Source organism: Dendrobates tinctorius, unplaced genomic scaffold, assembly GCF_039654945.1.
Source record: "Dendrobates tinctorius isolate UK_male_01 unplaced genomic scaffold, ASM3965494v1 ptg000049l, whole genome shotgun sequence".
Classification (NCBI taxonomy): domain Eukaryota; kingdom Metazoa; phylum Chordata; class Amphibia; order Anura; family Dendrobatidae; genus Dendrobates; species Dendrobates tinctorius.
Window position 1 is genome coordinate 10,477,438 of NW_027361717.1, and position 288,358 is coordinate 10,765,795.

The 288,358-nt window shown below is 45.3% G+C and overlaps 2 protein-coding genes across 5 annotated transcripts in view; both read left to right on the forward strand.

Annotated features, from left to right (window-relative positions):
• Positions 1-28,522: 28,522 nt before the first annotated feature.
• Positions 28,523-126,053, forward strand: SLC35G2 (solute carrier family 35 member G2). Of its 3 annotated transcripts, XM_073576503.1 has the most exons (3): positions 28,523-28,883; positions 85,564-86,422; positions 123,680-126,053. In XM_073576503.1, exons 2-3 carry the CDS (start codon positions 85,580-85,582, stop codon positions 123,764-123,766), a joined length of 930 nt encoding a protein of 309 aa, XP_073432604.1. In that variant the 5' UTR covers positions 28,523-28,883; positions 85,564-85,579; the 3' UTR covers positions 123,767-126,053. The 3 variants fall into 3 exon arrangements, 2 of the variants coding, with proteins under 2 accessions (XP_073432604.1, XP_073432603.1); XR_012232422.1 differs by lacking the exon at positions 85,564-86,422; XM_073576502.1 differs by lacking the exon at positions 123,680-126,053 and having other exon boundaries at positions 85,564-89,525.
• A 33,703-nt stretch (positions 126,054-159,756) lies between these two features.
• The window catches only part of NCK1 (NCK adaptor protein 1), a 139,796-nt gene continuing 11,194 nt past the window's right edge, over positions 159,757-288,358 (forward strand). The window contains exons 1-3 of one of the 2 annotated variants that reach the window (XM_073576504.1): positions 159,757-159,996; positions 220,383-220,427; positions 238,241-238,487. In XM_073576504.1, coding sequence (XP_073432605.1) covers positions 238,259-238,487 — 229 coding nt within the window. In that variant the 5' untranslated portion in view covers positions 159,757-159,996; positions 220,383-220,427; positions 238,241-238,258. Of the gene's footprint in view, positions 159,997-220,382; positions 220,428-238,240; positions 238,488-250,146; positions 250,227-288,358 lie in introns of those variants that run through there. The other variant, XM_073576505.1, reaches the window with a different exon arrangement.

Here is a 288,358-nt window from a genome sequence, read left to right on the forward strand (position 1 = left end):
GTCTGGAAGACCAAGCAAAATTTCAGTGAGAGTTGCTTGTAGGATTGCTACAGAGGCAAATCATTATCCAGACGAGATGAAATCAAACGAAAGTGAGAAGAAATCTGATGAAATCAAAACCTGGATTAGAATGAAGTGATTAACCAGAGCCAGCATGGGTTAGTAACTAATATGTCATGTCAGACTAACTTAATTATCTTCTATGGCAGAATCACTGACTGGATGGATCAGGGAAATGCAGCAGATATACAGTGTGTCTGTAAAGTCATGGTGCACTTTTGACCAGTCACTGGAAAGCAACAAAAAACGATAGAAATGTGAAATCTCCAAATAAAAGAAAAATGCTCCATTTGTTGCCCTACACACATCCAAACGATAGTGAAGTTCTTGCCGCACACGGGTAAGGTCGTCTGGTGTAACAGAGTGAATAATGTCTGTGATTCTCTGTTTTAAGTGATTAATGTTGTTGATATGCTCAATGTACACATGTTGCTTCACATAACCCCAAAAGTAAAAGTCTAATGGCGTCAGATCCAGGGATCATGTTGGCCATGGCTTGACAGGACCTCTGCCTATCCACCACCAGGGGAATGTTCTATCCAGAAACTCACAAACAATGGTGGCATAGTGGGGAGGAGCACCGTCCTGTTGAAAGATGACACCTTCTGGAAATTGTGGCACTGCATACAATTCCAACATGTCAAGATACGTGTTTGACATCACAGACCGCTCTGCGAAAAAAAATGGGCTTATCATGCATCAGGCCACACCACACGTTCACTTTAGGGGTGTTACGTTTGCACTCAACATAGGCATGAGGATGTTCTGCAGCCCATATTCAGACGTTATGGCGATGAACATGTCCACAGTTATGGAAGGTCGCCTCATCGCTAAACACAATCTTCTGCATAAATTTTGCATCATTGTCTATTTCATGAAGCATATCTGTAGCAAACGCTCATCGTTTGGGTTTATCCGCCGGTTTGATAGCGTGCAACAGCCACAATTTGTACCCCGTAAAACAGACGTTTCTTTAACTCCTTATGAACTGTAGTCTTGCTTAGGTGTAATTGTCGAGCACACTGCTGAGCAGCTGAAGAATTCTTTAAGTTCCTGCCCGCCCTCCCTGACTTTTATGGACTTTGTTATTATATACTGTATACTTTCCTGTGACTGGTCAAAAGTGCACCATGACTTTACAGACACACTGTAGTATATCTTGACTTCAGAAAAACATTTGACAAAGTATCTCATACCATCCTTATTGAGAAAATGACCAGGTATGGAATGGACAAGGCAACTGTTAGGTGGATTCATAACTGGCTTAGTGATCGGACCCAAAGAGTGGTCATATATGGCTGCACATCCAGTTGGAAGAATGTCTCGAGTGGAGTACCACAGGGCTGTGTCCTGGATCCTGTGTTGTTCAACATCTTTATCAATGACTAGCTGAAGAGCCCGGCGCTGCCCGGGCATAGTAACTAACTACGGTTAGTTATAACAAATTATAATGATTATATCTATATATATAAAGCTGAGTGTAGAGCCCCGCCCATTCCACATAGCCACATTCACTATAATATCCCACATCATCCCGTCAGCCAGAGCTACCAGACTACTACCCATAATATCCCACATCATCCCGTCAGCCAGAGCCACTGGACTACTACCCCATATATCCCACATCATCCTGTCAGCCAGAGCTACCGGACTACTACCCATAGTATCCCACATCGTCCCATCAGCCACAGCCACCGGACTACTACCACTAATATCCCACATCATCCCGTCAGCCAGAGCTACCGGACTACTACCCATAATATCCCACATCATCCCATCAGCCAGAGCCACTGGACTACTACTCCTAATATCCCACATCATCCCATCAGCCAGAGCCACCGGACAACTACCACTAATATCCCAGATCATCCTGTCAGCCTGGAGTCAGAACCAGAGTGCTGAGTGGAACAGTCCTAACTTTCATACTGGGGATCCCTTTAAGAGAGGCCTGGCGTCAGAGCCAGAGCGTTGAGTGGATTTGCCCTGACTTCCATAACAATGATCCCTTTAATAGAAGCCTGGGGTGAGAATCAGAGCACTGAGGGATTTACCCTAACTTCCATACCGGAGATCCCTTTAAGAGAGGCCTGGGGTCAGTACCAAAGCACAGAGTGGATTTTCCCTCACTTCCATACCGAGGATCCCTTTAAGAGGGGACTTGGGTCAGAACCAGATCGCTGAGTGGATCTGCCCTAACTTCCATACCAGGGATCCCTTTAAGAGAGCCTGAGATCAGAACCAGAGCGCTGAGTGGATTTGCCCTGACTTGCATACCAATGATCCCTTTAATAGAACCCTGGGGTCAGAATCAGAGCGCCGAGGGACTTACCCAAGCTTCCATACAGGAGATCCCTTTAAGGGAGTCTGGGGTCAGTACCAGAGCATTTGAAGGCAATTGCCCTGACTTCCATACCGGGGAACCCTTTAAGAGAGGCTTGGGGTCAGAATTAAAGCACTGGATGGATTTGCCCTGACTTCCATACCAGAGATCCCTTTAAGAAGGCCTGGGGTCAGTACCAAAGCGCAGAGTGGATTTGCCTTAAATTCCATACCAATGATCCCTTTAAGAGACGTTGGGGTCAGAACCACAGAGTTGAGTGGAACTGTCCTAACTGCAATACCGGGGATCCCTTTAAGAGAGGCCTGGGGTCAAAACCAAAGCGCTGGATGGATTTGCTCTGACTTCCATACCAATGACCCTTTAAGAGGGAAGATGTGCCTACAGGATGGAGGATGTGTGATGGGTATATGGGCACGGGAGGGGGGATTCATTTCTGTCATGTGCTCTCTGCTCCTTTCAGGGGGATCTTATGTTCCCAGGGATGCTATATTTCTCCCACTATGTCAGTGTTTGCTGAGGTGTTGTCAAGTGGGAAAACTGTTGGTCATAGCAACCAATCACAGCTCAGCTTCTTTTAACCAGCTCTGGTGAAATGAGAGATGCTTAGTGATTGGTTGGTGATACACACACACACACACACACACACATTCATTTTTATATATAGGGATTTAGATGAAGGAATTGAAGGTAAACTGATTAAATTTGCTGATGACACAATGCTAAGAGGGATACCTAATATTAGAGGAGAGAGAGGATTCAAAAAGATATAAATAAAGGGCAGAAACTAACAAAATGGCTTTTAACAAGGAGAAATCAAAAGTCCTACATCTGGGCAAGAAAAATGAAAAAAGCATATTCAGAATAGGATAAGTAGTGCTAAGCAGCACATGTGAAAAAGACATGGGTAGAATAATAGATCACAGACTGAACATGAGGCAACAGTGTGATGCAGCAAAAAAGCAAACACCATTCCGGGTTGTATTAACAGAAGCATATAGTCTAGATCACGTGAAGAAATTTTCCTCCTCCAGGGCCGCCATCAGGGCATTACTGCCATTGCAGGTGTATTGGGCCCGATGAGCAGAGGGGAGCCCCAGGGATGCATGTTCGGTTAAAATCTATTGATCATGGGACACATGGGGCAGGATGGAGACAGATGGGGCAGGATGGAGACATGGAGACAGATGGAGTAAAATGTAGACAGATGGGGCAGGATAGAGACAGATGGGACACATGGGGCAGGATGATGGGACACCTGGGACAGGATGGAGACATGAGGCATGATCATGGGACACATGGGGCAGGATACAGAATGATGTGGCAGGATCATGGGACACATGAGGCAAGGTGAAGACAGATGGGGTAGGATCATGGTACACATAGGGCAGAATCATGGGACAAATGGAGCAGAATCATGGGACACATGTGGCAGGATGGAGACAGATGAGGCAGGATCATGGGACATATGGGGCAGGATGGAGACAGATGGGACAGGGTTATGGGACACATGGGTCAGGAAGTGAGAGGTGGTGAGTTTTCCTTCAAAGAAAGTCTTCAGAGGCTGGACAGACATCTGTCTGGGATGATTTAGTGAGCCCTACATTGAGCAGGGGGTTGGACCAGATGACCCAGGAGGTCCCTTCCAACTATACCATTCTATGATTTTATGAAAACCCCCGCTTGACTGCAAAAGACCTTCAGAAAGATCTAGCAGACTCTGGAGTTGTGGTGCATTTTTCTACTGTACAGAGACACCTGCACAAATATGGGCATCATTGAAGAGTCATCAGAAGAAAACCTTTCCTGCAACCTTACCATAAAATTCAGCATCAGAGGTATGCAAAAGAACATCTAAACAAGCCTGATGCATTTTGGAAACAAGTCCTGTGGAAGGATGAGGTTAAAATAGAACTCTTTGGCCATAATGATCAAAGGTGTGTATAGAGAAAAAAGGGCACAGAATTTCAGGAAAGGAACATCTCCCCAACCATTCAGCATGGGGTGGATCAATCATGCTTTGGGGTTGTGTTGCAGCCAATGGCAAGGGGAATATTTCACGGGTAGAGGGAGGAATGGATCCAATAAAATTTCAGCAAGTTCTTGATACAAACATCACACCATCTGTAAAAAGGCTGATGGATAATGATCCTAAACACACGTCAAAATTCACAATAGACTACCTCAAAAGGTGCAAGCTGAAGGTTTTATAATATTATCTTTCACAGGCCCCTGATGTGAACATGATTGAAAATTTGTGGCTAGACCTCAAAATAGCAGTGCATGCAAGATGGCCCAGGTATCTCACAGAACTGGATGAATTTTCCAAGGAAGAATGGGCGAAAATCCATCAAACAAGAATTGAAAGACTCTCTCTGGCTACAAAAAGTGTTTACAAGCTGTGATACTTGCAAAAGGAGGTGCTACTAGATACTCACCATGCAGGATGCGCAAACTTTTGCATAGGCCCATTTTCCTTTTTTGTAATTAATAAAATGAAAAAGATGTGTGTTAATAGTAGTTGTAGTTTAATTAGATGTGTAGTTTGATTTTGAGATATATATCGTCAAATGGTTATAGAGAAAAAATGTTCTGCTCACTTGTCGATTTGGCTTATTATCCCTACAGCATTACATGGACTTATGAATCCAAAAGTTGTATTAAAGATCTACTATACAAGGTTGCTGTTCCTTTATAGTTGTTTGGACTAGTATATGTGTATTACTTTGGCTATATCCATATGTGTATATGTTGTGTTACAGTTAATAAACAAATTTAGGCATTATCAATGCTGAGCAGCGAATAGAGATTTTAGAACAATATTTTCGCCATCCAGACAATGTCTGTTTCAGGGAAGTCCTTGCATATTTCAGCAAGACAGCGCTAAACCACATACTGCATCCATCACAGCAGCAAGCGTTGTAGAATCATAGACTCATAGAATGTTAGACTTGGAAGGGACCCCCAGGGTCATGATGACCGGTAACCCCCTGCTCGACACAGGATTCACTAAACCATCTCAGAAGAAAACATTGTTTAGTGGAGTAGAAGAAGAGTTCAGGTGTTGAAATGACCTGCAGTCCAACACATAAATCTAAAGAGCCATACTCCATTTTACTTTTGTTCATACATTAAATTAATAGTTATTCTGGCACCAATAGAACTTCAATTACAGCATCTCAGAAAAGGTCACTGTTATTTTAGTGACACAGGTACATAGGAATAAAATGTTTACTTTACAGTAATTTAGTATAGAAAAATGGTTCTAGTGTCATCAGGGTTTTTTCCAGAGTTTTATCAGATTCTCATTATAGGGAAATTCAAGTTTCACCTAAGTTTTAACAGTTTTTCTTTGATGAGGAAAAATAAAACAGTTTCTCTACCATTTCCCATCTAGCAGTCCATAAGCCAATCACGGACCTGTAGACTTGCATTGCCAAATTTGATCCGACACTCCGCAATTATGTTAGGAATAGAGTTGAGCGACTTTGGTCGGATCGGGTTTCATGAAACAAAATTTGTTTCAGATGAAACTGGTCCGACTAGGGTAAAAAAAGTCGGCGCTTTGTCCGAAACCCGACCCCAATGCAATTCAATGGTGAAAAAAAGTCGGCATTGAGTGGATGAATGTTTGCCCTAGTCGGACCAGTTTCATCTGAAACAAATTTTGTTTCATGAAACCCGATCCGACCAAAGTCGCTCAACTCTAGTGAGGACCTCTCAATCAGGAAAAAAAAAAATGTGAAATGTAAACTGTCCCATAGAACTTGTACCTCATAGGCGAAAAGCGGATGTCTGTATGAGTCCTTACATAGAGTCTCAAAAGTTCAGCCTCGTTCAGCACTTTTAGAATGGGTCGATATGTATCGCATACTACCATCCTACTCATGGCAAGTGGTCAAAGATATACTGTCTGCATGGTAGAGAATCACTGGTGCATATGGGTCGCCCTCCCAGGGCTGTGGGGTACTCGGTACCGGGCCGGTCTCTCAGAGGGAAGTGTCACAGCAGCGGTGACCCGGTCCGTGGCCCTGGGCGCCCATGTAAAAGGGGTTTAAGTGGTGAAATAAAGTTTATGAGTGATTCGTGACGCCACCTGTGGTGTTCGGCAATGAATGTGTTAAGCCGATGCTGCAGACAGATCCTCTGGGACAGATGGTGTAATGCAGCAATGATGGTGTAGCCCTCCACAGGCAGGGCTCTTGGTCCCAGGGCAGTGTAGATAGGTGTTGGGGAAGAGGGTGCAGTGTTTGGACTGAGATGTAGCAGTGCTGAGGATGTTGCAGGAAGGAGGCAAGGACATAACAGAGTGCAGTTTCTTTACCTTTACTTGGCAAATGCAGTCCAGGGTCCTGATTACAGATGGCACAGGAGCAGGCTAGCCTGGAAGCAACTCAGGGGTCTCTCTATCAGATGGACTGTGTAGTCTCCTTCCTAGCGCTGGCTTGAGGTACATGCAGTGCAGGGTTACACTGAAGTTCCTCCTTCTTATCTTCTCTTAGAACTACCTCGTATGGCAGACAGCTGTAGCCCTCTATCTCTCTTGGCTCACCCGTCACTGTTGTGCCTCTGAGTCTTAGTTGGGAATAGAGCATTTACAGCTTCCTATTCCTCTGGTTTCTGCTGCAGGACCTTCAGTATCCATACAACCGTGGAGACCAGGCTCCAGATCATGCGCTATCACTGGGAGGGAGCTCTCTAGCTCCAGCTCAACCTCCAGCTTCTCTCCACACGTCTATACTCTTTGCCCTCCTCACACTAACTAACTCATTTCCCTTCCCGGCCCTCAGAGAGCACTCCTCCCCCAATCCTGGTTCAGAGCTCCCTCTGCTGGCCTGGAGTGGGAACTCTGTTGCATGACATGGTTAGCTCTTAGAGAGACCCTTCATTGCCTCCAAGCCTGACATCACCCTCCCTGGAGAAAGGCCATGCCACTGGGGCAACCATACCCCTGGGGACGCCACACATAGTGTATATTACAAGAATGAATGGAAATGACTTAGAGACAAATAACATCTTTGCATCTCAGTAAATACACAATTTTCCTTCATGTTCCCATTAGATGAAAGTAGATGTGACCTTCTGCTGCTTTGAAAATATCAAATGATGAAAGCTTAACCCAGTGTCCTCAGCTGGAATCCACTCTGGGATTCAGTTAATGAGCTTGTAAAGTATTTTTCTTTGTCTACGCAATTATTGTGAATGACAGTGTAGTGTATACGATGAACTATAAGGGATATGAATGATGTATGTTATAACAATGTCGGAGAGCATTTGGAGATGTCCTTAAATGTCATGATATTGTCTGCAATATCGATCGGTGTATACATCTAAATTCATTCCTTCTAGGAGGCTTTATTATATCAATTACCCTAATTATTGTGCCCAACACGTTAGATAAAAGCAGACCCAAACGTTCTGATGGTTGTGTAATTCTGGTATGGCACCTGTATTCTATTTCCAGCTAGGTTTGTCAGAACAAGTATTAACCTGATGTCAATATCAGGAGGATATTAACACACGGAGTGTTTTAAGAATTCTTTTGAAGCTGGCCTATTCCCAAAAATACCTGGAAAAATCACTCAAAAAACTCATGAAAGGCTCATGCTATTCATTTGTAATGAAAAACGATGATCTGTCACAGGTGTGTCAGAGGCTGCAGACAGTCGCACTGCTTCTAGCTGCAGAAGGTCTCAGCGGTTTGCTTTGCAGACTCCTTCTGTAAGGGTTCTAGGAAGGAATCCAAAAGTGGACCCTCTGGGTCGTGGCTCCAGAGCCCCCGAGGGCGAGTGGACCAGGTTATGATCACCCCCTATACAGGGAGTGTTAAGGGCAGGCCCAAGAGAGATGGACCCACAACAGCTGGAACCAAAGGGGCGACTTAGAGCAAACACTGGAGAGATAAGGGAGAAGAGCCCAGGCCCGCATGGCAATAGCGGCCGCCATGCTTCCATGTTGTGCGGTGGAGGGGGGTCGAGGGGAGAGGTCACAGCGTGGGCACTCTGTGGCTTCCCATCAGTCAGCACGAAGGCCGTTACTAAGCAAATGCAGAACGCCACAGTGTTCAGCGCTCACAGGTCCTCTCTTCTGGAGTCACCTGCCAAGGAAGAGGGCGGGGCGGATCGTCACATGGGACCCATGCAGCAGCAAGAAGACTGAGGTGGGTAGGTTAATGTCAGTTTTCCTTGCTGCAACTGCAGAGTTGCCAGGTCATCTGATGTTGGTGGTGACCACTCCCACCATCCTTTAAATAGTCACCTGACTGTTTGTGATAGAGCAATCTACAGTGGCCAAGCCTGGAGTAAGGAGCTCGCTGGCTGCTGTGGTGTATCAGCTGGTTTTGTGAGTTTGTGATCCTGGTGCCTTTGTTCTGCTGTGTGGTGCTTTGCAGCAAAGGAAGTTGTAAAGCTAAATTGTATTTTTACCCCATCATTCTCGTGTTTGTCACTGTCCACTGTGTTGTACTATCTTCAGAGTTGATGTTAGCGCCCTTGCCGACCAGTGCACTAGCCAGGTCAATATGAGGTGACAGGGAGGAACGAGGATCCTGATAGTGGTGGGGGAAAGGACCCACTTAGACCATTAGGGGAGTGCAGGGTCAGGCTCAGGTTTGAGCAGGAGGTGACGTTTCCTCATTTCCCTATCGGTAGGACCTTCCTCACCCCTTTACCATCCCATAGTGTGTTGTGACAAAATCTTTATTCATTGCATATTGGAATGCGCTGAAAACAATAAAACATAAAAATGTAAATCAAAATTAATATCCCATGGAGGTCTGGATTTTGAATGATACTCAAAATCAAAGTGGTTTATCAAATGTAGGCTGATCCAACTTCAGTGGAAATTCCTCAAGACAAGGAAATGATGCTCAGTAGTGTGCATGGCCTCCACGTGCCTGTATGAACTCACTACAATGCTCGGGCATGCTCTTGATGAGGCGGCGGATGTTCTCCTCACGTATCTCCTTCCAGACCAGAATTAAAGCATCAGTCAACTCCTGGACAGTCTTTAGTGCAATGTGGCGTTGGTGGATGGAACGAGACATGATCTCCCAGATGTGCTCGATTGGATTCAAGTCTGGGGAACGGGCAGGCCAGTCAATAGCTTCAATGCCTTCTTCATGCAAGAACTGCTGACATGAGGCCTAGCATTGTTTTGCATCAGAAGTAACCCATGGCCCACTGCACCTGCATATGGTATCACAATGGGTCTGAGGACCTCATCCCGGGACCTAATGGCAGTCAGGGTACCTCTGACTAGCATATAGAGGGCTGTGTGGCCCTCCAAAGAAATGCCTCCCCACACCTTTACTTACCCATTGCCAAATCAGTCTGAAGGATGTTGCAGGCAGCAGCATATTCTCCATGGTGCCTCTAGACTCTGTCATGTTTCTCACTTGCGTTCAGTGTGAACCTGCTCTTATCTGTAAAGAGCACAGGTGACAATTTTGAATCTGCCTATCTTAGTGTTCTCTTGTTCTGTAGCAAATGCAAATCGCCCTGCATAGTGTTAGGCTGTAAGCTCAACACCCATTTTTGGTCATCGGGCCCTCATACCACCCTCATGGAGTCTGTTTCTGACAGTTTGAGCAGACACATAGACATTACTGGCGTGCTGGAGGTCATTTTGAAGGGCTCAAGCACTGCTCCTCCTGTTAATCCTTGCAAAAAGTAGGAGGTAGCGGTCCTGCTGATGGGTTGTTGCCCTCCTACGGCCCCCTGCACATCTTCTGGTGTAATGGCCTGTCTCATGGAATCTGCTCCATGCTCTGGACACTGCTGGCAGACACAGCTACCCTTATTGTCACAGCTCACATTGATGTGCCATCCTAGATGAGCTAAACTACCTGAGCAACTTATGTGGGTTGTAGTCACTGCCTCATGCTACCTCTAGGGGTGAGAGCAATGACAAAATGCAAAAGTGACCAAATCAACAGCCGAAAAGGATGAGAACAGAGAAATGGTCTGCAGAACCACTCTTTTATAGGGGTTGTCTTGCTAATTGAATATCATTTCTACATGTTGCCTGTCCCATTCCTATTTGCACAACAGCAGGAGAAATTGATTCACAATCGGTGTTGCTTCATAACTGGACAGGTTGATTTCACAGAAGTGTGATTGACTTGGAATTACATTTGTTGTTTAAGTGTTCCCTTTATTTTTTTGAGCAGTGTATTTACAACTCAATGGGAAGACTACAGAAACACCATAAAAACTACAGGTTGATTTTTTTTTTAAACATTTTGAAATCGTTTTTTTATGTTTTACACTACTATCAAGTGCTTAGCAGACTTAGTGTGAGAAAAATGTTCCTTAAAAAATGAAAAAAAAAATCACAAGTAAAAACATCGACAAAAATATTGTTGACGAAAAGATTCAGGAAACATCAGCACAATGTTAATATCAACGCTTCAGGATAATAAAAAAACGCCAAGAAAAAGTCATATAGAAGTAGAGTTTCTTAAAGTCGTTTACATTTGAAAAATTCATCATTTTTCACCACCTGAAAACTCAGTCTTCACACAGCCTAAAATGAGCGCTGACCTTGAAGTCTCCCTGTGGTACCAGTGAAAATGCTTGCTGCACAGAATTTCTAAATATATGTTATTATTATTATTTATTTATAAAGCACCATTGGTTCCATAGCAGCAAAAGTATTCTGTCCCACTGAATGGGATTCTGCGCAGCACATCCATGTGTTTTTATAACCTACACTGAGGTGCATGCAGAACTGCTACAACAAGTTTGCTGAGTGTGCACATAGCCCAATGGGTACAGTAGAGGATGACACTATCTTGGAGATTATTATTATTATTATTAATTTGAAGATTATCACTTACATGAAGCCCATTAAATCAGCACCCCGATTATAAACGGCAGCTGAATATTTAGTTTTCTGGCGGCGAAGGTTAACGCCATGAGTAGACTTGAGCGAAACAGGTGGGTCAGATTCAAAAGTCGCCGATTTTTGCCAAAGTCGGGTTTCATGAAACGAAACCCGACCACAGTGTGAAGTTGGCCATGCAGTCGGCGACCCAAGCGTCAAAGTCGGGTTTCGCCGAATGCTTGCACGTGACTTTTTTCAGCCAATGAGAGAAGCGTAGCTGGAGTGGGAGTGAGAGAGAGAGAGAGGGAGAGGGAGAAGGGAGAGAGAAGAGAGAGAGAGATTTCGCCGCCTCTGGGGTTAAAATTCATGCCAGGTGTGTTCACAGTCCTCCACTCACTGACGACTTTTCTCCCCGTTGACTTGCATTGGGTTTCGTGTTTCATGACTTTTCCCTATAGTCGGCCGATTTCGTTCGACTCAACTTTTGAGAAAGTCGGGTTTCATGAAACCTGACTCGACCGTAAAAAAGGCAAAGTAGCTCATCTCTAGCCACGAGTGCTGTTATTCTACACATTAACCCTTAAGATCAGGGATCCTCAAACTACGGCCCGCGGGCCACATGCGGCCCGCGAAGGACTTTTATCCGGCCCCTGGCCAGGCTGACATTAACCGCACTGATTGCACCGCCCTCACTGCCGTGGTGAACCAATCAGCGCTGCAGCCGTGATGAACCAATCAGCGCTGCAGCTCACAAACACTGCCACCCCCCTGACACGCCCACTAAAGAACTAGACTGCAGAGTGAAAACTCGCGGGCGGGACGAGGCGCCGAGGAAAGGCGTTGTGAAGCCCTCAGTATGCAGCAGAGACCACACAGACGACGTGTTTGTCATCACGCCGCCTGCTCGGCCTAATGACGTCATGCCGCCTGTGCCGGAAGAAGACTGAGACGAGCGGGCGCCTCTTCAGAACAGCAGGGGACATAGGTGAGTACTGTTTTTTTTTTTTTCTTTTTAACTCTGGGTCCTATTGGGGACCTGTGCTGCAAAATGGGGACGTTTACATGCCTAGTAGGGACCTGTGCTGCGTATTGGGGACCTGTGCTACCTATTGGGGACCTGTATCTGCCTATTGGGGACCTGTATCTGCCTATTGGGGACCTGTATCTGCCTATTGGGGACCTGTATCTGCCTATTGGGGACCTGTGCTACCTATTGGGGACCTGTGCTACCTATTGGGGACCTGTATCTGACTATTGGGGACCTGTACCTGCCTATTGGGGACCTGTGCTGCCTATTGGGGACCTGTACCTGACTATTGGGGACCTGTATCTGACTATTGGGGACCTGTATCTGACTATTGGGGACCTGTATCTGACTATTGGGGACCTGTATCTGACTATTGGGGACCTGTACCTGCCTATTGGGGACCTGTGCTACCTATTGGGGACCTGTATCTGCCTATTGGGGACCTGTATCTGCCTATTGGGGACCTGTACCTGCCTATTGGGGACCTGTACCTGCCTATTGGGGACCTGTGCTACCTATTGGGGACCTGTATCTGCCTATTGGGGACCTGTACCTGCCTATTGGGGACCTGTACCTGCCTATTGGGGACCTGTACCTGCCTATTGGGGACCTGTGCTGCCTATTGGGGACCAGTGCTGCCTATTGGGGACCAGTGCTGCCTATTGGGGACCTGTGCTGCCTATTGGGGACATTTACCTGCCTATTGGGGACATTTACCTGCCTATTGGGGACATTTACCTGCCTATTGGGGACATTTACCTGCCTATTGGGGACCTGTGCTGCCTATTGGGGACCTGTTCCTGCCTATTGGGGACCTGTGCTGCCTATTGGGGACCTGTGCTGCCTATTGGGGACATTTACCTGCCTATTGGGGACCTGTGCTACCTATTGGGGACCTGTGCTGCCTATTGGGGACCTGTGCTGCCTATTGGGGACATTTACCTGCTTATTGGGGACATTTACCTGCCTGTTGGGGACCTGTTCCTGCCTATTGGGGACCTGGTGCTGCCTATTGGGGACCTGTTCCTGCCTATTGGGGACCTGTGCTGCCTATTGGGGACATTTACCTGCCTATTGGGGACATTTACCTGCCTATTGGGGACCTGTGCTGCCTATTGGGGACCTGTGCTACCTATTTGGGACCTGTGCTGCTTACTGGGGACATTTACCTGCCTTTTAGGGACCAATGCTGCCTCTTGGGGATTCTTGCACCACACTAGTCTGAGCCTGAGGTAAAAGTGGAGTTCCACCAATATGGGCACTGGTGAGGCTGCATTGATGGGCACTGATCAGGCTGCTTTGATGGGCACTGATCAGGCTGCATTGATGGGCAGTGCAGTCTGTATGTCTCTGTATGGGCAATTTTATTGCTGGTATATTGTTTTTGTAGTGCTGTATATATGTTGGTATTTTACTAATAGCAATTTTGAATCCCTAGGAAACAATGATATCAAGAAAGAGAAAAAATTGACTCGAAGTGTAGGATATTCGAAGAACCCAAAAGAATCGGTAAGTTTGATGATTTAACTTTACTTCTTCATTTTTAATATTGTATTTGTTCCTATTTTGTTTTATGATTTCTAAATAAGATATGTGCAGAGTGCCTACGAATTTGGTGCTAATTTTTTTTAAACTATATTCCGGCCCACCAATGGTCCGAGAGACCGTGATCTGGCCCCCTGTTTAAAAAGTTTGAGGACCCCTGCTTAAGATGCTGTGGTCAATAGTGGCTGCAGCATCCAAGGAGTATGCCAAAGGAAGAGGCTCCCTCAGTAAAAACATTAGCTTAGCAACTTGAGTACAGGTGGTGATAGTTAACATGGCACCCAGGGGCTCTAAGGGAGTCTTTTTGCAGAGTTTTCGGAGCAGAACTTCCAGGTTTATGAAGAGTTTTGAGATCTTCAGGAGGATTTAGAGAGTTTCCGCTCAGTTTAAATCGGAGTTTCCACTCCAAAACCCCCTAAACTAAGTGCACACAGCTTTTTTTTTAACAATGGCGCCTCACTTGCACTGATCTACAGAAAAAAATAAGGGTCCATTAACAAAGAGCGACTGGCAACACTACCGACCGGCAAACATTTACCAATGCACCCCTGATAAAGACGATCCTTTCCACTGCATAAAGTATAATTTCTATCAACCAAGGAGTGTTTCGCTTGTTCGTCAGGTGATCACCATCCTTTCTAGAGTTAAAAATTACCATGAAAGCTTGCATTATAAATGCAGCTTAAACATTATTCATACTGCGCTGTAAAGTACCTAAATTACAAATGCAAAATACAATGACGAATATTCCTCTTTTTTTATTCTCCTGTAAAAAGTGAATTAAAGTTAATCAACAAGTTGAATCTACCCCAAAATGGTGCCAGAACTATTACACCTACAACTTGCAAAAATAAACCCTGATAGTTTGATGAAAAAAAAAGGTAAAAAAAATTATTGCTGCCTCAATGTGGTGATACAAAATGAAAAAAGTAATAAAGGAGGTGCATCCGCTGATGCTGACATGGTTTACAGTCATATGAGGCCGGTTTCACATTTGCACTTCAGGGCGCAGCGACGGCCTGCGCACGGCCACCGCTAAGCTCTGCCCCCTACCGCGCCTCCACCGGTAGCTCCGCCTCCCGGCGCATGACGCTGCATGCGTCCCCTATCTTTATCACTGAGGACGCAGGCCGTGCGCAGTATGCGTTTGGCGGCGCCTGCGTCCTTTTGACGGTGCGCCGAGCGCAACCAAATTACAACAGGTTGCGTTTGGCGCTGGTTGGCGCACCGTCAAAAGGACGCAGGCGCCGCCAAACGCATACTGCGCACGGCCTGCGTCCTTAGTGATAAAGATAGGGGACGCATGATGCATGCAGCGTCATGCGCCGGGAGGCGGAGCTACCGGCGGAGGCGCGGTAGGGGGCGGGGCTTAGCGGCGGCTGTGCACAGGCCGTCGCTGCGCCCTGAAGCGCAAATGTGAAACCGGCCTTATATTGACCCTGAGGGCAATGGTATCATGGCATAGTTTGGGATGCAGGTTCCATCACAGTAGGATGGCGGTGGTCACTCAAGTGGAAGGAATCCCACTCCCGACTCTCTGCCATATGTCACTTTCCCCAGTGGAGAGAACACTCTAATTTCCTGAAAAACATACAAGCCAGACACCATAAGAAGACGGTTCACCTCATTCTGTTTTTGGTGCGTGGCGGCTAAACGTAGAATATCGTAATAATATATATCATTTTATGATTACTGCCTTCAACAGAAAGAAATGTGGATATGGCTTCTCTATAAAGTGAGACGATTACCATTCAGTCGTGAATCAGGAAAGTAGAAAATGTGTCAAAATCTGTTTTCTGGTTAAAAGAAACATCTGCTGAGAGATGAAAATGTGGCAGTATTCCCAGGAGATGCGAGAAACAGCTGTTATTGTGTAAGACGACTCTCAAATCATGGAGACGGTAATGTATGCTATTAATATCTATAATTTACTAGTCGTCAACCAGAGGTGAATAACTCGTGAGAACGCTGCAATCCCCCAGTAACCATTTCCCAAAATAAACCTGAATAATGTAAACGGAATAGAAAACAATGACAGCAAGTCTTTAGGGAAGAGCCTTTAGTGAAAGCCGGATAGAGTTGTCATTTCGTATGTGGCCAAGAGAATGGAGTGAAGAATTAAAGGGAATCTGTCAACAGAATTTTGCTGTTTTATGTAGGGGCAGATACCATGATTCCAGTGATGTGTCAATTAGGCCTCTTTCACACTTCCGTTAATTTGGTCAGTTGCAATCCGTGAAAAAAATGCAAAAGACGGATCCGTTTCCGTTGTGACACCAACGTATGCCACCGGAATGCTGAAGTCGGAAATTTAAAAGAACTGCAGCCTGGAAAAGGAGAGAGAGAGAGAAAAATGTGTAAAAATGCGGATCCGTGCAGACAAAAAAAAACATTTCATTTTCCATCCACTCAAGTCAGCGGACGCCAAAATTTTAGCGGATCCGTCAAAAAACGGATCCAACGGATGACCATCCGTCAAAATCTGCCGCTAATGCAAGTCAATGGGAAAAAAAACGGATCCACCAAAAAAAAGGCGGATCCTTTTTTTGCAAAACGGCTGATTTTAACTGATGGAAACAAACGGAAATGTGAAACAGGCCTTACTGGGCTGCTTGTTGCAGCTTTAATAAAATCAATGTTTTATCAACTCAGGAAATTATAAAGGACTAGTTGTCTGGTGCCATGTAGTCCTCCTGCTGTGTATAAACCCGCCCTCACCACTGATTAGCAGCTTTCTGCCAATGTACAGGCTACACATCAGTAGTGTGAGCGGGATTATACAGGGCTCATCATTCAGAAAACTGGAAGATCTGTGATAAAGAAAACGGGGATTTTATCAATATTGCAGCAAGTAGCCCAGTAAGTGACACATTGCTGGAATCAGGGTCTCAACCCATATATTATGCTGTTCTCAGGTTACTTAGCAAATACCTGGTTACAGATTTCCATTAAATATTGGGAATGTGAGTAGGAAGTAGAAGCTTTAAAAATAAAAGATTAGGGACTAGGAAAAATAATAAAATCTTTGTTGAGATCCTGTGACTTCATTGTTTTTAGAAAATCAAAGCTATAAAAATTTTCCAATTTTTAACATGGGCCTGTATGTCAACAGGGTTGGCATAACTCATTAGTACAGACAAAGAAAAGAAACTTTGTAATATAGCTTATCAAACAATTTAGCTTCTTTCTCTACTTATGAATAGTGATGAGCGAGTGTGCTCGTTACTCGAGTTATCCAAGCATGCTTGAGTCTCAACCAAGTATTGCCTGTGCTCGGATGTGATGCTAGGATCCCTGCCCCGCATGTTGCGTGGCTTAAAGAAAGATGCAGGGATTACCTGCCTTACACGGTAAGCTGTAGCCATGTTTATTGGATGTTATTACAACCATGAAACATGCGGGGCAGAGATCTGAGCACCGATGCTCGGTTGAGACTCGAGCATGCTCAGATAGCTCGAGTAACGAGCACACTCGCTCATCACTATTTATGAATCATTTCTCCCCCTCTCTCTTTTTCCTGGACTCACCATTCACTTTGAAAAAAAAACAGCTCGAATCATTCTTGTTCAAAACTGGATGCACAGTGAGGTGTCAGGTATTTTTCTCCATGGACAGAAGAAGGGGTGAGGAAGTATGGATCAGAGTGAGATAACAAGCAGAAGGACAGACAGAGAGATTGTGTTATGCTTTTTGACAAGTGTTTTACCTCACCACAGTGCTGGATTCACATGCACACTGCTCAGTACTGCTGTATACTTTCCTCCAAGTTGTTGCTGCTTCTGTCTATGTGCTGACTTAATAATGAGTGCCAAGTATTTTTTACATGTTTACGGGTTGGATACATAACTTGAGCACCGATCCACCTCCCTTTTTTCTCTTGAGTGCCATGTTTTTTTGCCTACTTAATAATGAAGAGCAGGAATCTTTTTGAGTGTGCTGTGACTGTAGTGTCTATGGGAGCCATCATACAAGCTAGTCTCCACCTACCAGCTGTCACGCACAGTGTAGGAAAGACTAAGTGCAACACAAAAGGTTGAAGGGTAGGGCACACAACACTAGGAAAGGGGGGAGTGGAGATCTCTAGGCAGATCTAATTCACCCAGTTTGCCCTAAATGTATATATATGTTCTGCACCTGACTCTGAGCAAGATCCTAATCCCTGCCTGATGAAGACGATAAGCCCTGCACAAGTCGATCCCCACTAACACTAAAGACAGCTGGGATAGACAAACAAGGGGAACACTTATCTTGAGCAGACTCAGAGATGTAACACAAATGTCCTTCAGCAACACCAAAGAGGAAGATAGCAGACTGCTAAAGCTCCAAGCCTCAACAGGCGAAAATGGAAATATCACCGGCAACTCCCAGCAGCAGGCTGGGAAACTATAAACACCAAGGTCCAGGTGTGTCAAATAGAGCTGGAGAAAGGTTGCTACTGGGTCAAAAAGTCAGAAGGGTTAGGAAGGTGTCTGCAACGCCAAACACAGAAACCTTCTGCAGCTAAATGCAGTGTGACTGTGGAGCTTCTTACAAACCCGTGACACCAGCTGACAGTCAATTGCAAATTACAGATAGATCCGGCACAGGAAAAAAACTGGTAAAAATGCAGGATACATGTCATATAATTGCTAGACATAGTGTTATTCCTCATGTAGACATTTGACAGCTTATTCTGAAAAGGTACTTGAAAGTATAGCTACCTTTTAAACGGAATCTGTCACCTCATTTTTGGAATATGAGATGCAGCCACCGCCATCATGGGCTTATCTACAGCATTCTGTAATGCTCCAGATAAGCCCCCGATGTAACCTGAAAGAGAAGAAAAACAAGATAGATTATACTTACCCTGGGGTCCAGTCCGATGGGTGTCGCGGTCCGGTCCAGCGCCTCCCATATTCTAGCAATGACGTCCTCCTCCTTACTTCTCCCTCAGCTTCTGCGCAGGCGTACTTACTCTGCCCTGTTAAGGGCAGAGTAAAGTGCTGCAGCGCGCATGTGCTGGACCTCTCTGACCTTTCCTGGCGCCTGCGCACTGCAGTACTCTGCTCTGCCCTCAACAGTTGAACAGATAGTGGTAAACATAACACATGTGGATAGGAGAAGATCACAAAAATACCAAGGCCAATTGCCACCTACCACTCAATCATGTGTATCTAAACGGACAGATATAGGGAAAACTGCAGAAAGCATGCTTAAGAAAACTGAAAGCAGTCATAGAATCCCATTAAGAATAATTACTTTATTAGGTACAAATGGTTAAAATAGATCCATTATAATGATGGGGGCAGAGAAAATTGAACACAACAGGTGGTCACACAGTATATTAAGGGCATACAGGCCATACCCTCTGCAATTCCATATATTACAAATAGCCACGAAAATTGGTGTAGGTGAATACAACATTTACAGATGAAATCTGTCGCTAGAAGATGGGAGGCGCCGGACCGGACCACGACACCCAACTCGTTTTTCTTATCTTTCAGGTTACATCGGGGGGTTTATCTACAGCATTACAGAATGCTGTAGATAAGCCCCTGATGGCGGTGGCCACATCTCATATGCCAAAAATAGGGTGACAGATTCCCTTTAAATAATTTCGATCACCACCACTTTCCTGTCGTATTACTTTTTTAAGAGATTATTTAAAGATCTGATAACATCTTTAATGGCCTGCTTCATCACAGGGCCACTTTTTCCATTGACTTTTTGTGATGTTGCATCTCATCCCTATTCAACTCAATGGCACTGATCTGCAATACCAAATACAAACTATAAACACAAGTGGCGCTGTTTCCAGGAAGCAGCAGACCCTCTACAGGAAGCAGCAGACCCTCTCCTCATCATGCCCAACACCTTTTAAAATATTATATTACTGAAAGTACTGCTTAGTGACTATCGTGGATTTATGCTATGTGATAAAACACTCCGGGATCGCCTTTGCTGGGGTCAAAGGTCACGTGTGTTCAGCATTAAACTCAGGCGCAGAGCTGGGATTCGTGTATAACTGACCCTGGGTCAGGTTTATTAACGGTGAAAGCAATGCAAAAGGAAATAAAACATAAAACAAATCCTTGCCTGTCCGGCACTAACTAAACAATGGACAACCTAACTACCAACTGGCGGGCTTCTCCCGTCCAGCCAAACCACAGTTGCAGTGGGCACTGCTTCCACTCACGTGTGTCTCTCACACAGACAGGCTCTCTGTGTTCCCAGGCTGAGACACACACACAACCACCTTGCATCCTTTTATATCCACCTCCCATTATCCATTAGTAAGCAGGTGCGATACTGACCAGACTAGGCCACGTAGGAAAGGAATCTGGGCGAGATATACCTGCCCTCATCCACTATTCCCACATGATTCTCACATATCCCCCCCTTCTGCTCAGACCACTCCGGTCGAGCAATGACACCCGCCAAACAGTGCACTCGGGACAGGGCATCTGCATTTCCCATCTGTACCCCTGGGCGGTGCTCCACCGTAAAAGTGTAGGCCTGCAGGGCAAGGAACCACCGGGTCACCCAGCTATTCCGTTGCTTGTTCAAGTGCATCCACTTGAGAGGGGCATGGTCAGTGATCAGCCTGAACTTTCGGCCCACCAGGTAATATTTGAGGGCCTCTAGAGCCCACTTAATGGCGAGGAACTCTTTTTCTACGACTGCATACCTTTGCTCGTGTTTATTCAGCTTCCTGCTGAGATAGAGGACTGGGTGTTCCACTCCGTCCCTCACTTGTGAGAGTACGGCCCCGATACCGGTATCAGAGGCATCCGTTTGTACCACAAACTCACTGCGGAAGTCCGGAGTCACCAGTACGGGCTGAGAGCAAAGTGCCCGTTTTAGGCTATGGAAGGCTTCTTCAGCCGCTAAACTCCATTTAATCATGACGGAGTCTTTCCCTTTTGTAAGATCCGTCAGGGGGGGTAGCGATGGCTGCAAAATTGGGTATGAACCGGCGATAATAACTGGCGATCCCCAGGAAGGCTTGCACCTGCTTCTTGTTGACAGGTTGTGGCCAGTCCTGAACCGCCTGAATCTTATCAACCTGGGGTTTAACAACACCCCTCCCAATTACATAACCCAAATACCGGGCTTCTTCTAGCCCGATGTGACATTTCTTGGGGTTCGCGGTTAGACCTGCCTCCCCCAGGTCGTCAATCACAACTTGTACTTTCTGGAGATGAGTCTCCCAGTCCAAGCTGTAAATGACAATGTCATCCAAATAGGCCAAAGCGTACCGCCTATGTGGCCTCAAGACTCGATCCATCAGTCTCTGGAAGGTCGCCGGTGCCCCGTGCAGTCCAAACGGCATATACACATACTGAAATAAACCTTCCGGCGTAGCAAATGCCGTCTTTTCTCTGGCAGCCTCAGCCAGAGGGATCTGCCAATACCCCTTTGTTAGATCTAGGGTCGTAATATACCGGGATTTTCCTAACCGATCTATTAACTCGTCGACCCGGGGCATAGGATAGGCATCAAATTTTGAGACCGCATTCAGTTTCCTGAAGTCATTGCAGAACCGGATGGTGCCGTCCGGTTTAGGAATTAGCACAATCGGGCTGGACCACGCACTGTGCGATTCCTCAATGACTCCTAACTCTAACATTGCCTTCACTTCTCGGGAAACGGCTTCACGGCGCGCTTCCGGGATTCGGTAGGGCTTTACGTGAACTGTGACACCAGGTTCCGTTACAATGTCATGTTTCATTAGCATAGTCTGCCCGGGTTTTTCTGAGAAAAACTTTTGGTTGTGAAGTAGAAACTGCCTGACCTCAGTCTTTTGCTGCTCCGAGAGAGTCTCTGCAACCCGTACCTCCGGTATGGTATGCGAGCAGACGGGACGGGCCAGCTCCGCTGACAAGGCAGACCGATCTTTCCAGGGTTTTATCAGATTTACATGATAAATCTGTTCAGGTTTCCGTTTACCTGCCTGGTATACTTTGTAGTTTACTTCACCAACTCTTTCCTTAATCTCAAAGGGACTTTGCCAGTAACTTACTGTCCACCGTGGGGACCAGGATCAACACCCTATCTCCGGGTGCAAACGTACGGATCTTGGCGCCCCTATCATAGATTCTTTTTTGGGCTCCTTGAGCCTGTATCATGTGTTCTTTGACGATAGGCATAACAGCTGCAATACGGTCCTGCATTTGTGTGAAGTGATCTATCACTGTTTTAAACGGAGTGACCTGACCCTCCCAGGTTTCTTTTGCAACGTCTAACAGTCCGCGAGGACGTCGGGCGTACAATAACTCGAAAGGCGAGAACCCCGTGGAAGACTGGGGTACTTCCCTGATGGCAAAAAGCAAATACGGAAGTAAATAGTCCCAGTTCTTCCCATCCTTGTCTATCACCTTTCTCAGCATCTGCTTCAGAGTTTTATTGAACCGTTCAACCAACCCGTCTGTTTGAGGGTGATACACGGATGTGCGTAACGGTTCGATTTGTAACAATCGGCAGAGCTCCTTCATTACCCTGGACATAAAGGGGGTCCCCTGGTCGGTGAGTATCTGTTTTGGTATACCGACCCGACTAAACACATGCACCAGTTCCTTGGCAATCGTCTTGGTGGCCGTGTTACGCAAAGGGATGGCCTCCGGGTAACAAGTGGCATAATCCAAGATGACCAGGATATGTTGGTGTCCACGTGCAGACCGTGGAAGGGGCCCAACTAAATCCATCCCAATCCTCTCAAACGGGACTTCAATAATAGGTAGGGGTACCAAAGGGCTACAGAACCGGGGCTTAGGTGCAGAGGCTTGGCAGTCAGGACAAGACTCACAATATACACGGATATCGTGATGCATGCCTGGCCAAACAAAACAGTGTAATATCCTTTCGGTGGTTTTCTGGACTCCCAGGTGACCTCCCATCACATGTCCGTGGGCCAGGTCCAGCACCTGCCGCCGGTAGGGTTTTGGCACGACTAATAGTTGCACCGTGTCTTCCCCCTTTTTCTCTATCTGATAGAGTAAATCATTGTCCAGAACCATGTAAGGATATGCCAGCCTAGAGCCAGGTTCTACGGGTACCCCATTTATCACTTTTACATTTGTCCTAGCCTGAGAAAGGGTAGGATCCTTTATTTGCTCGCTTTGGAAGTCATCTTTCTGAACTTCTAAATCCGGCAAACGGGAAGGTGGACGGCTGTCGGCCTCCTCCTCTTCCCCGGTCTCCTCCGTATCCCCCGCCATAACTGAAAACGGGAACTGCAGGTCATTTCCCACAGACTCTTCCGGGGAGACCTCTTCCCGGGGTTCGGGACCCACACGCGCCCTGGGAGAAGAATCATGTACACTACTACCCGAAGGCATCAACTGATTCTCCCACAATTGCCAGAAGTGGGGAAAATCCCGGCCCAGGATAACATCATGCAATAACGCCGGGACGAGTCCCACTTTATGTTGTACAGACCCATAGGAAGTAGTAATGCATATGACCGTGGTGAGGTACGAACAGGTGTCTCCATGCACACACGTTACAGAGAATTTGTCTGATGGTCCAGTCGGGGCTGGCACCAGACTGGCCTTCACCAGAGTCACCACACTTCCCGAGTCTAACAATGCCACCACATTTTTGCCATCAACAGTTAAATCACACAAGTGTTTTTCCACATCCTTTTGACCGGCATTCACACTCACTACCCGTGCAACCATAGACATGCGGTTTTTAGAGTCTGTGACGTCGCACTGCATGGGTTCAGTAGTGACCGGACAGTTCACAGCAATATGTCCCATCTCTTGGCAGCGGAAACACCTAACGGGCCCCTTGCTTAGACCATAGTTCGTTACTCTTGGCCTCGCAGTGCGGGCAGTCCCGTTTTCCTCCCGGTTCCACGTGGAGATGATGAAGAACGAGGTGGGGTAGCGTCGTCTCGGAGTCCTTCCGCCATGGAGTAACATTCCACCAAATCCACCAGTTGATCTGCCGTCGTAGGATTTCCATGGCTTACCCACTTCCTCAGGGCTGGCGGTAGAGCTCTCAGGTACTTGTCCATGACGACTCTCTGGATTATCTCTGGCGCTGTCAGCACCTCGGGTTGTAGCCACTTCTTCGTCACGTGGATCAGGTCGAACATCTGTGACCGCGGTGGTTTATCCGGCTGATAAGTCCATTGATGCACTCTCTGTGCACGGACAGCGGTCATCACTCCCAGCCGGGCCAAGATCTCGGCTTTCAATTTGTCAAAGTCCTGCGCGGCTTCAGGCTCTAAGTCATAATAAGCCTTTTGGGCCTCACCGGAAAGAAACGGGGCAATCAGGCCGGCCCATCGTGCCTTCGGCCATTTTTCTCGCACCGCCGTCCGTTCAAACGTGGTCAGGTATGCCTCGACGTCATCTTCGGTCGTCATCTTCTGCCAGTACCGACTCACGTGAATCACTCTCGACTCTGCTTCCCGGTTAACCTCAGGTAAGCTTGCCAGGCGCTGCGCCACCTGCTGGAGAAGCGATCGATCGGTAGTTGTCATGTCCACCAACTCCTTCAGCTGGGCCATCATCACCCGATTAGCTTCTTGCTGGACGGCGGTGGACTGTACCAGCGCTTTCACCACGTCCTCCATGCTCATGCTTGCCACGTGATGCCCGCATTCTCCACCACAATGTGATAAAACACTCTGGGATCGCCTTTGCTGGGGTCAAAGGTCACGTGCGTTCAGCATTAAACTCAGGCGCAGAGCTGGGATTCGCGTACAACTGACCCTGGGTCAGGTTTATTAACGGTGAAAGCAATGCAAAAGGAAATAAAACATAAAACAAATCCTTGCCTGTCCGGCACTAACTAAACAATGGACAACCTAACTACCAACTGGCGGGCTTCTCCCGTCCAGCCAAACCACAGTTGCAGTGGGCACTGCTTCCACTTACGTGTGTCTCTCACAGGCTGAGACACTCACACAACTACCTTGCATCCTTTTATATCCACCTCCTATTATCCATTAGTAAGCAGGTGCGATACTGACCAGACTAGGCCACATAGGAAAGGAATCTGGGCGAGATATACCTGCCCTCATCCACTATTCCCACATGATTCTCACAGCTAGAATACATTCTTTATCTTTTTGCACAATTTCCCCAATTTAGGATATACAGTTGGGCTCAAAAGTTTACATACCCCGGTAGAATTTTTGCTTTCTTGGCCTTTTTTCAGAGAATATGAATGATAACACCAAAACGTTTTCTCCACTCATTGTTAGTGGCTGGATGAAGTCATTTATTGTCAAACTACTGTGTTTTCTCTTTTAAATAATAATAACAACCCAAAACATCCAAATGACCCTGATCAAAAGTTCACATACCCTGGTGATTTTGGCCTGATAACATGCACAGAAGTTGACACAAATGGGTTTGAATGGCTACTAAAGGTAACATCCTCACCTGTGACCTGTTTGCTTGTAATCAGTGTGTGTGCATAAAACCTGAGTGAGTTTCTGGGATCCAGACAGGCTCTTGCATCTTTCATCCAGCCACTGACGTTTCTAGATTGTGAGTCATTGGGAAAGCAGACTGTACTCACACAAACAACAGAGGTATGCCCCGGGGAATGGTGGCTGGTTGTCAAACACAGTCCATCTTCCCATAGAGAAGGCAGGGATGGTTTATTGCTGTGTAACAAGGTTGCACGGGTAGTAGTTGCGGGCGAGTCCACTTAAAGCAACAGTCTACAAGCACCCGAGCCCCTTGCACATAAAATAGACAGGACAGATGCAACTCCAGGCAATTTACCTTTTCTCCAAAGTCACTGCAGCGCAGGCAATCAGGATCCAGGAACACAGTTGTAATCCAACAGGGAAACAGTTTATTGTAGAACAAAAGAAGTAGAGAAAGTGGATACAATAAATCGGGTGTAACTTTCTGCTCTTTCCCTAGTACCCCTCACTGCCATATCAGTGGCAGCAACAGTGACAGTGGTACTCCATAAGCCGATGTCTGGACGCTTATAGTCCTCAGTGGGGCACTTACGTAGTCCAGGTGCCCACTTCACTGCCCATGGGTGCGGGACAGCAATCCCTGTCCCCTCTGGGGGGTCTGAAAAGCTCCCAGCTGCTGCTGAGGCCCAGGGCTCTGACTGGAAGCCAGAGCTTCCTGCTGCCTTGAGGCTGCTGGTCCAACCCACAAACTTAACCCTTTACTGTCCCTGAACTACATACAGACTGCAGTTAACATATGACAGTACATAGTGAACACATAAACAATTAAAGGGAACACCATACAGTAAAACAATGCAAACACAGTACAACAATAATACATGTAGACACTTCACAATAAGGCATTAATACACAGGTACACCCTCCAGATACCACATAAAGTGCACGAGACCAGCACATAGGAGAGAGAGGAGACAATGAGGTTCTCTGCCACCTCCTTACAACTGTCTCCTCCTTCCTGATGACTGTCCACATAGAACTGAACAAGCATTGTGCATAGAAAGCTCTAAAGGCGTTTCCTCCTCCTGATCCAGTGGTCATATGATTACAAGACCAACTAGGGAAGAAGTGGGTGCTGCTGGGTCCTTGTAGAAGCCATCAGCTCAGCTATGCAGACAGGAGGTTGCATTTCCATTGTAACTGATAGTGTAATGGGCTGGATGGTGGAACCACTGGAGCAAAGCCCAAGGAAGACCTGGAGGGTCGTGACTAGGAGCCTCACCCAATCAGACCACAGACATGCAGCAGCTAATGACACCGCAGTCCGTGGAGAGACAGGTGAGGTGATCCAGGTGCTACTCTAGGACTGACCCTGGGTAGATGGCGGCTGACCCCTAGAAACGGGTAGCTGGGATGATCTGGGGAAATGTCCAACAGATGCAGGCAGGCAGAGAGGATGACAGGAACTGCAGGTGTGATGGAGAGAAAAGTACTGGCAGGTGCAGCAGGCTCGGCTGCCGTTGAGGTGAGCACTGGCGGGTGCAGCTGGCTCGGCTGCCGTTGAAGGAAGCACATGTTGGAGGAGGCGGTTTAAATAGAAAGTGACCTTCATCCATTGGCTGGGGACACTTTAGAGAATCACGTACAACTAGGGATGGGCGAATCTACTCGTTAGGACTCGTTACTCTGCGAGTAGTAGGGGACTCGCAGGAGTCGGTACTCTGCGAGTTTCCAAGTGATTACTCGCACAGTAACGAGTCCAATGCAAATGCTAGCGTTTTCCAAGCGATCTGTAGCATCGCTTGGAGAACTGATTGACAGGTTGGTCACACTCGTCAAACATAGTGTTTGACAAGAGTGACCAACTTTTTACTACTGAGGCTGCCTATGCAGCATCAGTAGTAAAAGATAAAATGTAAAAAAAATAAAAAATATTGTTATTCTTACCCTCCGACGTCCCGCGCAGCCTTCCCGCCTCTCCACGCATCCGTTCCCAGTAGTCCTTTGCGAAAATGCCCGCGATGGCGTCCGTTCTCGTGGGATCGCGATGTCTCGCGGTTATTCGCGATGACGTCGCGCGAATGACCGCGAGACTTCGCGATCCCGCGAGAACGGACTCCATCGCGGGCATTTTCGCAAAAGACTACTTTGAACGGATGCGTGGAGAGGCGGGAAGGCTGTGCGGGACGTCGGAGGGTAAGAATAACAATATTTTTTATTTTTAAATTCTATTTTTTACAGGGATATGGTGCCCAAAGCCCGGAGGACAGTCTCCTCTCCTCCGGACCGTGGGTACCATCCGCAATTGTTCTGCTTACTTTCCGCATGGTGTGCACAGCCACATGCGGGAAGTAAGCGGAACAAAAAAAATGGCAGCACAGGAATCGCTGCAATACTCGCATCCCCATTCATTAACATTGAACTCGCTAGACTCGCAACGAGTAGCGAGTTTCCGAGTCGGACTCGTTAGAGTCTAGCGATTCCGAGTATTTCAGGATTCGCCCATCCCTACGTGCAACCCCTTTAAGAATGAGGAAGTGTGTGCGCGTGTGACCTAACCACAGTGCCTGGAGACTTGCTAGGAGTGCATGCACCCTGGGTAGCAGCAGACCCGGAAGGGGCAGGACGGGAGCCTCGGCGGTGAGTACGCTGATGTCTCTGCAGGGGGAGAGGGACTGCAGGCAGAGATGGGGCGCTACAGTTGGTAAAATACATCTTTTATGAGCTTACGGAGGGGGGGGAGGGGATAACTATATGCCAAAAAAATTAAAACAACTCATTTAAAAAAGCTGGTAAGTAAAAAAAAAATAAAAAAGAGACGCTGCCAATCCAAACTCTTACTACGAGCCTCATCCATGTTGAAAAAAAAGTGTCCGGTATACAGAAAGTGGAGCAAATTTTATAATCAATTTTAGTGGTTATAAAGGAAATCTGTTTCTTGCGTTTTTTATTTTCCCGACGATATTGCCTTATATCTGCAAAAAAAAGTCTATGAAAATATCAAAATTAAGCCCTGCGTATCACAAAAAAGATGCAAAAAATTATTTGAATATCCTAACGAGAACATTTTTTTTACGGTGCTCTGAACAACATGTGCTAAATAAAAACAGGATTGGGGGTAAATGGCCTGGTTGTGAACTGGTTAAATACACAGCTCATTGGCAATAATCAGGAAGGTCATCAATAAAGGCACAAATTTTGAGCAATGAGAAAATAATCCGGGTTAGGAAAATCAGGGTTAAGATAAAAATGCCCAAACCAGCAAGAAACATAACATTTCCCAGCACAATCAGACAATACGAGAGCAAACAGCTTATGACAGGCGTGCCCCATGCCCCCCAGCTCTGCCGCCCATGCGCACTGTGTCCTGCTCCTACTCATGCAGCTCTATGGCTGATCACAGTCCCCCCTCCAGCTGCAACCTCCGTCCCTATTTCCTCTCTTGCATGTTTGACAAATGCAAACTGAGCGAAGAGCAAGAGAGGCAGGCTAAGGAGGGGGAGCTGGAGGTGGGGAGAGCTCGCTGCCATCCTACAATCATTATTTCCCTGCAGATCCCAGTGGACATATAGGGAGAACAGTCCTGGCTTTTCGTTCCACAGTGCTGAACCATACAAAATACCAAGAAAAGATAAGAAAGTCAACTGAAGATGTGTTCATCCCAGGGCAAGAGCATGATTTGCCTGTGAGGCTGTGCACTCCACTTGCTACTACAAGAGGTAATGGCTCCTTAGTGTATGTCTGCAGATGAATGGGATTTCCATTGAGGATTGCAAAGAGGGAGGCGATGGGCACCGTGCCTTCATGGTGATATAGTGCAGATGATGAGTGGTGCCTTGGCTCCTCGTCAAGGATTTTCTTCTTGGCAAGAATTGCCACCAAACATGCAATGTGTTGTGGGACTTGAGCAATGTCCTTGGGATTTTAGCTCTCTGCTGTCCATGGTGCTGAACCTCTCCTCACCACTCATTTCGATGAACTGCTAGTCTTGATCCTACGCCCTACTTCATCCCAGATGTGTCTATAGGTTTTCTTATCTGGTCTACATGGCTGTAGGTCTTGGAACCATTGGCAGAGATGTGACTTGAGCTGTGCCCTTGGTGCTTTTATGTCATTGCTGACCATGGTGCTGAAATGCCTCTCAATTAGGACCTGTGATGCGCAGCTTCCACCTCACTTCATTGCGATGGGGTGGCTTGGTCTACTCAGTCTTTCGGGCTGCTAAAAATGCGGATCTGAAAGTCACTTAAAGTGTATTTTGGACCCTTGCTGCATTCTTATTAGATTTTGCTAAAGTCAATGGATCCTTTTTTTTAGCAATATTATGCTCTTTCCAGCACATTAACTTTATAGCTGACATATGTAAATATTCTTAGAATTTTTCACAGCTATTGTGCATTTATTTATTCTTTGTTGGATTGAAAGTAAATATATGGACACAATGTATTTGTCGTAGGAAATCATCTTTCTAATCTCTCTTAGCGGCTTCTGCGTCTCTGTTAGTTTTTAATGTATTACTGTTTATTTTTTTTTCCCAGTCTCTAAAATATGGATGAAGACATGATTGCAATGTTATCTCCATGCGGTTTTGCTGTCATCTCAAATGCCCCGAGTATAGCAAATGAGGCAATAAACGAAGGTTGGCGTTCGTAGATTCAGTTAGAAATAACCCATGGGAAGCGGAGATACAATCAGAGCAATAACCGCACATCCTTAAGAATGTGGATCGAGGGTGATCCTACAAAGAGGCAATTTAGCATATTTCTAAAGGAAAAAAAACAAATGATGTAAACAGAACGTCAGGGCCAGGAACTAGAAGGATTGCGTACGTCACGGAAGATTAATCTAAGGACTGCAGAGTTGTATATTTTTGATTGTACCAGATTATAGGGGAATAAGTCCAATAGAATGGTGGTATGTTGGTGCTCGAAAATTTCAGGGGAAAAATTGTTATTGAAAAATTTGAAAAAAAAAAAGAGTCAAAGATACAAAAGAAGCAAATTGTATCTGAGCTATTAAAGCTGTTTGCAGAGAGACGCCGGATGTCATCTGCTTCCTTACTATTCTCATGGTTATTTGTCTCTGCTCATCTGCAGATATGACAACAAGGAACAGTCGCGGTAATGGAAAAAGACTGTTTGCTTTCGGGGTCCAGTAAATTAGAAGGTGCAGGACCTACGCTGACCGTTCATCACTTTGGCTATCTTGTAGTTGTAAAAGGATTGTTGATAAAGTCGAATCAAATATGGAAAATGAGTAAAAAATGGAAATTCAGTTATGTAGGTAATTTTCACTGTTTTTTTTATTACGTCCTAAAAACATTTCATTGCACCGAGATTGTAGAAATCTGCTATAAGTTCCACTTACAGAATCTCGATGTGTATTATTATTATTTATTCCATGGCATGTTACATGTCTCCAGACCATATTTCAAGTATGAGCGCTTCCTTTCCTCCACTCTAAATAATTTGCCATAATAATAAAATTTAAATATACAGTAACCTGCCATATCATAAAAATCGCTGACAGGTGGAGCAGCAATAAAATTGCTGTTAATGATTACTGCTGTCTGTGATGTCAGAACACACAGTATCTTGTAGTTTGCGGTGCAGCCCCAGACTGGTGCAAGGGTCCATACTGACAACTGTCCACTACAAAGCACCTTCAATGGTCACATAAGCCTCAGAAACGGACTGTGGAGCATTGGTAGAAGTGGCCTGGTCTGATGCATCATGTCCACATCTACATTGACCGCTACCCGACAATCACTGCTTAATCACTACAGTCCCCCATACTAAATAAAAACAATCCATTCTCACATCCACTCTGAGGAAATACTGAAAGGCTGCAGCCGATCAGCTGCCAATGATTGGCTGCAGTGGTCAAGTAAAACAACAAAGTCCATTTGACCCGCTCGAGAATTGCAGGACTGACATAGCAAGAATGGCCCCGCTATGGGAGATGTGTGTGGACTGCTTTATCTTATATGGGGCACTGAAGTGATTAAGCAGGGGCACGCTAGCAGTGGATGACCCCTTTGTTGGCTAGGTCCTTGTTGGCTGCTTACCCAGGAAGGAGATGGCACCATGATGCACTATGGAAAGAAGGCAAGTCAGTCAAGCAAGTGTGATGAAGTAGGCAACATTCTGCTGGCCGACTAATTACACCATTTGATTGCAATGGTATTCCCTACACAGTGACCTCTTTAGTGGGATAATCTCCCCTGCCGCACTACCAACATTGTTGTTTTAAGGTACATGAGAAAAAATTCTGGGTCTCAATAAAATTGAGCAATTGTGGGATGTGCTGGAAAAAAATAAGTCTGATCCATGGACGCCTTATTTTACAATTTACTTAAAAGGGAATCTGGTTCCAGATTTTTGGTACCCCATCTGAGAGCAGCGTGATGTAGGGGCAGACACTGATTCCAGCGATGTGTCACTTAGTGGGCTGCTTACTGCAAATTTGATAAAAACACACTTTTATCTCTGGCAGATCCACCATTTGTCTGAATGCTGAGCTCTGTGTAACACCACCCACAACTCTGATTGGAAGCTTTCTATGTGCACTGTGCATAGGCAGAAAACTGCCAATCATTAGTGGGAGAGGGGCTACACAGAGCTCATGAATATTGAAAATTACCTGGCAGCAGGATTACTAGTTCTCTAGTGATAATCAAGTGCTGATAAACAGCAATTTCACCAAGACTATAACAAGCAGACCAGTAAGCAGCACATCGCTGGAATCAGGGTCTCTATCTTTACATTACTTTGCACTTAGATTAGGTGGCAAAAAACCTGTTGCCATATTCCTTTTAATAATCTGTAGTCGCTATGATAGTACCAGATACCAATAGTTTTTAGGTAGCACAAGGAGGAGTAATACAATATTAGGGAGGTGGCTTGAAAGGAAGTCTGTCACCTACAAAATGCCTTTTAGATTAACTATACTAATATAGTGTTACACACTGTGCCACAGGGTCGGACTTACAGTAAATGAATAACTAATACTTCCAGATGTTAAGTAACGTACCATATAGTAACTGGTACAGAGCGAAAAAATAATACCACAGAGAGTAAATAATAGCACCAAAAAGCAATGACACACAACGATATTCAGGACATCGCCATGCCGGAGACTAGACAAAGGTTACAACGCTCACCAGACCCAGCCAAAACCCAATAATCAACAGTTGTATGTGATGACTCACGGTCCGTCTCCTATGATTGCAGATTCACATTCTTGTTCTCCTCTACAGACTGTTATAAGGGCCTCTAGTCAGCCTGTCTTGACAAAGCATAGATGTCACTGTTGCTTGTAGGACACGTGAACCATAGCAAATGTACACTGGCATTTTCTACGCCATAGTTATTTCTCAAAATGTCTTCAGCAATGCCTTATAAAAGAACAGGACTGATATCCCTATAATCAATGCCGAGTATGTGCCCCCTGTGATAAAACACTCCGGGATCGGCTTTGCTGGGGTCAAAGGTCACGTGCGTTCAGCATGAAAATCAGGCGCAGAGCTGGGATTCGGGTGTAACTGACCCTGGGTCAGGTTTATTAACGGTGAAAGCAATGCAAAAGGAAATAAAACATAAAACAAATCCTTGCCTGTCCGGCACTAACTAAACAATGGACAACCTAACTACCAACTGGCGGGCTTCTCCCGTCCAGCCAAACCACAGTTGCAGTGGGCACTGCTTTCACTCACGTGTGTCTCTCACACAGACAGGCTCTCTGTGTTCCCAGGCTGAGACACTCACACAACCACCTGGCATCCTTTTATATCCACCTCCCATTATTCATTAGCAAGCAGGTGTGATACTGACCAGACTAGGCCACATAGGAAAGGAATCTGGGCGAGATATACCTGCCCTCATCCACTATTCCCACATGATTCTCACATATCCCCCCCCTCTGCTCAGACCACTCCGGTCGAGCAATGACACCCACCAAACAGTGCACTCGGGACAGGGCATCTGCATTTCCCATCTGTACCCCTGGGCGGTGCTCCACCGTAAAAGTGTAGGCCTGCAGGGCAAGGAACCACCGGGTCACCCGGCTATTCCGTTCCTTGTTCAAGTGCATCCACTTGAGAGGGGCATGGTCAGTGATCAGCCTGAACTTTCGGCCCACCAGGTAATATTTGAGGGCCTCTAGAGCCCACTTAATGGCGAGGCACTCTTTTTCTACGACTGCATACTTTTGCTCGTGTTTATTCAGCTTCCTGCTGAGATAGAGGACTGGGTGTTCCACTCCGTCCCTCACTTGTGAGAGTACGGCCCCGATACCGGTATCAGAGGCATCCGTTTGTACCACAAACTCGCTGCGGAAGTCCGGAGTCACCAGTACGGGCTGAGAGCAAAGTGCCCGTTTTAGGCTATGGAAGGCTTCTTCAGCCGCTAAACTCCATTTAATCATGACGGAGTCTTTCCCTTTTGTAAGATCCGTCAGGGGGGTAGCGATGGCTGCAAAATTGGGTATAAACCGGCGATAATAGCCGGCGATCCCCAGGAAGGCTTGCATCTGCTTCTTGTTGACAGGTTGTGGCCAGTCCTGAACCGCCTGAATCTTATCAACCTGGGGTTTAACAACACCCCTCCCAATTACATAACCCAAATACCGGGCTTCTTCTAGCCCGATGTGACATTTCTTGGGGTTCGCGGTTAGACCTGCCTCCCACAGGTCGTCAATCACAGCTTGTACTTTCTGGAGATGAGTCTCCCAGTCCAAGCTGTAAATGACAATGTCGTCCAAATAGGCCGAAGCGTACTGCCTATGTGGCCTCAGGACTCGATCCATCAGTCTCTGGAAGGTCGCCGGTGCCCCGTGCAGTCCAAACGGCATATACACATACTGAAATAAACCTTCTGGCGTAGCAAATGCCGTCTTTTCTCTGGCAGCCTCCGCCAGAGGGATCTGCCAATACCCCTTTGTTAGGTCTAGGGTCGTAATATACCGGGCTTTTCCTAACCGATCTATTAACTCTTCGACCCGGGGCATAGGGTAGGCATCAAATTTTGAGACCGCATTTAGTTTCCTGAAGTCATTGCAGAACCGGATGGTGCCGTCCGGTTTAGGAATTAGCACAATCGGGCTGGACCAAGCACTGTGCGATTCCTCAATGACACTTAACTCTAACATTGCCTTCACTTCTCGGGAAACGGCTTCACGGCGCGCTTCCGGGATTCGGTAGGGCTTTACGTGAACTGTGACACCAGGTTCCGTTACGATGTCATGTTTCATTAGCGTAGTCTGCCCGGGTTTTTCTGAGAAAAACTTTTGGTTGTGAAGTAGAAACTGCCTGACCTCAGTCTTTTGCCGCTCCGAGAGAGTCTCTGCAACCCATACCTCCGGTACGGTATGCGAGCAGACAGGACGGGCCAGCTCCACTGACAAGGCAGACCGATCTTTCCAGGGTTTTATGGTTTTATCAGATTTACATGATAAATCTGTTCAGGTTTCCGTTTACCTGCCTGGTATACTTTGTAGTTTACTTCACCAACTCTTTCCTTAATCTCAAAGGGGCCCTGCCACTTTGCCAGGAACTTACTGTCCACCGTGGGGACCAGGATCAACACCCTATCTCCGGGTGCAAACGTACGGATCTTGGCGCCCCTATCATAGATTCTTTTTTGGGCTCCTTGTGCCTGTATCATGTGTTCTTTGACGATAGGCATAACAGCCACAATACGGTCCTGCATTTGTGTGACGTGATCTATCACTGTTTTAAACGGAGTGACCTGACCCTCCCAGGTTTCTTTTGCAGCGTCTAACAGTCCGCAAGGACGTCGGGCGTACAATAACTCGAAAGGCGAGAATCCCGTGGAAGACTGGGGTACTTCCCTGATGGCAAAAAGCAAATACGGAAGTAAATAGTCCCAGTTCTTCCCATCCTTGTCTATCACCTTTCTCAGCATCTGCTTCAGAGTTTTATTGAACCGTTCGACCAACCCGTCTGTTTGAGGGTGATACACGGATGTGCGTAACGGTTCGATTTGTAACAATCGGCAGAGCTCCTTCATTACCTTGGACATAAAGGGGGTCCCCTGGTCGGTGAGTATCTGTTTTGGTATTCCGACCCGACTAAACACATGCACCAGTTCCTTGGCAATCGTCTTGGTGGCCGTGTTACGCAAAGGGATGGCCTCCGGGTAACGAGTGGCATAATCCAAGATGACCAGGATATGTTGGTGTCCACGTGCAGACCGTGGAAGGGGCCCAACTAAATCCATCCCAATCCTCTCAAACGGGACTTCAATAATAGGTAGGGGTACCAAAGGGCTACAGAACCGGGGCTTAGGTGCAGAGGCTTGGCAGTCAGGACAAGACTCACAATATACACGAATATCGTGATGCATGCCTGGCCAAACAAAACAGTGTAATATCCTTTCGGTGGTTTTCTGGACTCCCAGGTGACCTCCCATCATATGTCCGTGGGCCAGGTTCAGCACCTGCCGCCGGTAGGGTTTTGGCACGACTAATAGTTGCACCGTATCTTCCCCCTTTTTCTCTATCTGATAGAGTAAATCATTCTCCAGAACCATGTAAGGATATGCCAGCCTAGAGCCAGGTTCTACGGGTACCCCATTTATCACTTTTACATTTGTCCTAGCCTGAGAAAGGGTAGGATCCTTTTATTTGCTCGCTTTGGAAGTCACCTTTCTGAACCTCTAAATCCGGCAAACGGGGAGGTGGACGGCTGTCGGCCTCCTCCTCTTCCCCGGTCTCCTCCGTATCACCCGCCATGACTGAAAACGGGAACTGCAGGTCATTTCCCGCAGACTTTTCCCCCGAGTCTTCCGGGGAGACCTCTTCCAGGGGTTCGGGACACATACGAGCCCTGGGAGAAGAATCATGTACACTATTACCCGAGGGCATCAACTGATTCTCCCACAATTGCCGGAAGTGGGGAAAATCCCGGCCCAGGATAACATCATGCAATAACGCCGGGACGAGTCCCACTTTATGTTGCACAGACCCATAGGAAGTAGTAATGCATATGACCGTGGTGAGGTACGAACAGGTGTCTCCATGCACACACGTTACAGAAAATTTGTCTGATGGTCCAGTCGGGGCTGACACCAGACTGGCTTTCACCAGAGTCACCACACTTCCCGAGTCTAACAATGCCACCACATTTTTGCCATCAACAGTTAAATCACACAAGTGTTTTTCCACATCCTTTTGACCAGCATTCACACTCACTACCCGTGCAACCATAGACATGCGGTTTTTAGAGTCTGTGACGTCGCACTGCATGGGTTCAGTAGTGACCGGACAGTTCGCAGCAATATGTCCCATCTCTTGGCAGCGGAAACACCTAACGGGCCCCTTGCTTAGACCATAGTTCGTTACTCTTGGCCTCACAGTGCGGGCAGTCCCGTTTTCCTCCCCCACTGTCTTAGGGATTTTTCCATCTCCCCTACTCCCTGGAACAGTCTTACCGGTTCCACGTGGAGATGATGAAGAACGAGGTGGGGTAGCGTCGTCTCGGAGTCCTTCCGCCACGGAGTAACATTCCACCAAATCCACCAGTTGATCTGCCGTCGTAGGATTTCCATGGCTTACCCACTTCCTCAGGGCTGGTGGTACAGCTCTCAGGTACCTGTCCATGACGACTCTCTGGATTATCTCTGGCGCTGTCAGCACCTCGGGTTGTAGCCACTTCTTCGTCACGTGGATCAGGTCGAACATCTGTGACCGCGGTGGTTTATCCGGCTGATAAGTCCATTGATGCACTCTCTGTGCACGGACAGCGGTCGTCACTCCCAGCCAGGCCAAGATCTCGGCTTTCAATTTGTCAAAGTCCTGCGCGGCTTCAGGCTCTAAGTCATAATAAGCCTTTTGGGCCTCACCGGAAAGAAACGGGGCAATCAGGCCGGCCCATCGTGCCTTCGGCCATTTTTCTCGCACCGCCGTCCGTTCAAACGTGGTCAGGTATGCCTCGACGTCATCTTCGGTCGTCATCTTCTGCCAGTACCGACTCACGTGAATCACTCTCGACTCGGCTTCCAGGTTAAGCTCAGGTAAGCTTGCCAAGCGCTGCGTCACCTGCTGGAGAAGCGAACGATCGGTAACTGTCATGTCCACCAACTCCTTCAGCTGGGCCATCATCACCCGATTAGCTTCTTGCTGGACGGCGGTGGACTGTACCAGCGCTTTCACCACGTCCTCCATGCTCATGCTTGCAACGTGTTGCCCGCATTCTCCTCCACAATGTGATAAAACACTCCGGGATCGGCTTTGCTGGGGTCAAAGGTCACGTGCGTTCAGCATGAAACTCAGGCGCAGAGCTGGGATTCGAGTGTAACTGACCCTGGGTCAGGTTTATTAACGGTGAAAGCAATGCAAAAGGAAATAAAACATAAAACAAATCCTTGCCTGTCCGGCACTAACTAAACAATGGACAACCTAACTACCAACTGGCGGGCTTCTCCCGTCCAGCCAAACCACAGTTGCAGTGGGCACTGCTTTCACTCACGTGTGTCTCTCACACAGACAGGCTCTCTGTGTTCCCAGGCTGAGACACTCACACAACCACCTGGCATCCTTTTATATCCACCTCCCATTATTCATTAGCAAGCAGGTGTGATACTGACCAGACTAGGCCACATAGGAAAGGAATCTGGGCGAGATATACCTGCCCTCATCCACTATTCCCACATGATTCTCACACCCCATAAAGATCTCCAGCAATGTCGTCTCTATAAACAGTACACAAGACCAAAAATACAGTCATATGTAAAAGTTTGGGCACCCCTATTAATGTTAACCTTTTTTCTTTATAACAATTTTGGTTTTTGCAACAGGTATTTCAATTTCATATATCTAATAACTGATGGACTCAGTTATATTTCTGGATTCAAATGAGGTTTATTGTGCTAACAGAAAATGTGCAATCTGCATTTAAACAAAATTTGACCGGTGCAAAAGTATGGGCACCCTTATCATTTTCTTGATTTGAACACTCCTAACTACTTTTTACTGACTTCCTGAAGAACTAAATTGGTTTTGTAACCTCATTGAGCTTTGAACTTCATAGCCAGGTGTATCAAATCATGAGAAAAGGTTTTTAAAGTGGCCACTTGCAAGTAGTTCTCCTATTTGATTCTCCTATGAAGAGTGGCATCATGGGCTCCTCAAAACAACTCTCAAATGATCTGAAAACAAAGATTATTCAACATAGCTTTTCAGGGGAAGGATACAAAAAGTTGTCTCAGAGATTTAACCTGTCAGTTTCCACTGTGAGGAACATAGTAAGGAAATGGAAGAACACAGGTACAGTTCTTGTTAAGCCCAGAAGTGGCAGGCCAAGAAAAATATCAGAAAGGCAGAGAAGAAGAATGGTGAGAACAGTCAAGGACAATCCACAGACCACCTCCAAAGACCTGCAGCATCATCTTGCTGCAGATGGTGTCACTGTGCATCGGTCAACAATACAGCGCATGCATAACGCCTTTTTGTATGACCAAACAACTCAATCTTTGTTTCATCAGTCCACAGGACCTTCTTCCAAAATGCTACTGGCTTGTCCAAATGTGCTTTTGCATACCTCAGGCGACTCTGTTTGTGGCGTGCTTGCAGAAACGGCTTCTTTTGCATCACTCTCCCATACAGCTTCTCCTTGTGCAAAGTGCGCTGTATTGTTGACCGATGCACAGTGACACCATCTGCAGCAAGATGATGCTGCAGGTCTTTGGAGGTGGTCTGTGGATTGTCCTTGACTGTTCTCACCATTCTTCTTCTCTGCCTTTCTGATATTTTTCTTGGCCTGCCACTTCTGGGCTTAACAAGAACTGTACCTGTGTTCTTCCATTTCCTTACTATGTTCCTCACAGTGGAAACTGACAGGTTAAATCTCTGAGACAACTTTTTGTATCCTTCCCCTGAAAAGCTATGTTGAATAATCTTTGTTTTCAGATCATTTGAGAGTTGTTTTGAGGAGCCCATGATGCCACTCTTCATAGGAGAATCAAATAGGAGAACTACTTGCAAGTGGCCACCTTAAATACCTTTTCTCATGATTTGATACACCTGGCTATGAAGTTCAAAGCTCAATGAGGTTACAAAACCAATTTAGTGCTTCAGGAAGTCAGTAAAAAGTAGTTAGGAGTGTTCAAATCAAGAAAATGATAAGGGTGCCCATACTTTTGCACCGGTCAAATTTTGTTTAAATGCAGATTGCACATTTTCTGTTAGTACAATAAACCTCATTTGAATCCAGAAATATAACTGAGTCCATCAGTTATTAGATATATGAAACTGAAATAGCTGTTGCAAAAACCAAAATTGTTATAAAGAAAAAAGGTTAACATTAATAGGGGTGCCCAAACTTTTACATATGACTGTATATTTCCAAATCTCTATATATAAATCTGAATGTGTGTGTGTGTGTATCACCACCCAATCACGAAGCAGCAGAGTGGGACACCAACCAATCACGAAGCAGCAGAGTGGGACGCGGTTGGGGAGCAGGGCTGAGGACGGATACAGCAGGACAGTGCATGGTGAGCGGGGCTGTGAGGAAGACAGTCTTCAGGACTGGGGCCGAATAGTGCCGGCACTCTCCCAGCCCTGTCCCGGCTCAGTCGGCGCTCCCCGTCGCCAACTGCGCTCTCCCCCCACTCCCCTGCAGCTTCCCAGCCTAAATTTAGTCCCCTACTTCTACTGCGGCCTACTACAGCGCTAGGCCATGCCCCCGTAGGCCGCTCAATCACACGCGCTGCAGCTCAGCTCTAGCTCCGCCCACTCTGGACACCGTACTAGGCCACGCCCCCGCAGGCCGCCCAATCACATGCGCTGCAGCTCTGCTCTGCTCTAGCTCCGCCCACTCCACACAGCTCCGCCCACTCCGACCGAACGAACAATCTGCGCCCCTCTCTCTCCTGGTCCCAGCGTCACCGCGTGTGGTGCATGGAGAGCAGGGCTGTGGAGAAAGGAAGACAGCGGGGCTGTAGAGGGAGAAAGCGGGAGAGCAGGGCTGTGAAGGAAGAGAACGAGGCTGTGGACGGAGAGAGCGGGAGAGCAGGGCTGTGAAGGAAGAGAACGGGGCTGTGGACGGAGAGAGCGGGAGAGCAGGGCTGTGAAGGAAGAGAACATGGCTGTGGAGGGAGAGAGCGGGAAAGCAGGGCTGTGAAGGAAGAGAATGGGGCTGTGGACGGGGAGAGCAGGGCTGTGAAGGAAGAGAGCGAGAGAGCAGGGCTGTAAAGGAAGAGAACAGGGCTGTGGAGGGAGAGAGCGGGAAAGCAGGGCTGTGAAGGAAGAGAACGGGGCTGTGGACGGGGAGAGCAGGGCTGTGAAGGAAGAGAACGGGGCTGTAGACGGGGAGAGCAGGGCTGTGGACAAAGAGACCGGGGCTGTGGAAGAAGAGAGCGGGGCTGTGAAGGGACACCAGGACATGGATGTAGAGCGCGGCTGCGGAGGGAGAGAACGGGATGGCGGGTGGAGAGCGGGGATGTTAAGGAAGACAGCGGGACCCACAGTTAGGTACTATGCCCGGGCAACACCGGGCTCTTCAGCTAGTAACATAGTAACACAGTTACTCAGGTTGAAGGGAGACTTTAAGTCCATCTAGTTCAACCCATATCCTATCCTAACCTGCCCTAACATGTTGATTCAGAGGAAGGCAAAAATAAACCCTTGTGGCAAACAGTAAGCTTCACATTGGGGAAAAAAATTCCTTCCCGACTCCACATATGGCAATCAGACTAGCTCCCTGGATCAACGCAATATTAAGGAAACTAGTGTGTATATACCCTGTAATATTATACTTTTCAAGAAAGGCATCCAGTCCCCTCTTAAATTTTAGTAGGGAATCACTCATTACAACATCATATGGCAGAGAGTTCCATAGTCTCACTGCTCTTACAGTAAAGAATTCGCGTCTGTGGGTATGCTTAAACCTTCTTTCCCCCAGACGTAGAGGATGCCCCCTTGTCCCCGTCACAGGTCTAAGAGTAAAAAGATCATTAGAAAGGTCTTTGTACTGTCCCCGCATATATTTATACATTGTAATAAGATCACCCCTAAGCCTTCGATTCTCCAAACTAAATAACCCCAAGTGTAATAACCTGTCTTGGTATTGCAGACCCCATAGTTCCCTAATAACCTTGGTAGCTCTTCTCTGCACCCGCTCCAGTTCAGCTATGTCTTTCTTATACACCGGAGACCAGAACTGTACACTGTATTCTAAGTGTGGTCGCACTAGTGACTTATATAGAGGTAAAATTATGTTCTCCTCATGAGCATCTATGCCTCTTTTAATGCATCCCATTATTTTATTTACCTTTGCAGCAGCTGCCTGACACTGGCCACTAAATGTGAGTTTGTCGTCCACCCATACACCCAGGTCTTTTTCAGTGACAGTTTTGCCCAGTGTTTTACAATTAAGCACATATTTATACATCTTGTTTGTTCTACCCAAGTGCATGACCTTAAATTTATCCCCATTAAAGCTCATTTGCCATTTATGAGCCCAAGCTTCTAGTTTACATAAATCCTCCTGTAATATAAAATTGTCCTCCTCTGTATTGATTACCCTGCAGAGTTTCGTGTCATCTGCAGATATTGAAATTCTACTCTCTATGCCCCCTACAAGGTCATTAATAAATATGTTAAAAAGAAGCGGGCCCAAAACTGACCCCTGTGGTACCCCACTGCTAACCGTGACCCAGTCCGAGTGTGCTCCATTAATAACCACCCTTTGTTTCTTATCCCTGAACCAGCTTTTAACCCACCTACACATATTTTCCCCTATCCCCATTGTTCTCATTTTATGTATCAACCTTTTGTGTGGCACCGTATCAAAAGCTTTTGAAAAGTCCATGTACACCACGTCCACTGCATTCCCTTGGTCCAGTCCAGAACTTACCTCTTCATAAAAGCTTATCAGATTAGTCTGACAGGAACGGTCCCTCGTAAACCCATGTTGATATTGGGTCATGAGGTTATTCTTCTCCAGATACTCCAGTATAGTATATCTTAGGAAACTCTCCAGGATTTTACCCACAGTTGAGGTTAAACTCACTGGCCTATAATTTCCAAGTTCAGTTTTTGTCCCCTTTTTGAATATTGGCACCACATTTGCTATATGCCAGTCCTGTATTACAGACCCTGTTATTATGGAATCTTTAAAGATTAAAAATAATGGTCTATCTATGACTGTGCTTAATTCCTGCAGTACTCGGGGGTGTATCCCATCCGGGCCCGGGGATTTGTCAATTTTAGGGATTTTTAGACGCCGCCGTAATTCCTGCTGGGTTAAGAAGGTGACATTTAATGGAGAATTTTTATCCCTGATCATGTTGTCCGTCATGGGATTTTCTTGTGTAAATACTGTTGAAAAAAAGTCTTCTGTATTTAGCTAATGCCTCATCACTACCTACTTGCTTTATTTCTCTAAATGCTTTATTTTTGTCCCTTATTGCTCCCCTTACAGCTCTATTTAGCCATAGTGGTTTCCTCCTATTTCTAGCATGTTTATTCCCATACGGTATATATTGTGCACAGGTCCTATTCAGGATGCTAATTAACGTCTCCCATTTTCTTTGTGTATTTTTATGTCTAAGGATATCGTCCCAGTTAATTGCACCAAGATCACTTCTCATCCGTTGGAAATTTGCTTTCCTGAAGTTTAGTGTCCTTGTAACCCCTCTACTACACATCTTATTAAAGGATACATGAAAACTTATTAATTTGTGATCACTATTACCCAAGTGACCCCCAACCCTTACATTTGATATGTGGTCTGGCCTGTTGGTTAATATTAGGTCTAGCAGTGCCCCCCCTCTTGTTGGGTCCTGACTGAACCAGTTGTGAAAGGTAATTGTCTCTCATAGTTGTCAAAAACCCATTACCTTTGCTGGAACTGCAGGTTTCGGTTCCCCAATGTATTTCAGAGTAGTTGAAGTCCCCCATAATAATGACTTCTCCTTGAGTCGCTGCTTCATCTATTTGCTTTATGAGGATATTCACTGTTGCTTCCATTATTTTTGGAGACTTATAACAAACCCCTATCAGTAATTTATTATTCCCCCCCTCCCCTTATCTCTACCCACAGGGACTCTACATTTTCATTAGATTCATATATATTATTACGCGGGATGGGTTTTAAGGATGATTTTACATATAAACACACGCCTCCCCCTGGCTTATTTGTTCGGTCATTTCTGAACAGACTATAGCCCTGTAAATTAACTGCTCAGTCGTGGCTCTCGTCCAGCCATGTCTCAGATATCCCCACCATGTCATAATTATGTTCCAACAACATTAACTCCAATTCCTCCATCTTGTTGGCGAGGCTTCTGGCATTAGTATACATGCACTTTATGTATCTCTCTGTACCTCTATTCTTTCTTAAATTATTAACTGTTCTAACACCACCCCCCATGCCACCCCCACCCCCAATTTCATTATTTGTGTCCAGGTCTCTATCTGCACTGTCTTCCCCTCCTATAAAAGGAACACCCTCCCCCCCGTCCCTAGTTTAAACACTCCTCCAACCTTCTAGCCATTTTCTCCCCCAGCACAGCTGCACCCTCCGCATTGAGGTGCAGCCCGTCCCTAGCACAGAACCTGTAGCCAACTGAGAAGTCGGCCCAGTTCTGCAGGAACCCAAACCCCTCCTTCCTACACCAATTTCTGAGCCACTTATTTACCTCCCTAATCTCCCGTTGCCTCTCTGGCGTGGTACGTGGTACAGGAAGTATTTCCGAAAATACCACCTTGGAGGTCCTTGCTTTAAGCTTGCAGCCTAATTCTCTGAAATCATCTTTAAGGACCTTCCATCTACCTCTAACTTTGTCATTTGTGCCAATGTGCACCATGACCCCTGGATCCTCACCAGCCCCTCCCAGTAATCTGTCAACCCGATCAGCGATGTGTCGGACTCGAGCACCAGGTAGGCAGCACACCGTTCGACGATCCCGGTCTTTGTGACAGATTGCCCTATCTGTTCCCCTAATAATTGAGTCTCCCACTATCAGAACCTGTCTGGCCTGCCCTGCTCTCCTATTTCCCCCCTTACTGGAGCAGACACTCCTCTGGCTTTCAGAGGACATGCCTTGCTGCAGCAGTGCTACTCCTGCACTAACACTCCCCTCATCTGCCAACTTAGCTAACTTATTGTATTTTGTAAATACATTTACAAAAATTTCCATTTCTCCTTTAAAAAGGATAAATAAGAATAATGTCATCATCAATAAATACCTCAATACCCTAATTAGAACAATTACACTTATTTCATCTAGGGAGGTCATTATTATAGTGAAAAAAAATGACTCCTGTCTTGTCACGTCGAAATAAAACCGTCCTAGAGTGATAATTACTTGTGAGCATGTGCAGCGGGAAGCTCGGCTGCTGTGACCTGGACGTAGTATGTGTTATAGGCGATCTCCAGGAGCACATGCTCACAGGTAATCATTATTCTAGGACGGGTGTATGTCGGTGTAACAAGATGGCACTCATTTTAATGTAGTAATGTTATAACCTGCCTAAACAAAATGAGTGTGATTGGCTAATTAAAGCCATTTATTCATTGACAATGACATTATCTTTATTATTTTCTATTCCCAGAGACCCCATTTAAAAGGCGTAAAAGAGCCTATGTGAAGTGAAGATGATGGATTAAAATGTTATGTGATCTATAAAAGTACATGTAGGAAAAGTATATCTAAGAAATCCACTAGGTTAGGGATGGGCAATTAATTTTTCCGAAGGGCCACATGGCAGACCATGAGAGTTGCAGAGGGGCGACAAAATAGGCTGAAATTAATTCTGCTCAATATTGATATTAACATAACAATTAATTTATATCAATATTGATTGTATCACTTAATATTAAGCAGAATTTAGTATGCTTACACCCTACATATATTGTATGAGCCAACGCACAACCCACTATATACCGTATGAGCCCCCACACAGTTACCGTATGTAGAGTATGAGCTCCCACATAACCCTCTATATACAGTAAGAGCCCCCTACAAACAGGCACACATCCTATGCACATATGGAAACCAACCACACATACTCACCTCGTTCCTGATCCCCTGACACTCGTCCGCTCCGGTCTCCAGTGTACTGACTCGCCACATGGCAGGCACAATGTAGTGACATCATTGGCTCACTTGCACATGCTGATAGGTGGAAGAAGGAGCCAGCGTATTCACTGTTATCTGCATCCTGAGGATAGCTGAGATATTGGCACTTGGGCGGCTGGCATGGTGTGGCCTGTGGGCCACGGTTTCAGTCCTCCTGTTGTCTTAGTACACAGGCAGGACTGGAAGACCCAGAGGGCTGGATATGGCCCCCAAGCTACCCTTTGCCCATATTTACACTAGATAATCCAACCAAAAAAATAAGAAATCTAATATCCTATGCAGTTTACCACAGCTCAACCAAAAAGAGGACCAGCTCTCGTTTCACCAGTAGTTTCACCCCAACATAGCTATTAGTGAAGCATGAATCAGGAGTCTCGGTGAGAGAGCTCTGCTTTTCAGTTCACACAGTTGCAGATTTCAGCATTCAGCAGAACCATCCGTATACATTGTGGAAGAATACTTGGGACATACAGCATCATCACAACATGGAGGATTACAGGAGCAAACAGACACAAACCAAAGAGGTTACACAGAACAGTATTAACTAACTCAATCAATGAACACAGTGCCATGTGTCTTCTCAACACAACCCCGGCATAAGCCTGCAGCTGTTGTACATTACAACATATCCACCTCATTAGTTTTGCATAGTGCGCTTTAAAAAGTGACAGATACCCACTTGAACGGGATGCACCAACTATACCCCCATGTACAGTGCCTGTCAGATGTGCCCCTATACAAAATACTGCATGGCCATGCTTTCCTTTTATAATGATCCGTTCCTTGGTGGAGGGAGTTACTTGTGGCTCAATACAAGGCACTGAAATAATCTGCATTCATTTCCGCACACCCTGCGAGGTCATAGACTCAAAGTGGTGTTGTAATCGTGGCGCTAGCACCACGGGCATGAGGTAGTTTATCTTACTACTCACATAGAAGCAGCGGATAAGTCGGACATGGAGCGTGATGTCTTCATGCTGTGTTTCGAGGATGTGTTTACCATAGAGATCAATTCTCTGTGTGAAAGCAGCCATTCAAGTAGATAACACCATGTGGTAAATGCACATAGCCGGTATGATAGCATACCATGGATTATATCTAGTTGCCATGACAACACTACTATATTTTCCTGTTGTATAATTAAAGAGTAACATTCACAATTTTATTTCATAAATCAACAGAACACAGGAAAATAAGCAACTGTGTGATGTATGTTATCAGAGAAGACAGAGTCCCTATTACTGAGACAGGCGATGGCAGTTGGTGCTTGTAATATTCTATGGAGGGGCTAGAGGCCGACACTGACCTTTTGTTGCAAATTCTTCTGAAACAAAAGTTACAGCTCTCCATAGAATGTTGTAAGCACCAACTGTCATCTCCCATCTCAGTACTGGGAGAATCTGTATTCACTTAAGAAATATTTTATCCATGATCTAATAATTTTGAGAATGAAAGATCAGTCCAGCAGGAGAAAGAAGTGGATTTCTCTAATAAGATAAACTGCAAAGTTTCCTATCTTCACACATATTCTTTAACTCTGTTGGATTAGTAAAGAATGGTCACCCAATTTCACATTAAATGCAGCATACATTATTAAATAGATCACTTTATGATGATGAGGCTGATCCAAGTCAGAATGACTGTATAGCCTGGCTGACAACTACAGCTTGTACACAGCAGTGTGAGACCTCACCAGTAATGAGGATATTTCAATTTAGTAAGGTGGGTGGAGTTTCAACAACATGGGTGGGGGGGAAACTAAGGATCTGTCAGTTTGGCTAAGTGGGTGGAGATTCATCAGCAGTGGGAAGGGACACTGAGGGTCTGTCATTTTTGCTAGGTGGGTTGCAATTTAACAGCTTGGGGAGGACACTGAGGAGCTTGTAAGTTTGGCTAGGTGGGTGGCAATTTAACAGCAGGGGGGGATATTGATGAGCTATCAATTGGCTAGGTGGATGTAGAGCATAGGCAGTGAGGAGGGACAGTGAAGATCTGTAACTTGGCTAGGTGGGTAGAGATCATCAGCAGAGAGGAGGGACACTGAGGATCTGTCAGTCTTGCTAGTTGGGTGGCAATTTATCAGCAGGGGAGGACACTGAGGAGCTTGTAAGTTTTGCTAGGTGGGTGGATATTGAACAACAGGGGGAGAACACTGAGAAGCTGTAAGTCTGGCTAAGTAAGTGGCGATTCATCACCAGTGGGGAGGGACACTGAGCATCTATCAGTTTGGCTAGGTGGGTGGCAATTTAATAGCAGAGGGACACTGAGGAGCTTGTAAATTTGGCTAGGTGGGTGGATATTGAACACCAGTGGGGGGGGGGACACTGATGATCTGTCAGCTTGGCTCAGAGGGTGGCAATTTAACAACAGGGGGAGGGACACTGATGAGCTATCAAATGGCTAGGTGGGTGTAGATTCATCAGCAGTGGGGAGGGACAATGAATATCTGCTACTTTAACTTGGTAGGTGGAGATCATCAGCAGGGGGAGGTACACTGAGGAGCTGTCAGTTTGGATAGGTGGACCGAGATTCAACTGTAGAGAAGAGGGACAGTGATGAGCTGTTAGACAGGAAGGATGGAGGTTAAGTTTACACTTACAAAAAGGATTATACAGCCATTCTGACATGGATTTGAAAATAAACCCACCAGTTTCATCAGGTCTAAGATAACTATTAAATACTGTATGCAGTTTGTAACGTGAAAGCCAGTGACATATCCATTTTAAAGTGTTTTTTATCAATACCCAGTTATGGACATCAGACCAATCCTCATTGTAGTAGTTTTTACATGCACTGTGGAGTTGTGTAGGAAATTGCAGCACAGACCTGTTACCTTGAATGGAGCTGTGGTGCAGACAGTTCCCCGCACAGAGACTGTGTCTCAGACTACTCCTTTGAAGGTAAAATGCCCAATTGACTAATGCCTTTGATCCCAGATGTTTGACACCCACTATCAATAAGTTTAGGACATAACCTAGACCTAGAGGAATACCTCTTTACCTATACGTGACTATTGGATGTACTGTAAGTACAAGCTAAAGGATAAAAAAATAATGTATTTGGAAGCTGTAATGTTACCAAAAATCACTGCGGATCAAAGCCAAGCCGATGGGAAGCGCTTTAGTGGAGATAATTGATAATGGTGGTGCTGCAGCTAGAGGCTCATTTGTACACGGACGCTAAGTGCTACTTCTTTATTCTAATGCTATAATGAATGAGGCTATTTTCTGATTTACTATACTACTTATCACCTCATTCATTTGGTCCCTAGATGTTCGCACCACTGGCTGGTAATTACTTCAAGTCTGGAAACAAATAGTGACTAAACCTTCTCCCTGACATAGTTAATTATATTAAAGGGGTTCTCCAGGGATAGCAAAAATAAATATCAAGTGACAGAACACAAAACATACTGTAATTTACTTATTTAAAGGGAATTTGTCATCATGTTTTTCTCCCCCATATGAGAGCAGTATGATATAGGGACAGAGATCCTGGTTACAGCATTGTGTCACTTACTAAGATGCTTGCTATGATTTTGATAAAATCACTGTTTTCTCTGCTGTAGATCTTGCAGTTCTCTGAATGCTGAGCTCTGTATAACCCTGCCCACACCACTGATTGGCAGCTTTTTATGTACACTGGGCATAGGCAGAAAGCTGCCTATCAGTGGTGGGGCGAGGTTATACAGAGCTCATAGAGGACTAAATAGCATCAGGTTTACTAATCCTCTAGTGATAATCTCAGCAGCAGTAAGGCCTCTTTCACACATCAGGTTTTCCCCGTCAGGCGCGATCCGGCTCTTTTGACAAAAACCGGATCCGGCTAAATGCAATGCCGGATCCGGTTCCCCCCCATTGACTTGCATTTGCGCCGGATCGTGCCGGATTGCCATGCGTTTCGTCCGGTTTTCGCCGGATCCGGCAATGTGTCGCAATCCGGCGTCTGGAAAAAACGGCAACTGTAACGTTTTTTGTCTCCGGCGAAAAAGCCGGATCCGGCGCTTCCGGCTTTTTCACACAATGAAAGTCTATGAGCGCCGCAATGCGCCGGATCCGGTTTTTTGGGTCTGAGCATGCTCAGTAGCTCTGCCCACAGCACACATATATAAAAGCATGACAGTGGGACCCTCAGCCACACCCAACATGCCACCCAAGACAGGAACCAGGCGCAGGAGAAGGCAGGAGACCACTGCAGCACCATCAGCACCACCACCACCCCAAATGGAGCAGCAAAGGGAACATGCTGAACAACGGGAGGGGAGTCCAGCAGCAGATGAGAGACGGTAATTATCAAATCCCGCATTCCTCAAAACTAGGGCCATGGAATATCAAGATATTCATTGGCCCTTTGTTTCTCTTTATTCAACAGCCACCCAAGAGATGCAGCAGCAGCACTGGCAGCACTGGCAGCACTGGCAGCAGCAGGAACACCACCCACAGCCATGGAGTCTGACCAGCAACAGGACACCACATCTTCTTCTGGGAGCCCTCCCTCGCATCGTCAGCGTTTGATGGTAAGTTTTTATTTCCAAAATCCATCATCTCTGTAATATATGTCTATTCATTGCCTTTTATTTCAAAACAGGAATCACAAGCTGAAGATGAGCTCCCAGAAGAAGAAGGAAGGGGTGGACAGACACCTGGAGTGGGCTCACAATTGGTAAGATTTTTTCATCAAACGCAGAAACACAACATCACACTACACACAACACATAGAAAACAATGTACCGCAGACATCACACAGCAAACAAATATGCCAACATCCAAACACATACATTTTTTTCTTTTCTTCTCTAGTCTTCCCAATCTGGTGCTCGGCCAAGAGGTCCTCGCAGTGCCTCCCAGGGTCGTCGGCGACAGCAACGTGGCGGTCACCAGCGTGTAAGTATAATATTTAAGTGAAATTTTGGTACACTTTTTATTTCATGTCTTAAAGTGTGGTGACTAATTTTGCTATTTTTCTATTTTACTTTAACAGCCTTCACAGCGTGCTCCCGACTCTGACGGTGAGGATGGAGGAATAGATGTGGACCACCTCATCGATCTTGTCAGAGAAAGGGAGCCGCTATGGAATATGGCTGACCGCCGCCATGCTGACCTGATTGTTACCCGACGGCTCTGGGAGGAAATCTGTTCGCTCCTTGTGGACCGCTGGGAGGACCTCAATGCTCGGGCCCAGATTAAAGAGCGTAAGTATATACAGTACCGGTTGCTTGATGTAAACCAGTGTTTCCCGAACTCCAGTCCTCGTGGTCCCCACGGATCATGTGTTCAGGATTTCTATTTACTATGGAAATCCTGAAAACATGACCCCTGGGGACCATGAGGACTGGAGTTTGGGAAACACTGATGTTGTATACTAACCACTTTGTCCTTTCTCGTTTCAGGGGAGAGAATTGTGAAGCGGTGGCGGTCTGTGAGGGATCGTTTCAAGAAGGAGTTCAATGAAGAGATGCGGGCCCCGAGTGGATCTGGAGGACGCAGGAGCAAGTACAAGTACGCACGAGCCCTGCCGTTCCTCCGGGATACAATGGTCACCAGAAGGTAAATATTACACACCACATGTAAAAAAAAATGTTTAGATGTAAAAAAAATTTTTCAGCCAGGGCCATACCATGTCACTATTTTAATTGTTTTTTTTTCTCTTTATTCCACAGCACGGTGAGCAGCACTCGGGAGCCTGCACGATTGGACCCTTCTGAGGCGATCCCTGAGGAGACCGGCACCGAGTGACACTTCGACCGTCCCGGTACATCTGCACCTTCCCACACATTACAGCCATCTGTCCCATCCACCAGCGCAGGAGCATCGTGGCCGACAACATTACATGAAGCTGCTGGTGAGGCGATCGCTTTCCCTTTACCCCACCCTTCTGCCCCTGCCACCTCTAGTATACCTGCGGGTACTGGGCGGCAGCTGCAGAGGGGTCAGGAAAAGACTTATGCGCCAGAGTTCTTGCATCTGAATGCATCTTTCCAGAACTGTCTAAAAGTCTTGTCAGAGCAAATCTCCGCAGGCTTTCAGCAGATCAACTCCAGCATTCTGGAGGTGAAGACACTTCTGCAAACCATGCATTCAGAAGCAAGATCTTCGCCAAACCACACCTTTTTCAGGTCTGTTGTGGAGCGCATGGAAACGCTCTCTCCTAGCCAGCAGATGCATGTAATGCATTCGTGCCACGTGCTCTCCAGCACGTTACCTCCCAACCTCCCACCCCAGTAGTTCCTCCACCTGCACCCCCTCCAGCCACTTTCCATCCTCCCCCTCCTATTTCATACTAGCCACCTCCCCAGTACCAGCAACCTCCCAAGTACCAGCAACCTCCCCAGTACCAGCAACCTCCCCAGTACCAGACATCTCCCCAGTACCAGACATCTCCCCACTTCCAGCAACCTGCCCCATACCAAACTCCTTCCCCGTACCAAACTCCTTCCCCATACAACTTTCCATCAACATCATCTGCTCCTACAGTCCCTGCCCAACCCCCCAATCCACCACCCACCACCTCTTCTGCCTCCCACATGTCCACCCATTCTCTAGCTTTTTCCACACCTTCACCTCTAACTGTTCCTTCCCCACCACGATCCCAGTCCTCTCTCCACCCTCCCAGTGTCGAAGTGTCCCGCAGCCCCTCCAGCAGTATTTCCACCCCACACTACACCAATTTATAATGTGTGTATTTTAATAAAAATGACCAGTTGGTTTCAAACCTTTATTAAAAAAGTTTTTTTAACTTTAAAAACAGTTTACAAAAAAAAAAAAAGTTAAATAAAAGTTAAATTATCGTTTACACTGGTTGTCTGTCATTTCTTTCTGCGGCGAAATATGTTAAAAAAAAAAGTTAAATACAGGGTATTTAAAAGGTAAAAAGGTATTCAAAACCAGGTATATAACTGTGGGTAAATTTTAGCTTTTTGCCACAGTTGTGTTCCTGGTTGTGTTTGAAGCAAAGTATTTCACCTAAAAAGTTGTGTTTATTGTTGGTGATTTCCTAACAATGTACACAACTTTTGTTAAAAGGTGAAATACTTTGCATAAAACACAACCAGGTACACACCTGTGGCCTAAAGGTAAAAATAGTAAGACCATGACAAGATAGATAACTTTGGTTGGCAAAGGTATATACTGTTGGTACAGAAGGTACACAAGTTTGGTTAAGGGCACAAATCTTTCACACTCTGTCATCCTGCCAGTGTACTCTGCCTTGAGGTGACATAAAGTATAGTGCAAAATTGTCCCTCATTACTGAAACCGTCACAGAACTTCTAGTGGTAATGTCATGGTAATCTTGCAAGGTGGTTTCTTCAGAGGTGTCCTCAATGGAAATGGGTTCCTTGCAGATAACAAAATTGTGGAGTACCACGCAAGCTTTGATCACATCGTCCACAGTTTCTGTCTTGAGGTTGATCGCAGTCAATAGGACCCGCCATTTGGCTGTCAGAATACCAAAGGTACATTCAACCATTCTTCTTGCTCTTGTGAGGCGGTAATTAAAAATGCGTTTTGTTCTTGACAATCCTCTGCTACCGTACGGTTTCAAAAGGTGTTCTGACAGCTGGAAGGCTTCATCCCCTACACAGACAAATGGCATAGGTGCACCAGATGTTTGCGGCAGCGGTCTAGGGGATGGGAACTGGAAGGTGTTTCGATACAGTTTACGCCCCATGGCAGACAGTTTGAAAACTTGAGAGTCATTGGAGCGGCCATAGGCCCCAATATCAACCGCAATAAATTTGTATTCCGTGTCAGCGATGGCCATGAGGACAATTGAAAAATATTTCTTGTAATTGAAATATTCCGATCCGGATCCGGCTGGCTTTACAATGCGGATATGTTTCCCGTCCACAGCGCCCAAGCAGTTGGGAAACTGACATATCTGTAGAAACTTTTCAGAAATTTCAATCCACCTCTCTGTTGTGGGCTCTGGTAAAAACTCTTCAGCTAAGGAGTCCCACAGTGCACGGCATGTGTACTTCACTATTCCAGATATGGTGGAAATCCCGAGTCTGTACTGGAAATGCAGTGACGAAAGGGATTCTCCAGTTGCAAGAAATCTGTGGGGAATTAAAAAACAATCAATTAGTTTAAAATAACAGCATTACATACCAAAACTCAGCTATAACACTTGGAGATACAAACTACCACCAACAAGATTGCAGTGAAAGTGTGCTCTGATGCGAGCATATCCAATAAATGTGGCTTACCTTAAAGTCACCATCAGACGCTCTGCGGGTGAAACAGAGAAGCGGCAATAGGTGTCTGCTTTTCTTATGAGGTGTGCAATGCGCTCCACCAAGTAATCAAAATTCTCCATTTTCATCCGTACATATCCAAAAAATTTCTCCGGGTTTCGTCTAAGGTCCATGCAGAGTGTAGAATAGACCCCACGCGTCATTCTCTTGGCTGTGATGGGGTGGATCCACAAACGTCGTCTACGATGCCTGATGCGCTGCTGTCTCGCTCTCTCCTTCTCCGGAACAATCACCCTCAAACGATTCGCCTCCGCTGTAAAATCCGCCAAATTATTCAAAATATTTCCAATCACAACATCCATCTTCGCCAGTCACTTCCTCTTCTCTCCAACCTGCACTTTCTCCTCTACAACCTGTCAAAGAAGGGCTGTAGGAACACGGTGTATATAGTTTTTCAGTAGCCAATCCCGTTCGGAATGCCACAAGGGGCGTTTTTAAAAACCGGATCCGGCGTAATCCGTCAAAAAACGGATCGAAAACCGGATGAACCGGATGAGACGGATCCAGTTTTGGCTGCCATGCGCAAGACGGATCTGGCAGAAAACCGGATCCGTCACATCCGGTTTTACAAAACATTTGCCGGATCCGGCGCTCCGGCACGACGCCGGAATGCGCCTGATGGCGAAAACCTGATGTGTGAAAGTAGCCTAAGTGACACATCGCTAAAATCAGGTTGGATTAGGTGGCAAACAACTGGTGACAGATTCTCCTCCCTGTCTCCTGTCTTTTTACGTTGTTCACTACAATAATTAACCCCAGGGCCACTGTCAGGGCATTACTGTCCTTACTGCTACATGGGACCCGATGAGCAGAAGGGGGCCCACATCGGGCCCCTCTCTCCTCTGCTCAGCGGGCCCCAGCGGCTGGCTTCTTCCGGTTCAGTAACTGAACGCTCAGACGCACGGGCAGTTAAAATTTGTTGTTGTGCGGGAGGAGATTCTTCCTGCATGGCAACAGTTAAAGCCACCGGCCAGTCACAGGCCGGCAGCTGACGTTAGCGGTTACATCGCCGGCGTATAACGTCACTGTCATATGCTGGAATGACGATGCGTGCCTCAGATGTATCTAGCCGAAGACATCGCTGGATCTCGGACAGGTAAGGAGAACATTTTTTATTTTTTTTGTAAAACCGTGGAGTGGGGGTGCATTATACCCCAATGGGGGAGCATTATATTATGGGGTGCTATATACTATGGGGGTGCATTATACCCCAATAGGGGAGCATTATATTATGGGGTGCAATATACTATGTGGTTGAATTATACCCCTATGGGGGAGCAATATATTATGGGGTGCATTATATCCCTATGGGGTAGCATTATACCCCTATGGGGGAGCATTACATTATGGGGGTGCATTATACCCCTATAGGGCTGCATTATACTCCTATGGGGGAGCATTATATTATGGGGTGCATTATTCTCCTATGGAGCTGAATTATATTATGAGGCTCCATTATAACCCTATTTGGGTGCATTATACCCCTATGGGGGAGCATTATACCCCTATGGGGGTGCACTATACCCCTATGGGGGGCTCTATACTATGGGGGGAATTATAACCCTATGGGGGAGCAATATATTATGGGGGTGCATTACATCCCTATGGGGCTGCATTATACCCCTATGGGGCAACATTATTTTATTGGGGGGCATTATTCCTCTATGTGGCTACATTATATTATGGGGGTGCATTATGCCCCTATGGGGCTGCATTATATAATGGGGATGCATTATACCCCTATTTGGGTGCATTGTACTCCTATGGGGGAGCATTATATTATGGGGGTGTATTATTCCCCTAGGGGGGAGTATTTTACACCTGTGGGGGAGCATTATATTATGGTGGTAGTTTATACTATGGGGGTGCATTATACCACTATGGAGGTGCATTACACCCCTATGGGGGTTCATTATACTATGGGGAGCATTATACCCCTATGGGGTGAGCGTTATATTTTATGGGGGGGAATTTTACTCCAATGGAGGAGCATTATATTGTGGGGTGCATTATTCCCCTATGGGGTTGCATTATACCCCTATGGGGGAGCATTAAATTATGGGGGTGCATTATTCCCCTTTAGGGCTGCATTATACCCCTATGGGGGAGCATTATATTATGGGGTGAATTATACCCCTATGGGGCTGCATTATACCCTTATTGGGCTGCATTATACTGCTATACTGTATATGACTATTTGGGTGCATTATACTTCTATGGGGCTGCATTATATTGCTATGGGACTGCATAGTACTGCTATATATGACTATGGGATGCATTATACTATTATGGATGACTATGGGGACAATATGGAGAGACATGAGGCAGAATGGGAGGACACATGGGGTTCAGAATGTGGGATATTATTACTTTATGGGCTAATTAAAGGCATATTATTTTTGAGGATACTGTTTTCAGTGTGGGGGAGGAGAGGTCCTGTTATTGTGCTGGGCAACATGGTTTTTTTTCAGCTAGCATAGTATAGAGGTTGGGGAATGTGCTCTAAATAACTGTTATTTTCTGCAGATACCAGACTTGGCTGGAAGAAGTGATGGCAGTCTGAACTGGATGAAGAAGAAAAGTGAAGATGAAGGAAAAGAGAGAGAAAGAAATAACAGAGAGAAAGAAAGAACAGAGAGAGAGAAAGATTAGAGAGAGAAAGAAAGATTAGAGAGAGAAAGAAAGAAAGATTAGAGAGAGAAAGAAAGAAAGATTAGAGAGAAAGAAAGAGGGGAAAGAAAAAGTCCTGTGTCTATACATCAGTGCTCACATTGCCGAGCTCTGTGAGCATAAACAAACTGTGGCATTTGTGTTTGGCGGTTGGGCGGCTCTGTGAGGTAACAGAGTCCGCCTCTGTACACACTAAGTGGAGTTAACCCTTGTGTTCCTCTATTGTACCACCATATAACGTCCGCCATTACCGAGCAGCAATTACCATCTCTGCACGGTGGACCCCGGGCTGCGAACGCACCTAAATACCTTCCTTATTATTTGGTACATTCCGCTAGCCCGTAACACCATGTGGTGGTAATATGTTGTCTGGACATGATGTGGCGGTATTTATTCCCGAATCCCTGTACCATCCTGTACCAGTCGTGACTTGTATTGTTTAAGATTACTGTACTTGTATTTATTATGTATACCCCTCCTCACATGTAAAGCGCCATGGAATTAATGGTGCTATAATAATAAATAATAATAATTATCTGGTCACTGTGGTGGTAATATGTAATCTGATCATTGTTTGTCGGTATTTGTTCCTTGTATATGGTAGTATAGGTCACTATGTGGTGGTAATATGTGATCTGGTCGTAGTGTAGTGGTATTTGTCCCTTGTATGTGATACGTATTATTGGTTATTTTAAGAATTGAAAAATAAATAAAAATATACCTAAAATTGTATTGTACATTTTAACAAATGTTTAATAAGTTACAGTAGAGTAGAGCTCAGAAAGAAGAGTCTACCTTGTCAATGTGGCAGATTAAAAAATCTTTTGGCCAAAACAAAAGCTCCTGTCTATGTATGTGATCTGGTGATAGGAACTGTTAATGTGTGATGGGGAGGACATGGTGTAGAAGTGGAGTTTTTACAAGAGAGGGTGAAGGGACTGTGGGAAGTTCAAGGGGTGGAGACGGGGCTAGGGTGGAGCTTGGGTGGAGTTTCAAAGGAGCCTCGAAAATTTTGCCAGTATGGGGCCCCGAAATTCCTAGTGGCAGCCCTGACTCACCTGTAAGTGCAGCGAGCAGTGTCAGAAGAAAGGGGACAGGGAGGAGAATGCATGCAGCCATTGCTTGCATCACTGGCCGCACACATGCTGGCAGCATTCAGACAGTGCTCATTCTGGGAAGCTGGCAGCTAGCACTGCTAAGCAGAAGGGGAAAGGGCCACAATAGGCAAATGAGGGCACATAATGGTGCAGTTAGCTTTTGACCACACCGAGGTGCACCGAAGCCTCATCATTTGCATGTGAATTAAAAGTTATTGTCTCGGGCACACTACCAGTAACAGGTACAGTGCTACTATGATTGTCATATAGGCTATGTCCCATACAACAATGTTTAGCCAATTTAAAATGCATTATGGGCGGTGACAGACTCCCTTTAACCGTTTAACCCCCGGGCCATTTTCTGTTTTTGTTTTTTTCTTCCCAGAGCCATAACTTTATTTTTTCTGTCAATATGGCCATGTGAGGGCTTGTTTTTTACGGGACAAGTTGTACTTTTGAACGACTCCATTGGTTTTAACATATCATGTACTGGAAAATGGGAAAAAATTCCAAGTGCAGTAAAATTGCAAAAACAGTGCAATTCCACCGGTTTTTTTGCTTTGTTTTTCAGTGTTCACTAAATGCTAAAACTGACCTGCCATTATGATTCTCCAAGTCATTATGAGTTCATAGACACCAAGCATTTCTAGGTTCTTTTTTATATAGGTGGTTAAAAAAAATCTAATGAGGCACCCCTCAGGGTTCAGTCGCCACAGAGGTACTGCACCTCCTCCTGAGGTTTAGTATCCTACTCCTCAGGTAAGATGGTAACACCTGACCAGACTCCAGCACCTACATCCAGCACAGACACCTTAGAACAGCAGAGCACCATTTATGGCAGCTGCTTTGGTTCATGAAGGGTGGTGGGTGGAGCTTAGATTGCACTAAGAGGGGAAAGCTAACAGGAAGTTAGGTCAGAATCCTCAGAGAGGGGGAGAAAGACAGGAGATCCCCGAAGGGGGATGGAGAGAGGACGTGTTTGCAGCAGCCTCCTGTGAACTGGAGCTGTTGGCAAGGAAAGAGAGAAAAGGAAAGATCAGTTGTTCAGAAGAAAGATAGATAAGAACGGAACGTGAGGAGAGAGACTGGGGACTAGGGATAGAGCAGAGCCCTTCTCTAAGTTTAAGCACCAAAGACTGGGCTTCAGTATCCGAGGCTGTGTGTGATACTAATGATCCTATAGCAGAAACCGGAGGAATAGAAGTTGGGATCACTTTATTCCCACCTGAGACTCGATGACACAGCAGCAATGTGTGTGTGCCGGGACATGATTGTAAGGAGTCCCCAAAGTAGGCTACAGCTGCCTGTCATGCGAGTGGAGTTCTAAGTAACAGCAAGAAAGAGGAACATGAGTGTAATTCATCACTACAAGTACTTCAGATTAGCGCTAGTAAGGAGACGTTCAGAAAAGGCACATTTGGGAGGGAGTGCTGGAAGGGTGTATTCCATCTGCCTGGGAGTTGGCTGAGCCCCTCTCCTGAAGACCACGGCACTGAAGCGGGCACCTGTCTGTGCCAAAAACGTGAGTAAAGCATTGGAACTGCATTCAGCTGTGTCATTGCCTTCTTCCTGCACCAATATGCTCATTTGTGGGATTGACTATATCTATACTATTATTGTGAACCTTTTTATAGCGGTCTTTATTATTATATATATGACTTGCAATCTTCTGGTTCCTACTCCTGAAGCAGCCTGGCAGTTCAGTAGCTAGTACCATTATATATTATGTTACTCTGATGGATTTTTCGCATTAGCCATAGCCTAAGCAAGTATTGTTCTTTGCATTGCATATTTGCTCATTGGGTCTCCAGCATGATTTTTTGTATTGCAGTTATTATGCGACATGTCTGCACCTTGGCAGGTACCCGGATCTGGGTCCTTGTTTTTAATTGTGTTTTATCATGCACTTTTCTATTGTGTGTACCAATAAAGCCTTGTTTTCACTACTTTGTTTATTAATTGGTGTAGTGTGCATGACATTGAGTGACTGTGGATCCAGGAATAAATAGCGCACTAGCGACTCAGACAGGGATGCTGAAGCAAACCGCGTAGTGATAGCGCAGTAGTGGCCACGAATCAGAGCAGAGGGGCGAGGAAAAGGCAACGCTGAAGCACGCCTATCGAGGTCTGAGTCATCAGAATAGCTGCTTTGTGACAAGGTCCCAACGACCGCCGAGGTCGTTATACGGATCGCCGTATTGTTGATGCGTCGTTGAGTAGATCTGCCTGTTTGACAGCTTACTAGCGACGTACCAGCGATCCTTACCAGGTTGTATCGTTGTCGGGATCGCTGGAGCGTTGCTATGTGTAACGGGACCCTAAGTGCAGGAACCGTACATGGTTTCAAAAAGGATGTAGGTGCTAAAGAAGAAAAAGATAAGATAAATTTGTTTGTTTCTTCTGGCTTACTGTACAGTTTGGGGGCAATTCACCAAGGTGTTTATTAAAAAATTCTTGCATAAAACACCTTAATAAAATGCTAAATTTTATGCGCAACTCAGAAGTTGATGAATGTGTTGCAAATGAAAAAGTCATAAATTGAAAATTATTCATACAAAAAAATTGTGAAAATACAATGAAGGCTTGGGTCTACTTTACTTCCACTGTAGCCTACTCAATCCTGAGAATGGAAACACCTATAGGCCATAAAAGGGAGGAATACTGCATTGCATGGAAAGCAATATGGTCATGTGCATAAGGCCAAATGCTAATCCATCTCCATGAGCTGGGATTGCCAGTAGTCGGACAACTTTTACCTGGCTTTTTTACATAGCAAACAATTGCTGATAGCTGCTGCTATGGGAGATAGCTCTTACCTAAGTAGTTTTAACCCTTTAAATGCAGTAGTAAATATGAGCAGCACGCTGTCACCCCCATTGGGTCCCTGCAGTGAAAATGTTGGAAAGCCAATGGGTTGATTAATGAATGGCAAATGGACACCATGGAGTACCCAATTTGTTCCTTCCCTAGGCAGGTTTCTATGTTTATAGTATGTCCCCTATAGCTGAGACAATGGGTGCAGACAGGCAGCAAGAATTAGGGATTTGGAGTCAAATGTGATGGAAGTCTATTGAATCGTTTACAATTTTGCATCTTTCTGGTATGAGATGAGTAATTTTTACAAATGATTTCAGAAATATTTTACTCCAGCCATCAGTTGAGTCTTCGGGTTAAAATAAATGAGGTGAATATGACGATACAAAATTATGAGATGTATCTTGCGTTATATGAAATGTGATTCAAGACAAATAACCTAATTTTGGGGTCTGTGCTGACTCAATGTGTCCATCAGAAATACCAAACCTGTTATTGGGTAACTATGGAAAGTACTGTCTGATGCCACTAATTTTTATGGTTGCAACTTTTGCATAGGAAAGTTAGAAAATCACAGGGAAGTTCAGATAAGATTGTATTTCCAATATTTTAAACAGCAATTTCAGGTCATAGTCAAATGCTAGAAGTGTTTTCCATGCATTGTGCTACGTGCAGTGTGTGAGAGAGTGCCCCCACCAGGTGAAGTGAAGTATTGGAGTATGTTCACACTAAGTATTTTTCATGAGTTGAAAAACCAAGAGATTTCCAAGAAGTCTGAACACGTGCCCAGATGTGTCATTTTTACATTGCTGGGCACCACGTTCACTACGTGCACGTTTTCTGGCTGGTTCCAGATGGAATCCTCCTGAAAAAGACTTCATGTACTTGGAGCACATACCCTTGGAACACATACTCTTGGAGGGCTTCCGCTTAGCTTCTGCTCCAAATTCTAGATTTACATGGAGTTTAATGAAATCTGTGACCTTCGGAGATATAAAGAGATGCTCTTTGTAGAAGCTCTCTATGCTATAGCGAAATAAGTGGCCTAAAATGGAAGAACCCCTTCTCTTAACCCTTCCTGCCGAAGAGAGTTTTCATCTTTGCATTTTCATTTTTTTCTTCCCCTTCTTCCAAGAGTCATAACTGGTTTTTCGCAAAGTGAGTTTTAGTTTTGAATGACACCATTCATTTTACGCGCGGTGCGCTGGAAAACAGGAAATTCCTCCACTCATTTTTCAGGTCAGTACAATTACCAAAAATATTTTTTTAATTGAAGTGGTAAAAAAATGGAATTTGTAAAAAAAATTGATTTGTGTTGCCCTTTTTTTGCAATCCCGTAAGTTTTATTTTTCTAACAATGAAACTATTAGAGGTTTTTTTTATTACTTTGATTTTTTTAGGACAGTTCTGCAACAAAAAAGGTAAATCTTGATTTTTTTTCCCTTATGACATTTATTATATGGATTAGTTAATTTTATATATATTGATAAAAAAAAATGTAAAAACTCGGTAATACCAAATTTGTTTGTTTTCATTTTCTATTTTTAAACTAGGAAAATGGGTATTGAATGTGAATCAAATTTATATATATTTGTAATATTTCAATTTTTTAAAAATATTTGTTTTTCAATTACCGTACCTTAGTTTATATGAACCTGCAATCGTTTGATCACTAGGTCGATATACTGCACGGAGATGAGAGTTTTTAGTAGGCCACTGATAATTCATCGGCAATTGAAATGCTTAAAGGGGTTTTCCAACAAACAAAGTTCACTTTAATAAATAGATCTTGGAATAATTATAATTTCCACAATTGGACGCGTTAAAAAAAAATGTTCCTGTGCTGAGATAATCTTATAAATGTGCTCCTGCTGTGTACTGTGTAATGGCTGTGTCTGATCGTACAGGAAGATGGTCTGATCATACCACAGCTCCTGGGCAGGCGAGGAAGCAAAAGAGTATACAGACATCACAGCACTGGATCACAGCTGATTCTTTCTCTAAGAAAAAAACATTTGCCTGACAGTTTAAAAACTTGTTTCACCTCACAGAAATAATCAATTGTGAGCCTGTGTTGTCCTGTTTGTAAACTCACTTGTGCCTCCTCCCCTGCCCAGGTGATGTGGTGTGTGCAGACCATACTCCTACATGGTCGTACACAACCATTAAACAGGGGCACATTTATAAGAGTGTCTCAGGACAGGAACATTTTTTTTTTACGTATCCAATTGTGGAAATTATTTTTATTTTACGATACAATACACTTTATTGATTCAGAGGGAAATTGTAGTATCACAGCAGCACAACATAAACAAGAACATGAAATTACTTAATAAAAACAAAACAATAGAATTAACAGAAGAATGTCATAAATTACTACTATCCCTGACAGGTTATTCAGAGGTCATACACAATTATCCACAGGTTATACACACTTAGTACTCAATAACACAAGAATTCACTTTGAGGATTTTCTACTTTGGTAGTTGTTATACGGTCCCATAGCAGTCGGCACAAAAAATTTTCTGTATCCTTCCTTCTTACACCTTAGTAGGATTAGACGGTTACTGAAGGGCCTCCTCTGTCTCATGAACAGCTCATATAATGGGTGTGCATTATTGTTCATTATCGCCAACCATTCTTTGGCGATCTTTTTTCCACTGCCTCCTCAAAAGTGTCAAGATGATGACCGACAGCCAAGCTTGCCTTCTTGATAAGCTTATGTAGCTTATTAGCACCAGACACTCGCACACTACATCCCCAGCATATGATTGCGAAAAAGATGGCACTTGGCATTGCGAACTGGTAGAACATTTCTATCATTTTGCTGCACACATTAAACAAACATTTGGCATCTACAAATGGATAATGATCCTAAACACACTGTCATGCACGGTGTGGGAAAGACTAAGTGCAACACGAAGGGATGAGGGGAAGTGAGCCCAAAACTAGGGAAGAGGGGAGTGTGGACCGCTAGGCAGATCTAAAGACACCCTGTCTGCCCTAAATATCCCTGCACCTATCGCTGATCAGGAACTTAATCCTTGCCTGACCCTGGCAATAAGCCCTGCTTAGGGAAGGATGGGGTAAGCACTTGTCAATCCCTGATACAACTAAAGACAGATGGGATAGACAAACAAGGGGGAACACTTATCTTGAGTAGACTCGGAGAGATACCACAAAAGTCCTCAAACAGCACCAAAGAGGAAGATAGCCAACTGGTATAGCTCCAAGCCTCAACAGGGGGAAATGGAAATATCACTGGCGATTCCCAGCAGCAGGCTGGGAGCCTATAAACACCCAGGTCCAAGTGTGTCAGTTGCAGCTGGAAAAAGGTTGCCACTGGGTCAAAGAGTCAAAAGGGTTAAGAAGGTGTCTGCAAAGCCAAGTGAAGAGACCTTCTGCATCTAGATGCAGTGTGACTGTATGCAGCTTCTGACATACCCGTGACACACAAGTCAAAATCCACAATAGACTACCACAAAAGGCGCAAGCTGAAGGTTCTACAATGGCCCTCACAGTCCCCTGATCTGAGCATTGTTGAAAATCTGTTGCTAGACTTCACAATAGCGGCTCTGAGCAGCGAAATATTATACACCATTTTTACTGCAGCAGTTGTGCGTCAAAAGCATAAAGCCAGACTTGGTTAGATCTCAATAGCATTGCTATATTGCTATTACAGTGTAAGCAGTGCATCTGAGATGCGCAAATTTTCTTACAAAAGTAATACTGCAATTATTTTTCAGCAGTAAAATTATATATGGCATTTATCATGCTCCAGATGTGCCTCAAAACAAAAATTGCTTGGTTATAAATACCATCGCTATATTGATCCTGCAGTGTAAGAAGTCTATCTGAGGTGGGCCAATTTTCCTGCAATAGTAATACTGCAATTATTTTTCAGCAGACATATTTTGTACAGCATTTATTGTGCTCCAGTTGCACCTCAAAACCCCCCCCAAAATTTGTTTGGTTTGAAATAGCATCCCTAAATTGATATTGATACTGCAGTCTAAGAAGTCCATGTGAAGTAGGCAAATTTTCCTGCGATTGTCATGATGCAATTTTATTCAGCATTGAAATTTTATCTAGCATTTATCATGCTCCAGTTGTGCCTAAAAAAACTTGTTTGGTTACAAATAGCATCACTCTCTTAATACTTCGGTCTAAGAAGTGGGCAAATTTTCCTGCTATTGTAATACTTCACCGTTTTATCAACAGGGATATATCATACATAATATATAATGGGCAAGATACAGGACAGGGAAATGGACATGATGCTGATGGTGAGTGCAGAGACAGAGGCCGTGGGCAAGTTGAAACTATGTCTGCCATGGGAGCACAACAAACACACATCATGTCAATCTAGCTTCCTGTCTGACTTTGTAGGGGGGGCGTGACCAGTGTTAAAAGGTTGTTGGATGGATGGCAGATAATGCTTCCAGTCACTTTGCCAGCCCAACCCTGTCTTCCATATGGTCCAGTTTCAGTAGCCGTGCTTCTGGACCACATAATCCCCACCCTGATCCTCCTTCCTCCCACCATGCCGAGTGCACGGAGACAAGTGATCCCACACTTAGGCTGGTTTCACATTTGCGTCTGTGTGTTCAGCGTTTCATCCGCATTGATCTGCATGCGACATGTGTACCTATCTTTAACATGGTGTACGCAGGGACATGCGTTTGCATCAGTTCGCATGTGTCTGCGTACGCATGCGTCATTTTTCGGTGTGCGGCGGGGTCTGGTGAACGCAACCTGTTGCATTTTTGGAAGCGGCAAAAATCTGTCAAATATGCGCAGTCATGTACATACAGATGAGTGCATAAAAAAAATGCATTACTGTCTATGGGAACGCATGCGTACACAAGGATATGTGTACGCATGTATTTAATACATATGCTTTCTTCAAAATGTAGATAGAAATCCCATGAGACACGCCCATTTTTGTCTGATGTCATATTGAACGCATGCGCATAAACAACGCAAACAAATACAAAAATGCATACAAATGCATGCAAACGCAGCATTTTTTGCGTCATGCGTAAGATGATGAGGGTAAAAAACGCTATGTAAACAAGCGTTTGCATGCGTTTTTGCATGCGTATGTGGATGATACGCTGAGGACTCAAACGCTAATGTGAACCTAGCCTTAGACACTGTTCACATTTCCATTTATAGATTCTAGCCTCTCTCCCAACCCATTTCAATTGAGACATGAGGAGATTGCATGTAGTGATGCCCAAATATTGTCACGCTGGGTGACGGATAAGAAAGTACACAAAAAGGAGAAGGGGGGATCCCAAACTAGGGAAATGGGGGAGTGGAGACCCCTAGACAGATCTAAAACCATGACTGCCCTATCCATCCCTATATATATATATATATATATATATTCTGCACCTATCGCCGAGCAGGAACCTAATCTATGCCTGATCCTAGTGATAGGTCCTGGTTACGGCTGTGATGGGGTGAGCACCAGTCAGGGTAGACAAACAAGGGAACACTTAGCTTGAGAAGACAACCGAGTTGTCACGCCAGTAATCCTCCAAGAGTCCTCTGAAAGGGAACTAACCGACTGTTAGTACATCCAACTAGACAGAAACATGTAAGATCTAAAACCAGCAGCATGGGGCAGACATGGAATGAATATAAACCTTCAGCATGAGGTGTCTAATTAGCAGCAGAAGGTGGACTTAACCATTGGGTCCTAAAGGGAGAGGGCTATTGCTCCACAACAGAGATACAAAAATCAAGAAGGTGCTTGAGCTAATCGAAAATACCTTCTACAGCTGGATCCAGGATAACTGTCTGTCACACCTGACACACCCGTGACAAATATTTGAGCAACCACGCTCACAAGAAGGCAATGGGGGGAAAATGCAATTACTGTCACAAGAGGTGGATGATGATGAGACACAATTGCAAACAACTGGTGTTGTTACGTCAGCAAGTCAGGAGGAGGACCAGGGTGCTGAAGTGGAAGGCGAGGTGGTAGATGATGAAGTCACTGAGCCAACCTGAGAAGGTGACATGCAGAGCGAGGACAGCAGCGCACATGGGAAGGGATCTATAGCACCACAACAGGCAGGAAGAGAAAGTGGGATGGCCAGAAACACAAGGTTCCCCAGAGCACGAACACAGGTGACGTTGCCAAGCCAAGGGTTAGGTCTTCCCGAGTCTGGCACTTTTTTAAAGACAGTACAGTTAACCCAAAAAAGACTATTTGCAACATCTGCCATGGCAGCATCAGCAGTGGTAAAACAACTACCAGTCTGACCACCACCAGCATGCTCAGGCACAGGCAACTGTTCCCCAGAGCACCAACACAGGTGACGTTGCCAAGCCAAGGGTTAGGTCTTCCCGAGTCTGGCGCTTTTTAAAGACAGTACAATTAACCTAAAAAAGATCATTTGCAACATCTGCCATGACAGCATCAGCAGTGGTAAAACAACTACCAGTCTGACCACCACCAGCATGCTCAGGCACACACAAGCAAAGCACCGGACTTGTGCAACTGTTCCCCAGAGCACCAACACAGGTGACGTTGCCAAGCCAAGGGTTAGGTCTTCCCGAGTCTGGCGCTTTTTTAAAGACAGTACAGTTAACCCAAAAAAGACCATTTGCAACATCTGCCATGGCAGCATCAGCAGTGGTAAAACAACTACCAGTCTGACCACCACCAGCATGCTCAGGCACACACAAGCAAAGCACCGGACTACTTGGGCAGAACACCAGGTTCCATAAACAGTCTCTGCGGGTTACACCACTGCCTCTTCCCCTGTTCTACATGCACGCCAATCCCCTGTCCACACTTGCAACCACCGTCAGCAACCACATCAACGTATTTGCCCAGCGGCCACATTTCCAGTCTGCTTGCTCTGGAATGTGGCCATTTACGCTTCTGGAGACGGAAGTTTTGCGCAACATCATAGCAGTGGCCGTCCCTCGATACTCTGTACCCGGCCACAACTATTTCTCCCGGTGTGTCATCCCCACCTTACACAAACCCGTGTCCCTTAACATCAGCTGTGCCATGACCAATACTGTTACTGGGAAGGTCCACTTGATCATGGAGACTTGGACAAGTGCTTGTGGCCAGGGACGCTACATTTCTGGCACACTGGGTAAACATTGTGGAAGCCGGGACCCAGTCAGACCCTGGGAAGGAACACGTCCTACCAACACCGATGATTATGGGCACTGGTTCAATAAGGGTTGCCCCCACCTTCCACAAAAGTTCCTGCACCTCCTCCTCATCCTCAGTCTCAGAAACGTCAACATCAGTCACAACCTAGAAACACTACAGCACTGCCTCAGCCAAGCATCAACAAGCTCTGCTGAAGCTAATCTGCTTAGGTGACAAACCGCACACTGCTATGGAGTTATTGAAAGGTCTGACGGACCAGACTGATCTGTGGCTATCGCCCTTGAACCTACAACCAGGCATGGTCGTGTATGACAATGGTCGTAACCTAGTGGCAGCTGTCAAGCTTGGAAACCTCGCACACATACATGCCTGGCCCACTTTGTGTGGGCATGAATGTCTGATATACAGTATGTGCTGTTCTTCAAAACTTTGAGGACTCGACCAAGATGGTGAGCAGCCATGATGCCATATAAAGTGTCACCGTCCTGCTTATCTGTCTACTGAAATGCTTGCTGCGCACAATTAAAGAGGAGACTTTGCAGGCGGAGCAAGTTGAGATGGAGCAAGAAACTATACTGGGAGATACGACAAAGGTCAGCTCCTCATCTTCTCAATGCAGATTGGGTGATAATGAGGAGGAGGAGGAGGAGGAACAGGACTGTGCTACAGATGGTAGTACCCACACCAACTTCATCCCATCTGTTGAGTGTGGATGGCCTGATGATGAGGAAAGGGAGTATGAGGATGAGGAGGACAACATGGACAATTGTCCTCTTGGTGGGGACAGGGAAGTCTTGGCTGTTGGAAGTCTTGCACACATGACTGTGTTTAATGTTCCGCTGCCATTCACATGACCCTTGCGGTGTTCGCATTTTTACCAACACTAATTACTGGCTGGTCACCCTTCTAGACTCATGCTGCAAGGAGAACTTTACATTTTTCCTTCCTATGGTGGAGAGGTCTAATAAAATGTTGCAGCACCAGAAGGTCCTAGTTGAAGAATTATTAGAAAAATTCCCATCCGACAATGCTGACGGCAGAGGTCACAGTTTCTTGGACAACCAAAGAGTGAAGATGAGGGAGACACACACCGGATGCATCAGAGGCAGATGAACACTCTCAAAGGTCTGGAACAGTTTTTTTAGACGTCCCATTGCCCAGGCCCTGATGAGCGGGGTAAAATCATACAAGGAAGGAAAAGTTTTAGAAGATGCTGAAGGAGTACCTTGCCCACTGTACCAGTTTCCTCCGTGATTCCTCTGTGCCTTACAACTATTGGGTATCCAAGCTTGACACGTGCCATGAACTGCCTCTTTACACCTTGGAGGTCCTGACTAGAGGAGCGAATTTGTTCGAATTCGGTTCTGAATACATTCGGAAGCGAATATTGTTTTTGCAATATTTGTCGAACACAGCCGAACATCATTAGAATCAATGGGAGCAGAAATTACCGAATATGTTCAGAACCAATCATCAGACATACATTCGGCACGAATAGGGTTTCAGTATGGCACAATTATGGCAAATTCAAATTCGGTGATCAAATCCGAACAAATTCGCTCAACTCTACTCCTGACCTGCCTTGCCGCTAGCGTTTTGTCACAGTGGGTTATTAGTGCTAATGGGGGTATTATAACCGATAGGCACATCCGCCTGCCAACTGAAAATGCTGACAGGCTGACTCATATCATAATGAACAAGGGCTTGATTGAGCCAGAATTCTCTACATCATCCGATGACAGCAGCAGAACAAACTCGAATCCAGTGTTTGTTTTTTCTCTGTTCTATCCCCCTTCTCACACAAACATGGGTATACGCTTCAGGATTTTGTCTTTTTTGGGTCATCCTCCTCCTCCTTCACCACCATGCTACTCTTGCTATAAATTTTTTAAGGCTACTTTCACACATCAGTTTTTTGCCATCAGGCAGGATCCGGCTATTTTTAGAAAAAACGGATCCGGCATAAATTTTGGAGAACTGTAGAAACAGATCCGTTTTTATGCCGGATCCGTCTAGCAGGTTATATCTGTTTCCTGGGGGCTGGCCAATTGGATCTGAGCATGCGCAGACTTAAAAAAACGGATCCGGTGGCTGGATCCGTCTTTTTCTGGATCCGGCGCATTCCGGCGCCCAAAGACTTTCATTGTGGCAAAAAGCCGGAAGCGTCGGATCCGGCGCTTCCGGCTTTTTCGCCGGATACAAAAAACGTTACAGTAGCCGTTTTTTCCAGAAGCCGGAATGAGACAAGTAGCCAGATCCGACAAAAAACGGATGAAACGCAATGCCATCCGGCGCGATCCGGCGCTAATGCAAGTCAATGGGGAAAAACTGGATCCGGCATTGCATTTTGCCGGATCCGGTTTTACAAAAAAAAGCCGGATCGCACCTGACGGCGAAAAACTGATGTGTGAAAGAGGCCTAAGGGTTTTTATGATGCCCTCATGAACTATTTTTGGAGGCCTATCTCGAACATTCTTTGATATATATGTATACTCCACATGGGTAAATGTCTTTCAACCCATGCACTTAGTGCATGGGCATTATCAGTCTAGGATACCAACTCCAAAATAATGGGAAAAAAATGCTTTCTTAGGCCCTCCACTACGTCTCTTCAAAAGGGTCTAATTTTTGGCATTCTTTGCACTTAGTGCACACGCTTTACCAGTGTAGGAGACCCACTCCTTAGTAATGTGAAAATACTTTTCTGAGGCTCCATCTTCTAGTTGAGGGAACATTTTTGGAAAGCAAAGGAGCCCGTGGGTTCTATTAGCATATGATTCAGTGCCTTGTTGTGGGCTGTGAGGTGGTCATCATAAAGGGAGTTCTCACATTGCATACATGATTTCACAGCCAGGACATGAAACTTTGTACAGTAAGTACAAAAGTTGCTGGTCTCCTCCATATCAGGCGGAGTACATGCGAAATGCTCCACTATAATCCCCAGCAGGGTTGATGAAATAACAGTCCTTGATGCTGCTACATTAAACAAATCACTTTTTTCAGGGCTAAAGCCCCCGTTACACACTGCGATATCGCTAGCAATATCGCTGTAAAGTCACCGATTTTGTGACGTTGCAGCGATATTGCTAGCGATATTGCTGCATGTGATACCTCCGACCGGCTCCCCCGCTGGTTATCGCTGATCGCGCGAGAAGCTCCTGGACCATTCCTCGTCGGTCACTTCCTGCGGAGCTTCCTGTGGCGCCGACGAGTGACGCTTGGAGCCGGGCGGGAGGACGCAGGATCGCCGCGTCTGACAGGTAAGTAGCGATCCCCGTCCCCAGCGATGTCGCTGGTGAGATCTGCCTGAGTGGCAGCTCACTAGTTACCACCTAGCAATGCACCAGCGATCCTGACCGCGTCATATCGCTAGTCGGGATCGCTGGTGCATCGCTAGGTGTAACGGTACCCTAATTCTAATAGATTCTGTTCTGTTATAATAATACCTCTCTTATCTGCACTTTGTCTATGGTGAGGTGTAGCAGTAGGGTTAGCATATGACAGGCATCTAGTCAGGGATTATTGCCTTAGAAATTCTAAGCCTTGCTTCTGCATTTTTGCATGGACTCATTGACTGAATCATGCTTTTTATGGTGATCTGTACTCAGAAATTTATCAAAGAAATTTATCAAAGCTGGCGGTGGTAGGCTAATATCAGACTTGCGCTCGGAGGCACAGCACAGGGCCGCCGCTAAGCTCCGCCCCTCCTCTGGTCAGCTCCTCCTCTGATTGCATGCATTTTTGTGCGCTTGGCGCAGAGTCAAAAGGGCACAAGCGCCGGCAAAAGTGTACCAGCGCACGACCAGGGTACCCAACGCTAACTATAGGGTATGCTGATCGCATGCAGTGTCATACGATCAGAGAAAGAGCTGACCAGAGGAGGCGCGGACGGGGTCGGAGCTTAGTGGCGGCCCTGCGCTGCGCCTCCGGACGCAAATCTGAAAGTAGCCTTCTTGCGTTTCTCCAGAGTTTGTGGCTGTCACATATGACAAAAAATATTTTCAGGGACGGCTCAATTCCCTTCTATATTCTACAATAATACCTCTCTTATCTGCAAATTTCTTATCAGAAATTCACCAAAGCAGGCAATCTTATTTAATATGTCCATTCACAGTTTCTCTGTAGCATCTGTATGTAAGAGGTAGTGGTGGGAAACTTTACGCTTCTGTAGCTGGAATTACCACTTCTGAACTCTCCATTGCTTTTTCCCATGTACAGTTGTGGCCAAAAGTATTGACATCCCTGCGATTCTGTCAGATAATACTCAGTTTCTTCTAATCCATGTCAACTGGCTGCAAGTGTGATGTAGTTATTGCCAACACCTGTTAGGTGCCACAGGTAAGTTACAGGTGCTGTTAATTACACAAATTAGAGAAGCATCACATGATTTTTCGAACAGTGCCAATACTTTTGTCCATCCTCTTTTTTATGTTTGGTGTGGAATTATATCCAATTTGGCTTTAGGACAATTCTTTTTGTGTTTTTTCATTTAAGACAAATTAAATGAAGATAACAAAGAATTTGTGTTTGCAATCATTTTCAGGAAGAAACTGAGTACTATCTGACAGAATTGCAGGGGTGTCAATACTTTTGGCCACAACTGTATCTCTGGGTGGTTAATTGAAGTATGTTTGGGGTCATTGTTCTGCTGGAAGACCCATGATCTAGGACGCAAACCCAGCTTTCAGACCCATAGCACTATATTGCAACCCAAAATCCTTTGGGAATCTTCACATTTTATGATGCCTTGCACACAGTTAAGGCACCCAGGGCCAGAGGCAGTAAAAGAAACCCAAAATATCTTTTAAACTCCACCATGTTTTACTGTAACTACTTTGTTCTTTTATTTGTAGGTCTCATTCCATTTACAGTAAGGGCCCCGTCACACATAGCGACTCACCAGCGATCCCGACAACGATATGAACTTGTCAGGATCGCTGGTGTGTCACTACATGATCGCTGGTGAGCTGACAAACAGGCAGCTTCACCAGCGATCAGCACCAGCGACGACGAGCGCACGTGTCGCAGTGTACCTTAGATACCAGCGCGCTGGTGCAGGGAGCTGGTAACCAAGGTAAACATCGGGTTTCTAAGCGCCGCGCGGCACTTAGACACCCGCTGTTTACCTTGGTTACCAGCTCCCTGCACCAGTGCGCTGGAATCTAAGGCCTCTTTCACACTTCAGTTTTTGGCATCAGTCAAAATCCGCCAAAAGGACGGATGGCGGATCCGTTTTAGTACTGATGACAACGGATGCCACCCGTCCGTTTTTTTTGACGGATCCGACAAATGAACAGGAGAGAGAGAGAGAGAGATTGATTGATTTTTTTGTCCGGCACCCAGAAAGAATTTCGGGTTAAATAAGTGTCTGGAGGATCCGCCAGAGAAAAAAACGTTGCAAGCTCCGTTTTGAAATCTTTGAGGATGTGACGGACAGCAACTTTTGGCGGATCCGCAAAAAAAACGGATGCAACGGACGGCAATCCGTCACAATCCGCCAATAATGGAAGTCAATGGGGAAAAAAACGGATCCTCAAAAGAAAATTGCGGATCCGTTTTTTTTAAAACCTGGCGGATTGTGACTGATTGTAAAAAACTGAAGTGTGAAAGAGGCTCGCTGATCGTGGCTCTCCCGCCTGCCACACACAGCGATGCGTGCTGGCCAGCGGGAGACCAACGATCAAAAAAGTCCAGGGCATTCGAGCACGATCAGCGATACCGGCAGGGGGGCCGGTCGCTGATAGGTGTCACACACAGCGATCTCGCTGGTGAGATCGCTGTTGCGTCACAAAACTTGTGACTCAGCGGCGATCTCGCTAACGAGATCGCTGTGTGTGACGGGGGCTTAAACAGTAGAATAATGTGCTTTACCAAAAAACTCTATCTTGGTCTCATCTGTCCACAAGACGCCAGCTATTCCTCTAAAAATAGTGGGGGCTACCTTCTGGCCCACTATATATTGTGAGGGCCGGCTCTAGCCCTCCAATTTTCAAACTTTACATATTAATACAAAAAATAAAATTTGCGCATCTCAGATGGATAAATTATGTTGCAGTAGCAATATACTGTATATCATATGGCTATGCAAACATAGCTGTCTGTTGGCCCTCCAAAAATGCTTAGTGAGGGCTGACTGTTGGCCCTCTAAAATTAGAGTGAAGGCCCCCGATGGCTCTCTGACAATAGCGAGGGCCACCTGCTAGCCCCCTAACAATAGAAAGGGCAACCTGATGGCCCTGAACAAACAGTGAAGGCTGCTTAATGGCCCTGAAAAAAAAATAGTGACTTTATAAATTAAACAGGATGTGTCTGATATTGTGTTACACATCACATGGCCAGATAAGGTATTAGAATGATAAAATTACATTTCCTTTTGAATGTTTTTTTCACCATTGAAAGCAATGCAAACGTGCAAAAACGCAGCAAAAACACTGTGTGCTTTAGTTTTAGCCCAAGCTGTGGAGGAGCATTTTTTTTCTCTTCTTTATCTTGCCTTATATACAAGTCATTATCCTGGAAAGAAAGTTTCTTAACATTTTTTCCATTCAAATCCATTTTAACTGTGGTTTTATATGTTTTATTGTCAGTCCATAAAAGTGGTTTAATACTCTAAAACCCCTGTCTCACATAGTGAGATCGCTAGCGAGATCTCTGTTGCGACACCGATTGTGACGCAACTGCGATCTCGCCTGCGATCTCGCTACGTGTGACATATAGCAGCGATTGGGCCCCTGCTGCGATGTCGCTGATCGTGCTCGAATGTCCCGGGCCATTTTTTGATCGCTGGTGTCCCGCTGGCCAGCATGCATGGCTGTGTTTGACAAGGACAACGACAAGCGACCTCAATACTACATGTCTGAGAGACAGGGTCCCAACAACCGTCGTATCGTTTTGAATCGTTGCTGCGTCACTGGTGGGATCTGACTGTTTGACATCTCACCAGCGACCATGTAGCGACGCACCAGCGATCCCTACTAGGTCATATCGTCGGGATCGCTGGTGCGTCGCCAAGTGTGACGGTACCCTAAGGCCATGTGCACACGTTGTGGATTTTGCTGCAGATCCACAGCGTTTTTGGCCCTGCAGATCCGTAGCAGATTTTGCTGCATTGTACAGTACCATTGTTTTAAATGGAAATTAAAAAACGCAGTGCACATGCTGCTGATTTTTCCGTGCGGATTTGCTGCGGTTTCAAATCCGCAGCATGTCAATTCTTTGTGCGGAATCCGCAGCGGTTTTACACCTGCTCCATTGTCCAGGTGTCAAACCGCAGGGCTAAAAAATGCTCTAGTTTCCAATTCACATCAATTATACTCGTTCCTCGGGTCAAGCACCCGAGCATTACGATTTGGTTGACTCGAGTAACGAGAACCTGAGCATTTTAGTGCTCGCTGATCACTAGTTGGTACTGTTACATCCTATGTTGGGAAGAGGTTAATGAGTTGTCCAAGATTCACAAAATGAGTAGTTTGGGCTTAAAATAGGCCATCAGTATCAGTGGGGTGCCAAGAGTCACTGGTCAGCTTCTCAAATGAGCCCTGGTGTCTGTGACTGCGCTGCTTTATGTACCTGCACACCTTTTACTATGTAGAAAGTATGTACTGGGCATTGCAGAGCTTTCTTATTGAAATGAATGAGATAGCACTGCCACAAATCTCTATAGACCCCTGCTGATTACTATTGTCCCAATGTAATAAAATGCATGTCAACTCTTTATTAAGCTAAAAGGAAGTGGAAGTTGTTCAAGGGTAATATTGAATGGAGTGGTGCATAATTTTTTTCCTATAAATATGGAGCTTAAAGGATGTTCATAGAAACGACGGTGACAATGGTCTGTCGAGAGTGACACTACTATTTGATTCATGAATCATTGGAGGTATAGCTACTAAGAATGAATAAATACCCCTTTAAGTGACTACACATCGAAAATGTGTTCCAAAGACCCTTTTATGACAGTTCTGATTGATCTCTGGTATTTATTTGGTGCCAGAGATAGATGTTAAATTAGTTTAAATGACCACTTTATCCGTCATTTTCCACCATTAATATCGATAGCATAAATCTTGGCATACGTGAAGCAATATTTCAGCTTTAAGGCTATGGCCACACTATCAGTATTTCTTCTCAGCATTTGTAAGCCAAAACCAGGTGAGGAACAATCAGAGGACAAGGTGTAATAGAAACAAGCGCAACAATTCTGCATGTTTGATCCACTCCGGGTTTTGGCTTACAAATACTGATGTGAAATACTGACTAAATACTGACAGTGTGGCTCTAGTCTAAGGGCTTATACTCACTTGCGAGAGACTGCATTGAAATACAGGTAGCCGCACGCTCCGGTCTGAGAGCCGGCGGCAGTGCCTGGTTTTCACACGATAGACTCACACAAGAATCGTGCGAGTCTCTCGCAAGAGAGTATGATCCCTAATAGTCGGTATCAGCATGAATGGGCACATAATAAGTTACAGGATTACAAGAGGTGTTAATTATCTTTTTTTACTGCTGATATATTTAGGATTTCAGTTTTATAGAAGAAATTAAAATTCATCTTTTTCAGTTTTAGTGCAAGCATTGCCATACAATCAGAGCTTTTATGTAATATTAATATTAGCTAAGTTATGTGGATGTGGCTCATGCATATTGTTTCCATGCAGGAATTGTCATTCATGGAGATAAGGCTCAGGCTTTTTTCACAAAGGTTTTTAGAGGTGTTCAAAAACAGAAAAACACAAATTTTTCAAATTTAAACCAGTTCAGGAAAAGGCTCCATTTTTAAAGCGTTCTTGGGGAATTTTTTTGTTTCCTGAATCGGTTTTGGATAAGTTTTTTTTGTTGATTTTTCAAAGGCTCTGTGCACATGGAGTTTTTCAAGACGTTTTTGGAGCAGAAACTGCCTATGTGCATGTGACGTGTTTTAAACTCAGTCAAACTGGACAAATTGAAAATACTCCAGCAATCGCTGTAGTTTCTTTCCCGAAGCCTTTTTTTGTGTTGTTTCTTGAGTGTTTTCCCTATAGTTTTGGCAACGGGCGGGTATTTGAAGTGTTTTCACATGGTTTTTGGGAGGTCTTTTTACTTTCGTTTTTTGGTAGCTTTTTCTTTCTTTTTTTTAAGCAAAAAGTATAGCAAAATACTCCAAAAAGGTGCGATCAACTTCTGTGTGTCTTTTGCGTTTTCTCTTTGATTTGTATTTTACGACGCAGAGCATCTTCTGACCCCAGAATGGTCAGGTCTCTAACTGTAACCTCTTGGCGTTTTTAGAAACCTGAAGTGGTTAAAAGGTGTATAAAAGCCTGAATATATTCACAGCAAGTCATTTTTACGTGGATATGAATATTTAGTTCTTTTGAACCGTTTTCTCACATATTTTGCAGGCGGTTTCTGCATCGGAATCTGACTGAAAATGACCTTGTGAGAAGATAGCAAGTCTCTGCTCGGAAAACTCTGCAAAAATACTTTGTGCACAAAGAGTTTTTCTGGAAATGTTCTTTGCAACCTTTCGATTTGACAGACAGTGCTTACTTTGGAAAGGTTTACTTTACGATCTGCACACAGAATTTTTCGAGGCAGTTTTGGAGTAGAAACTGAGCAGAAAGTCTCCAAATCAAAATTCCTCAAAAATGTAGAGTTCCTCAAAGTAGAGCAGTGTGCACGGCGCCTGTATGGCAGGCAGCACATAGAGCTTCTGTACAATGCTGGAACCACCGGCGTTCCTTGTGCGGCTGTATGTATCTGTATGACATCATATTACAGAGGTTCTCCTACAAGCAATGAGGACACCTTGGTAGGACAGCATCTTATAGAACATGAAATTGGAAGTAGAGGTTCGGCATTGGCTCACATAGTGCTAAAGGCGCTATATTAAATCTCTGTAAATTGGGAAATCAGCATGGCGCGGTCATTTCTCTGTATTCAGGAGACATAGAGGATGTAAAATTCAACAAATAATTTCATTCACATTAAAAAATACTTTAGGCTAGGTTCGCGCTGAGTTTTTTGGAGGCAAAAGTTTCAATATGCTTTTCAAGAGTAATGTATTTCAGGAAAATGCTTCTGCGTTTGTTTTAGATTTTTGGAAGCGTTTTTTTATTTTTGAAGTGTTTCATCACTTTGCATGAATGATTTTGTTCATTTGGATCAAATTCGGACATGTCTCTGATTTTTCTACGGACCGTGTCATGGACATTTGAACAGCCCCAGAGATTATTAGGGTATGTGCAGACGATCAGTCCCGATGTTACAGCATAGAGGATGGGATTTCTAAAAATGCTATGTCCACTATATGATCGCAAACGCCCGTGGCTCACCTGCGGAGGCGGACATGCAGCACGTCTCTCCAGACCACAGCTTGTCAAAAATCTCACCCGTACAATGTATTGGACGCAGTGAATCCGCACGGTTCAATGAACACATGCGGATTCACCTGCGTTCAATAGACTGCAGCGCTTTGGACACAGCGGACATGTGCTGCCACTTCTGGATCGTCTGCACATACCCTAATGGGTACGTGTTCTATCCATCAAAAACAGACGTCTGAATGAGGTTTTAAAGAAGGTGTTATCTGATATAATTGGGGTTTGGGAAAAGAATGCCCTTGTACTGATTTGTAAAGGACCTGTCACCACTCCTGGCATTTCTGTTTCGATCAATTGTTAATTGTGTCCCCCATGAAATAATAATTTGGCTGCATCTTTTCATAAAACCCCATATTTATTTTTTTTACTCACTTATAAAGCGCCTATTATTCTGCAGCGCTTTACAGGCATTATCATCTCTGTCCCCATTGGGGCTCACAATCTAGATTCCCTATCAGTATGTCTTTGGAGTATGGGAGGAAAATGGAGAAACCCGGAGGAGACCCACACAAACACAGGAAGAACATACAAAGTGTTCGCAGATGTTGTCCTTGGTGGGATTTGAACCCAGAACCCCAGCATTGCAAGGACTCAGTGCTAACCAATGAGCCACCATGTTGCACTAATTGAGCCATCTCTCTGTTATCCCACTATTGGGGTTGTGTCTATACACCTGATCAGCGCCGAGACCCCAATTCAGCCAGTTGTATATATTTGAAAGTATACAGGAGGCGTAGCAGTAGAACACGGAGCGTTGGGAAAACATCCCGCAGAGTCGATACAGTGGGGAAAAAAAGTATTTAGTCAGTCAGCAATAGTGCAAGTTCCACCACTTAAAAAGATGAGAGGCGTCTGTAATTTACATCATAGGTAGACCTCAACTATGGGAGACAAACTGAGAAAAAAAAATCCAGAAAATCACATTGTCTGTTTTTTTTTCATTTTATTTGCATATTATGGTGGAAAATAAGTATTTGGTCAGAAACAAAATTTCATCTCAATACTTTGTGATATATCCTTTGTTGGCAATGACAGAGATCAAACGTTTTCTGTAAGTCTTCACAAGGTTGCCACACACTGTTGTTGGTATGTCGGCACATTCCTCCATGCAGATCTCCTCTAGAGCAGTGATGTTTTTGGCTTTTCGCTTGGCAACACGGACTTTCAACTTCCTCCAAAGGTTTTCTATAGGGTTGAGATCTGGAGACTGGCTAGGCCACTCCAGGACCTTGAAATGCTTCTTACGAAGCCACTCCTTCGTTGCCCTGGCGGTGTGCTTTGGATCATTGTCATGTTGAAAGACCCAGCCACGTTTCATCTTCAATGCCCTTGCTGATGGAAGGAGGTTTGCACTCAAAATCTCACGATACATGGCCCCATTCATTCTTTCATGTACCCGGATCAGTCGTCCTGGCCCCTTTGCAGAGAAACAGCCCCAAAGCATGATGTTTCCACCACCATGCTTTACAGTAGGTATGATGTTTGATGGATGCAACTCAGTATTCTTTTTCCTCCAAACACGACAAGTTGTGTTTCTACCAAACAGTTCCAGTTTGGTTTCATCAGACCATAGGACATTCTCCCAAAACTCCTCTGGATCATCCAAATGCTCTTTAGCAAACTTCAGACGGGCCCGGACATGTACAGGCTTAAGCAGTGGGACACGTCTGGCACTGCAGGATCTGAGTCCATGGTGGTGTAGTGTGTTACTTATGGTAGGCCTTGTTACATTGGTCCCAGCTCTCTGCAGTTCATTCACTAGGTCCCCCCGCGTGGTTCTGGGATTTTTGCTCACCGTTCTTGTGATCATTCTGACCCCACGGGGTGGGATTTTGCGTGGAGCACCAGATTGAGGGAGATTATCAGTGGTCTTGTATGTCTTCCATTTTCTAATTATTGCTCCCACAGTTGATTTCTTCACTCCAAGCTGGTTGGCTATTGCAGATTCAGTCTTCCCAGCCTGGTGCAGGGCTACAATTTTGTTTCTGGTGTCCTTTGACAGCTCTTTGGTCTTCACCATAGTGGATTTCGGAGTCAGACTGTTTGAGGGTGTGCACAGGTGTCTTTTTATACTGATAACAAGTTTAAACAGGTGCCACTACTACAGGTAATGAGTGGAGGAAAGAGGAGACTCTTAAAGAAGAAGTTACAGGTCTGTGAGAGCCAGAAATCTTGATTGCTTGTTTCTGACCAAATACTTATTTTCCACCATAATATGCAAATAAAATGAAAAAAAAAACAGACAATGTGATTTTCTGGATTTTTTTTTCTCAGTTTGTCTCCCATAGTTGAGGTCTACCTATGATGTAAATTACAGACGCCTCTCATCTTTTTAAGTGGTGGAACTTGCACTATTGCTGACTGACTAAATACTTTTTTTCCCCACTGTATTTCCTCGTGTGTGCAAGTATTTGTTAAAACATACAGGTTTCGGGTGTTGACAGTCCGGTTTATCATTGTCATGAATGCTTGTAGAATGTTGTTGCAGATCTTTCTGTTTGCCGCTTACAGTTGTGGCCAAAAGTATTGACACCCCTGCAATTTTGTCAGATAATACTCAGCTTCTTCCTGAAAATGATTGCAATCACAAATTCTTTGGTATTATCTTCATTTAATTTGTCTTAACCCCTTAAGCCCCAAGGGTGGTTTGCACGTTAATGACCAGGCCAATTTTTACAATTCTGACCACTGTCCCTTTATGAGGTCATAACTCTGAAACGCTTCCATGGATCCCGGTGATTCTGACATTGCTTTCTCGTGACATATTGTACTTCATGTTAGTGGTAAAATTTCATTCAAATAACTTGCGTTTATTTGTGAAAAAAACGGAAATTTGGCGAAAATTTTGAAAATTTTGCAATTTTCCAACTTTGAATTTTTATGCCCTCAAATCACAGAGATATAGCACACAAAAAAACTGAATAAGTAACATTTCCCACATGTTTACTTTACATCAGCACAATTTTGAAACAAAAATTTTTTTTTGTTAGGAAGTTATAAGGGTTAAAAGTTGACCAGCGATTTCTCATTTTTGCAACACCATTTTATTTTTACGGACCACATCACATTTGAAGCCACTTTGAGGGGTCTATATGATAGAAAATACCCAAAAGTGACACCATTCTAAAAACTGCACCCCTTAAGGTGCTCAAAACCACATTCAAGAAGTTTATTAACCCTTTAGGTGCGTCACAGGAATTTTTTGAATATTTAAAAAAAAAATGAACATTTAACTTTTTTTCACTAAAAAAATACTTCAGGTTCAATTTTTTTTAATTTACCAAGGGTAACAGGAGAAATTGGACTGCAAAAGTTATTGTACAATTTGTCCTGAGTACGATAATACCTGATATGTGGGGGGGAACCACTGTTTCGGCGCATGGCAGAGCTCAGCAGAGAAAGAGCGCCATTTGACTTTTTCAATGCAAAATTGGCTGGAATTCAGATCGGACGCCATGTCGTGTTTGGAACGCCCCTGATGTACCTAAACAGTGGAAACCCCCACAAATGACACCATTTTGGAAACTAGACCCCCCAAGGAACTTATCTAGATGTGTGGTGAGAACTTTGAACCCACAAGGGCTTCACAGAAGTTTATAACATACAGCCGTACAATTAAAAAATCATATTTTTTCCACAAAAATGATCTTTTCACCCTCAATTCTTATTTTTCCAAGGGTAACAGGACCCTAAAAGATATTGTGCAATTTGTCCTGAGTGCGCTGATACCCCACATGTGGGGGTAAACCACTATTTGGGCGCATGGCAGAGCTCAGAAGGGAAGCAGCGCCATTTGACGTTTTTGGCTGGAATTGAGATCGGACACCATGTCGCGATTGGAAAGCCCCTGATGTACCAAAACAGTAGAAACCCCCCCATAAATCACACCATTTTGGAAACTAGACCCCCCAAGGAACTTATCTAGATGTGTGGTGAGCACTTTGAACCCCCCAGTGCTTCACAGAAGTTTATAACGCCCGTGCGTGAAAATACAAAAATCGTATTTTTTCCACAAACATGATCTTTTAGTCACCAATTTTTTCATTTTCCCAAGGGTACAAGGAGAAATTGGACCCCAAAAGTTGTTGTCCAATTTGTCCTGAGTACGCTGATACCCCATATGTGGGAGAAAACTACTGTATGGGCACACGTCGGGGCTTGGAAGGGAAGTATTGACGTTTTGGAATGCAGACTTTGATTGAATGGTCTGCGGGTGTCATGTTGCCTTTGGAGAGCCCCTAATGTACCTAAACTATTGAAACTCCCCACAAGTGACCCCATTTTGGAAACTAGACCCCCCACGGAACTTATCTAGATGTGTGGTGAGCACTTTGAACCCCCAAGTGCGTCACAGAAGTTTATAACGCCTGGGCGTGAAAATAAAAAAATCATTTTTTTCCACAAAAATGATATTTTTGCCCCCAATTTTTTCTTTTCCTAAGGGTAACAGGAGAAATTGGACCCCAAAAGTTGTTTTGCAATTTGTCCTGAGTATGCTGATACCCTACATGTGGGGGTAAAACACTGTTTGGGCGCATGGCAGAGCTTGGAAGGGAAGGCGCACCATTTGACTTTTTCCATGCAGAATTGGCTGGAATTGAGATCAGACACCATGTTGCATTTGGAGAGCACCTGATGTGCCCAAACAGTGGAAACCCCCCAATTGTAACTCCAACCCTAACCCCACACACCCCTAACCCTATTCTGAGCCCTAACCCTAGCCCTAACCCTAGCCCTAACCCTAACCCTAGCCCTAACCCTAATTGGAAAATGGAAATAAATACTTTTTTTTAATTTTATTATTTTTCCCTAACTAAGGGGGTGATAACGGGGGGTTTGATTTACTATTTATGGCGGTTTTTATGTTTGGCGGCTGTTGCACGCTAAAAGACGCTTTTTATTGTAAAAATAGTTTTTGCATCACCACATATTGAGAGCTATAATTTTTCCGTATTTTGACCCACCGAGTCATGTGAGGTCTTATTCTTTGCGGGACGAGTTGACATTTTTATCGGTACCATTTTTAGGCACGTGACATTTTTTGATCGCTTTTTATTCCGATTTTTGGGACGCAGAATGAACAAAAACCAGCGTTTCATGAATTTCTTTTGGGGGGGTGCGTTTACACCGTTCCGCGTGCGGGAAAATTGATGAAGCGGTTTTATTTTTCGCGTCGGTACGGTTACAGCGACACCTCATTTAGGTCGTTTTTTTATGTTTTGTCAGTTTTTTGCAATGAAAACAATTTTATATAAAAAATAATTATTTTTGCATCGCTTTATTCTGCGAGCTATAACTTTTTTATTTTTTTGCGGATGATGCTGTATGGCAGCTCGTTTTTTGCGGGACAAGATGACGTTTTCAGCGGTACCATGGATATTTATATGCGTCTTTTTGATCGCGTGTTATTGCACTTTTTGTTCGGTGGTATGATAATAAATCATTATTTTTTGCTTCATTTTTTATTTTTATTTTTTAAGGGGTTTGCTAAAGGGGTTAACTAATGGGACAGTTTTATAGGGCGGGTCGCTACGGGCGCGGAGATACCAAATATGTGTACTTTTATTGTTTTGGTTTTTTTTATTTTCAAAAAATGAATTTATTGTGGAATATTTTTTTTTTTTTACTAATTTATTTAGCGATTTTTTTAAAATTATTTTTACACTTTTTTTTTTTTTTTTTTACTTTATTACATAGTCCCAGGTAGGACATCACTGTCCTGTGACAGATCGCTGATCTGTCACATCACAGATCACTGTGACAGATCAGCGATCTGTCACAGGCACTGCTGCAGACTTCCTCATGCCTGCGCTTTGCAGGCAGCGAGGAAGTCAGCTCCCTACAGGCCCCCGAAGGCCCCTGTCGCCATCTTGGATCCGGGGGCCTGTAGGGAAAGAGACCCCCGCATCAGCGCTGCACATTGCGCTGCCGTGGGGGGCTCAGGGAAGCACGGAGGGAGCCCCCTCCCTACCGATGCTTCCCTTTAACTCCCGGTACACCGCGATCGTGTTTGATCGCAGTGTACAAGGGGTTAACGTGTCGGGGGTGGTCCGTGACCGCCCCTGACACATTGTGCCGGGTGTCAGCTGTGATAATCAGCTGACACCCGGCCGCGATCATCGGCGCTCACCACGTGGGCGCCGCTGATCGCATTAGACGTACTATCCCGTCCTTGGTAATTAAGTCCCAGGGCACATGGACGGGATAGTACGTCTAATGGCAGAAAGGGGTTAAATGTAAAAACACAAAAGAGAATGAAGCAAAAAGCAAAACATTGATCATTTCACACAAAACTCCAAAAATGGGCCAGACAAAAGTATTGGCACCCTCAGCCTATTACTTGGTTGCACAACCTTTAGCCAAAATAGCTGCGACCAACCGCTTCCGGTAACCATCAATGAGTTTCTTACAATGCTCTGCTGGAATTTTAGACCATTCTTTTTTGGCAAACTGCTCCAGGTCCCTGATATTAGAAGGGTGTCTTCTCCAAACAGGCCATTTTTAGATCTCTCCACAGGTTTTCTATGGGATTCAGGTCTGGACTCATTGCTGGCCACCTTAAAAGTCTCCAGTGCTTTCTCTCAAACCATTTTCTAGTGCTTTTTGAAGTGTGTTTTGGGTCATTGTCCTGCTGGAAGACCCATGACCTCTGAGGGAGACCCAGCTGTCTCACACTGGGCCCTACATTATGCTGCAAAATTTGTTGGTAGTCTTCAGACTTCATAATGCCATGCACACGGTCAAGCAGTCCAGTGCCAGAGGCAACAAAGCAACCCCAAAACATCAGGGAACCTCCGCCATGTTTGACTGTAAGGACTGTGTTTTTTTCTTTGAATGCCTCTTTTTTTCTCCTGTAAACTCTATGTTGATGCCTTTGCCCAATAAGCTCTACTTTTGTCTCATCTGACCAGAGAACATTCTTCCAAAACGTTTTAGGCTTTTTCAGGTAAGTTTTGGCAAACTCCAGCCTGGCTTTTTTATGTCTCGGGGTAAGAATTGGGGTCTTCCTGGGTCTCCTAACATACAGTCCCTTTTCATTCAGACGCCGACAGATAGTACGGGTTGACACTGTTGTACCCTCGGACTGCAGGGCAGCTTGAACTTGTTTGGATGTTAGTCGAGGTTCTTTATCTAACATCCGCACAATCTTGCGTTGAAATCTCTTGTCAATTTTTCTTTTCCGTCCACATCTAGGGAGGTTAGCCACAGTGCTATGGGCTTTAAACTTCTTGATGACTCTGTGCACGATAGACACAGGAGCATTCAGGTCTTTGGAGATGGACTTGTAGCCTTGAGATTGCTCATGCTTCCTCACAATTTGGTTTTTCAAGTCCTCAGACAGTTCTTTTGTCTTCTTTCTTTTCTCCATGCTCAATGTGGTACACACAAGGACACAGGACAGAGGTTGAGTCAACTTTAATCCATGTCAACTGGCTGCAAGTGTGATTTAGTTATTGCCAACACCTGTTAGGTGCCACAGGTAAGTTACAGGTGCTGTTAATTACACAAATTAGAGAAGCATCACATGATTTTTCGAACAGTGTCAATACTTTTGTCCACCCTCTTTTTTTATGTTTGGTGTGGAATTATATCCAATTTGGCTTTAGGAAAATTCTTTTTGTGTTTTTTCATTTAAGACAAATTAAATGAAGATAATAATACCAAAGAATTTGTGTTTGCAATCATTTTCAGGAAGAAACTGAGTATTATCTGACAGAATTGCAGGTGTGTCAATACTTTTGGCCACAACTGTACATTGAGCCCGCATGTTGAATTTCTCTATTACGTTGATTATGCGCCTTTAGACTGACTTTACCAATATTTTTTTTTAGTTTTTTATATACACTGTGACATTTTGATCTACTATACAACCTTTGAAGTTTATATGCCCCTATAAATTCTCTTACCGTATTGTTTACATTAAGTTTTAATCAATTATTATTTATATTCTTTACAGAATATTATTCAAGGACATGGATAAATCACCATCCAAACCTTACTCCACCAAGAAGAGAGTAAAAATACATCCCAACACTGTGACAGTGAAGTACACATCCCATTATCCACAACCCGGAGATGAGGGATATGAAGAAACCAGTGAAGACAATGGAGGCTTTGTAGAGGAGAACCCCAAAAAAAGATTGCTGGAGAATGCCAAAAATAAAGGGAGAACCTTTTTTGGGACAATGGATGCCCGACCAAAGCAGTCAGAAGATCCCGACAATGACCTGGCTCAGCAGTTACAAAGTTTTGCGGACAGCTCTATATTTCAGAGCAGGAAAATGTGGGCTGTACTTTTCGGGTCAGCGATGGCCCATGGGTGTGTGGCACTCATCACAAGATTGGTTTCTGACCGCTCCAAAGTGCCCTCTCTGGAGTTAATATTCATCCGTTCCGTTATGCAAGTTTTATCCGTCATCATGGTTTGTTATTATAAGGAGGCTCCGTTTGGCCCCCCAGGGTATAGACTACGACTATTTTTCTATGGAGTGTGCAATGTTATTTCCATTACTTGTGCCTACACTTCTTTCTCTATTGTGCCACCAAGCAATGGAACCATTATGTGGAGGGCGACCACCACAGTCTTCAGTGCCATCCTGGCCTTCCTCCTCTTGGATGAACACATGCCAAATGTGGACTTGATCACTGTTGTTAGCAGCGTATTTGGCGCATGTTTGGTTATGATTCCAAATATAGTTAATGAAGAAAACTCCTTTTTGGGTGTCTGGAAGGAAGCCTTTGGTTACACCATGACAGTCATGGCTGGCCTTACCACAGCACTGTCAATGATAGTCTACAGATCTATCAAAGAGAAGGTCAGCATGTGGACAGCTCTTTTTACCTTTGGGTGGACTGGAAGTGTTTGGGGAGCCTGCACAATGTTTATTCTTCAAGAACCAATCATACCCCTGGATGGAGAAACATGGGGTTACCTTCTGGCGATTTGCTTGTGTTCTACCGTCGCCTTCCTTGGTGTCTATTATGCATTGTATAAGTTCCATCCAGCTTTGGTTAGCACAGTGCAACACTTAGAAATCGTGGTGGCCATGATCCTGCAACTTCTTGTGTTGCATATGTTCCCCAGTGTCTATGATGTCATAGGTGGAGCAGTCATCATGGTCAGCGTCTTTGCCCTGGCTGGCTACAAACTCTATCTAGGAAGATTGGGGCGTCAAGATTATCATGAAATTTTAGACTCGCCCATTAAATGAGGCCTGATGTCTCGTTGTTATTGACTGTAATGTGTCTGTAACAGTGTTGCATACTATACATTCCACTGTTGGGGCTGACCAAACCTGAGATTTACTCCAAAGCTCGGAGGAAAACAATAGATAAACATAGTTAAAGAACATATTTTAATATAATATATCATTATTTTATTTTAGTTGTGTTATAGTATTATGACTTTGTTATAACTACTTGAATCTTGTTCAGATTGGTTACGTAGAGGCTAGAAAGATTGACAGACCAGGTTACTAATTGATCAGATTAATGCCACGTTCACACGTTCAGTATTTGTAAGCCAAAACCAGGAGTGGGTGATAAATACAGAAGTGGTGACAGGTTTCTATTATACATTTCCTCTGATTGTTCCACTCCTGATTATGGCTTACAAATACTGATGTCAAATACTGACCAAATACTGAAGGTGTCAACGTGGCCTAATTCGTTTAGTCAGATCAGACCTCTTGCTTTGTACTGAGGAGCAGCGAACACCTAGAAACACGTTTCTGCAAATGGAGTGTCTTGTTTGGCTTTCATCCTAAGTCATGTGACAAGGCGCGTTAAGGAGTCGATATTGACTTTTAGGACTGCTTCTTCTACTTGGTGGCACCAGAGTTCCTACCCCTTTCCTCTCCGAATAGATAAATTGCATATTTAATTTCCCAGAGGAGCATTGCAAGACCTATAAGTCTCCTTACGCCGACATGGCCCTCTCCAAAAGAGAGATGTTACCCCTTAAATCCTCTTGACTTCTGATGTGTAAGGTTACAGAATGTGTCTGCTAAAAGGTCAGCACAACCACTGTCACTGGATCACCTTTACCTCCAGGGTCTAGAGATATGAGTACTATTTTATTCTTGTTTTTTAAAACTGTTGTGTTATATCTCGCCTATTAGGGCATGTGAACATCATAGAGGAAGGAGATTTAGCCGTTCTGGACTCCCCTCTGTGAGGCAAAGATGAAAGCCACTAATGAGCAGAAACTATGGCTCTAGAGCAGATGAGGACTGATCTGAATGGCTGCCATGTAATTAGCAGCCAATACAAGCTGATTGTCTGGCTGGAGAGTTCCTTGTCAAAAGCGGTTGATTGTGGGGGGTACCGGGAGCTGTACAAGCCTATAGCGACTGCTGCTCCCATATTAGATGTTCATGATATATAGTAGGTTTGTTTGTGCCAAATGTACATGTCTCTACAAAGTTTCAGCATTTGCTCCGTTTAGATGGTATAATGCATTCATCTAAACCGCAGCATGCTGTGCCACGTGCAACCAGCAAAAAAATGATGTGCCATCCGATGTAACTTGGCATAAAAAACGATGTTTGTGACAGGTGACATGTTCTGCTTTGAATTTGGTCCAAACTTTCTTGGAGCCACAGTATGGCCACAGACTCAGAGGGTTTTTGCTATGTAATTTGAGGACATGAAAACACAGAATTCAACGATGTGTCACTTACCAAGCTGTGTGCTCTTGGCTGCTTACAGTGAAAGTTTTATCACTAGGACATTATCATTGCTGTGACTAGCTGCCCCTTGAACAAAGTCATCCAACTCCGCCCCCTCCTGTGATAAGCAGCTCACTGCAATAGAGTATGTATACAGAGAGCCTGGTGTGGATGAAGTTAGCTTTTCAGCTCTGCTGCATGCTGCATCTAAAAACTCTGATTGTGTCTGAACGGCTTCACCCAGTAAACTAAGTGATACATCATTGGAATTAGGGGCTCTTTCTCTACATCATGCTGCTACCAGATGATGTAGCAAAACCGCTGACAGATTCTCTTTAAGAACTCATTAAAGGGGTTGTCTGGGGTGTGTTACCTTCTGGAAATGAGTTAGATGTGTTTCCACTTCAAAATATACATCAAAGAGTATTTGAAGCGGCTGTTGTGGATTATGAATTGAATCTGTTTCACAATAAAGCATCATGTGAACATACACTTAAGAAACAAAAAAAAGTTCTTACCTCACTGATCTCCTTGTCGCTCGCGTTCCATGATGTCCTTTCCCCCGCTGGGCTCTGATCTTTGCAGTCAATAACTGGTCACAGTCAGTAACTGCTGCAACTACTGATTGGCTGCAGTGGTCACATGCCTCTGTTACAGCATATCACTGCTGCAAGCAGAAGAGCGCAGAGGAGGACCAGATAGCGTCAGGACAGGAGAGGCGAGGGATCAGTGGAATCATTTCCAGCCTTTGAGAAACAAATAGCTCACCCTAGACAAGACCTTTAAAGGGTTATTCCTATCTTGGATAATTTAGGTTCTATGGACAAGATATGCCACAAATGTCTGACAGATGCGTGTCTGTGAATGAACAGGTGGCTTCCTCCATACACTTCAATGGGCATTCCAAAAATTGAAGAGAAAATCTGCTTGGAAACGTTCAGAACTCGAAAAGAATTGAATGGAGAACGCCCGCATGTGTGCTCACCTCTCCACTGCCAGCGTCTCAAAATGTGCACTGATTCTCGAGGGGGGCAGGTAACGGAGGTGGCACCTGTGTCTATCCAACATCTGTGGAATATTCTGTGACCGTTCTTAACACAAAGAGGTTAAAACTAGAGATGAGCGAATATCTTCGGTTCCCAGCTTATTCGGCAAGGTATAGCGCTTGCCGAATAAGCGGGGAAGCGAAGATATTCTCTCAACTCTAGTTAAAACCCTCTGACAATTCTTTTCTATTTATGTAAGACTATAGGCCTATAGTGTAGCTACAACTTAACAAGAGATTCCTCACCAGTAAAAAGTAAATGGCCAAAGGTAACAGGCTAGCAAAACATATTAGATATGAGAAATTACATCTTTTGAGGCTTTCAAGCATTTGTTTTTCACCAAATTTCCAATAATTTTGGCTAATGCATCTTTGCAATAGGGTTTCAGTCAAAGTATTGGAGCGTGTAACTTCTGCAGCCTCTATGTATAGTAGTGCATAGCAAACTGCAGAATGAGTTACCAGTGAAGCTTTGATCAAGCTTATCTGATGGCAAGGTTTGTAACTCTCATCCTTAGGGCTCATTCAGACGTCCTTTTTTTCATGTGCAAGAAAAACTGACGGAGTTTCATCAGTGATTTTTGGTCAGAGTTTGGTTCCGAAAGTCCTCAGTTTTTCTTGTACGTGAAAAAACTCTATTTCGTTCACATGCAACAGTCTGGGAATATTAGCCTGCACTTGGATGCCATCTGAGTGCTGTCCAATTTTTTTCACGTACCCATATACTTGTATTGTTGATTCTGATGCAACACTCAGATCAAAATCAGATATTTCCCTGTGATTTTGCACGGACTACTCAGTCCACAGAAAATAACAGATTGAATGACCTCGTTCACTATTATAGGTAAGAGTGCTATTCATGAAAAAAATCTATGAAAAACACGGATAGCGAGTCATCAATATCATATCAGTCAGGTCCTGATCCCACTATGATTAGGCGCTAGCAGCTTCAGACCGGAACACCACAGCGCCGCACAAAGATTAGTGGCTGCTGCCAGTACTGCAGATCAGCTCCGTGTCATAAGAATAGTGGCTGCAGTATTGGGAATGGCCATTAATTAACACAATATTATGAATGGCCTGTTGATAGGCAGCGGCAGAGTTTGGGTGCTCTCTAGGCCTCCACGGCCGCCAGGTTGGTGGACACTGCTTGATTGTCTGATCATTATTAATAGGGCCCTATTCATACTGATGTTATGGTGACTAATTATAACAGAGTCATGGCAGCTTCAACAGATCAGCCTCAAGGATCCCAATAGTCCTAGGGTGTCTGTCATGTTTCTATGGGGATTCCAAAATTTTTCACAGTCTATCCAATTTTTTGTTATGGGAGAATGAAAATGTGAATAAAACATAAAGAATAGATAAAGATATGACAAATTGAAATAAGGAAGAGCCAAAGTGTGGACTATCTGTCCATTAACCACTTTCATACACAACAGTCAAAAATCTCACATGATATGGGAGATATGACAACAGTGGGCACAGAATAGACTTGGGTAGCCATGTCTGTGCTTAAAGGGGTTGTTTGAGACTTAATAATTAAAGATAAGTCATAAGTATGGGATTGGTAGAGGTCTGACACTCACTGATCGGGTAACCTCTGCTCCAGCAGTGGATATAAGGCCTCTTTCACACTTCCGTTTTTTACAATCAGTCACAATCCGCCAGGTTTTGAAAAAAACGGATCCTCAAATTTTTTTTGAGGATCCGTTTTTTTCCCCATTGACTTGCATTAATGGCGGATTGTGACGGATTGCTGTCCGTTGCATCCGTTTTTTTTGAGGATCCGCCAAAAGTTGCTGTCCGTCACCATCCTCAAAGATTTCAAAACGGAGCTTGTAACGTTTTTTTCTCTGGCGGATCCTCCACACACTCATTTAACCCGAAATTCTTTCTGGGTGCCGGACAAAAAAAAATTCTTTCTCTCTCTCTCTCTCTCTCTCTCTCTCTCTCTCTCCTCTTCCCGGCCAGCGTTATACCTTTAAAATTTCTCATTTTCAGGATCCGTCTGAAAACGGATCCTGTGCCATCAGTTGACAACGGATCCGCTTGTCTGACTTTTTGGCGGATTTGAACTGATGCAAAAAACTGAAGTGTGAAAGAGGCCTAAGCGACGTAGAGGGTGGAGCACAGCAGTCCCATACATCACATAGTGGCTGCTGCATAGTACTGCACCTTATCTCTGCTAGGTTACGCCTTGTACATGGCTTTTATCCCTCAACTGTGAGAGTAGATTTCCACTGATTGGTGGGAATTACCCTCACTGATCTTGTAATGATTACTAATATCCTAGCTTATTCCGGACAACCCCTTTAAGCAGGGGTGACTATTGGTAATATCGTGGCTGGCGGGATGTAATTTGAATAATTTATCCTTGTTTCAAGCTTTTCCCAATGGAGAATAATTAGAATGACATGCTATCTGTGATTATACCTCATCTTTAGACCGAGCGACACCTCAACGTGACGTCACCATAACCACGTTGTGTGCATCGAGCTTAGAGTCACTTAGTAAGGAATTTTTAGGACATCCTTTACGAGCAATGCTGTAATGATACTTTCCCCGGTTATACCACATCTCCTTTTAATGAGGATGAATAACGTTGTAAGATAAAAAAATGAGGAAGGGATGAGCCAAACGCCGGGGACCACCCAGATACCTGTGGACTGATCTCATTACTACCATTACATGTACATATTACCAATATGCTGTCCAGTTCCCCTCAAAAGGATGACTTTGCTGTCCATGTTAAGATTATATAATAAGACATTCCCAGAGTCAGCCGTTAGGTCTCCTGACATGTCTGTTTTAGTAAGTACGTGTATTCCCCATAAAAGAACAGTGCTGGAGAATCTTTTCTCAGAACTTTGTGTTGTGCGATCCCTATTAGGCAGGGTTCTCATTGTGTTTGACCCTATGTTCAGTGGCTCTGTCCGATCTTTATCCAAGCACCAGGAAAATAGGATTTGGGTGTATACACTGATAGGGCCTTGACCATAATGATGCAGACGGAGTCATAGTGTGTTTTGTCGTGCATCATTTTCAGCCGTATCCACCTAGTTGACCTGGGCAGCAAGACGTTGTTGACTATATCTTGGTGCCCGCCACCAGTAAGCGTTTATGGCCGAAAATTATGAATGACAGAGCACACTGTGGCTACAACTGCATCAACGGTGAGTGAACCAGCGCCGTCTCCGTGACTGAAACCAAATTCTAGCGAGGAGAATAAAGTTCATTTTGGTGACTCAGTCAGAGCATACCGCGAAAATGCCCGCCGCAAACGCACTGTTGATGGGCCAGTGCAATTTATTTCACAGTTGAATAAAATGGCACCTTTGCACACGCCGCGACTATGCCCTTCACGAAAATAGTCTCTCTCGTGCGCTCTCTCATGCTCTCTATATCTCACGCTTTCTCGCTCTCTTTCTCGCGCTGTCTCTCTCATGTGCTCTCACACTCTTATCACCGCCAGTGAAGAAGCTGCTACAGTCAACGTTCTGGAGTTAATGGCGCCGTAGCGCAAAATGCTCTGTCTACTGCTCAGGCGCCGGAGGCTTTGGACAGAAGGACATCTCCACTAGTTATATTATAGATGGCCCCGTCAGCGCATGTGCTAAAATCCCGTTTTGCTGGGGTTCAGACATAAGACCCGACGGAGACACTAAATGACTAAATGTAGACTGAAACAAAATGTGAACACGGACTTACAGATGCAACCAAAATTTTATTAGCAAAATTTCCAAATTTTGTGCTGTTTGCAAAAAACAAATAAAAAAAAAATAAGGAGAAATTGTGATGAGATTCATGCTGCTCGAACCACACGCCTCATGAATCAGACACCGGCTTTATTATTGCAGCTGTGTATGTTTTACACTGAAAGGCGGCAGCTTTTTAGAAAAAAGTTACTTTGAAAGTCAGCCGGTGACTATGCGTCACTGCATCGTTTCAGAGTAAATTGTACACAGCTGCAATCCGGTAACCTGGGTCTGATTTGTAATGCCAGTGATTTGGACAGCATGAGTCTCATGGAAGTTCCCTATAAATAGCTCATCACAACTCATATATCAATTGGTTTCTTCAAATCCAACACAAAATGCCCCTTTTTACTGACTACTGTAGTCTCAAATTCAACCCAAGACAAGTTTCTTTTGTATTTAGTAGAGTTCCTCTGGCTTACACGACCTGCTGCAAACGTGATGCTTTGCCAGACACCAGTTGGTGGTAGGTTCCTGAGGAGTCTTAGCCAATTCCTTATGGACAATGGTCTCCAAGTCAGTAAAGTTCTTGGGTCTGCATGCTTGGGTTCAGAAGAAGTCTTGGAAGATTCGGAGGTCGCAGTCACTGTCATACTGACTTGAACTCAACAGAAAATCTTTGGTTGGATTTAAAGAAGGAGGATAAAGCATGCAAACCCAAGAATATGAGTGAACTGGAGGGGATTGTCCATGAGGAAAGAGCTTAAATTCCCGAGGAAACCTGTCAGAAACTGGTGTCTGGCTATGCATCACATTTATAGCTGGTCATAACAGCCAGACGGGCTATGATTTTTGTCATGAAGAAGTTTAATACTATTCAGACGGCAGTAGTCACTAAAAGTGGCATTTTACAGTGCTGTGCAAATTAATTGGGACAAAGCATTTTTTTAAGTAAAATCGTAATTTGCATTCACACCTGTTCAAAGCAGTTAAAACTGGTTTGAATCACTGACTGGTAACCAACTTACGATTTTACTTAAAAAAATGCTTTGTCCCAATTAATTTGCACAGCACTGTATGTTGAATTTGGCGCAACCACTTGTTATATTAATTGTGTCTAGCCATTTAAACTGTTGTTGTTTGCTAACAAACCTAATTTACACTATGGGAAGTAGAGGTGAAGCATTTTGATCTTACAAAACTAGACACGTTTAAGCCCAACCAAAGCTTTGATGAGCAGACTGCTGATGAAAGCTTTGGATGGGATGAAACTCGTCCAGTGATTCCCGGGACCTTCTTGATTTTGTATGATCTATTTTCCACAAGTCGATTTTCAAGAAAAGTGCTGATCAATTTTGGTTTTCTACAGTAATTTTGATTGCAACTGTTATTATCCTACAAAATTATGGTTAGATTTACAGCTGGTTGTCACTATTTGGGAGTGTCCTATATAGTAACATAGTAACATAGTTTTGAAGGCTGAAGGAAGACCTTATGTCCATCTAGTTCAGCCTATTTTTAGTGTAGCTGTTCTGCATTGTTGATCCTGGGGAAGGCAAAAAACCCACAGAGTAGAAGCCAATTTTCTCCATAGGGAAAAAAATTCCTTCCCCTAAGCTTGGTCAACCATCTACCTATAATATTATGTTATTCGTAACCTTCTATACTGTTACTCACAAGAAAAGCATCCATTCCTTTCTTAAATTCATTCAGTGAGTTGGCCATCACCACTTCCTGAGGAAGAGCATTCCAGAGCCTCACTGCTCTTACCGTGAAGAGCCCTCTTCTATGCTGGTGCAGAAATTGTCTTTCCTCCAAACGAAGAGAATGCCCCCTTGTTCTTGTCACAGTCCTTGGTACAAACAGTTCATTGGAGAGATCTCTGTATTGCCCTCTGATATACTTGTACATATATATTAGGTCTCCCCTAAGTCTTCTCTTTTCTAGAGTAAATAGACCTAATTTTGATAACCTTTCTGGGTATTGTAGTGAACCAACTCCATTTTTCATTTTAGTAGCCCGCCGTTGAACCCTTTCAAGTTCAGTAATGTTTTTCTTGAGCACCGACGTTCAAAATTGCACACAATACTCCAAGTGTGGTCTGACGAGTGATTTGTACAGAGGGAGAATTATGTTTTCATCTCATGTCCCGAGACCTCTTCTAATGCATTCCATGACCCTATTTGCTTTGGTGGCAGCTGCCTGACACTGGGCACTCCAATTTAGCTTCTTATTGACTAAGATGCCTAAGTCTTTTTCCATGGCTGATTTCTCCAGCAGTTTCCCATTTAGTAAGTAATTGTAGCATCTGTTTCTCCTTCCCATGTGCATAACCTTACACTTATCTGTGTTAAGCCTCATTTACCATTTTTCAGCCCAATTCTCCAATTTACTCAAATCTGTCTGTAGTTGCAAACTGTCCTCCTTTGTGTTAACTACCTTACATAGTTTTGTATCATCTGCAAATACTGATATTTTACTGTGTAAGCCATCCACTAGATCATTAATAAATATATTAAATAGTAGGGGGCCCCATACAGAACCCTGTGGTACCCCACTAGTAACCCTGGCCCAATCTGAGTATGCACCATTAATAACCCCTCTTTGTTTTCTATCACTAAGCCAGCTACCTACCCATCTACACACATTTTCCCCTAGCCCAAGCTTTCTCATCTTACTTACCAATCTTTTATGTGGGACAGTGTCAAATGCTTTAGAGAAGTCGAGATAAATGACATCCAATGATTCTCCTTGGTCCATTTGAGAGCTTACATCCTCATAGAAGCTGATCAGGTTAGTTTGACAGGAGCGATCCTTCATAAATCCATGTTGATGTGGAGTTAAACATTTATTAACATTGAGATATTCCATATTGGTATCCCTTAGAAACCTTTCAAAAATTTTACCCACAACAGATGTTAAGCTTACCGGCCTATAGTTTCCAGGTTCCCTTTTACACCCCTTTTTGAATATTGGTACCACATTTGCTTGCCGCCAATCAAAAGGAACAGACCCTGTTTCTATAGAGTCTTTAAATATAAGAAATAGAGGCCTGTCTATCACATTACTTAACTCCCTTAATAACCGAGGGTGAATGCCATCAGGGCCTGGTGATTTGTTAATTTTAATCTTACTAAGGTGGTTCTGCACTTCTTCCTGGGTTAGGCAGGTAATACTTAATGGGGAGTTTACATTATCACTCTGCATTTCCCCTGGCAAATCCTTTTCCTGTGTGAACACTGTTGAGAAAAAAGTATTTAAAACATTTGCGTTTCCCACATCGCTCTCTAAGATTTCACCCTCATTGTTCTTTAAAGGGCCGACACCATCAATTTTAATAATTTTACTGTTTATATAATTAAAGAATAGTTTGTTGTTTGTTTTACTTTCCTTAGCAATGAGTCTCTCAGTTTCCACTTTTGCTAAATGTATTTGTTTTTTACACATTTTATTTTTTTCTCTATAACTTTTTAATACTTCTTCATTGCCTTCTTGTTCTTCTTAAATGCCTTGTTCTTGTTATTCATTGCCCTTTTTACATCCTTATTTAGCCACATTGGTGTTCTCCTGTTCCTAGCCCTTTTATTTCTGTACGGTATGGCTAGCTCGCAGTGGTTGTGTAAAACTGATTTAAATATTTCCCATTTATTTTCTGTGCTCCTATTTTTGAGGACATTGTCCCAATCAACTCGGCAAAGGTCCTCTCTAAGCTGATCAAACTTTGCTTTCCTGAAATTCAGCGTTTTTGTAACCCCCTTCCAGGGCACCTTACTGAAGGACAAGTGGAATTGTATTATATTGTGGTCACTGTTCCCTAGGTGCCCATCGACTCGTACTTCTGCTATTCTATCTGGCCTGTTGCTTAAAATTAAGTCCAGAAGGGCTGTCCCTCTAGTTGGGCCCTGCACAAGTTGTGACAGATAATTATCCTTGGTCACTGACAGAAATTGGTTTCCTATCTGAGATACGCAGGTTTCAGTTTCCCAGTCTATGTCGGGGTAGTTGAAGTCCCCCATAATAATCACCTCATTGTGATTTGCTGCTTTGTCTATTTGTTTCAATAATACATTTTCAGTGGTTTCTGTTATATTTGGTGGCTTATAACAAACCCCTATGAGGATTTTATTACTTTTCCCTCCTTGTATCTCCACCCATAGAGAATCCACCTCTTCATTTCCCTCTTGAATATCTTCTCTTAGTGTGGGCTTTAAAGTGGACTTTATATATAGACAGACTCCACCTCCTTTCCTTTTTTTACAATCCCTCCTAAACAAATCATATCCTTGCAAGTTAGCCGCCCAGTCATAGCTGTCGTCTAACCATGTCTCAGTTATTCCTACTATTTCGTATTTTTCCTCATACATTACCAACTCCAGATCTTCAATCTTATTGGTCAGGCTTCTTGCGTTGGTCAGCATGCAGGAAAGAAGTTTTGCTTCCTTTTTCTTAGCTTCCTTCTGAGTACCCTGTCTTGGGTCCTCTTTACCACATCTAGTATCCTTGATTAGTTTGTCCTTCTGCTGCATGTTCTTGTCTGCTGTTTTTCCTCCCATCCCCTCTTCTTCTAGTTTAAAGCCCTCCTGATGAGTGTGGCAAGTCTTCTTGTGAATGTGTGTTTCCCAGGTTTTGTGAGGTGTATCCCATCTCTGGCGAGAAGTCAATCGTAGAGGTAATTCACGCCATGGTCCAAGAATCCAAATCCTTGCTGCCTGCACCACCGTTGCAGCCAGTTGTTCACCTCTAGTATCCTATTCCATCTTCTGATGCCATGACCATCGACTGGGAGGATTGATGAGAAAACAACCTGTACGTTCCGTTCCTTTATTTTCTTCCCCAGAATTTCAAAGTCTTCGCAGATAGTTGGTAGGTCATTTCTTGCCGTGTCGTTTGTGCCTGCATGTATCAGTAGGAAAGCGTAGCCGTCCTTGAATTTGAGGATAGTTGGTATCCTGTTGGCCACATCCTTGATTTTTGCTCCTGGGAGGCAGCTTACTTCTCGTGCGGTTATGTCTGGCCTGCAGATAGTTGCCTCCGTGCCTCTTAGTAGTGAGTCGCCCATAACTACCACTCTTCTTTTCTTTCCGGACGCACTGCTTGTTGCTTGTGAGTGTTTTTGAGTGTCATTTGTTTCCGCTTTTGTTGACAGAGTAACTTCTTTTGTTGATAGTGTGTCTTCTCTTGTAGATACGGTATCACCCTGAGCTGTGCCATTTTCTTTCTCCAGCATTAGGGCTTCATATTGGTTGCTAAGCTGTGTGGGTGGTGATGACCACTTGATCCGTTTACTTCTTTTCATCACATGGCTCCACTTTTCAGCCTCTGTATGTGCTCTGAAGTTTTTTCACTTTCCGTATCCTGAATGGTTGCTTCTGCTTCTTCCAAGAAGTCCTCATGTTCTTTAATTACCTTCAATGTTGCTATTCTTTCTTCCAGTCCCTGCACCTTTTCCTCTAAGAGGGCAACAAGTTTGCACTTCTGACAGGTAAAGTTGAGTTTTTGGGCCAGAAGATCCATAAACATGTAGCATGTGTTGCTGGTGACCATGTGGATTTTCTTCTCTTCCATATTGCTATTGCTGATGCAGTCTATGATGGGTGGAAACTTGCACGCTGTCAGGCACGTGGTTTTGCGATGTCCTCAAACAGCGAGACCTGGCAAGTCCCAGTGATCGATCAGCTTAATGTGACTCTTCTCCTCTTCCCAGAATGCACCAGAAATATGCAGATGATCTTCCTGCTTCTCCAATCCCTGGTTTATATAGTTTGACTTAATCCACTCCAAGCTGACAGTGTCATCAGGTTTCATGGGGGAACATCCCTTTGATACAGGGAAAAATAATACCCAGTTCTCCTTTTTATTCTCATATTCTAGGAGAAGTAGCAGTGAAAAACGCAGTGTAAAAATCCAAAATGCATACTTTATGGGGTATCCAAGTATTTCCGGAAGCAGACACTTAAGCCGACCCGCCAAGTTTACTTTATGAGTAATCAGAAGAACTATAATCCAGTAATGTTTTATGAGAATGTGGGGAAACACAATGTGAGCTCATTACCACTGAATCATGTCCTAAGTTTAGGAACAATAAATTGAAGTAACTATAATAAAAATATCAGATTAGTTTTTATTACAGACTTTGGGATCTCTAGGTTAACTCCCCGAGCCTCCTCCAAGCAATGTATTCTTGAAATGGATTAACGCGCATGGAAATTCTGTAGTCTGTCCCTGGGACTGGGACCAGTGCAAAGAACTGTGCTGCAATTTTAATGGATGGTCTTGCTTTGAACTTTTTCATTTGTGAGTGCACAACTGTGAGGAAGAGTTCTCATGTCCTCGTGCCATGTAGTCTTGGGAATGGGATCACAAAACCCTAGCTCTGTGACGATGCCCGGCTCACTGCCATGTTAGAGAAGACACATTCTGCCAACGTATTTTTGTATTGTGCTGGTGGATGAGTGCCAATGTTTTTGTCAATGAGTGTCAACTGCACAATAAAAAGTCAATGACATTTTGTGAACTGATGGCGTCGTGTGCTTGTGTCTGTTTCTGATCTCGATATGATTGCGTCTACAGTAGAATTTTATGCAGAAACCAAAGACTTAAAAGGTTTGTCTGGTGGTGGGTAATAACCTCTTGGTCCTGGGGGTCCGAGCACTGGGATTCACACAGATCGTCAGAATGGAGCACTATTATTCTAGTTAGAATGATGGGGCAGTGCACATGTTCAATCACCGCACTATACGTACCCTGGGCTGCTTACGGCAGCCCCATAGAGAATCAATGGAGTTATGTTAGGGCAAGAGCATTGCAGTTTTATTCTAATGAGGATAAAGGTGCCCCATCAGGGTTAACAATTACCCATTCTGTCGATCGGTGCAGGCCCCAGTGGTCAGACCCCCCGCTGATTAATAGGTTATCACTTATCGTATCTTGTGGATAAGTAATAGCTTTTCCCTGGAGAACAAGTCGACCCACACACATTTATCGTCTATTGACAGGATACATGATCGTTGGTGACCGCAGGGATAAGCACTGATCACGAGACGTCCCCTGTGTGAATTGGAAATTTTTGTTGGTCTACCTGACCATGGTTTTGTTTTTACAGAGCCCCTGATTTTCCATTTGTTAATCACAGTTTGAACGCTGCTGACTGGCATTATCAATTTCTTGGATATCTTTTTGTATCTCTTTCCTATTTTATACAGTTCAGCTACCTTTTCCCACAGATCCGTTGACAATTCTTTTGCTTTCTCCATGACTCACAATCCAGAAACATCAGTGGCTGAATGAAAGATGCAAGAGTCTGTCTGGATCCCAGAAACTCACTCAGCTTTTAAGCACACACACTGACTACAAGCAAAAAGGTTACAGGTGAAGATGTTACCTTTAGTAGCCATTGAAACCCATTTGTGTCAACTTCTGTGCATGTTATCCGGCCAAAATCACCAGTGTATGTGAACATTTGACCAGGGTCATTTGGATGTTTTGGGCTGTCATTATGATTTAAAAAGAGAAAACACAGTATTTTGACAATAAATGGCTTCACCCTTCACTAACCATGAATGGAGAAAAGGTTTTGGTGTTATCATTCATATTCTCTGAAAAAAAGGCAAAGAAAGCAAAACTTCTGCCGGGGTATGTAAACTTTGTACCAGTAAGTCCTTAACAATGATAAAGGAGATACTGGAAGTTGTTATTAACAGCCATCATCATAGTGCGGACCATACAGGAACCACAGTACTGATGAGAGGGGCGGATTAAGAGAAGCCAGGGCCCCGTGCAGTTTTATAGGTGTGGGCCTACCTCTGGTACCCAATGTAGCACATGACATGTCACATGATCCCATTTGGTAAATCATGTGATTAGTCATGTGAGTAACACAAAGGTGCTCTAGTGCACATCTGTAGATGGAAAAACACAGATAGCGGCGTGCCACGCAGATTTTCCCTTATGTACAGCACTATAATAGCACAGCACTATACTAAATAGAGCAGGGGTAGGAGATTCATTTTCCCAAGGGACCACGAGAGACCGGGACTGTTGTGAAGGCCGAACCAATAGGCTGAAATGAATTTTGCTCAATATTAATAATATTTTATTTTTTACATTAATTGAATGACTTAATATTGAGCAGAATTAAGCATGCTGACATTTCCCTGTATAAAGTATGAGTCCCACATAGCCCCCTTCATACAATATGAGCCCCCACATAGCTCCCTCAATCAAGAATCAAAGGGACCATGGGCCCCTTGCACATGTAAAAAATAACAAAAAAAACTTTAAAAATTCTCTATTTAATTTTAAAACTCAATACATAAGGACATAAATGCACACATTTCCACAGAAAAACTGATTTAAAAAAAAAAAAAAAAGCAGAAAAGAGGGGAGATAGGGACTAGTTTTGCCCTTCACAATTCCCTTCTTGACACTGGAGGTTGGCATCCCTAAGTTGAAATGGTATGGTGCCTCTGCTCGTCCACTGCCTCTATGTAACTACCACTATAACACACCAGGCATCCTCAGTAGGTGATCAGATATAAATTCACACAATATAGATACTAGTGGGCAGATGGGTATATCATCAATATTTTTTAACAATCTGACCAGAAAAAAACCCTAACAAAGTCCAAGAAGAAACTTACATGATGTTCTTATCAAACAAAGAATAACTCTTCAGATCATAAATAGTCAGTCAAGTGGCAGTGCAATTAACACTATGAAACATCCACATACCTCATAGTCACATTTTTATGGACAGTTGTGTACTTAGCTTAATGGCATCTTCTTCCGATGCGTTTCCCCCCTCTTTTGGTCAATTAGGGGTTCATCAGGAAATTTCTACAATCAGGACAAGAATAGTAGACCATAAGCTGTTCTTCAATGAGGATAACAGCTCACAGGCCCAGGCAATATGCTTCCATATAGCCCCCTACATACAATATGAGCCAACACACAGTCCCCTACATACATTATGAGCCCACACACAGTCCCATACATTGTGAGCCCCCTTATAGCCTCCTATATGCAATATGAGCCTGCACCTAGCTCCTTAGATACAGTTGAGCATCCATATAGCATCCTATATACAGCATGAACTGCCACATAGCCCCCTATATAAAGTATGATCCCACACATAGCTCCCGATATTCAGTATGAGCACGTGCATAGCTTTCTAGATATAGTATGAGCCCGCACAAAGCTCCCTATATACAGTACTAGCTGAAGAGCCTGGCGTTGCCCGGGCATAGTAACTAACTGTGGTTAGTTATAGCAAATTATAATTATCCTCCATCCCATAGTCCCGTGCCCATATACCCATCATACATATCCACGATCCCATAGTCCCGTGCCCATATACCCATCATACATATCCTCCATCCCATAGTCGAGTGCCCATATACCCATCACACATCCTCCATCCCATAGTCCCTTGCCCATATACCCATCACACATGCTCCATCCCATAGTCCAGTGCCCATATACCCATCACACATCCTCCATCCCATAGTCCCGTGCCCATATACCCGTCATACATATCCTCCATCCCATAGTCCAGTGCCCATATACCCATCACACATCCTCCATCCCATAGTCCCGTGCCCATATACCCGTCATACATATCCTCCATCCCATAGTCCAGTGCCCATATACCCATCACACATCCTCCATCCCATAGTCAACCATTATGACATCACAATGAGCGGCGGGGCTTGCAACCTATGATGACATCAGCGTCGCCATGGCAACCATTATGACATCATAATGAGGGGCGGGGCTTGATACATACACACTTTTTCCCCATTATGTAGATAGGGGCAAAATTGTTTGGTGAATTGGAACGCGCGGGGTTAAAATTTCGCCTCACAACATAGCCTAGGACGCTCTCGGGGTCCAGACGTGTGACTCTGCCAAATTTTGTGGCTGTAGCTGCGACAGTGCGGATGCCAATCCCGGACATACACACACATACAGTACATACATACATACATACACACACTTGAGCTTTATATATTAGATGAGCCCACACATAGCCTTCTAGATACAGTATGAGCCCACATAGCTCCCTAAATACTGTATCTAGGGAGCTATGTGCCGGCTCATTCTGAATATAGGAGGCTACATGTGGGCTTCTATGGTATATAGGGAGCTATGTGGGGCTCATACTGTATATAGGGAGCTATGTGTTGGCTCATACTGTATATAGGGAGTTATGTGCAGGCTCATACTGTATGAACCCACTCATAGCTCCCTATATACAGTACGAGCCCCACATAGGCCCTAAGATAAAGTATGAGCATCTACATAACTAACCATTTAATAAACAGGTAAAAGACATAATATATGTGGGGGCAAGAAGTAACTAGCCTAAATAAGTACAAAAAATCATATTCCCACATACATATAAATATATTTATATATTAGGACTAAACAGGAAAACTGCACAATTTTGAAATAGCACCAATGAGAAAAAGCAGTCAAAAATCCATAAAATAAACCATTTTATTGAAATCACATATATAAAAAAGGACACTACAGTACATGGAATGGGGAGGGGAAATATCTAAACGTGCACAGTGGTGCAAAGGATCAAACACACCGTATCCACAATCCCAGGATTAACCTAGAGTATACTAATGGTCAATATATGTCCCTGATAAGGGGTTAAAGGCAGCTTATCATGGGCACACCAGTGTATAGAATGTACAAATGATCAATATCTATCCCTAGTAAGTGGTTAAAGCGGCTCATCATAGACACACCAGTATGTAGGCTAAAAGCTCAACCATCGCTGTTGCCCATAAATCCCTAGCAAGGCATAATGAAGAAAATTACAGAGCAAATGCTCAAAACAAGTGCCCTGTCAGCATCATCAATATTAAGGCAGCGTCAGTTGCCCAAGTCCATAAAGAAAGGACTCCTATAAAGCAGGTGCTAGAAATAAGCATCACAGTAACACCTCAGATGCTGCATTGGCGTCATTACCTTGGTGCAGTGAAGGCGGGGAGGTAGATCCAGTCCCCAACGCCCGTTTCGGAGCCGCAGCTCCTTCCTCAGGGGAAGTGGTAAGTGGGCGCAACCACCCAGTTTAAGTAGCGCGCCCACCGGAAGTCCCACCAGCGTGTACGCTGCCCGCCAATCAGAGGTCGAATCGTCACCACGGTGACCCTGAATACACGCGGGCCCACGTGATCAGACGCCGCCGGGTGGGAGGAGTCAACCAGCCGATCAACAGACAGCGCACACGCGCAATGGATGTGACTATAAAACCACCATTTTGATTGAGGGCAAATTGAAGGGCAGGAATCGACAAATATAATACAACAAGATAAAAGCCATGTGAAATATTCAAATAAAGCCGCATAGTGCCTAAGAGAGGAAACACAATATAGCCACTATGCAGAGCAAAGATTAAGATAGAAAAAAAAAAAAAAAAGGCGCATACACAGTTGGGTATAAACAATATTAAATCTACACTAAAAAGACATGTAGGAATTTGAAAATACTAAAGCCTATACCCGCAATTAATACTGGTACATGTAATCATATAATGCATACAAAATTGTATTAGCAGCAAAGTTGTAAAAAGGTGCAACGTACATATGCCAGATATAGACACCTATATACATGTTAGTAAACTAGAATAGTCTAGCATACAAAATATGCACTAGCTATTACAGTAGCATATTAAAGCAGAATATATGTATATGTGTAGCTCCTCTTATCCACACAGCAAGAGATATATAACACAAACAATAATGATGTGAAATAAACATATATTGACGCATCATACTACATCAACAAAATAAGTGGGTCAATTCAGGCCGATTGTCTTCAATATCTTCGAACAAACTCCGGACTTCATCCACAATCTCCAAGAAGATAGATGATGTATATAGATTACTACAAAAATAAAAAGATAAAATGAATAAAACAGCAAAAACCACAGTGATCACGTGGACGCTCAACAGGACATGACTACAGGAATGGGACATATGAAATATTTTCGTTCAATCCATATGGTTGGATGGTAGCTAATGTCCAGATCCACCTAGTTTCGGACCTGGCTAAGCGATTGAACAATTTACCTCCCATTATATTAATGTTAAGGGCATCAATGCCCCGAACACTAAGTAACGTGGCATTACACCCATGATATTCCTTAAAATGTCTAGGCAGAGTTTTCAAACTCGAGTTGTCAGTGCAGGCAGAGGCGACCTGTATACCCAAGACATGTTCTCTTGTACAGACCTTCAATTGCCGTGTAGTCATACCCACATAGATTAAACCGCAGGGACACGTAGCATCACGTATTGAGTGGTACATGATATACGATGCTTAACAGTAAATGTCTTAGTACCATCATAGTTAGTAAATGAGGTACTCCGTACAATATTGGGGCAGGCCACACATCTGCCGCATGGAGCACATCCCTGCCTAGCCGGAATATCATCCAGAAAGGTGTGTGCTCGATGGTCAACATAGTGACTGGCTACCAATTGATCCCTCAAGTTTCTAGCCCTCCTAAAGGTGATGGATGGATATTCCAGGAGAAATTTACTTAGAACTGGATCAACCTTAAGGATGGGCCAAGCTCTTGCCATAGCATCACACATCAACCCATGTTGCGAGTGAAAGGAAGTGACAAAGCGAACCGTGTCATTCCCTACAGATCTATTACGATTCCTGTAGAGCAGGTCATTGCGAAATGCATGCTTCGCACGTAGATAGGCCCTTTTGACACTCCGTCTACTATAGCCGCGTGTCAAAAAACGTGTTTTCAATTCATTAGCTCTAAATTCGAAATCCGCATCGGTGGAACAAATGCGGCGGAGTCGCAAGAACTGCCCCACCGGAATGGCCTTAATGAGATGATGGGGATGGCAAGAGGAGCCATGGAGTAGGGTATTAGTAGATGTTTCCTTACGGTAAATATCCGTTTGGATTATACCTCCCACATCCTTTCGAATAGACACATCCAAAAAGTTGATTTCAGTCGGATCCCATACCAACGTAAGTTTGATATTAAGATCATTACTGTTCAAAGTGGACACAAATTGCTGAAGGTCGATGGAGCTGCCCTGAAAGATAAAGAAGATATCGTCAATGTAGCGTGCCCATAACTGGACACGCTCAATCAACCCCTCTCCATCAGACAGGAAGAGGTCCCTTTCCCACAGCCCCAGGAAGAGGTTGGCATAGGACGGCGCAAAGGCCGCACCCATGGCAGTCCCCTGGAGCTGTAGGTAGAATGACCCCTTAAACACAAAAAAATTGTTGTGTGTGAGAGTGAACTCCAAGAGCTCCAGGATGAGGTCTCTAAGTCCTGTTGAAAGGGTATATGTTGTAAGAAAAAAACGGACGGCACGCAATCCATCCACGTGCTTAATGCTGGTATATAGAGACTCAACATCAACTGAAGCAAAAAGAGAATCACTCTCCATACAGAGTCCATCGACCTTCCTCAATAGATCTCCTGTGTCCTTAAGGAAAGAGGGGAGACTGGATACTAGTGGCTGAAGATGATGATCTATCCATTTATTGATATTTTCAAGAAAATTCCCTCGTCCAGATATAATAGGTCTACCTGGTGGTGACTTGATGTCCTTATGGACTTTAGGCAAAAGATACAATGTTGCTATAGTGGGCTCTTTAACGATAAGTGCCAAAGCCAGCTGTCTGGTGACAATGCCATTGATCACGGCCTTATTTACAATCCGGTCTAACTTATCAGCAAATGCAGAGAGGGGGTTATATGTCAATTTTTTGTAACATTCCAAAGTGTCTATATCTGGCATATGTACGTTGCACCTTTTTACAACTTTGCTGCTAATAGAATTTTGTATGCATTATATGAATACATGTACCATTATTAATTGCGGGTATAGGCTTTAGTATTTTCAAATTCCTACATGTCTTTTTAGTGTAGATTTAATATTGTTTATACACATCTGTGTATGCGCCTTTTTTTTTTTCTATCTTAATCTTTGCTCTGCATAGTGGCTATATTGTGTTTCCTCTCTTAGGCACTATGCGGCTTTATTTGAATATTTCACATGGCTTTTATCTTGTTGTATTACATTTGTAGATTCCTGCCCTTCAATTTGCCCTCAATCAAAATGGTGGTTTTATAGTCACATCCATTGCGCGTGTGCGCTGTCTGTTGATCGGCTGGTTGACTCCTCCCACCCGGCGGCGTCTGATCACGTGGGCCCGCGTGTATTCAGCATCGCCGTCGTGACGATTCGACCTCTGATTGGCGGGCAGTGTACACGCTGGTGGGACTTCCGGTGGGCGCGCTACTTAAACTGGGTGGTTGCGCCTACTTACCACGCCCCCTGAGGAAGGAGCTGCGGCTCCGAAACGCGTGTTGGGGACTGGATCTACCACACCGCCTTCACTGAACCCAGTTAATGACGCCAATGCAGCATCTGAGGTGTTACTGTGATGCTTATTTCTAGCACCTGCTTTATAGGAGTCCTTTCTTTATGGACTTGGGCAACTGACGCTGCCTTAATATTGATGATGCTGACAGGGCGCTTGTTTTGAGCATTTGCTCTGTAATTTTCTTCATTATGCCGTGCTAGGGATTTATGGGCAACAGCGATGGTTGAGCTTTTAGCCTACATACTGGTGTGTCTATGATGAGCCGCTTTAATCCCTTACTAGGGATAGATATTGATCATTTGTACATTCTATACACTGGTGTGCCCATGATAAGCTGCCTTTAACCCCTTATCAGGGACATATATTGACCATTTGTATACTCTAGGTTAATCCTGGGATTGTGGATACGGTGTGTTTGATCCTTTGCACCACTGTGCACGTTTAGATATTTCCCCTCCCCATTCCATGCACTGTAGTGTCCTTTTTTATATATGTGATTTCAATAAAATGGTTTATTTTATGGATTTTTGACTGCTTTTTCTCATTGGTGCTATAACTAACCATTTACAGTATAAGCCCCACATAGCTCCTTATATACCATAGAAGCCCCCATATAGCCTCCTATATTCAGTATGAGCCTGCACATAGCTCCCTAGATGCAGTATGAGCCCTTACATTCTCCCAATATACAATATGATCCTGCACATAGCTTCCTATACACAGTATGAGTCCTCACATAGCTCCCTATATACAGTATGAGCCACACATAGCCTCCTATATACAGTTTGAACCCGCACATAGCTCCATATATAATACAATGAGTACACAAAAATGCCCAAACCTCAAAAAGACTCTTTTCATATATCACACAAAAACAGTTTTTTGTGCAAAAAAATATAATTTTTATTGATCTATAAAAGCACATGTAAATTCAAAACCGGTGAGTATATATAAGGTGAAAAACTGAGTAGCACATCCACTCGACACATATTGCCACAAAACATCACCCAAGCAAGATGATCAAAAAAGCAGGGTCTAGCACAGGAAAAAATTATTACAGGGCTATAAGCAAATGCTTAGTAGTAAAACGCCTGTTCGTAATCAAAGTGCCAAAGTCATGCAGGACTAGTGTGCAAATATCATGTTATATCAAACCGGCAGAAAAACTCCCCACACACACTAATACATCCTCCCAAATGCAAGAGGGTAACCACCCTGTCCGTCCTATATATTGCAGCTATGCCAGATGATCATACTGGTGGTGTAAGTATGCAATTTTTTTTGCACAAAAAACTGTTTTTGTGTGATATATAAAAAGAGTCTTTTTGAGGTTTGGGCATTTTTGTGTACTCATTGTATTTTGTAGGTTTGGTATATTAAAGAGTTGCCCGGTTACGGATTTTTTATAAGATGTGATGATCAATAATAGGTATGAAACTCGGTGTTGAAATAGCTCCATATATACAGTATGATCCTGCACATACCTCCCTATATGAGGTATGAACACACACATAGCTCCATATATACAATATGATCCTGCACATAGCTCCCTATATACAGTATGAGCCCTCACATAGCTTCCTATATACAGTTTGAACCCGCATATAGCTCCCTATATACAGTATGAGCCCTCACATAGCTTCCTATATACAATTGTAAAGAGAAAATTCCAGCTCACCTATGTTCAATTCAGCATGTGGAATTAATCTTGGGCAGTGCACTGAGTGCTGTGTTGGCAGCAAGCAGGAGAAACAAAGTGAAAATCCCAGCATCATGTCCACTGATAAAAAAAATGTGCTTTCTTTATTAAATCATAGTGACTAATCATATGATTAAGAACCATTTGATTTGAAACTTGTAAGGTCACCCCTCTGTTCATACCTTACCTGAATTTCAATGTGATAAAAAATGCAGTATGAGCCCCAACATAGCTCCCTATATACAATATTGTGAGCAGGTTGCTGGATGCAGTAACGGACAGGAGGCAGAGCAAGGGTTAACGATAATTTTACTTGAACAGGGGGATAATCCACGCAGGGAGGATAAGGGAGAGACAGGGGTATGGCAGATGATATGAGCACAATAGATGTGCAGAGTGAGGTAATAATGGTAATAAGTATAGCAACTGTTCATTAAAGGTTAACTTATCAGTCTGACGGCTTCCTGCCTACAGAATCCTAAGTTCCAACGATGGCGCCAATGCTGTCAGATGAGTCCAGTGTCATCTTGCAGGCATTGATGATCTGGTTCCTGGCGGTGTTGGTGAGTCCTTGAGGTCTTGTGCGGGGTCCTGTGTCCAGGATTCGTGATGCAAAGTGAAGTGCAGTCTTTAACACTGCCGGGGCTTGACAAAGCTCGGCAGAAGTATGTGGGTGAAAGCAGATACAGTTCTCAATGAGTCGCCCGGTCTTTCTTAGGCGGCATGCGCGCGGTATCTACTGACCTGGAGCGTTGAGAACCTTCTGCTGCGGGAGCCAATGGACATACGGCAGTTCTCTGGTCACAGTCACTGTACCTGGCAGCAAGGATTCTATAGCACGGGCCTGCGCTATCACGGTGCTCAGAGGACGGAGCACTAAACTTTCCCTGCTGCGCGCTGTGTGTTCCCACCAAGTCTCCCTGCTTTTTTGCGTGCTCTCCCCTTTTTAGCTTAGCTACGCCCCCTGCTGTCGAGTGCAAAGGTCGGTCCGGGTTTCTAAGCTTTCCCACGGACAACAAAGGTGACAGCCCTGACAGTTCCGGACTTGGCGCAAGAGAGGTACCCCTGGTCTGGTCCTTCTTCTTACAATATGACCCTTCACACATCTCCCTTTATACAGAGTGAGCTCCCACATAACCCGCTCTATACAGTATGAGCCCGCATATAGCGCCCTAGATAAAAACGCTATTAACCTGCAGATGTGGGATCAATCTGCAGGTTGATAGCGTTAGTAATGTGTCTGGCAGCTGCATTTAGCCACAGGGAGAAAATCAGCATTTAGCTTGAGGGAGAAAATTAACTTTATTCCCCCCCTCAGCTTTCCGGATTCAGTCACGGGGGGGAAGTGCCTGATGGTGTCAGTCACTGCTTTGAGAATACAACTGTGCATAACCGCACACCTAGCCCTGACTAACAGGCAGCCCCAATGCAAAGCAAGTGTCAGTCAGTGTCAGGGGAGCGATTACAGCAACTGCTCTGTATGCTCAAGAGTCAAGAGCGGTGACTGAACCAGGACCGGCACCACCCCGTTACTGAAACTGGAATGCTGCAGAGGGAATAAAGCTCATTTTCTCCCAGCAGCATTTGGCTATGTGCGGTTGCCGGGCAGGTTATTAATGAAATTAACCTTCAGATTAACCCCATATCTGCAGGTTAATACCATTTTTTTATGGGACAGGATCTCTTTAATATGGGAATGCTGTAAACTCCGTAGCAAAGCAGAGGAAAAGCTCCTCTTCGGTCGCAAGTAGTAGGGCAGGACGCACTGCATGACGTCACTTTAGGAGACATTGCTGGGCACAGCATTGTCTAAAACCCACAGAAATTTCTCAGGTAGTGCAGGTCATCCAGGATGGCACATCAATGCGAGCTGTGGCAAGAAGGGTAGCTGTGTCTGTCAGTAGTATCGAAAGCATGGAGCAGATATCAGGAGGCAGACCAGTACACCAGGAGACATGGAGGGGGCCTTAGGAAGGCAACAACCCAGCAGCAGGAACACTACATCCTCCTCTGTGCAAGGAGGAACAGGAGGAGCAGTGCCACTGCCCTGCAAAATGACCTCCAGCAGGCCACTAACATCTATGTATCTGCTCAAACTGTCAAATACAGACTCCATGAAGGTGATATGAGGACCAGACATCCACAAGTGGGTGTTGTGCCTACAGCCCATCACCATGCTGGGTGATTTGCATTTGCCAGAGAACACTAAGGCTATGTGCCCATGTTGCAGAAATGCTGCGGAATTTTCTGCAGCATTTCCGGAACTCCCAATTGCGGGTAAAATGCATGTGGAATTCACATGCGTTTTCCCGCAAAACACAAGTGTTTTGCAAACGTTTTTAGCTTGCAGAATGCTAGCGCATTTCCAAGTGATTTGAAGCATTGCTTGGAAAAGTGATTGACAGGTTGGTCACACATGTTAAAAATAATTTAAAAAAAAAAAAATTATGGATATACTCACCTCCTGGCGGCCCCCGATCTCCTCAGCGGCGATCCCGGTCCTCATCGGCGCTGGCGGCAACTTCCGTTCCCAGGGATGCATTGAGCGAATGACCTCTGATGACATAGCGTCGCGAGACCGCTACGTCATCAGAGGTCATTCGCGCCATGCATCCCTGGGAACGGAAGTTGCATTCAGCGTCGCTGAGGGCGGGGAGGACTCCGGGGGCCGACAGAGGGTGAGTATATCCATATTTTTTATTTTAATTCTATTTTTTACAGGAATATGGTACCCAGGGCATGGAGGAGAGTCTTCTCTCCTCCAGACCCTGGGTACCATCCGGACATGAAGCGCTCACTTTACGCATGGTGTGCATAGCCACATGTGTAAAGTGAGTGTTTCAATGCAATCCTATGGCGGCGGAATCGCCAGGATTCCACAGAATTAATGGACATGCTGCGGATTTTACCGCTATGCTATTCCGCAGCGGAAAAATCGGCAGCATGAGCACAGCAACTGCAGAATCCCATAGGATTGCATGGCAATGTGTTTTTAAGCGCTTTTTAAGTGTTTCCTCGGCGGCAAAAACGGGGTGGAAACTCTTAAAAAATGCAACGTGGGCACACAGCCTAAGACTTACAGATTCAACATTGGCGCCCTGTGCTTTTCACTGATGAGAGCAGGCTCACACTGGGCACATATGACAGACGTGACAGAGTCTTGAGACGCCGCAGAGAGCATTCTGCTGACTGCAACATCCTCCAGCATGACCAGTTTGGCACTGGGTCAGTAAAGGTGTAGGAAGGCATTTATTTGGAAGGCCGCACAACCCTTCATGTGCTACCCAGAGTTACCCTGACTGCCAGTAGGTACCGGGATGAGATCCACCGACCCATTGGGAAACCATATGCAGGTGCACTGTGCCCTGGATGACATCTGATTCAAAACAATGCTAGACCTCATGTGGCTGGAGTGTGTCAGCAGTTTCTGCATGATGAAGGCTTTGATAAAATGGACTGGCCTGCCCATTCCCCAGACCTGAATCCACTCTGGAACATCAAGTCTTGATCCATCTAACAATGCCACATTGCACCACAGACTGTCCAGGGGTTGACTGATGCTTTAATCCAGGCCTGGGAAGAAATCCTTTAGGAGAACATCAACTTCCTCATCAGGAGCATGCCCAGGTGTTGTAGGGAGGTCATACAGGCACATGGAGGCCACACACACTACTGAGCATCATTTCCTTGTGCATTTCCAGTGAAGTTGGAACAGCCTGTAATTTGATTTTCCACTTTGATTTTGAGTATCATTCCAAATCCAGACTTCCATGGGACATTAATTTTGATTTAAATCGATCATTTTTATGTTTTATTGTTATAAACGCATTCCACTATGTAATGAATAAAGATTTGCAAATTGAATATTTCATTCAGTGATATCTAGGATGTGGCATTTTAATTTTCAATATTCTTTTTGATCAGTATATATACAGTGGGGCAAAAAAATATTTAGTCAGTCAGCAATAGTGCAAGTTCCACCACTTAAAAAGATGAGAGGCGTCTGTAATTTACATCATAGGTAGACCTCAACTATGGGAGACAAACTGAGAAAAAAAAATCCGGAAAATCACATTGTCTGTTTTTTTTTCATTTTATTTGCATATTATGGTGGAAAATAAGTATTTGGTCAGAAACAAGCAATCAAGATTTCTGGCTCTCACAGACCTGTAACTTCTTCTTTAAGAGTCTCCTCTTTCCTCCACTCATTACCTGTAGTAATGGCACCTGTTTAAACTTGTTATCAGTATAAAAAGACACCTGTGCACACCCTCAAACAGTCTGACTCCAAACTCCACTATGGTGAAGACCAAAGAGCTGTCAAAGGACACCAGAAACAAAATTGTAGCCCTGCACCAGGCTGGGAAGACTGAATCTGCAATAGCCAACCAGCTTGGAGTGAAGAAATCAACTGTGAGAGCAATAATTAGAAAATGGAAGACATTCAAGACACTGATAATCTCCCTCGATCTGGTGCTCCACGCAAAATCCCACCCCGTGGGGTCAGAATGATCACAAGAACGGTGAGCAAAAATCCCAGAACCACGCGGGGGGACCTAGTGAATGAACTGCAGAGAGCTGGGACCAATGTAACAAGGCCTACCATAAGTAACACACTACGCCACCATGGACTCAGATCCTGCAGTGCCAGACGTGTCCCACTGCTTAAGCCTGTACATGTCCGGGCCCGTCTGAAGTTTGCTAGAGAGCATTTGGATGATCCAGAGGAGTTTTGGGAGAATGTCCTATGGTCTGATGAAACCAAACTGGAACTGTTTGGTAGAAACACAACTTGCCGTGTTTGGAGGAAAAAGAGTACCGAGTTGCATCCATCAAACACCATACCTACTGTAAAGCATGGTGGTGGAAACATTATGCTTTGGGGCTGTTTCTCTGCAAAGGGGCCAGGACGACTGATCCGGGTACATGAAAGAATGAATGGGGCCATGTATCGTGAGATTTTGAGTGCAAACCTCCTTCCATCAGCAAGGGCATTGAAGATGAAACGTGGCTGGGTCTTTCAACATGACAATGATCCAAAGCACACCGCCAGGGCAACGAAGGAGTGGCTTCGTAAGAAGCATTTCAAGGTCCTGGAGTGGCCTAGCCAGTCTCCAGATCTCAACCCTATAGAAAACCTTTGGAGGGAGTTGAAAGTCCGTGTTGCCAAGCGAAAAGCCAAAAACATCACTGCTCTAGAGGAGATCTGCATGGAGGAATGGGCCAACATACCAACAACAGTGTGTGGCAACCTTGTGAAGACTTACAGAAAACGTTTGACCTCTGTCATTGCCAACAAAGGATATATCACAAAGTATTGAGATGAAATTTTGTTTCTGACCAAATACTTATTTTCCACCATAATATGCAAATAAAATGAAAAAAAACCAGACAATGTGATTTTCTGGATTTTTTTTTCTCAGTTTGTCTCCCATAGTTGAGGTCTACCTATGATGTAAATTACAGACGCCTCTCATCTTTTTAAGTGGTGGAACTTGCACTATTGCTGACTGACTAAATACTTTTTTGCCCCACTGTATATATATATATATATATATATATATATATATATATATATATATATACTAACTTGGCCCATGCAAAATTTTCGCACATTGGTCGTCGGGGGCGCAGGCAATTTCAGAAAAAGCAAGCTGGTCAGATGTAAATGTATTTCATGAGCTGATGAACACAGACGGTTATTTATGTATTTATATCTGTAGACTGGTAATACAATACATTTTTTTGATAAGTAGAGGCCAAAAAATGTTTTCCGGTTGAGGTGCCACCTGCAGGTCATTGTGTCTTTCTGCAGGTTTATGAAAATGAATGTTTAAACTGTATTTAGTGATAAAATCATGAATGTGTGGTTTGTTTGGCTGTTTTCTTGCTAAAGGGAGCAAGTTTACCTTTCAAATGGTGTATCATGTGTGTGGGGGGCGAAGTAATGAGCGAAAAAGCAGTGCATGTTTGCAGATGTGTTGGTAATGTGCTTTGCGGTACTGTGGTGCCACCTGCAGGTCATTTTTCCTTACTGCATGTTTATCAAAATTAATGTTTAAACTGTATTTTGTGATCAAATCGTGAATGTGTGGTTTGTTTGGCTATTTTCTTGCTGAAGGGGGAAAGTTTACCTGTCAAATGGTGTGTGTGGGTGCAGTATGAACGGGGATACAAAGAAATCACCGAAAAACAGTGTTTAGAAATAATAGAATAGATTATGTAAGACAGCGCTTACTGTATGTGTTGGGGGACACTCGCTTGGCAACGGGATCTAAGCTCACAGGGCAGGTTTTCTCCCACAGTCTATCCGGCTTATTCAGATATCATAAATTGCAACCGTAGGCCATGTTGCACATCACAGACCAAATATAGTCCATAGCACTTCATAATGTATGGATTTACCTCGCAGTCACTAAAAACACGGTGGACTTCTCACTTCGTCCCGTTATCGTGGGTGACCGCACACTGAACAGTTCATTACATATTTCAAAGGAACATAATTAACACCGACAGTCTTTTCCAATGACAGATACTTCTCTGCCATTATTATAACCCCCTTTCTGGAGTTACCTTCAGTGGCGGATTATAATGAGGTCAATCTGGGCGGCAGCCCAGGACCCAGTGGTTAAGGGGGGCCCACCAGCCCAGGGAAAATTGGCCCATTATAATCCGCCACCATAGCGCCACGTCCCCCCATGTACCGACCCATTTTTCGTCCTCCCAGACCCACCGGCCACCGCAGCGCCAGCCCCTCACTGATAGATCCGTGCTCTGTGCGCACAGGACCTGTGATGAGGTCACAGGAGGGGAGGAGTCAGGGGTCACATGATCAGGGGCTTCAGTCGGAGCCGTGTGTGTGGGCGAGGTGTGCAGAGTAGAGCCGCGCGTGTGTGCGAGGTGTACAGAGCGGTGCGTGTGCGAGGTGTACGGAGCAGAGCCGCAAATGTGCGAGGTGTGCGAGGTGTATGGAGCAGAGCTGCACATGTGCGAGGTGTACAGAGCGGAGCCGCATGCGTGTGAGGTGTATGGAGAGGAGCCACGCGTGTACGAGGTGTACGGAGCGGAGCCGCGTGTGTGTACGAGGTGTACGGAGCGAAGCCGCGTGTGTGGATGGAGCGAAGCCGCGTATGTGTACGATGTGTACGGAGCGGAGCCGCGTGTGTACGAGGTGTACGGAAAGGGGCCCTGTGTGTACAAAGTGTACAGAGCTGAGCCATGTGTTTACGGAGCGGAGCCCGGTGTATACGAGGTGTATGGAGCAAAGCCGCATGTGTACAAGGTTTACAGAGCAGAGCTGTGTGTGTACAAGGTGTACAGAGCGTGGCCGCGTGTGTATAAGGTGTACAGACCAGAGCCACATGTGTGCAAGGTTTACGGAGTGGAGCCATGTGTGTGCGAGGTGTACGGAGCGGAGCCGTGTGTGTACGAGGCATACAAAGCGGAACCATGTGTGTATGAGGTGAGCGCAGACATGCGTGTACAAGGTGTATGATGGGGAGCATTCATACCTCCCAACAGTCCCAGATTTTGAGAGTCTGCCCCACTGCCCCGATCGGGAGCTTACTTTTTCCGCGGAGACAGGAGTATACGGCGGAGCCCCGAGGAGCACTTGAAAACTTGCATGTGACGTTCCATCGGAAGTGACGTGCTGGAAGCTGACCGGACGAGATTGTGACAGAACCATGGAGGTAATTCATGGAATGCTTCAGATCATCACCATGTCCTCCTCTGACAGCGTGGACAGCGGGATTGCCTTGGACTCGGGGATGTCGGCCATGTGAGTGGATCATGATATGTCCTGCACCAGGAGGCTCAGGTGGGCACTACAATGTGAGCTGGGCTGCTATAGTATCCTTATAGAATCTTTCTTTCTTTCCCCTCTTTCCTTGTCTTTCTTTCTCTGTTCTTTCTTTCTTTCATTCACTTTCTGTTATTTCCCCTCTTTCTTTCTCTCTCCTTCTCTGTTCTTTCTTTCTTTCTTTCCTCTTTCTTTTTTCTCTCTTTGTTCTTTCTTTCACCTCTTTCTTTCTCTTTCTTTTTCTTTCTTTCTTTCTCTTTGTTCCCTCTTTCCCCTCTTTCTCTCTCCCTCTCTGTTCTTTCTTTCCCCTTTCTTTCTTTCTTTTTTTCTCTCTGTTCTTTCTTTCCCCTCTTTCTTTCTCTTTCTTTCTTTCTTTCTTTCTTTCCTTCTTTCTCTCTGTCCTTTCATTCCCCTCTTTCTTTCTCTCTCCCTCTCAGTTCTTTCTTTCTTTCCCCTGTTTCTTTTTTCTCTGTTCTTTTTTCTGTCCCCTCTTTCTTTCTCTCTGTTCTTTCTTCCTTTCTCTCTGTTTCTGTTTTTTTTTCTCTCTCTCTGTTCTTTCTTTTCCTCAGTACCAGTCAGTGTGCCCACAGTACCAGTCACTGTGCCCATAATGCCAGCCACTATGCCCTCAGTACCAGTAAGTGCTAAATGGGCGTGGTTTGGGCGTGGGCATGGGTGTGATTAGTTGTGAAATAGGTGTAGTCGGGCAGAAGGTAACCAATCATCATAGTGGAAGTCGTCTGTTTCCATCAACTTTGTTATATGTGGGCAGTGGGCACCTCTAGTAAGGTGGGCATGAGATGGCGGGTCTTGTCATCTCTGCCTCACACATAAGTTACTATGAGGTGTACTTTATTCCTGCCACATTTCTTTCTTGGCCTACTGAGAGAAATGTTTTGACCAGCTGAAAGTTATACAACCTGAGGATTGTGCATGTGTGCGCTGCCTGCATGTAGTAATATGTGTGTGTATATATATATATATATATATTTACTTACTCCGACCCCTATATAAACCCTGCCCCTCCGACCGCCGTCCACTTTGCCATGCTCCAGTTCCTATCCTGGGGTCTTTTTTGTCCCCCCCTTGGTCCTCCACATGCTGAACATCTAGGACATGACTAACATTGCGCAATGTGCGCTTGTTCGTCACCAGCTGCAGCGTCGTGTTCAGTGTGTGAGAAAACAGCAACTTGTCTGTGACGTTAACCCCTCTGCTGCCATGTTGGGCACAGCCTGTATTGAGGAGCGTCTCTTCCTGTGTATCTGGCCACAGGCTGCACATCAGAGGCTGCTTCTTCTATCTGGGGAAGTTCATGAAGCAGAAGCCTCTGTGTGACTGTGAAGTAACTTGTCTGACAGGTCATGGGTCCAGGTCAGCAGGTGATTGCAGACTATTAGGTCATTTCGATGTTAGGTAAAGGTGAGTCAGGACTAGATGTTGGGTGGAAGCCTTCCAGTATTTGTAAGGCCTCTTGCACACGCTGAGTATTTGGTGAGTTTTTACCTCAGTATTTATAAGGCTTTGTGCACACGCTGAGTATTTGGTGCGTTTTTTGCTCAGTATTTGTAAGGCCTCATGGACATGCTGAGTATTTGGTGTTTTTTACCTCAGTATTTGTGAGGCTTCGTGCACACGTTGCCTATTTGCTGAGTTTTTTACCTCAGTATTTAACCCCTTCCCGTCTCTTGACGCACCGTATGCGGCATGAAAACTAGTGACTTCCCGACCCCGTCACATGACCGGGGGGCCCACAGAGTCTAAACAGCCCGGGGCCCTGACTACCCTTAATCCACCCCTGGTTACATTCCTGGAGCTCCTGCTCCACATGCTGACTCCTGTCAGTCCTCTCTCCTGGGGAAGCTGTCTTACTGGGATCACCATCCTTGTAACAAGGGCACTCCTGACAATCCAGACCTTTAGAAGAACGGTAGCTTTCCGATGCATTGCCATCACATACAGCCTCTCCATGTGCTCTTCAGAAAGTCCACTACTTGGACCTTCCAACACACAGGCCTTCAGGTCCATGGCCTCACCATGTGCTTTTCAGGAATTTAATCCTACTCCCAGGATCTTCCAACACAGGTCATCCAGGACTTTCCACTCTGACCATTCAGGTCCATACACTCTCCACGTGTGACCCAAACCCTGGTCACATTATGTAGCTGTAATCACCCCCATAGGTGAGTGGTGTGTGTGGTTAGTCAGTCCCTCCCAGCTCTCCGATTATCTGACTAATCCTGTAAGCCCCCCTTATAAACTACACAAACACTTGTGGAACTACAAGTCCCAGAGCAACAACATTCAAGGCTTACAGCGCAGAATTCCTCTGTGACACATACTGGCCATTTACAATAAAGCGGTCACTGTCTCACCATCAGAGTTACACCTCCATGCGTATCTTGAGGAGCACACACAGCCGCTGGTTCTGAAATGTGCCAAAGCAACTCCACAAAATTTAAGATAAATAGAGAACACAAAAAGTTAAGGTTAGTTTCACATTAGCGCTTGGAGGCGCAGCGGACGCTCACCGTGAAGCTCCGCCCCCTGCCGTGCCTCATCCGGTCAGCTCCGCCTATGGGCGCAAGCCGCTGCATGGGGCCTGTGTACCCTATCTTTAGCACTGGGTACACAGGCTGTGTGCAGGGACAGTTTTGCCGGCGCATTCGCCCTTTTGACGGTGTGACAGCCGCACCAAAATGCAACACGTTGCGTTTGGCGCAGGTTAGCGCATCATCAAAAGGACGCATGTGCCGGCAAAAGCAAACCTGTGCATGGCCTGCGTACACAATGCTAAAGATAGGGTACACAGGCCGCTTGCAGCGGCCTGCGCCCATAGGCGGAGATGACCGGAGGAGGCGCGGCAGGGGGCGGAGCTTCACGGCGAGCGTCTGCTGCGCCTCCAAACGCTAATGTGAAACCAGCCTAATGCTCACATTAGATTGTATTACATACAGTATATTATAATTTGACAAGAGATTTCTAAAAACTTATTAGAAAAGGAGAGAATGCAGTACAAAGAATGGACCACCCAAGCTGACATAGCATATAAGATGAAGCATTAGTGCAAATGCGCATGGCCTTAAACTAGTATAGACACAATGGTCAAATTTATATATAGTATAAGCTGTACCTAATGATATGAGTGCACTAAACCAGAACTAGCAAGCAAGCATGTTAATATACAGGGTGGGTCATTTATATGGACACACCTAAATAAAATGGGAATGGTTGGTGATATCAACTTCCTGTTTGTGGCACATTAGGATATGGGAGGGGGAAAACTTTTCAAGATGGGTGGTGACCATGGCGGCCATTTTGAAGTCGGACATTTTGGATTCAACTTTATCTTCTTCAATGGGAAGAGGGTCATGTGACACATCAAACTTATTGAGAATTTCACAATAAAAACAATGGTGTGCTTGGTTTTAACATAAATTTATTCTTTCATGAGTTATTTATAAGTTTGTCTTGTTTACAGCCATTGACATGTCACAGAGGTTAATACGTTAGGAGCGGATAGAAATTTTTTTGATGTCTGGTGAACGTAGTACCCGGGTCATTGCAGCACCCGGGTCATTGCAGCAGATTTCAGTGCAAGACACCCTACGCAAGAAAACTGTCACAATTCCCATTTTATTTAGGTGTATCCATATAAGTGGTCCACCCTGTACATTGGAGTTCCAGATCTCTTCCCTCCCCCTGATGAAGCAAGACACATAATATTGCAAAACGCATGTTGGGGACTTTTCTCTGGGAGGTCCTAATTACTGGCACAGATTTCTACCATACTCATGGGTATGACCTCATTGAATGCATGCTAATAATCCTATTTGCATAATTAAGACACTATGATGTCTACTATATGTAACATATGGGTCTGCTGTTGTGGATGTTTCTCCAATGTATATTAACATGCTATAATAGTGTCATTTTCTGATCGCACATCCATGAAGGAGTTATCAGCAGCTGACTTCCTGTGTCAGCACATTCAAAGAGAAATGCATTGCAAATTATGAAATCTGATTAACCTGAAGCATAAAGTGCTTTCAAATCCAAAGAATGGGTAAATTTCCAGTGCGGATTTTATCTGCAGTGTGGGTGAGTTTTGCTAAAATCTTACCCACTTTTCTGATGCTGGAACACAGCAGATTTCCGCACATCCACCCAGATGTAGCCGTAATGAACATGTAAGAGTGTTTACAGAACACACACAGATTTGTTTTATGATAATTATTGGGTCATTATTAAATGATGCTCTAGGCACCATTTTTTTATAGCAGTATTCTCTTAGGCCTGTTTCACACTTACGTTGTTGTCTGTCAGTTTCTATCCGCAAAAATGGCGGAAAACGGATCCGTGATCGTTGTGAGAACAATGGATGTCACCGGACCGTTGTTTTGACGGATCCGGTGAAAGTGAAATTTTAAAGGAACCGCAGCCTGGACAGAGAGAAAGAGAGAGAGAGAGAGATAGAGAAAAAAAAAATTGGCGGATTGTGACTGATGTGAAAAAACTGAAGTGTGAAAGAGGCCTTATGAACTTGAAAAAATACCTTGAGACACGCTAATACCATGAAAACACTGCAAATGCAAGCAATAAAGGTCATCAACATATTATTTTTCATATTAGAAATAATTTAATTCTTAGTCCATGTGTGTCAAATAACACCAATATCCATCATCTCTCCGTCGTTCTGTCCCACGCCGTAATCCATGTCTGGGGTATAAATAATTTTCAACCTGGATGCCAAGATGCGACCATCCAGGCTGAGAACCATTGGTGAGTGAGCTGCTGCGCGCGCAGAGTCAGTGACTGGCGGTGACATCATCTAGGTTACCGCCGGTCAGTGAGGCTGCATTCTCAGCAGGGCAGAAGTGTGGTGACCTCAACACCATGGGAAAAAGCCAATGATGAGGTCACCGCAGTTCAAGCTCAGTGTCTTCACAGCAGATCGATCATGATGAGAATTTTTCATGGTGTCAGCCCCCAGCTGTCAGCTTTTGCAAGGCTAGTTGTCAAAAATGGGGGGTCTCCACGCCGTTTGTTTAAATTGTTTATTTAAATAACTAAAAAAACAGCATGGGGATCCCTCTATTGTTGATAAGCAGCATTGCTCAAGCTGACAGCTGAGGGTTGCGGCAGCCAGCTGTGAGTTTTGCCTGGAAAATAGCCAGATTTATTTTTAATTACCGTATTTATCTACAGCGCAGGAGCTGGCTGATGAATACTCCCAGGTCTAGGCTGATAGGAGTAATAGTCCCATTAGCCGCCACCTGCTTTCATTGTTCTCACTTGAATACAACTCTCATCATTCTCCCCTGCTCGTGCTGACCGCCGGCAGAGCAGGGGAGAATGATGAGAGCGTACTTCAGCACCTGGTGCCAGGGAACAATGCTTACTGTACCGCTGCTTCCCAGGTGCCGGGACATGTCACATGGATGATATCTCAGTGTGTCATTCGCGTGCACTTGCGTGGGACGTTTTGCAGTCTGTGCTGACGGTAAAAAACGGACACGTCTACGTGTGGGTCACATGGGCACACGGTCCGTGGAAACACACTGGCATGTGCACAGATCCATTCACTTGAATGGGTGTATGTGTGTAAGTGCCTCCAGTATGTGTGAAAACTGTCACCACACATACCGGAGACACTGACGTGTTTAAGAGCCCTTAAAGTGTTTTTTCTTTTTCAAAATGGCAGCATTGATTCTTTCAGCGTTGCTTCATGGTTTTTATCCATTTGAATGAGTTGGGCCACGTTCACACGTTCAGTATTTGGAGAGTTTTTAACATCAGTATTTGTAAGCCAAAACCAGGAGTGGGTGATAAATCCAGAAGTGGTGATGTGTTTCTATTTATTATACTTTTCCTCTGATTGTTCCATTCCTGGTTTTGGCTTACAGACACTGAGGTAAAAAACTCACCAAATACTGAACATGTGAATGTGGCCTAAGAAAAAAATGCATAAAAACATGCTTATTTTATACAGCATTTTTCTTACCAACACTATGGTTTTTGGTGCAGAAAAATCTACTGCATATACTCAACATGTGCACATACTTTTAGGCCACGTTCACATGAGTATTTGGTGAGTTTTTTACCTCAGTATTTGTAATTCAAAACCAGGAGTGAAACAGTCAGAGGAAAAATATAAATATAACAGAAACACGTCACCACTTCTGTATTTTTGACCCATTCCTTGTTTTGGCTTACAAATACTGAGGTAAAAAAACTCACCAAATGGGATTTATAGAAATCTCCTGCCCTCTGTGCTTTTTTATGTTGCATAAGCTGACCTGCAGGGTGTTCTCGAAATGGACATCATGTCAATTTCTCTTGCGGTACGCTGAGTTTTATGCGTAGATTTTCCCATAGACTTGCATTACATGTGGAAAATACGCAGGTAAAAAACGCACATATGCGTTTTTAGTGCCCTTTCGATTTTGATACGCACAGAAAATGCATAAAATCCACACATGACTGCATCAATAAAGTTTTGTCAAAGCCAAATACCATAAAGTATTAAAAAGCAGCTATAAAATATGACACACCAAAAATACAAATGAAAAAAAAACGCAAGCAACAAAACGCATTTAAAACTGCAAGGAACCTAATTTACATAATAAGTGCAGAAATGCAGAACAAAATCTGCAACATCAAACACTCATTGTGGGAACATAGCCTAAGAATTACTGACTTGTAACATTTAAAGTGCAAAAAAGGGAAATAAAAACCAAAAGACATAGTAACCCATGCGTATTTTTTTTACCCACAGATATCCATGCAGAGAAAATGCCACAAACTGCATCCTGCGCCTGTACAAAAAAAGAAGTCTTACCAAAAGAAAGAAAAGAAGACATGAAAAGACAAGAAAAGACATGAAAAAAGAACCCTCAACCCCCAATTTTTTGTTGTATTTTAGAAAAAAAATTCTGCACGTGAAGGCACCTGTCGCAACTCTGTTGCCAGAATACCAGGGGCTCCTTTCCTGTTCCTAACGCTACACAGGTTACTTCTGATGGTGAAGATGCTGGTGCCACGTACCTTGCTGACCACCTGAATCAGCCCTATATCTGTCCCCCTCCCCCACTAACAAGGAGGGACATACAGGCAGGGCCGGTTTTAGGCAAAGTGGGGCCCTAGGCAAAGTTTAAAATGGGCCCCCAAATGCTAACATATTGAACATCACACAGAAGCATTTCGGTTGTAATTACATGTGCTGAATTCAGGACGCTAAATGAGTGTGATCGACCAATATTGAAATCGTTCAACGCTTGTTTCCAGGCCTCTTTCCAACATCTGAGAAAGAATGATGGGGACAGAACAATCACTAATAGATCAATCACCCCTCATACAATATATATAATACAGCCCCCCATAGAATATAATGTAGCCCCGAATAGAATATAATACAGCCCACCTCCCCATAGAATATAACGTAGCCCCATCAAAGAGTATGATGCAATCCTCCCTCATAAAATATAATACAGCCCCCCATAGAATATAATGCAGCCCACCTCCACATAGTATATAATGCAGCAGCCCGCATAGTATATAGCACAGCCCGCATAGTATATAGCATAGCTCTCATAGTATATAGCACAGCCCGCATAGTATATAGCACTGCCCGTATAGTATATAGCACAGCCTTCATAGTATATAGCACAGCCCGCATACTATATAGCACAGCCCACATAGTATATAGCACAGCCCACATAGTATATAGCACAACCCTCATAGTATATAGCACAGCCCTTATAGTATATAACACAGCCCGCATAGTATATAGCACAGCCTGCATAGTATATAGCACAGCCCGCATAGTAAATAGCACAGCCTGCATAGTAAATAGCACAGCCTGCATAGTAAATAGCACAGCCTGCATAGTAAAGAGCACAGCTCGCATAGTATATAGCACAGCCCACATCCCCCTGCGAGAATGGCCCCACAATCCAGTTGTCACTGTTATAGTAAAAAGACAACACTATCCTCACCTCTACTTGTGCCCATGCTGCTCCCGATTCCTGTCTCAGCGGCTGCACTACTGACACACAGTGAGTGCGCGATGACGTCATCGCGCACCCACAGTGTCAGAGGCAGGGCGGGGAATGATGGGAGAGGGAGCAGATGCCGGTATTGTTCAATGTGGCTGCGGCTCACAGACCCAATAGCGGCTGCGTGATATGCCATTAGCTGGGGGCCCCTGGGGGAGCAGGGGCCCTAGGCAGCTGCCTGGTCTGCCTGCCCCTAACGCCAGCCCTGCATACAGGGATAAATGAAATTACCAAACATACATTCACAATGAACAGAAAGAAACACCGGAGAGAAAAGGAACCAAAACCAAATTGGAGAGGATGAGGATTTTGGGGGTCTAAAAACAGGGTGGCACATGTTAAGGAGCTGAAACTCCTAAACCCTTCATCCAGTTTTAATGTGGATACCCTCAAATGAAAGCTGAAAGTCTGAACTTCAACTGCATCTGAATTGTTTTGTTTAAAATTCATTGTGGTAATGTTTAGAACCAAAAGTAGAAAAATGTTGTCTCTGTCCAAATATATATGGACCTAACTGTACATACACACATACATACACAGACACACACACATACATACACACATACAGACATACACACATACATACACACACAGACATACACACAGACATACACACAGACATACACACACAGACATACACACAGACATACACACAGACACACATACATACATACATACAGACACACATACATACATACACACATACATACACACAGACATACTGTGAGAATCATGTGGGAATAGTGGATGAGGGCAGGTATATCTCACCCAGATACCTTTCCTATGTGGCCTAGTCTGGTCAGTATCTCACCTGGTGACTAATGAATAATGGGAGGCGGATATAAAAGGATGCCAGGTGGTTGTGTGAGTGTCTCAGCCTGGGAACACAGAGAGCCTGTCTGTGTGAGAGACACACGTGAGTGAAAGCAGTGCCCACTGCAACTGTGGTTTGGCTGGATGGGAGAAGCCCGCCAGTTGGTAGTTACTGTAGGTTGTACCTTGTTTAGTTAGTGCCTTACAGGCAAGGATTTGTTTTATGCTTTTTCCTTTATGCATTGCTTTCACCTTTAATAAACCTGACCCAGTGTCAGTTATACCTGGACCCCGGCTGTGTGCCTGAGTTTCATGCTGAATGCACGTGACCTTTGATCCCAGCAAAGGCGATCCCGGAGTGTTTTATCACATTGTGGTGGAGAACGCGGGCATCACGTTGGAAGCATGAGCCTGGAGGACGTGGTGAAAGCGCTGGTACAGTCCACCGCCGTCCAGCAAGAAGCTAATCGGGTGATGATGGCCCAGCTGAAGGAGTTGGTGGACATGACAGCTACCGATCGTTCGCTTCTCCAGCAGGTGGCGCAGCACTTGGCAAGCTTACCTGAAGTTAATCTGGAAGCCGAGTCGAGAGTGATTCACGTGAGTCGGTACTGGCAGAAGATGACGGCCGAAGATGACGTCGAGGCATACCTGACCACGTTTGAACGGACGGCGGTGCGAGAAAAATGGCCGAAGGCACGATGGGCCGGCCTGATTGCCCCATTTCTTTCCGGTGAAGCCCAAAAGGCTTATTATGACTTAGACCCTGAAGCCGCGCAGGACTTTGACAAACTGAAAGCCGAGATCTTGGCCCGGCTAGGAGTGACGACCGCTGTCCGTGCACAGAGAGTGCATCAATGGACTTATCAGCCGGATAAACCACCGCGGTCACAGATGTTCGACCTGATCCACGTGACGAAGAAGTGGCTACAACCTGAGGTGTTGACAGCGCCAGAGATAATACAGAGAGTCGTCATGGACAAATACCTGAGAGCTCTACCGCCAGCCTTGAGGAAGTGGGTAAGCCATGGAAATCCTACGACGGCAGATCAACTGGTGGATCTGGTTGAACGTTACTCCGTGGCGGAAGGACTCCGAGACGACGCTACCCCACCTCGTTCTTCATCATCTCCACGTGGAACCGGTATGACTGTTCCAGGGAGTAGGGGAGAAGGAAAAATCCCTAAGACAGTGGGGGAGGAAAACGGGACTACCCACACTATGAGGCGGAGAGTAACGAACTATGGTCTAAGCAAGGGGCCCGTTAGGTGTTTCCGCTGCCAAGAGATGGGACACATTGCTGCGAACTGTCCGGTCACTACTGAACCCATGCAGTGCGACGTCACAGACTCTAAAAACCGCATGTCTATGGTTGTACGGGTAGTGAGTGTGAATGCCGGTCAAAAGGATGTGGAAAAACACTTGTATGATTTAACTGTTGATGGCAAAAATGTGGTGGCATTGTTAGACTCGGGAAGTGTGGTGACTCTGGTGAAGGCCAGTCTGGTGTCAGCCCCGACTGGACCATCAGACAAATTTTCTGTAACGTGTGTGCATGGAGACACCTGTTTGTACCTCACCACGGTCATATGCATTACTACTTCCTATGGGTCTGTGCAACATAAAGTGGGACTCGTCCCTGCGTTATTGCATGATGTTATCTTGGGCCGGGATTTTCCCCACTTCTGACAATTGTGGGAGAATCAGTTGATGCCCTCGTGTAATAGTGTACATGAATCTTCTCCCAGGGCGCGTGTGGGTCCCAAACCCCTGGAAGAGGTCTCCCCGGAAGACTCGGGGGAAGAGTCTGCTGGAAATGACCTGCAGTTCCCGTTTTCAGTCATGGCGGGTGATACGGAGGAGACCAGGGAAGAGGAGGAGGCCGACAGCCGTCCACCTCCCCGTTTGCCGGATTTGGAAGTTCAGAAAGATGACTTCCAAAGCGAGCAAATAAAGGATCTGTCATGGTTAGGACATGGTTAATGTCCTGTTCTGACAGGGTTAACATTGCCGGCCTCTCTTTGGATCTGGGAGGGGTATTTATGCTCACTCCATACTGGCATTCTCTGTCAGTTATACTGCTATTCTGGTGTGTCTGACCCCTGGTGTGCGTGTACTCTGCATTGTTTGTTTGCTTCCCGTGTATGACCCGGCTTGTTCCTTAACTCTGTACCCCGTCTCTCGTTTTTGGTACCATTGTCTTTTCTGGTTCTGACCTCCTGGCTTGGCTATCATTACTCCGTTACAGTTTACCCCTATTGTACCGTCTAATACCCGTTCTGGTTTTCTGATCTATTGCTACGTCCTGACTATTCTTTCTGTCTAAGCCCTTTGGTACTGTCCTGCTATCTCGTGCTTTGACCCGGCTTGATCTGGTGTCTGTCTCTGTCTATGCTCCTTGGTAACATTGTCCTGTAGTTACCCTTCTAGGAGTTTCCCTGCAGCTCCTAGCTCTGTGGAGCTTAGGCCACGCCCCCAGCAGTCACGTGATTCAGGTCCTGGAGCATGCATTGTCACCACTGCTGCTCGCTCCGCAGGTATCTTTGTGCACAGTCTTTGTATTCAGGACACGCACCCTGGCTCAGTGAGCAAGTGCAGTGCGGTGTTCCTGACAGGATCCTACCCTTTCTCAGGCTAGAACAAATGTAAAAGTGATAAATGGGGTACCCGTAGAACCTGGCTCTAGGCTGGCATATCCTTACATGGTCCTGGAGAATGATTTACTATATCAGATAGAGAAAAAGGGGGAAGACACGGTGCAACTATTAGTCGTGCCAAAACCCTACCGGCAGCAGGTGCTGGACCTGGCCCACGGACATGTGATGGGAGGTCACCTGGGTGTCCAGAAAACCACCAAAAGGATATTACACTGTTTTGATTGGCCAGGCATGCATCACGATATTCGTGTATATTGTGAGTCTTTTCCTGACTGCCAAGCCTCTGCGCCTAAGCCCCGGTTCGGTAGCCCTTTGGTACCTCTACCTATTATTGAGGTCCCGTTTGAAAGGATTGGGATGGATTTAGTTGGGCCCCTTCCGCGGTCTGCACGGGGACACCAACATATCCTGGTCATCTTGGATTATGCCACTCGTTACCCGGAGGCCATCCCTTTTGCGTAACATGGCCACCAAGACAATTGCCAAGGAACTGGTGCATGTGTTTAGTCGGGTCGGTATACCAAAACAGATACTCACCGACCAGGGGACTCCCTTTATGTCCAGGGTAATGAAGGAGCTCTGCCGGTTGTTACAAATCGAACCGTTACGCACATCCGTGTATCACCCTCAAACAGACGGGTTGGTCGAACGGTTCAATAAAACTCTGAAGCAGATGCTGAGAAAGGCGATAGACAAGGATGGGAAGAACTGGGACTATTTACTTCCGTATTTGCTTTTTGCCATCAGGGAAGTGCCCCAGTCTTCCACGGGGTTCTCTCCTTTCGAGTTATTGTACGCCCGATGTCCTCGCGGACTGTTAGACGTCGCCAAAGAATCCTGGGAGGGTCAGGTCACTCCGTTTAAAACGGTGATAGATCACGTATCCCAAATGCAGGACCGTATTGCGGCTGTTATGCATATCGTCAAAGAACACATGATGCAGGCTCAGGGAGCCCAAAAAAAAATCTATGATAGGGGCGCCAAGATCCGTACGTTTGCACCCGGAGATAGGGTGTTGATCCTGGTCCCCACGGTGGACAGTAAGTTCCTAGCAAAGTGGCAGTGCCCCTTTGAGATTAAGGAAAGAGATGGTGAAGTAAACTACAAAGTATACCAGGCAGGTAAACGGAAACCTGAACAGGTTCATCATGTAAATCTGATAAAACCCTGGAAAGATCGGTCTGCCTTGTCAGCGGAGCTGGCCCGTCCCGTCTGCTCGCATACCGTACCGGAGGTACGGGTTGCAGAGACTCTCTCGGTGCGGCAAAAGACTGAGGTCAGGCAGTTTCTACTTCACAACCAAAAGTTTTTCTCAGAAAAACCCGGGCAGACTACGCTAATGAAACATGACATCGTAACGGAACCTGGTGTCACAGTTCAAGTGAAACCCTACAGAATTCCGGAAGCGCGCCGTGAAGCTGTTTCCCGAGAAGTGAAGGCAATGTTAGAGTTAGGTGTCATTGAGGAATCGCACAGTGCTTGGTCCAGCCCGATTGTGTTAATTCCTAAACCGGACGGCACAATCCGGTTCTGCAATGACTTCAGGAAACTGAATGCGGTCTCAAAATTTGATGCCTACCCTATGCCCCGGATCGACGAGTTAATAGATCGGTTAGGAAAAGCCCGGTATATTACGACCCTAGACCTAACAATGGGGTATTGGCAGATCCCTCTGGCGGAGGCTGCCAGAGAAAAGACGGCATTTGCTACGCCGGAAGGTCTATTTCAGTATGTGTATATGCCGTTTGGACTGCACGGAGCACCGGCGACCTTCCAGAGATTAATGGATCGAGTCCTGAGGCCACATAGGCAGTATGCTTCAGCCAATTTGGATGACATTGTCATTTACAGCTTGGACTGGGAGACTCATCTCCAGAAAGTACAAGCTGTGATTGACGACCTGTGGGAGGCAGGTCTAACTGCGAACCCCAAGAAATGTCACATCGGGCTAGAAGAAGCCCGGTATTTGGGGTATGTAATTGGGAGGGGTGTTGTTAAACCCCAGGTTGATAAGATTCAAGCTGTTCAGGACTGGCCGCAACCTGTCAACAAGAGGCAGGTGCAAGCCTTTCTGGGGATCGCCGGCTATTATCGCCGGTTCATACCCAATTTTGCAGCCATCGCTACCCCCCTGACAGATCTTACCAAAGGGAAAGACTCCGTCATGATTAAATGGAATTTAGCGGCTGAAGAAGCCTTCCATAGCCTAAAACGGGCACTTTACTCTCAACCCGTACTGGTGACTCCGGACTTCCGCAGCGAGTTTGTGGTACAAACGGATGCCTCTGATACCGGTATCGGGGCCGTACTGTCACAAGTGAGGGACGGAGTGGAACACCCAGTCCTCTATCTCAGCAGGAAGCTGAATGAACATGAGCAAAAGTATGCGGTAGTAGAAAAAGAGTGCCTAGTCATTAAGTGGGCTCTAGAGGCCCTCAAATATTACCTGGTGGGCAGAAAGTTCAGGCTGATCACTGACCATACCCCTCTTAAGTGGATGCACTTGCACAAGGAACGGAATAGCCGGGTGACCCGGTGGTTCCTTGCCCTGCAGGCCTACACTTTTACGTGGAGCACCCCCCAGGGGTACAGATGGGGAATGCAGATGCCCTGTCCCGAGTGCACTGTTTGGCGGGTGTCATTGCTCGACCAGAGTGGTCTGAGCAGAGGGGGGGATATGTGAGAATCATGTGGGAATAGTGGATGAGGGCAGGTATATCTCGCCCAGATACCTTTCCTATGTGGCCTAGTCTGGTCAGTATCTCACCTGGTGACTAATGAATAATGGGAGGCGGATATAAAAGGATGCCAGGTGGTTGTGTGAGTGTCTCAGCCTGGGAACACAGAGAGCCTGTCTGTGTGAGAGACACACGTGAGTGAAAGCAGTGCCCACTGCAACTGTGGTTTGGCTGGACGGGAGAAACCCGCCAGTTGGTAGTTAGGTTGTACCTTGTTTAGTTAGTGCCGGACAGGCAAGGATTTGTTTTATGTTTTTTCCTTTATGCATTGCTTTCACCTTTAATAAACCTGACTCAGTGTCAGTTATACCTGGACCCCGGCTGTGTGCCTGAGTTTCATGCTGAACACACGTGACCTTTGATCCCAGCATAGGCGATCCCGGAGTGTTTTATCACAATACACATACACACACATACAAACATACACAAAGACATACACACATACACAAACATACACACAGACATACACACATACACACATACATACACACAGACACACATACAGACATACACACATACACACACAGACATACAGACATACACACACAAACACACATACACACAGACACACACACAGACATACACACATACACACACACACAAGTGACTGACTGAACTGCGGCTGCAGCCACCGTCCAGCTGGCGCCAAAGGCACAGTGAGTGAGACAGTCTGTCTCCTCCTCTCCTCCCCCACAGCAGCAGCGCAGCACAGCGTGACTGACGCTGATATTGTCTCACCTCAGGGTTGGCTCCTCTCCTCCTTGCGCCTGGCGCTCCACATGGCTAATTTGAATAATTAGCCATGCTGTGCTGGAGGCTGGAGGGACCCCCTCTCCCCCGGGGCCCCCGTGCAATGCACGGGCTGCACGGGCGGTAGGTCCGCCCCTGCCGCTGTGTATCCGGGCCGGAACCAAGGGGGCCATCACCAAGGTTCCTAGGGAGACTGTTCCCGGGGGGCACAATTGGGGGACGGACTGCAGAGACTTCTAGAAAGGTTGGGGGTGGAGCCACTATAAAAGGGGCTGAGGACGCCAGCAGGAGTCAGGCGACGCAGCAGGAGAGGAGAAGCAAGGAAGTTAGAGGGCGCCAGAGAGCCAGAGTGAGAACCAGAACCAGAGCAAGGAGAGCAGAGCAGTGACGGGAGAGAGTGAAGGGAGACTCACCACTAACAGAAGGGAGACGGCACCGAGCCGTCCAACGGAGAGACACCGCCCGACTCCACCCCACGGGTGCTGCCTGTTTGCTCCCGCCGACGCCTGACTCCACCCCACGGGTGCGGCACGTTCACTCTGCCCGCAGCAGCTGATGCCCGACTCCACCCCGCGGGTGCGGCCCGTCCGCTCCCGCCCGCGGCAGCCGCCGCCCAACTCCATCCCGCAGTTGCGGCCTGTCTGCTGCCACCCGCGGCTGCGGCCTACACCGTCCTAACCCCGGGCAACGCCGTCCCACCTCCCCCGGGAGGTGCGACGTAGTGGAACTCTTCAGGGGCCTGCTGTGCCCCCAGTTCGCCGTGGCATAGAAACGCCCGAAGTCTCCGCCAAATCCTCGTCGACTGGGCCCAGCGGCTGATATGCCGAAGCATCGTCGACCACAATGTCAGAAGAAGACCGTGCCAAGACTGCGTTTATTCTCCCCATGGCACTGTTAGAATTTAATCGTATGCCGTTCGGGCTGGCCTATACCCCTGGACCTTCCAACGGCTGATGGAGCGGTATCTGGGAGATCTCAACTTCGAGGCCACGTTGATATACCTGGACGACATCATCTATGCCGCCATATTTGAGGACCACCTGTTGTAGTTGGGGCAGGTGCTCGGGCGGCTGCAGAAGTACGGGTTGAAGGTAAAGCCCCAGAAATGCCACTTGTTTCGTACACAGATCGAATACCTGGGGCATACTGTCTCCGCCGAAGGCGTTAGACCGTCCATGGAAAAGGTCGCTGTGATCCAAGGGTGGCCTACTCCCGAGACGGTAAAAGATGTACGAGCCTTCCTGGGTTTGGCGGGATATTACCGTCACTTCGTAAAGAACTTTGCACGTCGAGCCCGAGCCCTGCAGGATCTGCTGCTGAAGGGGGCCCCTGACGGAATGAATGGATGGAAGATTCAGTGGCGAGAACCGCAGGAAGATGCCTTCCGAGATCTCAAAGCCGAACTCTCGGAAGCCCCGGTGTTAGCTTATGCGGATTTCTCGCAGCCGTTTATTCTGCACACTGGCGGGAGCCTACACGGGCTAGAAGCTGTATTGTCGCAAGTCCAAGATGGCCAGGAAAGAGTGATCGCTTACGGCAGTCGATCACTCCACGACTCCAAACGTAATCCCGACAATTACAGCTCCTTTAAGCTCGAGCTCCTCGCAGTAGTGTGGGCCTTGACGGAGCGGTTCGCAGAGTACCTGGCGGGCTCCGAGGTGGTGGTACGAACCGACAACAATCCGCTGGCCCACCTCGAAAATGCCAAATTAGGGGCCCTGGAGCAATGATGGGTGGCCAAGTTCAAGTACAAGATCATCCATAAAAGGGGAGCGGAGAATGTACATGCTGACGCCCTCTCCAGGATTCGACGTACAACCCCAGGGCAGAGTCGAGACAACGAACTTGGAGGAGAAGAGACTCCGTTCGCTCTGACCCCCTCCGGACTCACTGCCACGACCCGAGAACAATCCCACACAGGACTCACTAGAGGTATGCTAGAACAATCCCGGAACAAGTGGATCCAGCAGCAACGAGAAAATGGAGAGATTGGGGCCCTGCGCCAATGGGTGACCACCGGCAAAATACCTAATGACACTCAGAGACAAACTTTGACTCAGGACACTTTGTTAATGCTAATGGGAGAAATTGGTAATCAAAGGAGGACTATTGTACCGCAAGGTGGAATCGTGGACAACATCAGCAATAGTCGTACCAGGAGCCCAACTTAATGAACTAGCTCGAGAGGCCCATGAAAAAGGGGATCATTTTGGGGCTCAAAAGACTTTTCAGTGGTTACAACAAATAGCTTACCATCCTCGCTTGCAGACCGTAGTGGAAGAAGCTTGCCCTGTGTGCTGCCTATGCGAGCTAACTAAACCACCCGCACAACGGGCCCCAGTACAGACCATAGTAACATCAGCACCCCTCGAACTCTTGATGATTGACTATTTGACCATTAGCCCCGCACACCAGGGGTATGAACATTGTCTCGACATGGTGAACCATTTCACCAAATTCGCCATGGTAACCCCTACTTGAGGTCAAACTGCGGAGTTGGCCGCCTATGCTGGCCTGAGTACATCCCTGAACTGGTGTGGGTTTATAACAACCAGGTACACCGAGTCACCGGTTACACCTAGAGATGAGCGACTTTGCCTTTTTTAGGGTCGAGTCGGGTTTCATGAAACCCGACTTTCGCAAAAGTCGGGCCGAACGAAATCGGCCGACTATAGGGGAAAAGTCGGAGACCGACTGAAACACGAAACCCAATGCAAGTCAATGGGGAAGCAAAGTCGGCAGGGAGTGGAGGACAGTAAACACACCTACAGTGCCCATTTCAATGCCAAAAACATCAATTCTTGTTACTGAATCTTGTCAACCTTAATTTACGTCATAATAATAGTTACGCATTGAAAACTGGGGGTTATTTGGCTAAAGTTATGGGGGGGTAAGGCTGGCTCCAGGTTTTCGTGTGCCCTGGGCCAAAGAGTGTCAGTGCGCCCCTTTAACACATACCACAAATCATGATGCTCCGATACGGCACAGGTATATATAGGTATAGTACAATGACAAATACTTCACTGCTTACATGACATGACTAATCTATTGTAAATACAGTATTATGGCCACCACATTGTGTGCTATACAGAATAATGAGCCCCATATATTTATCCATACAGTCCCTGAGATACCCTGCCCGGAGCTACCAGTGCGGCGCACAGCCGAAGACGCTGCTGCGCTCCCCTTGTCAAGAGCTGCCTTGCTAGAACCGGCCGTTACTTCGGCTCCGTTAGAAGTTTTGGATGCGGCCTATCCTGCGGCCGCGGTATTGCCAGCATTAGAATCGGCTGCGGTCTGTTTGACAGACCCTGTTACTCCAGCCCTCAAGGACCCGGCTGTCCTCACCCGCCACCTGGCCCCAGCGGCTGCTGGGCCGCAGATTTCATCAGCCGCCTCTGCCCCACGCGCTTTTACAGCGAAGTCCCGCCCACCGGACTCTGGGACTGGCTCGGCACCCTCCGTTTGGGTCGCGGAGGTGATCAAGCAAAGGAAAGTTTGGGAGCAGGAGGTATGGAGCCTGCTCCACTCAAAGGGGGAGACTGGCATGGCGGTGGAAAGATCCCGGGGACGGCTGGTATACACCAACATTGCTAGAGGATATGGTTTTATCCGGGATGAGACTGGACAAAAGGTCTATATTAATGTTGCATCTATTCGTCACGGCCGGGCTCTACATGAAGGGGACTGGGTGTCGTACTACAAGGAGTACTGCCCCCGTGGCTACTACGCGGTAGCTGTGGTTGCTGAGCCAGAGGACCGTGAACCCCCGTAGTAAGAACTCCTAGGACACTCTCTATACCCCGGGCACTCCACGGCTGTGGGGCCCCTCGCTGCCAGCCGTCTGGGAGTGGTTTGAACTCTCGAAATGTCGTTGCACCGTTGTGACAGTTGTATAAGAAGTTAAAAGTTGTTGGTTGCATAAAATCTGACAGAGTGGGGTGTCAAGAAGCGAGGGAGTGCATATGTCCAAGGAAGGGGGAGGAGAAAGAGGACTTGTAATGTTTTTTTTTTTTCTGTTATATGTTGGTTTTAAAAGCAAGAGAAAATGAAAAAAAAAATTATAAAAATGGGTACTTGTGCTATTATAAAGTTGTTTGATGTATAAAATGCCAAGGTAATATGCAACAGGTCCGGGTAAGGGAAGGTCTGCGGGACCAAAGGAAAGTGTGAGATCCGGTAGGGATCTAAGAGTTGAGGAGGTCTGGGAGACCGGGATGCCGACCATGACATGTTATTGAAAGAAAGGAAAATGAGTTGGAAGACGTGAGAAAGACAGCCGTCCTAGGTCAGGTCCCCAACACCACGGACACCCCTGAAGGAGGAAGGCGGGCGCTGGTAATGATCTGGAAGGTAAGAGACCTCGATCATGGCATACCAAATAGTGGAAGGTGACAGTAGGGGAGAGTAGGGGAAGGTACACGCCATAGAGAGAGTATGGGTGTACCTAGCCCAATTTGAAAGACGTTGTCATGTGGCGTGCGCGCTGGTGAGTAGCAGTAGGCTGCTCAGAGCATAGTGCTCCCAGTATGGTTCGGCCCCCGGCAGATAGTGGGCTTGGCTCAACAGCTGGTCCGACAACAGAATGTAGGTGTAGCTTCAGAACGACAAAGGCAGGGATGACGATTGTCGAGGACGACCATGGACAAAGGAAGGGGGAGTGTAGGGAAGGTGACCTGACGGACGGACTAGTCAGAGAGAAGAAGGAAAGGTTTGCACAGTGTAGGTAGGTGTCAGTTATTACAGTGGGGAAACAGCTAGGAAAGTGTAGTGGATGTGCAGTACCTTGGGTTGACCATTAGATGGCAGAGAGGAGTGTGAGCAAAGGACTTGACGTCAGCTTAGGGCTTTAGAAACCGTTGGTCATGGGGGCGTGGTGACAGTGACAGTGACAGTTTCAAGGAACCGGGTTAGCTATAAATACTGAGGGAGGGTTCCAGAAAGTTCCAGTCCCCAGGGGGAGCTCCAGTGACAGGAGGACTGCTACAGTCTGTGCGTTGTGAGGTGAATCCAGACCAGGGGGACTGAGGAGAGAGAACAACAGGGGGGTGGTCCTGACAGATACACCGCAACAGAGACGAGTTAAAAGGGAATAGGCACACCGTGTAGAGTACGACGTCTGACCAGTGAACGGACTGTTGGTGATTTGGCTTAGGGCAGCCACAGTGTCGGAAGCTGTAACTACGTCAGGAAAGGAGAAAGGACAGGACATATATATACGTCCCCGGCGAGAAACACGGTGTGTGAAGCGGCTCTGGATATAGAGGGCCATGAGTGAGGTACTGTGCTGTGTCGTGAAGCGGCTCTGGATGCGGAGGGCCGAGAGAGAGCGATATGGCGATGTGTTGCGAGGGCCGTCAGACGGACGGCGCGCAGAAATAAACTTGGACCTGTTGTACCCAGCACCTGCCTCCATCTTGTCTCTGTTTCGTCTCTGCGCGGTAAGAAGAGGGACCACCCCCCAGCTCGTCCCACCAACCCTACACGTACAACAGTATACAGTGTTGTGGTACTTTTAAATCTTTGTATATATTTCAATCTCAGTAAGCCAGTCCAGACTCTCCGGTACTGGAAACTACATGCATACAAGTACAGACGGAAAGTCGAGTGTCAGCCGAAATTTGAGAATTACTTATCGCGGGAAAACCTCCCGGTAGGTGTCGCAGAGGCGATGCAGACCCTCAATTACTGTGTCTGTGCTACCTGAGGTTTTGCAGTCCATCCACGCTTGCAAGTGCATATTGATTAAATGTCTAAGCATGCAACTGGTATTCAAATTTCTGAGTTGTTTAACTAGCTGCAGCTACATTTCTATTATGTTTCTTTTCTATTATATTAGTCCTCCAAACAATTTTGACAAGTTATGTTTTCTGAAGAATGTTCTTTGCAGACATTTTCCTTACAAATTGAACAAAATCTCTCAGTTTTCCTAAGTTTCTTGGACACATGAAACAGCGCTTTCTTTTTCTTTCTCCTGGCCCTGGAATCATCTGAAACTGTTCACCACACTGTTTCATTGTTTCTTTAGTTTGCTTTAGCAAGCCTTTAACGTCTCTTCGCTGTATCATGCGAGGCATTACAAGTTCAAGACAAGGGTCCTTCAGAAATAGGCGTCTCCTGTCCTTCCTCCGTGCATGGAATTCTGGATGAGTTTCTGTATAAATTATGAATGAATTTAGGGCTGCTACATCAAGCATATTTGAAAAAAGTACTACAGGCCATCGTTTTGTTTGCCTCTTGCATGAATATTCTCCCACCATCTCATCCATTTTGTCTACACCTCCTTTTGTTTTATTGTAATGCAGGATGATTTCTGGTTTTAGTTTTCTGTCATTGCTGCCAATACTGCAATTGTGATGCATGGTACTGAGTAAAATCACTGATTTCTCTTTCTTCGCTTTGTATGATACCAAAGTCGCTTTGTTATTGAATCCAAAGACACTCTCATAAAGTGCTCGCTGACAATTGTGTTTCAGTGCTTCTGGAATTTCTCGTCGGTTTGGCTTGATAGTACCAACAAGTGTAATAGCTTTTTGAAGCAGAAAATTGCCTAGTTCAACATTGGTTAAATAATTGTCCATGGTAATGTTTCTGTCATGATCCAGGTTGGATTATGACAGATTTTGCACAAGTAACCTTTTTTTTTCTTTAAGCTGTTTGCTTATAGTTAGTTTTGCCCCCAGTGGCCATTAGGGTCATTGCACTCTGGTTACTTTAGTTTAGATGCCCCCGGTGGCCGCTAGTGTTATTGTACGTGATAATGAAGCAGGTGTGATTCCCTGGCTGCTACCTATAAAGGAGTAGCAGGTGGTCTCACTCACTGGTGGTGATATTGCTCATTTACAACCAAGTCTGGTGAAGGAAGGAACTTCAGAGAGGAGTTCCTTGCAGCTCAGGGGAGCTCTGGTGTAATAGCTTCAGGTGGAAGCTGAATTCAGGTGTCGAGCTTCAGGGGTGAAGCTGAACTTTGGTGTTGTACTCTGTTGCTGGGAGCAATAGTAACAGAGCTAAGCTAAGTGGTGTTTTTCCCTGTTTGTTACTTTCCTTGTGTGTGTATTAGTGCAGTGGTGGGATTAGTTTCTGCACCGTCCAATTCACTAGAAAGGGATAGGTGCAGGGTGAGCTAGGGATTTGAGGTATCCAGCTCGTCGTCAGGTGCGGAACCTGCCTAGGGATGGTCAGGAGTGTAGGGACACTGACTCAGGGGAGTGCAGGAGGTCTCCATGTCTCCGTTCCCTATTGCAGGGCCCTCCATTGTATCGGTTTCCCCGGTGTTTCCCTTAACTCTGGTTAAATTCGCCCTGCTGGAGGCGGTGTATCCAGTCACACGTGACATTACATTTTCTTCCTGAATTGAATATTGGAACAGCAAGAGTTTTGACAATTTCAGACCCCAGATCCTTCTGTACTGGTGCACCAGCCTCTTTGCCACAGTAGATTACGCCATTTATGCCATAATAATTTGCAGAATCACACATCCAGAAGATTTTGATTCCATATTTGGCTGGCTTGCTGGGCATGTATTGTATGAACTTACAGCGTCCTCTGAACGGTACAAGTTGCTCATCTACTGTAACATTAGTACTAGGATTGTAAAGTTTGGTGCAATTTTTGATAAATATGTTCCAGATATAACTGATAGGGGCTAGTTTGTCTGTTTCAAACCTCAATGCACGTGTTTGCTTATCATCAAATCGAATGTGTCTTCTAATTTCCTCATATCTCTCCACTGACATTGTCGCCTTATAGTGTGGATCAGAAAGTGGGTCCAGAAATAATTCTTGTATTGGAACATCATACGATTTTTGACTCCCTGCCAGCAGTAAAAGTCCAATGTATGCATAAAGTTCCTCTTTTGAGATATTTTTCCAGGAGTTATTTTTTGCAGAAGTGATACGTCTTCCTTCTAGGTTTGAACATAAAAGGACCTCTTCTGCAATATTGTCAGAAAAAAAAGTACAGAATACGTCTTTAGGGGAAAAAGTAACTGGGACTTTGCAGAGCTCCTTGAGCCTGTCTCACAATATTATGGATGGCAGTACGTCCGACTAATGTAGGATTACTGTCCCAAAAAACATTCGTTTTGGATGTTCTACTTATCACTTCTTGAGGATCCACTGTATTCACTTCTTCATCATCAGAAGAAAAATCACTTGAGGATTCTCTGGTGGCAGGTACTCCTTCATCGGACAAAGATAGTTCACTTTCATCATCACTTTGAAACACAATTGCTTCAATCTCTTGGTCACTCAGACGCTTGATGTTAGCAAACTAAAAGAAAAAACAATAAACACAATCAGGGTTGTCCACTCTTTGCTTGTGTGTGACACACTGTAAGTGTAAAGTGCCCCCTCCCTCCTCTCACCCTCTCTTACCTTTTATACTTTCTTTTAGGTGTCGTACAATTCTCTAGATGTCTGTAGCTCAATAGCTTTACCCTTTGCAGGCTTCTTAGAATCAGAGAAACTGAAACTGAATCAGACTTCCTCTCAACATCTTATCTTATCTCAGGTCGTTCAAAATTAGCTCACAGTGTATACTGTCCTCATTACTCTCTACACAGCTCATTACTGTGTTCAGAAGGACCTGAGATGATGTCATGGCCTTTTCTCTCCCTCCAAAAATCACATGACATCCTCATATGACATTATCCACACCCTGGCCCCTCCACCAGCATTACTGAGTACAAATAAAGTAACTTGAGACACAAACACTACTGAGAACATGATAAAAAATACATGGGAGCCTAAAAGGCTCCCAATCCATACAGATGTGGTTTTTACCTAAAAAGCATTGTTACACCGAAATGCCTATGAAAAAAATTATATGAACAACTGGATATTACCAGCAATGACATACTTGAGGATTACCTGGAGTTTCAAAATTCTAACTTAAGTAATTTTGCAGATAATAGCAAAAAAGTAAGCATGGGGGCCTAAAAGGCCCCCAATGCGCAAGCTAGGGTTAACTTTTGGTGGGGGTGAAGGACATAAGGAAAGGTGTTTTTCCTGACCAAAACCCTGCACTGACGACTCCGTGCTTGCAGCTTTTGAACGCTCAGAAGAGGAGGCAATAGAGCTGGTGGCTGTTTCGGCAATGTACGCCAAAACCTGTTACTGATGCTCCGGCTTTAAAAGCGGTTTTCCTACTCCAAGAAAAGGGAACCTTACTGGCCTTCTTGGGTCAGATGATGACGCAGGCTCCACACCTCCTGCCTTAGCTGCTATTGTGCTTTTGCCAGAACCAGTCGAAGCACCACCAACATCAGTACCAGCTGCGCCCCCCTGCCCATGTCCGCAGCCTCTTCCCCCATACTTCCTCATGTTTGGGAAAATGTACCAAAAATACCAGCAGAGAGATGGTACTGTATGAGGAGCTTCCAGCTGTGTAAGGTGTATTAAAAAAATTAAATCTACGTATATAATTTGTTAGTCACTGACGCTCTCCCAGTATGTATTTGACCGTAATCCAACAAGCAGATATACGGAACTGTATCAGAAGTGTACAGCTGTATGCGTTTTTTGTGTAACTAACAATCTCCATATATTTACGGAGTGTCACACACAGACGCTGACTCTGTATAGATGTGAAACAGGCCCTCCAAGAGGTTTTATACTTTAAAAATAGATTTTTATTGAACAATGTCATTACACAAGTTAAAAAATGGATGATGACATACAGAGAAAAAAATAAATGCAAAACTTTGTGCGGAGAGGAAAAGATTTTTTTGCCCTATATGTGCTGATAGATATCAAAATCCAAAAGAATTTTTTGCCAATAAGTATATAAAAATGCAAATACAGACATTAAAAGTCTAAAAATTACAAAACATAGCTAAGGGCACAAAACCAATCCAAGAGGACACCTGGCCAAGGTTCAATATCTATGCAGATTTGCAAAATAAAGATTGCACCAATCGTTATTCATAAATATAGTACACAGCCTATAAGTCCCTTTTTTTTTTCTTTTTTTTGCATACCATGGTCTAACATGCTTGGAAAATCCATGCAAATGGAACAAATAAATAATGCTAAGTGCTATACAAAAAGCAAAGTAGAGGTGCAAATATTTACCAGATGTCCAGAGACCGCCACAAAGTACTCCCTGACGCGCGTTTCGAATTTCTTCCTCAGAAGGGGTGCACTTACAATACTGTTTGAGAATCGGACAGCTCTATACGGTGTCTGTATGGAAAATTGTCAGTCTCCATCTATTTTTATATGGAGTGGACACACGCTGTCTCTGTATAGTTTTTAGCATTATCAAACAGCAGATATACGAAACTGTTTGAAAAGCGGACAGCTCTAAAAGGTGTAGGTCTGGAAAAATGGAAAATCTCCTTGGCTTGTTTTTCCAGAGTCACACACAGATAGCTTGTATTTGTCCGTGATACCAGTCGGTACACGGTAGTGTGTGAGGAGCGTACACCGCTATACGGTGTCTGTATGGAAAATTGTCAGTCTCCGTCTAATTTTATACAGAGTGACACACGCTGTCTCTGTATAGTTTTGAGCGTAATCAAACAGCAGATATATGAAACTGTTTGAGAAGCGGACAGCTCGAGAAGGTGTAGGTCTGGTAAAATGGAAAATTTCCTTGGCTTGCTTTTCCAGAGTCACACACAGCTTCTATTTGTCCATGATACCAGTCAGTACACGGTAGTGTGTGAGGAGCGTACACCGCTATACGGTGTCTGTATGGAAAATTGTCAGTCTCCATCTATTTTTATACAGAGTGACACACGCTGTCTCTGTATAGTTTTGAGCGTAATCAAACAGCAGATATATGAAACTGTTTGAGAAGCGGACAGCTCGAGAAGGTGTAGGTCTGGAAAAATGGAAAATCTCCTTGGCTTGTTTTTCCAGTCACACACAGATAGCTTGTATTTGTCCGTAATACCAGCCAGTACACGGTAGTGTGTTAGGAACGTACACCGCTATACGGTGTGTGACAAAATGAATGCTCGGTAACTCACCAGAACAATATAATAAAAGTATAATAAAAGTTGCTGTGCTTTGAAAAAAGCAGTTTGAACAGCAGTGTGCACACAGCAATGCAGCTATCAGGTAGCCTTAAAAGGCAGCCTAATCAACACCAGCGCTGCTGCACAGAACAAAGATCCTCCCCTTTCACTGCACACTAACTGTACAATGAAAAGCGCTATCAGCAGAAGCAATTTTTTATCTTCTTCCCTGCCTAACGCTCTCCCTGTTCAGAATCAGCAGCAGCACCTCTCCCTATTCTAAGATCGGCAGAAGTAAGATGGCGGTCAGTGGTCACGGCCTTTTATAGCCACTGTGACGCCACACAAAGCCAGCCAATCACTTCAATGCCCTTCTCTAAGATGGTGGTAGCCACTGCCCATGTCATTGCGTTGCTCACAGTGTGTGTCCTCCATCATTGGCTGAGAAAAGCGTCTTTGAAATTTCTTGGAGAACAGGAGAAGTGCCAAAAGACTGGAGAAGAGCAAATGTTGTTCCTATCTTCAAAAAGGGGAAGACGGTGGACCCAGGCAACTATAGGCCGGTGAGTCTGACTTCTATACCAGGAAAGATCTTTGAACAAATTATTAAACAACATGTATGTCAGTACCTGGATAAGAATGAAGTGACTATACAGAGTCAGCATGGGTTTGTAACTAATAAGTCATGTCAGACTAACTTAATTTCCTTCTCTGACGGAATCACTGATTGGGTGGATCAAGGAAATGCTGTAGATATAGTATATCTTGACTTCAGCAAAGCATTTGAAAAAGTCTCTCATACAATCCTTATTGAAAAAATGACTAAGTATGGAATGGACAAGGCAACTGTTAGGTGGATTCATAACTGGCTTATTGATCGGACCCAAAGAGTGGTCATAAATGGCTGCACATCCAGTTGGAAGAATGTCTCAAGTGGGGTACCACAGGGCTCTGTCCTGGGCCCTGTATTGTTCAACATCTTTATCAACGATTTAGATGAAGGAATTGAGGGTAAACTGATTAAATTTGCTGATGACACAAAGCTAGAAGGGATAGCTAATACTAGAGAAGAGAGAGAGAGGATTCAAAAAGATATAAATAAACTGGAGAAGTGGGCAGCAACTAACAGAATGGTTTTTAACAGGGAGAAATGCAAAGTACTACATCTGGGCAATAAAAATGAAAAAAGCATATACAGAATGGGAGGAATAGGGCTAAGTGACAGCACATGTGAAAAAGACTTGGGTATACTAATAGATCACAGACTGAATATGAGTCAACAGTGTGATGCAGCAGCAAAAAAGGCAAATGCAATTCTAGGATGTATTAACAGAAGCATACAGTCTAGATCACGTGAAGTCATTATTTCTCTCTATTCCTCTTTGGTCAGACCTCATCTGGAATATTGTGTCCAGTTTTGGGCACCACATTTTAAAAAGACATCAATAAACTGGAGCAAGTTCAGAAAAGAGCGACCAGAATGGTGACCGGTCTGCAAACCCTGTCTTATGAGGAAAGGTTGCAGGATTTGGGAATGTTTAGTTTGCAAAAGAGAAGACTGAGAGGAGACTTAATAGCTGTCTACAAATATCTAAAGGGCTGTCACATTGTAGACGGATCAACTTTATTCTCATTTGCACAAGGAAAGACTAGAAGCAATGGGATGAAACTGAATGGGAGGAGACACAGATTAGAAAAAACTTTTTGACAGTTAGAGTGATCAATGAGTGGAACAGGCTGCCACGAGAAGTGGTAAGTTCTCCTTCAATGGAAGTCTTCAAATAGAGGCTGGACAGACATCTGACTGGGATGATTTAGCGAATCCTGCTTTGAGCAGGGGGTTGGACCAGATGGCCCAGGAGGTCCCTTCCAACTCTACGATTCTATGATTCTATGAAAAGGCGCTGGAAGCATTATTTGAAACGCGACTTTGGCGCTCGGCGACCTCATGGCCGACATCACGTTATGGTCGGGTTTCGAACGGCGAAACCCGACTTTAGCTAAAGTCAGCGATTTTTGAATTTGACCGACCCGTTTCGCTCAACTCTAGTTACACCCCTTACTCGCTGCTATTTGGCCGGGAAGGCAAGGGGATCACGGAGGTGGAATTAAATCCGGAAGAGCAACAACCGTGGACAAAGGTATCGACGTGGGTCCGGAACCACCGGCATCGGCTACAAGCCCTGCACCGAATCGTCCACACAAAACTCCAGGACCTGGAACATCCAGGGGGGACTCTGCCTCAACCCATCGACCTCCGGGCTGGGGATCGGGTACTCGTACGAGATCAGCACCCTCAGAACAAGCTGGAACCCCGCTGGGAAGAGAGTCCATATCGAGTGTTGCGCCGAGTAAGCCCCGACGGGCCAGTGTACGAAATAGAATCTGAGAAAGACGGGGACCTCCCTACCCATACCGTGCACCATAATATGTTACGGCCCTGTACTTCCACTGACCCCACAGGACCCGAGCCCATGCCTCAGGTCTCAGAACCTCTGCAAGTAGTATGGGATGAGGATGAAGACCTCCCAGCAGTACAAACGGACACTTCAAGGAATACTATCCCAGCGGACCGAGTAGACCCACCAGGCCCAACCGACCCGCCACCTTCCACCACCCCAGAAGACTCCACCAAAGTCGAACCAAGATGCTCCGAGCGGTCAACAGCTGGCAAACCCCCCCCGAACACTGCAAACAGGATCAGTTCATATGGCAAAGGAAACTTTCATCTCAAGACACTGACCCAGGCCTCCCCAAGCCCTCGCCGAGGACTGGTGAGCATACAGGATGGGAGAGTGTAGGAGGAGTCCCCTGTTGTGAGTTCATTTTTCCCTTCACCAGAGAGGTCTGATGAACTCCCTCTTCTGGCGAAGGAAGGTAGTGAGGCTGATTACCAAACAGTTGAGCAGGTAGATGATGACTGGGTCACAGGAACTGATGACTGGATATAAGGCAGCCGACGCCCTGCTGCCTTGCTGGTGATTTTCCTGCTGGATTCTTGGAGACCAGTCTGATTTCTGCTTCTCAAACCTAAGTTTTGCTCTGCCTTTTGTACACTTTAGTTCTGGTTTTGTTTGCCTTGTTTTTTGGAGTTCAGCCATCCCCGGCCGGGGGTGAGCTGAATTCCATTTTTGTCTCCGATCTGCTGATCTCTGGCTCTGTCTTCAGAATATACCTGAGTGTTGATATAGTCTTTTTGAAGCCTAGCGACTTCAGGGCCTGTTTTTCCTATCTGTCTGTTGGTACATTTTTGGATAGGGTTTTTTGCGGATTGCAGACAGCAGGTTTTCTATCCTGTCCTATTTAGTTAGCTTGGGCCCCATCATTTGCTCAACCTATCTTTCTATCTGTGTTAGTGTTTTTCATCTTGCTTCACAGTCATTATATGTTGGGGGCTGCCTTTTGCTTTGGGGTCTGCTCTGGGGCAGTTTAGATTTCCCCTTTCTGTCTTTAGGCTAATTTAGTTCTCTGGCTGTGATCGTGGGGTCTAGGGCACCGTAGGAACCCCCCATGGCTACTGCTAGTTGTTGTGGATAGGTTCAGGGGTCTGCAATCCGATAGCTGCCAACTTCTCTGGTTTTCTGGACTTAGCTATTATTTTTGTTTTTTCCTCCTTCGGTGACTCATCCATAACAGAATCACCAGCCATACCGCAGATCCTAGGGTACTCAATAGCAGGAAAGAATTGTAAGAAAAAAAAAAAAAGGTGTCAGAATTTCTTTGTGTATATTTTTTCCTCTATATCTCTGAGGCCGTAGGGAGAATTTTTTTTTTCTCTCAATGGAGATGAAGCAATTGTCTGATCGTGTGGAGCAGCTCGCTGCGGAAGTGCGGGGAATTTCCGCCTATCTTACTCATTCACATGCTGCTGAACCAAAGATCCCTACTCCTGATATGTTTTTTGGGGATCGGTCTAAATTTTTGAATTTCAAGAATAATTGTAAATTATTTTTTGCCTTGAAGCCTAACTCGCCGGGGAGCTCCACACAGCGGGTTAAAATTGTCATCTCTTTGCTGCGCGGCGATCCCAAGGATTGGGAGTTTTCTTTGAAACCTGATGATCCTATTATAAATAATGTGGATGCATTTTTTCAAGCCTTGGGGTTGTTGTATGATGAACCTAATGCTATTGATCAGGCTGAAAAGGCCCTGTTGGCATTGAGCCAAGGTCGAGATTCTGCAGAGTTGTACTGTCAAAAATTCCAAAAGTGGGCGGTCCTTACTACCTGGAATGATGATGCCTTGGCAGCTCTCTTTCGGAAAGGTTTGTCAGAAACCGTAAAAGATACTATGGTGGGATTTCCTGTTCCCTCTGGTCTTGACGATTCTATGTCATTAGCCATTCAGGTTGATCGGCGTTTGCGTGAACGCAAGACCGCACGAGAGGTGTTGCCACCTGTTGAACAAATGTCTGAACCTATGCAATGTGATAAAGTTTAGTCCAGGGAGCAACGTCAGGAGTTCAGAAGGCATAATAAGCCGTGTTTTTTTTGTGGAGATGCCTCGCATATTATTTCTGTCTGCCCTAAAAGAGAGAAACGTTGTGCTCACACGTTTTCTGTGGGTGGTGTTCAACCTAAGTTTCTTCTGGCAATTACTCTGATCTGCTCCCTGTCCACATTTTCCGCCAAGGCTTTTGTGGATTCGGGAGCAGCTCTGAACCTGATGGACTTGGATTTTGCTAAACGTTGTGGATTTCCTATGACGCCTTTGCGGATGCCTATCCCTTTGAGGGGTATTGATGCGACTCCTTTGGCGAAAAATAAACCTCAGTTTTGGACCCAGGTGGTAATGTGGGTCGCCCCAGACCATCAAGAAAATTGCAGATTTTTGGTGTTGCATAATTTGCATGATACCATTGTTCTGGGGTTTCCCTGGTTGCAAATCCATAATCCAGTTTTGGATTGGAAATCTGTGTCTGTGGTGAGTTGGGGTTGTCGGTGTGCCCTTAGTGATGCACCTGTTTTCTCCACCTCTCCCCAGTCGCTTGATGTTCCTGACTATTTGGCTGACTTTTATGATGTATTTAGTGAGAATGAGTCTGCGTCTTTGCCTCCTCATAGGAGTTATGACTGTGCATTTGAGCTGAGCCCGGGGTGTAAATTTCCCAAGGATCGGCTTTTCAATTTATCTGTACCCGAGCACGAGGCTATGCGATCCTAAATTAAGGAGTCGTTGGAGAAGGGTCATATTAGACCATCCTCTTCACCCTTAGGTGCTGGGTTTTTTTTCGTGGCTAAAAAAGATGGTTCATTAAGGCCTTGTATTGACTATCGTGCCCTCAACAAAATTACTGTTAAATATCAGTATCCGTTACCCCTGATTTCTGATCTATTCTCCAGAGTTAAAGGTGCTTGCTGGTTTACCAAGCTTGACCTCAGGGGGGCATATAATCTTATTCGCATTAAGCATGGGGATGAATGGAAGACGGCGTTTAATACTCCGGAGGGACATTTTGAGTACCTGGTGATGCCTTTTGGGCTCACTAATGCCCCTTCTGTCTTCCAATCCTTCATGAACGATATTTTCCGAGACTTTGTGGATAAATTTTTGATTATCTATCTGGATGATATTTTGATATTTTCCAAGGATTGGGACTCTCATGTGGAACATGTTCGGACTGTGTTCCGGATTTTGAGGGAGAATTCCCTGTATGTCAAGGGATCGAAATGCCTTTTTGGGGTACAGAGGATTTTATCTTTGGGATTCATTTTGTCTCCGTCAACTATTGAAATGGACCCGGCCAAGGTACAGGCCATTTATGATTGGGTTCAGCCCACTTCTTTGAAGGCCCTCCAGAAGTTTTTGGGTTTTGCTAATTTTTATCGGAAATTTATAGCTAATTTTTCTAGTATTGCCAAGCCATTGACTGATTTGACTAAGAAGGGTGCTGATGTGCTGAATTGGTCTCCGGAGGCTGTTTCTTCCTTTCAGGAGCTGAAGCGAAGATTCATTTCTGCTCCGGTTCTGCGGCAACCTGATGTCTCACTCCCGTTTCAGGTAGAGGTGGACGCCTCTGAGATTGGTGCAGGAGCTGTTTTGTCCCAAAAAGATCCTGTGACATCTAAAATGAATCCCTGTGCTTTCTTTTCCCGAAAGTTCTCCCCATCCGAACGTAACTATGATGTGGGGAATCAGGAACTGTTGGCCATGAAATGGGCATTTGAGGAGTAGAGACATTGGTTGGAGGGAGCTAAACATCAGGTCGTGGTCCTTTACTGACCACAAGAATTTGATTTACCTGGAGTCGGCCAAACGCTTGAATCCTGGACAGGCTAGGTGGACATTGTTTTTCACACGTTTTGATTTTGTGGTCTCTTTTCTTCCTGGCACTAAGAATGTCAAGGCAGACGCCCTCTCTAGGAGTTTCTTTGCTGATTCTCCTGTTGTGACCCATCCTGCTACCATCTTAGGCAAGGGGGTAGTTCTTTCTGCCATCTTGATAGATTTGAGACGTGCTCTGGAAGATTTTCAGGAGGACAAACCTGAGGGTTGTCCCAGTGGAAAGTTGTATGTTCCTGACCAGTGGAGGAAGAGAGTGATGTCTGAAGTTCATTGCTCTGCATTGGCTGGTCATCCAGGTATTTTTGGTACTAGAGATCTGGTGAGTCGGTCTTTTTGGTGGCCCGCCTGGTCTCGTGATGTCAGGAATTTTGTGCAGTCCTGTGGGACTTGCTCCCGGTCTAAACCTTGTTCTCGCTCTAGTGGGTTGTTGATGCCTTTGCCGGTGCCCAAGAGGCTATGGACCCATATTTCAATGGATTTTATCTCTGATATGCCTGTCTCTCAGAGAATGACCATTATTTGGGTGATTTGTGATAGATTCTCTAAGATGGTCCATCTTGTACCACTCCCTAAGTTGCCATCTTCCTCTGAGTTGGTGCCCTTGTTTTTGCAACAGGTAGTTCGCTTGCATGGGATTCCTGAGAACATTGTGTCTGACAGAGGAGTTCAGTTTGTGTCTAGATTTTGGAGGACTTTCTGTTCCAAGCTGGGAATTCAGTTGTCCTTCTCCTCTGCGTTTCACCCTCAGACCAACGGGCAGACGGAGAGAACAAACCAGACTTTGGAGTCGTATTTGAGATGTTTTATTTCGGCTGATCAGGATGATTGGGTTTCATTTTTGCCCTTGGCCGAATTTGCTTTAAATAATAGAGCTAGTTCTGGCACTTTGATGTCACCTTTTTTTTGTCACTTTGGGTTTCATCCTCGATTTTCTTCAGGGCAGGTGGAGCCTTCTGCCTGCCCAGGTGTTGACACTGTGGTGGAGAGAATGCACCAGATCTGGGCCCAAGTGTTGGATAAGTTGTCTCTCTCCCAGGAAAAGGCCCAGCGGTTTTCCAACCGGCATAGGACCATTGGTCCCCAGTTTAAGGTGGGTGATATGGTTTGGTTGTCATCAAAAAATATCACTATGAAGGTGGCTTCTCCTAAGTTTAAGCCTAGATTTATTGGACCTTACAAGATTTTGGAGATTATTAATCCGGTCTCTTTTCGGTTGGCTATTCCTGTCACGTTTAAGATTCATAATGTGTTCCATAAGTCCTTGTTGAAGAGGTTTGTTGAACCAGTAGTTCCTGGGGTGGCACCTCCTGACCCTGTATTGGGAGAAGGTAACATGGAGTATGAGGTAGAGAAGATACTGGATTCCCATCTGGCTAGACGGAGACTCCAGTATTTGGTTAAGTGGAAGGGTTATGGTCAGGAGGATAATTCCTGGGTCTCTGCCTCTGATATTCATGCCGAAAGATTGGTGCGTGCCTTTCATCGGGCTCACCCTGATCGCCCTGGTGGCATGGATGAGGGTTCGGTGACCCCTCCTCAAGGGGGAGGTACTGTTGTGAGTTCATTTTTCCCTTCACCAGTGAGGTCTGATGAACTCCCTCTTCTGGCGAAGGAAGGTAGTGAGGCTGATTACCAAACAGCTGAGCAGGTAGATGATGACTGGGTCACAGGAACTGATGACTGGATATAAGGCAGCCGACGCCCTGCTGCCTTGCTGGTGATTTTCCTGCTGGATTCTTGGAGACCAGTCTGATTTCTGCTTCTCAAACCTAAGTTTTGCTCTGCCTTTTGTAAACTTTAGTTCTGGTTTTGTTTGCCTTGTTTTTTGGAGTTCAGCCATCCCCGGCCGGGGGTGAGCTGAATTCCATTTTTGCCTCTGATCTGTTGATCTCTGGCTCTGTCTTCAGAATATACCTGAGTGCTGATATAGTCTTTTTGAAGCCTAGCGACTTCAGGGCCTGTTTTTCCTATCAGTCTGTTGGTACATTTTTGGATAGGGTTTTTTGCGGATTGCAGACAGCAGGTTTTCTATCCTGTCCTATTTAGTTAGCTTGGGCCCCATCATTTGCTCAACCTATCTTTCTATCTGTGTTAGTGTTTTTCATCTTGCTTCACAGTCATTATATGTTGGGGGCTAAAAAAAAAATAAAAAAAAAATAAAAAACAAATCTGAACTGAGAAAAGTAAGTTAATGTGTATGCACAATGTAAGTGCATATTAAGACATGACCATTAACCAGAGAAAACAAATAGCAAAAAACACAAATATCCTGAACTAAAAAATAAAAAATATACTGCAAATAATGCATAAAGGTAATAATAATAATAAGGGTATTTAGTAAACATAATTTTTTATCAAAATAATGTACAAGCCATCCCGCCACGTCACGGCAACCCTTGTGGGACAGTCCCTACTCTAGTATTTAAAACCTTTTCACTTGCCAAGTGGCGTGAATGTGAATAAGGGTCGAGCCGCTGAACCACTAGTAACAGCTTAGGCCAGACTGGATGGCTTTCCCAGCTCAGAAAGAGGGCGGTCACACCCATATATGCACTGAATGCACAATGAAATGAATAAAAAACAAATCTGAACTGAGAAAAGTAAGTTAATGTGTATGCACAATGTAAGTGCATATTAACACATGACCATTAACCAGAGAAAACAAAAAGCAAAAAACACAAATATCCTGAACTAAAAAATATATTGCAAATAATGCATAAAGGTAATAATAATAAGGGTATTTAGTAAACATAATTTTGATCAAAATAATGTACAAGCCATCCCGCCACGTCACGGCAACCCTTGTGGGACAGTCCCTACTCTAGTATTTAAAACCTTTTCACTTGCCAAGTGGCGTGAATGTGAATAAGGGTCGAGCGGCTGAACCACTAGTAACAGCTTAGGCCAGACTGGATGGCTTTCCCAGCTCAGAAAGAGGGCGGTCACACCCATATATGCACTGAATGCACAATGAAATGAATAAAAAACAAATCTGAACTGAGAAAAGTAAGTTAATGTCTATGCACAATGTAAGTGCATATTAACACATGACCATTAACCAGAGAAAACAAAAAGCAAAAAACACAAATATCCTGAACTAAAAAATAAAAAATATACTGCAAATAATGCATAAAGGTAATAATAATAATAATAATAAGGATATTTAGTAAACATAATTTTGATCAAAATAATGTACAAGCCATCCCGCCACGTCACGGGTCGAGCGGCTTGTACATTATTTTGATCAAAATTATGTTTACTAAATACCCTTATTATTATTATTACCTTTATGCATTATTTGCAGTATAGTTTTTATTTTTTAGTTCAGGATATTTGTGTTTTTTGCTGTTTGTTTTCTCTGGTTAATGGTCATGTGTTAATATGAACTTACACTGTGCATACACATTAACTTACTTTTCTCAGTTCAGATTTGTTTTTTATTCATTTCATTGTGCATTCAGTGCATATATGGGTGTGACCGCCCTCTTTCTGAGCTGGGAAAGCCATCCAGTCTGGCCTAAGCTGTTACTAGTGGTTCAGCCGCTCGACCCTTATTCACATTCACGCCACTTGGCAAGTGAAAAGGTTTTAAATACTAGAGTAGGGACTGTCCCACAAGGGTTGCCGTGACGTGGCGGGATGGCTTGTACATTATTTTGATCAAAATTATGTTTACTAAATACCCTTATTATTATTATTACCTTTATGCATTATTTGCAGTATATTTTTTATTTTTTAATTCAGGATATTTGTGTTTTTTGCTTTTTGTTTTATATGTTGGGGGCTGCCTTTTGCTTTGGGGTCTGCGCTGGGGCAGTTTAGATTTCCCCTTTCTGTCTTTAGGCTAATTTAGTTCTCCGGCTGTGATCGAGGGGTCTAGGGCACCGTAGGAACCCCCCACGGCTACTGCTAGTTGTTGTGGATAGGTTCAGGGGTCTGCAATCCGATAGCTGCCAACTTCTCTGGTTTTCTGGGCTTAGCTATTATTTTTGTTTTTTCCTCCTTCGGTGACTCATCCATAACAGTCCCCGCTGTGTATCCGGGCTGGAACCAAGGAGGCCGTCACCAAGCTTCCTAGGGAGACTGTTTCCGGGGGACAGAATTGGAGGACGGACCGCAGAGACTTCTAGAAAGGTTGGGGGAGGAGCCACTATAAAAGGGTCTGAGGACGCCAGCAGGAGTCAGTCGACGCAGCAGGAGAGGAGAATCAAGGAAGTTAGAGGGCACCAGAGAGCCAGAGAGAGTGCCAGAGCTAGAGCAAGGAGAGCAGAGCAGCGACGGGAGAGACTGAAGGGAGACTCACCGCTAACAGAAGGGAGACGGCACCGAGCAGTCCAACGGAGAGATACAGCCCGGCTCCGCCCGCTCCCATCCGTGGCAGCCGACCCCCGACTCCACCCCGTGGGTTAGGCCCGTCCGCTGCCGCCGCGACCATCACTGCCCAACTCCACCCTGCGGGTGCGGCCCGCACGCTCCCATCCGTGGCAGCCGACGCCCGACTCCACCCCGTGGGAGAGGCCCGTCCGCTCCCGCCAGCGGCAGCTGCCGCCCGACTCCAGCCCGCAGTTGCGGCCTGTCTGCTGCGGCCTACGCCGTCCGGACCCCGGGCAATGCCATCCCACCTCCGCCGGGAGGTGCGACGCAGAGGAACTCTTCAGGGGCCTGCTGTGCCCCCAAGTCGCCGGGACGTAGGAACGCCCGAAGTCTCCGCCAAATCCTCATCGGCTGGGCGCAGTGGCTGATACGCCGAAGCATCATCGACCATCGCTCTGCCGGACGTTAGAGAGGATAAGTGACACATTGTAGTTAACATTCTGGACCAGTAGTCGGCCATACCGCGGCCTTATAGTGACCGGTCTTTGCCGGGTTAGTCGTGTTTGTGTTACCAGTGTAATCTTGTGTTGATCCCTGCAAGGATAACTGCTGCTAACTTGTTTGCTTGCTCGAGATAGCCCCTATAGGCATATATATATAAAAGCTACATCTTAAAGCTCCTCCCGTCTCCCGTCTCGTCACTGCATCCCGCGTACCGGCGATTACTACAGGGGTCATCATGTTTTCCCGCTAGGCCTCAAGTCCTCCTAACAAAGTCTATGAAGGAACTGAGACTCCTTCACCACAGCCGATCCCCACCCCACCTGTTGTCCTAGCCCAGGCCGACCCCTGTACTATACGTTAGTGCCAGTGGCCTGGCTGACTCAAGTCTCCCTCCTATTACCGCAGGTGTTATGAATGGGTCACCGAGGAGGAAAAAAACTAAACATGCTAAGCCCAGAAAAACCAGAGAGGTTGGTAACTATGCAGATTGCAGATCCCTGATCCTAACCACACAACTAGCAGCAGCCGTGGAGCGTGCCTACGATGAACCTAGACGCCTCGTCACGGCCGGAGGACTAAATAAGCCTAACGCAAGAAAAGAAAAAACTAACTGCCCCAGAGCAGACCCCAAAGGAATAGACAGCCCCCACACATGTACTGATGGTGAAACAAGATGAAAACACAAACACAGGTAGGAAAATAGGCTGAGCAAACGATGGGGCCCAAACTAATAAAAAGGAGAGGAAAGGAAAGACACTGTCTGCAATCTGCCCCAAACCCTACAAAATAATGTCCAACACTTCTGATAACAAAATTAACCCTGAAGTCACTAGACTTTTCCCACTATATCAGCACTCTGAAATATTCTGAGACAGAGCAAAAAGAGGCCAATCTAATAAGGGACAAAAAGCAAATTGGCAAATACAGATAAATAAGAGTGGAAATTCAGCATAGCCCCAGCTGGGGCTGGCTGACCACACAAAAAACTGAATAGAACAACAAAATCAAGTGTGAACATTAGCAGAGAAACTTAGCTTGAGCTGACTGGAACAGAGCTGAGAACCAAGACCTAACAAGCAGAAGGCATCACCAGCACCAGAGTAGGGCGTCGGCTGTCTTAAATCCAATCTGAGATTCCTGAGGTCCAATCGTCATCCTCATTATCAGGTGGCAGATCTCTACTGATTAAATCAGCCTCACTACCTCCTGTTACCACCAGAGGGAGCCTGACTGGTAGACCAGAAAATGAACTCACAACACGCAGGCATCTTCCCCCGGTTGAGGTATCCTCCTGGATTTTCGGTTCTTGACCGACGGCGGGTATGTTCTGGGCTTCGTGGAAAGAGGACTGGGCTCCAGCTCTCAGCTGGCGTCCTCTGGCCTCTGAGACTTAACCAGCATACATTGGGGATTTGGACTTTGACAGACGCAGTCTGGACTCTGGGTCTTGACCAGCATAGAACTGGTCCTCGAGTCTTGACCAGTGTAGTCGGGTCTTTACATCTCAGCGGGCGTTGTCTAGGCTCCGTCTGACTGCAGCTATCACCCTGCAGGTGCACGCTTTCCACTGAGGCCTGTCACTCTGGCTTCAGCTGTTCACACTGCGTTCAGGTTTCCGTCTGAATTCTTTACCTTACTATGTTCTTTTGCCATCTGAAAAAAAGCAGACACTGATGGAAATGCATGCAAAGTTGTCTTTCTGGGAATAAAAAAGGAAAAAAAAGGTAAAGTTCCACCTCCTATTATAAAAATACAGGTTCGTACAGGTGGAATAGGACACAGCAATTTGCACATCCTACCTCCTTATGTGGTAGGGGGCCGGGCTTGGGGGGGTGGACCACTGCTTACCAGACGAGGCACAGACGAGACGGAGATTCCACTTGTAACAGTTCCAGATTTATTCATTGTCCTCCTGACGACCACCATACACGCACCGCAGCTTCTTTACACCACTGTTTCCAGGCCCGGGTACCTGCACCTCTGTTCCAGTTGCAGTAGCGCACCTCGCGGATCTTTCACTGGGGGCTGTCCTAGACCAATCTACCCCCAGCGCTTCACCTGCCAGAGGTCGTCTTCCAATCGGTATCCCCGGGGCCTCGTCTGTCCTGCGGTCCGTTGGGTCAGGGCCACCCCTGACTGTCTGTTCTCCTCGTCTGTCCTGCGGTCCGTCGGGTCAGGGCCACCCCCCGACTGTCCTCTCCGATCAGTCCCCTGGTCTGATCGGAGCACCCAGGATCGACCACTTGCCCCGCATGTAACTCCATGTCCACAGACCTCATGATGTTGGAAGACCAGGCTCGCTCCATTGTACCTGACCTGAGCCTTAGGCTCCAGATGTCGTTGCAATATTCATGATGGATCTACTTTTGGCCGCCCACTACCCTGAATGCTTGGCCCATGCTGCACCTAGCAACCCACCACCCAACCTGAACCTGAACTCTCCTCTAACCTTCACTGGCTGACACCGAACTCCCTCAAACCAGAAAATGTCCCCCTTCTCACCAGCACTAGTGCCCACCCACTGGGCTAATCCTAACCATAAAGTGAACCTGTTAGCAGGATTGTGCACGGTAACCTACAGGCAGTGTCAGGCTGGCACCGTTATACTGATGATTAATATGATACCTCTTGATGATATCCGTCATGTGGTTGTTGTTTCACTAGGCATTAAGGACACTGCTCTCTCCTGGTTATCTTTCTGACCGCTCCTTCAGTGTTTTGTTCTCTGGCTCCACATCATCTCCTCTTCCTCTCGCTGTCGGGGTACCTCAGGGCTGTCCTTGGCCCCCTTCTCTTCCCTCTCTACACGGCCCCAATTGGACAGACCATCAGTAGATTTGGCTTTCAGTATCATCTTTATGCTGATGACACACTACTATACACGTCTTCCCTCGACCTTACCCCCGCTGTACTACAGAACACCTTGACTGTCTGTCCACAGTCTCCAACATCATGTCAGCTCTCTATCTGAAACTCAACCTCTCCAAAACTGAACTTCGTCTGCTCCCGCCGTCTACTAACCTCCCTAAATCTGACATTTCCCTCTCCGTGTGTGGTACCACAATAACACCCCGGCAGCAGGCGCGCTGTCTAGGTGTTATGTTTGACACCAATCTCTCCTTCACATCCCATATACAATCTCTTGTCCGCTCTTGCCGCTTACACCTAAAGAACATCTCTAGAATCCGCCTTTTCTCACCATGGAAACAACAAAAACCCTCACTGTAGCAATGATCCACTCCCGCCTGGACTACTGCAACGCTCTATTAATTGGCCTCCCCGTTACTCGACTATCCCCTCTCCAGTCCATACTTAATGCTCAGCCTGGGTCATCCATCTGGCTTATCGGTACTCGGACGCGTCCACTCTTGGCCAGTCCTTACACTTGCATTCATTATAGGATCCAATTCAAAGTACTTGTTCTCACCCACAAAGCTCTCCACAGTGCAGCACCCCCCTATATCTCCTCCCTCATTTCTGTCTATTGCCTAACTGACCGATCCGCTCTGCAAACGACTTTCGACTAACCTCTGCACTAATCCGTACCTCCCACTCCCAACTCCAAGACTTCTCCCGCGCTGCACCAATCCTCTGGAATGCTCTACCCCAAGAAATTAGGACTATCCACAATTTACATAGTTTCAGGCGCTCCCTCAAAACACATCTGTTCAGAGCAGCCTATCATGTTCACTAATCACAGTCATTCTATGTGTAAGTGTGGATATATAGCCCATTCACTATCTCCATCCATCCCTCACTCCCTCAAGATGGCTGGACCATCATTGTAAATACACCATTGTAAGTACACACCTGTGCTTTGTATCTCCCCCACCTCACTGTAGATTGCAAGCTCTCACGAACAGGGTCATCTTATTGCGCTTTAGTTATTGTATTGTTAATGTTGTTACTTATGACTTGTGTTTTGAAACTGTTAAACTGTAAAGCGGAATATGTTGGCGCTATATGAAGATTTATATTATTACTAGATTATGGCCCGATGCTATCGCATCGGGAGGATGCGATAGCATCACACCTCTTGCCATATTAACCCTCAACACACACACTCCTCTCACCTTTCACCATCTCCACTTGCATCCACTCACTCTTTCACTCCACATACGACCCTTTCTCTCTCACTCCATCTCTCATACTCACACCGTCATCGTCGCTGCCCCGACATCTTCCTCCGCCGCCACGATCCAGGATCCAGACGTTCTCCAGGCCGCCGACATGTTCTTGCGGGACGCCATCTTGGATTTCGTGAAATCCCGCGATATTAAAGATGGCGTCGCCGCAACATGTCGCTGGCGTGGACGACATCGGGATCCAAAAAGATGGCGTCGGCGAAATTTCGCGAGATTACGCCGACGCCATTTTGGATCCCGATGTCGCCCATGCCAGCGACATATTCTTGCGGGACGCCATCTTGGATTTCGTGAAGTCCCGCGATATTCAAGATGGCGTCGCCGCAACAACATGTCGCTGGCATGGCGACATCGGGATCCAAAATGGTGTTGGCGTAATCTCGCGAGATTTCGCCGACGCCATCTTTTTGGATCCCGATGTCGTCCACGCCAGCGACATGTTGTTGCGGCGACGCCATCTTTAATATCGCGGGATTTCACGAAATCCAAGATGGCGTCCCGCAAGAACATGTCGGCGGCCTGGAGAACGTCTGGATCCTGGATCGCGGCGGCGGAGGAAGATGTCGGGGCAGCGACGATGACGGTGTGAGTATGAGAAACGGAGTGAGAGAAAGGAACGTATGTGGAGTGAAAGAGTGAGTGGATATGAGTGGAGGTGAAAGGTGAGAGGAGTGTGTGTTGAGGCGGTGTGGTGTGTTGAGGGTTAACATGTGCGTGTGTGTGTGGTGACGTCACCGGTTACAACTGGACGGAAGTTGTTACAACCGGAAGCTGGTTAGGGCATTTATTATTATAGATTATTGTTTAGTCAGTGTTTGTAGTTTTCAGTTAATGATCTGCTCGTGCTCCGGGGCGGCCCGTGTAACAGCTCCAGCAGGCGCACTATGGTGCATCCTGAGCACTACTGCGCCATTCATTCTTATGGGAGCACCAGAGGTAGCGGAGGGCTGCGCTTGCCTGCTCTTCCTACATCGTATGACAATGAATGGTGACAGAGGCGCGTATGTGCGACCATCGCTCCAGTCACACGGGGTTCTGACTACCTCATGGGTAGTGGAGAACTTCAAAACTTAGCAATACCACTTTAAGAGGGAGGTGTGGAGGGGTAACCTCCTTGCTGACAGACTCCCTTTAAACAGTTATGGCACATTGTGTGCATATGAAATCCCCCTTTAATTCAGGAGTCTGAGCTAATGGGGCATTCTGTTTCACGCTCATCCTCCGCTCCTCTCCTCCCTTTATCTAGCACGCGCCCTCCGCAGCCAGTGACTGGAAGAGCTGTTCTTTTATTTGTCAGGCACGATATGACGTCATGTCGGTTACAGGATGCACACACCGTCTGCCACCAGAATAGCATGCAATCATGACGTCACACGTCCTCCTGCACAGCGCAGACATTAGCACTGTGAGGACCGTAGTGCCAGCGTGCAGCACATTCCTGAGCATGCGCACGTTAATAGTTGACGTCATCCAATCATTCATCCTTCATGCGGGATACGGTTCCAAGAGGCGTGGCCTTGCGTACTTGACGTCACCAGTAAGTGATGATTGACGTGCCATACATCTGCCCTAGGTGACTGCTGCGCTAGCCACGCCCAGTAACTCTTTCTCTGCTCCCGCATTTCTCACTTCAGTACACGGGGCCTGAGAATTTGTACCTTAGAGGGGGCGGAAGAGGGGGAAGTATGTAGGCGTGGCCAACCGGGAGGCGGGATTGTTTGCGTAGTCGGGGCGTGGTTTTGTAGGCGGGGTCGGGCCGGTTCCGCTGTCTGTGGTCGGTGGAGGTCTGTATTGCGGCGGTGACGGTGCGGCCTGGTAGCGGGACACTCAGGAGCCGAATCACTGGTGTGCGGGTACCGCAGGATACAGGTGAGAGTGTCCGTCTGCTGCTGTGTGTGCAGCGTGCGGTGCTGGAGGCTGAGTGTGAGGCCTGGGAGCTGCCAGCGTCACAGACAGTGGTACCTATGGAAAGTGTGTGCACAGCTCTGCAGCATTGTGTATATTGTGTGTAGCCATGCACTGTGGGGTCCTCACTATGCACAATGGGGGATCTTGCTTGTATGCCTGTTTACCCTTCACCCATAGACTCCCATACTGGGTTCTCACTGTTCTTCGTTTTTGGACCCCCACGTCCCCTGGCTGAGACCCCTGCCCCCCCCCCCCTGTGCCCCCTGGCTGAGATGCCCCCCCCCCTGCGCCCCCTGGCTGAGATGCCCCCCCCCTGCGCCCCCTGGCTGAGATGCCCCCCCCCCTGCGCCCCCTGGCTGAGATGCCCCCCCCCCTGCGCCCCCTGGCTGAGATGCCCCCCCCCCTGCGCCCCCTGGCTGAGATGCCCCCCCCCTGCGCCCCCTGGCTGAGATGCCCCCCCCCCTGCGCCCCCTGGCTGAGATGCCCCCCCTCTGCGCCCCCTGGCTGAGATGCCCCCCCCCTGCGCCCCCTGGCTGAGATGCCCCCCCCCTGCGCCCCCTGGCTGAGACGCCCCCCCCCTGCGCCCCCTGGCTGAGACGCCCCCCCCCTGCGCCCCCTGGCTGAGACGCCCCCTGGCTGAGACGCCCCCCCCCCCCTGCGCCCCCTGGCTGAGACGCCCCCCCCCCCCCCTGCGCCCCCTGGCTGAGACGCCCCCCCCCCCTGCGCCCCCTGGCTGAGACGCCCCCCCCCCCCTGCGCCCCCTGGCTGAGACGCCCCCCCCCCTGCGCCCCCTGGCTGAGACGCCCCCTGGCTGAGACGCCCCCCCCCCCTGCGCCCCCTGGCTGAGACGCCCCCCCCCCCTGCGCCCCCTGGCTGAGACGCCCCCCCCCCCCTGCGCCCCCTGGCTGAGACGCCCCCCCCCCCCCTGCGCCCCCTGGCTGAGACGCCCCCCCCCCCTGCGCCCCCTGGCTGAGACGCCCCCCCCCCCCCTGCGCCCCCTGGCTGAGACGCCCCCCCCCCCCTGCGCCCCCTGGCTGAGACGCCCCCCCCCTGCGCCCCCTGGCTGAGACGCCCCCCCCCCTGCGCCCCCTGGCTGAGACGCCCCCCCCCCTGCGCCCCCTGGCTGAGACGCCCCCCCCCCCCCCTGCGCCCCCTGGCTGAGACGCCCCCCCCCCTGCGCCCCCTGGCTGAGACGCCCCCCCCCCTGCGCCCCCTGGCTGAGACGCCCCCCCCCCCTGCGCCCCCTGGCTGAGACGCCCCCCCCCCCTGCGCCCCCTGGCTGAGACGCCCCCCCCCCCTGCGCCCCCTGGCTGAGACGCCCCCCCCCCTGCGCCCCCTGGCTGAGACGCCCCCCCCCCTGCGCCCCCTGGCTGAGACGCCCCCCCCCGCGCCCCCTGGCTGAGACGCCCCCCTCCCTGCGCCCCCTGGCTGAGACGCCCCCCCCCTGCGCCCCCTGGCTGAGACGCCCCCCCCCCCCCTGCGCCCCCTGGCTGAGACGCCCCCCCCCCTGCGCCCCCTGGCTGAGACGCCCCCCCCCCCCTGCGCCCCCTGGCTGAGACCCCCCCTGCGCCCCCTGGCTGAGACCCCCCCCGCCCCCTGGCTGAGACCCCCCCCGCCCCCTGGCTGAGACCCCCCCCGCCCCCTGGCTGAGACCCCCCCCGCCCCCTGGCTGAGACCCCCCCCGCCCCCTGGCTGAGACCCCCCCCGCCCCCTGGCTGAGACCCCCCTGGCTGAGACCCCCCCCGCCCCCTGGCTGAGACCCCCCCCGCCCCCTGGCTGAGACCCCCCCCGCCCCCTGGCTGAGACCCCCCCCGCCCCCTGGCTGAGCCCCCCCCCGCCCCCTGGCTGAGCCCCCCCCCGCCCCCTGGCTGAGACCCCCCCCCCGCCCCCTGGCTGAGACCCCCCCCGCCCCCTGGCTGAGACCCCCCCCGCCCCCTGGCTGAGACCCCCCCCGCCCCCTGGCTGAGACCCCCCCCGCCCCCTGGCTGAGACCCCCCCCGCCCCCTGGCTGAGACCCCCCCCGCCCCCTGGCTGAGACCCCCCCCGCCCCCTGGCTGAGACCCCCCCCGCCCCCTGGCTGAGACCCCCCCCGCCCCCTGGCTGAGACCCCCCCCCGCCCCCTGGCTGAGACCCCCCCCCCGCCCCCTGGCTGAGACCCCCCCCGCCCCCTGGCTGAGACCCCCCCCCCGCCCCCTGGCTGAGACCCCCCCCCCCGCCCCCTGGCTGAGACCCCCCCCCCGCCCCCTGGCTGAGACCCCCCCCCGCCCCCTGGCTGAGACCCCCCCCCGCCCCCTGGCTGAGACCCCCCCCCGCCCCCTGGCTGAGACCCCCCCCCGCCCCCTGGCTGAGACCCCCCCCGCCCCCTGGCTGAGACCCCCCCGCCCCCTGGCTGAGACCCCCCCTGGCTGACCCCCGCCCCCTGCGTCCCCTGGCTGACCCCCGCCCCCTGCGTCCCCTGGCTGACCCCCGCCCCCTGCGTCCCCTGGCTGACCCCCGCCCCCTGCGTCCCCTGGCTGACCCCCGCCCCCTGCGTCCCCTGGCTGACCCCCGCCCCCTGCGTCCCCTGGCTGACCCCCGCCCCCTGCGTCCCCTGGCTGACCCCCGCCCCCTGCGTCCCCTGGCTGACCCCCGCCCCCTGCGTCCCCTGGCTGACCCCCGCCCCCGCCCCCTCCCGTCCCCTGGCTGACCCCTCCCGTCCCCTGGCTGACCCCTCCCGTCCCCTGGCTGACCCCTCCCGTCCCCTGGCTGACCCCTCCCGTCCCCTGGCTGACCCCTCCCGTCCCCTGGCTGACCCCTCCCGTCCCCTGGCTGACCCGCCCCCTGGCTGACCCGCCCCCCCTGGCTGACCCCCCCCACCCCCTGCGTCCCCTGGCTGACCCCCCCCACCCCCTGCGTCCCCTGGCTGACCCCCCCCACCCCCTGCGTCCCCTGGCTGACCCCCCCCACCCCCTGCGTCCCCTGGCTGACCCCCCCCACCCCCTGCGTCCCCTGGCTGACCCCCCCACCCCCTGCGTCCCCTGGCTGACCCCCCCACCCCCTGCGTCCCCTGGCTGAGACACCCCCCCTGCGTCCCCTGGCTGAGACCCCCCCCCGCATCCCCTGTTGACAAGCCATGTCCACCCCCCCGGCCTGGCTACCGGCAGATCTGGCTTGTGGCCCGTCATAGTTGTGGTTCCACTTTCTTACTCGTCTTTCTAACCCCTTATGATGTTTCCCAAGGATTTTATTAAATTTTAAGAAATAAATGAGGGGAAGAGGAGGGAGGGGAATAACCTCTTATGTTGTGACCGCCGTAATCTCTTGTGAGGGGGGTGCGTGCGCTGCCATGTCTCGTCTGCCTCTGACTGTCCTCGTTCTTTTCAGCAGATGACGGGCACTGGGCGATCTGTCCCGTTTCCCGTGGGGTATATTTTCGGGTGGTACCTCACTATCATTAGCTGGAAATGCACCTGTGGGTAAAGGTAGAAGTGGTAGGAATGCCTAAAAGAAGGTCTTGGGCGCTGTTCACATCAGTGGATGAAATCCTGTTTTTCGGATCCTAATATAGATCAGAATGTTGGAATTAGTGGCGGGGACGGATCTGTCGCATGACGGACCCCTCCAGCGTCGTGTGCACCCTCTATTCTTATAATGGCACTTAAAATGCCGGACTCTACGGCGGAGCCTCCCAGCGCGCACTGGACGCCTCGGCATTATTTTACTTTAATGCATTTATTTTGATCTAACGATCAATTTTGCAAGTGGCTTTCATTTGTCTTCTGTGTTGCACTGTCTACTGCTGGCAGCTGAATAAGTGAACGGAGACTCTGTCAGTGAGTTTATTCCTTCTTCTGAGCATCTCTAAGCTGATTTATGATCAGAAATTCTTAGCTCAACTCTCATGTGGCCCAAAATCATCTGAGGGGCTCAGAAAAAGACTAGAGTTAAGATGGTTTTACATAAGTAAAACAAGGTCCTGACACGGATAGGAATACTCTGCCGCCAGGTCTCCTGACCAGAGCTGAAGGCCTCATATATACCTGGGGCATTTAACTCCTGGCAGCGGGAGACTGCGATCCAAGCATGGTCCATGTTTCACAGATGTGTGAAACTGGCTGTATGAACTCCCAACTCTGAGCTCACTGAGAGATTGTCAGATAACTCATTCTGCAGCCAGCATTAGAAGGTGCGACACTTGAAAGCAAATAGGGCAAACAAAGTTACCAGCATGAAATGTGTCAGGGTGTGTGCACACGTTGCGGATTTGGCCCTGCGGATCCGCAGCAGTTTTCCATGCCGTGTACAGTACCATATAACCCTATGGAAAACCAAATCCGCTGTGCACATGCTGCGAAAAATTCCGTGCAGATTTGATGCGGTTTATTTTCCGCAGCATGTCAATTCTTTGTGTGGATTCCGCAGCGTTTTTACACCTTTTCCATTATAGGATTCCGCAGGTTTAAAAACGCAGGTGGAATCCGAACAAAATCTGCAGGTAAAACGCAGGTCATTTTACCTGCGGATTCAGCCAAATCGGCGTGGAAAAATCCGCAACCAAATCCGCAACGTGTGCACATACCCTAACTGCTCAGGGTCGGCAGCCATAGAGTACTGAAGTTGCCCTTGGACCAACGTCCTGTGAATCATTTTGTTCAACTCTATGAACAACCCCTTTAAATGTCCCATTCAGCTCCACTACATGTGCGGTGCTCTGAGCTGGTTTTGCTCAGTCCTGCTTACATTACTGAGGCCAGATGTAGTCATGTTGTTAGCATAGTTCGCATTGTTACATGGATGTTATCTGTTTACACAGCACTGACCCAGGTCTGTTCGTCTCGCGCTCACCGGTTCTGTACGTCGCGGCCCGCGCGCTCGCCGTGTTCACAAGTCCTTACACACGTTCTCAATGGTAGAGGAGAGCAGAGACCTCCCCGGGGACAGGAAACCGCTCACAGCCTCAAATATCTTTATTTTTTTTTTTTTTACAACTTGGTTCAAGTGTTCTTCCCATCAGAGCCTTTCATTCAATAGGAACAACTCCGTCCATTTCTGACCTCTGGAGGTGGACACAGCTGAGTTATATTTCTCCTTTGTAGAGGAAAGGTCGCACTCAACAGGATAAAATGTGACACATTTATTGACATATAATTACATGTCAGGTCAGAGTGGAAAAACAAGAGTGCTCACAAGCTGACAACGGCCGTTTCGCTTTGCTCTAGCGCTTCCACGGGTCAGCTGAGTTACATTTCTGTGACTCCCATAGAGGTGAGTAGGGGATACAAGCGGGGGGGGGGGGGGGGTAGCTGCTTAGTTATTCCCTTCTAAGCCATGACAGGCTGAGGTGTGAACGTCTGGTGGCCATCTAGGTCACATCCATAGGGCTCGTCACTGATATTGGATTCACAGCGCTGAGCTGCAGTACCGGGAACGGCCACTACATGGCGTCGTGCTGAGTTTCGGACTCGCACTGATTTGGTGTTGCTGGTTTTCAATATCACATTACCGGACAACCCCCTTTAAGGCTGTGTGCCCACGTAAGCGTGTTTTTCGCATTTTTTAAGCGTTTTTACCAGCAAAAACGCTTAAAAATCGCTTAAAAGAAGCATCCCATTCATTTTAATGCATTCTGCACTTTTTGTGCATATTGAGCCTTTTTTTTCCGCGAAAAAAACCGCATTGCGGGAAAAATCGCAGCATGCTCATTAATTTTGCGGAAAAGTCCGCATTTTTAGCTATTTTCTATGAGACTGGGGTCGCGCGGAAAAAAACGCATAAAAAATGCACGTTTTCTGGGAAGGAGTCCAGTTTTCATGCAGAAATTTTCTGCATACGTGGGCACATAGCCTAAAGCAGGGGTGGGGAATCAAAATACAGCTCCCTGCCCAAGAATGCGGTCCCTGAGAATCTGCTTGGGGGCCTGATAAAAGGTCATCGAGGGCCGTAAATGGCCCTGGGGCCTGAAGTTCCCCACCCCTGGCCTAAAGGAACCTGTCAGGCGATTCATGCTGCCTAAACCATGGGGGACATGAATGAGAGCCTGGGTGCACAATTACTCACCCCCAGGACTCATTCTCCCCATTTCCGGTCTGCCACAGTATGTCATGTTGATGGCACACCTCATCAGTGTAGTCAGTCGCGGAGCGGCGTGTGGCGTTTACCTTGACCCAGCCACTGAGCTCAGTGATTGCCTGTGTGCTTTCAGCTTGATGTCGCCGCTCTGGACCCGGCGAGGGAGAGTAACTGTTCTATTGTTATTTTAATGCATCTGGGGTCCATTAAGGTAACGGTCAGCTATAGGAAGAATGTTCGGCCACGTCTCCGGATTCCCCCATACACATAAGCCCCGGGCTTGGCCTTCCTGTGGTCTCTTTAGGGAGAGCCGAGTGAGCTGATGGTAGAATCATCTGGACCTGACTTGTCTGCTCGCAGAAAAAAAGAAGCAGGGGAATAAATTCCAACCTCCCGATCCTCATCTGTCAGGGGTGAGTCAGTAGCCCCCTATACACATTGGATGGTGGTCTGATCGGGCGAAATTTGGAGGTTTTGGCTGCTATTTGTCTGTGTGGAGGAGGTTCAGTTTTGTGTTGTACAAGCTGTAATGGGGCTGTCCCTGAGATGCACGGAGCCCTCCTGCTCATCCACAAGCCTTTGATTTCATGCAGAGACAGTTACTTTAATGCAGAAATCAGAGGAAACAAAATCTCCAGCTTTCTTCGATGCAGTAATATATCACATGGTAAAGCATCATACAAGGAAGCCGGGGACTGAGCTGTGAAGTATATCTGCCACAAATCTTTTTGTTGCGCGTCTAGAAGCCGCAGCATAGTTTTTTGTGTTGGACCATGTATGCGGCTATGCGTCCAGTTGTGAATATATTCCTACATTTCCAGGAGGGATAGCAGAGGAATGATAGAACAGTAAAACAAAATAAAATACAGTGCAGACTGTATGGCTGCAGGAATCGTCCTGCTCAGGGGAAAAAGACAAGGTTCAGGTCTCATTAACACGAGCACAGCTCTGGAGATCTCCTCTCCAGACACTGAACATTGAATGAGTCCAAAGGCTTCACCTTTACCTTCTGAACCAGACCCTGGGGTGGAGATATGGTGAACAGCCTTCCACCCACTCCTCAGCTGTCCACGAAAACCCAGCCCTTTCCAGGTTCATGTCACTGAGGCTAACGTCCTGAGTGACACATCTCCCTTCCAGTATTTTACCAATGACCTTCACGCAGTTTCCAGAGGGTGAAAAAAAAAAAATGGCCAAATTCTGGACCACCTGTTTTTAAATGCTCATGTGAGCCCAGTAAAATAGACAAAGAACATCCTTTCCTCCACTCCAGGACCGGTGCCATTCCTGTGATGTTGAAGCTGGGTTTCTTGGCAATCACTTGACATTCCTATGTATGGCTCCATTGATGGGCTGCAGCCTCCACAGTTCCATCCAGGGCTGTGGAGTCGGAGTCGGTGCTCATTTTGGTGGAGTTGGAGTCGGTATAAAATGGACCGACTCCTAAAATATATAATAAATTGGGTACAGTAGTTCAATGCAGAATGTGCTGAATATTTTTTCATAGCAATTTGGGAAAGTTATGAAATGTCCTATAAGTGGCTGTTCTATTCCTGATCTAAGGCTACATTCACACACAGCGTTTTTGCTGCGTTTTTTGAGGATACGTTTTTCAGCTGCAAAAGCAGATCAGATTTTTAAAAAACCGCATCACCTGAAAGGTTTTTGAGCTCATAGATAATGTTTTCAATAGCAAAAGCAGATTAGAAATCTGCTCTATCCATTTATCCATATCTGTCTATCCATATCTTATCTGTACCAAAAAGAATGAAAGCCGGGTAGCACACAGACTAAGGGTACCGTTACACCTAGCGATGCACCAGCGATCCCGACTAGCGATATGACGCGGTCAGGATCGCTGGTGCATCGCTAGGTGGTCGCTAGTGAGCTGCCACACAGGCAGATCTCACCAGCGACATCGCTGGGGTTGGGGGTCGCTACTTACCTGTCAGACGCGGCGATCCTGCGTCCTCCCGCCCGGCTCCACGCGTCGCTCGTCGGCGCCACATGAAGCGCCGCAGGAAGTGACCGACGAGGAATGGTCCAGGAGCTTCTGGCGCGATCAGCGATAACCAGCGGGGGAGCCGGTCGGAGGTAAGTATCACATGCAGCGATATCGCTAGCAAAATCGCTGCAACGTCACAAAATCGGTGACTTTACAGCGATATTGCTAGCGATATCGCAATGTGTAACGGGGGCTTAACACTTCCTGCCAGGCAAAGGAGGAGGAAAGAGCGTCTCAAACATCATTAACGATATTTTGTAAGTGACAAAGTTACTGTAACAATGACAGCAGATATGTCTAAAAGACGGCTCCTCCAGCTTGTTGTGAAGGACGGTGTACCAGTATCACTATTTGCACGACCAGCTTTTACAGCTCTTAATGGAGAAATGGCCGCAAACTTGGTGTTTCTCTGGAAAGAGAAAGTATTAGAAAATTAGTGATTGAAGCCCTTAACCAAAAGGAAGATCTTAAAAAGAATCTCAAGAAACACTTGAAATGGATGCCTGCACATGTCATAGAGTGAACTATTTTGCCATCAATGTTCGATATGTTTGTGACAACAAAAAAATTGTTACCAACACGCAGCCAGTAAAAGATACTAAAGCTCATCACAGCAGCCAGTTTCTCCAGGCCTTAGTGGAAAAACTTCTGCAAGATTACAAACTCAAAAAAGAACAGGTTCTTGCTATTGTAACGGACAATGCTTCAAACATAAGTACAATTACACTGATGAATGAGAGTAATGAACAACAGCTAGAGGAACATCTAGGATTCAGTATGTTTGAGATGGAAGGCCACAGTGCTGTTCATGTAACTAAGGAGCAAACAGATATTACTACAGAAGAACAGCAAAATTATACTGTAGAAATAGATGGTCTTGTTGAAGCTGCTTCAAAACACTTTCCTAATCATCACATGCTCTGTGTTGTGCACAAGCTGCAACTGGCAATGAGAGAGTCTGCAAGAGGGACATGCTGGAAATCTGATTGGAAAAGTGAGGAAATTGGTTATTGCCGCCAGAACCCCTAAAATTGATTCCATCTTGAAGAGACGTGCTGGGAAAGGGCAATTGTTGATCAAGCCACTCGGTGGGGCCGCACTTATTTAATGATTGAGCGATTGCTTGAACTAAAACCGTTTCTTATAGATATGGCGAACCCTCAGGTAACCCTAAATGAAGGTCAATGGACACAGGTGGCTGAATTGAAGGAATTGCTTAATCACCCATTTACCGTGACTAAAAAATTACAAGCTAAGGATTTAACTCCTGGCATTTTCATGAGGGAGTGGAAGAACTTGCTATTTTGCTGTTTAATCGCAGATGGCATTTCGGCTTCAATGAAACGGAGAGAGACACAGCTATTGGAAAATAACATTTTTCTGGCAGCTGTTTATGTGGACCCAAGTCATCGTATATTGCTTGATGATCAACAGCTTACTAAAGGAAAAGAAGCTCTGACTGAGGTAGCAGTTAGGATGAGTGGCCTACAGGAGGACTGCCAGGCGCAAGAGGACTTGGGTCCTGACAGTACTACTGCTGCCATATCTTCATCCTCATCAGATGAGGAGTTTGATTTTGACAAGTATTTGGATGACATGGAGCAGGCAAAAAGTTGCCACAAAGAAAAAGACTTCACTCCGTCTCCTATAGCAGCAGATTGACCATATTTCAGCAAAATGTTTCACTTGCTCCCAAAGAAATAGAAAAATTCAACCATTCATTAAAACTGACTGTGCATGAGGCAATTCCTTTATACCCGGAAATTGTTAGAGATGTTCCCATGTGGTTACGGCTTTGCCTCCAACCCAAGTTAGTGTAGAGAGACTGTTCTCTGGCCTTAAAATTATTAGGTCAGATTTGAGGTCATCTATGAAGGAGGATCTGATGGAGGCAATTCTATTTCTTAGAACAAATTCATAGACTGCACAAATGTTATTTAGTATGTTTTTGTTGAAAACTGTTTTTTGCCACTTATAGTTTATTACATAGTGTTATATATATACATATATATACACACACTATATATATATATATATATATATATATATATATATATATATATATATATATATATATATCTATATATATATATATATATCTATATCTATCTCAAAGTATGGAAGTATGGAACTTGCTAATATAGTTCACTGTCATAGCTGCCTCTTCCTGAAGGTAGCCGAGCGGTCCTGGGTCTATTTCCAGCTTATACTCAAACATGTCTTGTATCATGGCTGATTCATAGACAAAGAAGGGGTCTGGCTTAGCTATAGAAATGAGCCAGTGTGAAAGCCCCCATTCATACACACCATTAGTGATGTCCTGACACTGAAAATGCATCTTTGGTGTGATGTACAAACCAGAAATGGAGCTGACGTGACTGAGGCTAATGGCGCAAGATCAGGGCAGATGACAGCACACAATGTGCTTTTTCATGTGGTAACATGACGGACACCATGGGACTGTCATGTAACTTATCAACGCAACCGTCAATGTAGTTGCTCTCTCATCACAGAGCAATGGAAATAGACAATGCAAATTTGAAGCTTAATGTAATTTTTGTAGATTTCCCTCAGTGGAATTCATCCCGGTGTCTACAGCCTAGGGTACAAGTTTTGAGACTGTCACAAAGTTTGCTGCTTCAGTGGATCTTTTAGTTGGATGTTTTTCTGGTTACCAAAGTGCGATTATAAACATTTCATAAGTTTTTAAGCTTTTTGCATAAACTTGATGTATTTAACAATGAGACGCAGTATTTCCTGTGTTGATCCTTATTCTTCCAGACTTCTGCTCTTCGTCCTGGCAGCTGGGTGTCTGCTTCTGGGCCAAACCCTGACTCATGACTGCCGATTCTGGTCTAATCAGTGATTGAGTGTATCACCATTTCTGTGTTTTTCTTTGTCCAACCCTTTTTTGAGAATTGAACACAGGTTGTCAATGGTATTGAGATCTGGTGACTTTCCTTGCCATAGACCCAAAATTTCACAGGTTTGTTCACCGAGCCACACATTAGATAGCTGGCACCCGAACACTGCTTTGGCCAATTCTTTGGCTGACAGTCATCATGGCCAACTCTTCCATACCCACGAACACTTGTCCAGCCGAGTGCTTCTGTTTTTTCTCCTCGAGAACGATATGATGAGCCATCTGAATTATATCTCCGATTATTCGACCGGCTGCCGCATACACTTTAGATTGTTGGCTGAACCTGCTGATATTGTTGGGTTTGGCGACATTAGTCTGTGTGTGGGGACCTTTTACTTACAACTTTTCCTTGTCTCATGGTCTCCATCACGCCGGAAAAAGCATTGTTCTTCACCAGAATACTGCTGGATCGTTGGGAGAACTTGCCCTTGGAGGATGTTTAGATGCCATTCTTTGATCTTGGCAGTATTCTTTAGCAAAATAACCAATTCCATGGATGAAAATGAATGTTCTCAGAAATCTTGACTGTTGGAATAACACAGGACTCAGAGTAGCCATCACCTCTTCTTTTTAGGACAATCATTATAACAAATGTCCCAAACAGTCTGAAGGGGCTTCATCGGAGAAAATAACCTTACCACAGTGCTCTGCAGTCCAATCCCTGTATTTCCTGCAGAATGTCAGTATCTTTTTTTTTTTTTTTTTTTTTGGAGAAAATTGGACCAAATACTGACACATTTATTTGGGAAACGCCTCCACAGTATGATGATTTTTTTTTTCTTTTGATTTGTATGATGTTGGGTCAAAGTAATAGCCGCAGCTCTGACTCCCTCTTGATTACTTATACATTCAAAGGCGGGGCAGTGACGCCAGGGCTCACATCCCGTAACAACCTCATGTGAGTCCCAGGAATGCGAATGCCGACACCGCCAGAACGGCAGTGGAATGGGAGGTGAGTATATGTGTTTTTATTTTAATGGGTCTAACCATGGGAAATGAGAAGGGGTTGTCCAAGTAGTGGACAAACCCTTTAATACCCCACCCGGGTTTACTTATCTGATTCGCCCCGATCCCTAGATCTCCCATAGTTATAGTTTACACCTGAGTGTTCTCCAGAAGAGATCTTACTGTGGTAAATCCAACCTGTATATTTCAAGGATCTCCAAACTAATCTCAGGTTGTCCATTGGATTCCTTTTGTGAATTTACCACTCACCCACACCAAAATTGGGGCAACTGTAATTCCCCAAAACTCATAGGCACTGATTACTTTGGTGGATTTTTAAAGGACTATTCTTTTTTTTTTTTTTTTTATTTTAGTGACCCCCTCTGTTACCAATGTATGCAGTAAAATACTTTCCGGTCGCTGTCTTCTGCCGTTTGCAGCGCTACTCTTTACCTCTTCTACCTCATGTGACCACAACTCTTTCTTGCTCTCACAGTGGCCTGTTAGTGGCCATTATAACAGATATGGGCAGATAAAATCTATGCTCCTAATGAGAGAGCCCATTAGTGGTTTTGTGGCTGGTGTATGTTTAGTTACAGCCTCCTTTTATCGTCGATGTGCTATCCCGATTTCAGCATCACTGCATATTATAGGTGATGTATTACATAGTATTTTCTATAGCCTTTGTGGGGGATGGTGTTTTTTTTGCATGTAATAGCTGATATCTATTACTGCCAGGATAATATGCTATACATTTAATGCATGGTGTGTGCTTTGTGTCTATATTTTATACATTGCCGCTAGAAGTGATTATATCAGATCATGATACGGCAGTTTATGCAATTCCGATTGAGAAATTGGGCCTTTATATTGCACCTTATTAGATGTGTTTTCAGGTTTTTGTGCTTACATGTTATAGGTTTTATGGATTGTACATCAATAAAGATTTAGTTTTTTGGTGCGTTCATCAGTATTGTATTTGTTTGTCTTCTTGGTGTCGTTTACCATTGATATGACCACTTCATGCGCCATCATGTATAGGCCGTGGGCCCATTTTCTATGTCCGTGTGCCGTCGGTGATTTTCATGGGTCCAAAGACTTGTATGGATGATCTTGGTCTGTGGTGACTACATGATTTTATTTTGCAGACATGGTCCACAAAAACAGAAAAAGAGACTTATGAACAGCAGCATAGGCTATAATGGGTAGGTGTTCCAGCCCTGAAAAATGGTTGTCTAAAACTGAGGCGTCTTCTACGGTGCGATCAGATCCACACATAATGTCTGCATGGACTGCAATGACATGATCGGAGTTCAAAGGATTTTTTTTTTCTGAAAGTGTCCGTCTGTTTTTTTATGCATATAGGAAAGAAAAAGTGTATTTTCTGCGCTGCTGATGCGTAGGGGATAAGGTCCAGGATATGTATTAATTGCGTTTTTGTTTTTTTTTATTATTGACGCATTTCGAAGTACACTCTTCTTCCTCAGGATATGACCTGCTGAGTCCCGTTATTAGGGGGTTACTGGTGTAACCCCCGACTGTACTGCAGAAAATGGTGTGAACAGAGCCTTAGTTCTTGCGGAGCGTATGTGTAGAGTAATAATATTTCAGAGGATAATTCATGGAGTATTACAGGACCAGAATTGTGGATGAGATGTCTCCTCAATCTCACCATGCCTTGTAAAATGAATGGCGCCTTGTGTTTGGGCTTGTGCAATATTGATCACTACTGGTATGCGGCAAACAGCTAATATTTTCTTACTGGTGTTCGGTTTTCTGTAAGATGGAGCCAGGGATCTGCCAGCTGTTTATCCTTGTTTCTCTACTGTATAGGACGACTGAAAATTCGTCGGGCAGATATCTGATGTCTTGGGACCTCTTCACTCTGAAAGTTGGTCTCGAGCCGGGGTCTATACAAAGAAGGCGCGACAATCATCCAGATAACGTAACCGCTATGAATGGACTTTTCTCAGTGGATCACTTTGGTACAAGATCCCTCGTTGTTGGTTTTCCGGTCTTCGTGTTTCCTGCTCAGGGGGGTGTGAGAACTTTACTCCTCATAGTGCTGGGATTACACAGCTGTACAGCGCTCCCTGGCCGCACGCTCTTGGCAAACACTGAAAACCATGTGAAATTGTGAGGAATTTAGTAGCACTGAGCCGACAGGCCGTCCTTGAGCGCATCCTGGGCACGTACGTCCATTGCTCAGCGTCTTGGGAACCTTGCTATTATTTAACCCCCAGGCGCTTTAATGACGGGATTGCATATTGTGGCAAGTTATGGATTGTTAATTCTTGCTGTGCTGTAACAATGTTGGTATAAGGAATGATACAAGGAAGGTTTGACTTGTTACATGGAGGACCGTGTCGTTTTCTGAAAAGATTGTGTAGGATTAAAGTAGAGATGAGCGGTTGTCCCATCGCCGCATCCCACCTGAGATGGGATGCCCCTTTTGACCCTGGGCTGTCTATATTACTGCTGTATCACTCCAACAATACTACAACAGGGTCTGTGAAGACTAGTGGGGCAGCGGGGAGCGCCTACATTTAGGTAGTTTACAAGAGGACATTGGGGGTATTGGGCCTGATTCATATATCCGTCCGTGTTTCGGACCACGATGCATGGACTGGCGGCCGTCTCCTGACCTAATGTCGGCAGTCTCGTATATGCCTATGAGGCAGAGGCATTTGAGTCAGGAGATTTTGGGTCGGTTCTTACAGCGTTATCCACTTTCACGTATTTGTGGATCCAGCATTACTGCAGGACCAGTCTGCTGATCTATGGAGTTAGGAAGACACTTAGGGGCTTTATGCACAAAACGATGGAAGTGTTTTAATAAAGTCCATTACTTAAGATGCTTCTTATTTGTAGCAATAAAAAAAAACTGTTTCGGAGATGGATATTCCCTTCAATTTTATTAGGCCGGGATCACACATGCTAGAAACTCGGACGAGTCTCGCATGTTAATACCCGCCACTGCCGCCGACACTCGGGAGCGGAGCTTGCAGCTGCATAGAAATACATGCGGCCGCACGCTCCGCTCCCAGTGCCAGGTTTTAAGGTGTGAGACTCGCATGTGTGATTCCGGCCTTAAGGGGGCTTTACACATAGCGATATCGCTGAAGCGTCACCGATTTTGTGACGCAGCAGCGATATTGCTAGCGATATCGCTATGTGTGATACTTACCTCCGACCGGCTCCCCTGCTGTCTATTGCTGATCGCGCGAGATCGGCCTGGTCCATTTCTCGTCGGCTGCTTCCTGCTGGCGCTGACGAGCAACGCGTGGACGCGGGTGGGAGGACTTTATCATCGCCTATCTGAAAGGTAAGTAACGACCGCCGCTACATCGCTGGTGAGATCTGCCTGTGTGGCAGCTAACTAGCGACCATTTAGCGATGCACCAGCGATCCTGACCGGGTCATATCATGGTCGGGATCGCTGGTGCATCGCTAAATGTAAAGGGGGCTTTACTGTGACAATATTTGATTATTACTGATAATTGCCACTTGTGTAAAGCTGGCCTGTACACAGAGTAAATTAGGGTACACCCTCCGATGTCGGTGGATCCGATGACTGATGTGCTTGATGGGCCTCCTCCTTTCTGTCGCCAACAAATGATGTAAGTAGTGTGTCTCAACGTGACTCCCTTTTCATAAGGAGGCTTATCTCGTGAAGACTATTAGAAAATGCTGAAGATCGTTCTATCCCCTCTCTTATTTCGTAAGCTTTTCACCTTTAGGGTTTTTTGCCACTGACCCTATAGACTGTGGAATTTACACTGCGGAATCTGAATCGGCAAAAACCTTTGTGGACTTTTCAGAAATTGTTGGCGCCGAAGTTTGCAAATAATATTTTGAGAAATCTTTTATACAATTATACAAAGTGAACTTTGTTCTTTTTTTTTCCAGCCCTTATCTACATGCATGTCACTTGACAAATGGTAAGGTTTTTAATATTAGAGTTAGGACTGTCCCAATTACGGTCACCATGAAGTGGTAGGATGACTTTTGCATTTTTGATCAAAAAATAAGTTGCCTACGTACCATATATTTTCATGCACTCTGCTGTTTATTACTCAATCATTGTTTCTGGTCAGTGGCCAGTGTGTACTTGTGCTTACACGCTGCATGCACACCAGTTTATATCCCAGTTAATACCTTTTTTTTTTTTCTATGGAAAGAGTATAGTAAGCTGCTACCAGAATGATCCAATCTAATCTGTTGGGGGACATTCGGAGGCGCCCGTACATATTAGATGACTATTAATGTGTAATGGGGAAGGCCTTAAATCCTCGTGTTAACTTAGACTTTGAAGTATTGTTTCTATAGAAAGATGCAGAACAAAATCCTACAACTATATAAATGAGAACTGTAGGGACTTGTGTTATAACTTGATGGCGTGTAGCCAAGAATCTGTGACTATAGGAGAGCGGCTGTGTGTCCCAGGCGGAGGCCTCTTTTGCTTCTTTCCAGCTGACTTTTGTCAGCATTTTTATTTTTGCTCTTGGGAAATGTGGGATCTGATCACTTTTCCAGTGGGGGTTGTTCAGTTTAATCCAATGGAAAAATCTTAAAGGTGCAGGACATCATCGCCTGTCAAAAGAAAGAGGTTTTCAGTGGATAACATCTGCTTTTCATTCATCCTACTGGTTGTCTTCTGACTGTGCTCTGTACATGGGAAATAAGTCTGTTCATCATCCACCTCTTATATATGTCATGTTAGGCAATTTGTTGGTATTACAGCATGTAGAATCCAACTCGAGCGTACATGTGTGGATCTAGCGTGTCCTACAATGCACCGTAGATGTCATTGGTTTCCCCTAAACTGAAGATTTGGTAACCTTTTATAGTATTTCTGCCCATATCAACATTATTGAGAAGCTGAAAGGGTTGCCCTAAATTGCCTACAGAAAACATGACTCTATTCAGTCCTTCAGTAAAGTAGTTATCTGCTTTATAAAGTTCCTACCTTTTCGAAAAGTTTCTTACAATTTGTGACCACCTTATAGTTATGGCATCTCAATAAGGACACCCAACGATCAGCCTTAATCTGTGCTGATCTTGGCAGTAACGCCCTGATTCTTGAGCAGTTTCTGCCAATGCTGCAAAATTGTGTGTATCATACGTAGAGACAGATTTGTCAATCAGCTGGAGCAATGTGAAGAAGTCGGCTGGGGGTGACTGTACTAGTCAGGTCTATCCCGATCTTCAAACTATGTTTTCAATTTAACACTTCGGGAAAAAAGCATGCCCTTACAGCAGTTGTGTGGTTTGGGCAGCATGAGTCAAGGGTCATCGAGTTTCGTTTAAAAATAATCTACAGCACATTTTCCTTTGTAGAGCTTGCACATGGTACACTATAGTGCAGGCTGCTCAATCCTGTCCGGCAGCTCTTTCTGCTTCAGGAGAGATCAGGGAGTGATAATAGAGCAGTGATGAGCAGCCTGCATTGTGTTGTAAGCACGCCGACTTTCTGGCATTTGTCCAGACCTGATCTCGTGCTGTCAGGTTGCACATTGTGATAAAGCATACCTATCATTTTATTTTAATTTTGTAATACACGTGATTACTACATTAAATACAATGTACTTGTGCTGATTTCTTACTTACTAGCAGCTCGTAGTTCCCCTTTCCTTACTCTTTGCAAAAGTTAAAAACCATCAGTTTTCACAAAAAATATATTTAATGTAGATCGGTAAATCGGGAGATGATGAGGGGGTGATGACGCAGATCGGTGGGGGTGCAGTCGTTTATCAGACTTGCACTGATCGAAAGTATAGGTCATCAATATAAAAGTAGTAGACTAGTAAATAGTAATGTGCACTATTACTACATTCATTGTGTAGGGCGTCTAATGGTGCTATTTGGGCCCTGTATACACCGATCACCTTCTGTTACTCTTGCTGACTATAGCACTATATATAGATAGATATACAGCTCTGGCACAAATTAAGAGACCACTGCACAGTTTTATAAAAATCCCTTCTCTACAGGTCTGACAGCCATTCCATTCCAGTGTCAGTTGAATTCCAACTAGAGTACACCTCATTTTGCTTAATGTGCTTCTGATTAGGTGATCACCTGAACCAAATGTTATTTAACGAAAGAAAGTATAAAAAGCCCTCCTGTGGTGTTCACAATCCTCTTGCAATAGGACAAGCTGGATGGCAAAACAAGTGCTAGTAATATCCCAAAAGTATTAGTAATGAAGTAATATCCCAAAAGTATTAGTAATGAAAAAATAACTTTTATCCATGCCAAAGAAGTTGAAAAGAAAAGTCTTGAGTGAGGAAAAGAAGGGCTCAATTCTGGCTTTACTAGCAGAGGGATACAGTGAGCGTCACGTTGCCTCCATCCTTAAGATTTCTAAGACGGCAGTCCATTACAACAAGGTCAAGCTGCTGACATTGGGGACAACAAAGCTACAGACCGGCAGAGGGCAAAAACAACTCTCCACTGACCGGGTTTGACCGTCATCTTATTCGAATGTCACTCAGCAACTGCAAGATGACATCAAGTGACCTAAAAAAGGAATGGCAAATGGCAGCTGGGGTGAAGTGCATAGCAAGAACAGTTCATAACACGCTCCTACAGGCAGGACTCAAGTCGTGTAAAGCTAGAAAAAAGCCTTTCATCAATGAGAAGCCAACAAGAGCCTGGCTGAAGATTGCCAAAGACCATAAGGATTGGACCATAGAGGACTGGAGTAAGGTAATCTTCTCTGATGAGTCTAATTTTCAGCTTTGCCCAACACCTGGTCATCTAATGGTTAGACGGAGACCTGGAGAGGCTTACAAGTCACAGTGTCTTGCACCCAGTGTGAAATTTAGTGGAGGATCTGTGATGATCTGGGGATGCTTCAGCAAGTCTCGAATTGGACAGGTTAATCTTTTCCAAGGACGCATGAATCAAGCCGCTTACAAGGTTATCCTGGAAAAACAGTTGATTCATTCTGCTCAGGCAATGTTCCCCAACTCTGAGGACTGGATTTTCCAGCAGGACAATGCGCCATGCCACACAGCTAGGTCAATCAATGTGTGGATGAAGGACTACCACATCAAATCCCTGTCATGGCCAGCCCAAACTCCAGACCTGAACCCCATTGAAAACCTCTGGAATGTAATCAAGAGGAAGATGGATAGTCACAAGCCATCACACAAAGAAGAACTGCTAAAATTTTTGTACCAGGAGTGGGATAAGGTCACCCAAAAGCAGTGTGAAAGACTGGTGGAAAGCATGCCAAGACAGATGAAAGCTGTGATTAAAAATCATGGTTATTCCACAAAATATTCATTTCTGAACTCTTCCTGAGTTAAAACATTAGTATTGTTGTTTCTAAATGAGTATGAACTTGTTTTCTTAGCATTATTTGAGGTCTGTAAGCACTGCATTTTTTTGTTATTTTGACCATTTCTCATTTTCTGAAAATAAAAGCAAAATTTAGTGCTTGGAAATTCAAAGACATGTTGTCAGTAGTTTATAGAATAAAAGAACAATTTACGTTTTACTCAAATATATCCATACAGAGAAAAATCAGACAAACTGAAAACTTTGCAGTGCTCTCTTTAATTTTTGCCAGAGCTATATATACATAAAAATAAACACATACGTATGCATACACCGGTAACTGCTTTACAGGCCAAAAGTATCCACAGGTCTCAAATATATATATTATAAAACATTGCTTAAAAGCATAAGAACTGTTTCCAAAGAGTGGCCAAGGTGCTTTTTGGTTGAAAGTGGAAAATCTCTCAAGCATTTACACATCTTTTTGGGTTACTGCATGGGCAAAAACTGTCACATTTCTCACTGATGGCCACAGGAAATCTCATAAGCCGGTCATAGATTTTTCTCTTCTGTGTTTGTGAATCATTTCTCCTGATAGTTGGGCCTTTTTAAAATTTTTACCCCCAAAAAAGAACCAACACTAAAGTCGTCTCACCCTCATGATAATCCATCCATCATGATCCTGTGCCAGCACTCCCAAGAGTCCTTCCAGCCTTTGTCTAAAAGCATCCGGCACGTAGCACTGCAGCCAATAGGTACTACTGGCATCACCACCCTATGATGGGCTCCATGATTCCAGCCGGAAAGCACCTGATCTCTGCGGTGCCGACGTGGTGGTTGCTTGTAGATGGGGCAACTACTGGAGAGTCATTACTAGATCACTGGGGCAAAGAAGTGAGTGGAATTTATTTTGTCGTCTTATACCATTTGCAGCCATTTAAAGGAAAAGAAAGAATGAGAAAATAACTTTAAAAAGTTGAGTATCTCCTTTTTAGTAAATTATTTTACCCAACAGCTGAAAAGTCTAACACACGCTGACAATTTCTACATGTAGCAAATGCCATATAATTTTTTAATGTGCCATGTGTATAATGTTATCGCTGCTTCAGTGCTAGTATGGATGGATAGTAAACAGAGATCCTCCATTCTTGTGACTAATGGGGGCTACAATCCTTGGATCGTTACATCTGTGAAACGTCTTTAACGTGTAGCATTTCAGTCAGCATCTGACATGATTTGTCACTTTCTGTGATTGATAGGTTAGCTTTAAAAAGGACCTTTCACCAATTTGAGCATATTTAACTACTCATGCCATGCTATAGTAGCTGCAGAGCTGAGTAAAACTTAGTTTATATTTTTTAATTTCTCTCAATTGTGGAGATACTGATTCGTAAAGCTTATAATTTATGCCATAGTTCAACTGGGCATTACCTTCTCTGGGGGTGTGTACTTCTTCCCCTGCATGAGATGACCAATCATATTGCAAGCAGCAGCATACGAGGGAAAAGAACACTCCCTCCTCTCACTGATCTCTACAGCTACTGTGTAAAGATACAGCAAAGCTGAGTTATGTATCAGTAGTACAAATCCTTCTAGAGCTCATCTCATAGTGCTCTCATCTCTTACCCTTCCTCCCCCCTACACACGCATGCACATTGCCATGGGATGAGATCTGGAAGGGTTTGTAATCATCAAATGCTGATGATGTTGCAATGCTTCTTGTGATGGCAGCTGCTGCATTCAGTGGTCCTCTCCATGGAATACTGGCTGTCCAATATGTCTTACCAGGTGACGTCAGGAATTTAGAAATGTACACATCTCATTAAATTGTTTGAGGTTTTTTAGTCAGGCGCCACCTGCTCGTATTAGGAGTAATTGATAAAAGAAAATGAATGGACACAAACCAGAGCTCCATACTACTATTGCTAGATTCTAATATTTTCTGGAATTTCTCCATTAAAGTTGCAGCTTTCAATAATAAGGTTTTTGCTGAGGCCTGTTTGTTTAGTTGTGTAGGGATGCTTACACACTGCGAAGGTCGCTGTGCCAAGAGAAGCAGCTGTGGAGCCAATGTCAAGGTCCAGCTGATTGGATTGACCTAATGGGAAACCTTAGGGTGTGTTCACAGTCAGGTGTTTTTTGGTCAGGGCTTATAGGAGCAGAAACGCTTCAAAAACAGCAAAAGTTCAAAAACTTTTATAAAATTAATGTTTTCTCATTAGAGGGCTAGTAAACCTACTGCTGGGTAGTCTAGCCACTCCCCAATTACTGACTGGCAGATTTCTGCCTATGCAGAGTCTGCACAGTGTTGTGGGAGGAATTATAGAGAGCTCGGCATTTAGTGAACTGCTAGATCTGCAGCAGAGAAAGCGGTGATGTTATCAAAACTGGAGCAAGCAGCCCAATAAGAGACCCATCGATGGAATTAGGGTATTTTTCTCTATATCATGCTGCTCTCTGATTAGATAGCAAACACCTGGTTAAAGATTTCCTTTTAGGAGTCCATACACAATTGATGAATGTGATCTGGACCCCATCTATTTCAGCAGGATCAGTTGTTCTACTTGTGCGTATAGAGGATGTCCTTTTTTTTCCCTCCATGTCTTAGGAAAAAAGGATCGAGCATATTGAATTTTAACACTCCTGATCCTTATTCTTAAAGGGAATCTGTCACCCCATTTTCGGCCTATAGGATGCGGTTACAGCCATCAGGGGCTTATATACAGCATTCTGTAATGCTGTAGATAAGCCTCTGATGTAACCTGAAAAAGAAGAAAAGAGTTAGATTATACTCACCGGGGGGGTCCGGTCCGATGGGTGTCGCCTCCCATCTTCTAGAGATGACGCCCTCCTTCTTAGGGCTCTATCACGCATAGCGACGCACCAGCGATCCCGACAACGTTATGACCTTGTCAGGATCGCTGGGGCATCGCTACATGATCCCTGGTGAGCTGCCAAACAGGCAGATCACAGCAGCGATCAGGACAGCGACGACACGGGTAACAAGTGCGCATGTCGCTTAATTACCCACTGTGTACCTTAGTTACCAGCGCGCTGGTGCAGGGAGCTGGTGACCAAGGTACACATCTGGTTTCTAAGCGGCACTTAGAAACCCGATGTGTACCTTGGTTACCAGCTCCCTGCACCAGCGCGCTGGTAACTAAGGTACACATTGGGTTTCTAAGTGCTGCACTCCGCTTAGAAACCCTGTATTTACCTTAGTTACCAGCGCCAGATCGCTGGTCTCCTGCCTGTCACGCAGCGATGCGTGCTGGCCAGCGGGAGACCAGCGATCAAAAAAATGTCCTGGCCATTTTAGGACGATCAGCGATACCCGGAAGGGGGGCCAGTCGCTGGTCAGTGTCCCACACAGCGATCTCGCTGGTGAGATCGCTGTTGCGTCATAAAACTTGTGACTCAGCAGCAATCTCGCTAGCGAGATCGCTAGGTGTGATGGGGGCTTTACTTCTGCCGTGGCTCCTGCGCAGGCGTACTTTCTGTGCCCTGTTGAGGGCAGAGCAGAGTACTGCAGTGCGCAGGTGCCAGACCTCCCTGATCTTTCCCGGCGCCTGCACACTGCAGTGCTCTGTTCTGCCCTCAACAAGGCAGTGTAAGTACGCCTGCGCAGGAGCCGCGGCAGAAGTAAGAAGGAGGACGTCATCGCTAGAAGATGGGAGGCGCCGGACCGGACTGCGACACCCATTGGACCGGACGCCGGGGTGAGTATAATATAACTCGTTTTTCTTATCTTTCAGGTTACATCGGGGGCTTATCTACAGCATTACAGAATGCTGTAGATAAGCCCCTGATGGCGGTGGCCGCAGCTTATAGGTCGAAAATGGGGTGACAGATTCCCTTTAAAGGAGATGAGCTACCATCCTGATATGTTTGGTAGCAGCAAATATTGGTCTCCTAAATGTGATCACGTGTATGCTGAGACAAGCTGAGCATGCATGTTTATGGTGGGGTTGGGAAGAATGGCTGCGGGCTGAACAAGTCATTCTGTGTTTGAGTTGTATGGTTAGGCTTAGAAGCAGTGCTGTGGAGTCAGTCGAGGAGTCAGACTCCTAAAATATATAATACATTAGGTGCAGTAGTTCAGTGCAGGATGGGCTGTAATTTTTTTCATAATTTGGGGAAATTATGAAATGTCCTATACATGTGTGTTCTGCCCCAAATCTAAGGATCTCGGCTTTTTGCTGAGATGAATCTGTGCTGTACTTTATGCACATGCTCAGTACTGACCAGTGCTACGTAGTCGGGGAGATTGAGCAGTCGGAGGTTTGGCTCACCAACTCCACAGTCCTGGTGGAAGTCTTAATCGTGTAGTGCCAAGATTGCACCACCTGTACAAAGGATTGTGGAGAAGTGTGTGTGATCACTGGGTTTCTCTTCCATCGTAAGTGTGGCTCACTGGTCCTCTTAATGGTGCGTTGGGCGATCATGATCACTGCTGCACCATCCATAGACTGTTAGTTCAGGAATTTCATCGTCTCTGGCAATCCCAGTGACGTTGAAGGGTGTGGAGATGTGCATGTGTGACCACTGCTCAATCCAAACCAAAAATTTAAAGGGAATCTGTGAAAGGGTATGTGCAGACATTCAGTATTTGGTAGCATTTAGGATGCAGCACGTGTCTGCTTTGTCCAAAGCGCTGCTGTCTGTTGAACGCAGATGAATCCGCATGTGATAACCGAACCGTGCAGAATCACCGCGTCCAGTACATTGCACGGGTGACATTACTCTTGTGAAGGCTCGCGTCTCTGAAAGATAAATAGACATGCTGCGGTCTGGAGAGGCTCGCCGCTTGTCCGTCTCCTCCGGTAAGCCGTGGGCGTCTGTGCATGCATAATGCATAGTAGACATGGGAATTCTTGTTACAGCGTATTGGATGGGATTTCATCTGGACTCTGCGGCAGTATGCAGCATCCAACCCGCAGCGTTTACTGACCGTGTGAACATGCCCAAAAGGTTTGGCCGATATGAGGTATAGCCGCCACCTTTCGGTCTTGATTTTCAGCATTCTATAATGCTGAATACAAGTCCCCAACCCGACCTGTAAGAGAAGAAAGAGCTTTTATTACTCACCTGGTAGGAAATCCTGTCCGAGGGGTTCGGTTGGTCTTGGTCAACGCCTCCCTTCTTCTTGCAATACTGTCCTCCTTCTAGCTTCGTGGGGATGACACATCCCTACGTCATCCACTCCGTTTACCCGGCATCGTGCTCCTGTGCAGGCGTGTGCAGCTTTTTTCTTCTCTTACAGGTCCGGTTAGGTGCTGATATACAGCATTATAGAATGCTGTATATAGGGCCTGAAAGTTAGTGGCCGCATCTCATATTGGCCAAACATGGTGACAGGTTCCCTTTCAGTCCCCGCTGGGGCTCATTTGGGTTGTCAAATGTTGGTACGATCCCATTAAAAATGTTCTGTCACTTATCTGAGCCGCTGTTCCAATATGATTAATGAGGGTGCAACGCCATCCCGTAAAGCACTGCAGTTGCTTCTCTCTGAGGTCTCGGAGGGATGCCGTAGCGTCACTGCTCTATTGGTCAGTCAATGATCTTTAAGTCTGGTTATCGATTTAAAAAAAAAAAAAAAAATGTTTAAAGCCAGAGAACAGCTTTATCAGTAAACTTAATTTTAAGAATAATGATGTGTAATTTCACTAAAGGTTATAGACACCTTTAACACTGAAATGCCGTTTTTTGTTTTTTTTTCATGGATACAACACCTACCCATTATACTCTATGGTGCTATCCACATGCCTTGTGTTTTTTAAAGGCCGTGTCCATGCAAAACACACATGGAGACATATCTGTTTTTTTTTCAAGCAGCATGAATGAAAAGAGCCAATACCAGTCTATGGGTCTGTGACAAATATATACTGCACAGAGTGTTGTGGAATCGGTATAAAATGGACCAACTGAGATTCCTAAAATATATAACACATTGGGTGCAGCAGTTCAGTGCAGGATGTGCTGTAAATGTTTTCATAAGAATTTGGGAAAGTTATGAAATGTCCTATAAATGTCTGTTTTGTTCCTGATCTAAGGATCTGGGCTTTTAGTTGGGATTTTTTCTTTTTACTGATATTAATTTAGCAGTAAGGGTGGCTTCACATTTGCGTTTCAGGGCGCAGCGACGGCCTGCGCACGGCCGCCGCTAAGCCCCGCCCCCTGCCGCGCCTCCTCCGGTAGCTTCGCCTACGGGCACATGACGCTGCATGCGTCCTGCGTCCCCTATCTTTATCACTGGGGACGCAGGCCGTGCGCAGTATGCGTTTGGCGGCGCATACGTCCTTTTGACGGTGTGCCGAGCGCAACCAAATTGCAACAGATTGCGTTTGGCGCTGGTCGGCGCACTGTCAAAAGGACGCATGCGCCGCCAAACGCATACTGCGCACAGCCTGCGTCCCCAGTGATAAAGATAGGGGACGCATGCAGCGTCTTGCGCCCGTAGGCGGAGCTACCGGAGGAGTCGCGGCAGGGGGCGGGGCTTAGCGGCGGCCATGTGCAGGCCGTCGCTGCGCCCTGAAACGCTAATGTGAAACCACCCTAACAGCATAAAACATTTCCTCCAGACAGATTTAGTGAAATAAAATAACAAAAATGTAACCACAAGGACTGCAAGCTATCATAATTGTTTCTACTCTGCCTAATCCGATGTACAGTTTCGACATTCACAAGTCTGAAGAATCGTTTTCGGTGTGATTTTGTTATTGTACAAACAAAAAAAAAAAACGACTTTTAGAAATGAGAGGACTACCAGCCAATATTTATTGACTTTTTAAGCTGTCTTAAAATTAACCCCCTTTTTTGTTTTTTTTTTTGTGTGTGGGGCCTGGATGTATATCTTTCTTTCCAGCTCTGCAGATGAGAACTATTCTGATAACGCAGGCTCAGTATCTGCATAAGAAAATCAATCCTGACTCTGGTTGTGGTGTAGCACGTGAGATGATGTGTTTCCGGCTCCTAATGAGCTCCAGACTAGTGAAGTCAGACGTCTTGCTGTGCTGGATCGCCACATATCCATGAGGAAGAAATGGATTTGTTTATTCCATGTGTAGATTTTTTTCTTCTTTGGCCGGATGAACCTTTGACTTCATGTTAACGCACCTCCTACTAAATTTCCTGTACATTTGAAGTGAAAATTGATTTGGGAACTTCAAGGGCTTGTCCCATTATTACAGCCTATGCTTCTGTCCTTGATGTCCTCCTAGTAACTGGAGCAGAGCGCTGCTTCGGACTCCGTTGTACCAAGGCCACCCATCCATTTTATTGTATGCAATACATTGTGGGGCTACTATACCTTTATTGCTTGCAGATTTTAGCAACTGACAACCTTTTTAAAGTCTGTTCACATTGAGGTTGGAAGTAAATGTGGAAACAACTGATGCCTCGGACATAAGCCGCTCTCTATAGGTTAGGGAAGCACTGCCATTTCTAGACTGGGGCCATATTTCTAACTCTGCCCACAAAGGTTTCAATGAATCTTACAGGGGTGTAATTTTAGGCATATTGAAAAGTATATGCCATAAAAGTAGGTTCGAATGTTAGTTCGACTCCCGAATTTCCCAGTTATTGAGATAATGAGGTTAACCGCAGGGCCACCCCTTTTGACTTAATTTACTTTTTTCAGGAAAGCTAAACAGGCATCAGGCACCCTATCCTCCTGATGTCTGGGTTCTAGAAATGGGCACATAGGACTTCAATAGTACTAGATGGGCAGACCCTTGGATGTTCGGGTTCGGCCGAACAGTTAAAGTTCAGATACCAGATCAGTACCCGAATCTGAACCCGGGCCCTTAACATCCAATATTTGCCACGGTGTCATGTGCATAACAGCGCAGCAAACACTGCTTCTGAAGACGGTAAAATCATTACTGCCAGTCAGACAGCTGCGGTTCCTACACTGTCAGATGACAGCGTGAGCCCGCAGCTGTGATCGGAGGTATGAAGTTCCGCTTCGGACACTGACGTTGGCTGATGGGACTACCACTCCCAGCAGTCGATGCCTGCTGCCGCTAATAATGGTGAGAGCCGGCGGCGGCTCTTGAGTTTTTTTTTTTACACAGGGTGCCTGCGCTATAAATAAAAAAAGGGCCAGGGTTCCCCTGTATTTTCGATAACCAGCCAGGCAAAACTGACAGCTGCGGTCTGCAACCCTCAGCTGTCAGCGTTGGCAAAGCTGGTTATCAAGAATAGAGTGGTCCCCACGTTTTTTTTTTAAAATTATTTAAATAACTAAAAAAATGCTTTGAGGGCCCACCCTCTCCATTTTTGACAACCGGCCTTGCTAAAGCAGACAGCTGGGGGCTGGTATTCTTGGGCTGGAAAGGAGCCATGGATAGTGGTCCCCCCAACCTAAAAATAGCAGCCCACAGCCACCCAGAAAAGGCACATCTATTAGATGCGCCAATTCTGGCGCTTTGCCCGGCTCTTCCCACTTGCCCTGTAGTGGTGGCAAGTGGGGTAATATTTGTGGGGTTGATTTCACCTTTGTATTGTCTGGTGACATCAAGCCCTGAGGTTAGTAATGGAGAGGAGTCTATAAGACACCTATCCATTGGAAATTCTTTAGTTATGTGGTAAAGACACAGCCAGAATAAAGTCCTTTATTTGAAATAAAAGCAAAACACTTTTCCTTTTTTATTTATAAATAACACACTGTTATACTCACCTAACACCCAATCCATTGAATCCCTTGTCTCCTGTAATAAAACAATAATATCCCTCACCTCTCCGTCATTCTGTCCCACGCCATAGTCCATATCTATCTGGGAATTAATAGTTTCCAACCTGGACGGTGCCAAGATGTGACCGTCTAGACTTAAAACCACTAATGAGCTGTTGTGAGCAGCATCATTGACCAACAGTGACTTCATCGAGGTTACCGCAGGTCACAGAGGCTGCTTTCCCAGCCAGACCAATGAACTGCGGAGACCTCAGAACCATGAGATCACCGCTAGCTCAGTGAGAAAGTCTCACGGTGCAGAGGCAAGTAAACTCACATCTGCGCAGTGAGACTTTACTGTTCGGGGTTCGCCCATCCCACACCCCTGAGAGAAGTGAAAAAGAAGCAAGTCACCCATACGCTCTTGTATTTATAAAGCTAACTAAAGTGTGGGATAGCAAGCTGTATGGATTAATAAGGCTTTTTCACTTATGGCGGGGTTTCCTTCTTAATCTCCTCAAGATATAAACATAAGTTCTGACATGGCTATTGAGTGTTATGGGGCTGTCATTCAGTTTGGCTTTTAATATGGCAGTGTCCAACCATCGGACTCGTCGGGAATAGAGGTCTAGTGGGGTCCACAGTGACTTTCTGGCTCATTAAACTGAATGGTTCTGTCTATATTACTGTTTTTGGGAATTTAGATGGAAACCCCTACACAATGCACTGTATAAATGTAAAGTACAGCATCGTATAAACGTAACCATACCTTACAGAAGTTTTACTTTCCCTTGGATGTGCTCCTTTGTTGATGATAGGGGGCTGGATGACTTGTGCCATTGACGATATGTCATCGCTGTTTCGTCACATGGTGATGGAGATGTGCTCATGTCTCCTGATTCCTAAACTGTTGCTATACAATTACGTGGAAATAGAAAAATATACGGTATATAATATAGAAATTCACTGAAAGCACCCTGTTGTTGCTTTTTGGTGCTTTTTTTCTTTTGTGTTTTTCAGAACCCTGTGTAAGCACCCTGTTGTTGTTTTTTGGTGCTTTTTTTCTTTGTGTTTTTCAGAACCCTGTGTATGTAGACTGTTTCGGCTATGTCATTTGCTCCTTTGATGGCTGGAGAGGACCCCCTCACATGTGGCTGAGATCACTCGCTACCAATATCTCTGAAGTGAAGGAATTTTTATTTCTTGAAAGATCACACACTTGGACGCTGCCGAAATATGTAATGTCTTATGACCGTCGACATATGTTGGCTTTGCCGATCAGCAGGATGTGATGATTTCTCTAAAAATACTAGATCTCCTTGCACTGCTGTAATATATCGATCTTATGACTACTGACATACTCAGAGGATGGTGACTGAAGAAAGCTTCCGTGATCTGCTCAGCTTTTCTTATGTCAAACAGATTTCAGAGAACCGGTTGTATAGCGATCAATATGGCTGCCGGCTCACATCAAAGGGTCCACTTAGCTTTCCTAGTATCTGATCGGTAGGACCCCTTAGTAGTATGTTTGTGTATCAGTGGCAGATCTGGACAGAAAAGGGCCCCTGTGTAAGAACAGTATAGGGGCCCTCTGGAGTCCAGTAGTTCTACTACGACAGAAGCTGCTCTGGAGGTGGTAGTGGCCCCCTTATAACTTGCACCAGTGATATGTCCACCCTGTTGTGTAGCTTGGTATGGTTCTCATTGAAGACTTTGGAAATACTTGGTGACAACCATCACACAGTTTTTTTTGGTTTAGGTGTTTGAAAACTTTTCAAGCAGAAGCTACTTCAAGAAATGCTGCCTTTTTGCAGAGTAATTGGATGAGTGTTACTTTAAGTATTTTAAAGAGAGCTGGAAGAGTTTTTTTTTTGCAGCTTTTTGCTTGGAAGAGGGTTTTATAACGATCACTTTCAAATATTGTTCTTTTTCCACAAGTTGTTTTTCAGTACTGGTCCAGGCAAGAAGGAATGATCTGAAAGAGAGTCATAATGGAAGTCCTGTGTGTGAGAATAGAAAACGTTTTCTCCTTAAGAAAAAAAACAAAACAAGAAAAGCCCTCCATGTGAACAGAGCCTTAGACTTGCCTCCCCATGTACAGTCATGGCCAAAAGTATTGACACCCCCGCAATTCTGTCAGATAATACTCAGTTTCTTCCTGAAAATGATTGCAAACACAAATTCTTTGGTATTATTATCTTCATTTAATTTGTCTTAAATGAAAAAACACAAAAAGAATTGTCCTAAAGCCAAATTGGATATAATTCCACACCAAACATAACAAAGAGGGTGGACAAAAGTATTGGCACTGTTTGAAAAATCATGTGATGCTTCTCTAATTTATGTAATTAACAGCACCTGTAACTTACCTGTGGCACCTAACAGGTGTTGGCAATAACTAAATCACACTTGTAGCCAGTTAACATGGATTAAAGTTGACTCAACCTCTGTCCTGTGTCCTTGTGTGTACCACATTGAGCATGGAGAAAAGAAAGAAGACCAAAGAACTGTCTGAGGACGAGAAACCAAATTGTGAGGAAGCATGAGCAATTTCAAGGCTACAAGTCCATCTCCAAAGACCTGAATGTTCCTGTGTCTACCGTGCACAGTGTCATCAAGAAGTTTAAAGCCCATGGCACTGTGGCTAACCTCCCTAGATGTGGCCGGAAAAGAAAAATTGACAAGAGATTTCAACGCAAGATTGTGCGGATGTTGGATAAAGAACCTCCACTAACATCCAAACAAGTTCAAGCTGCCCTGCAGTCCGAGGGTACAGCGGTGTCAACCCGTACAATCCGTCGGCGTCTGAATGAAAAGGGACTGTATGGTAGGAGACCCAGGAAGACTCTACTTCTTACCCCGAGACATAAAAAAGCCAGGCTGGAGTTTGCCAAAACTTACCTGAAAAAGCCTAAAACATTTTGGAAGAATGTTCTCTGGTCAGATGAGACAAAAGTAGAGCTTTTAGGGCAAAAGCATCAACATAGAGTTTACAGGAGAAAAAAGAGGCATTCAAAGAAAAGTACACGGTCCCTACAGTCAAACATGGCAGAGGTTCCCTGATGTTTTGGGGTTGCTTTGCTGCCTCTGGCACTGGACTGCTTGACCGTGTGCATGGCATTATGAAGTCTGAAGACTACCAACAAATTTTGCAGCATAATGTAGGGCCCAGTGTGAGAAAGCTGGGTCTCCCTCAGAGGTCATGGGTCTTCCAGCAGGACAATGACCCAAAACACACTTCAAAAAGCACTAGAAAATGGTTTGAGAGAAAGCACTGGAGACATCTAAGGTGGCCAGCAATGAGTCCAGACCTGAATCCCATAGAACACCTGTGGAGAGATCTAAAAATGGCAGTTTGGAGAAGGCACCCTTCAAATATCAGGGACCTGGAGTAGTTTGCCAAAGAAGAATGGTCAAAAATTCCAGCAGAGCATTGTAAGAAACTCATTGATGGTTACCGGAAGCGGTTGGTCGCAGTTATTTTGGCTAAAGGTTGTGCAACCAAGTATTAGGCTGAGGGTGCCAATACTTTTGTCCGGCCCATTTTTGGAGTTTTGTGTGAAATGATCAATGTTTTGCTTTTTGCTTCATTCTCTTTTGTGTTTTTTCATTTAAGACAAATTAAATGAAGATAATAATACCAAAGAATTTGTGTTTGCAATCATTTCCAGGAAGAAACTGAATCTTATCTGACAGAATTGCAGGGGTGTCAATACTTTTGGCCACAACTGTATACTTGGGACTGAGAGTGAGGACTACCTCTGGCACATAGTGACATGCTTTGCCGCAAAGAAAAAAACAAACCGCTTGTATACCACCCATTATATGTTTCATTTGGATGTCTGTGAGGAGTTGAGCAAACTGCTGTGCTGTTCCGTACTGCAAAAAAATCAAATCTCTGATGAATCCCAGTCCATCCAGCATAGAAAAGTATAGCTTACTGCATCGGAATATAAAACATGCACTTTTATACTCCTGAAAGAACGGTCTTCTTTATGCAGTGATACTGCTGGGGTGCCAGGTCGTTCCAATGTCTGGCAGATTTGTGACAATGGTGCACGGTGTCCTTCCAGTATCCAGCACGTAGTACAGTGGGCGCTTGCAGTGTAACGCTTAACACATCGTAGCATCCGGTTTTATGTCAGAGGCATGTGAAGAGTTAATCTTATTTGCTGAGTGTTCACACAATCTTTGGCTGTTTTGCACTTCTTTTTTTTATTTATGTGTGAATTGCTGTTTCCCTGATTTGCTTCTGCTACTCTCAGAGAAGCACCACGGCAGACAGGAAATAGAAGACACCGTGCCTGACTACAAGTGCGCGGTGCGGCTGATGACCTCTTTTTTTGGCTGGGTGGGGTCTTACATGGACAGTGTACAGTTTAGTTAATGATGCTGGAGATTGCTGCATTTTTCAGTTCAGGTGGCTCGACGGCTTCATTCATAAATCCATGAAGATCATTGCAGATTACCCACAGTGTAGGCGCCATTTCTACCAGTGCTGATGAGAAATATCTGTCTGAAGGTGCGATCCATTGGAAGAGACCTGTGACTGCCCGGCGGTGTGCTCTGCAGCATCTGGAGTACCGCAAATTCTCAATAGATATTTTCTAGAAATCGGTGGTAATGCTGAGGCTTCTTCAGCCAGTTTCTGCTAACCATTCCTGTGCAGTGGATTTTACATAAATAATTTAGATCTTGATGAACCCTTCATTATCTTTACGTCGGGTGCGTGTATTTGGAGCAGGCTTAGGAGCTGAGCCCTCTCCTTAGACAGTGGGTGACAGCTGTGCTATACAGCCAACATAACAGCAGCAAAAGAAACTCTGATTGCTGCTTTTCAAGGGTAGCCTATCATGCCCAAAAAACGCTACTTACCTGCCTGCGCTGCCCTGCGACAATCTCCCCAGCTCAGAGTGGTCACCGATTGCTCCGGACAGCGATTCTGCTTCCTGTGACGTTATGTCAGCAGAGCAGTTCCTTCTCTTCTGCTGTTAGTCTGAGCTGGCTGTCAGTCTGCATGATGTCGACAGTGACACCTTGTCAACAGAGCGGAAGAGAAGGTGATGCTCTGTTTACGTGACATCACTGGATGCTGGAGAATCGTCACCGGGATCAGTCTGTAACCACTAAGCCAGGAGGGAGCAGAGAGTTAGCAATTACCTGCCGATAAGTGCTTAGCCCCATAGGGAAAAAAAAAAGTCCTTGATATAGCGCCTTTAAGAGGAATAAGGCGCCAATAGCTAACAATTAATCTCCAGGGCCTGGTAATATCCTGTCAGCCGACGGAGATGTGAGAGGACTTAATGACCAAGAAATGCTCGCAGTCCGTGATGTCATGTGATTTGTAAGGTCCCCGGGGCAAAGAACTCGCATTTTACAGATGATGATAATTTGCCAAGAGAAACTGAACCGTGTAAATCCTCTCAGTCTCCACAATAAAGAGGCCCTTGCTCTGCTTTTTGGCCTGTGAAGTAACACTGAGCAGAGAGATGTAAAGATGTGAGGCGCTTTTGATAGGACAATGGAGGGGCTTGAGGGATTAATGGCAGCAGTTTCCCTCACAGAAAACGATGCGCTGTGCTGAAAATCCTTACATGTATGTGCTGAACGAACAGCCCTGATGTATCCAGCTATATACTATGCAAAGGCACACGTTATCCCCAGACTACCAGTGTTAAAAAAGAAAAACCTCCTGCCATACCCCATAGACTGTGATCCTAACTCTGAAGGACCAGACAGAGGAAGACATGCTGGCAAATTCCTTTACAGGGTAGCCACACGCCTCACCCTGCTCAGTTCTTTTTGTGGGCCCACAAGGAATTAGTGCCCTTGTGAAGCCCCTTATGCAGTATGATGCCCTCACAATGGCCCCTCACACATTATAATTCCTCTTAGGACCCCTACACACTGTGTGACGCGTCTACAGTGTAATCTGTCCTAATATTACGGTCACCCCTCAGTGTCCCGTACACATTATGCCTAGGTGTTTTACGTGCACTCCTTATGATGCCCCTCAGTGCCCGCCAGACAGTACGATATCCCCTCGCACACATTTTCCCACACTGCCCCTCCCACACTGCCCCCACACAGTATGATGCCCCAAAGTTCTTCTTACACCCAGTGTAGTGTTTCTCCACCCCAGTAGAAAATATGTAGTAGAAAAGCCTTGCCTATCCCTGATCGCACAGACCTCGCTATTTTCTGATTATGATCGCGGCCCTGTGCACGAGGCGCCATGTAGTAACATCATTGTCCCTCCTCAGATGGTGTCGGTTAATGGTGGAGCGGGGATGTTATATTCCACTGAATTTGCGTCCTAAATATAGAGATGAAAGCGGGACTTATAAGCCGACCTCCCAGGACTTCTCCCAAAATCCCTCTAGATTCGGTACGCTTACGACGCGTGCTAGGACGGTTTCTCTTGAATTTTCATTAGGTTATCTGTATTTTACTGGGGGGAAAAAAACCCATGCAGAACATGCTGCATTCTTACTACGTGCAACAAATACTCGCAACAGCGGCACAAACACAAGTGTGACCCACGTTTTACACTTGTCTCCCACATAACAGTAGGACACTGTACACTGTGTTCCAAATTATTATGCAAAAAATATTTCCTCATATTTTCTCTAAATTACCTATATGAATTGCAGTCATTGTTGTTTTCCAGTCATCTAATATTCTAGTATAATTGCAATGTTTTTGAACAAACTGCCTATGAAAACAGTATATTTTTAAAAATAAACACTCAAAATGCATGTTCCAAATTATTATGCACAGCAGAGTTTTCAACCTTTTTATTTTTATTTTGAACAAAAAAATGGTCATTTGTGAAATTATAAGCATTATCAAATGAAATCAAACCGTTTTCAAGTCAAAACTTTATTCTAGGTGACGTTACATTTGCACATAGGACCCCTTGTTCGAAAGAAGCTTCTGAACTCTCTCGTCCATTGAATTTGTCAGTTTTTGGATGGTTTGTGCTTCAATTGGTTTGCATGGGGACAGAATACCCTCCCAGAGCTGTTGCTTAGATGTGAACTGCCTCCCGCCATCATAGACACTCCTTTTGATGATGCTCCAGAGGTTCTCAATGGGGTTGCGGTCAGGGGAAGATGGTGGCCACACCATAAGTGTGTCCTCTTTTATGCCCATAGCAGCCAGAGATGCAGATGTGTTATTTGCAGCATGAGACGGTGCATTATCATGCATGAAAATAATCTTGCTGTGGAAAGCACGGTTCTTCCTCTTGAACCATGGCAGGAAGTGCTGTTTTAGAAACTCCACATAGATTATGGAGTTCATCTTTACCCCTTCAGGGATCCTAAAGGGGTCGACAATCTCTCTCCCCATGATTCCAGCCCAAAACATTACTCTACCTCCTCCTTGTTGGCGCCTTAGCTGTGTTTTCATGGGGTATCCATCAACCAGCCATCCTCCACTCCATCCATCTGGACCATCGAGCGTTGCACGGCACTCATCGGTGAACAAAACAGTTTGGAAGTCAGTCTTCATGTATCGATTAGCCCACTGGAGCCGTTTCTGCTTGTGTGCAGTGGATAGAGGTGGTTGACAAGATGGCTTACGCACAGCTGCAAACCTCTGAAGGACCCTGCGTCTTGTTGTTCGGGGGACGTTGGAGGCACCAGCAGCTTCAAAAACTTGTCTGCTGCTATGACAAGGCATTTTTGCAGCTGCTCTTTTAACCTGACGCAATTGCCTGTTGGAAAGAGTCCTCAATTTTTCCTTATCAGCACGAACACGTGTGTGCTGGGAATCGGCTACATACTTCTTGATTGTGCGATGATCAGGATGAAGTGTCTTGGCAATGTTGATTGTAGTCATGCCTTGACCTAAATACTCCACAATTTGTTGCTTCTCAGCAGCCGACACATCCTTTTTCTTTCCTATTTTGGCAAAAAATGTGGGCTGCTTAATAATGTGGAACAGCCTTCTTAAGTAGTCTTGCCTTTATTTGGACACACCTGCCAAACTAATTTGCACAGGTATCTGCAATTGCTTTCAGTGATATAAAGAGCCCTGACACACATCACCATCAATGAGTGTAAATGACAAACAAAAAAATTCTAACCTTATCACTCCTAAACTTTTTGCATAATAATTTGGAACACAGTTTATAATCAGAAAAAAATACGCAAATATTAATTAATTTAAAAGACCCATGTGTATATGTTTTATAAAGGAATATGGACACCAGGGAGAGGGGCGTCTGGGAATGTGTATCACACAGGCAGACATTTTCCTGAATGTTAATCATGTCATGGTACAGTGCCTTGCAAAAGTATTCGGCTCCCTGGAACTTTTAAACCTTTTCCCACATATCATACTTCAAACATAAAGATACCAAATGTAAATTTTTGGTGAAGAATCAACAACAAGTGGAACACAATTGTGAAGTTGAATGAAATGTATTGGTTATTTTAATTTTTTGTGGAAATTCAAAAACTGAAAAGTGGGGCGTGCAATGTTATTCTGCCCCTTTAACTTAATACTTTGTTGCGCCACCTTTTGCTGCGATTACAGCTGCAAGTCACTTGGGGTATGTCTCTATCAGTTTTGTACATCGAGAGACTGAAATTCTTGCCCATTCTTCCTTGGCAAACAGCTCGAGCTCAGTGAGGTTTGATGGAGATCGTTTGTGAACAGCAGTTTTCAGCTCTTTCCACAGATTCTCGATTGGACTCAGGTCTGGACTTTGACTTGGCCATTCTATCACCTGGATACGTTTATTTGTGATCCATTCCATTGTAGATTTTGCTTTATGTTTGGGATCATTGTCTTGTTGGAAGACAAATCTCCCTCCCAGTCTCGGGTCTTTTACAGACTCCAACAGCTTTTCTTCAAGAATGGTCCTGTATTTGGCTCCATCCATCTTCCCATCAATTTTAACCATCTTCCCTGTCTCTGCTGAAGAAAAGCAGGCCCAAGCCATGATGCTACCACCACCATGTCTGTCAGTGGGGATGGTGTGTTCAGGGCAATGAGCTGTGTTGCCTTTACACCAAACATATCGTTTGGCATTGTTACCAAAAAGTTTGATTTTGGTTTAATCTGACCAGAGCACCTTCTTCCACATGTTTGGTGTGCCTCCCAAGTGGCTTGTTGCAAACTTTAAACTACACTTTTTATGGATATCTTTGAGAAATGGCTTTCTTCTTGCCACTCTTCCATAAAGGCCAGATTTTTGCAGTGTATGACTGATTGTTGTCCTAAGGACAGACTGTCCCACCTCAGCTGTAGAGCTCTGCAGTTCATCCCGAGTGATCATGGGCCTCTTGGCCGCATCTCTGATCAGTCTTCTCCTTGTTTGAGATGAAAGTTTAGAGGGATCGCCGGGTCTTGGTAGATTTGCAGTGGTATGATACTCCTTCCATTTCAATAATTTCAATATGATTGCTTGCACAGTGCTCCTTGGGATGTTTACAGTTTTGGAAATCATTTTGTATCCAAATCCGGATTTAAACTTCTCCACAACAGTATCACGGACCTGCCTGTTGTGTTCCTTGGTCTTCGTGATGGTCTCTGTGCATCAAACAACCCTGAGACTATCACAGAGCCGGTGCATTTATACAGAGACTTGATTACACACAGGTGGATTATATTTATCATCATTAGTCATTTAGGACAACATTGGATTCAGTGATCCACAATGAACTTCTGGAGTGAGTTTGCTGCTCTGAAAGTAAACGGGCCGAATAATATTGCACGCCCCACTTTTCAGTTTTTGCATTTCCACAAAAATTTAAAATAACCAATAAATTTCGTTCAACTTCACAATTGTGTCCCACTTGTTGTTGATTCTTCACCAAAAATTTACATTTGGTATCTTTGAAGCACGATATGTGGGAAAAGGTTGAAAAGTTCTAGGGGGCTGAGTACTTTCGCAAGGCACTGTGTATTTTTTGCCTATAATTTTTAACTGGTTGTGGCTATATCTAAGTAATGGTAACCCGCACCCGATTCTTTTCCAGTATAGATAAAGCAGCAGTCTACAGCCGATATCCGCGCACCTGTACATACAATTTCATACATTTGCATGTTTTTTACAGCATTTTCTTTTTTTACTTTTTTTTTTCTGGAGGGAACCTGCACGGTAATTATCAGCCTGAGAACGTAGCTGACATGCCATTTTGACAAGTGTAAATGTAATTGTTCTCATTAACTCTATAGGCTATAAATGGCAGCTTATTCTCCGCTTCACTTCATCCTCGTTCCCCTCATTTTTTGCTTATTCGTTTACATTATTGATCGCGATCCCTGAATTTTTAATTAAGCGATCGCTCCTGTGAGTTTAAGATTTTTACAAAATTGTTGCAGTCGTGAATATTAAACTTTTTTTCTTTTGATAAATCTTCCCCTTTAGTAAATTTAGCGCGTATTCACATGTGGGCACAGTTGAAATAGATGGTGTCTATGTAAAAGGTTCATTATCTTGGTAAATACTTTTCTTGTGCTGATTCCGAGTTGCGACCTGTATTATAGGCTACATCTTCATCCATAGTTCTGCTGGGTATTATTGGAAACAGTCAGCAAGTTCCAAAGGGATTGGACACTGCTGAACAATTACTTGGTACTGGGTCCAGTGAGGTGAAAAATGTTTGATACTCGCCCAGTATACAGGCCCCTCTGCGCGCCCCCCCCCCCCCCCCCCCCAGTCTGCAAAAGGGCATCTGTGAGCAGTTGGCCGCTGTTTGGCTGCAGCGTTCACATCACTCCCCTATTTGATATTGATACCAGAGACTGGCGGGAAAAGCAGCGCCGACTACAGAGGAGCGGCGGCACTGGTTTGGGAGGAGAGAATCTGTTTTATTTTTTTTCTTCCCCTCGGACCCCTTGAGAAGGGGTTGTTCAGTAGTGGAATAATGCTCTTAGATTCATTCAGATTTGGTTTTGATCATGGTTCCCACTAATGCCAATGAAGTGTTATTTTTGGGGTCTTCTGCTGTTTCAGATCTTTTGATTTCTATCACTAGGCTAAAAACTTGCAAACCTCTCCGGCTAGGGCAAAATGAAGATGACCATGTCATGTTGCGTCATTGCATCTTTAGGCTGTGTGCACACGCTGCGGATTTTGCTGCGGTTCCGCAGCGGTTTTGGCCGCTGCGGACCCGCAGCAGTTTTTGCTGCGGTGTACAGTACCATGATTCCCTATGGGAATCAAAAACCGCAGTGCAGACGGTGCGGAATTTTCCGCGCGGATTATCTGCGGTTTTCAATCCGCAGAAAGAATTGACATGTCAATGGAAACTAGACCCCTGAAGGAGCTTATTTAGATATGTGGTGAGCACTTTGAACCCCCAAGTGCTTCACAGAAGTTTATAGACGCAGAGCCGTGAAAATAAAAAATAATTTTTTTCCTCAAAAATGATTTTTTAGCCCACTCTTTTTTATTTTCCAAAGGGTAACAGGGGAAATTGGACCCCCAAAGTTGTTGTGCAATTTGTCCTGAGTACGCTGATACCCCATTTGTGGGGGGAACCACTGTTTGGGCGCATGGGAGAGCTTGGAAGAGAAGGAGCGGCCATTTTGGAATGCAGACTTTGATGGAATGGTCTGCGGGCGTCATGTTGCGTTTGCAGAACCCCTGATGTGCGTAAACAGTATAAACCCCCCCACAAGTGTCCCCATTTTGGAAACTAGACACCCAAAGGAGCTTATCTAGATGTGTGGTAAGCACTTTGAACCCCCAAATGCTTCACAGAAGTTTATAATGCAAAGCCATGAAAATAAGTCTTTTTGTTTTCCACAAAAGTGATTTTTTTAGCCTCCAACTTTTTCTATTTTCCCCAGGGTAACAGGAGAAATTAGACCCCCAAAGTTGGGAAATGGTGGAAACCCCTCAATTCTTGCTCCAACCCTAATCCCAACCCTAATCCCTAATTCTAATCCTAATTCTAACCCTAATCCTAACTCTAACCCTAGCTCTAATGGAAAAATGAAAAAAAAAAAGTATTTTCTTTATTTCATTATGTTTGCCTAACTAAGGGGGTGATAAACGGGGGGGGGTTATTTATTATTTTGATTACTATGATAGTTTATCATAGTGATCAAAATGGATCTGCCAGCCTGCAGATTCCTGGCGGGCGCACTGCGCATGCACCCACCATTTTCTTCTGGATCCAAGATGGCGGCGCCCACCAGAGGACGCCGGCGGGACAGAGGACCACCGGGAGGGAATCCAGGACCACCGGGAGGTACAGGGGGGGATCGGGGACCCTATTTCTCTCTCCTCTGATGTGCGATCACATCAGAGGAAAGAGAAATTAAATGCAAAATCGCTGCTTTTTTTTTTTCGATCGCCGTTATAGGATTAATAACGGCGATCGCAAAAGCGGGGTCGGTAAAAAACAACCCGATTAATGTTCTCTGGGGTCTCGGCTACCCCCGGCAGCCGAGACCCCGGAAAAAACCCGACACTGGGGGGCGCTATTTACTTACTCCACAGCGCCGTGAATTAGCGGCACTGTGGTTTAAGTGGCCTTAATTACCGCCGTTAAAAGGCGTATTGGCGGTCGTTAAGGGGTTAAAATGTTTTATTCATGGAAAGCCTCCTTTCAGATTACCCTTACTTCAAGTCTACCAACATTATCAATTAGGAAGGAGTCGGGTTGATTACTCGAGAAGAGATCTGATTTTGGTTATCCATGGTGCGGCTTTATAGATTTCTTGATCTAGCTACCATACCAGATTATTACAGAGGAATTTCAAAGAATAAAGGTTTACGTTTTTATTTCATAAATCATTAGTTTGTAATATTTCTTATTGGCTAGTTTTGCTTCATTTGACTCATGGATAAAAACGTTATTGCATCAGTAAGAACAGATAATGTTCACATTACTGAGATAGAAGATGACAGTTAGTGCTTATAAAATTATATGGACAAGGGAGGAGCTGGAGGTGACGCTGACATTCCGCTATTATTTCTAACACCTAAGTTACAGTTCTCCATAGAACTGTATGAGCACCAACTATCATCTATCTCTGTAATGGGGGAATCTGGATTCATTGCATTCAGGTTTTATGCATGAGTTGATTGGGGAATAAATGGTCTGTCCTGGAGGAGAAAGAAGTAGATTTCTCTGATAAGATATGTTATAAAATTTCTTATTTTCAGGTGTACTACTGATTTATAAAGACAACTTGAAAAAAATGGTTACTCTTTAAGAATACTTAAACTATTTCTTACCCATTGTAAAAACAAAAATAATGATTAGCTTTTATTAAGTTGTATATTATATTGAAGAGATTACACAACTGGAAAATGAACATTGTACAATGTCCAGATGGTGAGATTGCTACCAGTGTAGAGATAAGGCTCCAAAGATCTAGGCTTAGGCAATTAATTGTAATTGACCTTATATTGCAAAATATGAATTTTTCCTTTCCATTTACAGCTAAGATTACCGCAGTAGAAGAAGTGGTGGTTAGCCCTGCCAGGCCTGCTTCCTTCTTTTCTAATGTCGCTTTAGTGGAAGGTCTTACTGGTGATCATTAGACTAAAGCAGACTGGTTGTTAGGGGAGTGCTGCTGCGCTGGATCATAGAGTAGACTGGTTGTTAGGGGCATGCTGCTGCGCTGGATCATAGAGTAGACTGGTTGTTAGGGGCATGCTGCTGCGCTGGATCATAGAGTAGACTGGTTGTTAGGGGCATGCTTCTGCGCTGGATCATAGAGTAGACTGGTTGTTAGGGGCATGCTGCTGCGCTGGATCATAGAGTAGACTGGTTGTTAGGGGCATGCTGCTGCGCTGGATCATAGAGTAGACTGGTTGTTAGGGGCATGCTGTTGCGCTGGATCATAGAGTAGACTGGTTGTTAGGGGCATGCTGCTGCGCTGGATCATAGAGTAGACTGGTTGTTAGGGGCATGCTGCTGCGCTGGATCATAGAGTAGACTGGTTGTTAGGGGCATGCTGCTGCGCTGGATCATAGAGTAGACTGGTTGTTAGGGGCATGCTGCTGCGCAGGATCATAGAGTAGACTGGTTGTTAGGGGCATGCTGCTGCGCAGGATCATAGAGTAGACTGGTTGTTAGGGGCATGCTGCTGTGCTGGATCATAGAGTAGACTAGTTGCTAGGGGCGTGCTCCTGCACTGGATCATAGAGTAGACTGGTTGTTAGGGGAATGCTGCTGCGCAGGATCATAGAGTAGACTGGTTGTTAGGGGCATGATGCTGCGCAGGATCATAGAGTAGACTAGTTGCTAGGGGCGTGCTCCTGCACTGGATCATAGAGTAGACTGGTTGTTAGGGGCATGCTGCTGTGCTGGATCATAGAGTAGACTAGTTGCTAGGGGTGTGCTCCTGCACTGGATCATAGAGTAGACTGGTTGCTAGGGGCATGCTGCTTCGCTGTATCATGGCGTTGCCTGCTTGCTAGGGGCGTGCTGCTGCGCTGGATCATGGAGTAGAATGGTTGTTAGGGGCACGCTGATGTGCTGGATCATAGAGTAGACTAGTTGCTAGGGGTGTGCTCCTGCACTGGATCATAGAGTAGACTGGTTGTTAGGGGCATGCTGCTGCGCTAGATCATAGAGTAGACTAGTTGCTAGGGGCGTGCTGCTGCGCTGGATCATGGAGTAGAATGGTTGTTAGGGGCATGCTGCTGTGCTGGATCATAGAGTAGACTAGTTGCTAGGGGTGTGCTCCTGCACTGTATCATAGAGTAGACTGGTTCTTAGGGGCATGCTGCTGCGCCGTATCATGGCGTTGCCTGCTTGCTAGGGGTGTGCTGCTGCGCTGGATCATGGAGTAGAATGGTTGCTAGGGGCGTTGGTGCTGCTCTGTAACCTGGCCTTGTGGTTAAGCGTCAGAATTTTTGAACCCGTCTGATGTCTCCATAGGGTTTTGCAGTCATGTGAAAGCCACCCGTGTCCACAGATTATTGGTGACTGTATTGGCTGTCCCCCATATTGAGTGGTGTTAACCTGCTACCTGGCCTCGTGCATTTCCTGGCCTCACAGGAATATACATTTAAAAGGGGTATTCCCCACAGATAAAGTACACTTTATAATTAATAGATCTTGGAATAAAAATAAGTTTCACAATTGGGTATGTTAAATAAATGTTCCTATGCTTTGGTAATGTTATAAATGTGCCCCTGCTGTGTGCTGTGTAATGGCTGTGTCTGATCATACCACATCCTCCTGGACAAGGGGAGGAAGCAAAGGAGAGTATACAGATAGCACAGCAGGGGTTTGCAGCTGATGGTTTCTGTAAGGAAAAACATTAACCTGTTTGTTTAAAAACTTGTTTGGCCTCATACGAATCAGCTGTGACCCTGTGCTACCCTGTCTATTTTTATGTCCTCCCCTGCCCAGGAGCTGTGGTATGATCCATGTCCCTGCATGGTCAGACACAGCCATTACACAGTAAACAGCAGGGACACATTTATAAGATTATCTCAGCACAGGAACATTTTATTTAACACATCCAATTGTGGAAATTATTATTCTTCCAAGATCTGTTAAATCAAATGTGCGCTTGTGCTCTGGGGTCACGGATACTACGTGAACACTTGTGAGTGATTACATTTTTTTTTCCTCTCATCAACATCGGTATGGGATTCAGGTCATGCCGGTTACATGTGATATGTGGTCTCTCTGATCGGCCTGACTCCTAGTAGTGAGTGCAGGTGCGTGACTGTACAGGGGCGGCATTCACATGCTCTGCACCTGCATGTCGGGGGCCGGTAATGGCCCCATACTATAGGGTTGTGGTTTACCACTCCTCTCATTTTTTATGAAGTAGGGTCTCGCGCTGCACTCATAGAGAAGTAACTGTTTAATAACTGGTACAAACGTGTAAAGTTTTCAAGGGTCTTCAATGTATAATGACAAATGATGTAACTTTTTAATCTAGTTATTTGTAAAGTTGTTAAAGGAGATGTATCGCGTTTGTAAGTTATTTCCGGTTTATAAAATAGCAGTCACTTAGGGATTGCTGGGCGAAGGTTTCCCCTACTGGGAACCTCTCACCAAATGGAGCGGAGATTGAGCATGCTGCATTCCTTATCTGTGGGTCTGTCAGAAAACAGAGCTGCAGTACCCAAGAATGGCCACTAGACTGCATACAGGGCTGTGGTCTTCTGGCTGCCGAAGGATCAGTTAACATCTGATCGTTGGGGGTGCTTGGTGTCCTACCCTCACTCTTCCAATATTGATTACTTCTCCTGGGGATAGATCATCAATATCTTCGTACTTGACCATCCATGGCTTTACTTTCAGAAATTTCAGACCTATCCTAATTGTAGGCTGCACACAGATATTCACAGCCCTTCAAAACAGAGTGCTTTGATCATTAAAGGGGTTTTCTGCTTTGAGTAAAGTGAACCTCTAATGCTCTTGAATACCTAAAATAATAAAAACATCGCAGGCGCTCCCCCTCCCCTGGTTCAGTGTCTGATCCACATCATTGCGTAGATTTGTGTTTTCGCTGCAGCATCACCAAATCATTGAGCTACGTCGTCGATGTAGAAGGTACGAGTCCTTGAGGTTATTGATTGTGTGCGCTGTGAAGCTTGTTGTTTACGACAAGAAGAGAGGAGCCGGCCCTGGACCTGGGGGAGTGTGCATAACATATCTGTTTCTGTCTTATTTTATACACTGCTCAAAATAATATAGGGAACACTCCAATAACACATCCTAGATCTGAATGAATGAAATATTCTCATTGAATACTTTGTTCTGTACAAAGTTGAACGTGCTGACAGCAAAATCACACAAAAATCACCAATGGAAATCAAATTCATTAACCAATGGAGGCCTAGATTTGAAGTCACACACAAAATTAAAGTGGAATGTAATGTCCTTAAAACAAGTCAAAATGATGCTCAATAGTGTGTGTGGCCTCCACGTTCCTGCATGACCTCCCTACAACACCTGGACTCAAGCATCCTCCAACTCCTGGACAGTCTGTGGTGCAACATGACGTTGGTGGATGGAGTGAGACATGATGTCCCAGATGTGCTCAATCGGATTCAGGTCTGGGGAACGGGTGGGCCAGGCCATAGCTTCAATGCCTTGATCTTGCAGAAACTGCTGACACACTCCAGCCACTTGAGGTCGGGCATTGTCCTGCAATAGGAAGAACCCAGGGCCAACGGCACCAGCATATGGTGTCACAAGGGGTCTGAGGATCTCCTCTCGGTACCTATTTGCAGTTAAGCTACCTCTGGCAAGCACATGTAGGGCTGTGCGGCCCTCCAAATAAATGCCACCCCATTGACCAAGGGCCAAACCAGTCATGCTGAAGGATGTTGCAGGCAGCAGATCGTTCTCCATGGCGTCTCCAGACTCTGTCACGTTTGTCACATGTGCTAAGTGTGAACCTGCTTTCATTTGTTGTGAAGATCACAGGGCACCAGTGGCGAATTTGCCCATCCTGGTGTTCTGTGGCAAACGCCAAGTGTCCTGCACGGTGTGGGGCTGTGAGCACAACCGCCAACTGTGGACGTCAGGCACGCAGACCATCCTCATGGAGTCGGTTTCTAACCGTTTGTGCAGACACATGCACTCTTGTGGCCTGCTGGAAGTCATTTTGCAGGGCTCTGGCAGTGCTCCTTCTGTTCCTCCTTGCACAAAGGTTGAGATAGCGGTCCTGCTGCTGGATTGTTGCTCTCCTACGGGCCCCCTCCACGTCTCCTAGTGTACTGGCCTGTCTCCTGGCAGCGCCTCCAGCCTCTGGACACTACGCTGACAGACACAGCAAACTGTTGTGAATTCGCTTTCTGGCCTCCCTCTGTTTATTACTGAAGGTAGTGGAGCTGGTCAAATTGACAGAGGGGTTGCAAGTTCTCTTTCTGGGCTCCCTCTGGTGGTTGCTGGAGGTAATGGAGCTGATCTGATTAGCAGAGGCTTGCCACCTGATAATGAAGACGACGATTGGAGATCTGGTGTTTCAGAATGGGATTTAAGACAGCCGACTCCCTGTATCCCTGCTGGTGATTTTCTTCCTGCCTCCTGAGGTCCTTGTTTCCAGCTCAGTCCCTGCATGTTCAGCTAAGTGTTCATTTGCTATTCTGTTTACATTTGATCTGGTTTTGTCTATCTCAGTTTTGTGTGGGTCAGCCAGCTCTGGCTGGGCTGTGCTGTATCACCGTCCATATGTTACTACTTGTGACAGTTTGTTTTTGTCCCTTATTAGATTGGCCTTTTTTTGCTCTGCTTTCAGAATATACCAGAGTGCTGATATAGTGGGCGAAGTCGTGCAACGTCAGTATTTTTTGCATCAGACGTGTTGGACTTTTTTGCAGGGTTTTTTGCGTGATTGCAGACAATGTCTTTCCTTTCCTGTCCTGTCTAGTGTTGGCCCCATCATTTGCTCAGTCTATTTTCCTGCCTGCGTTTGTGTTTTCATCTTGTCTCACCGACAATATATGTTTGGGGGCTATCTATTCCTTTGGGGTCTGCTCTGGGGCAGTTTAGATTTCCCCTTTCTTGCTTTAGGCTTAGTTAGCTCTCCGGCTGTGCCGAGGCATCTAGGATCATCATAGGCACGCTCCACAGCTACTGCTAGTTATGTAGATAGGATTAGGGGTCTTCAATCTGCTTAGTTACCAACCTCTCTGGTTTTCTGTGGCTTAGCTTGGGTTTTCTCTCCTCCTTAGTGACCCAATCATAACAGCAAACCTTCTTGCCACAACTCGCATTGATGTGCCAACCTGGATGAGCTGCACTACTTGAGCCACCTGTGTGGGTTGTACAGTCCGTCTCATGCTACCATGAGTGTGAAAGCACAACCAACATTCAAAGTGACCAAAACATCAGCCATAAAGCTGATATGTGGTCTATGGTCCCCACCTGCAGAACCACTCCTTTATTGAGGGTGTCTTGATAATTGCCAATAATTTCCATCTATTGTCTATTCCATTTGCACAACAGCATGTGAAATTGATTGTCAATCAGTGTTGCTTCCTAAGTGGACAGTTTGATTTCACAGAAGTTTGATTTACTTGGAGTTATATTCTGTTGTTGAAGTGTTACCTCTTTAACGAGCACCGAGCAAGCGGTGGTTAATTTCTAAAGAAAAAAAAAAAATCAACAACTTCCTCCTCCTTTTGCCAAAGCCTTTGCCTTGGATGACTCAGTTAAACATGGCGCCTCCCTTCTGAGTTTCAACATTTCCACTTCTGTGTTCCGCACATGAAAATTATGGTATCTACAGTGGGGAAAATAAGCATTGATACGCTGCCGATTTTGCAAAGAATGGAGAGGTCTGTAATTTTTATTGTAGGTACACTTCAACTGTGAGACAGAATCTTAAAAAAAATCCTGAAAATCACATTGTATGATTTTTACATAATTTGCATTTTATTGCATGAAATAAGTATTTGATACAGTAGAAAACCAGATCTTAATATTTGGTGCAGAAACCTTTGTTTTCAGCAGGGATTTTGGCCCACTCCTCCATACAGATCTACTCCAGAACTTCAGGTCTCAGGGCTGTCGCTGGACAACACAGAGTTTCATGTCCCTGTAAAGATTTTCTATTGGGGTTATCTTTCTTCTTCCTCCAAACACAGCGAGTGGAGTTGATACTAAAAAGTTGTATTTTGGTCTCATCTGACCACATGACCTTTTTCCAATGCCTCTTCTGGATCAGCAAAATGGTTATTGGGGAACTTCAAATGGGCCTGGACATGTGCTGGGGTGAGCGGGGGACCTTGCGTGACCTGCAGGACTTTAATTCATAGTGGCGTAGTGTGTTACTAAGGCCGGGATCACACTACCGTGTGTGATGTGAGAAATTCACACGATGTATTTCTATGCAGCCGCTGCTCCAGTCCTGAGTGCCGGTCGGTAGCGCCGGGTCTTGATGCGAGAGACTCGTGCGAGTTTCTCGCATCACACACGGTAGTGTGATTCCGACCTAAGAGTAATGTTTGCGACTATGGTCCCAGCTCTCTTCAGGTCATTGATCAGGTCCTCCCATGTAGTGTCTAGTGAGAGGTTGGAGTGTGAGTGTGTGGACAGGTGTCTTATAGAGGTAAGGAGTGCAAACAGGTGCAATTAATACCGGTAATGAGTGCAGAATAGGAGGGCGTCTTAAAGAAAAACTTAGGATATGTTCTCCCGATCAGGAATCTCAGCGTTTTGGGCTGCTGCGTTCTAGGCTACAAGAACAGTGGATGGGATTTATAGAAATCCCAGGCCCACTGTGCTTCTATTTGATGCTGCTTAAACGGCGCAGGTTTACGAGCCGCAGCATAACAATTTTCTAATAGAAATAGAAATTTCCACAGTAGAAATGTATTGGATTCATTAAATCCACATTATTCAGTGAACACATGCAGATTTACCTGAGAACGCAGCGAAAATACACTGTGTTCAAAACCGCTGCTATTTCCTGATTATGGGACACATACCCTTCCAGGTCTGTGAAAGCCAGAATTCTTGCTGGTTGGTAGGTGATCAAATACTTATTTAATGCAATAAAATGCAAATTAATTATGTAAAAATCATGCAATGTGTTTTTCTGTGTTTTTATTTTTTATATTTCTGTCTCTCACAGGTGAAGTGTACCTGCATTAAAAATTACAGACCTCTCCATTCTTTGTAGGTGGGAATCTGGCAAATTTGACAGTGTATCAATACCTATTTTGTCACTGTAAATGCCGTACTGTTTATAGCTTTTAATACCCTTGTGGCAACAGCATGAAAAATCTGCAGTATATGAACAAGGCCTTAAGTGTTTGGAAGAAAATGTTTGCATTTGATAAGGTTTCATTTTCATGACATCGCTTAGGCCTCATTCATGTCCACGGAAAAAATCATGCACATTTTTTATCTAAATATGCCATTGGTTTCTTCAGAGACGAAGCGAATGGGAACTCTAGCGCCACCTATTGGATGTAGCAATTCTAGAATTCAGTATTGAGTATTTAAAGAGCCTTCCACATGAGTTAGGATAAGAAGGCAAACTAGAAATTCCTTTTGCAGATACGTGTTTTGCGGTGTGTGCTGCTCATCAGTGCAAAGCAATAAAACTGATTTGGCTAAGTGAGAAGCCTCTGCAAATGGGTTAAAGCGGTAATCTTTTAAGATTGCTTACTTTCAGTAGGTGATATTTGAGTTCCTGGTCACTTCTCTGAAGAAGCTATTTGCATATTTAAATTCCCATTCGGAGCAGACTTGGCCTTCTCCACAAGGATAAACTTTATCCTTAGACTACCTGTCAGAGGCCTCTCATCCAACCAGATCCATTCTTATACTTGGGACCGATGAGAGGCAAAAACCCTGAAACACGTTTATGCAAATAAAGTTTCCGGTTTGACTTCTTATCCTAAGTCATGTGACAAGGCCTTTTTAAAAGATTGGTGTTTACTTTTTTGGATTGCCATCTCCAGTAAGTGGAGCTTGAGTTCCTGTCCAGGAGAAGTTTTGCAATTTTATTTTTCCTTAGGCATACAATAAAATCACAAATTATTAAAACTAGAGGAATTAATGGCAGGCACGCCCGCTAAATAGATGTAGGTGCTCAGTGGTAGAGAGTAGGATAAATCGTAGAATACCACAGCACTCAAATGAGTTGCTGTGAAATTTAACTGTAAAAGGTGCAGCAATAATTCTGTACAGGTAGAAGGGCCAATGTTTAGGTCCACGAACCTTGTTCACGCCAAGTGAGGAGGGGCAGAGTGGTGTGTGCTGCAGAGAAGCTCACAGTCGGCTCTGGCGACCTACCTATTACGCATTAGTAATGAAGAGGAGGTGAGCGGGCAGCCGCAGGTCTCGCTCACTCTTGGTTACTAATACGTACCCAAGGAGGGGGTCAGTGATGTGAGGTCTCGTGTGACATAACCACCACCCTCCCGGGAACACAGGTGCCGACAAAGCTGGAATAGCATTGGCATGAGAGGTGACTTAGGTGTTTTCTATTTTCACGAGGGCAAATATTCAGATTGCGATGGGGCTGTGCTAGTAGTGGACATCCCCTTTATGCTTCTTGATATTTCTAGTGTCCGATTTTCTCTTCAAGGGAAGAGTTAGGAGGACCTCCCATACGCTGGGTTAGGCTGACAACTCCGTTACGGTCAGTTAGGACGACACTAAGGTGTATGAGGGCTTATATGGCCTTTCTGATGGTGCTTACTAGAAATGTTAAGAGCCGGTAAGGGTGCGGTTTACAATCGCTTACCTGCGACTGTTGATCGGCTACATAGCCTGTTGGGAATCATTTAACAACCATTTTGACAGGCCGACAGCACACCCATGTGCAAATAACGGTTGTTACCACGGTCATGTTATGTCCGAGGAATATCGTCGCTCTTGCAGCCACATCTCTGCTTTGATGTGCTGCCTCAAACGAGGATTTTTAATAAAGCCGAGCAAGTGATTGGTCTATTTTAGGGAACAAGCGTTTCCTGATAATCAGCCTGTGTATATGCACCGTGACGCCCCGATTCACCAAGGCAGGCGATGTTCTCACCCATCTTGATGGGGGGCCTGCTGGAGTCAGATGCTCCTCACTCACTAAGATTTTACTCATTAAATCTTAATCCTGTGACAGACTGGTGACTTTTCAAGGCAGTTTCCCACAGAATTCTGGCAATATTGCTTCCATGAGTCGGGGCCATAGCGTATTCCTTTCATTAATTATATGTATGACTGATGTAAAACACAAACACTCATTCACGTATCCGGTGTTTCTCACACCCCACTATTCCCGTACGCCTGAAGATTATGCAAGTGTTTTCCGATAGAGAAGGATGATACCGTCAGGTGACTGCTGGCATCTTACTGTTCCTAAAGATGGAAGGATCAGACATATTGAATACCAACTGCCCAGTCTTTTCCACATACCCCATCCTCAAGAGGGCCAATGTAGGGAGACCCTCACACACGTAAGATGTTTGCCTGGCCCTGTCAGTCAGTGGGTTTGGCTGATATTAGCATGAGGGGAGGGGGTCAGTGATGTGAGGTCTTCTGGGCTCTACCATAGCATGAGGGAATGGAAGAATGTGACGGCTTGTGGATAAAGCACAGCTCATCCCCTCCTGTTACAACCTGCTGTGAGGGTTTGACAGCCTTGGAAAATACTTTTGCATAACTTTTGTTAACCTCTGACTAATCCTTTATTAGATTGAAGGGTATCTAGATGGAATGTTCATGTTTTCTTGACCGCACAGTTTCCTTGGGTATAACTACTTTAAAGCGTTTGTCCTCCTCAGGTTTTTTGTTTTTTTTTTTTCTTCCCTGTATCCCCCACAAGATAAACCGCTTTGGGCACGTGTTATTCTAAACTTTCTTTACTCTCATGCTCTGTAATTTGTCATCCACTCTTTTTGGCTCTACATCAGAATTGTGCAAGCACTATAGGTACTGGATCTTTCTGAGGCTGGGTGCACATTAAAACAGTGCTATCCACTGAGCTTTATGAAGGATTTTCTGTTGTAATCCTCCACAGAGCCCGAAAGGAACCATTCACTTCAATCAAGATGGTGCTGTGCCAGAGCCTGCTATAATCGCTGTTGTGTAGCCCCTTAAATAATCTCTGAGAATGATATGAAAAGCTCAGGTTCCATCCATTCAGGGCCCTATTGCCTTCCCTTATGCTGTTATCACAGGAGTTTAATAGAAAAGCGTGATTATTGCGTCAAACTTCTTACAGCACTATTGCAGTTCATAGAACATGGTGCATGTCCTCTATGGGAACTAAAAATTAAAGTGTAAAGTAGAACAAGTTTTGAAATCTAGAAAAGAGAAATTCCTTATTTAAAAATAAAGAAATGTAAAATATAAGCACATTAGGTATAAACAAATTCGTAAAGATCCATCAAAGTATAAAATTACTAACCCTTAAAGGGTATATGCGCATGTTGAGTATTTGCCTGCAGAAATTTCTGTATCCCTGGGCTCCCGCGTAATTTTCATAACTAGCCGAGGGAAAGCCAACAGCTAATGTTAACGTTCAGGGAAGTAGCAATAGCCATAAAGGTTCCCATGCTATTAATATCAGTTCACATCTGTTTGCTTAGCCTTTACTGGCTAATTTACAGTAGAACCCTAGAAAAAAATTGACGTAGGTTCCGGCTTTAAAAACTTACCAACAAAGGTTAGGCAGACATCAGCAGGCTGATGTTAATAGCCTACGAAGGGGCTTCAATAAGATGCGTTAAATCTGGGGCTCAGCCTTGTTGTTCCTGCTTTCTGTGGTCCCGTGGCAAGTAGGGTGATAGTTGGGAGTTTGATGTCACCTTTTCTATTGTCAGGTAACAATTTTTTTTTAGTAGGATATGTATTTATTTACATTTTTTAATTTTTTTTATTTTTTAAGTTTGAGCACAGGCGCCGGATGACGAGAGACTACTTCTATCAGTGGCGCCTGCTATCACTGTTATCAGTCACAGCAGGCGTAGCCTGATGGGTGTAGTAGTCTCTCATCAGCCCGATGCCGGTGATCTGACAGCATGACCCCGCAGCGCTCTGACCGACGATAACGATCTTACCGGTGGTTGCTTTACCGCCGGTAAGAACTGCCACATCGGTGTTTCACATACTGTCACAGATGACTGTGTGGGAAACACTATAGGAAGTCTGCAAAAACTCTACACATTCGCAAACATTTTTGCACCTGCGTTTTTGATGCGTATTTGACTGACTCAATTGAAGTCAATGGATGAAAAACTATAAAAAACCACTCAAAGAATTGACATGCTGCAGAAAATAACACTGCAAATACTCAAAGGAAAATTACTGATCATGTGCACAACACTTAAGGATTCTCATTGAATTAGCTGGCATAATTCGCTAGCGTTTTTGACTCGCTTACATGCGGAAAAAACTATGCAAAAATGCACCGATTGCACACAGCATTGCAATAAACGTCGTAAACGTTGAGGCCCATTTTATTATTTTTTTAGTTTCCGCAAAGTCCATTAAAGATTCAAAAGAAGGAAAAAAATGTATTCCACAATGGTATCAATAAAGATGACATCTTTCCACATAAAAAGTGCAGCTTTCAGAAAATGAAGACACAAGCAATATTTTGTTTTTACTATTTAATAAATATTATTATTATTTTAAAGTTCAGAATTTTTCTTCTGGACCATAAAAATGGTAGAAAAATAAAATCTTTACCGATTGTTGCTTGTTACCTGCAATGACCGGGATAATCATGTCATTTTTATGACACCCATAAAAGCAAAATCCACCAAACAATGGATGGCAGAACTGCATTTTTTTTTCTTCCTCCCACCTTTTTACCCTACTTAGGCTAGTTTCACACTAGCGTTTTTTTGCACTGCGTTTGGAGCGCAGACCAAACTCTTGTAAACGCAGCGTTTTTTTTGGGCATAATCGTGCGCGGTAAGCCAAAAAAAAGCAGTGATTATATGCGTTTGTAAGCGTTTTGCATGCGTTTGCGTGATTATTGCGCATAATGTCACAATCACAGGATTACAAATGATTGACCAATACTCCACCAATTGGACAGCAGTGTGCGTGTGTTATTGGAATTCCTTGTCTAGACCCAGTTTACAGCTATTCTTCCCAGGTGCTAGCAGTTTTTGATGAAGACATGGATCTGCGCTGGAAAAGCTTTCACTTCAACTTGGATCTGGACATTAGGATGGCTCAAGCTTACGCAGTTGCTTGTCATGAACAAAGAGAGAAAGAGAGACAGCGAAGACGGCAGCGGTGGCGTTTGTGGATTCTTCCTATTATTGAACTCCGGGAGAACCGTGGCGCGTACCACACCCTCTACAGCGAGCTACAGGCAAACCCGGATAAATTTACGGATTACACACGGATGTCCCAACAAAGCTTCATGTATTTACTTTGTCGTGTACAAGATGTCATCCGTAGACAGGACACACAGCTCCGTCGTGCGATTCCTCCCGAGGAACGGCTCCTGGTCACATTACGGTACGTAACCACTGACTGCATGATAGTATTGGTTCTTTGATGTAGTAGTATATTATGGCAGAATTCTTGATCTGCCATGTACTAAAAGTATGCTGCATTGGTTTGAGGCATTTTTTTTTAAAGAAAAGGATGCATATTTATTGGTGTGCCCTTTTTTTTGTTTTTTTAATGTGTTAAAAATCCCTATACACAAATATAAATTCTTGTTTCTTTGTGTCCCAGATTCCTGGCTACTGGAGAGACCCTCCCTTCTCTGCACTTCCAGTTCCGTCTTGGAATATCCACCTTGTCTGGAATAGTTGCAGACACCTGCCGGGCTTTGTGGGACGTTCTCGGTCCAGAATTTATGCCTCTGCCCACCGTGGAAAAGTGGCTTGAAAATGCAGAAAAATTCTGGACAGTCTGCAATTTCCCTAATTGTTTGGGTGCGGTGGATGGGAAACACATCAGGATTATAAAACCCAAGAGAACTGGATCAGAGTACTACAACTATAAAAAGTACTTCTCTACAGTACTAATGGCCATTTCTGATGCAGACTGTAAGTTTGTTGCAGTGGACATTGGTGCATTTGGGTGTGGAAATGACTCCCAGGCTTTTAAGAACTCAGACATGGGACAGAGGTTGTTTGGCAACAACTTCAATTTCCCCATGCCACGGCCTCTTCCCAACACCGAAGGTCCGCCACAGCCCTTTGTAATGGTTGGGGATGAGGCATTCCAGATGTGCCAAAACCTGCTCAAACCATACTCCAGCCAGGACTTTGACCACACTAAAAGAATTTATAATTACAAGCTGACCAGGGCCAGAAGAACTGTAGTGTGCCTTTTGGTATACTAGTATTCAGATGGCGAATTCTCTCCACAGCCATTAATCTTAAACTAGAAACTGTGGATGAGGTGGTGAAGGCCTGTGTTGTTCTACACAATTTTGTGATGGATAGAGAGCACCCTAGTTTTGAACTAGATTCCTCTCCTAACCCCTTGCCAGAATTTAATCAGCACCCTCTACAGTCATCTATTGAAATAGGGCAAATGAGGGACCAATTTGCGACCTACTTCACCTCTGATGTTGGACGGGTGGCATGGCAAGAGCAAATGGTGTAACCTAATTTTTATGTGTTGTGTGTGTTAATAAAACACCTGTGTTTATACCTGTTTGGTTTTTTCTTCAAAGTATGATACAGCGCCAGGTTCATGACCATATGACATGTATTTTCAACATCATCTCCTCACTTTGTAAACACACATTAAATAGAGTGTGAGGTTGTTTATAACTTGGTTCCCCGACTCCAGTCCTGAAGGCCCACCAACAGATCATGTTTTCAGGATTCCCTTTGTATTGCACAGGTGATGCAATTATCACGTGAGCAATACTAAGGAAATCCTGAAAACATGATCTGTTGGTGGGCCTTGAGGACTGGAGTTGGGGACCCCTAATTTACAATGTCTATCTATAATAACCTTGGATTGTATTCCAAACAGTAAAATGATGTTACAAAACAACATAGTAGATTAACTGATAAGGATACTCATCAAGGTAACAATAGATAGTCCTTGCAATCAACACCATCATCTATTACGTTACCTGAGCAAAGACACTGAGGCCATGTAAAAAATGAACGTATATTGAGTTTTTCTTGTTTGCAGATACATATCTCCAAAATTGACACAGGAAACGTGTCATTTCTGGAGCTATGTGTACACAAAAAAGAAAAGTGTGCGGCGCAATGTGTGTAGGCGGCGAAAGACACATTAACCAAACATTATTTGAACACAAAATATTCAATGTTTATTTTTTTTTTTAATAAAATTATTTTCACTTTGAAGGATGTTTTGGAGAAGTGTTGGATACTTTGGGGGTGTGGAGAGAGGATGAACGGCTGGAAACTGAAGAAGGGGTTCTAGGTGAAGGTGCTACTAAATTACTGGGGGAAGGGAGGTCAGGCATGATAAAGGAGGAAGGTTGTGAAACATTGGAAGGAGAGGGGGGACTAAGTAACAAAGTCTTTTGTTTTTTCTTCTTTGCGGCAGGAGTCTCCTGCCTGGACCGACTACCACCGTGTGACCGCCTTCCATGGCTTGACCGCCTAGAGCTGCTGGTCCGTGGACGATGTGAATAAAAAACAGAATGAGGGTCTCCCCTAGGGTGCTTGGTGGTGGCGCTGGCGGTGCTCCTTGTAGGTGAAATGGTGGTGTCGGTGCTCTTTGAAGGTGAATTACGCCCTGTGCTTCTGGTGGGAGAAGTGTGGGTGGTGCTCCGATCTGGTGAAGTGGTGGCGGTGCTACTCTGATGTTGAGTTTTGGAGGTGCCATGAGGAGGCAAAGTGTTGGCGGTGCTCCTATGAGGAGATGTGGTGGTGGTGGTCCTCTGAAGAGTGGTGGTTGGGGTGCTACTTGTATGGTGCGGAGTTGTAGTGGTGCTCTCATACATTGGAGAAGTGGCGGTGCTCCGATCCGGAGATGTTCTTTCTGTGCGAACAGGTGAAGAGTTGGTGGCCCAACGAGATTTGGCGCTGGAGGTTCGCCAAGATGTGGTAACGGTAGCAGTACTGGTGCTCCAGACAGGAGCAGCGCATGACATGGTGGTGGCGGCAGGGGTGGAGTGTCCAGCAGCACTCGACATTGGTGTGGTGTAGTGGTACCCAGCTTGGCTAGGAATGCAGGTGGCTGTGCAGTGATATGCAGCAGAAGTCGGTACTGTGGTGAAGCGAGTCAGTGGTGGCACAGGTGGGAATGACAACACTGACTGCTGTACGTACTGATTCTGCTGCATAGCCTGCAAGTAAGCAGTGTTGCAGGCGTGTAAGACAGTCAGCTGTTGCTCAGGACTAAGGTGATCCGCCATGCTGTGTTCAATTTTGCTAAAGAAATGGTGCGCTGGTCTATTGAGGTCGGTCTCCAGCCGGTCAAGGCGTTGTGTGGAAGAGGTGTTCCATGTAGTTAAAACCACGTTCCATTAGAGAAAATCCACTTTCCAGTCTTTTGGACAGCATCTTGAGACTGGCATGAAAGGCCTAGCTCAAGTACATGAACTCGGGCAAGACAGGCCTGTCCGAGGCCCTCTGCCGCTGGCGGGTAGTGCCCGCATAACCAGTGGCAGAGAACTGGGACAGGGGAACACCTGATGGACCAGCTTCCTGGTCACCAGCTGTCTGTGTTGCTGACCTGCATCTTGCTTCCTGGCTGTCGGATGGCTGGGACGGGTCCGAGGTCGATCGATGAAGAACCGCTCCCGGGACAGGTTGTAGGGTGCTGCTCCAGGTGCTGTGGAAAAAAAAGGTAAACATTACTTAGTATCCAGCATTAACAAGACGGATCAGCTGTGTAATATAAATTAGGGTTAATAAGCCAAAAAAAATAAAAAATACTTGCGCTCTGGTGGAAAGTACTTGTCGTAAGAATTCCAAGGCGCGATGATACCGATACTTGGTTCTTGTCCTTGCAGAAGAGCCACTGCGAACCTGTCCCTCAGCACGAACATCAGTGTTGAAACGGTCCTTCATCGAGCGCCAACGTGTGCGGACTTTGTTCACTGTTGAAACAATGGAAAAGAAAAACAAAATTAGGTTGGACAACACAATGATGGTATCTGTATTACCACACACACCTGAGTTGTCATCAATTCTGAATCACCAATAATTCAAATAAAAATGCATTCACTATTGAACCTGAGGACACGTGTGTTTACTGCAAGCAGATCTCTTGCAGTAATCACACATGTATCATCAGGATCAAGAGTGAACCATAAAAAAGAGACAGCATTCAATACGCAATGCGTACACTATTGAACCTGAGGTCACACGTGTGTTTACTGCAAGCAGATCTCTTGCAGTAAACTCACATGTATCATCAGGATCAAGAGTAAACCATAAAAAAGACACAGCATTCAATACACAATGCGAACACTATTGAACCTGAGGACACGTGTGTTTACTGCAAGCAGATCTCTTGCAGTAAACTCATGTATCACAGGATAAAGAGTCAATGCAGCATCACACAACAGAGAAATACTTACTGAGCGCCTTTTTGACAGTTGCAGAGGCGCTGTTCCAGCCCTCCATCAATGCTGCAGCCACTTCATTCCATAGCCGCCGGGTCACCACAATGTCCTTGTACTGCTGGTCACGGCTGTCCCACAACGGCACACGCTCCTGGACAAGCCTGATGAGTTGCTCATTGTTTAGATAGACGTCCTCATCCCGTTGTGGAACCTAGAAAAGAAATACATTTAGAATCTTTGCATTTATGGAGAGTGGTGATGGAGAAAAAAAAAAAAAGGGGCGAAAAGCTGGACAGAAAAACCATAATCCAAAAGTTTTTTAAAAAATTAGGAAAAAACTTTCCTACTGTGCGTCGCCTTCCCGCCGTGCTTTGTGTACGCTGCTCCGGCTGCTCACCCTCACTTGGCTGATCCGATGCTGAGGTCTGTAAAAGAAAAGAAATAATTAAACATTTGGACAGGCAGGTATACTTCACAAGACATCAAACTACTCACCTCACGCTCTGCGTCTGCCAATTCTTCCGCTGCTGGTGAGTATTCGGATCCAGAAAACATTCTAGCAAAAGCCAAAAATAAAACATTAGTACACATTATATATTTGAAAGCACAGGCTCACAGAAAAATTATACTCACATTAAGCTGCTGTGATCCAAAATATGATCTCTGGCTGGGTGGGTGTCTTTTTTTCTTGCAGTATGTCTGGAGAGTGATGAGGTGGCACTACAAAGCCCTTCTTTTATCTCCCATGCTCCCAAACAATGTTTCTTGTTGAGGGGCTGGATTTAGACAGTATCTAGACCTTGTTTACTCTGAAATTGCACGCGCTCACTAAGCGCTGACATGCGCACTATACAGCGCAGGTCAGCGCGCTCATAGACTGTAATACTATTTTTTTGCGCATTGCGTGCGCTGACGCGCGCATGCACATTTTTTACGACGTTGAGCGGACCAAAAAATGCAACATGTAGAGTCCGGCGCGTCTGATCGCAGACATGGAAAATGCGCAGCGCACTGAAACGCTGAGGCCTTCGTGCTATCGCTACACACTGCGCACGCCATTTTAAATATAGGGGACAAATGTGCGTGCGACCGATAGCGCACAATGCGCTGCGCGATAAAACGCAAATGTGAAACCAGCCTTAGAATTTACAGGTGCTTCTCACAAAATTAGAATATCATCGAAAAGTTAATATATTTCATTTCTTCAATACAAAAAGTGAAACTCATATTATTATATAGTCATTACAAACAGAGTGATCTATTTCACGTGTTTATTTCTGTAGATGATTATGGCTTACAGTCAATGAAAACCCAAAAGTCATTATCTCAGTAGATTAAAATACTTTATAACACCAGCTTGAAAAATGATTTTAAAATCCCGAAATGTAGGCCTACGGAAATGTATGTTCAGCAAATGCACTCAATTCTTGGTCGGAGCTCCTTTGGCATCAATTACTGCATCAATGCGGCGTGGCATGGAGGCGATCAGACTGTAGCACTGCTGAGGTGTTATGGAAGCCCAGGTTGCTTTCATAGCAGCCTACAGCTCGTCTGCATTGTTAGGTCTGTTGTCTCTCATCTTCCTCTTGACAATACACCATAGATTCTCTATGGTGTTAAGGTCAGGCGAGTTTACTGGCCAATCAAGCAAATTAACTTTTTGATGATATTCTAATTTTGTGAGAAGCACCTGTATATTACTTCCCAGTACATTGTATGGTAAAATGCACTCAAAATTTACCATTTGTCCTGCAATAAACAATCCTTAATGCAACAATGTCAGTGAAAAAATAAAAACATTATAGTACTTGGAAATGGTGGAAACCCCCCCCCCCGAAAGCTCAAAAAAATTGCGACAGGAAAGGGTTCAGATTTTTACATTATCAAATGATATCAAGTGTCAGTCAGCCAGTGACCAATTGGAGTGTGCGTTCTTCAAGATCATCTTATGTAGTTTCTGAATACTATTATGCTAGTAGATAAACCACCAGCAGCATAGGAGCCCATGTTCCATGTTAGGGACTGTGCCGGTGCCTGTAATGACTGTCATCACCATCTGCTTATTCATAGAGCAATGTTTACTAGGTGTCTCTGCTCTACCACAGCGCCATACAAGTGAATGGGATGCATTGCTTCCTCGAGGGTACTGTGGCAATCACGTGGCAAGTAATCTGACACAGTTGGGGCTTTTGTGCCTTGCTTGTCGCAGTGCCGTTGGAGAAACCGTGTGACCGCATTCACTTGTAATGCGCTGCAGGGTAACAGCGACTACTAGCAAATTCTGACCGCATGACATGTGCTGTACCCAAAGTTTCTGGGTAGTCCCAGTATAAAGGGGTTCGCTCATCAGACATTAGTGGCACTTCTATGTTTTTTTTTTTTCTCCGCCATGCGGATAACAGCAGTGTGCAAACTGGCACGATGCCACTTAACCACTGCGAGTCACAGCAGCTGGCACCAAGCTATCCCTTCTTAACCCATCTAATTTCCATTCCCAATGTCAGTAATGCTTCGTAGCCATGCGTTGTGTTTACGTGACTTGTGTGTCTCTTTTTATTATATCTGTCATTTTTTTTTTTCTTTAGGTGGTTCTCTGGATTTTGAAAACTGAAAGATTTGATGTGGCGAAGGTATGGAAATATATTGCCTATGACGTGTTGTACATTTATGGAGTTGCCATGTGTTTTATTAGTAGCGTAAATAGGAATTAGAATTGTACATATGTAATTTTGTGCAAAAAAAAAAAAAATACATTATTAAAAATAACATGTATGAGTGTATATGTGAGTGTGTGTGTCGTGAGCGTATGCATGTGTATATACTGTATGTATGCGTATATATATATGTGTGTGTGTATATATATATATATATATATATATATATATATATATATGTGTGTGTGTGTGTATATGTATATATATATATAATACACACATACACGCACACATACATATATCTCTCTCTCTATATATATATATATATATATATATATATATATATTCGTCTAATTCTGTCTGTCTGTGTCTGTAACGGAAATCCCGTGTCGCTGATTGGTCGTGCCCGACAGGGAGATCTGTGGCGCTAGCCGCTGATCTCCCAACGGTTGCCGTGGGTCATCTCCTGCCGCACGGAGGTCAGCGGAGATGCAGCCGGGAGATGACGGCGCAGCGCTCAATGTGCGGATGGTACCCAGGGTCCGGAGGAGAGGAGACTCTCCTCCAGGCCCTGGGTGCCATAAACCTGTAAAACATAGAAATAAAATAAAAAATAGTGATATACTCACCTTCCGACGGCCCCCGGACTCTTTCCCTCCTCTCACCACGCGCCCGGCAACTTCCGGTCCCAGTAATGCTTTGCACGAAAGACCGCTGATGACGTCGCGCTCTCGTGAGAGTGACGTCATCTCCGGTCCTTCGCGCTAAGCATTACTGGGACCGGAAGATGCTGGGAGCGTGGAGAGATCAGTGGCCATCGGAGGGTGAGAATAACCTTTTTTTATTTTTTTTTCTTATTTTTACATTCTATCTTTTACTATTGATGCTGCATAGGCAGCATCAATAGTAAAAAGTTGATTACAATTGTCAAACACTATGCTTGACAAGTGTGACCAACCTGTCAATCACATTCCAAGTGATGCTTGGAATACTCTTGAATTCAGTGTGACATGCAGCAGCGACCAGGCCCCCGCTGTGAGATTGCCGATCATGGTGGAGCGTCCTGGACCATCTTTTGAACATCTGTCTCCCGCTGGCCATATTCTAGAATACCCGATGCGTTAGAATCAGGCCACCATCTGTGTGTGTGTGTATATATATATATATATATATATATATATATATATATATATATATATATATATATAATAATGTGTGTACGTATGTGTATGCATACATATCCCCTTCGCGCTCATGGACCTACACAGATCCTAAAGTGATGGCGTGTCTCAGTTATATTTAATTACATCACAAGATGGGGACACCTATTTAATATAACAATGTCAGTAGTGTAAGTAATTGGCACTTTCCCGTGAGGCTTTATATTTGTAATGTCCAGTTGGTAATGACAGTATAGATTTTAGTAAATTTCACCATGCTTAATTTCTTTTTCTACAAACTGTTTCACCATGCTTTAAGAGTAATTGACAACATTGGCAGAAAGTGACATTTTTACTGTGGGTTTTTTTCCCTATGAACTGAGAGTTCTATCCAACTATGTTGTAACTTACAGGTCATGGGTTTTTGTTGGGGACAGTTAATGTTACATTAGTTACAGAGATTGGCCTAAGTGTTTAAGAGTTTGTGCGCCTTAAAGGAGTTTTCCTTATCACCAAGATCCTATTCCAATATGTAGTAGATGTAATAATATTAGCAAATGCCTCCCATTAGAAATGTAGTACAGTTCTTCTGATTAGCTATGTTGCTTGCCCCATGTGCAGGGCATTGCAGTACCTTGGTTATCTCCACTGATATATAGTGGCAGGTAGTTATCTAGCTGTTAGTGGTCATAACCATGGATACCTAAGGCACTGCAATGCCCTTCACATGGGGTAAGTGACATAGCGACTCAGAAGAACTGTGCTACATTTCTAATTGGAAGAATTTGCTGTTATTAATATTATTACATCTACTACATATCGGGATGTGATCTTGGAGTTGGATATGCCCCAACTTTGATAATGTGCGATTTCAGCAATTTTCGGTGAATTTTGATTACGCTTTTGTATGGACATTGTGAAACTAGATCACTAAAATACCATCACTAAAATACCAGAGTACATGCCTATAAATGACATGCTTGGAATATTTTCTCTGTATTTCTCAACTAGCTGTGGTAGAAGATTTTTGCATCACACTTCCTACTTCCTTATGTTTCTGGCCACATAGCATGAAACTTTTCTTAGAACAGCGTTAAGCAATCTGACGAGCTCGGTCCAGGAGAATGTAACCGTAAATGAACGGCGCTGCCCATTGCAAAACTTTAAAGCGAAGCCATCTAAAGAAAATTGGAAAATTGTCTATTGTTTAAATCAGGTGTGTGTTTAAAGAAAATGTATTTTTTAATCATTTTTATCCATGGATTGTTTTTATATATCACAATCTTAATTAAAAATTAAAGAAATTGAACTTCTGTAGTTTTTGCACTGGCCGGTGGGGCTTTTTTTTTTTTTTTTTTTTAGACTTCCTTTTTCAGGAAACAACACATGTATAAAGACACAACTGTCCAATCTTGACCCCACTTTTTCTATTGAAATATCTTATGAGTGTGTGCAAAGATCATTGTGAAGATAGGGGGGTGAGGTGTGTCATCTATTGTAATTGGTGGAAGGTGTGTTATCAGCTGTGCATACAGGTGTTGTAATCCCGACTCTGATGAAAACTTCCTGAAAGGACTGGGAGTATACTTAATAAAAAGTGTGAAAATTGCAAGATCTCATTTTTTTTTTCTTTTTATAGAAAGATCATATGAAAGCAAAAATGCCTTCTCTTCTTTAAGCCCCTCATACACCTTATGTAGGTTGAAAAAATGCCAGTGGCTTGCCCGACAGCTATGTAAATCATCTGAGGGTCGCGTAGAAAGATTTGCAGGTGTGTAGTTTGGCATCCACATCCATACTCTATAGCAGCTGAACTAGGGTCCTGCAGCCAGCAACCCAGAGGCTCCCAGGATGCCTCCCTGCTGCCATGGACTGATGTGGACATTAGATCAGATCTCTGAGAATCTTTCTGCTCCTCTTAATCCACGACTGTGGCTTATAGCGGTATTCCCATCTCAAAGATCCCATCCCAATGTGTTGTAGGTGCAGTACTAATAATAATGTTAGCAAATATCGCTAACTAAAAATGTAGTATACAGGAGTTTTTCTGATTAGCAATGTCTTTCCTCATGTGCAGGCATTGCAGGACCTTGGGTATCCATGGTTACGACCGCTGATAGTGCCAGTTAGCTAGTTGCTAGTGGTTATGCCCATGGATACCTAAGGTCCTGCAATGCCTACACATGAGAAAAGAGACTGAAAACTATGCTACATTTATAATTGGAGGTATTTGCTAATAATATTATTATTATTACACCTACAACATATTAGGATGGGATCTTGGAGATGGGAATGCCTCTTTTAAGGATTTATGCCATCAATCCAGCTGCAAATACACCTTGCATTTTATCCCGATTTAAGAAAACATGTGAACATACCCTTAGGCTGGGTTCACACGTAGCGGAATTCCCGCGGAAGTTACCGCGAGAATTCTGGAATTCCATTCCGCGGGAAAATCGCATTTTAAATTCCTGCGATTTTCCCGCGGAAAAACTAGCGATTTGCAAACGTAATTAGTAACATAGTAACTTAGTTATTAAGGTTGAAGGGAGACTTTTAAGTCCATCTAGTTCAACCCATATTCTATCCTAACTTGCCCTAACATGTTGATCCAGAGGAAGGCAAAAAAAACCCATGTGGCAAACAGTAAGCTTCACATTGGGGAAAAAAATTCCTTCCCGACTCCACTGATCAACGCAATATAAAGGAAACTAGTGTATATACCCTGTAATATACTTTTCAAGGAAGGCATCCAGTCCCTTCTTAAATTTTAGTAGGGAATCACTCATTACAACATCATATGGCAGAGAGTTCAATAGTCTCACTGCTCTTACAGTAAAGAATCCACGTCTGGGAGTATGCTTAAACCTTCTTTCCTCCAGACGTAGAGGATGCCCCCTTGTCCCCGTCACAGGTCTAAGAGTAAAAAGATCAATAGAAAGGTCTTTGTACTGTCCCCGCATATATTTATACATTGTAATAAGATCACCCCTAAGGCTTCGATTCTCCAAACTAAATAACCCCAAGTGTAATAACCTGTCTTGGTATTGCAGACCCCATAGTTCCCTAATAACCTTGGTCGCTCTTCTCTGCACCCGCTCCAGTTCAGCTATGTTTTTCTTATACACCGGAGACCAGAACTGTACACAGTATTCTAAGTGTGGTCGCACTAGTGACTTATATAGAGGTAAAATTATGTTCTCCTCATGAGCATCTATGCCTCTTTTAATGCATCCCATTATTTTATTTGCCTTTGCAGCAGCTGCCTGACACTGGCCACTAAATGTGAGTTTGTCGTCCACCCATACACCCCAGGTCTTTTTCAGTGACTGTTTTGCCCAGTGTTTTACAATTAAGCACATAATTATACATCTTGTTTGTTCTACCCAAGTGCATGACCTTACATTTATCCCCATTAAAGCTCTTTTGCCATTTATCAGCCCAAGCTTCTAGTTTACATAAATCCTCCGGTAATATAAAATTGTCCTCCTCTGTATTGATTACCCTGCAGAGTTTAGTGTCATCTGCAAATATTGACATTCTACTCTCTATGCCACCTACAAGGTCATTAATAAATATGTTAAAAAGAAGCGGGCCCAAAACTGACCCCTGTGGCTTGGTTAAAGACTGACAAGGTCGAAACGCGTAGCCTCTGTCTGTTATGGCACCTGTGAAGAGCGCATAAGCTATTTGTGCATTTTAATACGTTTTTTCAATAAAGAAGAAAAAGATTTTATACGCAGCTGGAACCAATTCATCCTTTGCCTTGTTCGTTTCCACGTTTGTCTGCACGGGGTTCCGAGGATCTGCGCAGGTGGCTGGTGAGCTGGCTTACTTTTCATTTAGTCTTCTATGAAGTTTTTTTTAATGAAAAAATTTTAACCCCTTCACCCTGAAGCCTGTTTTCATTTTCCTGACCAGGTAAATTGTTTTCAATTCTGACCAGTGTCACTTAATGTGGTAATAACTCTGGAACGCTTTAAAAGCTTCCAGTGATTGACATTTTCTCGCGACATATTGTACTTCATGATAGTGGCAAAAATGTTTTCAATACGACTTGCGTTTATTTGGAAAAATATCAGAAATGTGGCGAAATCTTTGAAAATATTGTAATTTTAAAACTTTTCACTTTTATGCCCTTAAATCAGAGAGTTATCACACAAAATAGTTAATAAATAACATTTCCCACATGTCCACTTTACTGATGTAATATATATGTGTGTGCGTCTGTGGGTGGGCATCTGTCTGCCTGTCTGTAGGTGTCTGTGTGTAGCCAGGCATCGGCTGATGAGACTACAACTCCCATCCGGCTATGTCTGCTGTCACATATAACAGTGACAGCATGAGCCGATGGTGGGACAGTAGTCCCATCATCCGGCGACAGTGTTCAATTGTAAAACAAAAAAAAACAGATTCATACTCGCCAAACACCTTATCCCCGACACCCTCGTCTCCTGCAACAAAAATAAAATAGACCAACATATACTTACCTTTCCGCTGTAGTCCATTTAATAACGAGTGTCCCACGACGATCTCACGTGTAGAACAGTCACATTGGGAGATGTGACCGCTCTACCCGGGCTCCGGTTATACACTGTGGAAGGATCACATCCTGTCAGTGTATCACTGTGCCTCCGTCAGAGGTCACCAGAGTTCGCGCTGTCACTTGCGACACCCGCTGCATGAGAAAATTCTCACACAGCGGTAGTGCCATAAAGTGAGAGCACGAACTCCAGTGAACTCTCAGTGATAGACTGCAGGAGCGATTATCTCCTGTCAGTGTGTCACAGGAGCCGTGTAGAGCAGTCACATCTCTCAATGTGACTGTTCTACACGTGAGAACGTCGTGGGACACTTGGTAAATGGACTATGTTGGACAGGGAGTATTTGTGTTGGTTTATTATATTTTTGTTGCAGGAGACAAGGGATTTGGGGATTAGGCGATGCAGTAAGTATGGTAAATTAAGATTCAATAAAGGAGTCTATGTGAGTGTGATTATTTCAATTTTAAGGGAACCTGTCACCCCCCCCCCCCCCAAGGCGGTTTTAAGTAAAAGAGCCACCTTGTGCAGCACGAATGCAGCATTCTGTCAAGGTGGCTCTTTTATTTGGCATCCCTTCCACCGCATAAATAAGCGTTTTTAAAATTTGTCTCCCATACCAGAAGTTTGTCTGGGGGCAGGTCTTTCCCCCTCGGACACAGACGCCTCACATCCATCAGTCGTTGTTTCCTTCAGTCTTGGCTCCGCCTCCTCAGCGTTCATTTCACTTCCTGGCGCCTGCGCTGTAATATCTTGGGCATGCGCAGTTAGCACATGATGTCCGAGCTATCGCACCTGCGTGGACGCGCGGCCAGAGATCCCGCCCCGCAGTATCTTCTGATTTATTCACACTGCGGGGCTGGGAATCTTGGGAATGCGCATTAGTTCTCTGCGGCTCTCCCTCAAATCCCTCCGCCTCTATCCTACTGTGCAGTGTCATAGGAGGAATCGTCAATTAGGGATGAGCTGACTATTCCTCCTATGACGCTGCACAGTAGGAAAGAGGCGGACTTTCCTACTGGTGACTACCTCTTGAAGCTCATCAAGAGAATGCCAAGAGTGTGCAAAGCAGTAATCAAAGCAAAAGGTGGCTACTTTGAAGAACCTAGAATATAAGACACATTTTCAGTTGTTTCACACTTTTTTGTTAATTATATAATTCCACATGTGTTAATTCATAGTTTTGATGCCTTCAGAGTGAATCTACAATTTTGTTAGTCATGAAAATAAAGAAAACTCTTTGAATGAGAAGGTGTGTCCAAACTTTTGGTCTGTACTATATATATATTTACATTTGTTTTGTGTGTGTAAACATTGTATGAGCATGGTATGTGATGATATTATGGTCTTCAATGGAGAATGTAAAAGAACGGGTTGGACAGGGAAATTACATTGCAATTCTTTTTTTTTTTGTGTGTGTTAATTAATATATCTTTATTTAGCTTTCAAAACCGCATACAAATCCGCAGAGAACACCGCATGAAAATCCACAACAAAACCGCACAGATTTTCTACTGCGTTTTCTGCCAAGAGAGGAAGAATCCACACAGAATTTTACAAAGGCAAATCTGCGACGTGCGCACGTACCCTAATAACTTTATAAAAAAAAAATTACGCCTGCCCACTCTTCCTCCTTCCTTTCCGCAGTGGTTTTGGCACGCAGATCCGCAGACCTTTTTACACCTACAGTTTTGCTGCGGATTTGACTGACTCAGTGTAAATCATTGGGTGCAGAAACGCTGCAGATCCGCAAAATGAATTGACATGCTGTGGAAAATAAAACATTGCTAATCTGCGCTGAATTTTCCGCAGCATGTGCACACCAATTCTGAATTCCCATTGATTAACATTGGTTGGGCAATTCATTGCAGATTTGGTGCAGTTCCGCATGGAAAAAACGCTGCGGATCTGCGTAAAAATCCGCAACGTGTGCATATAGCCTTAGGGTTAAAAGTTGACCAGCAATTTCTAATTTTTACAGCAAAATTTACAAAACCATTTTTTGTAGGAACCACCTCACGTGGCTTATAGTGACTATAAGGTCTATATGATGCAAATACCCAAAAGTGATGCCATTCTAAAAACTGCACTCCTCAAGGTACTCCAAACCACATTCAAGATGTGAGGGTGCCATGTCACATTGACAAAGCCCCTGGAGATGCCAGAGCAGCAGAAACCCTCCATAAGTGACCCCATTTTGCAAACTAAGCTCTCAATGAAGTCATCTAGGGGTGCAATGATTATATTGGCACCACATGTGTGTCACATTATTTTATACCTTTGGGCAGTGAAGAAAAAATAATTGCCATCAAAATTTAGTTTTAGCTCCATATTTTACATTTTCACACTGAGAAATGAGTAAAAATGGTGCCAAATTTGTCTCACAGTATCTTCTGAATGTAGAAATACAGCACTACTGTATATACTCTTGTATAAGCCGAGATTTTCACCACATTTTTTTTGTGCTGAAAACGCCCCTCTCGGCTTATATACGAGTCATTGCTGGCGGAGGAGGGGGGATGAGGGAGCAGAACACATTATACTCGCCCTCCTGGTGTCATCACTGCATATCAGTCCCTGCATCTCAGTCCGGGGCGGGCGCCGGCAGCTCTCTTCCTGTCTTCCTTCCAGTGCTGAGCGGTCACGTGGTACCGCTCATTAAAGTAATGAATAGGCATGCGTCTCCACTCCCATAGGCGTGGAGTGCATATTCATTACTTTAATGAGCGGTACCATGTGATCACTGCACACTGGAAGGAAGCAGAGAAGAGACATGCCGGCACCCACCCCGGACTGAGATGTAGCAGTGCCAAGAGGGTGAGTAGAACAAGGGGACGGTGAGCCATGCGATATTCACCTGTCCCTGTTCCACCGCCGCGCTGTGCTGTCTTCCGCGTCCTCTGCCTGTGACGTTCAGGTCGGAGGGCGCGATGGCGTGTTTAGTGCGTGCCCTCTGCCTGAATAGTCACTGCAGAGAGACGGAAGACACAGATGCGCGCAGTGGTGGAACGGGGACAGGTTATTTTAGCTGGTGTTGGGGGCAGCGACGAGACGTGAGTATGTCATTTTATTTTTTTAATTGCAGCAGCAGCATATGGAGCATCTTATGGGGCCATCAACCTTTATATGGAGCATTATATGGGGCATATATATCTATGGAGCATCTTATGGGGCCATCAACCTTTATGGAACATTATATGGGGCATATTTTAATATGGAGCATCTTATGGGGCCATCATAAACCTTTGTGCAGCATTATATGGGGTGTATTTTGTATGGGAGCATCTTATGGGACCCATCATGAACTGTATGGAGCATTATATGGGGCTCCTGATTCAATATGGATATTCAAAAGCATTTATAACCTACTGATGTCTCAATTAATTTTACTTTTATTGGTATCTATTTTTATTTTTGAAATTTACCAGTAGCTGCTTCATTTCCCGCCCTAGGCTTATACTCGAGTCAATAAGTTTTCCCAGTTTTTTGTGGCAAACTTAGGGGCCTTCACTTATACTCGTGTCGGCTTATACTTGAGTATATACGGTACTTTTGCCATACGGCAAAACTCAGGAGGGACGGAGCGCTATTTGCTTCCTGGATTGCAGGTTTTTTCTAGAATAGTTTGCGGACTCTATATACAGTGACCTAATTTTGGAAATTATACGCCTTTGGGAATTTATCCACAGGTGTAGTGAGTATTTGGACTCCATGGATATTTTCCAGAAACAAGCAACAGTGGATGTTGCTGAAGGAAAATTTGCAAACTGCCATTGTAGTGGCCAGTATGCTGTAGTGACCATTGTTATGCCCAGCATGTGATTCTGGAGACACACACCTGTAAATAAGTGGACTCTTATCACTACAGAAATGCCAAACCATGTGAATGCTAAACGTGGTTTAGGTACACTGTGGGGCTCAGAAGGGAGGGGGGCATTTGGATTTGAGAGCACAGAATTTGCTGAATTTCTTTTGGGGACAAGGAGTCATAGCTCTTTTCCAGAGCCCTTGTACTACCAGTAACGTGGAAGCCTTCTATATTTCCATTAACAGATGACAGACCTGAATGGGGGCTTTTTTTGGGGGGTGGATTTGAAACTTTTATTGGGAACATTTTAGGTAACATTTGGGATCACATTTATCTGGCGCTCTATGCTGAGCACTTACATCGAAACCTCCGAGCGACGTGATTCAGATGAAACCCCCAAGGGAGTTGTCTTCTTTGTTTCTATAAGTTCTACTCTGGAAGATTTCGCTACGTTGCCTCACACTTTACTTCCCTGAGATCTCTCTGCATTGTGTAAAACTTTTCCTAGAAAACAGTTGCGTTTAGCAATTTGTAATGTGGGGGAGTGGGTTAGCGTAGGTGTCGAGGGAATGATCTGCTTCCATCATCACTGTCCTGCCATGACTTCTATCATTGTTGTCTCCACTGTGTGAGGATGTATGTCAGCTCCTCCGGCGCCCCTTCATCTGCAGTGCATTATAAGAATCATGAGGTTTCATATGACACTTCTGGGCTCCTGATTTTTCATGTTTTTTTTTGTTTTTTTGTGTGGAATTTATGCTGTTTTGAAATATGTAAAAGAGAGTCTGCAGACATGAAGGAAACCATCAGGGGGCACTATAGGTTCCTAGTTGAGGCTCCTAAATGCTAGATCTTGGCCGTTTTTTGTACTCTTTGCTACCTGCTAAAATGTATCAGGAGAGATAATAAGGGTAAATGTACATTGAGGCCATTCTGATAAATGGTTGCTCTAATGCTTTTATGTCCGATCGGTGGGGTCTGACATCTGGAACCCGCCATCCGTCAGCGGACCCATGTTGGCAGTTGCTGAGCTGTATAGAACAGCTCTGAGAACTGTGTAGTGGCCGCTTCCGGTTCCTGTGTATTTGTCCCTAGTTGAATGAAAAAGAGTGGATCCACCCGCTGCCGGTACTGAGAGAAGCTGGTTGGTGGGGGGGGTCTGTCCACCACCATCTGATAGGTCATCAGTATCAAAGTTGTGAAGAATGTGTCAAATTATTTTTTCCAACAATTGAAAAAGTGTTAAGTATTGATGTTTTATTAAAAAAAAAAAAATATATAAACGTAACTTTAATGGTGTAAAGTATGAACATTAAAGTTTTGATATTTTCCACTTTTCAACACTAGGGGGAGCAGCTGTTGAAATTTGCCATGAAATCCTAGTGTACAACTAGCTTGCATTACGACAGCAGTAAAAGTGGGCGGGATCTGCTCCGTGTGTGATGGCACTGCTCCATATGATCATAGCGCATAGATATTTTGTTGGTGACTGCAAAGTGATGCAGACAAAGGCAGTTGACAGCACCAATTCTGTTACTGCTGCTCGCTGCATCACGCACTAGGATTAGCTACATGGGGTGCATCGCACACTGGGATTAGATACGTGGAGTGTATCACACCCTGGTATTAGATACGTGGAGTGTATCACACCCTGGTATTAGATACGTGGAGTCTATCGCACCCTGGTATTAGATACGTGGAGTCTATCACACGTTGGGATTAGATGTGCAGAGCGTGTTGTGCAAGGAATTAGATACACAAATCATCAGAGGCTGTCATATGTGATGGCATTAGATACACAAATCATCAGAGGCTGTCATATGTGATGGCATTAGATACACGGCTCAGCGGAGTTCATCATGTGATGGCATTAGATGCATGAAGTGTGACGCCTGTGATGGCAGTAGACACATGGAGTATAACACGGAGGTAGCCCGCGGTGTTCAGAAATCCTCTGGTTGCTGTGCTCTGAACACTGAGCTTTGCTCTGTCAGTGGAAGCCTCCTTCTGATGTCTGTGATGATCAGCAGAGAGGACTTTGTCTCTGGTTGAGGTCCTCTGTGCAGTGAAGTTGCATGTGCTCAGCGTTGTAAAGTCTCATTTAGGTGTCCCTGCATGATGGACGTCTGAGTGAGGCTTACGGTCACTTAGCAGAGCTGCGATAACACAGCAGCAGGATGATTACCCTGCTGTGCTCTAACACTGCGGTGACAGCGACTGTGAGCGTAGGTCCGGTATCGTACTACTAGTGCCAGGCTACCGAGCTGCTCCATTGCTGGAAAAAGGTGCTGCCATAGCCCTGCTCCCACCCCTCAGAGCAGCCCTGTTGCGGGGACTTCTTACAGCGGTGACACCACCTTGGTAGCCTGGCATTAGAAAAAAATAATAACAATAAATGTGAATACAGTGTATTAAAAAAACAATGATCTTGATACATTCCCTTAAATGGTTGTGCTTGAACAGGCGAGTGTGAGTGTGTGCTGCTCTTAGGCTACTTTCACACATCAGTTTTTTGCCGTCAGGCAGGATCCGGCTATTTTTAGAAAAAACGGATCCGGTATAAATTTTGGAGAACTGTAGAAACGGATCCGTTTTTCTGCTGGATCCGTCTAGCAGGTTATATCTGTTTCCTGGGGGCTGGCCAATTGGATCTGAGCATGCGCAGACTTAAAAAAACGGATCCGGTGGCTGGATCCGTCTTTTTCTGGATCCGGCGCCCATAGACTTTCATTGTGGCAAAAAGCCGGAAGCGTCGGATCCGGCACTTCCGGCTTTTTCGCCGGAGACAAAAAAACGTTACAGTAGCCGTTTTTTCCAGACACCGGAATGAGACAAGTGGCCGGATCCGGCAAAAACCGGATGAAACGCAATGCCATCCGGCGCGATCCGGCGCTAATGCAAGTCAATGGGGAAAAACTGGATCCGGCATTGTATTTCGCCGGATCCGTTTTTACAAAAAAAAGCCGGATCGCGCCTGACGGCAAAAAACTGATGTGTGAAAGAGGCCTTACAGAAGGGGGTCCTGAGCCATCTTCCACCAGCCCTGACAGCGCATATGGACGGATGTCTATACTTGTGCTCCAGTATCTGTTGTGACGTTGCCCAGTAAAACGTTTACTACTTTTTTTTCTGTTTGGCCATTTACATGGGATCGTCTATATGTTCATGTGAGTGCGGCCACTAAGTTGTATACTGAGGTCGCCGTGTCCTCTTATAATCTGTGGATATTACTGGAAGAAGCTTCCCATTGTAAGAATAGGCGTCCTTGGTTCGTCAGTGACCTTGAGAACTGTGGCTCCCCTTCCTGAATGAGTCGTTTCATGTATTGTCTGATTACACTTAGAAACAGGAAACTGCCACACTTCTATTTAATAGCAAAGAATACGCCAGAAGAGCCTACACTGATTACTGTGCTCACATCATCCAGAAATACGTACAGCGCCGGGGTCCTGGGCCAAATCCCACCAAGGACAACGTCTGCAGGGAGTTTGTATGTTCTCCCCGGGTTCTCCGGTTTCCTCCCACATTCCAGAGACCTACTGATAGGGAATGTGGATTGTGAGCCCCAATGGGGACAGTGATGATGTCTGTAAAGCGCTGTGCCATTAATGCCGCTATATGTGTAAAGTAAAATAAATCCTGGAAAATATAGGGACAGCGCAGTTTGACAACCTCATTGAAACCTGTTGGACCGCACTTTAATTATTGACTTGTGTTTGGCTCTGCTGGTTTCCATCATAGTCTCATTTAGGTTTCTGATACTCTCATCATTTTTATTTTTCTGGCCCATAACCACAAAACGTGCAGATGTGAACACATCCTTACAAGCTGCATTGTGCTCTGATAGTGTGCGCTGTCTCCGTGTCCTGCAGTTGGGACTGGTACCGAAGTTTCCGTCAAACTAAAAAGCCGCTAATTGCCGTAGTAATATCTGTTCCTCAAACATCTTGCTGCCTGACCGGACAAAGACTGATGGTGACCTGTGCCCACATTGCCTATTCTATGACCTATGTATCCAGCGCTTGCTGTGTGCCTCATTTTATTCACTTCGTTAGCCATCATTTTCACTATTTTTCAGAACAATACTTTGGGAGATATAATTCAGCAAAGATGACTCGTGCAAACTTTTTTTTTTTTTTAAGCCTTTTAAAGGGAATCTGTCACCTCATTTTGGCACGATATTTAAATGACTTGGGTCTGGTCCGATAGGCAGTGTTTTGGGTCCTTTCCTCCACCCCTCCTTGGCCGCGGTCCGCAATATTTCAGGGAATTTCCGTACTTGGCCTCCATCTTACGCGCGTGCGCATTGCATTCTGGACTTGCGCACACGCAGTATGCTTTGCCCAACTGCGGGCAAAGCCGAAAAGCATTAGTGCGCATGCGCTGGTGAAATATGTCCCAGAACACCGCAAAATACTTCTGGGACATAGTTCACTGGCGCATGTGCACTAATGCTTTTCGGCTTTGCCTGCAGTTGGGCAAAGCATACTGCGCATGTGCGAGTCCAGATTGCAATGCGCACGCACGTAATATGGAGGCCAAGTACAGAAACTCCCTGAAATATTGCGGACAGCGGCCAAGGAGGGGTGTAGGAAAGGACCCAAAACACTGCTCATCGGACCGGACCCAAGGCATTTCAAAATCACGCGCCAAAATGAGGAGACAGATTCCCTTTAATAGGTTTTTATTATTTTTGCGTTATGTGCTAGTAGTTTTTTTTTTTTTTTTTTTTTTTACGAATCCTTAACCACTTTTTTTTATTTTTGGTTTTGCATCTTCTATTTTTTGTTCCCATTCTTCCCAGAGCCATAATTTTTGTTATTTTTTTGGTTAATATGGCCATGTGAAGGCTTGTTTTTTGCGGGACAAGTTGTACTTTTGAACGACACCATTGGTTTTACCATGTCATGCTGTACTGCTTTTCAGCTTTGCCCGCAGTTGTGCCAAGCATACTGCGCACGCGCGAAATCTACGCAATCTGCGATATTCACGGCAAGGAATGCGTACAGGAAGCCGAGGAGGGGTGGAGTGAGGGAACCGAGGTGCAGCTGCACACTTAGCTATTAGCCTGTTTCTATTCCAGTCTACACTGTTAGCACTATTGTTGTACATAGCGATTGCAGTGCCTTTAAAAAGCACATGGTATAGTGAGAGCAGCATTTAGGAGAACTGCTGTGCAATCAGCCATAGGTAGGGGTATAGGGCTTGTGAGTTTGCAGGACTGATAACCGGTCAAGCGCTGGCAGGGAGGAAGGTGCAAACTTAACTGGTGCTTATAATTTCAATAGGCTGGAGAGAGCCGATTGGGATTTTTGGAGTTGACTGCTATCCTGGAATGTATCTACTTGGCCAGGCTTCTTGGATGGTAACCTTGGGAACAAGCTGCACATTATGTAAGACTGATGGGACTTTGTCAGCACAGAATGACTGTTCAAACCAAGTACAAGCGCTCAGTGCATCATGGCGTGGCCAAACATTCTTGATTTCCATTTATCGCTGCCCTTCTATGAAGCCATAGCGATCAATAAAAAAAGGGGGCCTGGAGCTAGAGGGAGAACAAGCAGGTGGGAAGTTGCACATAAATGTTTGACAATGGCGTGATGCACCGAGCGTCTGAACTTGGTTTGCACAGTCGTTCTGTGTGAATAGTCCCTTTCAAAGCTCTCACAGCAGTAGAATTAGCATCAGGAAACAATCACTGACCTCAGGGAGACCAGTCAAAGAAAACACTGCGGCAGCTGGCAAAGGCGCTCAATCAGTGAAATCCTAGGTGCATTGCTCCCTGGGAAATACGAATATGCGAATAAAGTCCGTGGAGCCTCATTTAAGAGTCTCAAACACAGGACTAGCCAGATCTTCCTCCAGGGAAGTACCGAGCCAAGGGGTGGCTCCTTTCGGAAACCACCATTACCACCATATTAAGTGGCCCTGTATGTCAATATCCAGCTCTTTACGAGTTTACAGATATGACAAGGGAAATACCAAGGCCAGGTATCCATCCACAGACAGCTGTTTCGGGGTGTTGCCCCTCATCAGTGGGGAGTAGGATTCTGGCTAGGTAGGAGCAATGCCTAGTAGACCAACATAACGAAACAATCATTGACCTCAGGGAGACCAGTCAAAGAAAACACTGTGGCAGCCGGCAAAGGCGCTCAATCAGTGAAATCCTAGGTGCAATGCTCCCTGGGAAATAAGAATATGCAAATAAAGTCCGAGGAGCCTCATTTAAGAGTCTCAAACACAGGACTAGCCAGATCTTCCTCCAGGGAAGGACCCAGCAGTAGAATTAGAGCAGATAGAAAAAGCAAGTCAATTGTAAACTTTCTTATTTTTGTGCCATCTACATATCTATCAATTTCGTAAGATAAGAATAACCCTTTAAGGTGCTAACAAACCCTTGCTTTTCCCCAGTTTATTAGCTTTGCCTTTAGCTGTATTGAAAACAGGTCAGGGCGGAGATATCATTTGTGCAACCTGGACCTCTGTGTGGTCGCCCAAGAAGTAAAGGGGCCCATTTATATCTCCAAAGCAGATGCATTTTTAGGAGCTCTTGGGCTGCAAGCGGCCCATAAATTGTTCTTGTGCAGGAGCCCTTTTCTGTCTGTGTCCACCAGTGTATCAGGGTGTACTCATTTAGAGTACAGATGATGGCAGTGATGGCTCCGTGCCTGTCTCCTCCTCTGAGGCTGTGTTCACAGTGTTTTTTTTCTCGTTTTTCCCCGCTGATTTACCAAAAAATCTGCTCAAACGCTTAAAAGAACCTTCCCATTCATTTTAATACATTTTGCACTTTTTGTGCATATTGATGCGTTTTTTACTGCGAAAAAAATGCTTTGCGGTAAAAAACACAGCATGCTCATTAATTTCGCGGTAACTTCCGCATTTCTGGCTATTTTCTATGTGTCTGGGGACGCGTGGAAAAAAAACCGTGCGTTTTCTGGGAAGGAGTCCTGTTTTTATGCAGAAATTTTCTGCATACGTGTGCACATAGCCTGAGTGTTGTGCTTATCAAAATAATCTCTCGGAGCAGCTTATCCCCAGAATTGGTGAGACACAGATGCTGAGCTTTCACTGCCATCATCTGTACCCCAAATGAGTACTTTCTGATATTAATGCAGCTGTAGGCAGTAAAATACATTGGGGAATAAGCAGGAATTTGGAATTTTTTATGGTGTTCCCGACAAATGATCCAAGTGCATTATTAAAAATAGTGGTTCCTCCGACCGTTACTGCTCTTATCAAGGTTATGAGAATGTTGAGACACTGATTACTGTAAGAAGTGTTGACAGAGGGCGATTGCAGCTCAATGCATAGCATAGCGCTGGACTACAGTATAACGGCTTTAGTGTTCCTCCTCAGCTTTGCACTGCGCATGGCGGGGTGTGGATTGTTCACCGCTAGTGCTGCCACAGCCTAACAGGTGTCGTCAGAGACAGACTGCAGTCTCCTATGAGCTGCGTTTGCCATATGTGTTGAGCACTGTCACATACACCCCGACAAATTTAAAAATGGCAGCCCCCTGTACATTAGGAAAAAAACACTCCAGAGAATTCATTTTTTTCTCCGCTTTATTTTCCTGCCTCCTGAACTTGAAACTTAAATATAGCTCAACTCTGTTTTGTTCAAAACCAGACTGACTGTCTGCACGATGAGGCGACAATACATGTATGGAGAGTGAAAGGGGTAAGAGGAGCAAAGTGCGAAAACAAGCAGTAGGAAATGTAGGTGGATCGTTCTGAGTTTTCTAACAAGTCTTTTACCTCAAGCCAGAGCTGGATGCACATCTATTCAGCTCAGTACTGTTGTATAATTACCTCCATGGTGTTGCTGCTGCTTTTGAAGAGCATGAATCCAGCACAGTGTGTTGTGTATGGAAGACGTCATTGTAGCTTGTCTTCTCCCACCAGCTTAGAGTCAATTTCAAATTAAGAGACTTGGTCTGCAGAGGGGAAAACTACTGAAAACGCATGATCCGTCATATAATGGCCAGAAATGTATTTATTCCTCGTACACACTGGACATCTTATTCTGATAAATTGAAAGCGTGGTTACCCTTTTAATGCATGTTTCTTTGTGTTACTGATCAATCTGCATTTTTGAAAGCATTTCCTTGTGTTTTATTGGATGAGTTCTGTTAACTATGATCCATTTAGTGATTTTATTTACGCTAACGGACATCACAAGATGAAGAGGCTCCAGCATCGTGTGCACCAAGTTCCCTTACTGTACATGTGTCTTGTGTATGCATCAAAACTAATGATTTGGCATGTTTCATTTCAGTGCCAACAAGCTTAGAAGATGACAACAGAAGAGGTGGTCGTGATCGCCAAGTTTGACTACGTGGCCCAGCAAGATCAGGAACTGGACATCAAAAAGAACGAGCGCCTCCTCCTTCTGGATGACTCCAAATCCTGGTGGCGTGTCCGCAACTCCGTGCACAAAACCGGCTTTGTACCGTCCAACTATGTCGAGAGAAAAAACAGCGCTCGAAAGGCCTCCATAGTGAAAAATCTAAAAGACACATTGGGTAAGTCCTTCATAGGTTATGGATTATTTAATGCACTCTTCAGGATCCAGTGACCGCAAAGTGGAGCAAAATGTAAGGGCTTCAGCTTTCTGTCCAGGAATTGTGTCTGCAGATATTTTGGAGAACTGTGTGGGGGACAACAGCGCTCACACAGAGAAGTATCACCTGGTAGAGATAGTGAGAGGCGGGGGTATGCGCTCACCTGGCGGTGTTGTGTGAAGGCACAACGCCTGTAGATGCCCCATGGTTGGAGGAGAGAATCTTCTTCCAGATGTATAATAGTAGAGGAGGACGATATCACATTGAATGGGTTACTGAATGAGAAGCTTTTTATGTTTCCAAATAGTTCATTTTACTTTTATGTCTGTAGATTAGCATGGAAACATGAAAATATTCAGATTATGAAAATCTACAGACCTGAAGCTTTTACTACTTTCTAGAGAGAACATTGGTTATATGTTGATATTGCATTTCCGGTACTGCCACATCTCTTGAAACAACCACATTAAAAGCAGATCTGTCACCAAATTTCAAAATACTAATTGCTTAAGTTATTACTTAAATCTCTTAAACCTGATGAGGCTGTTGTACTTACAGTGGGTACGGAAAGTATTCAGACCCCTTTAAATTTTTCACTCTTTGTTTCATTGCAGCCATTTGGTAAATTCAAAAAGTTCATTTTTTTCTCATTAATGTACACTCTGCACCCCATCTTGATTGAAAAAAACAGGAATGTAGAAATTTTTGTAAATGTATTAAAAAAGAAAAACTGAAATATCACATGGTTGTAAGTATTCAGACCCTTTGCTCAGTTTTGAGTAGAAGCACCCTTTTGAGCTAGTACAGCCTTGAGTCGTCTTGGGAATGGTGCAACAAGTTTTTCACACCTGGATTTGGGAATCCTCTGCCATTCTTCCTTGCACATCTTCTCCAGTTCCATCAGGTTGGATGGTGACTGTTGGTGGACAGCCATTTTCACACCTCTCCAGAGAAGCTCAATTGGGTTTAGGTCAGGGCTCTGGCTGGGCCAGTCAAGAATGGTCACAGAAGCCATTCCTGTGTTATTTTAGCTGTGTGCTTAGGGTCATTGTCTTGCTGAAAGGTGAAACTTCAGCCAAGTCTGAGGTCCAGAGCACTCTGCAAGAGTTTTTCATCCAGGATATCTCTGTACTTGGCCACATTCATGTTTCCTCCAATTCATCATGTCCCTGCAGCTGAAAAACACCCCCATAGCATGATGTTGCCACCACCATGTTTCACTGTTAGAATTGTACTGGGCAAGTGATGAGCAGTGCCTGGTTTTCTCCACAGATACCGCTTAAAATTATCACCAAAAAGTTCTATCTTCATCTCACCAGACCAGAGAATCTTATTTCTCATAGTCTTGGGAGTCCTTCATGTGTTATTTAGCAAACTCTATGCGGGCTTTCATATGTCTGGCACTGAGGAGAGGCATCCATCGGGCCACTCTGCCATAAAGGCCTGACTGGTGGAGGGCTGCAGTGATAGTTGACTTTGTGGAACTTTCTCCCATCTCCCTACTGCGTCTGTGGAGCTCAGCCTCAGTGATCTTGGGGTTCTTCTTTACCTCTCTCACCAAGGCTCTTCTCCCACGATTGCTCAGTTTGGTTGGACGGCCAGGTTTAGGAAGACTTCTGGTGGTCCCAAATTCAAGGATTATGGAGGCCACTGTGCTCTTAGGAACCTTGAGTACAGCAGAAATTCTTTTGTAAACATGGTCAGATCTGTGCCTTGCCACAATTCTGTCTCTGAGTTCCTTGGCCAGTTCCTTTTACCTCATGTTTCTCATTTGGTCTGACATGCGCTGTGAGCTGTGAGGTCTTATATAGATAGGTGTGTGCCTTTACAAATCAAGTCCTATCAGTTTAATTACACACAGCTGGACTCTATTGAAGGAGTAGAACCATCTCAAGGAGGATCACAAGGAAATGGACAGCATGAGACTTAAATATGATTGTCTGAGAAAAGGGTCTGAATACTTATGACCATGTTGTATTTCAGTTTTTCTTTTTTAATAAATTTGCAAAATTTTCTACATTTGTTTTTCGGTCAAGAGTGTGCATTATTGGGAAAAAAAATAACTTTTTTGAATTACCAAATGGATGCAATGAAAGAGTGAAAAATTTAAAGGGATGTGAATACTTTCCATACCCACTGTACTTTGACCGCTAGACAGCAAGCAAGAAGCTGATCGGCAGTCGCTTAATGCCACCGATTGGCTGATGTAACTAAACCCGTAGTAGTACACACAGTTATTGTGCTGTCACTCCTGGATTGTGGAGAAGGACTTCTACTTCTACAGATGGTGCAGGGAGGAATAATCATAGAATTATAGCGTTGGAAGGGACCTCCTGGGCCATCTAGTCCATCCCCCTGCTCAAAGCAGGATTTGCTAAATCATCCCAGACAGATATCTGTCCAGCCTCTGTTTGAAGACTTGTATTGAAGGAGAACTCACCACCTCTCGTGGGCAGCCTGTTCCACTCATTGATCACTCAATCTCTCCAGTATGACTTTTTTTTTTTTTTTTTTTAAAATAAGAAAAAGTCAGATGCTACATTTAAAAATTAGTATTGAGTGTAGATGTAAAAAAAAAAAAAAAGTACTACAAACTAAAATGAAGGACATGAGACGCGCTTTATGTAAAAAGAAGCAAGGGAACTGAGAAACACGTACAAGGACCGCTTCTCCACCAATGCTATGCCTCCTTGCCTGGCTGAGGTGTCCCTGCTTTCATACCCACATGTAACTACTTTCACTTAAGGTTTTGTTTAGTTTTACTCTTCTAAGTTACTGAAATGTTTGACCCATTATACAAACCTTTGGGTCATATCTTCACCAGAATATGGTGTGCTGCCGAGAGCGTGAGAAGCAAGTGATGTGCTCTGTTCTGTCTCCTATCATACAGTGGTATCAAAATCTAAAACTGGAACCAAATCAGCTCACATTATGAAAGCTGAAATGGGGAATGACACAGTAACTCCTTCCCTGCCACTCCTCTTCTCTGCCCCCCCAACGGACATCAGTGTTTCCTTTTACAGTGGAAGTCATGCCCTTGTGCCAGATTTGTTTGGCGTGTTCAAACATTGACTGACGAATCCCATTATCTGTAATGGTCATCAGGTTTTCCATTGTTTTGACTCCGTGAATTTGCTGAGTTCTGTAAATGTAAATATCAGGCAAATGTTACTGATTTGCCTTCCTGGCTTTTGACTGCTTAGTTGGTATTAGGGAATCCAGTGCAAAAGTTTTGGCATCCTTGGAGATTGGTGTGCTCAGATAACTTTCACAAAGGTTTCAGACCTTAACTAGCCTGTTAAGGTTATGGCTTGTTCACTATCATCATTAGAAAAGGCCAGGTGATTTCCCAGCTTTATAAAGACCCTGCCTCCTCTAACCTTGTGTCAAAAAAACCAGCAGCCATGGGTTCTTCTACCCAGCACTCTGAAAATGAGAATGGTGGAGGCCCACAAAGCAGGAGAAAGGCTATAAGAAGATAGCAAATTGTTTTCAAGTTGCCCTTTCCTCGGTTCGAAAGGTAATTAAGAAATGGCTGTGACCAGGGACGTTGGGGGTGAAGATAAGGTCTGGAAGACCAAGCAAAATTTCAGTGAGAGCTGCTTGTAGGTTTTCTAGAGAGGCAAATCAGAACCACAACTTGACTGCAAAAGACTTTCAGAAAGCTCTGGCATATTTTGGAGTTGTGGTACATTGTTCTATTGTTCAGACACCTGCCTAAATATGATCTTCATGGAAGAGTCATCAGAAAAAAACCTCTCCTGTGCCCTCACCATAAAATTCAGCATCAGAAGTATGCAAAAGAACATCTAAGCAAGCCTGATGTATTTTGGAAATAAGTCCTATGGACCGATGAATTTAAAATAGAACTCTTTGGCCACATTGATCAAAGGTATGTGTGGGGGGAAAAAGGGCATGGAATTTCAGGAAAAGAACATCTTGACAACCATTAAGCATAGGGATGGATCAATCATACCTTGGGGTTGTGTTGCAGCCAATGGCACAGGGAACATTTCATGGGTAGAGAGAAAAATGGGAACATAACACAATGTGAAAAAAGCTGAAATTGAAAAGAGGATGGCTTCTACAAATGAATAATGATCCTAAACACACGTCAAAATCCACAATAGACTACCTCAAAAGGTGCGAGCTGTAGGTTTAGCAATGACCCTCACGGTCCCCTGATCTAAACATTGTTGAAAATCTGTGGCTAGACCTCAGAATAGCAGTGTATGCAAGACGGGCCAGGAATCTCACAGAAGTGGAAGAATTTTCCAAGGAATTCAAACATTCTTGTCTTCCAAGACAAAACACAAAAAGTGTTTACAACCTGTGATACTTTCAAAAATTGCTGATACTAGATTCTTACCATGCAGGGTGCCCAAATATTTGCATTGGCCCATTTTCCTTTTTGTAATTTTTAAAATGTAAAAGATGACAATATAAAGTAAATGTGTCATCTCTAACTTTAGGCCTTTTAGAGATCATTTCATCTTCAATTTGCGTAACCGTTCACAATAACGGTAATTTTGACCAGGGGTGCCCAAACTTTTACATGCCACTATATACCTTATTTTTCGGACTATAAGGTGCACCGGGACCATAAGACAAACCCCAAAATTTCAGAAAGAAAATGGGGGAAAAAAATTAATGTGTCAAATGGGGGTCCGTCTTACAGTCCTGAATTCAGCTTACCTGGGGGGATCGGCAGCACTCATGGAGCGGCGTCACAGGGGGTGTTTGGTGGTCCGGCGATGAAATGACCCAGATGTGGTGCGCAGGTTCGGTGATGCGGGGCTCTGCCGAGATTTTGTGAAAGCCCGGGGCCCCCTCACTTCCATTGCCTCAATGCTATGGCCTCTGGGAAAATGACTGCCGGTGGCGGCGCAGATTAAGATCTCAGCCCGATTAATGGGAGGGCTTCTTTAATGATTTGGGTTGGAGCAGTTGTTTATATTTGGTCATTTTTATGTTACATTTCTTAATAATTAGTTGTCGTTTTGACCTATACTTTTTACCTGTGTACTGTAGAGGTCGTAGACTTTACTGTATACATTAAAAGGATTGTCCTCTACTTTTTATTAGTTTAAAGACAACCTGTGGTCAGGATATTAGACTCGTTACTGAAAGCATGTGTGGAAAGTCCCTGTAAGGCCTGTTTCACACTTCCATTTTTTGGCATCAGTCAAAATCCGCCGTTTTGATGGAATGACGGATCTGTCGAAATTAGTGAAAAACGGATGCAACTGATCCGTTTTTTTGACTGATCGGTTTAGTGGATCCACCGAAAAAACGGATCCGTTTAATCAGTTGCATCTGATTTTTTTCATCCGTTTCTTGCGTTTTTTGATGGATCCGTCGAAACTGCAGATTTCGGAATGTAAAGTAATATGATTCTAGAGGGAGAGAGATTGATTTTGACTGATGCCAAAAAAATGGAAGTGTGAAACAGGCCTAACACAGATTAAGTTCATACCTTTACTTGTGCTATTTTTGGTCATTGCCATCTTGCCTGCCTCTCTCCCTTTTTCTCCTGACTTTGGAACTTCACTCTTATGATCTGCTTCCTTTGCCCAATATTTTGCATTGAAAATATACAATCTCCAATGCCTTAAATCGTTTTTTTAGCATATTTATACATGCACCATTTTCTGGCCTGAGGTATGATAAGTCATTGTCCCCTGTGAGAAGATCTGTGCAATTGTTACATTTTCTTCTCCTCACTCCCTTCCGCAGCAATTGTCCAGCAGCTGCAGTCTGTAATTATCTTTAAAGGCCCCGTCACACTAAGCAAGATCACTAGCGATATCGCTAAAGCGTCACCGATTTTGTGACGTAGCAGCGATATTGCTAGCGATATCGCTATGTGTGATACTTACTTCCGACCGGCTCCCCCGCTGTCCATCGCTGATCGCGCGAGAACAGCCTGGACCATTTCTCGTCGGCCGCTTTCTGCTGGCGCCAACGAGTGACGCGTGGACGCGGGCGGGAGGACGTCTTCATCGCTGCGTCTGACAGGTAAGTATCGACCGCCGACCGCTGCTATGTCGCTGGTGAGATCTGCCTGTGTGGCAGCTCACTAGCGACCATTTAGAGATGCACCAGTGATCCTGACCGGGTCGTATCGTTGTCGAGATCGCTGGTGCATCGCTAAGTGTGACGGTACCTTAAGACCTCCTTCATTAACCGATTAGGTATTTCTTACGGCTAGACATTACCAGTAGAGTTGAGCGACTTTGGTCGGATCGGGTTTCATGAAACAAAATTTGTTTCAGATGAAACTAGTTCGACTAGAGCAAAAAAAGTCGGAGTTTCGTCCGAAACCCGACCCCAATGCAAGTCAATGGGAAATAAAAGTCGACATTGAGCAGATGACATTCATCCACTCAATGCCGACTTTTAATTCCCATTGACTTGCATTGGGGTCGGGTTTTGGACGAAACTCTGACTTTTTTTTGCTCTAGTCGGACTAGTTTCATGTGTAACAAATTTTGTTTCATGAAACCCGATCCGACCAAAGTCGCTCAACTCTAATTACCAGTACTTATACCAAAGACAGGTTCCATGCTGCCTATTCATGACCCAGGTCTCCAAAGGAGCCCTCCTCCACCCACCCAAAAAAAAAGCTGTCTAATGGCCATGTTTACAGATCCAAAGTGCAGAACAATGTGTGTTTGCTTTGGGCAATAGTGCCAGATTTTGGTAAATCGGGCCCCATGTTTGGAAACCCCTTATTACTTCCATTGTTAAGGGATTGCAAGTTTCTCCTGATGGTGCATCCCACCGTTGGAACGGCTTTGTATCATCTCGGGACCCCCTAGAAATCATGTATTTCTGTCTTACTTTATGAATGGAAGTTTTTAAAACCTTTATAATTACTCGCTGAGTCGGTATCGATGGCAGGAAACAATAGGGTATTTGGATTCCTCTGACATCTGTGGGGTTTCTCTTTACCAGCTCTGAAATAAGAAAGATGTTAATAAGCAATCCCCGAGAGTTTCGTTTGTGTTTAGAGGATTTCTTCGTTTTGCTATCAGCTATTTAAAGAGTTTCCGCTGTGTGTTTTTCCTTTGTAAATCAATAGTACATGTGAAAGTAAGAAACTATGTAATATATCACATCAGAGAAATTTGCATCTTTCTGCTCTTGGAATAATCTTTCATTCTCATAAAAAAGAGTAAAATATCTCTTAAAAGACAGCAGAAGGTCCCAGTACTGAGATAGGAGATGATAGTTGCTGCTGATAAAGTTCTCTGGAAAACTGTAACTGTGACTTCAGGAGAACTTGCAGCAGAATGTCAGTGTCTGCCTCTAGCTCTTCCCTCCTCCATAGAATATTACAAGCACCAACTCTCATCTCCTATCTTAGTAATGGGGGAATTTTTTTTTTTTTACTTAGCGTGGATTTTTTCCCATTGAATTGATAGTGAAAAATCAGTCCAGGAGGAGAAAGTTGCAGGTTTCTGATTAAAATATATGACAATGTTTCTTGTTTTCATATATAGGATTGATTTAGTAAATAAAAATTAAAACAACAGTAACTCTTTAATACTGGATTGTCAGGCTGACTTTTTTTATAGTTTTATTTTCCTCTTAAAAGAAATATGTCAAAAGATTTTGAAGCCTATTCTGAGAGTAGCATGATGTAGGGACAGAGATCCTAATTCCAGCAATGCATCGCTTACTGGGATGATTGCTGTATTTTTGATAAAATCGCTTATCAGAAGGAGATTATCACTAGAGGACTTGTAAACCTGCAGCCAGGTAGTCCTCCATATTCATGAGCCCTGTATAACCTCAGCAGTGATTTGGGTGCTTTCTGCCTATGCACAGTGTACATGGATAGCTGCCAGTCAGTGATGTGGGTGAGGCTAAACAGAGCTCAGTATTCAGCAAACTGTTAGATTTGCAACAAAAAAAAACCTATGATTTTATCAAAACTGCAGCAAGTAGATCAGTATGTGACACCGTGGGAATCAGCGTCTCTGCCCTTGCATTATCCTGCTCTCAGATGAAATGTGAAAATAAACTGGTGGCAGATTCCCTTTACAAACCACCTTCTGGAAGAAAAAGTCAATAAAGTTTTTTTTTCTAGGATAAACGCCCGAAGAACATGTTGCTTCATTTTCCACATGAACACAAAAAAAAGCAAAACAGGAAAAGCCAGCACCAGGTGCACTATTAGGGTGTGTGCACACGTTGCAGATTCTGCTGTGGAATTTTTCGCGCAGATTTTGCAAAATCCGCAGGTAAAATGACCTGCATTTTACCTGCAGATTTAGTGCAGTTTTTGTGCGGATTTCCTCTGCAGTTTTACACCTGCGGATTTCTATAATAGAGCAGATGTAAAACTGCAGCAGAACTGCACAAAAGAAGTGACATGCTGCAGTTTTAAATCTGCACCAAATCTGCGTGGAAAAATCTGCAGCATGTGCACAGCGTTTTTTGTTTTACATAGCCTTAAATGGTACTGTACATCACTTGCAGTTCTGCAGGGCCAAATCTGCTGCAGAACTGCATAAGAATCCACACCGTGTGCACAGACCCTAAGGGTCTGTGCACACGTTGTGGATTCTGCTGCGGATCTGCAGTGGATTTTGCCCTGCAGATCCGCAGCAGATTCTTCTGCGTTGTACAGTACCTTTATAACCTATGTAGAATAAAAAACGCTGTGCACACGCTGCAGAAAAATCCACATCATAAACGCTGCGGGTTCATTTCTGCAGCATATCAATTCTTTGCGGATTCCGCGCGTTTTACACCTGCTCCATTATAGGAATCTGAACAAAATCTGCAGGTCATTTTACCTGTGGCTTTAGCAAAATCCGCAGGACAATCTGCACCGTGTGCACATACCCTTGGGTGTGTTCCCTTTGACAGCAATAGGAAACTGATTCAGACAGTATTTAAAGCGTCTTCCATGTGAGTTTTGGAGCAAAATCCACTTTAAAAACAAAAAAAAAATGCTGTGAACAAAAATCCTGAAAGTACGTTTACAAGTTTATTTTTAATTTCATATTTCAGGACATATTACACATTAATAGTGTCAGTCTTTGCTGATAAATCACTTGTGAGGCCACATCTAGGATATGGGATCCAGCTTTGTTCTTCACATTATACAAATCATATTGGAAAATTAGAGTCGGTTCAAAGGCGGCAACTAGATAATCACAAGGGATGGAGGCCACTGATATCCTACATTGAGAGGTTGGAAATGGGCGGATAGGGGATTGTTTCACTTGGAAATGAGATTTGCATATGTATTTTTTATGTATGTGTCGTCCATACAAAGGACTTGCACATTATTATTTATTCTTTACAAAGGGCCGCGGAACATTAAAAATGTGGTAGAAAGGCGATTCCAGCATGTAGAACGGAAAGGGTTCTTTACAGTTAGAGCAGTCGGACTGTGGAATGCCGACCACAAGAGCTAGTAATGGCAGCATTTACAAAAGGGCTGGATGCTCTTCTAGTAACCAATGGTGTTGTGGGTAATAAGAAATATAGCGATAATGTGTAAGGGTAAGTTCACATTGGGCGTTTTTTTTGCTGTTTTTTATGCTAATTTTCAGCTGCTTTTTCCATTACCAGCAAAGCCTATGAGATTTTAGAAATCTCATGCACACACATTGTTTTTTTTTTGTCATCAGAATTTTGTGCTTTGCTGCTTTTTTTTTTTTGGACATGAAGCATGTCACTTCTTTCAGCGGTTTTGCAGCTTTTTGCAGCGTTTTTCACCCATTGACTTGAATGGGTGTTAAAAAAAAAAAAAAAAAAAAAAAGCGCAGAAAAGTCATGGGGGCACTATGCAAAAAGAGACACAAATTAGCCCAAAAAACTCATCAAAACCGCAACAGAAAACGCACCAAAAACTGCGTTTTTGCCGCAGCTTCTTTCTTGCCAAGAAATCAGGATTTGCTGCAGAAAAAAAGCAGCAGAAAAAAAGCAGCAAAAACGCCCAGTGTGAACTTACCCTAATTGGTCTTGAAAGGTTGAAATTGATGGACCTGTTGTCGTTTTTTTCAACTTGTGTAACTATGTGAATTGACTAGAGTTGGTCAAAAAGATTCTGAGGACCCTGATCTGGCATCCACACTGGTACGCTGGGGCATCTGAATTGGCAAATACCTCCAATTAGAAATGTAGTATAGTTCTTCTGATTCACTATGTAACCGGCGTCACGTGCAGGCAGTGCTGGACCCTAGGTGTCCATGGTTATGACCTCTCACATAGTGAGTTAGACAGCTCTTAGTGGTCGTAACTATGGATACCTAAGCTACTGCAATGCCCTGCACATGAGGTACGCAACATAGTGAATCTGAAGAACTGTACTACATTTCTAATTGGAGGTATTTGCTAATATTAGTATTATTTATACTTCCTACATATCTTGGTGATGGGAATACCCCCCTTTTGAAGGTTACAGGTTGAGGTGATGGATAAGCGAGACTTGGAAGCATGGATGTGACTCATTCAGAACAAAGGCAAGCCAAAAAGGAGCTTTGAAATAAAGAGGCCCCCTCACCTTCCTCTAGTCCTTCCATAATTAGTCATTTCTTGTAGGCAGGGGTGAGTCACTGGGTGTTATCTGATGGCTGTCCAGCACCTGCCAGCTGTGCACTTGGTTGACTTCATGTGAATAAGTCATGTACATCATGATCATTACTGTGGAGTTCAGGCAGCATGGAAGCAGAGCCTGGCTGTGACTGATCTGCGCCCCCCCAGGCCTTGTGCCGCCCGTCTGCAAGTCGCCTCCACCCTAGTGACCTGGCCTCCTGTGACCTCGCCATGCCCTTGGTCACTGACCTGTCCCAAAATGTCCATAAAACAGATATTGGTGATTATAGGCCCAATTCAGCGTATGTTGGGGGTGAAGTCTTTTATCCTTTTTTGTCTTGTGTCATTTTATGAATGATTGAGTGCAAAAAGGAAAAAAAGGATGTAAGTGGGTAATGAATTTTGCACAAAATCCTAAATGGTCTTTACTTTTGTCTTCATTTTGTGATAGTTTTTTTTTTTTAAATTTAATTTAAAGCGAAGAAAGTCACATGTTCCTCCAAAATGTCGCATATTTAGCCCCAAAGACCCAGCATACCTGGTGGCACTTCAAAGTTGCTATTGATGAATCGGCCGAAATCATTTGGGAAGCCCGGACAGCACCCACAATGGCAAATAGACTAGAAAAAAGGCACAGCGTAAAAGTCTAAAGCGCAAAAGCAGAAAGGGCGAGAACCCCCATCACCACCACCTCCCGCACCCCAAAAACACTAAATAAAACATAAAGGAGCCAATGTAATAATGAACCCGGCTCCACAGCTTTTCTTTGCTTTGCATTTTACACAACAGTGTGTGCACTACAAGTCTCAGCATTGCTGGGCTGCTGTGCATGGTGGTAGGATGTGCACACTTGTTCTCGGGTCACTTGTGCTTTTTCTCGTTTCCGGATTTTCCATGATGTGCTTCGCCTTCCTATATACAGTTCTGCATCGGCCCGGGGGAGGGGAGGCTCTCCCTGCCACCATGAATCAGTATCCTTAGGGTTAAGGCTGAGGTAGGATAGGCTGAGGACTGCCTATTTCTGTAGGAAGGGCCGGGTCCTGTGACTCTCCCCCCCACCCCAGGAAGCTCCAGGCTCCAGAGGAGAGAGCGCCTTCACAGAGGACAGCATGGATCTGCCCAACTTCTTCAAACACTGGTTCAGTAAGTTGCCAACCTGTGCCGGGTGTCCCCCATTGTAGTCTCTTCCTGAGGGCTTGTGGGGAGCCGTGTCCCTGGTGCAGGCGACATGCTCTGTGTAGATGGTGCCTTCACCTTGGTGGGGCTTAGTGTCAGTTTATCTGCATGGTTCAGTGCAGTAACTAAAGAGTTAAAGGCTCTCAGGCAGAAACAATGCTGTATTTTGGCCTATTCTCCTCTCATGCATGGGATATGTGCTGCTGCTCTCCAGCTGTTATGGAACTACAACTCCCAGCCTGCGGCTGTCGGAGCTTGCTGAGAGACAAGTTTCACAGAAGCGAGAGCCATTGACATTGAAGAGCTAGCAGTGTGTTTTGAGGCGTCTTCCAATCATAGGATCAGATGGTCACCGGCCCTTTGCACTGGGGCAGGGCTGTCAGCCTCCCATGAGAGGGGTTTAGAAAAACTGGTGTAAATGGTAAAGTGGAGCAGTTATCTGGTGGCTTCTGTGGCACTGCTGTGGGCAGGCGGGCGGCTTCTGTGGCACTGCTGTGGGCAGGCGGGCGGCTTCTGTGGCACTGCTGTGGGCAGGCGGGCGGCTACTGTGGCACTGCTGTGGGCAGGCGTGCAGCTTACGTGGCACTGCTGTGGGCAGGCGGGCGGCTTCTGTGGCACTGCTGTGGGCAGGCGTGCAGCTTCTGTGGCACTGCTGTGGGCAGGCGGGCGGCTTCTGTGGCACTGCTGTGGGCAGGCGGGCGGCTTCTGTGGCACTTCTGTGGGCAGGCGGGCGGCTTCTGTGGCACTTCTGTGGGCAGGCGGGCGGCTTCTGTGGCACTGATGTGGGCAGGCGGGCGGCTACTGTGGCACTGCTGTGGGCAGGCGGGCAGCTTTTGTGGCACTGCTGTGGGCAGGCGGGCGGCTTTTGTGGCACTGCTGTGGGCAGGCGGGCGGCTTTTGTGGCACTGCTGTGGGCAGGCGGGCGGCTTTTGTGGCACTGCTGTGGGCAGGCGGGCGGCTACTGTGGCACTGCTGTGGGCAGGCGGGCGGCTACTGTGGCACTGCTGTGGGCAGGCGGGCGGCTACTGTGGCACTGCTGTGGGCAGGCTGGCGGCTTCTGTGGCACTGCTGTGGGCTGGCGGGCGGCTTCTGTGGCACTGCTGTGGGCAGGCGGGCGGCTACTGTGGCACTGCTGTGGGCAGGCGGGCGGCTACTGTGGCACTGCTGTGGGCAGGCGGGCGGCTACTGTGGCACTGCTGTGGGCAGGCGGGCGGCTAATGTGGCACTGCTGTGGGCAGGCGGTGTCACGGTCACGCGTGTCTGGACACAGATGTTACCGCAAGGCGAACCCATAACACACGTGACCCTGGATACAGCGCCTCCAGTGGCGAATTTAAATAATAATACATGCAGATGGATACGCCGCCTCCACCTGGCAAATTTAGGTATTACACGTTATAAATACATTCTGGAAACCCCGCCTCCAGTACGGCGAATTTAAATAATAAGGGTGAACCTGGGAAACATTAACAATGGTGGGCCCTGCGGTAGGGAATAGGGGAGTGGAGACCTCCTGAGCTCCCCTGAGCCAGTGTCCCTGCACTCCTTACGTTCCCTATACAGGTTCCGCACCTGTCGCCGCACGCGAACCTTAAACCCTTGCTCACCCTCACCCTAAACCCTCACTAGGGAATTGGTCGGTGCGGAGACTAATCCCACCACTGCACTAGTGACACACCTGAGGAAAGAAGACCATACAGGGGAAACACCACTTAGCTTTAGGCTCTGTGCTTATGCTCCTGCAACAGAGCCCCACCACCTGTGTGCGTCTTCTCCTCCACCCGGATCCATCACCATCCTGGATCCTACACCATAGTGCAGCCTTGGAGCAGAGTCCATCTCCAGTTGCAGCAGTCCAATAACAGAGTCCCAAGGATGAGTCAGCCTCTGCCAAAATTCTAAGCATGCTTGAGTCCAGCTCTCGGCCACCAAGTCGAGCATGCCGAGTGCAACTCTCTCCATAGTCGCCACTCCACAAAGCCATGCACGCACTTCCCGCCGACACCATAAACTGCGACTCCTCCACGCCATGCCAGCAATTCCTGCAGACACCATTAGCTGCCACTCGTCTCCTCTGGCTGACTGCGCAGGACTCCTCTTCAGCTCCATGTTCACCCAGGCTTCACAAACTCGTAATTAATCAATCAGTCAGTATCACCAGCCCTGATTGCAACCCCTGAGACTCACTTATAGAGCCCCACACCTGATTCATAATTACGTGCACATTAAACCTAAAGTGCGATACCACTAACCACCACTGGGGACAGTCAGAATGAATGACACCACATGTGATAATTCCAATGGCCACCGGGGGCAATCATGTCACCTTGCCAAAGGAAAAATGTTCACTTTGTCCATTTAATCTGACAGATCCACGCCTGGATCATGACAGGCGGGCGGCTTCTGTGGCACTGCTGTGGGCAGGCGGGCGGCTTCTGTGGCACTGCAGTGGGCAGGCGGGCGGCTTTTGCACTGCTGTGGGCAGGCGGGCGGCTACTGTGGCACTGCTGTGGGAAGAGGGGCGGCTTCTGTGGCACTGCTGTGGGAAGGCGGGTGGCTTCTGTGGCACTGCTGTGGGAAGGCGGGCGGCTTCTGTGGCACTGCTGTGGGAAGGCGGGCGGCTTCTGTGGCACTGCTGTGGGAAGGCGGGCGGCTTCTGTGGCACTGCTGTGGGAAGGCGGGCGGCTTCTGTGGCACTGCTGTGGGAAGGCGGGCGGCTTCTGTGGCACTGCTGTGGGAAGGCGGGCGGCTTCTGTGGCACTGCTGTGGGCAGGCGGGCGGCTACTGTGGCACTGCTGTGGGCAGGCGGGCGGCTACTGTGGCACTGCTGTGGGAAGGCGGGCGGCTACTGTGGCACTGCTGTGGGAAGGCGGGCGGCTTCTGTGGCACTGCTGTGGGAAGGCGGGCGGCTTCTGTGGCACTGCTGTGGGAAGGCGGGCGGCTTCTGTGGCACTGCTGTGGGAAGGCGGGCGGCTTCTGTGGCACTGCTGTGGGAAGGCGGGCGGCTTCTGTGGCACTGCTGTGGGAAGGCGGGCGGCTTCTGTGGCACTGCTGTGGGCAGGCGGGCGGCTACTGTGGCACTGCTGTGGGAAGGCGGGCGGCTACTGTGGCACTGCTGTGGGAAGGCGGGCGGCTACTGTGGCACTGCTGTGGGCAGGCGGGCGGCTACTGTGGCACTGCTGTGGGCAGGCGGGCGGCTTTTGCACTGCTGTGGGCAGGCGGGCGGCTTTTGCACTGCTGTGGGCAGGCGGGTGGCTACTGTGGCACTGTTGTGGGAAGGCGGGCGGCTTCTGTGGCTCTGCTGTGGACAGTTGGCCAGGAAGGCAGCTTCCGTGGCATCACTGTGGATAGGTGGAAAACTTCTGTGGTGCTGCTGTGTGCAACTGGTCAAGTGTGCAGCTTCTGTGAGCCACTGTTGGCACTGTTGTGGGCAGCCGGTCAAGTGGACGACTTCTTTGGCCCCACTGACGGCAGGTGGGCAGCTACTGTGGCTCTGCTGTGAGCAGCCAGTCAGGCGGGCGGCTTCTGTGGCGCCACTGTTGGCACACAGGTGGGCAATTTCTGGGGCGCCACTGTGAGCAGCCAGCCAGTCAGATGGGCGGCTTTTTTGTCCCCTCTGACAGCAGTCGGTCGGGTGGGTGGCTGTTGAGGCCCTGTTGTAGGCAGCCAATCAGGCAGGCGACTACTGTGGGCAGTACTTTTTGTTTTCACCTGTTTCAGTAACTCTCACCCTGGTAAAGGGAAGGACAAACAACCATCTTTAAGGAAAGGTTAAAAAAAATAATTGGGTCTGAGAAGAGTGGGGGCCTAAATATTGTGGCAATTAAATAGAACCCAACCTATAGCTCAGGCACCTACATAAAAGTTGTGATATGAAAGCCAAAAAGCAAACCCCCCTCTGCTACATCTACGGAGTGCAAGTGTGCGTTTTCTGCAGTCATACCGGGATGAGGTGCGGCGCCTCCTCCCAGCTTGTTTTATGGAGGCTTTTCAGCAGCACAAACCATTAATATCACTATACTCTGGTACTTCTAGTCAGACCGGGGACACTTAGAACAATGCTGGGTCACAAGGCTCCGGAGACTTTGGAAACTGGTGGTTTGCAGGAAATGGATGTGAACAACCCTCCTGGCAGGATTAAGAGGCACAGAGAAAGGGGTTAAGCACGTTGTGTCTTTCTCTTTCGGGATTAAGAGCTTTCTGCTTCTTGCAGGTCACAGTAACACAGAGCTGCTGTCAGGAAGTTGTACCCAGATTAGTACTGTACGGCGCCCCATCTACACAGTTAATGGCAGCTGCTAAATTTTCTCCCGACTTCTGAGCGGTTCAGAGACTTCCATAGTCACTAACGAGTTGTCAGAACTGTGAGCTGTGGAAACAATGGACGTGCGAGATCTGCGATGAGCTGGGGAAGCAGACTGGAATTAATATCTGGAGTTCATGGGGGTTTTGTTTGGTTTCGCACCCTGTAAGGAAGTGGGGAAAGTAGTGATGAGTCTGAGCCTGTATTCATCCAGATTACACGGATTGTCACCGATTTCTTGACTGCGACTAATTCTGAGTTTACATTTTTTGAACCCTAAAAATCACAGTATAAATGAGAAGTTCTCCAGCTTTCTAACACATTTTTCTTCAATTCTTTGCCATTTTCTAAAGGTTTGTTTGCTTTCAGTCTGCAAACTTATACGTTGCCTGTTGTCATTTATGTATTGTCACCAGTCTATGTAGTGCTTGACCCTCCATACTCATTAGATGAAAGTTGGCTAGCCTCATTGGGAAAGTTTTTGTTTGGTGTGCTGTCCCACCATGCTTCCATCTTGACATACATACTCATTTACCAACCCCCTGCTAACACATCTGCATACCCCCATCCACCGCACTTCCAACGCTCCCATCGCTCTATACTGTGTCCTCTTAAACTTTCTGCCAGCTGCACACGGCCTCCATGGACCATACTGTGTCTGCACCTCAAACTAACACCCCCCTTATTGACGAGAAAAGTCCACCGTCCCACTTCTCCATATTGTCTACCTATGCTTCCACTTCTCCATTCTGTTCCCCACCATGTTACTACTTCTCCATACTGTCCCCCGCCACTTTTTCATGTCTCTGTACTGCACCATCTCTCATGCTTTGCCCCATCTGCACACTGCTTCCATCATACTTTTCCCTCCCACACCCTACATCTACAAATACGGTTCCTATAATCTTGGGCTCTGTAGAGTGCTTACCTTACCCACTTCTATGCCGCAGCGGGCTGGGGTGTGCAGCGGGCTGGGGTGTGCAGCGGGCTGGGGTGTGCAGCGGGCTGGGGTGTGCAGCGGGCTGGGGTGTGCAGCGGGCTGGGGTGTGAGGTGTGCAGCGGGCTGGGGTGTGAGGTGTGCAGCGGGCTGGGGTGTGAGGTGTGCAGCGGGCTGGGGTGTGAGGTGTGCAGCGGGCTGGGGGTGAGGTGTGCAGCGGGCTGGGAGCTGATGAGCCCTTTTCTGCCCATGTCCTGGCAGGCTTGTCTTCTAACATATTCAGCGCTGCAGAATATGTTGGCGCTATATAAATAAAGATTGTTATTATATTCATGCTTGAGAGATGAAAATACAATTGAATGCAGAAAGAAGGGAACGTGTCTACTGCCAGTTCTCCTGGTGGGCCATTAGAAATCCTTTGGTGGGCCGCATGTAGTGTAGGTGTGGATTGTGTAAGGGGGAGACAGGAGAGAGCAGTGTCTTCCTTATGAATGTCTGTCTCACAGCTGTCTCATTTGTATGGTCAGCTTAAGGTTCCGTTCACGCCTGTATTAAAGCCTCTATCACAGGTCCCATTATGTAAGAAATCGTGATGTTTCATAATGTCATGGAGTGCGGTAGGAAATTGAAATCACTAGAGTTGTGCTTAGATCTGACCCTGTAGACATGGTTTTCCCTATGTATCTGGGCTCCAGTAAAACGTCAGAAATCCTGAGAGACCCACCTGTTTGTCAATTGGATCCACTTAAAGGGATTTTATCAGGTTTGGAAGTTATGGATAGTGAATAACGTCTGCGTAGCTGGGGATCAGATGGGTGGGACCTCACCGCTCCCTAGAACGGCCGCTGAGGAGCCCTATCTGATTAGAGCTTAGGTGAAGCATGTGGTGCTCTGCTTCATTTATTTTCAGTGTGACTGTCGGAGATTGCCAAGCTCTGCCTTCTGCTGGTCTGCAGCACGCCCCTTAAGAATGAAGGTGCACATGCTCAATCTCTATTCAGATGGGGGCTCTCCAGTCCCTGTTTCTCAGGATTGGTGGGGACCCAGCGATATGCAGTTTATCCCCTATGCTATGGATTGGGAATTACTTAAAAAGTGGTACAATTTCTTTAAAACCAAGCCAGAGCCTAAATTCATGCTGGATAAAAGTTGGCATAATGCACTCTTTGGTGGGACTGGTCTATCATCTGATGAGTATAGAGACCTCATGATTTTCCAGCATGATCATCCGATATGGATCTGGTAGCTAAAATGTAAACCACGGACTCTTGTTTTTAGTGATGCTTTGCTGACATTAGGGTCTGTTAGTGGCTTCTTCCCCTCTGCCCAGTGAAAACACATTAACGTTTGGCCAATGTGAGCGCTAATAGGTACAGGGGAGTCGAATGCCATTACGGACTACAGAACTAGTGTTTGACGGACTAACAACCATCCCATGTGTATTGCCAGCTTCAGTCTTCCTAATTTGTAATTCTCCAGGTTTGTAGATTTCTTTTTTTGGAGTGGGGTTTGTTCCCTCTAGGTTGCTCGTACACCCTAGATCAAGGTTCAGGTGTTGTCAGTGGGGTGAGCGGAGTAAGCCTCTGACATACAGCTCTGGCAGCTGATCGCAGCCCCGTACATAGATCTATTGGGGCAGAGGCGGTACGGTATGTAGGCCACTAACCACTTTCGGTGATTGATGGAGGGGGGTTGGCCAACTTTAATCTGATGTAGGTAGTGAGTTTTATTCAGATTCTGGATTTCAGGATTTTTCCTTTCAGGGCGTGCATGAAAAGGAAGAGTGCAGCACCATTAAGCTTTTGGTCATGATTCCTCATATCTATAAAGGTGCTACTGGTAGAATTTTCTTTTATTATAGCTCTGTAATGAGCACAAAAATATAACCAGTAGTAAAGAATGGAAATAAAGAAGTTACAAGTAACAGATGAGTTTATCTTGGTAGCAGGAAGCATCTGCTGGCTGCAGGAAAGGCGTTACAGTGTGGCATCACTCAGCTGGGACAATGAATGGCCCCAATTGAGAGACGACTCCATTATGACATGGTAGATTTCCTCCCTGCTGTTTGAAGCATCAGTATGGAGTCATAATGGAGAAAACTGGGGCCAACACTCAAAATAGAGCTCACGGAAATTCCATTTTTTAGGCTATGTGCCCACGTAGTGGTTTTCATGCAGAATATTCCTGAGCGGAAACGCACACCATCTTCCCGGCAAAACGCATGCGTTTTATGAAGCGCTTTAGTAAGCGTTTTTGACGCTTTTGTTAAGCTTTTTGCATGCGTTTTCCTATGCGTTTTTGCAATACAATTGAATGTATGCGGAAATGCGTTTCCGCAGCGGAAAAAAACCGCACCATTAGCACAACATGTGCGGATTCCATTGTTTCCATGGGATGCTTTTCTTAAGCGTTTCCGCAGCAGAAACGCGCGTCTAAAAGCGCTGCGGAAACGCTTAAAAAACGCAACGTGGGCACACAGCCTTAATCATTATCCGTTGTAAGCCACTTACATTTTGATGTCCCAGGGATTGCGAGTCGCCTAAGCTCTAGTACGTGGGGGGACTAGAGAGTTTGTTTCCCCCCTGCCTCTTGTGCTTTTTTTTTTTTTTTTGTGAAATGTGTTTCAAGTCAATAAAAGAAGTAATTAAAAGGGATGGGAAAACCATCCGCTGGGACCCACCGTTTTAAGGGGATGTCTCATGTTCGTAAATTATAGAAATTTCGTGTAAAAACAAGCAACTTTTACAATTAGCTTCCTAGTAAAACGCTTGCTGTTCTCAAGAACAGAAGACTTTTTAATTGCCCAGTTTACAACTACGGTAGTGGCCTGTTTTCCCTGGCACAGCTACCACTGACTTGGAATGGCAACTGCAGCAGAATGTGTGCACGAACGGCGAGACAGTGACTAGTCCCTACTGCAGCACTGTCCGCATGACTATCCACAATGATTTTAATAGTTCAGTTTTCCTGCAATTTCTGCTTTGATTTATTATTTATTTATTTATATAGCGCCATTGATTCCATGGTACTCTACATGAGAAGGGGTAATATACAAATTACAGGTAACACTTACAGTAAACAAACTAATGGTACTGTCACACTTAGCGATGTACCAGCGATCCCAACCAGAGATATGACGCGGTCAGGATCGCTGGTACATCGTTAAGTGGTCGCTAGTGAGCTGCCACACAGGCAGATCTCACCAGCGACATCGTTGGGGACGGGGGTCGCTACTTACCTGTCACACCAGGCGATCCTGCGTCCTCCCGCCCAGCTCCACGCGTCGCGTGTCATCACAGCAGGAAGCGCCGCAGGAAGCTGACGACGAGAAACAGTCCTGCCTGTTCTCGCGCGATCAGCGATAATCAGCGGGGGAGCGGGTTGTAGGTAAGTATCAGACACAGAGATATCGCTAGCAATATCGCTATAACGTCACAAGTTATAGCGATATTGCTAGCGATATCGCTTAGTGTGACAGGCCCTTAACAATCACAGACTGATATAGAGGGGAGAGGGGACCCTGCCCTTTCGGGCTTACATGCTACAGGATGGTGGGTTGCAGCAGTTCCGGTGTTGGTTGAGGTGATCTCTCCGGTAGTGGTGAGAGAGAAGGAGGTAGCGGGGTCATTGCAGGCTGTAGGTTTTCTTGAAGAGGTGGGTTTTCAGGTTCCGTCTGAAGGATCCGAATGTGGTTGATGGTCGGTCGCACCTGTTGGGGCAAAGAATTCCAGAGGATGGGGGATATTCGGGAGAAGTCTTGGAGGCGGTTGGGTGAGGAGCGAATGTGTAGAGGAGAGAAGGAGGTCTTGGGAGGACCAGAGATTACATGAGGGAAGATATTGGGAGATAAGTTCAGAGATATGTGGAGGAGACAGGTTGTAGATGGCCTTGTAGGCAGGCCTGTGGAGTCGGTATAAAATTGACCGACTCCTAAAATATATAATTAAATTGGGTACAGTAATTCAATGCAGGATGTGCTGAATGTTTTTTCATAGGAATTTGGGAAAGTTATGAAATATCCTATAAATTGTTGTTCTATTCCTGATCTAAGGCTACATTCACACACAGCGTTTTTGCTGTGTTTTTTGTGGATACGTTTTTCAGCTGCGAAAGCAGATCAGCTTTTTAAAAAACCGCATCACCTGAAAGGTTTTTGAGCTCATAGATAATGTTTTCAATAGCAAAAGCAGATTAGAAATCTGCTCTATCTATCCATTTATCCATATCTGTCTATCCATATCATATCTGTACTAAAAAGAATGAAAGTCGGGTAGCACACAGACTAAAGGGGGTTTTACACATAGCGACATCGCTATAATGTCACCGATTTTGTGACGTTATAGCGATATCGCTATGTGTGTTACTTACCTCCGACCGGCTCCCCCGCTGTCCATCACTGATCGCGCGAGAATGTCCGGCTCCATTTCTCGTCATCAGCTTCCTGCTGTGACGACGAGCGACGCGTGGAGGCGGGCGGGAGGACGTCAGGACCGCTGTGTGTGAAAGGTGAGTATCGTGCGCTGCGTCGCTGCTGCATCGCTGTGAGGTCTGCCTGTGTGACAGCTCACTAGCGACCATTTAGCGATGCACCAGCGATCCTGACCGGGTCGGATCGCTGGTGCATCGCTAAATGTAAAAGGGCCTTAACACTTCTTTTTTTTTTTTTTTTTTTTTTTTAGCACCAGTCAGGTACACCTCACAGCTGCTCAAAAGGACGCCCAGGACAGGCATTGCTTGTCTCCAGTAACATCAACATCAATTGATAGTTGGAATAAATAGACTGCATTCATCACCACATCTTCTTAAGGTGCAGGCTTTATGTTCAAGTGTAAGGGGTGTGCAGTATGAGGTTCTGCAGCAGCGAAGGTGTGCAGTATGATATGAGGTTCTGCCCCCCCCCCCCAGGTTTGATCCCAGCTACGCCCATGGTGTGAATGTAGCCTGAGGATCTAGGGTTTGTCTTAGCTGAGAGAAGTCATAGTGTTATCTCTCTCTCTCTCTCTCTCTCTCTCTCTCTCTCTCTCTCTCTCTCTCTCTCTATATATATATATATATATATATATATATATATATATATATATATATATATATATATATATATATATATATTATACACAGTACAGACCAAAAGTTTGGACACACCTTCTCATCAACATAATTCCGAGAGTGTGCAAAGCAGTAATCAAAGCAAAAGGTGGCTACTTTGAGGAACCTAGAATATAAGACATACAGTATTTTCAGTTGTTTCACACTTTTTTGTTAATTATATAATTCCACATGTCTTAATTCATAGTTTTGATGCCTTCAGAGTGAATCTACAATTTTCATAGTCATGAAAAGAAAGAAAACTCTTGAATGAGGTGTGTCCAAACTTTTGGTCAGTACTGTATATATGTAATCTATATTACATAGTGTATTACATATTTACAATTTATTACATTTTTTTGTGTTCTAAAGTTGTATTCCAATAAATAGATATTATGTTCTGTCTAAATATCTTGATTATTGTATCATAAAAATGATTAAATATCTGATGTTCACATTGTACTACAATAAGTTTTTCACTTAAATATAAGCAATATATGTGGGAGTTGGAGTTGGTGTAAGGGAAATTGAGGAGTCGGAGTTGCAGGTTTGGCTTACCGACTCCACAGCCTTGCTTGTAGGTCAGTATTAGTAATTTGACCTGGATACGCTGATTGAATGGGAGTCAGTGAAGAGATTTGCAGAGGTGAGAACCGGAGGAGGAGAGAGATGAATTAGTCGGGCAACAGAGTTAAGGATGGACTGGAGAGGTGCGAGGGTGTTAGTAGGGAGGCCACAGTAAAGGATGTTGCAGGAAATGATGAGGGCATGCACAAGCATTTTAGTAGATTTAGGCTGTGTTCACACTCAGCGTTTTTTTTAGCAGTTTTTTTTTAGTGGTTTTCACTATAAAACCGCTAAAAATAAGCTTCCCAGTCATTTCTATGCATTTTGCACTTTTTGTGCACATTGATGCGTTTCTTTACCGCGAAAAAAACGCATCGCGGTAAAAAACGCAGCATGCTCATTAATTTTGCTGATTTTTCCACGGTTTTGGCTTCTTCCATGCGTTTTAAAACCGCTGCGGAAAAAAACGCATAAAAACCGCGCAAAAACCGCGGAAAAATAGGTGCGGTTTCTGGGAAGGGAGTCAGGTTTTTGAGCAGAAATTTTCTGCAACGTGTGCACTTAGCCTGAGGGTTGAGGAAAGGACGGATTCTGGAGATATTTTTGAGCTGGAGGCTGCAGGAGGTAGAAAGATCTTAGATGTGCGGTTTGAAGGACAGGGTAGAGTCAAGGGTTACTCCAAGGCAGCGGACTTCTGGTACGGATCTGTAGTAGGAGGCAGTGGTCAACTGTGTCGAAAGCAGAGGACAGGTCTAGATGGAGGAGTATAGAGTGTTGTCCGTTAAGGCCCCGTCACACACAGCGAGATCGCTGCTGAGTGACAATTTTTGTGACACAACAGCGATCTCACCAGCGAGATCGCTGTGTGTGACAGCGATCAGCGACCGGCCCCCCTGCCTGTATCGCTGATCGCTGCAGGAAAGGCCAGGACTTTTTTTGGTCGCTGGTCTCCTGCTGGCCAGCACGCATCGCTGCGTGTGACAGGCGGAAGACCAGCGATCTGCTGGTAACTAACGTACACATCGGGTATCCAAGGGACGTGCGTCCCTTGGATACCCGATGTGTACGTTAGTTACCAGCTTCCTGCATCAGCGCGCTGGTTACCAACGTGCACAGCGACGCCGCGCGCTGTGCTGATCGCTGGTGAAGCTGTCAGTTTGACAGCTCTCCAGCGATCACATAGCGATTCACCAGTGATCCTGACACATTGATATCGTTGTCGGGATCGCTGGTGAGTCGCTATGTGTGACTCCAGCCTTACTTAGCTTTGGCTGTAAGTAGGTTGTTAGTAATTTTGGTCAGGGCTGTCTCAGTGGAGTGATGGGGGCGGAAACCAGATTGTAGATTGTCAAAGAGCAAGTTAGATGAGAGGTGGGAGGAAAGATCAGTGTGCATGTACTGCTTCAGGAGTTTGGAAGCGAATGGGAGCAGCGACATTATGCATGGCATGAAATACATTTTTGCTCCCTGTAGCTTCTTGGCTGCATTGTGGTTAATCACATTTTTAATGACAGGTCCCGGTTTTCTGGGACTAGGATAATGGATCTTTTTATACATTGCAGAAACCGCGCCTCTCGTCACCCACATCCAGCGTTTGGCTTTTGTTCCATTCACTTGGAAAAGGAATTATAATATCAGAACCCCCATAAAATCTCTATATTTTCCTAATTTTGAATAATTCAAAATAAAATGAACACACTGGCGCTCACCCACCAAAAAAATCCTCAGCAGCTGGAATCAAGACAGATGGTGTCATTTCTGCCACTGGAGAAGCTTAAAAGTAATAATAAATAAATGATACTGCACTTGAGGATGAGTGACCAAAACGAAAACCTTGAATGACACCACCAGTGTACACTTGCTGGTTCACTGGTGGTGTCTTCAAGGTTTTGGTCACTCAACCTCAAGCGCGGTATCATTTGTTTGATATTCTAATTCTGAATAATTTACTTTAATTGAACATTACATTTAACCCTTGAAATGTGATCACAGCCATTGATGGACTATTGGTCTATCTACAGTATCTACTGTATCTATATCTATCTACTTATCTGATGTCATCTATCTGATCTATCTACTTATCTATCATCTGTCTGATCTATGTACTGTATCTATATCTCTCAATTTACTCTCATCTATCTAGCTGTCTCTACTATCTATCTGATCTATCTACTGTATCGAACCTCTGTATGTATATCTGTATCTACCATTTATCTGATATATCTCCTGCATCAGCCTACTCCTATCTATCTATCCTCCAGATATCCAGATTCTTACATACTTGAAAATCATAACCCCTCCACCAAATTTTTCCTATGGCTTGCTAGAGTCTGTTCACTCCAGTGTCAACACAAATGTTAGAAGGACATGAGAAACTTCTGTCCTTTTAATCCCCAAGGCTGGGTGCTGGAGGTCACGTCTTCTCAGCCTACAGCACAAGTGGAACATTGAAGATTCTCATAATCAAATCTTGATTTAAGAAAACCTCCTAATGTAAAATTCAGATGCAGAGACAACAGAGTAATGTCTTCTGGGGATCATCAAGGGGCTTCCTAAATGCGACGTCTTCCTTGCAGCTGTCCACTTTGTAGTTTGCTAGTTTGCTGCAGTTGTAATAAATATTATAAGTTTCACAATTTTATAAAATCATTACTAGTTGCTCAACAATCATAGCCCCAGCGATCAGGAAGTTTATCCCATGGATGGGGGGATAATTTATAATCTTGGTACAAACCTTTTAAGGCTAATCCCAGCTGTTTAGCTCATTATTGACAGTGTCGACTAAGTATTTAGACAGATGGAGTAGACTCTTTCTCTCAACCCTTCCGTGACCTTACAACATAATTGCTGGGTGGTGATGGGTTTCAATGGCATCCGGGGCTGTGACTGCATCCCCCCCCCCCCTCAGTGTTCTGCCATCTCTTAGTTAGACACTTTGAGAAGATTGAAGGGCATTAGATCAAAATCCTGTATGAAACACTAAAATGAACATGGTCCTTCGTAGTCAACGATGACCATGAATTCAGGGTGTTAGAGGAGGATCAGTGGCTGTGGGTTCAGAGATGACTGAGGTCAATCCTAGCCCTAAAGGCTCGCCTGGGTACGGAAAGTATTCAGACCCCTGTAAATTTTTCACTTTGTTTCATTGCAGCCATTTGGTAAATTCAAATTCATTTGTTTTCTCATTAATGTACACTCTGCACCCCATCTTGACTGAAAAAAAACAGAAATGTAGAAATTTTTGCAAATTTATTAAAGAAAAACTGAAATATCACATGGTCAAAAGTATTCAGACCCTTTGGTCAGACACTCATATTTATGTCACATGCTGTCCATTTCCTTGTGATCCTCCTTGAGATGGTTCTACTTCATCATTGGAGTCCAGCTGTGTTTAATTAAATTGATAGGACTTGATTTGTAAAGGCACACACCTATCTATATAAGACCTCACAGCTCACAGTGCATGTCAGACCAAATGAGAATCATGAGGTCAAAGGAACTGGCCAAGGAGGAGCTCACAGACAGAATTGTGTCAAGGCACAGATCTGGCCAAGGTTACAAAAGAATTTCTGCAGTACTCAAGGTTCCTAAAGCACAGTGGCCTCCGTAATCCTTAAATGGAAGAAGATTGGGACCACCAGAAGTCTTCCTAGATCTGGCCGTCCATGTCCAGCCAAACTGAGCAATCGTGGGAGAAGAACCTTGGTGAGCGAGGTAAAGAACCCCAAGATCACTGTGGCCGAGCTCCACAGATCCAATAGGGAGATGAGAGAAAGTTCCACAAAGTCAACTATCACTGCAGCCCTCCACCAGTCGGGCCTTTATGGCAGAGTGGCCCGACAAATGTCTCTCCTCAGTGCAAGACATATGAAAGCCTGCAGAGAGTTTGCTAAAAAACACATTAAGGACTCCCAGGCTATGATAAATAAGATTCTCTGCTCTGATAAGATGTAGATAGAACTTTTTGGTGATAATTCTAAGCGGTATGTGTTGAGAAAATCAAGCACTGCTCATCACCTTCCCAATACAATCCCAACAATGAAACATGGTGGTGGCAGCATCACGCTAATGGGGGTGTATTTCAGCTGCAGGGACAGGACGACTGGCTGCAATTGAAGAAAACATGAATGCGGCCAAGTACAGTGATATCCTGGATGAAAACCTCTTCCAGAGTGCTCTGGACCTCCGACTTGGCCGAAGGTTTACCTTCCAACAAGACAATGACCCTAAGCACGCAGCTTAAATAACAAAGGAGTGGCTTCAGAACAACTCTGTGACCATTCTTGACTGGCCCAGCCAGAGCCCTGATCTAACCCAATTGAGCATCCCTGGGGAGACCTGAAAATGGCTGTCCACCATTGTTCACCATCCAACCTGATGGAACTAGAGAGGATCTGCAAGGAAGAATGGCAGAGGATCCCCAAATCCAGGTGTGAAAAACTTGTTGCATCATTCCTAAGAAGACTCATGGCTGTACTAGCTCAAAAGGGTGCTTCTACTCAATACTGAGCAAAGGGTCTGAATACTTATGACCATGCGATATTTCAGTTTTTCTTTTTTAATTGCAAAAATGTTTACATTTGTTTTTTTCATTAAAGATGGGGTGCAGAGTGTACATTAATGAGAAAAAAATGAACTTTTTTAAATTTACCAAATGGCTGTAATGAAAGTGAAAAATTTTAAAGGCGTCTGAATACTTTCCGTACCCACTGTAAGTGACATAAGTAGATGTGGTCAGGACGGTAGATACCGCTTGTGCACAGCTCGCTTTCTTTTTGCCTCAAAAATTCTTCCTTCTTCAGCTGCTCTTGAGGTGACCCTTCCTTGCCAAGCTGGACGGTCCAGGGCAAGGTTTGCCCATTCATTGATGTCAACACCTAGGTTTTTGAGAGACCCTTTATGGCAGTCTTTTTAACATTTCTTCTGCCCCTCTGACTGCTCGCTTACCCTGAAATTGTTCTCCGTACAGCTGTTATTTAGGCATCCTGACTACAGATCCAGCCCACCTGGCTTGGGTTTTCAGCAGGAGAGTGTAAACGCTGCAGAGCCAAGATTGTTCAAGGATTGCCGTGTTGGGGACATTGCCTTGTCACCTGATGTGGAGCAGTCTGCCGAGACAGCTCAGGTGAAATTGAGCTGTTTGACATGCTGGTTGTAGACAATTCATGTGTTGCTAGCATAGAGAAGTGTGGTAAGGACCACCGCGCAGTAGACCTTCAGCATGGTGATAAGGCTGAGTCCAATTCATTCTCAAATGTTCTTGCACAGTATCCCAAAGTCGGTGCTGGCTTTGGCAATTCTGTTGATGACCTCAGCGTCTATGGTTACTACGTGGGAGAGTGTGCTGCTTAAGTAAGTGATGTTGTCAACTACTTTGAGGTTGTGCTCCTTCCACTTAATGCGTGACTGCTGGTATGCTTTTCGTGGACCAAGTTGGTACATAACTTTGGTCTTTCTGGTATTGATAGTGTAGGGTCGGAGGACCGGGCTGGGGGGTGGTCCCTCTGTGTACCACGCAGTGACGTACAGACACAAGATGGAGGCAAGTTTCGGGTGCAACAGGTCCAAATTTATTCTCTCACCGTCCACATGACGGCCTCACAGCACACCACAATCCTCTTCAAGGCTCTCCGGTTACAGAACACATCGACGTACCGTACTTTTCACCTGGGACGTATATCTACGCACCTTCTCTTCGCACTTAGTGATGCTCTGACAGCTCCGTCACTGTGGCTGCCTTAGGCCGTACACCAACAGTAATTTTACTGGTCAAACGTCGTTCCCTATACGGTATCCTTCACCCGGAGCCTCGTCTATACTGCGGTACTTCGTGTCAGGACCACCCCCCTGACTTCCTTTCTCCTCAGTCCCCTGGTTAGGTTCTCCTCACAGTGCACCAACTGTCACAGTCTCCTCGTCACTTGAGCTCCCCCTGGGGACAGAATCTTCTGGAACCCTCCTTTCCCGGTTCCCTGTAACTACTGAGATAAGTGTGCAGGACTACTGAGATAAGTGTGTCAAGTTCATCACAGAACTTATCCTTAATAAGATGCACGAAAATACACATAAATGATATAGGTACAAATATAATGACCTTAGCTATAAAACTGGTACTGTTTATCCCACACCTTGAACTTTGTTAAAAAAACAAGCTTCAAAATTGCAGTTTTTTATTTAGTCTGCCCTCCAAGAAAGTGAATTCAAATGGTGATTATGTACTGTAAAATAGTGCCAATGAAAACAACAGCGTTGTTGTAGAGGAAAAAAAAAACTATACAAAAAACAAAATAGAATTAACATGTGATTTATATAAAAGTATACAAGCCTAAAATGCAGACTTGCTGTTTTTCTATGAGCCCCCCATTATCTGATTCCCATTTCTTCCAATACATTATAGGAATGCTGCAGCACAAGAGGGGTTAATATCAGTGATTAGAATGGAGTGCTGAGGCTTGTACAAACAGAAAATGGCTAACCTGATTAACGCCCCATCTAGTAATTATTTACTACCTTTATAGTTCTTTTTGCAGGGTCCTGGGATTGAGGGTTTACACTTTGTGTATGTCCTTGGGTTTTATTTTCTAGACCCCCAATGCTTTCCTTGACGTTATGGAAATTGTTTTACATTTCTCCAATTTGTGTGTGTGTATGTATATTTTGTTCTATATACTATATACATATGCACTTATACATACACACAGCTCTGGCAAAAATTGAGACCACTCCACAGTTGTATAAAAATTAGCTTCTTTACATGTCTCACAGCAACTCAATTCGAGTGTCACTTGAATTCCAGCCAGAGTACACCTCATTCTACTTAATGTGCTTCTGATTAGGTGATCACCTGAACCAAATCTTATTTAATGAAGGAAAGTATAAAAAAACCCTGCTGTGGTGTTCACAATCCTCTTGCAATAGGACAAGCTGGATGGCAAAACAAGTGCTAGTAATATCCCAAAAGTAATAGGATTGAAAAAATAACTTTTAACCATGCGTCAAAGGAGTTGAAAAGAAAAGTCTTGAGTGAGGAAAAGAAGGGCTCAATTCTGGTTTTACTTGCAGAGGGATACAGTGAGCGTCATGTTGCCTCTATCCTTAAAATTTCTAAGACGGCAGTCCATTACAACAAGGTCAAGCAGCAGATGTTGGGGACAACAAAGCTACAGACCGGTAGAGGGCGAAAATGACTTCCCCCTGACTGGGATGACCGTTATCTTATTCGAATGTCACTCAGCAACCGCAGGATGACATCAAGTGACCTACAAAAGGAATGCTAAATTGCAGCTGGGGTGAAGTGCACGGCAGGAACAGATAGTAATTGGCTCCTAGAGGCAGGGCTCCAATCACGTAAAGCTAGAAAAAAGCCTTTCATCAATGAGAAGCAGAGGAGAGCCAGGCTGAAGTTTGCCAAGGACCATAAGGATTGGACCATAGAGGACTGGAGTAAGGTAATCTTCTCTGATGAGTCTAATTTTCAGCTTTGCTCAACACATGGTCGTCTAATGGTTAGATAGAGACCTGGAGTGGCGTACAAGCCACAATGTCTTGCACCCATTCTTTTGGCCCTGAGGAAGTGGCAGATTTGCCATGAAACGTGTCGGCACAATAAAGCTATGAAGAATATTTCTGTCCTTGTGTGGTCAGCGCGGATACATTGAAAAACCTGGTCTTTTTCTTCCTCCTTTGTGACATTGCACCCACTGTGAAATTTGGTGGAGGATCTGTGATGATCTGGGGATGCTTCAGCAAGGCTGGAATTGGGCAGGTTAATCTTTATGAAGGACATATGAATCAAGCTGCATACAAGGTTATCCTGGAAAAACAGTTGATTCCTTCTGCTCAGGCAATATTCCCCAACTCTGAGGACTGGTTTTTCCAGCATGACAATGCGCCATGCCACACAGCTAGGCCAATCAATGCGTGGATGAAGGACCACCACATCAAATCCCTGTCATGGCCAGCCCAATCTCCAGACCTGAACCCCATTGAAAAACCTCTGGAATGCAATCAAGAGGAAGACGGATACTCAAAAGCCATCAAACAAAGAAGAACTGCACCAGGAGTGGCATAAGGTCACCCAGAAGCAGTGTGAAAGACTGGTGGAAAGCATGCCAAGAGGCATGAAAACTGATTAAAAATCATGGTTATTCCACAAAATATTGATTTCTGAACTCTTCCTGAGTTAAAACATTAGTATTGTTGTTTCTAAATGATTCTGAACTTGTTTTCTCAGCATTATTTGAGCTCTGCAAGCACTGCATTTTTGCTATTTTGACCATTTCTCATTTTCTGAAAATAAATACAAAATTTAGTGCTTGGAAATTCGAAGACATGTTGTCAGTAGTGTATAGAATAAAAGATCAGTTTACATTTTACTCAAAAATATATCTATAAAGAGAAAAATCAGACAAACTGAATATTTTGTGGTGGTCTCTTAATTTTTGTCAGGTATGTGTGTATATATGTGTATATATGTGTGTGTATATATATATATATATATATTTATTGTATATTCAGGTCAGGATATTAAACTTAAAAATCAAAAATGAAATGGAAAGATTTCGACAACCACTTTTGCTTCTGATTTTGGCATAGAAAAATAAAATAGAGTAAAATCTCTACGAAGCGAGGACTTGGGCCCTAATGTACCAAGTGAAGTCCTTTGGACTGACAGCTCTTTAGCGTGTTAGATTAGGGCTAAACCAAATACTGTGACGACTAGTGTCTGGAGTTTTCCTCCTGTTCTCTATAAAGGGAATGAGTCATTAGAAAATATTTTGTTTAAATCCATTTTTTATTTTAATGGTTATTGTTTTTGTTTTTTTTTCCTCCATACCATTGTATTATTGCAATTTTCACTCCAAGCACTTATAATTTTGGACTTCTGCTACTTTTCTCATGGACTTAAAAATGCCCTCTCATTTTTTTTTATTTTTTTTTAAATATTAACTGAGCAGCTCCTCCAAATGCCGCTTCTCCGCTGATCCTGGAACAGTTTTTCGTTGTCTTTTGTGCCCCTCTGCGCCAAAGCTATGCCTCCCAGTAATAGAGGCAAGTTTCCTATGCCTCCCAGTAATAGAGGCAAGTTTCCTATGCCTCCCAGTAATAGAGGCAAGTTTCCTATGCCTCCCAGTAATAGAGGCAAGTTTCCTATGCCTCCCAGTAATAAAGAGGCAAGTTTCCTATGCCTCTCAGTAATAAAGAGGCAAGTTTCCTATGCCTCCCAGTAATAAAGAGGCAAGTTTCCTATGCCTCCCAGTAATAGAGGCAAGTTTCCTATGCCTCCCAGTAATAGAGGCAAGTTTCCTATGCCTCCCAGTAATAGAGGCAAGTTTCCTATGCCTCCCAGTAATAGAGGCAAGTTTCCTATGCCTCCCAGTAATAGAGGCAAGTTTCCTATGCCTCCCAGTAATAGAGGCAAGTTTCCTATGCCTCCCAGTAATAGAGGCAAGTTTCCTATGCCTCCCAGTAATAGAGGCAAGTTTCCTATGCCTCCCAGTAATAAAGAGGCAAGTTTCCTATGCCTCCCAGTAATAGAGGCAAGTTTCCTATGCCTCCCAGTAATAGAGGCAAGTTTCCTATGCCTCCCAGTAATAGAGGCAAGTTTCCTATGCCTCCCAGTAATAGAGGCAAGTTTCCTTTGCCTCCCAGTAATAGAGGCAAGTTTCCTATGCCTCCCAGTAATAGAGGCAAGTTTCCTATGCCTCCCAGTAATAGAGGCAAGTTTCCTATGCCTCCCAGTAATAGAGGCAAGTTTCCTATGCCTCCCAGTAATAGAGGCAAGTTTCCTATGCCTCCCAGTAATAGAGGCAAGTTTCCTATGCCTCCCAGTAATAGAGGCAAGTTTCCTATGCCTCCCAGTAATAGAGGCAAGTTTCCTATGCCTCCCAGTAATAAAGAGGCAAGTTTCCTATGCCTCTCAGTAATAGAGGCAAGTTTCCTATGTCTCCCAGTAATAGAGGCAAGTTTCCTATGTCTCCCAGTAATAGAGGCAAGTTTCCTATGCCTCCCAGTAATAGAGGCAAGTTTCCTATGCCTCCCAGTAATAGAGGCAAGTTTCCTATGCCTCCCAGTAATAGAGGCAAGTTTCCTATGTCTCCCAGTAATAGAGGCAAGTTTCCTATGCCTCCCAGTAATAGAGGCAAGTTTCCTATGCCTCCCAGTAATAGAGGCAAGTTTCCTATGCCTCCCAGTAATAGAGGCAAGTTTTCCCTTCTGCCAACAGGGCGTGTATCGCAGAATTCTCAGTGGGCGTTTACTTTTTTTTTTTCTTCCTTTATTACAAGAGTTCTGTTATTCACTCCCAGTAGTCGGTTGCAGCAAAAATTAGCAAATGTGTTGCTGCAAGGACATTGCTTTTGGAATGGAGGAGCGCAACAAAAAAAAACTGCTCCCCAAATAAGAGAAACAGCAGAAATTGGAGGAGGTACACAGTATAAATTAAAAATTCCAATGAAAGATCCTCTTTAAGCAACAATAGACTGGTCTTGAGCCTACTGAGTATTTAATGGGCATTTTCTGATGGGCAAATTTGATGGTGATGATTGGGGAGGGAAGCGGCTTCATCTATCCTTAATCTGTGGTCTTGTGTTTTCTTCTTTCGCTATAATCCTGCCTGTGTAGAAGAAAAAAAAAAAAAACCCACAAATACTGAATGTGTGCATGTGGCCTAAAAAAGATTCTTATGCGCTGCATATAATATACAGACTGCAGCTGACTCCTGTCCGGACCATTGTTAGGTGGCCCAGTGTGAAGATTAACTGGAGCTCTCCTGGTGCAGTTCTTATGTAAAAGGTTATTCCAGTTCCAAAATGTATCGGCATATGCTGTTTGACAAATAAAGCTAAAAATGGTTACTGACTCCTAATATGTTTCCATGACCAACACACTGTTTTGATCCTGAACTGGAATCTTCCTAATCTTGTGTCTCAAACCTGATGAAATTCTCAGCCTAGGATCAAAAATGCATTTGCGGTGGACATATTTTAACATTTTTGGCAATTTTTAACTTAAAATTAGTTTTATTCCAATACATTTTGTAGTTGGAAAAAACTTTTTACACCCAGGACAGTGCAAGGAGAACTCCATTTTTATCTTTACATTGTGATAATGAGACTGATGAAAAGTCATCTGTACCGAACTGGAAGTATGGTTCTAATAGTCAGTGCAGTAGTCAGTATGAGAATTGCAAGATTTCAGATTCTCTGGTGCCATTATCGGAATATTTATAAGTCACGTGGCCTCAGATATACGATATGCAAACTGCTGGGCCACTTTCCAACTAGATTTGCACGGCTTCACTCAATACAAGTGAATTGAGTATGGTAGGGCACGTCTAGTTGGAAAGTGGCCGGAAGTATGCAAATCGCAGGTTTACGATCACATGACATACCAATACTGGAGAATCTTGACAACACACACTGTGCGCTGTGAAGATTCACAAGTCTATTAGTCACTCTCCATGACAAACCTGAACTGTCCCTTTTTAAGGGTTTTATCCAAAAATACACAGGCATGCATAACCTGCTAATGGGATTTTTCTTCTATACTGCTGCAGTGGTTTTGGAACATCAGTCCATTTATAATAATAATAAATAATACATTTTATTTTTTATAGCGCCGACATATTCCGCAGCACTTTACATTTCAGACGGGATTTGTACCGACAATAGACATTACAGCATAACAATAATCACATACAGTAGATTATAACAAATACCAAGAGGAAAGAGGGCCCTGCTCGCAAGCTTACAGTCTATGAGGAAAGAGGTAGACACGAAAGGTGGGTGGTAACAGTTGCCCTGATTGTATGGACCAGCCATAATGTTAAGTGTGTAACAGTACAGACACAGAGGGCTAATGGATGCATAAAGCATGTGGGAACATGATGCGGGAAATCTGGTTATGGTAAAACTTTTGCCTGTGCCACACAGGGATAGATTAGGTTAATGTGTTGAGGCGATAGGCCAGTCTGAATAAATGCGTTTTCAGGGCACGCTTAAAATTGTGGGGATTGGGGACTAATCGTATTGACCGGTGAAGTGCATTCCAAAGAATTGGCGCGGCACGTGTAAAGTCTTGGAGACGGGAGTGGGAGGTTCTGACTATTGAGGATGTTAACCTCAGGTCATCAGCAGAACGGAGGGCGCGGGTAGGGTGGTATACTGAAACAAGGGAGGAGATGTAGGGTGGTGCTGAGCTATGGAGGGCTTTGTGGGTGAGGGTAATAAGTTTATACTGAATTCTGGAGTGGATGGGTAGCCAGTGTAATGACTGGCACAAGGTAGGGGCATCGGTGTAACGATTGGTGAGGATTATGATCCTGGCTGCAGCATTCAAGACAGATTGGAGAGGGGAGAGTTTGGTAAGAGGGAGACCGATTAGAAGAGAGTTACAATAGTCGAGATGAGAATGAATAAGAGAAACAGTCATAGTTTTTGCAGAGTCAAAAGTAAGAAAAGGTCGAATTCTAGAAGTGTTTTTGAGGTGCAGATGACAAGAGCGAGCCAGTGATCGAATGTGAGGGGCAAAGGAAAGCTCGGAATCAAGTAAGACCCCAAGACAGCGGGCCTGTTGCTGGGGAGTAATAGTGGAACCACACACAGAAATGGCAATGTCGGGTACATTAGTAGAGGAAGGAAACACCAGGAGTTCAGTCTTTGACAGGTTCAGTTTCAGATATAGTGAGGACATGATATTAGACACAGCGTTTAGACAATCGCCGGTGTTTTCTAGAAAGGCTGGCGTGATGTCAGGAGAAGAAGCGTATAATTGGGTGTCAGCATAGAGATGGTACTGGAAACCAAATCTACTGATTATTTGACCAATAGGGGCAGTGTACAAGGAGAAGAGGAGGGGGCCTAGAACCGATGGTTGAGGGACCCCAACAGTAAGGTGAAGGTGAGAGGAGGAGGAACCGGCAAAAGATACAGTAAAGGAGCGGTCGGAGAGATAGGAGGAGAACCAGGAGAGAACGGTGTCCTTGAGGCCAATGGAATGGAGCATGGTGAGGAGTAGCTGATGATCCACAGTGTTGAATGCTGCAGAGAGATCCAAGAGAATTAGCATGGAGTAATGACCATTTGATTTAGCTGTTAGCAGATCATTAGAGACTTTAGTGAGGGCAGTTTCAGTGGAGTGTAAAGAGCGGAAACCGGATTGAAGAGGGTCGAGAACAGAGTTTTATGAGAGATAGCGGATAAGACGGGAGTGGACCAGGCGTTCCAGGAGTTTAGAGATGAAGGGAAGATTAGAGACAGGTCTATAGTTAGCGGCACAGTTTTGGTCGATGGATGGTTTTTTAAGTAGTGGATGTATGATGGCATGCTTAAATGAGGAGGGAAACATACCAGAAGAGAGAGAGAGGTTAAATATTTTAGTTAGGTGAGGGGTCACAGCAGGGGAAAGGGACTGGAGGAGATGTGACGGAAATGGGTCACTGGTGCAAGTAGTTGGGCGAGAAGATGCAAGGAGCCTGCTTACTTCTTCTGTGACTGGTTCAAAATCAGAGAGTGAGCTAGATGCAGTGGGGGAGGGAGGACAGTGCATGGTATGAGGTCATTGGGAGATAATTTCCTGTCGAATCTGGTCAATTTTTTCTTTGAAGTAATTGGCCAGATCGTCAGCTCGGAGCTCCGTGGTTGGGGCCTGTACTCTTGGATTGAGTAGAGCAGGGTTCCCCAACTCCAGTCCTCAAGGCCCACCAACAGATCATGTTTTCAGGATTTCCTTAGTATTGATCAGGTAGTAATTGCTTCACCTGTGCAATACAAAGGAAATCCTGAAAACATGATCTGTTGGTGGGCCTTGAGGACTGGAGTTGGGGAACCCTGGAGTAGAGAATGAAAAGTGTCAAAGAGACGTTTCGGGTTATTGGACAGTGAGGTCATGAGGGTGTTGAAATAGGCTTGTTTGGAGAGGTGAAGGGCAGTGTTGTATGTTCTAAGCATAAACTTAAAATGGATGAAATCTTCGTGTAGATTGGATTTTCTCCACAGACGTTCGGCGCACCTGGAGCACCGCTGCAGGAAACGTGTTTGCACCATGTGCCAGGGTTGTCGCCGTCTGCGTTGTGGTGTTCTATTTATAGGGGGTGCAAATTCATCCAGGGCACTTTGAAGTGTTTCATTGTAATGCTTCAATGCAGAATCAGGAGAGGGAGGAGATAGGGGCCAATGAAGACTGCAAGTTCTTCAAAAGTTTCTGGGTGTTAATGGCCTGTATGTTTCTATAAGTCTGGACAGTGGGGGTGACCTGAGCAGCCTGGCAGTTCTTGATAGAGAATGAAAGAAGATTGTGGTCAGAGAGCGGGAGAGGGGAGTTTGCAAAATCATCCACTGCACAAAGCCGAGAGAAGACCAAGTCGAGGGAGTTTCCGTCTTCATGCGTTGGAGAATTAGTAAGCTGCGAAAGGCCAAATGAGGAGGTTAGAGATAAAAGGTGAGTAGCATATGGTTAGAGGGGAAGAGCAATGGGGATGTTGAAATCTCCCATGATGAGGGTAGGGATGTCGCAGGAGAGAAAATGTGGAAGCCAAGTGGCAAAATGATCCAGGAACTGATGGGAGGGGCCAGGAGGACCATATACCACCGCCACTCGCATGGAGAAGGGGGTGTAGAGTCTGACGGCATGGACCTCAAAAGAAGGGAAGACTAGTGAGGGTAATTAAGGGATAACCTGAAAGGTACATTTTGGTGATAGGAGCAGACCAACGCCTCCACCTGCTCTATTGTCTGTTCTTGGGTTATGAGAGAAGTGTAGCCCCCCGTATGAAAGAGCAGCAGCAGCGGTAGTGTCTGACTGCTGGATCCAGGTTTCAGTAAGAGCCAGGAGGTTAAGAGAATTAGAAAGGAAGAAGTCATGGATGAAGGAGAGTTTGTTACACACTCACATTTGTGAGCAGATGCAGTAATTGCGGTAAAAAATCAAATGAATTTCTCAGAATCTCGGAGCAAAACATGATTCAGATTGTAATTAACCTGGATAATATTCCCAGGTGTACCGGCATATCTACTGCATGGTCCTGATTTAGAGAGCTTTTTTTTTTTTTTTTTTTTTTTTTTTTTTTTTTGAGGATTCGAGCAGGATGCCACTGTGCACAACAGGAAGAAGACATTAAAGTCTCAGGATGGAATGTTGGAAACGATTCCAGCAGCCAAATGTTAAACAGCTGAAAAGCATCCGGCTTCAAAAACACCAAGGCAGGATCTCCAGTGTGTGACGACCAACATTAAGAACACTGCTGAGCATCGTGTCAACACACGCCAGGGAGTGGCCCGGTAGTGCCTCTAAGCCATACCGTCTGTGATTGGCATTACTCCTAGCCAGGACAGAAGCTAGTCCTGTAATGGTGGACTATGTATCTACCAACATGCTGACTGAAGCATCTGCCTAAGGCGAGTTTATCACCTTACCTTATGGATGGGTCACACCTTCCCATTATCTTTTCTTGGTAATCTTAGGCTCGTGTGTTGAAGTATTAAAATATTACCGATCGTGTGAGCTTGAAACTTGACCATTCCTCTAAAACGTTGGGATAGATGCATCAAATCTTGTGCAAAGAAAAAATGTACCTGGCATTGAAAAGTGATAATACATTTGTGATGCACTCTACCTGGTGCCCTCTGCTCGCTTCTTCGGCTCAAGCCGGCGTTCTGATTCTTGTGTTTAAAAATTGGCCGCCGCTGTGCCACGTAGAGCGCCGCGGTAAAGATTCATTTACACTGCATGATAATCGCGAACAACCGTTATTAAAGACACTCGTTTCCTGAATATTGCTGCATAAACGGACTGCCGATCACTAGAAGAACAAGACAACACAAGAGCATTGTTCTCAGCAGAGCATCGACCTGAACAGGACTCGTGCTGCCGAGGAGTATGGCAGCCTAAGCGCACTGAGCAGTTTAGTATACAAAGCTCATTACACGTCATTTGCTTGGTCTGCACGTGTCAACAGGCATGGAAATGACCACTAATAAGTAAAGGTTTGCCGATATGTGGTCGTATCTATCATGATGCTGGTGAATGGGCCCTTAGTCTGCGCCTTTCCTGTGCATTGGAAACGTGGCTTAGATTTATCCTTGCTCTCTTTGCTACTCTACACTCTACTGCTGGATGTTTTGTTTGAGTTGCACATACACATTAAAGATGCTAATGATGTTCCTCTGGGAGACTAGATGATGCCGGACAACAATTTATTAGTTTTTTAAGTAACCATCCCAGCTTTTTTATGCTTGGGTGAATTGGAAAAGATTGCCGAGTGGGTTTCTGAGGGTTTGGTTGACAATGGTTGGTTCTCTTCTTGTGCAAAATGAGTAAAGGGGAAATGCTTCAGCTTTGCCTGGTCATTAGTACAAGAAAACTGGCTGCCAGCCAGAGTTAAAGCTGTCCAAGCCCCACACCTCTTCCTAATCCTATTGTTCACATTTTCTAATCTCAGAAGTTAAGGCCCTGTCTCACATAGCGAGATCGCTAGTGAGATCGCTAATGCGTCACCAATTTTGTGACACAACAGGGATCTCGCCTGCGTTCTTGCTACATGTGACACACAGCAGCGACCGGCCCCCCTGCTGAATATCGCTGATCTTGCAGGAATGTCCTGAGCCTTTTTTTCGTCGTCAGCGTCCCGCTGGCCAGCGCGCATCGCTGTGTTTGAACGCTGGATCGTTGCTGCGTCGCTGAAGAGATCTGCCTGTTTGGCAGCTTACTAGTGACCATTTAGCGACGCACCATCGATCCCTACCAGGTCGTATCGTTGTCGGGATTGCTGGTGCGTCGCTAAGTGAAATGGGACCCTTAGGTGGAAGAAGACCAGGGCACAATGAACGCCTCCAAGCAGATATCTCATTCTTATGGTGTGTGCACACGCTGCGGATTATGCTGCGGATTTTTCCTCTCAGATTTTGCAAAATCCGCAGGTAAATCCTGTGGTTTGACACCTCTACAATGGAGCAGGTGTGAAACTGCTGCGGATTCCGCCCAAAGAAGTGACATGCTGCGGTTTTGAAACCGCAGCAAATCCGCGTGGAAAAATCCGCACCATGTGCACTGTACTAACGTACGTTTCGCCTACTGTGGCTTTCTCTGGTAGGCGAAACGTTCATTGAAGGGAGCTGGAGACACATTGAGCCACTTATCACGGGTATTTATGATCCTATTACATTTTCTATGCACTTTATTTGGGTATACAGACTTTAAGTCTGTCCGCTATATGCACTTTATATTGTTCATGGATTTTTTATGATCACAGTTATTTATGGCCCATGTGCTAATTATGTTATCTCCTTACTATAATTATGGTATTGTACTATGTCTATTTGTTTGGTTTCCCTTTTATTGTGTAATAAAATAAAAATATTTTTAAGTCTTCATCTAACTGGACTTTTTTGGTCTGTTCATAATTTTGAGTAGGTTATTATCTTTCATGAACATCCTCATATGTTATTTGTATGAGAAGTGAGTGATTCTCACTAGGTTGTTGGTCTAAGGTTTGGGATTTGCAGCATCTTTGTAATAATTCATATTTTGGGGAATGAGTGTTTTTGTTTTTGTCAACCTTCTGTGAGCACAAAATAACTATTAAGACCAGACCAAGCCCAGGAGCCTTGGCATGGCCAATACTGCTCAGTGCGCCTTCCACCTGCTTGTTCTGCGTCTCTTGCCCTACTCTTCCATGATTGACAGCTTTGGCTTTACAAAAAATGGATGAAAAACAAGGAAATGGGAAGGTGCACAGAACTGCTCAGCTACAACAATGGTGCTTTGTTTAAACAGTCAGTTCATGCTGAAAGGCTCGCTTTATTATTCATATGCCTTTTATGTATGGCTATTGTTTTACATACTAATGCTAAACAGTGGGATTATTATTTTGGACTTTATACACAGAAACTAGAACATTAATATGTTTTTGTCTTTTTCTTATTAGTAGGGTTTGATAATTAGTAATCATGCATATTATGAAACATACAGTGGCTTGCGAAAGTATTCACCTCCTTTGGCTTCTTACCGGTTTTATTACAACCTGTTCAAATACTTTTGTAATCAGATTTGTGTATGATTCATCAGCACTAAATAAAGTGAGAAAAATATAGGCATAAGCTAAATTTATGGTGTCAGCTAAAAATTGGCATGTGCATATGTATTCACCCCTTTTGCGATAAAGTTCCTAAAAATTTCTGGTGCAAGTAATTACCTACACTACCGTTCAAAAGTTTGGGGTCACCCAGACAATTTTGTGTTTTCCATGAAAACGCAAACATTTATTAATCAAATGAGTTGCCAAATTAATTTAAAATCTAGTCCAGACATTGACAAGGTTCGAAAAAAAGATTTTTATTTGAAATAATAATTTTCTCTTCAAACTTTGCTTTTGTCAAATAATGCTCCCTTTGCAGCAATTACAGCATTGCAGACCTTTGGCATTCTAGCAGTTAATTTGCTGAGGTAATCTGGAGAAACTTCACCCCATGCTTCCAGAAGCCCCTCCCATAAGTTGGTTTGGCGTGATGGACACTTTTTGCATACCATACGGTCAAGCTGCTCCCACAACAGCTCAATGGGGTTGAGAACTGGTGACTGCACTGGCCACTCCATTACAGATGGAATACCAGCTGCCTGCTTCTTCCCTAAATAGTTCTCGCATAATTTGGAGGTGTGCTTTGGGTCATTGTCCTTTTGTAGGATGAAATTGGCTCCAATCACGCGTTGTCCACAGGGTATGGCATGGCGTTGCAAAATGGAGTGATGGCCTTCCTTATTCAAAATCCCTTTTACCTTGTACAAATCTCCCATTTTACCAGCACCAAAGCAACCCCAGACCATCACATTACCTCCACCATGCTTGACAGATAGCGTCAGGCACTCTTCCAGCATCTTTTCAGTTGTTCTGCATTTCACAAATGTTCTTCTGTGTGATCCAGACACATCAAACTTGGATTTGTCTGTCCATAACACTTTTCCAATCTTCCTCTGTCCAATATCTGTGTTCTTTTGCCCATATTAATCTTTTCCTTTTATAAGCCAGTCTCAGATATGGCTTTTTTCTTTGCCAATCCGCCCTGAAAGCAAACATCCCGGAGACGCCTCTTCATTGTTGACACTGGCGTTTTGCGTGTACTATTTAATGAAGCTGCCAGTTGAGGACCTGTGAGGCGTCGATTTGTCAAACTACAGACTCTAAAGTACTTGTTTTGTTGCTCAGTTGTGCAGCGGGGCCTCCCACTTCTCTTTCTACTCTGGTTAGAGCCTGTTTGTGCTCTCCTCTGAAGGGAAGTAGTACACACCGTTGTAGGAAATCTTCAGTTTCTTGGCAATTTCTCGCATGGAGTAGCCTTCATTTCTAAGAACAAGGATAGACTGTCGAGTTTCACATGAAAGTTCTTTTTTTCTGGCCATTTTGAGAGTTAAACGGAACCAACAAATGTAATGCTCCATATTCTCAACTAGCTCAAAGGAAGGTCAGGTAATCAGCCAAACTGTTTTCAGCTGTGCTAACATACTTGCACATGGGTTTCCTAACCATCCATTAGCCTTCTTACACAGTTAGCAAACACAAAGTACCATAAGCACACTGAAGTTGATGGTTGTTGGATATGGGCCTCTATACACCTATGAAGATATTGCATTACAAACCAGACATTTGCAGCTAGAATAGTCATTTACCACATTAACAATGTATATAGTATATTTATGAATCATTTAATGTTAGCTTCATTGGAAAAAACTGCTTTTCTTTAATAAAAAAAAAAAAAAAAAAAAAGGAAATTTCTAAGTGACCCTAAACTTTTGTAGTAGTACATAAGTCATAAGCTTAGTGAAAGGAAGTCCACCTGTATGCAATCTAAGTGTCACATTTCTGTCAGTATATACACTTTACCTTTTCTGAAAAGCCACAGAGTCTGCAACACCATTAACAAGAGGCACCAGTAACCAAACACCATGAAGACCAAGGAGATCTCTAAATAAGTCAGGGACAAAGTTGTTGAGAAGTACAAGTCAGGGTTGTCAATCTCTGATGGTCCCCTGGAGCACCATCAAAGCCTATTATCACATGGAAAGAACATGATGGTACCACACAGGGCCGGCGTTATGGGCAGGCAGACCAGGCAGCTGCCTAGGGCCCCCGCTCCTCCAGGGGCCCCCAGCCAGCGGCACATCACACAGCCACTATGGGGCCCCTGTGAGGCAGGAAGGCCTGCCTGCCCCCAGCGCCGACTCCCGCCGCCGCACTGAAGGAGGCAGTGATGGGGGAGAGAGCGTCAGCTGACGCTCCCTCTCCCATCATTCCCCGCTCTGCCTCTGACACAGCGGGGGCGCAATGACGTCATCGCGCTCTCACTGTGTGCAGGAGGAGACAGGAGCAGCCAGCAGTGCGGGCATGAGGAGAAGGTGAGGAGTGTTGGTTTTTTGTTTTTTTTTTAAATCAGTGCGAGTACTAGACTGTGGGGCCACTTTGGGGGGGCGCTATATACCATGCTGGGAGGGCCATATACCATGCTAGGCTGTATTATACCATGCTGCGGGGACTATATGTATACCATGCTGGGGGGCTATATACCATGCTGGGCTGTATTATACCATGCTGGGGGGGCTACATACCATGCTGGGCTGTATTATAACAGGCTGGGGGGGCTATATACAATGCTGGGCTGTATTATACCATGCTGGGGGGCTATATACCATGCTGGGGGGGCTATATACCATGCTGGGCTGTATTATACCAGGCTGGGGGGGGGCTATATACAATGCTGGGCTGTATTATACCGTGCTGGGGGCTATATACCATGCTGGGCTGTATTATACCATTCTGGGGGGGGGCTATATACCATGCTGGGCTGTATTATACCATTCTGGGGGGCTATATACCATGCTGGGCTGTATTATACCCTTTTGGGGGGGGGGGCTATATACCATGCTGGGCTGTATTACACCATTCTGGGGGGACTATATACCATGCTCGGCTGTATCATACCATGCTGGGGGGGGGGGGGGGCTATATACCATGCTGGGCTGTATTACACCATTCTGGGGGGACTATATACCATGCTCGGCTGTATCATACCATGCTCGGCTGTATTATACCATGCTGGGGGGGGCTATATACCATACTGGGCTGTATTATACCAGGCTGGGGGGGCTATATACAATGCTGGGCTATATTATACCATGCTGGGCTGTATTATACCATTCTGGGGGGCTATATACCATGCAGGGCTGTATTATACCATTCTGGGGGGGCTATATACCATGCAGGGCTGTATTATACCATGCTGGGCGGTATTATACCGTCCTGGGCTGTATTATACCATTTTGGGGGGGCTATATACCATGCTGGGCTGTATTATACCATTCTGTGGGGGGATATATACCATGCTAGGCTGTATTATACCATGCTGGCCGGTATTACACCTTTCTGGGGGGTGCTATATACCGTGCTGGGCTGTATCATACCATGCTGGGGGGCTATATGCCATGCTGGGCTGTATTATACCGTGCTGGGCTGTATCATACCGTGCTGGGGGGCTATATACCATGCTGGCCTGTATTACACCATTCTGGGGGGTGCTATATACTGTGCTGGGCTGTATCATACCATGCTGGGGGGCTATATGCCATGCCGGGCTGTATTATACCGTGCTGGGCTGTATCATACCGTGCTGAGGGGCTATATACCATGCTGGGCTGTATTATACCATTTTGGGGGGGCTATATACCTTGCTGGGCTGTATTATACCATGCTGGGCTGTATAATACCATTCTGGGGGGGCTATATACCATGCTGGGCTGTATTATACCATTTTGGGGGGGGGGGCTATATACCATGCAGGGCTGTATTATACCATACTGGGCTGTATTATTCCATTCTGGGGTGCTATATACCATGCTGGGCTGTATTATACCATTCTGGGGGGGGGGCTATATACCATGCTGGGCTGTATTATACCATTCTGGGGGGGCTATATACCATGCTGGGCTGTATTATACCATTCTGGGGGGGGGGGGCTATATACCACGCTGGGCTGTATTATACCATTCTGGGGGGGGGGCTATATACCATGCTGGCCTGTATTACACCATTCTGGGGGGGGCTATATACAGTACCATGCTGGGCTGTATTATACCATACTGGGCTGCATTATTCCATTCTGGGGTGCTATATATCATGCTGGGCTGTATTATACCATGCTGGGGGGATATATACCATGCTGGGCTGTATTATACCATACTGGGCTGTATTATTCCATTCTGGGGTGCTATATATCATGCTGGGCTGTATTATACCATTCTGTGGGGGGATATATACCATGCTAGGCTGTATTATACCATGCTGGCCGGTATTACACCATTCTGGGGGGTGCTATATACCGTGCTGGGCTGTATCATACCATGCTGGGGGGCTATATGCCATGCTGGGCTGTATTATACCGTGCTGGGCTGTATCATACCGTGCTGGGGGGCTATATACCATGCTGGCCTGTATTACACCATTCTGGGGGGTGCTATATACTGTGCTGGGCTGTATCATACCATGCTGGGGGGCTATATGCCATGCCGGGCTGTATTATACCGTGCTGGGCTGTATCATACCGTGCTGAGGGGCTATATACCATGCTGGGCTGTATTATACCATTTTGGGGGGGCTATATACCTTGCTGGGCTGTATTATACCATGCTGGGCTGTATAATACCATTCTGGGGGGGCTATATACCATGCTGGGCTGTATTATACCATTTTGGGGGGGGGGGGCTATATACCATGCAGGGCTGTATTATACCATACTGGGCTGTATTATTCCATTCTGGGGTGCTATATACCATGCTGGGCTGTATTATACCATTCTGGGGGGGGGGGCTATATACCATGCTGGGCTGTATTATACCATTCTGGGGGGGCTATATACCATGCTGGGCTGTATTATACCATTCTGGGGGGGGGCTATATACCACGCTGGGCTGTATTATACCATTCTGGGGGGGGGGGCTATATACCATGCTGGCCTGTATTACACCATTCTGGGGGGGCTATATACAGTACCATGCTGGGCTGTATTATACCATACTGGGCTGCATTATTCCATTCTGGGGTGCTATATATCATGCTGGGCTGTATTATACCATGCTGGGGGGATATATACCATGCTGGGCTGTATTATACCATACTGGGCTGTATTATTCCATTCTGGGGTGCTATATACCATGCTGGGCTGTATTATACCATGCTGGCCTGTATTACGCCATTCTGGGGGGGGCTATATACAGTACCATGCTGGGCTGTATTATACCATACTGGGCTGTATTATTCCATTCTGGGGTGCTATATATCATGCTGGGCTGTATTATACCATGCTGGGGGGATATATACCATGCTGGGCTGTATTATACCATACTGGGCTGTATTATTCCATTCTGGGGTGCTATATACCATGCTGGGCTGTATTATAACATGCTGGGCTGTATTATGCCATGCTGGGCTGTATTATACCATGCTGGGCGGTATTATACCATGCTGGGCGGGCTATATTATACAATGCTGGGCTGTATTATACAGCCCAGCATGGTATACAGCCTGTATACCATGGTGGGCTGTATACCATGGTGGGCTGGGCTGTATACTATGCGGTGTGTTATATACCATGTAGGGTACATTTTACACTATATTCTATAGGGGGAGGCTGTGTTAAATAATATGAAGGGCTACATTATATTCTATGGGGAGGTGGGCTGTATTATATTCTATGGGGGACGCTGTATTATAGTTATTATATGAGGAGGGCTACATTGTATTCTATGGAGGGGCTACATTATACTATATAAGGGGCTTCATTATATCCCATGAGGGGGTTGCCATATATTCTATGGAGGGGCTGCATTATACTATATGGGGGGTGGGACTGCATTATATACTATGGGGAGTTACATTATATTCTGTGGAGTGGCTGCATTATATTCTATGGGGGTTACATTATATTGTATGGCGGGGCTGCATTATACTCTGTGGGGTGGCTGCATTATACTGTATGTGGGCTGCATTATGCTGTATCGAGGACTATGGGGAATACATTATATGAAGAACTATGGGGTGCATTATGCTATGGGAAGTGATTTGTACTACATGGGTGACTATGGCGGTGCATTATACTATATGGAGTGTATTATACGGAGGACTGAGCAGTGTATTTTAATATATGGAGGGCTATGAGGAGTGTAGTATACTATATGGAGGACTGAGCAGTGTATTTTAATATATGGAGAGCTATAAGGAGTGTATTATACTATATGGAGGACTTTGGGGCAGATTATATTATATGGAGGACTATGGGGTGTAAACTGTAGATGTCCTGCTGATAACATGATACTGTATGGTGATCTGTTAGGGTGGTTTCACATTAACGTTGCAGGCCGCTAAGCCCCCCGCTCTCTGCCGCACCTCCTTCGGTAGCTCCGCCTACGGGCGCATGACGCTTTAGCACTGGGGACGCACACGGCCGCCGCTAAGCCCCGCCACCTGCCGCGCCTCCTCTGGTAGCTCCGCCTATGTGCGCATGACGCTGCATGCGTCCTGCATCCCCTATCTTTAGCACTGGGGACGCAGGCTGTGCGCAGGTATGTGTTTGGCGGTGCATGCGTCCTTTTGACGGTGCGCCGAGCGCACCAAATTGCAACAGGTTGCGTTTGGCGCTGGTCGGCGCACCGTCAAAGGTGCTAAAGATAGGGGACGCAGGACGCATGCAGCGTCATGCGCCCGTAGGCGGAGCTACCGGAGGAGGCGCAGCAGGTGGCGGGGCTTAGCGGCGGCCGTGTGCAGGCCGATGCTGCGGCCTGAAACGCTAATGTGAAACCACCCTTAGGGTGTGTGCACACGTTGCGGATTAGTCTGCGGCTTTTTCTGCAGAGAATCCCTATCTCTTGGCAGAAACTGCAGGGTAAAACACATGCATTTTTTCTGCGGATTCCTAGCATGTGTACAGCGGATTTGATGCAGGTTCTAGTGCGGTTTGGCAGTGTGAATGAGAGAGAGAGAGATTGATTTGTATGTCCCGGAACATACACTGCAGCTGCGGTCCCGCAAAAAAGACGTAACATGCTGCGGAAAATAAACCGCAGCAAATCGGCGCGGAATTTTCCGCAGCATGTGCACGGCGGATTTGGTTTTCCATAGGTTTACATTGTACTGTAAACTGCATGGAAACTGCGGCGTAACCGCAGCAAAAACCGCAACGTGTGCACACACCCTTAGTGATTGTTCTGTTCCCATCATTCTTTCTCAGATGGTGGAAAGAGGCCGGGAAACAAGCATTGAACAACTTCAATTTTGACGATCATTTAGCGGCCCGAACTCAGTGCATGTAAACACAATCGAAATGCTTCTGTGTGATGTGCAGTATGTTAGCATTTGGGGCCCCATTTTAAATTGGCCTAGGGCCCCACTTTGCCTAAAACCGGCCCTGGTACCACAACAATACTGCCAAGAGAGGGCCGGCCACCAAAACTCTTGCCAGGGCAAGGAGGGCATTAATCAGAAAGGCAGCACAGAGACTAAAGGTAACCCTGAAGGAGCTGCAGAGTTCACAGAAACTGAAGTATCTCTCCATACAAACACAATAAGCGTACACTCCATAGAGGTGGCCTTTATGGAAGAATGGGCAGAAAAATCCTTTGCTTGAACACAAATATTGTAAGGCTCATTTTGAGTTTTCCAAACAGCATGTGGGAGACTCCCCAAATGTATGGAGGAAGGTGCTGTGTTAAGACCAAAGTTGAAGTTTTTTGGCCACCAAGGTAAACGCTATGTCTGGTACCAAACCAGCACTGCTCATCACACCAAGAACACCATCCCCACAGTGAAGCATGTTGTCATCATCCTGCTATGGGGATGTTTTTTTTTTTTTTTTTTGCAGCACGCACAGGGAAAATGGTCCTAATTGGGGAGAAGATGGATGGTGTGATCGAAACCTGTTTGTCTGTTAGTGATTTGAGACTGGGACAGAGGTTCACCTTCCAACAAAGGCAATGACTCAAAGCATCCTGCTAAAGCAACCCTCGAGTGGTTTAAGGGGAAACGTGTAATTGTTTTGGAGTGGCCTTGTCGACCCCAACCTTAATCCAATTTAGAATCTGTGGTCAGACTTGAAGATAGCTGTTCACCAGAGGAAACCATTAACTTGATGGCACTGGAACAGTTTTGCCTTGATAAATGGGGATAAATCCCAGTGGCAAGATGTGGAAAGCTCATAGAGAGTTGACTTGCAGCTGTAATTGCAGCAAAATAAGGCTCTACACAGTACTGACTTTTGGGGGTGAATACTTATGCACTCTGAAGTTTTCAGTTATTTTGTTCTATTTGTTAACTTCACAATAAAAAGAAAACCAAATGTTCACAGTTTACAGAAACCAATGCAAACCCTCAAAGAAAAAGCAGTGAAATTCCAGGTTGTGAGTTGGCAAAACGTGAATGGCAAGGGGTTTAATACATTTGCAAACCACTGTAACTTTACTTATTAGGAGATTTGGTTCTGTGTACAATGTGATGGTCTCCCTTTGTGATGCAGTAGGACCTGAGCTGGTATGCAGAATACACAGTAAATCATCTGTATGGCACACCCCTAGGTGTGAAGAACCACAGTGTGACTCTTGTAGGCATTTGATCTGGAAAGTCTTATAACATCTGCTGGCAATGTAATATACATCCAGGAAATAGTTTTCAGACTGAATGTATAGCCGCTAGAGCAGTCTGTCTAGGACAAGTTACTCTTTCCCTCCATAGAAGGGTTCCTTAAGAGGTTAAAGGGAAACTTTCAGAAAATTACCTTTTATTAGTTTAATGGTTTTTTTTTTTTTTTTTTTGACAGTGTTTCTTTCCATATTCCGATTTGTATTAAAAAAAAAAGCGTAACTTTCTCATTTTCAACTGTTTTTTTTTGTATTATTTTTTTTTTTTTTAAGATAGACACTAAGCCTATATTCACATGTTGCGTTTTTGCAGCGTTTTTTTGCTGCATTTTTTTTAATACAAATTTTAAGCTGCGTTTTACAGTACCAGCAAAGTCTGAGAGTTCAGATTAGCTCATGCACACAGATTTGTTTTATTTTCCTGCCTGTTTTTGGAAACTGCAGCATGTCACTTCTTCATTCAGTGTTTTATCTGCTTATTTGCAGTGTTTTTTCACCCGTAGAAAACAATGGGTAATTGCAGAAATGCAGCAGCAAAAA

Excerpts from the sequence above, each read along its gene's own strand:
- SLC35G2 (XM_073576502.1), top strand. The coding sequence starts at position 85,580 with ATGGATAAATCACCATCCAAACCTTACTCCACCAAGAAGAGAGTAAAA.